The sequence below is a fragment of the Notolepis coatsorum genome, assembly GCF_963971535.1.
Source record: "Notolepis coatsorum genome assembly, chromosome: 19".
In the NCBI taxonomy this organism is placed as follows: Eukaryota; Metazoa; Chordata; class Actinopteri; order Aulopiformes; family Paralepididae; genus Notolepis; species Notolepis coatsorum.
The window spans coordinates 44,011,764-44,220,230 of record NC_140183.1 but is presented as its reverse complement, the minus strand read 5'-3'; the positions used below and the strand labels follow the sequence as shown (position 1 = coordinate 44,220,230).

At 42.6% G+C, this 208,467-nt stretch overlaps 4 protein-coding genes across 5 annotated transcripts; 1 reads left to right on the top strand and 3 right to left on the bottom strand.

Annotated features, from left to right (window-relative positions):
- Window positions 1-579: 579 nt before the first annotated feature.
- Window positions 580-38,873, bottom strand: septin7b (septin 7b). Of its 2 annotated transcripts, XM_084336355.1 has the most exons (15): window positions 38,770-38,873; window positions 37,113-37,129; window positions 36,652-36,754; window positions 34,187-34,293; window positions 31,868-31,968; window positions 31,016-31,150; window positions 25,017-25,134; window positions 24,639-24,731; window positions 23,557-23,653; window positions 17,731-17,782; window positions 16,791-16,919; window positions 15,504-15,524; window positions 14,682-14,817; window positions 7,722-7,864; window positions 580-2,178 (listed from the first exon to the last, which is right to left on the bottom strand). In XM_084336355.1, exons 1-15 carry the CDS (start codon window positions 38,771-38,773, stop codon window positions 2,139-2,141), a joined length of 1,296 nt encoding a protein of 431 aa, XP_084192481.1. In that variant the 5' UTR covers window positions 38,774-38,873; the 3' UTR covers window positions 580-2,138. The 2 variants fall into 2 exon arrangements, with proteins under 2 accessions (XP_084192481.1, XP_084192482.1); XM_084336356.1 differs by lacking the exon at window positions 15,504-15,524.
- A 2,997-nt stretch (window positions 38,874-41,870) lies between these two features.
- nek10 (NIMA-related kinase 10) lies at window positions 41,871-80,913 on the top strand (the record flags this gene model as incomplete). The annotated part of the gene is made up of 33 exons (XM_084336631.1): window positions 41,871-41,941; window positions 44,253-44,348; window positions 44,664-44,748; window positions 44,840-44,881; window positions 45,158-45,236; window positions 45,344-45,411; window positions 46,900-46,979; window positions 47,062-47,148; window positions 47,306-47,530; window positions 48,242-48,381; window positions 50,963-51,024; window positions 51,171-51,242; window positions 51,353-51,417; window positions 51,508-51,610; window positions 52,076-52,204; window positions 54,463-54,600; window positions 54,921-54,966; window positions 55,062-55,183; window positions 55,554-55,656; window positions 56,101-56,176; window positions 57,069-57,198; window positions 59,174-59,241; window positions 60,034-60,244; window positions 60,544-60,683; window positions 63,003-63,040; window positions 64,928-65,028; window positions 65,110-65,220; window positions 65,595-65,700; window positions 69,162-69,214; window positions 69,364-69,415; window positions 71,955-72,007; window positions 72,157-72,208; window positions 80,894-80,913. The coding sequence occupies 33 exons, from the start codon at window positions 41,871-41,873 to the stop codon at window positions 80,911-80,913; spliced, it is 3,024 nt and encodes a 1,007-aa protein (XP_084192757.1).
- Window positions 80,914-80,977: 64 nt separating this feature from the next.
- LOC311246475 (retinoic acid receptor beta-like) lies at window positions 80,978-149,766 on the bottom strand (the record flags this gene model as incomplete). Its single annotated transcript, XM_084336629.1, has 8 exons — window positions 80,978-81,183; window positions 82,100-82,258; window positions 93,276-93,480; window positions 101,726-101,902; window positions 113,012-113,178; window positions 115,513-115,654; window positions 117,289-117,443; window positions 149,601-149,766. The coding sequence occupies 8 exons, from the start codon at window positions 149,764-149,766 to the stop codon at window positions 80,978-80,980; spliced, it is 1,377 nt and encodes a 458-aa protein (XP_084192755.1).
- Window positions 149,767-182,749: 32,983 nt separating this feature from the next.
- nr1d2a (nuclear receptor subfamily 1, group D, member 2a) lies at window positions 182,750-188,540 on the bottom strand. The gene is made up of 8 exons (XM_084335807.1): window positions 188,202-188,540; window positions 186,471-186,695; window positions 186,267-186,355; window positions 185,993-186,137; window positions 185,167-185,813; window positions 184,811-184,996; window positions 184,238-184,448; window positions 182,750-184,122 (listed from the first exon to the last, which is right to left on the bottom strand). The coding sequence occupies exons 1-8, from the start codon at window positions 188,230-188,232 to the stop codon at window positions 183,923-183,925; spliced, it is 1,734 nt and encodes a 577-aa protein (XP_084191933.1). The 5' UTR covers window positions 188,233-188,540; the 3' UTR covers window positions 182,750-183,922.
- Between the last annotated feature and the right edge of the window lie 19,927 nt (window positions 188,541-208,467).

Genomic DNA, 208,467 nt, shown 5'->3' with positions numbered 1-208,467 from the left:
ACCTTTGATTTGGGAGTATTTGGGGTTTCATGGGATGGGATCAACCAAAACGGTTTGGGCTTATTGCATATAACGTGTTTTATCTCGCCATCTATGGGAAAAGACTTTATTATCTAGGAAATGGGCGATGTTTAGCGTGTAATAAACTACAAACTACAGTGTGTAGAAACAAACTATTTTTTCCATGTTGGACTACAAGTAGTGTCTGCCAAATGAGCCACACGATTGTCTCCACAGCTATAATACAGAACACACACAGCTCTGCAAACATGGTGAAACACAGCGAAAGTGATGGTAGTGGAAATAGCTAAACAGAGAGAAACCTTCTACATGTATATTGTACACAAGGTACAGTAATTAAAACTGAAGGAAAAATCTGCCACTGTTCAGAGACAATTTTATCTAACTAAAATTGTATTTATGGCATCTAGTGGCATTGTTAAAGAACATCTTCATGTATGAGTATCAAATATAAAACCGTAATATTGCAGTATTACAGAAACAAGTAAAAGATTGCCTCAAAAAAGAATGTCTATGTCATAACATCACCTCCACAAATAAACGCAATGCACACAGTGGTATCATCACAGGTTTATTAAGTGACTTTGTACAATACAAATAAAAAATAAAAAAAAATACAGAAATAGAGTACATAGCCAAAGCAAAAATGTGGTCTCTTTTTTTCCTTTTCTTTTCCTTTTCAATTTTCCCACAGTGTGATTGAAATCGTTCTCATCTCCTCCCGGCATACAGTCTACTAAATGTATTTTCAAAATGGATGATCCTCGCCAGAAACTGCTCTGCGTCTCTGAACAATTCTCTTAACATACAAAAAGAAAATATTACTTTAGCTGGCTCGGTATATATAAAAATAAACTAGACTGAAAGATAACACTTATGTAGTTATAAATGGTGGTCCAAGGCTAGTGGAAATAGCTAAATACAGAAGTTATTTTTTAAGAGTTACCTTTCGGAAAACAAAAATAAGCTTTAGCCATTTTCTTTAATAAAAAGCGCACATGCATTTTCTTTCTTCCTTTCTTGAGTTCCATTACTTGTCTTGTGTTATAGTCCATGTTGTGTGAACAACAAGTGGAGAAGGTTTTATTAGTTATTCTCAAAACAAAAAAGGAACACAAAAAAAGGCTTCCACTAAAATACTTGAACCTTCACTCCAGTCTGGGGTGTTTTTATTGGAAGTGTGTTTAGCTCGCCGTCTAGGCCGTGTACTGTGTATAAGACATGGTAAGGGCAGAAGAGAGAAAAGATTGTGCCAAATTAAAAAGGAATGATTGTGGATGTAACTACCGTAAAACGTAATAGCCCAGGATTTTATTTGCTTCAATCACTGAACTCAACCGGCCTATATTTGGGTCTATATGGGACAGGCCCTTTAAGTCCTTTCACACAATACTCTTAATTGATGTTTTACTACAGTATTCAACTCCGGTCAAAATGTATTCTAACTTATTTCTTATTATACATTATGGAAGATATATATATACTATATATTTCTGTTTACCTGTAAACAAACAAAACCACTGGAAAGTGATTGTACAACAGTTAAATGTGTTTGTTGTTTTTTTGCTCTGCATAAAAACAGGAGACATCAGTTGTTAAATAGCAACCTTGGGATGTTAGGATGGGGCGGCGGTGGGTGAGGAAACAGTATTCAGAAAATAAACAACAATAATAATAATAATAATAATAATAATAATAATAATAATAATAATAATAATAATAATAATAATAATAATAATAATAATATGGGTTTGGCCTGTCTATGGCATGGGTTAAGTTTTTCTTGTCGTTAAGGTAAACACATTCCTTGGATGAGATCCACAGGCAGCTAGAGAGCTCTCTGGCGGTGGTTCTGACAGTACATGCAGACCCCCTTCCACCCACCCACTCACCCACACACACACACACACACACACACACACACCCTCTAGTGGCTGGGAGAGCTAAGACCACAGCCGTGGTGGTGGCGGTGGAGGCAGAGAGAGAGAGGGAGAAAGAGAAAGGGAGAAAAAGATTGGGAGGGAGGGGGAGAGGAGGGGTTCAGTGCCACACTGGTGTCCTGGCTGGCAACGTTGGCAAACAATAGTAAATTGACTTGTGGTCCTGCTGACTGTCCTTTAAAAGATCTTGCCCTTCTTTTTATTTTTCTCCAGAGTCCTGTTGAGGAGCGAAGAATGCACCGTTAATGAAACTTTACTTTTTCTAAAATCTCTCACGTGTTTAAAGGTGCTATAGATCAAATGTTTATGTAATCATTAAATGATGCATCCACAGAGCTTTTAGAAAGGTGCAGAATAAAAGTATTGCCCCCCCCCCCCCCAAAATAAATATTGATTCATGAATTTATCATTTAAAAAAATGTAGCCTTCTTTTTTTTTAAGTTTACATGTTACGTGCATGTATCCCCTCCCTACTTTCTCAGTTTTCCCAGATTCAGTATTTATATAAAGTAATTATAATTAATTATATAATATTATATTGTACTTCTATTTTATTTGAGTTTATAATCCATTTTCTTATTCTACCTTTTATTTTATTCTACCGTAATTGTCAGTCCGTTAATGTCACACCAAACGACCAAATCAAATTCCTTGTATGTGTAAACTACTTAAAGACCTTTCTGATTCCAAGACAGGTAATATTCTCCATGAATAAACAAATGAATGAATTAATACATAAATATAAATGTATTTAAAAAGGTGCTATAGACAACATTCAGCCACTAGATGTCACACTAGAGAGCACCATTATACAATGGCATGCAAATTTCTTGATTCTGATTAGCTGAAACAGTTGTTTCAGATGTTATTTTGTATAACACACTCCACGTGACCCCAGAACCCACCCACAACCGAATAACTTTTTTTTCCGAATGAATCCGCCGTTCATTCTTTTGTGAATGAAACCAAGATGGCGGACAATAATCTTTATGAATGGATGTATTGATTTTGTCATAACGACTCATTCAAAAAAGATACAATCACCTGGAATATGTTAGTTGTTTACACAATGTTGGATTATGTAATTGGTTTGTCATGACCAGTGTTGTGCTATTTACTGAAAAATAGTAACTCAGTTACTTCATTTCAAAAGGAACTCAGTTACTTTACTAGTTACTTACACCCAAAAGTAATGCGTTACTGTGAAAAGTAACTATTTAGTTAATTTCTTTTTAAAAAAGATTGCTCCCATTAATGCCCTTTACAGATACTCAAAATCTGTTGATCAACTTGACAGTTTCCATTCACATCACTGAACTCTGCTAAGCAATGTGGTCTATACAAACACAAATTTGACACAAACAAGCGGCTGGGTGGCACAGCGGACATTGCGCACGTCACCAACGCAAGAGACACCGGGTTCGAATCCGGCTGTCGGCGTTGCCTCCGGCTTGGGCCGGCCGTCATACTAACTCAATTGGCAGAGTCAGCGGGTGGAAGTCGATGGGTGGTAATCTGGACATTGTGGACAGCGACTCCTACAGGTCGGTTGGGGGACGCCTGCACAGCAGAGACAGGAAATGGCGGGGGTAGTGCGAGCCTCCCACACGTTACACCTCGCCAATGAGAGTCCGCGCTGGCAGGTGAAAAGATGCGACAGGCTGCCTCCTCGTGTATCGGAGGAGACACGTGATGCAAAGCTTCTATCCTCCCTACAACCGGCCAGTGGGGGGCATATGCGAGCAACGTTCAAGACAGGGGAGGGGAGAATTGGCACAGCGAAATTGGGATGAGAGAAAAATTGAAAAAGGAGAAAAAGTAGATACAAAAAAAATCTGACAAACACAAATGTTGTCCTGAGTCCCGACGTAATAAGAAATGCGCCGTGCCTAATTGTATCGCCGCTTAGGTTGAAGGAACAGCCTTGATGTCGCCGGAGCATTTCATTATAACCGTCTTGCAACGTTGTTTAAGATATCAATCATGCATTGCAACGTTAGAATAGTTAGGAGATCAATTGTGCATGAAAGGACTATATTTATATTGTTTGATTAGTATTGATGAGATTCCCTTGCAGATTCTTACAGTCAAAATCTGTTGATCAACTTTGCATTCACATCACTGAACTCACCAAAGTCTGCGGTGGTCGAGATGTAACGTTAGTCCAGCCCCTCAAAGATTTTCTTTATCTCATTTCCATTTAGTATATTCTCTCTCCAAGTAGTAAAAAGTGTTCCGTCCCATTTGCCGTGTGCTAACTAGATGCTAACTATATCCCCGAAAGCGAGTGGCTTCAGATGAGTCCTGTTAACGTTAGACTCAGCTAATAGCTTCGTTGAAGCATGGGCAGTAGATAGGATCTTTGAGCCAAAACACAAATGACATTTAACTAAAACGTTCTTTTCTTTGTGCTCGACAAAAGAGAAATAGTGAGAATATCCATGTGTAAAAATGCAAGTAGTGGGCGCCGCCATGACTAGAGCTGCCGCGGTATTGATGTTTTCCTTACCGCACACATTTGCAAAATATTTCCTACCGCCGCGGTTATTAGCGCACGCACACAAAAAAATTAAAAAAAAAGTTTGAATGCATTTTTTTTTTTAGTAGTAGTCTACTCTTTATAGCATATAGCCTGCCTCTAGTCTAAATGACTATCTTTAGAGGATGACTTTGCAGCATGAATATTGTTTGGGATTCGGCAAGCACGCATTAGTTATTGAAAGTGAAACACGGATTCGAAGTTTCCCCTCTGGTCGGTCGTGCGCCGTTCACTCGGTGTCGCGGGCAGGGGTGGTTACCCCTAACCCCCCCGACCCTTTCTTATTATTATTACTATAAAGTTACTACTTTATAATAAAGGCATTCGTTTTGTGGCATTAACATTATATAGTTATACGTTCAATAACATCAGCGTATTTACCGGACCATAGCAAGCAATACTCTATTCATATCTCAGTTCCTTTCTTTGCTCAGAGCGTGCTGAGTTGTCCCATTCTGCGGTCTGTTAATAAAGTTTTCAATCAGACAAGTGTATAGAACGAAGGGCTTTTATTATAACATTCGTTGCAGACAGTAAAATCATTATGTCTCGTTTAGTACTCCTGAGGAGCGATTGTAGTCCACTCCGGCGGAGAGTTAAAGCTAACGTTATTAGCCGTGTTGTGATGAGCTGACATTCAGGAAGTAAAAACCTAATACGCGCTTGCCGATTGGTGGTAACACACTGCATGACGCTACAACGTGTGACGCGTCTCTCTTCTGACCAATCAGTGGTCTGCAATGTTTCACATGACTTTTCTGGTACCCAATAGGGTCGCTTGGAACCTCGATAGAGGAGTAGGGTATATCTGCAGAGCCGCAAGCCCAACGAGAGGAGGGTAATTTATTATTATTATTATAAAAAAACAGCGGTGACGCGGTATTCAGCCTACTCTGCGGTGGCCGTGATGTAACAGCGATACCGCGGTAATGCGGTAATCGCGGCAGCTCTAGCCATGACAGTGAGGACTATAGTAAACAAAACACGCCCACAGCACAGCGTGTCCCCGCAGGTGAGGTGACACAAACGGGAGTCAGGAGGACTGCGCTGGATCACTACCGCTCGCTACCAATCTACATAAAAATAACACAGTAACGAACCATTCAGTAACGGTAACTGCGTTACTGAATTTCAAAAGTAATGCGTTAGTGTACTAGTCACGCCTAAATTTACGGCGTTACTGTAACGCGTTACTTTGTAACGCGTTAGTCCCAACACTGGTCATGACCCATTGTAAAACAAAATATAAATCGCGGGGGGGGTTCTGAGGCTGAGTCCTCTCTGTGTCGGTGTCCATCGCGCAAAAGCTGGCTGGCAGTCTCATTGAATAATATAAGTGTGTAAACGTATACAGCAGGAGAAGCCGGAGAAGGAAAAATGCTGACATTGACGAAAACAAACTTATCATTGTACATTTTGATCCATGTACATGTATGACGTTACCCCGAATATGTAAAGCCGCGGGCACCGACACGATTTACACCAATCATTGTTTAAGAAGCACAGTGAAATTACCGGTTGTTATTTGATTGATTGAAAATTGTATTAACAGATTGCAGAATGGGTACAATACAGTACAGCTCAATACACACAATTGTTAAGGGGATGCAGACCAGAGAAAGACTTTAGTCTTGTTTACATCAGGGTCCCCCATTTTCAATTCATCATAACATATATGACATACAGATAGACAGTACTGCTACATCTATAAATTTATGACATACCAGATTTACAAATACAGTACTGTTTGTGATACAAGAAGATTTGTAAATCTGGTATGTCATAAATGTATAGATGTAGCAGTACTGTCTATCTGTATGTCATGTATGTCTGTAAACTTGTGCATAACGGAGTGTGGCTCTATAGCAGAGTCATTTTATATGAAGTTTGTTGTTAGATGGCATGCTTTGTAGCAACCTCCCTCTGCAAAAGGACACTGTCACACGAAGCGATTTCACTGGATGTCCCGGACACAATGGAAGTATGGATATATTCGTAACGAATTATTTAAAAAATATAGTTAACTGGAATATGTTAGTTTACACAATGTTGGATTATGTAATTGGTTTGTCATGACCCATTGTCAAAACAATACATCGCGGGATTTATATGAAGTTTATTGTTAGATGGCATGCTTTGAAGCACCGCACCTCCCTCTGCTTCTAGACACGAGGCAACTTTTTTTTCTTTTTTTTTATCAACTTTTTCTGCGGATGGTTGTGAATAAATCTCCATTATGCTTCAATTACTGTGTGTTTATTCTTTTTTTTATCTACTTTTTTTTCTCCCATTTTCTATTTTTCTCCCATCCCAATTTTTTTCGTATCGTCCAATTCTACCCTCCCCTGTCTCGAACGCTGTTAGGCCATGCCTCCCACAAGCCGGCTGCAATGTGGACAAAGCCTTACATCACGTGTCCCCTCCGGTACTCGAGGAAGCAGCCGTCGCATCTTTTCACCTGCACAGCACGATCTCTCAGCGGCGGGGGTCTGCGTGGGAGGGACACGCCGCCCCCGTCGCTTCCTGATTCTACCGACCTGTAGGAGTCGCTGTCCACAACGTCCGATCCCCACCCATCAGCTTTCACACCCCTAACACTGACAATTGTGTTAGTATGAACGACCAGCCAAGCTGATAGCAATGCAGAGAGCTGGGCTCGAACCCAGCGTCTCCTGCATTGGTGGCGAGCGCCTTGCCCACTACACCACCTAGCCGCCCAGACTGTGTGTTTATTCTATAGCAATAAGGTTGGGTGAATTCGGCCATTGTATAAAAGACATTACATCACTTGTAGTCGTGTTATACGAATTAGATCATGCCTAGGGGGGTCTAACGACCCTCCGCTGCGCGTCGGGCCTAACAACCACCCCTAGGCATGATCGAATTCGTATAACACACTCCTGCGCGTGATGTAATGCTTAATCATTATCCAATCAGGTGCATTCCATTTGGGGACATTGGAAGTAGGGAGGGGATACATGTAAACAACAGCATAAATGTTGGACCTGCCCATTTTTTTTTTAATGATAAGTTCATAAATCAAAAGAATGTGGGGGGGGGGGGCATTACTTTTATTCCACACGTATCTAAAAGCTATGTGGAAGTATTATACAAATATATTATATCTATAGCATATCTATAATTTTTCTTTTAAACAAATACAACTAAATAAATATGAATAAATGATAAATGATAAATCAATGAATAAATAGTGAGTATACCTGGAGGCGTCCAGTTTCTGCTGCTCCAGGCGCTGCTGGGCCTCCCAGTTGGCTCGGTCATCCTCAAACTGTCGTCTCTTCTCCTCCAGATCCTTATGTTGGGCCCCCAGGTTCTTCTTCATCTGCTCGTGACGCCGCTGGAGCTGCCAGGGAAGAGGCACAGAGAGGTACTGTCACTCAAAGAGAACAGAGAAGAGTACAGGGAAGAGGCACAGAGAGGTATTGTCAGTCAAAGAGAACAGAACAGAGAAGAGAACAGAGAACAGTACAGAGAAGAGTACAGAGAGGTGATGTCACTACTACTCCTACTGCATGCACAGAGAAGAAAAAAGGTATGCATCTTCTTGTCTAACTCTAGGGTAATGGCAAATAAGCTAATTTCCCAAAATTAGTTTTCCTTTAAAGAGAACAGAGAAGAGTACAGGGAAGAGAAGAGTGAAGAGAAGAGTACAGGGAAGAGTACAGGGAAGAGTAACAGAAGAGTACAGGGAAGAGTAACAGAAAAGTACATGAAGAGTACAGAGAAGAGTAACAAGAGTACAGCGAAGAGTAAAGAGAACTGTACAGAGAGGTGATGTCACTCAAAGAGTACAGGTAAGAGAAGAGTACAGGGAAGAGAAGAGTACATGTAAGAGAAGAGTACAGGGAAGAGTAACAAGAGTACAGAGAAGAGTACATGGAAGAGTAACAAGAGTACAAAGAATAGTACAAAGAAGAGTAACGAGAGTACATGGGAGTAACAAGAGTACATGGAATAGTACATGGAAGAGTAACAAGAGTACATGGAAGAGTACAGAGAAGAGTAACAAGAGTACATGGAAGAGTAACAAGAGTACATGGAGTAACAAGAGTACATGGAAGAGTACAGAGAAGAGTACATGGAAGAGTAACAAGAGTACATGGAAGAGTACATGGAAGAGTAACAAGAGTACAGAGAAGAGCAAAGAGAAGAGTACAGAGAAGAGTAACAAGAGTACAGAGAAGAGTACAGAGAAGAGCAAAGAGAAGAGTACAGAGTGAGTAACAGAAAAGCACAGAGAAGCGTAACAGAAGATCACAGTGTGACACTCGTTTATCAAGAGTTTACCACTCCTTTACCACATTTATGGATTCTTCTTACACATTTCTACTTCCAAACAGGCCCATGGGGCAGCTACTGCAGTACTTCTGCACTGTCACTGCACCCAAGGGGCTCTGCTGCGTCTCCTTGGGCAGCAGTAGTGGTAGTGAGTGACTGTTAACACTTTCAGTGCCAGCCATTAGACGGGTCCCGCTGTAGCAATGCCAACACTTTAAAAGATAGGAGTGCATCACCTTGTTTGTAGAGCTAAATCTATATTCTATATTATAGCCATGGATACAATACTATGGTCATTTGACAGTGACTTTCTTCCGGTCAAGATGCAAAAAAGAGATAATTTTCCATGCATACATTCACGCGTTATCCCGTGGTGAATATATAAGTATAATTTCAGAGTGGTCTGGGATAATTCCAGAAAGGCTGAGTAATAGCCTTATACGTCAATTCTACTATAACCGTTGGTGTTTCTTGATGCTTTGATCGTCACCAACGGCATATGTTGTGGAGTAACGTTACACACACGTTGCGATCAAGGTGAAGACATGGTTGGATCAATGCAGGATTGATATCATATAGTCCTTACCTTCACTAGGATGTACCCCAAAAAGAATATTCCAATTATCTGATCGCGATTCCAAGTATTGGTGTCTATCGTGTCGCCAACATAATCCACCACACATCGGGAGCATTTGACGCTTCTCAATCCGATCGTTATAACCGCTCCGCTCGCCCGACAAAGAAAAGTGCGCCCGGAAACATTTGGCCGTTACACAGGCCAAGATACAAGGTGTCAAAGGGTGCTCGATACCGCCGTTTAGCTGGATGCAGCTGGTATTGCACTTTGGCGATCTCAGACTCATTCCCTATGGTAACACCAAGGTCCCTGGATGAATAACGAATAAAAATATAGAAAAAAAAGAAAAACGATCCAAAAACGACTTTTTACGAATTTTTTTGGCACTCAACGGTTGTCGCCCAATAACGACTTTTTACGTTTTTGGCACAGAAAGTGTTAACACATTAATTGCCAATAACGAGTATACTCGTTATTGGCCGCCATGCGTTGAGTGCCAACAACGAGTAAACTCGTTATGATCGTTATTTATTTTATTCGCTATTGGCATTTATAATTCATCCAGGAAGCCTCCGGGAGCCAGCTGGACCCCATCTGATATTGCAACGCCTCAACCGCCGCCTGGTGGATTTCGGGTGAGTTACACTCCACTCTAAACCGGAAGTGGCGCTCGGTGCATCGGGGAAAAAGCTCCGCCAGAGATATGTTGTTACGTGGATCAATATACACACCTCAAGTGCATTGGATCGCTTTCGAGACGCAAGAATCAATATGCTTTCGGCGTTTATTGCGTCATACAAACGGAAAATGGATCTAGCAGATCGACGTCAAATAATTGAAAAGAAATTCTTAAAAAAAGAAGAAGAATCTAACGTTATTTCCAGCTCGATTGTCCATTTATTTCATTGCAATCTGTCCGATCAACGTATGGTGTCTTACTAAAGAAAGCCGTTAGTGACAATGAAGGAATCATAAACGACAACAAATTTGATTGATTGAAACTTTTATTAACAGATTGTAGAATAGGTAGAATACAGTAAGGCTCAATACACACAATTGTTAAGGGGATGCAGACCAGAGAAAGACTTTCGTCTTGTTTACACCAGGGTCCCCCATTTTCATTTATAATGAATTGTAAGTAGGGTGCAACTAGCACCGTGCAATCCATTCTTTGTGGATCTAGCCCTTAGTGTCTAATGTTAGCTCCACTTCAGTCTAGCAACCTCGCATTCAACGGAGAATTCTCTTCCCGTTTTCGCTCGTGACTTTTCACCTAGATCCCCGATTCGCTCATTCCCACGTGGGGTACCATTGGAAAGCCACACTCATTCCTTACAACCCTGTACAATAATTCTCGAGATCACCATATGATTGACGGAGGTAGAGGCTCGGGAGTCAGGAGTGGTATTTGAAAAAATTTAAAGTCTGCCGTCTACTTTGGCGCACGCCTCACATATCGGCATGTACCTCGAGAACCTCTGAACGGATTTCGACGCCTGAAACGGCAATCGACAGGCAACAAATAGGGATTTAATTCGATATATATATTGTATTAAAATATGTGCACACCCGCTAGAGGTCGCCAAAGTGCCCCTTGGCCATTTGACGGCGCCCTAGGCCCACGCCTATTTTGCCTATGCCTGGGACCGGCCCCGTCATGGGGGGTCATCTTGTGGGCTACGCCTACTCCTATAAAAAGATACTATATACATTATATATATTTATTTTTTATATACCTTCTATTATACTTTTTATATGTATGTTGGATACACAATGGATCTGATCTTTTTGGAGTGGATCCTACTGTACAAGGAGAGCAACTCGCTGGCATGTAGTGTCTCGAGTCATGAAATCAATAACAATTTAGCTAGCAAGCTAAAATGGGACTTTTAGGCTGCGGTTACACTAGGGCCATTTCATTTTCGTTTAATTTCGCTTTTCAGAACACTGCGTATTGGCAGGCAAGTAAGAGTTAAGTTAAACGTCGTTTTGTCTCGTCTACTATATACATGTAGTACAATGCCAAAGCAGTAGGTGGCGATGTAGTTCATACATGAAGGCCATTTTCAACCAATCAGAAAGGTTGAACGTGCCAATAACTTCCTGCAAAAAATCTCAAAGCCACCATCTTTATACCTCGCATGAGCCATTTAGCTACATAGCATTTATTTTTCATCAAGAAATAGAGTGCAATAAACAAAAACGGATACATTCACTGTGTTCTGCCTCATTTGTTGATGAAACAAAACTAACATCAACACAATTGACCGCCAAGAGCGGTGTTTAGTCTCACAAAAATATCGCAGATTTTGTTAGCTTACGTGCTAACGTGATTGGGATATGCCATTATAACAGTATAGCATTGTGGCTAGCAGCTACATAGTGCTAGCATAGTGCTAGCAGAATGAATGGATGTAAACGTTATTTAACAGATTACAGAATGGGTACAATACAATACGGCTCAATACAAACAATTGTTAAGGGAATGCAGACTAGGGCTGCAACAATTAGTCGACATAATCGACGACGTCGATTATAAAAAATCGTCGACGAGAAATTGTTGCGTCGATTAGTCATTAAAAAAATAAATAAAAATTATTAAATTTTTTTTTTTTTTTTTGCACTACCTATCTTTGTGAGAGTGGCTTCTCAGGGTTCCAGACAACATCATAACATGATGATCCCATAGCAAATTTTGGACATTGAAAACATTGTTCCCCTGCAGGAGATGATGATCAGACTAGACACACAATACATTACACACGCACTCCTCTCACTCACACACAGCGATCAGAGTAAGACACACATACACACTCCTCTCACTCACACACAGCGATCAGAGTAAGACACACACACATACACACTCCTCTCACTCACACACAGCGATCAGAGTAAGACACACACACATTCACACTCCTCTCTCTCACACACAGCGATCAGAGTAAGACACACACACATTCACACTCCTCTCACTCACACACAGCGATCAGAGTAAGACACACACACACACAAATTACACAGTACACACCTCTCACTCACACAGCGATCAGAGTAAGACACACACACAAATTACACAGTACACACACTCCTCTCACTCACACAGCGATCAGAGTAAGACACACACACATACACACACACGGACTCCGCTCACACACGGCAAACAAAAGTTATTTAAAGTACACTTCCACTTTAATTTGTATTATTTAATTTATTTATCTTGTTATGAGTGATTGCTGTATTGTTCTTCAAATACATTTTCATTTAAAGTGGCTTAAAGATCCAAATTCAAATGTTTCATGAGTCATTATTTTAATTTGCTATGGGATCATCATGTTATGATGTTGTTGTTTGGTCCTGACAAGAGTCTCAAAGTCTGGGGTGATGGTAGACAAGCAACTCTGAGGTCATGCTCAATGTCCAATCTGTTCCTCTGCTCTGTCTTCAGCTGGACCAGAGCTGAGAAGCCACTTTCACAAAGATAGGTAATTATAAAAAAAAGAAAATTGTTGTTTACATTGGTTTTCGATTAGTCGAAAAAATAATCGGCAGATTAGTCGACTACCAAATTAGTCATTAGTTGCAGCCCTAATGCAGACAGCTTGGACTGGGCTCCTTATAACAATAACTTGACAACACGTTGGTAGCCACAGCTACTTGGGACAGCTCTGCTGTAAACACTGGAAATAACCGTGCGGGTCTCTACTGCGCATGGGCATTGGGCAGAACGGCTCCGTATCCGGCTTGCGCAAATTACACCATTGTCGGCGAGTTTCCAAAACGAAAACACCTTTTCAGCGTTCCCGCTAGGGAAACGCGATTTCCTGCCAAAACTGCGTTTCTTTTTAACTTGGACATGCAAACGTAATCATTCAGCAACAAAACGTTGCTGTTTTAGCCCAGTGTAACCATGGCCTTAACACTATGACGACCGGCGCGGCCCGCGGATTTAGGCCTCAGAGGACAGCAGAAAGTAAACAAACCGATTGCTATCTGTCCATTCTCATTGTCACTTGAGTGCATAAACCGTGCCTTCATAATGGCTTAAAGAAAATAAAAATCCATCGGTTGGTTGTCATTTTATAGCGTCGTGAATATAAGGTATAACACACTTTTCGTCTAGGCTTTTTTCCCGGGAGCTAGATAATAGGCTAAACGTTGGCGCCGTTATATCAAACGCCATTTCTCCTGTATATATATACGAATGAAATAAAACAAACTGCGTAGCATCCGGACTATTACAGAGCATCTGTAATGAAATGGGGGCGGCAGGGAACGCCGATTACTATTATTGATCCGCAATACAGTGTGCGTTCAATATAGCATTTTCATTGACCAATCACGTTACGTTATAAAACAATGTCCAATCCAGCTGTAATTTGGGGTAATATTATCCTACCGTCAGGCCATGTGATCGCCGGCAGCATTTCCTCACCATTCATCGGATTCTGGTAGATCGATATGCACATTGGCTAATCATAAATCCCATTATTCCACGCTGAAAAAACCGCTCGCCAAACTAATCCAAGATGGAGGATGTTCTGCTGGGATCAAGGAACTATGATCCGCCCACAGAATTGTACTTTTTTTCATTTTTTTTTAAATTCACATTGATACTGCAGTGGAGCGATGGCGCCCCTAAGCGGGTTTGGCCGGTACTGCATGTTTCGAAAATCAAATATCTGAAAAGATGCTGGTAGTGGATCGGGTACCTAAGAAGCGCTATAAATATGGAATAAAACAATAACAACTCGTCACGTATATACTCGTGGCTCTGGTCCACATCGCGCTTTTTCAAAACACGTATATATATGTGGACGGACGGCATAGTGTTAACAGCTACTGTTTTGTGAGTTTGTTATTCACAGTTTACAGCAGTCATAAAATGCATTTAGATAGTGTGGATAAAGCAGACTAAACGAATATTCAATACTAGTATATTCAATATTCGTCAATTGCCTGGTGCTTGTTATTGTGCCAGAGGGGTAATAGCTCCGGTCATGGCTAACTGCTGTTAGCTGACTGCTGGGGGGGGGGGGGGGCTCCGTGGCCGATGGCTGTCAGCCATCGGCAATGATGAGCACTATCCTAGTATACATTATTTCAGAATCTTAATTTTCACCTGTGAATCCAAACTGAGGGGGCACCGTGACCTGATTGGCCGAGCCTGGTAAAATAACGCTGATAATATCAACTGCACACTCACTATTCACACCTCGGACCTACTGGAAAGTGCCAGTGTCTTGTGCAAGAGGAGGTGAAACCCAAAAGATAAGATAACTAGACAGGAAGCAAGTGTGTGTGTTACCTCAGCCTCAGAGTCTTTCAGCTTCTGCACCTTCTCCTTGACTTTCATCTCAAACACCTGCTCCATCTCCATCTCCATCTTCTTCATCTTGGCCACGTGCTCTCTCCTCTCCTCCTCCATCTGGGCCAGAGGGCTTCTGCCAGACACACACACACACACACACACAGTCAGACTAACTAATAACCAATAGCTTAACCAACGCCACCCTCTGCACCAGTAAAACATTCCCTTGTGCAACAGTTACACCGCCCTTACTGTCCCAAGGGAATAGGCAACATTTAAGGGTGGTTTGGAATGGGACCACAGAGTGACAGGTAGGGACAGAGGAATGTAACGATGGGACACAGCAAGGCTGTGTGACAAGGAGAGGGACCCCCAGCCGGGCCTATGGGAGGGAGAAGAATGGGAAACGAAAAAATACTAATACCAAGAAACCCTTCAAATGTGCTGGTTATTAGCAGAGAGCGGGGACTTAGATGTTAGTAGTGGCCTCGAGAGCATCAACAAGCTAGCATGGTAGTATGAATGGCAGAAGCAGCAGCAAGAAATATGCAGCGTCTTGTTAAGTTCTTTCTTTATATGCACAGTTACCAAACTAGAGAGGATTGTCTTGGGATCATTTACAAATGCAGGACGACACCCGAGCAATTCTCCAAACGTACAATGTTTCCATGTTTACGTTTCTTAAAATCATCTATGAGGGGAGGGAGAGAGAGAGATGGGGGGGCCCTTAAAACAATGACGAGAGAAGAAAAACGAGGGTACAATCAGGTCTTACAGGAGGAGGGTCTGAGAGAACAGGGGTAAAAAATTACCACTTACATTCCTTCAACTGTGTCAAGTCTAAAAAAAACAAACAGAAACACACACACACACAGCGTGCAGTGATGAGACCATGCAGTAAACATTGATAAAACTACCGACTTCTAGGGCTGGGCGATATGGAAAAGAAATTATAGGATATCCAAAATGATCACGATATTAAGAAGCCCTTTTGTCTAAATGTATATAACGATACCTGATCCGGTATAGAAAATCACGTCCGATAATCCAATTGATGTTTACCAAATTGGTCCTGCGTGGTAATAGGAAGTGTGATACAATCAATTGAGTCATTTTAATCAAAAATTCTCAATAATTTTGTGAGAAATCATACTTACTTTTTGCTTTTTAGATTTAAAAAACAGAAACATTGTATCACAATTCTCGATATTTAAAGAAATGTAAAGAAATCCATGATACGATATCACCGTCCATCAGATACTATTTGATATATATATACATAAAAATATCGGCCAGCCCTACTGACTACTACCAGTCGTGATCTACAAATCAAAGGTACTTTTTTCCCCACAGCAAACAGAGACAATGCTTAGCGACAAAAACACCAACGTTGACTTTGTGAGCTGAGCTTATAGTAAAATTACATTAGTATAATCATATTCTAAGCTGTGTTAGCATCAGCAGTAGTAGTGTGAAGGTGCTGATTAGCTGATCTACAGGCTCCAGCTTGGTGAGCGATAGCTGTTTGCTTGTGTGTCTGAGAGGGAGAAAGTGACAAAATGTCCTGTTTTGAAGTAGAATTCCATACCAATTTGATATGATTGACCCATCTGTATTGTGATCCAATGAAAGGCTACTACAATAGTAACAGCGGTTATGATTTGCATGATATCACAAGACGTACAACCGGTTTCAGGTCTGTGATGTCAACAATATGGCCACAGCCTACAGTATGTGTAATCAGAGCATTTGTTACAAGTCGCATATCAACAGGACATTACAGGTGTTGTTGTGTTAAAACCTTTAACTCTAGACTTCCCTTGCTTGAAAATGTAAGACTGTTTTAATACATGGTCTTTTATAGGTAGGTTTCAGGACCTTAGATACAGGACCAAAGATACATTGTCAAAAATGAAAAATTAGATGCCCCCTCCCCTCTTCTCCATTCTGGACTAATTGAATTCTATTCCCATTGAGATCTACACATGTATCTGAGAAATACTGTTGGTTGTGGGTATATACGTAATGTCTGAACAGGGAGCAGAACTACAACATCCCAACTTTACTACAACAACAACAACAACAACAACAACAACAACAACGTACTTTGTGGACAGTTGTCCTTTAGCCCGGTTGTTGTCTACTCCATTGTAGGTGACAGCGGCCAGCTTCCTGCTGCGGTAGTTCTCATAGTGGACGTTGTTGGTCACACCCTTGAGGTCCTGCATGTGAGTCCTGGTGGACGGACGAGAATCAATAAACCTTGGTCATATTAAATATGGATCACAGCTAAATATGGATAACTTCTGGATTTATACTTTATTTCCTATTTGCAACACCCAGAATACAGAGAAATCACATAAAATCGAATAAAATATATCCTGTAGTTGATCTTGATAAATAAGACATTCAAACAGAGACAAATCCACCAAAATACAGATATGGTAGGCTGTAATGTTAAGCCGATTTATTTTGCACATAATCTCACATATATCCCAAGGCTCTAAACTGTTTGACACATTCATTTGGTTTGACAGTTATTGAGAATAATGAGTTTGAATATCTCCTCCTGTGATGTCATCAGAGGTCACAGAATCCTTGTGTTAATTACAGCTCAATGAAATAATTGCAAACCTTATTGCAATCTGTATCTCTATTTTTTATCTACACCATTTCATTGAGACACAACACAAGGAATCAGATGACATCACAGGAGGAGATATTCAATCTCATTACTCTCAATAACTGTCAAACTAAATGAACGCATGCAAAACAGTTTAGAGCCTTTGGATATATGCGAGATTGAGTGCAAAATAAATTCAATTAATTAATCACAGGGTTAATCATAGGGATGCCAAAAGAGATTCTTGTCAACTAATGGTTTAGTTGATTTCATTGACAAATCTGTTTCGCGTTTCCACCATGCAATAATGCAGAAGAATTTCTTTAAATCTAATTCTTACCAGAGATGTGCTTATAATTATTCAGGAAATATCTCATTCAGCATGAAAAATTAACAAACATAAAAAAAATTACGAATCAGTACCTGATAACCATGTCTCTGAGGATGGTGAAGTCGCAGTGGTCACTGTTTTCAACTGGGAAGAGAAAGAATTGCAATCATTCACTTAGGGCTGGGCGATATGGCCAAAAATGATATCTCGATAACGATATGATAATGTTATCATATCACTCGATATCGATAATTATCGATATTGTTATAAGTATTAAAAAATATATATATATATTTTTTACAGATGTTTATTTTGCAGCAATTCTTTGTCGTTGCCGCCATCTTTAGTGTTACAGCCCCTCACACTCCAGTTCTCAGGCTGCAGCTGGTTTGAAAGTGAAAATAAACGGGCTTCTCTGCTGGCTGTGGCTCCAGGGGAGTTGAATAGTTCTGGCTCTGCTAGTTTCTTTTCTATCTTTTGGCGCTTTTTTGGTGGACAAACCACTAAACGGTTTCAAACTGTATTTTTTATTAGAAAGCAAACAAAATAAATGGAAAGAAAAATAAATCTCAATTTGGTCAGTATTGTCATTTGGACAAGCAAAGCCATTAATTGAAGTTGCAGGCAAGAAAGACAAGTCTGTCCACTGTCTCTGGTTTTAAAACTGGCCTGTTGCAGGTCAAACAAAATAAATATAATAATAATAATAATAATAATAATAATAATAATAATAATAATAATAATAATAATAATAATAATAATAATAATAATAATAATAATAATAATAATAATAATGGATTGGATTTATATAGTGCTCTTCATGACACCCCAGTGACCCCAGAGCGCGTACAGAGTCCATTATTCGTTCATACACAGTCATACCGGTGGTGGTAAGCTACAATTGCAGCCAGAGCTGCCCTGAGGCAGACTCACGATCATTATCGATCAATATCGATTATTAACTAGTTCAGCGCCAGAGGTCGCTGTGGGCGTATGGCCGTGTGTGCCAGCGCTGTAATGAATGGGGATACATGCCGGTGCAGTGCTAAAATTAAATATTATAGCTATGGATCTAATAATATAGTCGATTGTCATTGAGTTTCTTCCGGTCAAAATGCAAAAAACAGAAAATGTTCATCCATACATTCCGGTTTTATACTGTGGTGAATACGAGTATAGTTTTAGAGTAATTCTGTGTAATCCCAGGAAACGCAGCTAAACAGCGTTTAGTGCATTTCACTAGGAACCGTGCCATTCCTCGTTTTTTTTTTTTTTTTTTAAACTTAAATTTTTATTTTCATTTTTCAACAACATACATAGACAACATTCATAGACAATACACAGTACATAAATTAAAACAAATAGACAAAAAATGAGTAAAGAAAAAGTGTGACATGGGTCCTTCGGTCCATTCTACATTTGCATTATTTATTTACATTTTTATTCATTTCCTTGTATCCTTTTCAAACCTCTGTGATGTCGTTACTTCCCCTCCTGTATTCTTCCCATTTCCATTCAAACTTTTCTTCTTGCAGCCTCAGCAGATGTGTGATTCTCTCCATTTCCTGTATCCCCTCTACCAACTCTATCCATTGATCCTTTGTCGGCACTTCTACCTTGTACCACAGTTTAGTTAAAGCTTTCTTGGCTGCCACTATCAATATCTTAATCAAATATTTGTCTTCCCCTTGGATTCCTTCCTGTGACAGATTTCCCAAATACAACACTTGGCCTCCCTGGGGTATTTCGTATCCTATTATTTCATTTATTATCCCTCCTATCTCTTCCCAGTAGTGCCTTATCTTCTGACATCCCCAGAATATGCGTGTATGGTTCGCCCCTTCCTGTCCACACTCCCTCCAACATGTTTTCTTTGCTGGTGTGTAATTGCCCTGTATTTCTGGTGTTATAAAGTATCTAATTATATTTTTCCACCCAAACTCCCTCCATATCCTTGATCCTGTGGTTGTTTGTTGTGTCTTACATGTGTCATACCATTCCTCCTCTGTTATCTCTATTTCCAACTCTATCCCACTATTCTTTCGCCATTCCTCGCTTGGATCAACAATCAATCTGAAATCAATGCTAGATTATCGGTATTATGTTTCATCATGCATGCATGAAAGGGTGGGGGTGGGGGGGATTCTATGCTTCGTCACCAACGGAATACGTTACACAGTACATTACAGACACACGCTCCGATCGCGGGGAAGGAATTATTGGATCAACGCAAGATTGATAGCATATAGCCATTACCTTGACTAGGATGTACTGCAAAAAGAATATTCCAATTATCTGATCGCCATTCCAAGTATTGATGTCGATTGTGTTGCCAAGATAATCCACCAAAGCACATGAACAGGCGGTGCTCGAGTCTCCCCAATCCATGTGTTATAAACGTTACTCATGCCTGACAAGGAAAACCCGGACCGGACTTTTTAGACCGACGTACAGGCTGAGACAGAGGGTTTCCAAGGATGTGCAATACCGGCCGCAAGGCATTAGGCGGCGGTATTGGACGCTTGCGATCTCAGACCCATTCCCAATGATAACATCAGGCTGCCTCGATGGATTATGAATGGAAATATTGAATAAAAGAAATAACGATGAAAACCCGACTTTTCTCTGGTATGACGCCCAACGTTCGGCGAGTTAACCCGACTTATCTAGGGTCTGGCGTCCAATGTGTTAAAATATATCGCGATAATTATCGTTATCGTTTTATCGCCCAGCCCTACATTCACTCATCCATTCTTATCAACTATCAGGAACCCTCTTCTCATCCTGTAGCACAGGAAACGTCAAAAAAAAATAAGAATAAAATATTTAAGAAGACCTTCATCCCACATGCCATTGCCCTGACGAATTCTTAGATTTTAATTGTAACCATGGTACTGGTTAGGTAACTGAAGCTCTGTCCCTGTTTTTGTTGTTGTTTCTCTTTTTGCCTATGTACAATTGGGCTGTTTTTTTTTTTTTGTCTGTGTGGCGTTTGTATTGTTTTGTCTTGTGGATTGCAACCATGGTGAAGCCAAAGACAAATTTCGATGAAAGTGGACAAATAAAAATAATATCTATCTAAAGCCGCCCACAGCCATTCGCCCATTTCAGAAAAAAATGTCATGTCGTAGACAAATCTTTCATCTGTACTACTGCATTATAAAGGTCCTAGGTAGGCTCCAGTAAAGTCCTGGCAGTGTCCGAGATCTTGGACTAAGGTCGTGCGGTGTGACTGGTGCCACGGCTCTACTTGATAGAAGCACGGCAGGCAATGACAGTATGCTCAGCACACTAATGGAAAACATGTGGCAAGCTTGAAAAGAAAAGCCAGTTGCAGTCTAACTGGGCCAGAGATCCAGAGGCATATGTACCAGTAAATCTAGAGAGATATGAGAATGAATGCCTTTTTATGCATCATCCGAGACATACCACGACAGACCCCGAGAAGACATTACTTGGAAAGAAACAGTGGAGCTATTGGGTGAGCAAACTTGGTTTAACAACTCCAAAATCATTTCTATACATGCATGTGAATATAAGGCCAGCGGCTTAAAAGTGATGTTGAAATATTGCATATTGCATAAACATAGGATACAGTCTCGTATCGCCCAGTATGACAGCAGAACGACTCCAACTCACAGTCTGACAAAAGGATTTGACCTCAGTCCCATTGCGACACTACTGCAGCAGGACTGTTTAATATATCACAATAGTACTGTATTAATGTAGACTATACATAAATGTATACAGGACTCTTTAATTGCCAACGACGAGTATACTCGTTACAGCCTGCCAATGGTTGGACGCCAACAACAAGTATACTCGTTATTATGATCGTTATTTCTTTTATTCGATATGTCCATTCATAAACATGCAGGCAGCTGTGTGTTATCACTGGGGATGGGTCTGAGATCGCAAAAGTCCAATACCGCCACCTGCCGCCTTGCGGCCACTATTGCACTCCATTTGAAACAATGTGGCTTGGTGTCTGGGCGATCTGCGGCCAGGGTCTAACTACTCGGGCAGGGCAAGCGATTATAACGCATGCATCGACGAGGGTCGGGCCCCCCGTGTTCATGTTCATTGCTGGATTATGTTGGAAACACGATCGCAATCAGTACCGGTACTTGGAATGGCGATCAGATAATTGGAATATTCTTTTCGGGACAGATCCTGGTCAAGGTAAGGGCTAAATGGTGGTGTGTGTGTGTGGCGTGTTCCGTTGGTAGCGATCAAAGCGCGGAGGGGCATCCATGATGAAACATAATAATCTAAATTTGATTTGAGAACAGTAGCTAGTCCAGGGAAGAAACGATAACGCTTTTAGTAGAATACACGTTGCCGGCCATTACGAAGCATTTTGGAAATTACACCAGACCGCGCTGAACGGAAATGTATGGATGGAAAAATTATGTTTTTTGCATCTTGACCGGAAGAAACTCAATGGCAATCGACTATATTATTAGATCTATAGCTATAATATACAGGGCTCGAAATTGCGACCGATTTGGGCGCATATGCGACCGAAATTCTATCTGTGCAACCTCAAAATATAATTGGGAGCATTCGTGCGACCCCCTCCCCTCGTCCCTTTCTCTGTCCATTCGCTAGTTTGTCTAACACTCAGTATGTGCCTTGTGAGTTGATAGTGACCATTCTAACCAATCAAACGTGAGCTTGACGCACATACGCTGCTCGCAGTGCCCTCCCCCTGACAGACCCGTCTCATTTGCACCGGAGATAGCAAGCGTGCAGCTCCTTTTTTAACATCACTGAAGCATTAAACAATGGCTCAGTAAACTATTCACTTTAGTTTAATACACAAGGCGTTGTCTAATGTTATCTAGCTGGTTAGCTACTGATAGCTCATAACATAATTGAATAATTGAAATTAGTTTTGCAGCTGTGGCTAACGTTAGCTAGCTACCGATCTTAGGCTGGCTAACGTTAGCTACCTAGCAACTGTAGCTTGCTAATACGGGCTGTGCTGGCTGACTACCTTTTAATTCACAATGGAGTGGAGCTAACTAACTGTACAAATCGATGTGATTGGCTGAGACTGTATTTTGTACGGTTAGCTGCTTGGCTGTTGTGGATTCGGGTAGCCAGCTAGCAGCTAACATCAACTCAATGTCAACACTCTGTTGACACTCTGAGCTTGTTTGCCGACACTCAATGTAACAAATAATATGGTCTGTGCGGAACCATTATCCCCAACACATAGTTCCCTGTGTGAATTATGTTGAGCCACCACAAAAGATGAATCCAAAGTTTAATATAGTAAGAATAGTACTAGGCTATATTATAACACATCTTTGCAAGTAGATTACATTAGCAAAATGCCCTTTTGACATGTAGCCTACATATTCATAATCATGAAAGTTTATTTGGAAGTATTTTATATTCTGTACTTAGTTTGAAAGTGGTCAGACAGTTCCCTCTGTGTGTAATACAGTCTTCACACATTCATAAATAACACTTACAGAAAAGCTTATTGTGCACTGTAATACGTTTTGTTCAATGGGGGATTTCTTTTACGTACCGAATACGTGAAACCATGGTATTTTTGCCCAAGATTATCGTACCCTCAAAATGTCATACCGGCACATGCCTAGTTACACTATAGGCTACACTACACTACACTATAGTTTAAGGCTACTTTCACTGTTTTACTGCATTACAGTACCGTTATATTGTCGTTTTTTATCAATAAAAAGTCTCGTCAAAATGTGAATATCCAACAGACAATAAAATACAAGAGGATCCTACTGGAAAGACTATTGGAAGACAACTTAAAATTCAATAGGATCAGGCATGAAAGGAATTTTTTTGTAATCCTATAAGATTAAAAATATATATATATGGAGAAACTAAAGGATTTTTGGACTAGGGCCGACCAATCCCAGTTCCCCTCCTACCTTCGGCAACTCCCCATGGATACAGTCGTCCTCTGGCCCTCTTCCCATTCACTTCGATAATAGTGTTGCTCCCCACCACAGCCAGCGGCAGCTTGTCCTGGACAAGTGAGAGAAGGTTGAGCGCGCAAATGAGTCAATTAGCTGCGGCTAGCGAGTAGGGCTGATTACTCAACATCATTGATTATATAATGTACATTAGAGAGTCACCCACAATGACAACGTTCGCACTATCCGTGGCTATTATTGTGCTGCTTCACTATCACAGCAGTGCGTGATTAGAGAAGAACATTGTGCCCAGCTTTCATCCCTGAGTGGATTCAGCGTGATGTGATATTGACCAAAAGTTTAGGATTTGTATAGCATTATTAGCCTATACTATAGCAAGGACTATGAGCAGAATTAGTTGAAGGTTTAGCGACAAGACAGTTTCTCTCCTCCTCCTGCATCACTCAAGGCTGCATCTCCTGAGTAGCTAAAAACATTAGCTTGTTAGCTAACTATCCAACAATTGGATATATAGCTGCAATGAGTTTCTTAGATTGTGAGAATTGTGGCTCTTCAAAACTAAAACTTCTCCAGGAGCTTCTATAGATCCATGTGCACCTTGATTCGTTTAGTAAACTGCATGCAGGAAAGGGAGCATGGCAGAATGAAATCTAGCATATCACAGTAGGGCCTACCTACTAGGCCGTCAATCAAAGTCATTGGGGCGAGACTAATCCAATCCATCCCTTGAATTAGGCTACCAACAATTACATTTCTTTCTTTTGACAAATCTGAATTATGAATCAAATAATTAAGAACAAATCTATAGAATAATCAATAAATTAGTCGCTAGATTAATAAACAAATCAGAAATTATAGTTAGGTTAATCACTAAAAACATTATCGTTAGGTGCAGCCCTACTGGCGAGTTATTTAAATTATTAAACTAAACAAACTTAGGCAGCTAATAAATTAAACTGACAGGTGAAATGATGACACCACTTGGATGGTAATGGAGAGTTAGCTTAATGCACAGATCATGAGTTCCGGTGTGTGTACAACAATATAAAACATGCGTTGCCATGGAGATGATCTACCTTGATCTTCTTCACCAGCCGGTTCTCCTCCTCATCGTCTGTCTCGGGAAATTCATAGATCTTAATTTTGTGCTCTTGGATTTCACGCATTATCTGGTGCAAAAGACGAGGGAGACGAAGACACATTTCAGAAGTACAACTACATGGGACCAAACACAACCTAATCTAATGAACTCTACATGAAATAGCAAAAGAAAAAACTTTCTAGACACGGATTATCCTTCTCACTCAATAGAAATAATTATGTTTTTCAGTCAAATTGAATGCAGTTTGAGTTAACTTGGCCAGAGATGCAGATGGGATAAGCTACATTCTATGTTACAGTTGGTATGGGACATGGAGTGAGGGAGACTCTGCTGCTCTGTGGAAGTCACTGACCTGCTTCTTGAACTGCTGGCACTCCTCTGGGGTGAGAGTGTCTGCTTTGGCGATCAGCGGGATGACGTTGACCTTCTCGTGCAGCCGTTTCATGAACTCAATGTCCAGCGGCTTCAGGCTGCAGGGAGACAAAAGGCTGTGTTAAAAAATTAAAAAAAAACGACTTAATTTACTCAGGGTAGATTCTCTTTACAGCAATGCCCAGGCAACTTCATACTCGTACAGTTCACACACATTCACACATGGGAGCTGGACGGCACAACCACAGGCTTCTACTGCTCTGGCAGTAGCTCTTCCAACAATGCGTGTCGGGTAGCATTGTGGTTGAAACCGCCAAAGGACAGAGTGACAACCAAGACTTTAGGGGTCCGAGATGGAGACTGGAACAATAAGAGTTCAATTCAAAACCATGACTGGAATTTTTGTCTGTCTGCCATCAAATTTGGGGCTGAAAAGATTTACAAAAATGCTCTGCTAATTGGCTATTGCATTGGAGACATTTAAAACATTAAGCGATTTTAGCTAAATACATTTAGATTAGAGACTATGGGGGGGGGGGGGTCTTATCATGATAATAAGCAGGAGGACAATAACGATGACATTACATCTGGTTACTACTTGTCTCCGAGACAAGACCTTCAAAATGTGGTGTTGAGACTGGTCTGAAGGACTACAACACTGGTCTGAAGGACTACAACACGGTCTGAAGGACTACAACACTCAACACTGGTCTGAAGGACTACAACACTGGTCTGAAGGACTACAACACGGTCTGAAGGACTACAACACTCAACACTGGTCTGAAGGACTACAACACTGGTCTGAAGGACTACAACACGATCTGAAGGACTACAACATTCAACACTGGTCTGAAGGACTACAACACTGGTCTGAAGGACTACAACACGGTCTGAAGGACTACAACACTCAACACTGGTCTGAAGGACTACAACATGGTCTGAAGGACTACAACACGGTCTGAAGGACTACAACACTCAACACTGGTCTGAAGGACTACAACATGGTCTGAAGGACTACAACACTCAACACTGGTCTGAAGGACTACAACACTGTCTATAGGACCACAACACTGGTCTTGAGACTGGTCTGCACTGTCTGCAGGACCACAACACTGGTCTTGAGACTGGTCTGCCAAAGGACAGAGTGACGACCAAGACTTTAGGGGTCCGAGATGGAGACTGGAACAATAAGAGTTCAATTCAAAACCATGACTGGAATTTTTGTCTGTCTGCCATCAAATTTGGGGCTGAAAAGATTTACAAAAATGCTCTGCTAATTGGCTATTGCATTGGAGACATTTAAAACATTAAGCGATTTTAGCTAAATACATTTAGATTAGAGACTATGGGGGGGGGGGGTCTTATCATGATAATAAGCAGGAGGACAATAACGATGACATTACATCTGGTTACTACTTGTCTCCGAGACAAGACCTTCAAAATGTGGTGTTGAGACTGGTCTGAAGGACTACAACACTGGTCTGAAGGACTACAACACTGGTCTGAAGTACTACAACACTGGTCTGAAGGACTACAACACGGTCTGAAGGACTACAACACTCAACACTGGTCTGAAGGACTACAACATGGTCTGAAGGACTACAACACTCAACACTGGTCTGAAGGACTACAACACTGTCTATAGGACCACAACACTGGTCTTGAGACTGGTCTGCACTGTCTGCAGGACCACAACACTGGTCTTGAGACTGGTCTGCCAAAGGACAGAGTGACGACCAAGACTTTAGGGGTCCGAGATGGAGACTGGAACAATAAGAGTTCAATTCAAAACCATGACTGGAATTTTTGTCTGTCTGCCATCAAATTTGGGGCTGAAAAGATTTACAAAAATGCTCTGCTAATTGGCTATTGCATTGGAGACATTTAAAACATTAAGCGATTTTAGCTAAATACATTTAGATTAGAGACTATGGGGGGGGGGGGGGTCTTATCATGATAATAAGCAGGAGGACAATAACGATGACATTACATCTGGTTACTACTTGTCTCCGAGACAAGACCTTCAAAATGTGGTGTTGAGACTGGTCTGAAGGACTACAACACTGGTCTGAAGGACTACAACACTGGTCTGAAGGACTACAACACTGGTCTGAAGGACTACAACACGGTCTGAAGGACTACAACACTCAACACTGGTCTGAAGGACTACAACACTGGTCTGAAGGACTACAACACGGTCTGAAGGACTACAACACTCAACACTGGTCTGAAGGACTACAACACTGGTCTGAAGGACTACAACACGATCTGAAGGACTACAACACTCAACACTGGTCTGAAGGACTACAACACTGGTCTGAAGGACTACAACACGGTCTGAAGGACTACAACACTCAACACTGGTCTGAAGGACTACAACATGGTCTGAAGGACTACAACACGGTCTGAAGGACTACAACACTCAACACTGGTCTGAAGGACTACAACATGGTCTGAAGGACTACAACACGGTCTGAAGGACTACAACACTCAACACTGGTCTGAAGGACCACAACACTGGTCTTGAGACTGGTCTGCACTGTCTGCAGGACCACAACACTGGTCTTGAGACTGGTCTGCAGGACCACAACACTGGTCTTGAGACTGGTCTGCAGTCTGAAAGACCACAACACTGGTCTTGAGACTGGTCTGCAGGACCACAACACGGGTCTTGAGACTGGTCTGCAGTCTGGAGGACTACAACACTGGTCTTGAGACTGGTCTGCAGGACCACAACACTGGTCTTGAGACTGGTCTGCAGTCTGGAGGACCACAACACTGGTCTTGAGACTGGTCTGCAGGACCACAACACTGGTCTTGAGACTGGTCTGCAGTCTGGAGGACCACAACACTGGTCTTGAGACTGGTCTGAGGGACCACAACACTGGTCTTGAGACTGGTCTGCAGGACCACAACACTGGTCTTGAGACTGGTCTGCAGTCTGGAGGACTACAACACTGGTCTTGAGACTGGTCTGCAGGACTACAACACTGGTCTTGAGACTGGTCTGCAGTCTGGAGGACCACAACACTGGTCTTGAGACTGGTCTGCAGGACCACAACACTGGTCTTGAGACTGGTCTGCAGTCTGGAGGACTACAACACTGGTCTTGAGACTGGTCTGCAGGACCACAACACTGGTCTTGAGACTGGTCTGCAGGACCACAACACTGGTCTTGAGACTGGTCTGCAGTCTGGAGGACCACAACACTGGTCTTGAGACTGGTCTGAAGGACCACAACACTGGTCTTGAGACTGGTCTGCAGGACTACAACACTGGTCTTGAGACTGGTCTGCAGTCTGGAGGACCACAACACTGGTCTTGAGACTGGTCTGCAGGACCACAACACTGGTCTTGAGACTGGTCTGCAGTCTGGAGGACTACAACACTGGTCTTGAGACTGGTCTGCAGTCTGCAGGACCACAACACTGGTCTTGAGACTGGTCTGCAGGACCACAACACTGGTCTTGAGACTGGTCTGCAGTCTGGAGGACTACAACACTGGTCTTGAGACTGGTCTGCAGGACCACAACACTGGTCTTGAGACTGGTCTGCAGTCTGGAGGACTACAACACTGGTCTTGAGACTGGTCTGCAGTCTGGAGGACTACAACACTGGTCTTGAGACTGGTCTGCAGGACCACAACACTGGTCTTGAGACTGGTCTGCACTGTCTGGAGGACCACAACACTGGTCTTGAGACTGGTCTGCAGGACCACCGACCACAACACTGGTCTTGAGACTGGTCTGCAGGACCACAACACTGGTCTTGAGACTGGTCTGCAGGACCACAACACTGGTCTTGAGACTGGTCTGCAGGACCACAACACTGGTCTTGAGACTGGTCTGCAGGACCACAACACTGGTCTTGAGACTGGTCTGCAGGACCACAACACTGGTCTTGAGACTGGTCTGCACTGTCTGGAGGACCACAACACTGGTCTTGAGACTGGTCTGCAGTCTGGAGGACTACAACACTGGTCTTGAGACTGGTCTGCAGGACCACAACACTGGTCTTGAAACTCGTCTGCAGTCTGGAGGACCACAACACTGGTCTTGAGACTGGTCTGCAGGACCACAACACTGGTCTTGAGACTGGTCTGCAGGACCACAACACTGGTCTTGAGACTGGTCTGCAGTCTGGAGGACTACAACACTGGTCTTGAGACTGGTCTGCAGGACCACAACACTGGTCTTGAGACTGGTCTGCACTGTCTGAAGGACCACAACACTGGTCTTGAAACTGGTCTGCAGTCTGGAGGACCACAACACTGGTCTTGAGACTGGTCTGAAGGATTACAACACTGGTGTTGAGACTGGCAGGGCTCTACTGTGCGAGTATTTGACTGGAACCAGAAAAATCATTTAGGAGCACAGTGTGAGAGTATTAGTTTTGCGTAGTGGGCGTGTCAACACGCAATTGTCATTTCATATTACACAGTGTCTCTCTCTCTCTCAAAAGGAAGATATTGATAGACAGTAGCTGTATAGTATATAGCTCAGCAGCTGTAACAGAATACGTTTCAATAGCGTTTAAATTATAATGAATTATATAAAGAATTTTCATCTAATAATATATTCCATTACCTTTCCTATCTGTATCGAAGTCTAAATGTTGGTATTGTGAGATACAGGAACATACAGAAGCAGCTTGACAACAGATATCCTTTGCGTCTAGTAGTTTCTTTGTGTGCTCCTAACATTTTTGTGTGCTCCTAAATTTTTTCCTTGGGAAAAAAGTTAGCGTAGAGCCCTGACTGGACTGGAGAGCTACAACACTGGTGTTGAAGGTGGAGCTTGCATTACTTATTCACTTCCCCTGTCCAGATTTTTCTGCCTGTCCGGGGTTCAAACCAGCAACCTTCCCATCACAAACCTGCTTCTCTCTTTCATGTCCACAAAAGACATGAAAGAATGTTTCCTTAATGGTGTCTAGTTAGCTCACTGTGTTCTGTATAGTATTTGTTGACTACATTAAGTGTAACTTGATTCAAACAGTGACTTAAGTTGGGTAGGTAATCTAGGTATAATGACATTATAGAGAGCAATAGTGAAATGACATTTGCAATATCACTGGTCTAAAAACAAAAGTTCAGCATTGCCAGGGTACAAATTAATGGGGGCTCAGGACACATATCCTAAAATTCCCACATTGTGTCAAAATGTTTTCTGATAGAATTGGCACTCCAATCAAAGAGAGTGCAAAGGAATCCATTCACACAGAGACAAAACCCTATAGAAAAGAGTAATCTCTTATTCTGAGTATCACAATATTTACACTAACCATCTCAGGGCAATATGGGTTTTCAGAAAGCCACTTTCAATGATAGTGAATGGTGATTTGGTTAATGACGCCCCTTGTGAAAACAGTGTCACCAGAGTTCAGCTGGACGTTCAATATCCACATTGTCTTCTCTGAGCCTCCTCTTAGTGACGGCGTCATTGTGCTGCTGTGTGAGAGCAGGCAGCTGCTGTGTGTGTGTGTGTGTGTAGCATACGCTGATCATCCTCAAGACTAGAGTGCTGTCTGGGGTACAGAGGGCAGGCTTGTACACACACAATGTCTCACACAGGTCGGACAGATTGGAGTGAAGAGGGGAGAGGCCTCTTCAGTGTTTACAGTATGTCACGGTCAACAGGTTTGAGTGCGTGCAAGTAAAGCGCACCGCTTGTGCACATGCCGTGCACAATCACGCACATTTGAGTTTTATACGCCGTCCATTCACACTGCTCTTGAAGAGAAGCCATGGCCCTATAGCATGACACGCACAGCCTCCCTTATATCATATCAACTGCGGGGGAAACAGGAATGATTTCCAGTGTTCATCGTGTTGTGAAACATTCAGAGAGCGTCGTCATCTGCTGGGAATCAATCAAGGCAACCTCTCCCCAATCTCAGTCACCAAAAGACTCCTCCCCTCTTTCATCATTTATTCCATTCCTCATCCCAACCCCCCCCCCCCCCTTCTCCCGGACTCACCCGTGCCCCGAGGGGGCGATGAAATACAGACAGCAGTGGATTCGGCTGTCGGGCATCTGTCGTCTGTTCACCCGCGACTCCGAGTTCAGGTAGTCCTCGAACTTACTGTCTATGTGGTCGATGACTGGCTGCCAGCTGCACAATACATGTTAGTAAACACGGTCAGGAAACTGAACTCCCGACATTGGAAGTCAAAATGGCAGCAATCTTAATAAGATGTGAACAGTAGCTTTTAGAAGGAACACACCAACATTATGGGAAATGCGCTTACAGTCTTATCCAGAGTCAGCCAAGAAGTTGGAAACCAATGTCCTCTCTGTGTGCATTCAGTAAAAGGTTATCTGGCTGCAAGCTAGCCTAGTACAAATGAATGGAAGCGGATACAGACCAGCTAGCCTAGCTAGGTAACTTTCTACTGCATAGCTTTCTACTGAACACAGAGAGGAAATTGGTATCCATAGAGAAGTGCATACTGCATATGCGCATTTCCCATAATGTCGGCGTGTGCCAGAAGGATGTTGTTTGGGGTATTATGTGTGGTGTACCTATACCAATCGGATATCGGGACGATACCAGGCTGAAATAGGTAGAATCCGATACCAGGTGCCACATGCAACATGTTCTCTGATGGAGAATAGTAGATTTGATCTCAATCACTTTTGTCCAGTGATCTTAACCTAATGGTCTGAGTCCATATTGTTGAGAAACCGTAAATGTATTGAATCTGTACTCTGTGTTGACCAATGACTATTGCTTGGTGCTCTGTATCGATAGTAAGAAAGTAGCTTAGGTGCATCCCTGATATGAATACATGCATATTTCCCACTGAGCCAGAATGGAGGGGATTCTCACCAGTTGCTGTTGTCCACAGCATCTCCGAACCCTGGGGTGTCGACTATCGTGAGCAGGAGCTGGACCCCGCCCTCCTTTACTAACACTTTGGACTGCTCCACCTGGTATGACGGACAAAATTCATATGAAAAATGTTTTGCTGACAACATAGCCTAGTGATATTTAAAGTTTTGATCAAATCCAGCCTGACTTTAAGGACACACAAGCCATGCACAAGGATAAGAAGAAAGGCACGGTACCAAAACAACTCAAGCCCCTCTTAGGTCGCTTTCACATATAGTTTTGGTGGACTCGGTGCGGTTCTGGTGGTGAAGTTGCAACATTGTTGCATTCTTCATTTGGTTCGCCTGCATTCACATAGCAATCTGTCAGGCGCACCAAACTATCTGAACAATGTCACGCGGTCGAAAAGGGCGCTCGTCTATTGGACAGTGGAAATGTGTGTGTGGCTGCGAGCCCGTGTGTCTGTGTGTGGACTGCGAGCTCTGTCTGACTCCAGATCAGCGGAGGCGAGTTGTTCTATTGAAGCCGATTACCACCATCCTCTCGCTAAACAACTTGTACACCACGTTGTTATATATATATAATAATAACAATATAATAAGCCGCGTTTTTTCTTCCTTCTTCCCAAGATGCACAGTTAGATATATAAATATATAGATAGATAGAGAGATAGATGCAGTGTGCTTGTTTTGCATTGAATGCTGCGAGCAGTGGTAATAAGCACTTCCTATATTTGGTTCGTGTTTGGTCCGATGAAGCGAACCGAGACCTACGTTTTCAGGCGGACCAGAGTTCGCCTGTTTGGTCCGGCGGACCGAGTTCGACCGCATTCACACAAACCCGAAAAACCGGACTATCGAATTCTGGTCCGATAATCCGGACCAAACAGCCCCTGTGTGAAAGCGACCTTAGATACAGCCAGTCCCACTATCTGTACATGTCCTTGTATGGCATATAGAGAGCGGCCAGCACTCTGAATCTGTATATCACATACAAAACAGTGACGCTGGGCCTGCTAGCATGTAGCAACATGCAGCTCCACACTGTGCTATTACCCAACTATGCTGGGGAACCAGAAAAACACATTGGGAGCATCTGGATAGCAGTATTGTGAGTCAGGAGACAGACAGGCAGAAGTGAGTAAGGCACTTGAGACACTTGAAAACTTACAGGACCACATTACGTAATTAGGGATGACAGAAATCAAGACATCGACAAGTCAGTCGGGTCAATTGGTCAGGGCATCAATACTGAACTGCTTGGGCAAACATAGGAATTAGGGCTGGGCGATTCTTGCTCAAATGTCACGATTTTTCTCTGTAAGAATTGAGATCACGATTCTCTCACACGGTTCTTATTTTTTCAATAAAATCATTTATTGCACTCTCTTAAACAGACAACAAAGTGCTCGACTTAACATATATGAAAGTGCTAACTTCAACTTAAAAGTCTCCTGTAACATACAAAATAACTCAAGTCAGAATCGTTAATCATTTAAAAAAAGTTAAGTAAAACTAAAAAGTTAAAAAAAATACATTTAAAAAAAACATTTAATAAAGAAAATAGTCATCATTTAGAAATGAGATTGCATAGGTCTATGAATCTGCTTTGCACTATATAGTATATTATAATTAGTATATTGTATAGTATATTGTATGGTAACTCAGTTACTTCTACTCTGCATTGAACATTGTACATACTGAACACTTGTCTACGTACGTGACTTCTATTTTATACTTGCTATACTTATTTTATACTTATCCTTTTGTCTAGCAGAGTCTCTGGAGCGTAACAGAAAGAAGCATTTTGTATAAAAGTATTCTGTACTTCTGTATGACAACTAATAAAGAAACTTGAGATCGCGATTTTATTTCTATTAATCGCCCTGCCCTAATAGGAATGGATAATGCCCTAAAATGATGGTCTGAATCTAAAGTGTACACTAGTTTGGGGGTAATGCTTCAGTGATGGCCTGAATCTAAAGTGTACACTAGTTTAGGGGCTAATCCTTCAGTGATTGCCTGAATCTAAAGTGTACACTAGTTTAGGGGATAATGCTTCAGTGACGGCCTGAATCTAAAGTGTACACTAGTCTAGGGGGTAATGCTTTAGTGTTGGCCTGAATCTAAAGTGTACACTGGTCTAGGGGGTAATGCTTTAGTGTTGGCCTGAATCTAAAGTGTACACTGGTCTAGGGGGTAATGCTTTAGTGTTGGCCTGAATCTAAAGTGTACACTGGTCTAGGGGGTAATGCTTTAGTGTTGGCCTGAATCTAAAGTGTACACTGGTCTAGGGGTAGCTTTTAACTCACTGTACCTGTACAGTCTTTTTGATTCTGTGTGAAGGTCCGGGGTACTCTGATGAGTATAGGTCTGTCAAGAACAGAGAGTTGATCAACGTGGACTTGCCCAACCCTGACTCGCCTGGAGGAGAGGAAGAAGACACAGATCAGGATTTGACCTCTACCATAAATTGTGTCTTACATTTCAAAAGGAAGGGAGGCAGACTGTTCAGAACACTTTAAATAATCATAGATTAACAAACCTTTTCCCTCTTTAAAAGGACCCTTTGAATAGATTATATACATTAAACCATTTTGTCCCGGGAACCATTAGACATTTTCTGTTGTTCGATACAATTTAGTCCTAATCCTGTGACTATAGATGGGGAGATGACAATGGAAAGTGAAACCTACAGTCAGAACAGTCATTCCTATACATTCCATCAGTGGACTTCTAGTGATGTTGATGGGAGAACCCCTGGAAGCCCTTATTCTTTAAATACAATGCACACACACCGAGGACACCGCTGCATGATGTAGATCAGGGGTGCCTAACCTTTTTTGAACCAAGATCTACTTTTTAATTTACCACCTAGCCGAGAGCTACCAGCCAAAATTGTATAATTGTAAGCCGTCATTTGAGGCTTTATAAAAGCAGCATAATGAACACAAATCTGTCAGTGCCGAGTCCGACCTCATCTTAAATAACAAACAGCATTGCTTGTTGTAGTTAACAAGGAGAGGCAGAGTTGATTTAGCAAAAAAAAAAAAAAAAAACATTTTTTTTTTTTTAATAATCAAATTTTATTAATCAAGATCTACTTGAAATCAGCCCGCGATCTACCTGTCGATCGCGATCGACTGGTTGGGCACCACTGATGTAGATAAACAACTCGAAAGCAATCTATGCCGTTGTGCTGCACCCATTCATGGATCACCATCAGCATCCAACCCCAGGAGGCCAAAACAATAAATGCCAACCAATAAAGGCACATCAAAGGTCACTGTGCTTTGATTGGGGAGACATTGACATTTTTCCAACAGTATTCAATCCATCCGTGTTAACAGAGGAGAGAGGCAAAGACAACAAGACAACACAGAGAACGCCTCTTGTTATCTACAGCTGACTGGCTAACTGTGTGGTCTGGTATGGGATGCTCCTTCAGTACGGTCGGCCATTGTGTGCCCGGTTTCCATGCTTCCGATGAATAGGATCATTAGGCCAGTGGAAATGACCACTGGCACTGCCTGGTCTGGCCGGCCGCCATGGGTTTCGATCTTTAACGAGCCACCGTTTATTTATACCAGGGGTATATACGGGGCACTAAAACAAGGGTTGATTTTCCATGCATTGGCGCATATAACACAGCTATCTCATGAGTGGCGCGTTACGTGCCATGGGTTACATGTTGAACTAGGTGAAGTCATTAAAAAGAAAAGGCTGTGAAATGCACCGCTCTGTGGGAAACTGAACAGGTTGGTGTGTTCAGAGAGGTCTCTCTCTCCCCCTTTCTCCCTCTCCCTCTCTCTCTCTCCCTCCCCTCAGTGACGCAACATGGTTCTCAGCGGGAACATGTGGGCTCACAGCTCCTCAGTACCACAGAAAGCTGAGGTTTGTCTGTTTCCTGGGGAAAGTGATACAAAAAAAGAAAGAATAAAAAAAACCTACGTCAACAAGATAAGTGACTAACATGCACACAGGATATCTCTCTCATAGAATAAACCCCGTCATTCCAATCGTGTTATTTTTTGTACTAGCATTCCCAAAAACAAGGCTAATGGCCTGTAGTGGAACGGGGCATCATGGCATCTCAGGCCCCAACAACAACTTGGGCTCCATCCAGCACACTTCCTTTAAAGGACATCGGAGGGGCCATGAGCTGGATAAGTCATATTGCCGTGTTTTAATGAGCCCTTTCTCATGCAAGTGCCCGGTAGGAGAAACACTGAGGACTGTAGAGAAACCTATGGCTATAAAAAGGAGGCAGTCTGTTCTGCTCTGAGCGCAATGGGAGACGCACTATTCTTAGAGGCACGGCGGGACAAACTCTGCTGGTCCCACCACAGGAAATGGTTTTGACCCGAGGAAACATTTCCCCTCCAAACAGGGGGCTGATTAACCAGTGAAGAGCTTGGCCCAGTGTCAACCACCACATCCAAGTGCTTCAAAAGCACCGTTGTATTTTCTGATCGCAGTGGATAAATCCAATCTAAATGTTTCTGTTCTGGGAGCCGGAGAGTTAAAAGAGCTGTAGTCAAGATTAAATCAAATAAAGACGCTATACCCCCACACACACACCCGGAATGAGTTTCCGCCACCACACAAACACGTACGCGTGTCACTTGCTGACATGTGGTTGTACACACACTCACTTTCTTCCTCACACACAAACGGGGAAACAAACCACAGTGAAAATGTTACATGTCCACAATGAATACAATAAGTTGATTCAGACCAAAATAAGAGTCAGCCCGAGGACTGAGCAGCATGTTTTCTTACCAACGACCATCAGGGTGAACTCAAACCCCCTTTTGACAGACTTCCTGTACACTTGGTTGGGAAGGCTTGCAAAGCCCACGTATCCTTCCAGATTCTTTTGTTGCTGGAAGGCAGCAAGAAAAACATAAACATCATTTAGCACGGTGACATTAATCACCCTGACTCGGTTACTAGGCTCAAAATCATAGTGAAAACAGTCGTATATTAATGTATTAAGACCAGTCATTATGATGGTATAAACCTCTGGTGAAGCGTTCGTTTCGTTTTGTGTGCCTGCATAAGTGTATAAGTGTATACCGCTGTTATTTTTGGCTAAACATTTGTGGTATCCTTTTCAGAATAGACATCTAGAATAATACAAAAAGGAATATAGAAAATGTAAAAAATAAATATATATTATAATTAAAAAAATGCAATGGAAGCATATGAAGAAGAAATTTTTTGTTTTGGATGATACACACCATTTCAATACTTACAGCTGTTTTGTTGTAAAACCGTATGCAATTCCCACAATGTAGGAGAAAGCAGCATTTCCAGGTTCAAAAAGGAACAGGTAGGAAGAATACAAAATCAGATGAAAAAATTATCAATATCAGGCATTAAACCAACAAACAATTCACGTTTTCACAAACAATTTCACAAGCCATAGAGCCTGGGGATAAGCACAGCATGCACAGTACAGAGTGATACTGATGTTCCACTCCAGTTGGCCCTTTAATGTCAGTGACACCATCAAGCAAGGCCTCATTCACTGTTTAAGTCATTTTGGCCTGAGGCTAAGGAGAGGACGTCAGCCTCTCTCCCATGACAACTGCACACATGTGTTTTGAGTCATGTATCCATCTATCCAAGACTCTAGTATTTAGTCTAGTATGTGCCCTTTCATTCCAACAGCACCATCTTGCTACCTGCATTTTTGTGTCTTTGACCCGTGGTGGGTGTAATTTCATATGCAACAACAGCAGTTGGGAAAATGATATGTGAGAAAGTGCTGAATATACCCTTGAAATGAGTCTGTGACACGTTTCTGTTTCGGTTAGTGTCACTGTCAGGTCTGCTAAAGGAAGTGACAGGTGGAGAACGATGTTACAGTCTGCTTGTGTAGCTGTGAACAAACATGCTCATCGCCAGCAGACAGCTTTCATTGTTCCCAGTGAAAGACAGATTGAGTAGGCTGACAGATCACAATCAGAGGCCAGTGGCCTACACAATAAAAGTCAAAACACAGACACTAACCCAAAGGGCTCAGGTGCCACATACAGCCTAATCCAGATTAAAATAGTACAAGGGGACTGTTTTATCTCTACCCTCCACACCGTTAACTTGTCTCGGTTCACCAACCATGGCTAATGTCTGAAAACAGATATCTCTCTCTCTGATGTCAACGCATAACCTTTGGTTTGAATACATTATTCGCCTAGACAACAGTGCATATACATGGCGTTTAATGGAATTCCGACAAGCTGACCAGCGTTAATAACAGAAATCAAACAGCCAAGTGAAATGGGTTAACTGTAAAACCAAGAAAAGCTAGCTTTTGATTGATTGAAAACTTTATTAACAGATTGCAGAATGGGTACAGTACAGCTCAATACATACAATTGTTAAGGGGATGCAGACCAGAGAAAGACTTTAGTCTTGTTTACATCAGGGTCCCCCATTTTCAATTCATCATAACATATGACATACACGTTAACGTTAGCCATGAATCTGAACTGTTTAATCCAAAATACGACAGATAGCTAGCTTGTTAGCCAAATTAACTTGTAAAACCATTTTAATTATATCCAAAACTATCTTTGGGGTAGCTCATTATCTTAAATAATGCCATAAACTGACTAGCTAACATTAGCTAGTTAGCCAGAGAGCTGCAAAAGACAGGAAATTACACTCCTGTTAGGTTATGCAGCTAACTAGAATGATGCTAACCTAGCTAGCAACACATCCAACTGGTGGCGGACGACTGGGCGTTGGTTACTCGAACAACTATAGAAGCTAAATAGCGGCAAACACTAAATGCCCTACAAGGCCATTCTGATGCAAACAACAATCCATGTCGCTGCTAATAAGACTATAATACTTTCTGACTATATAGTGACCGTAGCTAAAGACTCTCACCCATAATGTTGACGTTCCCTGCCGCCTCAAAAACCGATCAGACAACCCGACATTCCCCTTCTACTACTTATTGAACGTACGCAATATGATGCACGTACTACTACAACCAGAGACAGAGTACGCTGAAGAATAAGCGTAAATTCTACGTGAATCTTCTTCTTCTTCTTCTGTTGGGTTTAACGGCAGCTTGCATCCTTAACGTTGCATTACCGCCATCTTCTGGTATCCTTTACCTCCTACAATGTACATTTTGCATTCACCATTGATTGATTGAAATCAATTTAATTAACAGATTGCAGAATGGGTACAGTACAGTACAGTACAGCCCAATACACACAATTGTTAAGGGGATGCAGGTCGGATCTCCTCTCTGGTAAACAAGAATACCCCGAAGACTCTAGCAGGAGCATTCATTCAAGGGTACAACGACTATGCTTGCAACTCATGGTACCAAAACACCTCAAAGGCACTAAAAACAAGATTACAAACATCACAAAACAAACTGGTCAGACTACTGCTTGACCTTACTCCTAAAACCCACCTCACCCCTGCCCATTTTGACAACCTAGGATGGCTTAGAGTAGACGACAGAGTACAGCAACTTGCAATGGGCCTGGTTTACATGATACACACCACCACGAAGGTACCCATGTACATGTCGAAATACTTCCCAAAGGTCAGTGAATACCATGACCACAACACCAGAGGGAGTTCCACAAATCATCTTCAACCCAGATTCGGCACAAACAAGGGTCTAAACACGTTTCGCAATTATGCCACATCAATGTGGAACACACTACCCACAACCGTACAAAAATGTAATCCCTACCCACCTTCAAAACCACTCTCAAAGAGCACCTACGGGAGTCCATTAGCATATCTTGTATGTCACAAATGTAACAGTACTGCATATCTCTATGTCATGTATGTCATAAATGTCATATTAGTTTAGATTAGATGATTAGATTTGATTTTTACATCTGTATATCTGTATATCATAAATGTCATTATGAATAGAAAATGGGGGACCCTGATGTAAACAAGACGAAAGTCTTTCTCTGGTCTGCATCCCCTTAACAATTGTGTGTATTGAGCTGTACTGTACTGTACCCATTCTGCAATGTGTTAATTAAAGTTTTCAATCAATCAATCAATCAATCAATCAATCAATCAATCAATCAGACCAGAGAAATACTTTCGTCTTGTTTACATCAGGGTCCCCCATTTTCAATTCATAATGACATTTATGACATACACAACATACAGATATAAAAATCGAATCGAATCATCTAATCATGACATAGATATACAGTACTGTTACATTTGTGACATACAAGATATGCAAATATACAGTACTGTTAAACAGAGATCCTAACAGTAAATATATACATATGAGGGGGAGGGAAATGTACATTAGGAGGGGGTGGGTGAGAGGGAGTTCGGACATTTACAGGGGCCAGTTTCAAATTGCAGCCTCCCGTAGGTGCTCTTGAGCGGTTTTGAAGGTGGGTAGGGATTCACATTTTTTTATGGCTGTGGGTAGGGCGTTCCACATTGATGTGGCATAATTCTGAAACATGTTAAGTCCCTTGTTTGAGCCGAATCTGGGTTGCACATGATTTGTGGAACTCCCTCTGGTGTTATGGTCATGGCATTCACTGACCTTTGGGAAGTACCTCGACATGTACATGGGTACCTTAGTGGTGTAGTGTATCTTGTAGACCAGGCCCATTGCAAGTTGTTGTACTCTGTCGTCTACTCTAAGCCATCCTAGGTTGTCAAAATGGGGTGGGGTGAGGTGTGTTTTAGGAGTAAGGTCAAGCAGTAGTCTGACCAGTTTGTTTTATGATGTTTGTAGTTTTGTTTTTAGTGCCTTTGAGGTGCTTTGGTACCATGAGGTGCAAGCATATAGTACCCGGCCTTGAATGAGTGCTCCTTCTAGCTAGAGTCTTCAGGGTATTCTTGTTTACCAAAGAGGAGATCCGGTACAAGAATCTTGTTCGTTGGTTGACTTTTTTTATTACATTGTTTGCCATTTTGTCACAGGAAAGATTTGCCTCTAGGATGGAACCCAGGTATGTGAATGAATGAATGAATGAAAACGTTATTTAACAGATTGCAGATGCAGAATGCACAATACAGTACGGCTCAATACACACAATTGTTAAGGGGATGCAGACCAGAGAAAGACGTTTGTCTTGTTTACATCAGGGTCCCCCATTTTCAATTAATATCGACATTTATGACATACACAACATACATGACATTTATGGCATAGGGACATACAGGTATTTGAAATGTAATTTCATCTTTCCTTGTGACAATATTGTCACCCACTGTAACAGAGAAGCCGTTTGTCTTGCTGAGTTTGTTATTTGATCCAAAGAGAATGGACTCTGTTTTACCCAGGTGTAATGATAATCAGAAGACTAGGGCACCTTCCACCAAGTCTAGTCCACGCACCTGCCATGCCGCGCCGTCTCCCCAACAGCATGTCCTGCTGGCTGCTGCGTGGCCGTGAGTGAACTCTTCTGCACAAGTTTCCTCTACGTGAAGCACACAAGGAAGAACAAAGTAATCTCGCGATGGTCGGTACTCGGTGCAGTATTCTACTGCTCTGGTTACTTTGCGTCAGTTGTAGCCATGGTAACCACAACTGATCAACATTGCTTTCCTCGATTGGTTGAAAATAAAACGCCGTTGAGCATTTTGTCTTTCTACATGCCTAACTTTACCATTATTCGAGATGTCTGCTGTATCGAGGATAAACTATGTGCATCCTACTGGGTTAAAAGATCAATAACATAACGCCACTTCTATGAAGGTATTTGCTGTGCACAGTAGGGGACCTTTGGTTTGCCCAACGTTATGTCTTTTGTACCTGCAGAGCAGCTTTCACCTGTCAAAACAGCTGAGTCTAACTCAGATCTGTCTATCAGCCAAAACAAGCTACACAACAGTTATCACAAAGTAGAGTTTTATAACAGAGCCTCTCTTTCCTCCATTAGATTTGTAATACAATCTTTGCGTTATGTTATGATATGTCAAATGTTTCTAGCTGAGCCATAGATTACTCATGGAAACGAGGGGGACTTTTGAAGATGCCCAACCCTGTTAAAAAAGTGAGACAAGGAGAAAGGTTGTCCCAGAAAACCAAAGGAGCTGACAGCAGGTAAGATCTCTTCTTTCTTTCTTTTGAACTGACCATTCCTCATCTAATTTCCCTGATTCGACAATAAATATGTTTTGTTGTCAAACATATTTTTGCAGGGCTCCACATGATCTCAGGAGGCTTCTGTCCCTGCTGGCAACAACTGCTCCCAGACAAGATGTTACCAGTAGCAAGGTACACCTCTCTGAGGCTGCCTGCTCGTATTTACTGTGTAGTTTATATCTGACTGTCCAATGGAAAATATGAAATATATATGTTCTATCTCGCAAAAGGCATTCAAATGAGTTCCAAATGTGTATTTTTCTTGGTTCTGGATGGGTTCCAGCATGCAGCTAGCCTATCTATGGTTAATTATATTGTTGTTAATTATATTGTTGTTACCATTGTGTAAATATTTTAATAAAAATTTGTATTTAACCTTTATCTAACCAGGCAGGTAAATTAAGAACAAATTATTATTTACAACGATGGCCTTGCAAGAGGACAAAAGGGCATCTCGAAGGGTAACAGAGAAAAGAAAAGAAAAAACAAAAAAAATAATCTAAATATCCTTTCTTTTTAATAAGTCAGTTAAAGGGCTGGGTTGCAAGTGTGTGTGTGTGTGTGTGTGTGTGTGTGTGTGTGTGTGTGTGTGTGTGTGTGTGTGTGTGTGTGTGTGTGTGTGTGTGTGTGTGTGTGTGTGTGTGTGTGTGTGTGTGTGTGTGTGTGTGTGTGTGTGTGTGTGTGTGTGTGTGTGTGTGTGTGTGTGTGTGTGTGTGTGTGTGTGTGTGCGTGCGTGCGTGCGTGCGTGCGTGTGTGCGTGTGCTTGCGTGCGTGCGTGTGCTTGCGTGCGTGCGTGGAAAAAGTAGTGAGGGGGATCTATTTGTCCATTAAGTCCAACTCTGATCTATCTATTACCTACCTGGGTTCCATCCTAGAGGCTAATCTTTCCTGTGACAAAATGGCATCCAATGTAATAAAAAAAGTCAACCAACAAACTCGATTCTTGTACCGGATCTCCTCTCTGGTAAACAAGAATACCCTGAAGACTCTGGCAGGAGCACTCATTCAAGGGTACTACGACTATGCTTGCACCTCATGGTACCAAAGCACCTCAAAGGCACTAAAAACTAAATTACTCAAAACAAACTGGTCAGACTACTGCTTGACCTGACTCCTAGAACCCACCTCACCCCTGCCCACTTTGACAACCTATGATGGCTTAGAGTAGACGACAGAGTACAGCAACTTGCAATGGGCCTGGTCTACAAGATACACTACACGACCAAGGTACCCATGTACATGTCAAAATACTTCCCAAAGGTCAGTGAATACCACGATCACAACACCAGAGGGAGCTCCACAAATCATGTTAAACCCAGATTCGGCTCAAACAAAGGACTAAACACGTTTCGCAATTATGCCACATCAATGTGGAACGCCCTACCCACAGCTGTAAAGGAATGTGATCACTACCCACCTTCAAAAACACTCTCAAAGAACACCTACGGGAGACTGCAATTCGAAATTGGCCCCTGCAAATGTCCTAACCCAACCCCCTCCAATGTACAGTAAATTACCAAGTATGGCTTTGTCAATATTCCAATGTACAGTGTGTGTGTCCCCCTCCCTACCCAACCCCCCCCCCCCCCCCCCCCCGACCACCCCACCCACCCAACCACCTCCAATGTACAGTCCCCCCACCCAACCCCACCCCACCTACCCAGCCTCCTCCAATGTACAGTTTCGACGTCAAAATGTATATACTCTCTTTTCTGGACTCTTTTTGTATCACAAACAGTACTGTATTTGCAAATCTGGTATGTCATAAATGTATAGATGTAGCAGTACTGTCTATCTGTATGTCGTGTATGTTATATATGTTATGATGAATTGAAAATGGGGGACCCTGATGTAAACAAGACGAAAGTCTTTCTCTGGTCTGCATCCCCTTAACAATTGTATGTATTGAGCTGTACTGTACTGTACCCATTCTGCAATCTGTTAATAAAGTTTTCAATCAATCAATCAATCTATAGAGGTCCCACATTTCACCCAGACTGAATGGTGTGAGTTTATTGACATTCCAGGTGGCAGTGTCGAGTCACTGTAAGGCACACAGCAGTGGAGAAAAACCGCAAGCCTCATTTAATCAAAACAATGGCAGCAGAAGTAGGAGTAGGAGTGAGAGCAACACGGCAGGCGAGATCTTTGAGCTGGAAACATTTAGGTTTGTGTTCCAAAGGAACTTCAAATGTGATCATACAGAATATTATATGGTTTGTCACAGAATGTATTCTGAATGATTAAAGATGCTTGTTTCCTCTTACAGTGCTACATACAGAAAGCAGAGGTGTTTCAGCAGCCATCCTCTGCATAAGCTCTTCTCTGGTGTCCTCACCTCTCTGGTGAAGAACAGGCTCTGCCGGTAGGTAAACCGCCATGGACAACTGTTTCTGTTCATGTGCCACTACAGCACGACTTCCACCCATGACCCCAACAATTAAAATGCATTGTTCATGCTGTCTATAGAATACATACCATATTTAATTTCTCTGAAGGACAAATCAAGCAGTTTCGGCAGCTTCTGTGTCATCCCAAAATCCATTAGAAGCAGTTTTTAATTTCAAAGTATCAATACTAGATAATAACTACAATACATTATTACTATCATTTTTGTTTGAACATTCATTTTTCAAGGGACCTCGCAAACTAAAATGACATGTGTCTACTCCCTGTCTAGTGAATGGATCGACCATGCACCACCCGAGTCTGCCCTTGGGGTGCTCATCTGTCTACGCCTGTTGATCAGAGATCCTCTATATCAGGTAAAACTAGATAAACCCATTCCAACCCCTCATTCAAGATATAGTCGTCTAACCACAACATTGACTCCCGACTAACTGCTTTCTCTTTTAGACAATTCTCCATCAACTCCAAGGCATCCCGTTACTTGCCAGGGTAATGAGGTCCTTTGGCATGCACTTACAGGAAACCTTTTTGTGATTCTCTATCATTAATATCTCTCACCCCCCCCTCCTTTCTTTATTTTTCTTTTTTCTTTCTTTCTTTCTTTCTTTCTTTCTTTCTTTCTTTCTTTCTTTCTTTCTTTCTTTCTTTCTTTCTTTCTTTCTTTCTTTCTTTCTTTCTTTCTTTCTTTCTTTCTTTCTTTCTTTCTTTCTTTCTTTCTTTCTTTCTTTCTTTCTTTCTTTCTTTCTTTCTTTCTTTCTGTTTTAGTATATGGAGTCTGTGACTGTTATTTATCAGGAATGTGACGAGCAGCCCTTTGCCATGCAGAAGCTGATGACAATGACCTGTGAGTTAATCTTTCCCAGTATCACAGTAAAACACTGGCACCTACTGTAGTAGTGTGTTATTATGTGTACTTCCTTATCACTGCTTGGTCTGTTAATTGCTTTACAGATATGTTTCAGAAGCTGTCTGTGGTGAAGGAGCAGAGGGCCTGGGTCATAGAGAGTGGAGCTCATAAGGTCCACACCACACCAATACCACACCACACCACACCACACCATACCACACCACACCAATACCACACCACACCACACCACACTACACTACACCACACCACACCACACCAATATACCATACCACACCACACCACACCAATACCACACCACACCATACCAATACCACACCACACCAATACCACACCACACCAAACCACACTACAACACACCAATATACCACACCACACCAATACCACACCACACCAATACCACACCAATACCACACCACACCAATACCACACCATACCATACCATACCACACCACACCACACCACACCACACCACACCCATACCATACCATACCAATACTGTCCCGAAGGAAATTCAGTTTGCAAGGTCAGCACACCCATGGTGTTCCCAAAAATCATAGAATTTAATATTTATTTCATCACTACCATAAAGGAAGTGACCAAGAAATTACAGAAACACTATTATACTGTTATTACTATCGGTATCATGGTTTAAATTGGAATATCCCATTGTATTATTTGCTGTAAGTACAAAAGTGACACTATAGCGATACATGACTTTTACCATGGCAGTACCATGTTATCCACAGTTAGGACAGCCGAAACCCGTCAAATTTTTCGCTGTCGACTAAAGACGCACTTCTTCAACCATTATCTGAAATTAAATAAAAAAATAAAAAAAATAGATATATATATGTAACGGTTGTGACAACATCACCTCAAACTTCGATGCCCCAAGGGAATTTCGAACACGGGTCTCCCACGCCGCGTGCAACAGCACAAACCGCTATACCAAGAAGTTACATAACTCACGTGCGTCTTTTGAGGATGTGAGAGTGAGTGACTGTGCTTCACGATACCATCCTGGCACCGCTACTCACCCCAGCCCTTCTTGACTGCGCTTCACGATACCATCCGTTACATATATATATATATATCTAACCCTAACTAACCCTACTGTCATGCACTTGTCATGTCCTAATATACTAACCTACACTGTAGCACTCAACACTTTGATGAACATTGTTACTCAGCTGATAGAGTTGTGCCCTTCCTGATGACTTGTCGTACAGAACTTGTAAGTCGCTTTGGATAAAAGTGTCAGCTAAATGACTAAATGTAAATGTATGTAAATGTTATCCACAATGGCTGGTATGCTAAAACTGAAATCAATATCAAACTCTCACAAAGTCTCCATTAATAAAAATATGATGAAAGTATTAGTAAAGTGGTATATGTGGTCCAGTTATACTGGCTCTGATTACATCCTGAAGTACATAATCTTCATGAATTCCTGCCATGTTTTCTATGTTCTTTGAAGTAACTAGTAAAATGTAGTGTAAAAGTACAAACGTACCAAAAATGTAAAAAGTACAAGTACCTCAAAATTGTACTTAAGGTAAAGTACTTGAGTAAAATATATATTTTCTTTCCACCACTACACGTGAAGACTGATCATACCTTTTTTCTTGTTGATGTTCAGACCCTGGTGAAGCTTCTCTCTGCCAGGGAGAGCAGTGTGTTACTGGGAGCCCTCTTAGCCCTCACCACCCTGGCTGAGAGGTAGGCAGACAGATCATTCATCTGGGGCAGCAAATGGATTCATGAGATGATCCCTGGCAAAAACAGTCTTTCTTTCCTCCAGCCCAGAATGCAAGGAGAGGATTGGGGAACTACCAGTGGTGGATAACCTACTTGTAATACTGCAAGAATATGACTTGCTGTCAAAAAGGTTAGTAACCACTTCACTAATACACATGGGAATCATTCCTTGTTCAACACAAAAAAGCTTTAATGATTAGTTCATAATAGAACAATGAATTAAACATGTATGCAACAAGTGCAACAATGACTCAATGGATAATGTAAAGTTCTCTCAACCATTCCAGGATGAGCGCTGAGCTCCTCAGACTCTTGTCCCCAGTGCGTCAGGTGAGAGAGAGGGTGCGGGAGCTCGAGGGCCTCCCGGTGCTGCTGAGCCTGTTGCACGGGCAGCACCTGAAGCTGCTGTGGAGCGTGGCGTGGGTGCTGGTCCAGCTGTGTGAGGAACCGGACACCAGGATGGAGATACGAACCTGGGGCGGGGTGCAGCAGCTGCTACGACTGCTCAACAGGTCGGTGTGATTGCAGTGTTATTACAATGTATTTGTCCTTGTGCAAATGGTATTCCTGTATAAGCTTGAGCAGTATGATGATCTTAGTTGAGCTGTTTGTTTCCAGTTGATTCCTCTGGGGGGGGGGGGAGTGATACAATTGAGAAACATTGACTTAAAATTAGGGACGCACTGATACCACTCTTTCACTGCCAATACCGATTCAGAGTCCTAAACGTTCAGTATTGGCAGATACCAAGTCTGATCCATTGCTTTTACTATAGACTTAGATCATCAGTTTGATTAGACAAAAATTATTGGGATATAATACAATTATTCATCATGCGAGAGATCTTCTCCACACCGTAAGAAAAGAAGCTGCAAGAAAACAGTAAATGTCTGGCATCAATGGCTTCCAAATACTTACTGTCAAATTACAGTAAAATCAAATACATGTACAGATTACAACTTTTATTTAATGGTTAATATTTTGATAAAAGGTAATTTACTGTATTTCTATGGCATTTACACTTAAAATAGAAAAACAAAAGTAATCTGTAAAATAATACAGTGAATTTCCCGTGAAAAAACAATTTGGATGCCAGGCAATATGTGATCTGCATGGAAGTGACAGAAGTGTGAGGCATGTTCTCCAGGCTTCAGATAAAAAGGCCACTCTTGTAATGTGTAATGTGAACGTAAAAGTCCTCCATTGGCTGGTATCTGTTCCAGCGACAGGCAGTATGTTTCCGACCGCTCCTCCGTGGAGACTCTCTCCAGTGCCAACGTGGCTGGCCGCATCCAGAGGGAGCACATGCGAGAGGAGCTCAGTCCACAGGAGGAGGTGGACGACACCATGGCCTTGCAGTCAGGTAAACACAGTTTATCATTACGCAACATTTATTTCACACTAATAGCGTAAAGTCCAATATGGTGGACTTCATGGGTCCTTTGGCAAATTTGTTCCCCACAAGTAGCCAAATTTGTGCACCACAAATTTGAAAAGATTTGAATGAAAGCTATTTGAGTTATTGTTCACACACCCAGGATCTGCGGCAGCAGCAAACAGCTGCAGTTGGCGTGAATCCATAATATCCCGACACTGTCGTTTTTGGGATATAATTATAAGGATTCTCTGGTTTGTGGCTGTGGGAGAGTGTTTTCCATATATTGATATTGATATGGCTGTCCTTGACCAAAGGAATAAATACAATTGTATTCTTAAATTGAGTGGTGTTCCTCTTTAAGCTCTGACTGAGCTTGTTTTAACTTCCTCTCCAGCATGCTGTACAACTCTGACTGAAGTTTTTTTTAACTCTCTCTCCAGCATGCTGTACAACTCTGACTGAGCTTGTTTTAACTCTCTCTTCAGCATTCTGTACAACTCTGACTGAGCTTGTTTTAACTCTCTCTCCAGCATGCTGTACAACTCTGACTGAGCTTGTTTTAACTCTCTCTTCAGCATTCTGTACGACTCTGACTGAGCTTGTTTTAACTCTCTCTTCAGCATTCTGTACGACTCTGACTGAGCTTGTTTTAACTCTCTCTCCAGCATTCTGTACAACTCTGACTGAGCTTGTTTTAACTCTCTCTTCAGCATTCTGTACGACTCTGACTGAGCTTGTTTTAACTCTCTTCAGCATTCTGTACGACTCTGACTGAGCTTGTTTTAACTCTCTTCAGCATTCTGTACGACTCTGACTGAGCTTGTTTTAACTCTCTCTCCAGCATTCTGTACAACTCTGACTGAGCTTGTTTTAACTCTCTCTTCAGCATTCTGTACGACTCTGACTGAGCTTGTTTTAACTCTCTTCAGCATTCTGTACGACTCTGACTGAGCTTGTTTTAACTCTCTCTTCAGCATTCTGTACAACTCTGACTGAGCTTGTTTTAACTCTCTCTCCAGCATTCTGTACAACTCTGACTGAGCTTGTTTTAACTCTCTCTCCAGCATTCTGTACAACTCTGACTGAGCTTGTTTTAACTCTCTCTCCAGCATTCTGTACAACTCTGACTGAGCTTGTTTTAACTCTCTCTCCAGCATGCTGTACGACTCTGACTGAGCTTGTTTTAACTCTCTTCAGCATTCTGTACGACTCTGACTGAGCTTGTTTTAACTCTCTTCAGCATGCTGTACGACTCTGAGTGAGCTTGTTTTAACTCTCTCTCCAGCATGCTGTACTACTCTGACTGAGCTTGTTTTAACTCTCTCTTCAGCATTCTGTACGACTCTGACTGAGCTTGTTTTAACTCTCTTCAGCATGCTGTACAACTCTGACTGAGCTTGTTTTAACTCTCTCTCCAGCATTCTGTACAACTCTGACTGAGCTTGTTTTAACTCTCTCTCCAGCATTCTGTACAACTCTGACTGAGCTTGTTTTAACTCTCTCCAGCATGCTGTACGACTCTGACTGAGCTTGTTTTAACTCTCTTCAGCATGCTGTACGACTCTGAGTGAGCTTGTTTTAACTCTCTCTCCAGCATGCTGTACAACTCTGACTGAGCTTGTTTTAACTCTCTCTTCAGCATTCTGTACGACTCTGACTGAGCTTGTTTTAACTCTCTCTTCAGCATTCTGTACAACTCTGACTGAGCTTGTTTTAACTCTCTCTCCAGCATGCTGTACGACTCTGACTGAGCTTGTTTTAACTCTCTCTTCAGCATTCTGTACAACTCTGACTGAGCTTGTTTTAACTCTCTCTTCAGCATTCTGTACGACTCTGACTGAGCTTGTTTTAACTCTCTTCAGCATGCTGTACAACTCTGACTGAGCTTGTTTTAACTCTCTCCAGCATGCTGTACGACTCTGACTGAGCTTGTTTTAACTCTCTCCAGCATGCTGTACGACTCTGACTGAGCTTGTTTTAACTCTCTTCAGCATGCTGTACGACTCTGACTGAGCTTGTTTTAACTCTCTTCAGCATGCTGTACAACTCTGACTGAGCTTGTTTTAACTCTCTCTCCAGCATTCTGTACAACTCTGACTGAGCTTGTTTTAACTCTCTCTCCAGCATTCTGTACAACTCTGACTGAGCTTGTTTTAACTCTCTCTTCAGCATTCTGTACAACTCTGACTGAGCTTGTTTTAACTCTCTCTTCAGCATTCTGTACGACTCTGACTGAGCTTGTTTTAACTCTCTTCAGCATTCTGTACGACTCTGACTGAGCTTGTTTTAACTCTCTCTCCAGCATTCTGTACAACTCTGACTGAGCTTGTTTTAACTCTCTCCAGCATGCTGTACGACTCTGACTGAGCTTGTTTTAACTCTCTTCAGCATGCTGTACGACTCTGAGTGAGCTTGTTTTAACTCTCTCTCCAGCATGCTGTACGACTCTGACTGAGCTTGTTTTAACTCTCTCTTCAGCATTCTGTACGACTCTGACTGAGCTTGTTTTAACTCTCTTCAGCATGCTGTACAACTCTGACTGAGCTTGTTTTAACTCTCTCTCCAGCATGCTGTACAGCTTTGACCGAGCTTGTTTTGGATGACATCACTGCTCACCACGTGGTGCAGGTAAGGTTAACTCCCCCACAGTGAGAGCATCTGTGGGGATGGAACAGATTGTGTGCTCACAGTGAACCGTTACACGTGACATATATTCAGATGCAGTAAATATACTCAATGTGTGATAGATTCAACTTTAGACTGTGTTTTCTCAGGAGAATGGAATCAGTGTGATTGCAAAGTTGATTCTACCACAAAGCACCGGTCCAAAAGCAACGTCTTTACAGGTATAGTATACATATGTATTATAATCATATAACAATGGGACTGCAGATGTTATGAGGACCAAAATAATAAAATAAAATAAAATAAAATTTGCTGTTGTTTTTGTTGGCAGTGCTATGCATTCCGGACCCTCAGATTTCTCTTCAGCGTGGAAAGAAACAGACATCTGTTTAAAAGGTGCAGTCGTTGCAAAGCTATAGCCCCTCAACATTAATGTTCTATTAATGCACTCCAATTTCATCCTGGAATCTCCTTTCTCCGTTTCAGACTCTTTCCCACAGATCTGTTTGAGTTGTTTATTGATGTTGGACATTATGTGCGAGACATCACGGCATATGAGGCACTGCAAACTAAAGTCTCTCTCTACACTGTAAGAAACTGATTTCCTTCAAACCTGCTTAAAAGAGGAATGACATTATTTATTATTATTAAGTATTAAGTATTTAACTATTCAGATACGCTATTATTGTGCCCCAGGACAGTTCAGTCAATATTTGTGAACATGCACCACTCTTGCACCACAATATTTTGTGATGAATTTGTGATGTCACCTGGATGCCTAGATCCACAGACAATGATTGCGGCATTAACTTTGTGGGCTCCTGAAATATTTGAGCGAGTCCTTTTACATCCAAATGAGGTTTAAATTCCAGTTTAGAGCAGCCCCAGATTTTACATCCAGGTGACATCACAAATATAAGGGTTCAGGAGAGAGAGGTGAACTCTCCAGTGATAACAGTGATAACAGTGATAATATAATGTGAATTATTATAATGAACTGCATCTCTAACTCTATTGTACTAAGCAATGGTGTACTGTGTGTGTTGTGCTTTAGGAAGAAGAGCTGGACAGTTTGAGAGAGAGCATCGAGGCTGTTGACCAGAATCGTCCTGCTCTCAGGGTGATTAACGGCTACGCCATTCTGGACCACCTGGGCACCGGCGCTTTTGGGAGTGTCTTCAAGGTAACTGTGCAAATTGACAGTGTTCACAGTCAATGTTTGTTGATGTTTTTTGTTCACGTTTGTAATATGTTCAATGAAGTTCTCTCTTTCATATGCATACTCTTAGGGATGTTGGGCCAATGGCTAAAATGGGGAACTGTTATCAGAGGAGTTCCGTTGATAGTACCAACCAAAATCCGGTGCCAAAAGCCACGTGTAACATGTCACAAGTCAAAGCAAAGTGACTTGATTGTCTAGAGCTTTCCAAGAGAAGAGTGTATTATATCAGATTTCTGTCCAATGACACCAAACTAACGTCTAACGTCTACGGTATTTATACAATGGCATGCAAATTTCTTGATTCTGATTGGCTGAAACAGTCAAGTTAGACGTGGTTATTTCTCATAACACACGCTTGTGATCCCAGAACCCGCCCACAACCGAATTAGAATCACTCCGCCAGTTCGAGTTTTTAGAAATGAAACCAAGATGGCAGACAATAATCTTTACGAATGGATGTGTTGATAGCGTCAACGACTCATTCAAAAACGATTCTGTCACGTGGAATGTGTTAGTTGCTTACACAATGTTGGATTATGTAATTGGTTGGTCATGACTCATTGTGGAACAAAATATAAATCGCGGGAAGTCTGTTGTTAGATGCCATTCGTCATTTCACTGTTTTTTTATTTATTTTTTTGAATCTTTTTCCCCCTCCTTTTTCCTCCGATTTTCTCCCATCCCAATGTCAGTCGTTATACCAATTCCCAATCCCCTTCCTGGTCGCTGCACACTTACCCCCCACAGTTGGTCTGGGAGAGTGGAGGCTATCACGTGCTTCCTCTGACACACATCTAGCCAATCAACCGCTTCTTTTCACCTGGCAGCGCGGACTCTCACTGAGAGGGTGTAACGTGTGGAAGGATCACACTACCCCCCTTAGATCCTATCCGCGCTGAGCAGGCGCCCCGACCGAACTGTAGGAGTCGCTGTTTACAACGACCCGGACCCACCCCGCCAGCTTTCCCACCCTCTAATACAGCCAATTGTATTAGTGTGAACGGCCAGCCAAGCTGGTGACAACGCCGGAGCTGTGAGCTGGATTCGAACAGGCGAATCCAGCGTCTCCTGTGTTAGTGACGAACGCAATCTCCGCTACGCCACCTGACCGCCTCTTCGTCATTTCACTGTTAATAAAATGTTCAAGCAATCAATCAATCAATCCAATAACACATGCTCACTTCACTGTTAGACGGCATGCTTTGAAGCAGCTCGGAAGTGCATGCCATCTAAGAATGAAGTGAGCGTGTGTTATTGGAATGATTGATTGATTGATTGAAAATTGTATTAATGTCCGCCTTGTTTCGAACTGGTTATGCTTAGGCCCTCTTTCAAAGTCGGTTATGCTTAGAGTTTATCTTTAGAGCAGGGCGATAGACCACCAGCCCTGATTCCAAACTCTAAGCATAACCGACTTCGAAAGAGGGCCTAAGCATAACCAGTTCGAAACAAGGTGGACATTAATAAAATTTTCAATGAATCAATCAATCAATCCAATAACACGCTCACTTAAAACAGCGCACCTCCCAGCTGCTTCTATAGAAAGTGGGTTAAAAAGAATTTTTGAGGCAACTTCTCTTCTTTTTCTTTTAACCAACATTTTCTGCGGATGGTTTTGTGAATAAATCTCCATTATGCTTCAATTAATGTGTGTTTATTGTATAGCAATAAGGTTGGATGAATTCGGCAATTGTATAAAGATGTAGCACTGTCTATCTGTAATAAAATGTTCAATCAATCAATCAATCATTCCAATAACACACGCTCACTTCATTCTTAGATGGCATGCCTTGAAACAGCGCACCTCCGAGCTGCTTCTACACACGGAGGCAATTTCTCTTTTCTTTTTTTGGAACAACCTTTTCTGCGGATGGTTTTGTCAATAAATCTTCAATTAATGTGTGTTTATTGTATAGCAATAAGGTTGGATGAATGCGCCAATTGTATAAAAGCCATTACACCACTTGTAGTCGTGTGTTATGAGAATTAGAGCATGCCTAGGGGGGTCTAACGACCCTCTGCTGCGCCTCGGGCCTAACAACCACCCCTAGGCATGGTCTAATTCTCATAACACACTCCTGCGCGTGATGTAATGCTTAAGTCTACACTATTCAGTAAAAGTTATTAATTTGATGTGTTTTTCTACTAGAACACATATAATTTATATATGAATTGTGTGTCTGTGTGTGTGTGTTATCTATCTGTGGTCATGGTTCCAGGTCCGTAAGCAGAGCAGTCAGAACCTCCTGGCTCTGAAGGAGGTGAACCTCCACAACCCTGTCTTTGGTAAAGACAAGAAGTCCAGAGACAGCAACGTGGAGAAGATAGTCTCTGAGCTCACGATCATCAAAGAACAGGTTCTATGTCTTTGCACACTATATGTGTATATAATTCTGTTACAAAACTATGTACATAACTGTAACTGTAGAGATCTGTATATGTGTACATCCATTCACTCATATCCATACACATACTTATTCATATGCATACAATCTTATATTTAACCTTTTCTTAACTTTTATATATAAAATATAAGCAACATAATAAAATGTTGTCATTATGGTGTTTTGTATCTTATCTTATCGTATCTTATTTTAACTTCCTTGAATATTATCCCTTTTAGTAATATACTATACACCTGTAACAAATTTCTCCCTTTTTTATTCTCTTTATTTAGATGACGCATCCAAACATTGTAAAATATTACAAAACGTTTTTGGAAGGTAAGGACAATCTTGACAAAAGTCAATATAATAGAAGAAAATATAAAAATGCATTTGTAAACTCTGTGTTATATAGCTTGTAAACTATGTTGTAGGTGACAGGCTGTACATTGTCATGGAGCTGATTGAGGGAGTGCCTCTGGCCGACCACTTCAACTCTCTGAAAGAGAAACAGCAGCAGTTCACCGAAGACAGAATTTGGAGCGTCTTCATTCAGGTGACAAAGCCTAATATCTTCATCTGCCAACGAGAGACATTGCATCCTTCTGAAGGGGCAGCAGTCGCCTTAAATGTAGAGAAACAGACTTGTTTGGGGTATACTGGAAGTGAATGACGAACCCTCTCCAGTCCCCTACCAAAACTATGACTGTGGACCGATGTGCCCTTGAGCAAGGGTCTTCACTTACAACTGCTCTAGTGGAGCTGCTCAGGGGCAGACAACAGAAGATGTATGGTTGTACTAGTTTAGGGGCGGCTCTCAGGCGTAATAGCAGCCATAAAGCATTGCTGTGTGTTCAGTCAACCTTCCACGGATGAATACACATAAACAAGTGTCTGTCTGTGTCTGTGTTCCTTAACCTCCCCAGATGTGTCTTGCATTGAGGTACCTCCATGAGGAGAAGAGGATCGTCCACCGCGACCTCACCCCGAACAACATCATGCTGGGAGAGCGGGACAAACTCACCATCAGTCAGTCTCATGTTGTCTGCTGTAGAGGACCAACCCATACTATTCTGAATGTACTCAACTTAAAGAACCAAGGATGATCCTCCGTACACTGATCTGATCCATTTATATCTATATTACAATATATAGTCTTCAGACCATTCGTTTTGGGGTCATTGGATAAAAATGATTGAGATGTAATCCATCTTTCTCTATTAGAGAGCTAACATCCTTCTATGTCTAAAGGAGGCAGAAAACCAATTCCCTTTCCTTTGCTGGCTTTGGTATGTTATGCATGGCCCTTAGTATTTCATTTTTAGTACTGGGGGAATTCTCTGATACTGCTATATTAAACCTCCGCCCGGTAGCCAACATCAGTATCTGTTTCTGTGCATCTCTTGACACAAAGTCTTTGTGTCTTGTCTCCCTGCCAATGTGTAACCTGGCATCGTGTCTCTGTGCTTCCAGCTGACTTTGGACTGGCCAAGCAGAAACAGGAGAACAGCAAGCTGACATCGGTGGTTGGCACCATCCTTTACTCCTGGTGAGTTCACTGTGTGGAATGGATTCTGTGCATCCGATTTCCGGTTCTCAGCGGGGCTTTCCTATTTTATTGCTTTTTTTGCTTCTATTTGTTTGTTCTAAATACAAATTTGACACATCACAAGAAAATAAGAAAAATAAAGCCATTGAGGCGGCTGGGTGGCGCAGTGGACATTGCACTCGTCACCAACGCAAGAGACACCGGGTTCGACTCCGGCTGTTGGCGTTGCCTCCGGCTTGGGCCAGCCGTCATACTAATTCAATTGGCAGAATTAGCGGGTGGAAGTCGATGGGTGGTAATCTGGACGTTGTGGACAGCGACTCCTACAGGTCGGTTGGGGACGCCTGCACAGCAGAGACAGGAAATGGCGGGGGTAGTGTGACCCTCCCACACGTTACACCTCGCCAATGAGAGTCCGCGCTGGCAGGTGAAAAGATGTGACAGGCTGCCTCCTCGTGTACCGGAGGGGACACGTGATGCAAGGCTTCTATCCTCCCTACAACCGGCCAGTGGGGGGCATATGCGAGCAACATTCAAGACAGGGGAGGGGAGAATTGGCACAATGGAATTGGGACGGGAGAAAAATAGAAAAAGAGGAGAAAAAAAGTTACGTTATATGACGTTACAGGAACTTGTTTCCAGCAAGAGATACATGTTGTGAGATACAAATCAAGTATCAATATTTGTTCATGAATTAAGTGTGTGTGTGTGTGTGTGTGTGTGTGTGTGTGTGTGTGTGTGTGTGTGTGTGTGTGTGTGTGTGTGTGTGTGTGTGTGTGTGTGTGTGTGTGTGTGTGTGTGTGTGTGTGTGTGTGTGTGTGTGTGTGTGTGTGTGTGTGTGTGTGTTGTGTGTGTGTGTGTGTGGGGGGGGGGGGGGGGGGTGTGAGTGTAGTCCAGAGGTGGTGAAGAATGAGCCATATGGAGAGAAGGCTGACATCTGGGCCATAGGTTGTATCCTCTATCAGATGACCACTCTGCAGCCTCCATTCTACAGCAGCAATATGCTGTCACTGGCCACCAAGGTAGCACACACACACACACACACACACACACACACACACACACACACACACACACACACACTGACACACACACACACACACACAGACACACACACACACACACACACACACACACACACACACACACACACACACACACACACACACACACACACACACACACACACACACACACACACATACACACACACACGCATCTTTCCCACTCCACTGACACATGCCTTCTCTATTTGAACGATCACATCAAACAAGAGGTGGATGTGGGCAAATACTGCGGCATGGTCATGCTGGACCTACAAAAGGCCTTCGACACTGTCAACCACTCCATTCTGATTGACAAGTTAAAAGCAATTGGTTTTGATAGTTTATCAGTGAGCTGGATGCAATCCTACCTGGAGGGGAGAGAACAGATGGTGGAGGTAAACGGTACTCTATCCCCCCCCCCCCTCCCAGTGAGCTGTGGGGTTCCACAAGGAAGCATACTAGGACCGTTACTGTTCCTAATTTATGCAAATGACATGTCATCAGCTTGTGACTGCAACTTGTTCCTGTTCGCGGACGACTCTGCCCTGCTGGTCTCTGACAAGAATAAGTTACAGGTTGAAAAAACCCTCAGCTCTGAACTCGGCAGAATCTGCACCTGGCTCGCTGATAACAAACTATCATTACACCTTGGTAAAACAGTCCATTCTCTTCGGATCAAATAACAAACTCAGCAAGACCAACGGCTTCTCAGTTACAGTGGGTGACAATATTGTCACAAGGAAAGATGAAATTACATACCTGGGTTCCATCCTAGAGGCAAATCTTTCATGTGACAAAATGGCATCCAATGTAATCAAAAAAGTTAACCAACAAACTAAATTCTTGTACCGGATCTCCTCTCTGGTAAACAAGAATACCCTGACGACTCTGGCAGGAGCACTCATTCAAGGGTACTACGACTATGCTTGCACCTCATGGTACCAAAGCACCTCAAAGGTGCTAAAAACAAGATTACAAACATCACAAAACAAACTGGTCAGACTACTGCTTGACCTTATCCTAGAACCCACCTCACACCTGCCCACTTTGACAACCTAGGATGGCTTAGAGTAGACAACAGAGTACAGCAACTTGCAATGGGCCTGGTCTACAAGATACACTATACACCACCCAGGTACCCATGTACATGTCGAAATACTTCCCAAAGGTCAGTGAATACCACGACCACAACACCAGAGGGAGTTCCACAAATCATGTGCAACCCAGATTTGGCACAAACAAGGGACTAAACACGTTTCGCAATTATGCCACAGCAATGTGGAACGCCCTACCCACAGCCGTACATTTTTTTGAATCCCTACCCACATTCAAAACCGCTCTCAAAGAGCACCTACGGGAGGCTTCAATTCGAAACTGGCCACCGTAACCCCTCCCACCCACCCACCCCCTCCTAATGGACAGTCTCCTCCCCACCGTATGTATATATTTTTTCCCACCCACCCACCCCCTCCTAATGTACAGTCTCCTCCCCATCATATTTATATATTATCTGGATTCTGGGTAACTACTGTATATTTGCATATCGTATATGTCACAAATGTAACAGTACTATATACCTGTATGTCATATGTCCCTATGTCATACATGTCATGATGTCATGTATGTTGTGTATGTCATAAATGTCATTATGAAATGAAAATGGGGGACCCTGATGTAAACAAGACAAACGTCTTTCTCTGGTCTGCATCCCCTTAACAATTGTGTGTATTGAGCCGTACTGTATTGTATCCATTCTGCAATCTGTTAAATAAAGTTTTCATTCATTCACTCATTCATTCATTCATTCATTCATTCATTCATTCATTCATTCATTCATGTCTAATGATGGATTTCTCCTTAAGATTATTTTTATATTAATTTCTGCATTAATGTACCATGTCTGTGTTATATATATATATATATGTGTGTGTGTGTGTGTGTGTGTGTGTAGATTGTGGATGCCATCTATGAGCCAGTAGAAGGGGCTTTTTCAGAGAGAATACCAGACATGATCAAATGGTGAGACCACTGCACTGATACGAATGCATTAGTGATCAAATACTTAGTGAAGTGTCTGCAGCATGGGAATACTTTCACATTTAGATGTTCAGCCTGTTCTTTTTCCTGCTACATTGAGATGAAAAGGTTTCTGCATTATGCATTTTAATTAACTGAACAACTGTTTGATGGCATTCCTCATTAATACCAGTAGGTACTGCTAGCTGCACAGTAGATCATTCCTCAGTCATACCAGTAGGTACTAGACCTACTAGACCTAGTTAGCTTGCGGCTAACTGTAGGACACAAATGTATCAAAAAGAAATGTTAATCATGCTAAGTAAATTGTAAATAACAGAATGAAATTCCAAATGTAAATTAAAGATTAGATTTAATGTAGATTAGAATGAATTTCTACTAAATTACATCTAAATATAATAAAAAATACAATAATTTTTTTTTTAAAGGAACACGCCAACATTTTGGGAAATTAGCTTACTGTCTTCTCCAAAGAGACACAAGAAGATAGATACCAGTTTCCTCTCTGTGCGTTCAGTAGAAAGCTATCTGGCTGCACGTTAGCCTAGCTTAGCACAATGAATGGAAGCGGACTCTGCCGGTTAGCCTAGGCATTGTCCAACTAACACCTCTCCCGAAGGCTAACCGGCACTGTCCGCTTCCATTCATTGTGCTAAGCTAGGCTAACGTGCAGCCAGATAGCTTTCTACTGAACGCACAGAGAGGAAACTGGTATGTTGGCGTGTTCCTTTAAGAACAACTGTTCTGATGTTATATTATGGGATTTGTTCCCAGGTGCTTGAGTCCAGATCCAGACGTGCGGCCAGATATTGTGGCGGTCAGCTCCAAGATATCTGACATTATAATGAGATTCCTGGACAGCCTGTCCACATCCCACCAAGCCCTGGAAAGGAGAGCAGAGAGAGACAGGAAGCGAGCACAGAAGTACTTCCAGGAGAGGCACAAATGTGGGATAAGCTGCTGTTGTCACTCAAACATGCCTCAGGTAACCTAATGGTAGAAAGATCAAGGATATGCTTCCTATCACCCTTCCTATGCTTCCTAACATCCTTCCTATCCTTCCTATAACCCTTCCTATGATCCTTCCTATGCTTCCTAACATGCATCCTATAACCCTTCCTATGATTCCTCACATGCTTCCTATGCTTCCTAACATGCTTCCTATAACCCTTCCTATGATTCCTCACATCCTTCCTATACTTCCTAACATGCTTCCTATCACCCTTCATATGCTTCCTATCACCCTTACTATGCTTCCTAACACCCTTCCTATATGCTTCCCAGGGGCGGAGCTTCAGGGGGGGCTGTAGGGGCGGTGCTCCCCGGGCCCGGGACGGTCGGGACCCAATGGGGGCCCGTCGCCGAGGCAGCAGGCTCCGCCCCCGAGATATTCGCAGGCGGGCCCTGCTGCCTCGCGCCACTGAGTGCACTGACGTTTGTATATTAGGTATAAAGCATCGTAGCCTATAATATGAGTTGAACTTGTGCTGCTATTTTCACACTCACATTTAACATTAAAACATGAAAAATTGCAAGTGAATCCCTTCTATTGTCTCCATCTCCTATTTTGGGTAAAATCGTCATCAGCCGTCCATCAACATCATACGTAAATGAACGTCATCATCATCACAAATCACTTGTCAACAGAGCACTGCCTAAGCATGAGCGGGAGCAGTTATAAACACAAAAGTGGAGCGACAAAACGCAAAGAAAAAGATAAAAGGGACCAAGGAAAAGACAAATTGTCCAAGCTATAGATGTATCTTTTTTCCGCCCTACTCTCCTCCTGCGGGAGGAATCTTAAGTTGTTGAAGAGCCCCAGCCCGCCAACAACGTTAGTGGGGGTGAGCCAGATTTACAGGTAGGCTACAATCACGAACACACACTATCAACAAGAAAACGTGAGTTTGTGGTAAATGTTGATATGGTTGTTGTTACTTCGTGTAGTATCACAAGCGCTTATGTCCCACTCGCTGGTCATCTCGCCATGATGCGCTTGTTGCAAAACAGCAAAAGACGTGGATATTCTCAAAGCATCTACTCTACTGCAACATGCAATCAGTGTTTTGGTGGAGTAGCCTTGGGACAAAAGTTTAAATGCAACTGTGAACATGTTTGAGGCAATTCACCCCAACACACCACTGCAAGCAAAGGATGAGGAGTTTACACCAAGCTGCCCAGGAGAGCACTATAGTCGGGACATCGCCACGAGCTGCTCTCGTGGTCCGTGGTGAATGGTGTGTCAGAAATGTAGTAATTTTATTAGGCTATGTTTACGTTGTTCTTGTAGTTTGTTGGCTTTATTACATGTTATATCATTATCTGTATATATTTCGTTTCTATACCCTTTGTAGAAACGAAATCTTAAATATTACACCTTTTCTTTGGTTCGTTTTCTTTCAAACATTGTTTTAAATTGTAATCTTAGACTTTTTTTTACCCACGAGCCGTCAGATTACCACCCCGGACGCGCGTCGGCACCCCGGACTCCCGATATAAACGTCAAGCTTTATTGGCTTTAAAGGGCCCGGTCATGTAACCCCGCCCCCCGGCCCGGGTCTGATAGGCTCCGCTGCTGATGCTTCTTCCTAACATGCTTCATATCACCCTTTCTATGCTGCCTATTACCGTCTAGCATTAGCATGCTAATAATGCTAATAACTATATGGAGAGCGGTCAGTGTTTGTCTGTGTGTCCGGTGTTCCGCCTGGTGGAGATTTGTGCTCTACTGAACGCACCTTTCTAGTTTCCAACTTTTTGGCGGGGGTCCTGATGACATCTTTTAAAGATATGGGAAAACTGTTATTGTAACTGTTATCTTATCATCTCCTGCTCTTGCAAATTGTTCCAATGACATGACAACTGGACTATAGCTACATTTTCTGTAATAGTTTCACTTTTCTCAACACGATTCCTTAGACCTGGTCTCGTATCGCCCAGCAGGTCCCGCAACAAGGCCAAGAGAGGTCCACAGAGAGGACAGAATCCTCTCCTCCACTCGCTTCTCCAGCCTGCAGCTCAAATCACAGTCAGCAGAATCTCAGTCAATGTAAATCTCCCCAGTGATGAATACACACTCTAGTGCTGATATTTTTTTAGGTGAATCTGATCACACAATTGTTTTTGTTTTTTCATAGATGATGGTTCAGATGAAGATATTGAATCCAATACCAAAAGTAAAGCTAGTGCTTCATTCAGAAAACGCTCTGGTGAGCTCACTGTGGACTGAAGCTTCTGGAGAAGAACATTAGCCTTCATCCCATGATTAAATTTATTTATTTATTTATTTATTTATTTATTTATTTATTTATTTATTTATTTATTTATTTATTTTATTTATTTATTTATTTATTTATTTATTTATTTATTTATTTATTTATTTATTTATTTATTTATTTATTTATTTATAAGGCTTACTTTGGAATCAAATGCATTTTATTTTGATCGGTTAGCTGGTGTATTGTTTTAATGGGTTAGAGAAAGTTCTGAGAAAGTGGCACAGGGCTTGGTGTTTCTTGTCCAGCTTCTCAGTTGATGAAATGTTCTTATTGTTCAAAGGTTCCTTGAAGTGCAGAGCCTCTGTTGACCAAACCGTTGCCGGGTAAGTCAGTGTGAGTTGTGGGTTTCTTTTGATGTGTGATCTCTTTTATACAGTGTCTACACAAATTCCTCACTTATGCTTGACGGAAAATGTATTTGACTGCGATATATTGTCCTGCCTTTGTCTTTCATGTCTTTCTCAGTAGTGATTCTACTGCTGCAAACACTACACCACGACCAGGTACATTTGACTTTGAAAGGCCCCTACCAGGGTGGCATTGTTATAGATTGTTAGTATTCTAAAATACTGCTGTGCTGAAAGCACTTTGTTTTTTACCCTTTTCTTATCAACCGTATTGTGTAAACATCTAAAATACTGGGTTGATGTCTGTTTTATGTGTATCTGCCAATTTCATGATATTATGTCTATTTTATGTGTATCGGAGACAATCAAACCGTAAACAAAGAGGCCTATTAACCCATCTCCCGCCAATATCGCTGTTCAGCGTTATTGCCCGCCATGCGTTGTCTGCCAATATCGCTGTACAGCGTGTTTCAAGGTCATATTTCATATTTTCGTCATGGAATTCATATTTCACCCACGGAGCCTTGTCATATGCTGCGGGAGCCATCACAACTCTGCAACGCTTCAATACCGCCACCTGGTGGCCGATCGGCGAGTTGCCAAACCGGAAATGCCCGTTTCAGCTCGGTCCGTCCCCTAATTCCGTCCGGCCACTCGTTTATCGTCCCGGGACTCAATCCACACACCGTGGACATGGATCGTTGCCATAACTCAATAAACAACATGATTTGGGCGTATATTAGTATTATACAAACCGGAACTGGATCGCCTCGATCCCCACCACATAACTGGGATCTGTTGGCTCCACTCTCATCGCCCAACGCTACGAGGAAGCTGACGTAAGTTTCAGCGTTTTTCTTTATCATTTTCGATACAAACTGCTCTGATCTATATATCACCCATACTACATAAATCATTTAACGTCGGTCACGGAATTATAAACGACCCCTCCCCCCCCCCCCCCCCCCCCCTCCGTTCACCCGCGGATGATCAGTCATAACGCTTAGGACCATGTACAGTTGACATTTTTAATATAACGTTGATCGGTATCAAACAGCATTTGATAATCTAATATATGCATTTATGTCTATTTCTCACATTCTAGGAAATACTGCAGAAAACGATAAAAACATATTTATACTCTAGACGGTATTTTCGTATGAATGTGTGAATGAAAAAGTAAAACGTTCCTACATCCTGAACGATAGCTAATCGATGTTGAATGGGCCATAGTAATGTCAATTTAGCAATACAATTTAAAAGGTTATAGCCCTGCAAAGAAGGTGAACATCTCCATAGACAAATAGCGCTGGCAGAGAATGGTTTAGGATGATCAAAGTGGTGGCAGAGAATGGGTTAAGATGTTAGATCCTAATATGAAAAATTACGTGATTTAATGTTCTATGCCTTATCTTGACTTTTTCTATTTTACTGCGGTCTATTTTATGCTTATTTTATGCCTAAACTTATGTCTGCACTTTATGCATTGCTCTTGATCTGCCAATGTCCGACTTCAGGTTCCTGAGAAGCGCTTTATAAATACAATGAATTATTATTATTATTATTATTATTATTATTATTATTATTATTATTATTATTATTATTATTATTTATTATTATTATTATTATTATTATTATTATTATTATTATTATTATTATTATTATTATTATTATTATTATTATTATTATTATTATTATTATTATTATTATTATTATTATTATTATTATTATTATTATTATTATTATTATTATTATTATTATTATTATTATTATTATTATTATTATTATTATTATTATTATTATTATTATTATTATGTCATCCTCATTTTATGCCTATGTCTTTTTTTACTGCCGTGAAGCACTTAAAGCTGCAATTCTTGTATGAAAGGTGCTATATAAATAAAGTGTATTATTATTATTTTGATTACTCTCTGAAAGGTCACAGCCATAGAAATATAATCAGTCCATAGATATGTGATCACAGCCAGGTTGGGATTATGCAATAGTCAGTAGTACTTACATTTAGTTTGATTCATATCCCAGTCTCAGCAGGAATCTGCGTTTCCCAGAAGAAGCTCCGTCAGATTGACGACCCCATCCAGAGACTTCTGGTTCAGCTGCACAAGATCCTTTACATCACTCAGGTGAGACTCAGCCATACTTTGGTTCCACTTGACTCCTTGTGTTGTTCTTACAAACATAGACTTGCTTTCTTTTGTCTCCAGCTCCCGCCAGCTGCTCACCATAACATCAAACGGCGGGCAATAGAACGATTCAAGAAGTCCCTCTTTCACTATGAGAGCAGCCCCTTCAACCTTAAAGTGGAGCTCAGCAAGGTCTGCAATTTACAGATTTATTTATTACAGAAGTAAGCCGCAAAGCTATTTAAATTTGGCCTAAGGTAGTTGTATTTTACACAAGATAATTGGACACATTGTAGCTCTAAACATAGTCAAACCACCAACTCACCCAGTGCAGCGGTTGCAGTTTTCAGTGCCTTGCTCAAGAGCACTTTAGCAGAGATGATGGGCAATGTAGATGTAATACCAGCCACCCTCCAGATTACAGTGGGAACACAACATTATTTTGGTGCTATGGATCAAACCAGCGACCTTTCAGTTACTGTTCTGCCTTTCTACCTGCAGGCCATCACCACACCTAAATGAAAAGTAAAAAGATGACAGTGTCCCTCTCTCCTCTCCCCCTGCAGCTCCTCCAGGGGTCTCCAGAGCTGATGGAGTTGGGCTCACCCAGCCCTGACTGGTGCTCTTTGGTCCAGTCCTTTGGGGGTGAACTCCCCACTGGTGACAGTCCAGGTAGAGTTACTCTCACTAGAACTAGATTAAATCTAGACCATGTAGAGTTACTCTCACTAGAACTAGATTCAATCTAGACCATGTAGAGTTACTTTCACTAGAACTAGATTCAATCTAGACCATGTAGAGTTACTCTCACTAGAACTAGATTCAATCTAGACCATGTAGAGTTACTCTCACTAGAACTAGAGTCTAGACCATGTAGAGTTACTCTCACTAGAACTAGAGTCTAGACCATGTAGAGTTACCCTCACTGGAACTAGAGTCTAGAGTAGACCATGTAGAGTTACCCTCACTAGAACTAGAGTCTAGAGTAGACCATGTAGAGTTACCCTCACTGGAACTAGAGTCTAGAGTAGACCATGTAGAGTTACTCTCACTAGAACTAGAGTCTAGAGTAGACCATGTAGAGTTACTCTCACTAGAACTAGAGTCTAGACCATGTAGAGTTACTCTCACTAGAACTAGAGTCTAGACCACGTAGAGTTACCCACACTGGAACTAGAGTCTAGAGTAGACCATGTAGAGTTACCCTCACTAGAACTAGAGTCTAGAGTAGACCATGTAGAGTTACCCTCACTGGAACTAGAGTCTAGACCATGTAGAGTTACCCTCACTAGAACTAGAGTCTAGACCATGTAGAGTTACCCTCACTGGAACTAGAGTCTAGACCATGTAGAGTTACCCTCACTGGAACTAGAGTCTAGAGTAGACCATGTAGTTACTCTCACTAGAACTAGAGTCTAGACCATGTAGAGTTACCCTCACTAGAACTAGAGTCTAGACCATGTAGAGTTACTCTCACTAGAACTAGAGTCTAGACCATGTAGAGTTACCCTCACTAGAACTAGAGTCTAGACCATGTAGAGTTACCCTCACTGGAACTAGAGTCTAGAGTAGACCATGTAGAGTTACCCTCACTGGAACTAGAGTCTAGACCATGTAGAGTTACCCTCACTGGAACTAGAATCTAGAGTCGACCATGTAGAGTTACCCTCACTGGAACTAGAGTCTAGAGTAGACCATGTAGAGTTACCCTCACTAGAACTAGAGTCTAGACCATGTAGAGTTACCCTCACTGGAACTAGAGTCTAGACCATGTAGAGTTACCCTCACTGGAACTAGAGTCTAGAGTAGACCATGTAGAGTTACCTTCACTAGAACTAGAGTCTAGACCAGCGGTTCCCAAACTTTTTTGGCCGCGCACCCCCTGTCACCTGCCGACCTAGCTCGCGCACCCCCCAATGCAAACATACAAAATAATAAATAAATAAGTCCCGAGACTCAGTGCTGCTGCTGACTTTAAATCAAATAGGTGTCTGTGGGCAGTCAGCCGACATTAATAAACAACGGTGTGTTATAATCACATTTTTATGAGCTAACGAATTCCGTTATATTGGACATTTGTATTAATTATATCAAGCGAATAACTGAGAAATTTGGCAGAGAGACGGCAACATTATCGTGAAATATAAACGTTGCGTGATGACTATTATATCTCCGCCTCCCAACGAAGCACATACCAATAGTATGCAACTGCAGAGCCGCAGAGCCAGCGGCGCTCTCATCCCGGTCTGGGGAAGCTCAGCAGAATTGCCAATGGCTGAATTGGAGTATTGCACTGTGCGTGCACAACTGTCTGCTCTGCGGCTGCATGCTTCTCGCAAATCTAGCTCTCGCTGCCAAACCAAATGAATCTCGACATCGCTTCACCAATAGTCGTTATCATGACCATGTAGAGTTACTCTCACTAGAACTAGAGTCTAGACCATGTAGAGTTACCCTCACTGGAACTAGAGTCTAGACCAGGGATCGGCAATAGGCGGCCCGCGGGCCGAAATGGGCCCGCCAGCAATAATTTCTGGCCCGTCAGGTTATTTTGAGAATATGATGTTTATTTTACGCGCAGGAAATATTCACTCGTTGTGACGCCAGAGTGTCTTTTGAAGCTGTATCTATCTATTCATCATATCTATGGCTGTCACTATAGCCAATTGAAATGCTAGAAATGGTCACATGGACTGGGAGAACCAATGGAATTTCACTTTCACTTCCGCGTTTGGGATGCCGGGCTGCCGGCGAGCGAACGTTTGCAAAAACAAAACAAACGTCTTTGAATAACTTCTTTGCAATGCAACGGGGAAATATGATGAGCCAGAAGAGGAGCTTACGACCTATAAAGCTTATTTTAATAAACAGGTGTCATTCTTAAAATACGGGTTTATCGCAACAGGTAACTCTTGCAATAAGCAACCGGTGACTCTCGCTTGTTGACATGGCAACACGAGCAAGCAACTGTTCAAGTTGGGTGGGCATTCAACGCGAGTGGACATTTAACATGTTATTAACATGGATTTTGGAGGACCGAAGCAGAAACAATATCAAGTCCAGGGCAGGGCTGCCTGCATTATGCCGGTGAGTGTTGTGTTTTAATAATAATAATAATACATTCGATGTATAATACACCCGCTGTGGTGCTTAAAATCAAATGCACCCTACTGATCTCGATTTATAATGCGAGCACCTGCATTAAAATCAAATTACTGATCTGTTCATGTGTAATGCACTGTCTGAGAGGCACTTTATAATAGAAAAAAGACAGTGCAAACATGTATATGTCGTTTTTTTTTTTACAGTTAAAAAATGTTCACTTATCATTGGCCCGCCACAAAATGGCTTGGGGAAAATTTGGCCCGTGGGCAAATCTAATTGGCGACCCCTGGTCTAGACCATGTAGAGTTACCCTCACTAGAACTAGAGTCTAGACCATGTAGAGTTACCCTCACTGGAACTAGAGTCTAGACCATGTAGAGTTACTCTCACTAGAACTAGAGTCTAGACTCTAGACCATGTAGAGTTACCCTCACTGGAACTAGAGTCTAGACCATGTAGAGTTACCCTCACTAGAACTAGAGTCTAGACCATGTAGAGTTACCCTCACTGGAACTAGAGTCTAGAGTAGACCATGTAGAGTTACCCTCACTAGAACTAGAGTCTAGACCATGTAGAGTTACTCTCACTAGAACTAGAGTCTAGACCATGTAGTTACCCTCACTGGAACTAGAGTCTAGACCATGTAGAGTTACCCTCACTAGAACTAGAGTCTAGATATAGACTATATAGAGTTACCCTCACTGGAACTAGAGTCTAGATATAGACTATATAGAGTTACCCTCACTAGAACAACCAGTCAGACTATGGGACAACATGGCATTACAGTAGTAGTTGGACTCTTTATCACTCAAATCTCTAAATGATTTCATGAATGAAACAGTCAGCAGCTACCAGTAGGCTACTGGCTGGCACTGCCCTGGGTATTTACACTCATATGGTTCACTTGCTTTAATTTTGAGAACCTAAGTTAAAAGAAAATCACACTTCTAACACAACAAATTACAGTGATGATGTGGATGCAACCCCAATCAACCATACATTCCATTGCTGTCTCTCACATACTGTAGACATCACAGGCGATGGGAACCTCAAGGATGGTATCACCTATGAGCAAATGCAGGTGGGTTTAAGGAACAGATATGGACAGTATGTGGTAGAAGGAACTATTTCATTGGTGAGACTTTGATATCTAAGATTTAGATTTTGGTGAACACCTATGTGCCACTCATGAAGTGCTTTAGTCTGTTTCTGTATAATGCTCTGTTTCAGGCCATCATAGAGGAGGTCCTGGAAGAGGATAGATACTACAAAGCAACACCAGGTGACTGGTTGGGAGATATTAACATAATTAAAGGGGTATCCTGTTGAAATTGGCTTTCGGGTTGTAATTCTGCAAAAGCAAACATTTCCCAAAAATGTGCAAAGATGTTTTTCTGCTAGTTTTGCTTAGTTAGTCCCAAGGTAAGGAAAATGCAGTCCTGTTGGGATGTTTACAGTAGTTATGGGAATATGACAGGTCACATTTCTATTTTTAAACTATCTCAGTCAATTTAATTTTAATGATATGTCATAAGGTTGCATAACTCAAAACTCATAAAATAATAACGTCAGATTTCCTACGATTACACGTTTGCTTATTTTGTTTTATATCCATGAATAGACAACAAGTACTCATATATTTTTATGGATGTTCAGGATATATATAATCTTACACTGGGTTTGATTTTAGGAGCGACCAGGATGCTGTGAACAGTAGCTGTGGAGTGAAGAAATTACCATCAGTATAATCACACACGTGTGTATGCATACATGCACTCTCTTGGAGAGACTATTGTCATCGATCTACACAGACAGAGTTACCCTCACTGGAACTAGAGTCTAGACCATGTAGAGTTACCCTCACTAGAACTAGAGTCTAGACCATGTAGAGTTACCCTCACTGGAACTAGAGTCTAGACCATGTAGAGTTACCCTCACTGGAACTAGAGTCTAGAGTAGACCATGTAGTTACTCTCACTAGAACTAGAGTCTAGACCATGTAGAGTTACCCTCACTAGAACTAGAGTCTAGACCATGTAGAGTTACTCTCACTAGAACTAGAGTCTAGACCATGTAGAGTTACCCTCACTAGAACTAGAGTCTAGACCATGTAGAGTTACCCTCACTGGAACTAGAGTCTAGAGTAGACCATGTAGAGTTACCCTCACTGGAACTAGAGTCTAGACCATGTAGAGTTACCCTCACTGGAACTAGAATCTAGAGTCGACCATGTAGAGTTACCCTCACTGGAACTAGAGTCTAGAGTAGACCATGTAGAGTTACCCTCACTAGAACTAGAGTCTAGACCATGTAGAGTTACCCTCACTGGAACTAGAGTCTAGACCATGTAGAGTTACCCTCACTGGAACTAGAGTCTAGAGTAGACCATGTAGAGTTACCTTCACTAGAACTAGAGTCTAGACCAGCGGTTCCCAAACTTTTTTGGCCGCGCACCCCCTGTCACCTGCCGACCTAGCTCGCGCACCCCCCAATGCAAACATACAAAATAATAAATAAATAAGTCCCGAGACTCAGTGCTGCTGCTGACTTTAAATCAAATAGGTGTCTGTGGGCAGTCAGCCGACATTAATAAACAACGGTGTGTTATAATCACATTTTTATGAGCTAACGAATTCCGTTATATTGGACATTTGTATTAATTATATCAAGCGAATAACTGAGAAATTTGGCAGAGAGACGGCAACATTATCGTGAAATATAAACGTTGCGTGATGACTATTATATCTCCGCCTCCCAACGAAGCACATACCAATAGTATGCAACTGCAGAGCCGCAGAGCCAGCGGCGCTCTCATCCCGGTCTGGGGAAGCTCAGCAGAATTGCCAATGGCTGAATTGGAGTATTGCACTGTGCGTGCACAACTGTCTGCTCTGCGGCTGCATGCTTCTCGCAAATCTAGCTCTCGCTGCCAAACCAAATGAATCTCGACATCGCTTCACCAATAGTCGTTATCATGACCATGTAGAGTTACTCTCACTAGAACTAGAGTCTAGACCATGTAGAGTTACCCTCACTGGAACTAGAGTCTAGACCATGTAGAGTTACCCTCACTAGAACTAGAGTCTAGACCATGTAGAGTTACCCTCACTGGAACTAGAGTCTAGACCATGTAGAGTTACTCTCACTAGAACTAGAGTCTAGACTCTAGACCATGTAGAGTTACCCTCACTGGAACTAGAGTCTAGACCATGTAGAGTTACCCTCACTAGAACTAGAGTCTAGACCATGTAGAGTTACCCTCACTAGAACTAGAGTCTAGACCATGTAGAGTTACCCTCACTGGAACTAGAGTCTAGAGTAGACCATGTAGAGTTACCCTCACTAGAACTAGAGTCTAGACCATGTAGAGTTACTCTCACTAGAACTAGAGTCTAGACCATGTAGTTACCCTCACTGGAACTAGAGTCTAGACCATGTAGAGTTACCCTCACTAGAACTAGAGTCTAGATATAGACTATATAGAGTTACCCTCACTGGAACTAGAGTCTAGATATAGACTATATAGAGTTACCCTCACTAGAACAACCAGTCAGACTATGGGACAACATGGCATTACAGTAATAGTTGGACTCTTTATCACTCAAATCTCTAAATGATTTCATGAATGAAACAGTCAGCAGCTACCAGTAGGCTACTGGCTGGCACTGCCCTGGGTATTTACACTCATATGGTTCACTTGCTTTAATTTTGAGAACCTAAGTTAAAAGAAAATCACACTTCTAACACAACAAATTACAGTGATGATGTGGATGCAACCCCAATCAACCATACATTCCATTGCTGTCTCTCACATACTGTAGACATCACAGGCGATGGGAACCTCAAGGATGGTATCACCTATGAGCAAATGCAGGTGGGTTTAAGGAACAGATATGGACAGTATGTGGTAGAAGGAACTATTTCATTGGTGAGACTTTGATATCTAAGATTTAGATTTTGGTGAACACCTATGTGCCACTCATGAAGTGCTTTAGTCTGTTTCTGTATAATGCTCTGTTTCAGGCCATCATAGAGGAGGTCCTGGAAGAGGATAGATACTACAAAGCAACACCAGGTGACTGGTTGGGAGATATTAACATAATTAAAGGGGTATCCTGTTGAAATTGGCTTTCGGGTTGTAATTCTGCAAAAGCAGACATTTCCCAAAAATGTGCAAAGATGTTTTTCTGCTAGTTTTGCTTAGTTAGTCCCAAGGTAAGGAAAATGCAGTCCTGTTGGGATGTTTACAGTAGTTATGGGAATATGACAGGTCACATTTCTATTTTTAAACTATCTCAGTCAATTTAATTTTAATGATATGTCATAAGGTTGCATAACTCAAAACTCATAAAATAATAACGTCAGATTTCCTACGATTACACGTTTGCTTATTTTGTTTTATATCCATGAATAGACAACAAGTACTCATATATTTTTATGGATGTTCAGGATATATATAATCTTACACTGGGTTTGATTTTAGGAGCGACCAGGATGCTGTGAACAGTAGCTGTGGAGTGAAGAAATGACCATCAGTATAATCACACACGTGTGTATGCATACATGCACTCTCTTGGAGAGACTATTGTCATCGATCTACACAGACTAACATTCTGTGCATGCCTGCAAGCACCCTTACGTAATGCTGTACAAATCGCTATATAACAATTTATCTGTGGGGTTGTGTTGCCCTGCTTGTGTGAGGTTTGTGTGGTTTGTTTTCTCAGGTTTTTCTCAGCTTGCACTTTATTCATTCCTCAGGATTCATTCAGTCCAGTCTTTCCACTTCTCCATGCAGAATTGCACATCGTAGCATATATTTCAAGTGCTTCATTTTTTTGGGAATGCTGTTTTACTGTATGAATGTACAATATACTCTGAGATGACTGTAATTATTCAATGAAATTAAAGCTTTAATATATTTAATGGATGTCAACTGACTATCATTCGTTTCATATCGCTGAGATATGAGAGCAACTCAAAAGAATTTAGCACTTTCATACATTTTGTATACTGAAAGATAAGAAATAGCAACCAGTCTATACTTCACATTGACTAAATATAACGTGTTCAAGGGGTTTAGTTTAAGGGGGTTCTGGTTGCAACCAGTTGATGAGGCATTCAGATAAACAATGACAAATAAAGTTATGGTGAAAGGCTCATATTGAACTGGAATCAGGGATGATGTATCGTGTCTTGTTTCAGTCACTATGTAAACAAACAGAGCACATTATGTGCCCATTTGTGCTCTCTGAAAACAGGTGTGTTGAAATTACCTTTGTAAAATGATGACACATTTAATTCATTTCAGTTTTATTGTAGAACTGGAAGCTGGATTCGCGAGATCTGTGTAAGTATAGGGCCGGTTCTAGCATTAGACCTTTATGGGGGCTCAGCCCCTAGAGCAGTAGCACCATTTCACAAAATGCCAAGGTATGGCGTTTACATTTTTTTCTCAAATCAGTTGTGCAATAGTCAATTTTGGTGAGGTGTTTCTATACAATTCACTTATGACATTTAGGTAACATTAATGAACAAAGGAGACAACTACAGTATGTAAGTAGTAGGCTAAACCTATATATATATTTTTTTATTCCAGTCGATCATAATGATCATGATCATATTACGGAGCGCTCACTGCGTTCGAGAGAGACACATTTTCGTATATATCTATGGGAAAGACATTTCCAGTGAGTGAAGGTTTTTTCAATTATTATTTTGAGGCCCCAGATTAATTTGAGGTAACTAAATAAATTTTGAGGTAACAAAATACTATTTTGAGGCCACGACATATTTTTTTCATTTTGTGTGGCAGCAATAAGCCGTTGTAGCAAGCAGATTAGCTGGGCTAGCTAGCTAACATTAGCTTGATAGCTAACTAGCGAATACCATCAGCTAGCTAACGTTCTTTGAGACTATTATTACACCAACACCATGGAACTAATGACCAATTTGACAATGTTCTGTCAGAATAGTCAGTAATTTTATATAGTGCTAGCTAACGTTTCAACATACTTGTCTTGTTGCCCATCAGCACTGGCAAATTCACTATTACTAAACGAGTTACAGTAGGTAGCTAGCTACATCTGCTTCCACGTCTTGTGTTGAATGTTGGACTGGGACTTGACATGACGTTCGTTACCAACGTCTGACATTTTATAAAAATGTGTATAGTTAACCAATGAGGTCAACAGGCAATCCATGTCTGTAATAATAATAATAAAAAAACAAGAACAATTAATTTTTTTTTTTACTCCCCCAATTTTGGGGGCTAAGATTACATTTAGGGGCTTCAGTCCCCCTAAAAAGGGTCTAGAACCGCCAAACAAACCATCTGGTGCATCAGGTTACATACTCCTGTGTCTTTTAATTTACAACACAGCTGTTGCAGTAGCTAAAAGCAAAATATTCCCCATTAATTTTGACTGGCTAACTCCCGTCAAAACTTGTTTGCATAGCTATGGGATAAGTGAAATAGGGCTCAGTCGCTGATCTATAATAAAACTTATTTATCACTGGGCAGAATTGATGTGCTTGCAGCTAATGTAAATGACAATGCCCCACACAAACTATAGGGGGAAGTGTGAACCAGGCTATGATGAAACGACAAAGGGAGACTGAGAAGCTGGCCACAGCACTTGTGTCATTCAACGAGTCCCCTAGACTCCATTGGTTCCCAAACATTTTCATGTCAAGGACCCCCAGATTGACAAATAATAGGTCAGGGACACCCATCTGAGAAGATATTTGTTTTTAGATGTGATTGAGTCCAGAATTCTATAACTGTATTGAACATACGTGTGGATATAACAGTGAAACCTACGCTCAGAATAGTCATTGTTGTACATCATCTCGTTGGACAAACCTCCAGTGAATAATATGAGTGAAATTAAACTATGACAAATTTGGCTGGGGACCCCCCTCAAGGACCCCTGGGAGTCCCCGGACCCCACTTTGAGAACCACTGCCCTAGTCTCTCTCTTGCACAGGAGAAAATCTGCAGAAACATAAAACACTCAAGAGAAATAAAGTACACACCTTTTAAGACTTTAATAGACCAATAACTATCAGAAATATGATCACATCCAATAATACGACAAGTTAATGCACCACAAGAGTCATCATAGAGAGAGGAATGTAGCCATACCATGGTATGTGGAATGTAGACTTGACATGAAAGAGTGTGACAGGTAGCACTCGTTAAACCAAGCCGATCATGCAAGACTTTGAATAATGGAAAATGTAAACACATTTAGAGTAGGCACATGAGCTCTGACATGAGGTACCGGCTTCTACCTACTTACATATTCCTTTTCCATTACCTCTACAAATGTATCCATCCTTTCTTTCGCCCTTTCATTTGAATGAATGATAATGCATGTTGTCATGCCCTATCCTTCTGTGTCGTTGAATGAGCGTTTTCCGATCCTGCGCAAATCTCACTTAAGAAAAGGCTGTATGTGACGTTAATACGGGTATCCGCTCGAGCCGCACCGTGTTCTGTTATTTACATCAAAGTGAGCAGCACCGTATGGTACCGCCTTGACATACAGACCTTTAGTGAGTCTTTTGTTATATATCCTATCTTAGACTCAAGTTATGTCAGTTTGTGAACATTGTTATTACCAGTTATAAACATTCTCTTTGTACTTATTTCACTTTTATGAGTAAATACTTTATCAAGCTTTCATATTTACATTTCCCTTTTGTACACATAAAACTGCTTTCTCCTAACTTTTCAAACAATCAGTTCAGAGCTTTTAAAAATGTTTCCTTCCCCACAGACATCTCTCACGAGCAACTCAGGAATCCAGAAAATACAACCTCGACGATTCACGTCAGCATGCGCTGGAAAAGCGAAAAAAGAAATTCCAAGTGTTTTTTTCTTTTACTCCATATGTTTCCTAACTTTGCTACCCTATTCCTAAATATATTGTTATTTTAACCCTTTCACTACCACACTACAGAAGGTTAACCTTTCACTACCACACTACAGAAGGTTAACCGTCTGTAGTGTGGTAGTGAAAGGGTTAACGATAGGTTATAACTATAACCAAGTTCTGTGAGTAATGGTGACGCTCAGCGTCACTACTGCACTATACTTCACTCGTGCACGCGCACTGAATAAAAAATTCCACAATGTACCTTTACATCCCAACATTCGTCTGACCACACCCCTATCAGCTTACCTTCATAAGCAGGTGTGTGGCCACCTACTCGCCTCCTTCCCAAGCTTTCACCACAAGGTGAGATCAAGGGCCGCAGCGGCGTCTGACGCTGAGCGTCACCATTACTCACAGAACTTGGTTATAGTTATAACCTATCGTTCTGTTTCGTATGGTTCTCGCTCAGCGTCACTACTGCACAAGGGAGGCTGAGCGAGAGCCATAGCCCGACAAATGTACCCCGCTGAGGCCCCCCACAACCATCAGATCGGGGAGGACCGAGCCCCCCCCGACCCTCCCTAATGGAGGATACCCCCCCTATTGGAGGGTCACGGGAGGGCGACGGACCCGACCGTGCGAAGAGGCACTCAAGCAACTCAACGCACAGGGTGAGCAGACCGTGGCTTGACCCCACGACTACACACATGCACAACCCGCATGCCACCCGGGAACGAATGGAAGGAACAACCTCGTTACCGCACCCAGAAATCACAGGGTCAAGAGGAAACCCAACCCCGTGGCAAGGCCGTAGCAGCGGAGCGCGAAGGAAGACCCAGACCCACTGAAGGGACTGGATCCCCTGGAAAACGGGGGCCCGGAGAGGTCAATGACGCCAGGCATCAAGACCCCACCAGGTGGCCACTTAGTGACACCACCCCCCACATCGCCAGCGTATTCGGATAAGGCCCCTCTAAGAGCGGGCCCTTTCCCCCCGAAAAAAGCCCAAGTCCCTCAGGGTACCAGAATCTAGCAGATCTGCATCCCCGGCGGACAACGGGTTAACTGATCCGGACCAACGTGACCAGAACCAGTCCCGTGCCCTAACCACACCGACATGCCTACTCTAGGAGAAGGGGCAGATATGCGTGTTGATCTTAAAACATGAAAAGAAGGCGCCACCCAGACGGTCGGTGCGAACCGCGCTTGGTGGCCCACCCCAAGGGGCGTGAGACCCCTCTACATATGTTCAGATCCATTCTGTTATCATCCCCCAGATATGAACGAGAATCCGTCGATAACCAATAACAGGTTGTCGGAAGAGGAAAAAACCTCCATCCCAGTTGCTTTATAAAAACGCTGTTTCAACCACAAGCAACCAAGGCGTACTAGCTACCCGCATGATCTTTAACAGAACACCCCGAGCTAGCACTTAAGCGTGCGTCGGGACACAACCACATCAATGAACAGGCTAGTTAGACCTTTCAGTGAATCCCCAAGGCGCCCAGGGGAAACGACAAGAGGGGTGCGGTGCTTCCTAAAGTCCAACTCTTTTTAATAAAAAAGAAGGAAGCACCAACAGACATGAATCCCATTCTACACAGCCGAGGGTAAAAACTGTTTACATTTTTACATCCAGTCACCCCTTTCACAGGGGATTTAGACCGAAATTCCCCAGAGAGCCTTCCCACGTGAGTCGTAGAATGAAAAAGCCATGGCAACTACGAGTCACGTGACCAACTGACTCAAGTTACACATAAAATCGAGCGTAGCGGACCCGTAAGTCCTACGCTCTAACCCGACACTTTGACACAACAGATCGTACGTAAAGATCTAACTCACGGAAGCCATCGTCATAGCAACGTACGTAGTGTCGTATGCCATGACGGGGGGAAACCCAACACTCAACTCCTGTTTTTAATAGGAGCAGAGTCAGGACAACCCTTTCCCCCCCCCCCTCCCTGCCAAGGCGCCTAACGGCTTGGCCCTGACTGGCCTAACAGGAGATGAGAAAACCCCCCTGACCAATCAAGTGGGAAGGAGGGGTTTATTCGACACCCCCTCACAAAACCCTTCCCCCTACACACAATAACAACTGTAGCATATGAAACCTTTGGTAGAATGCTAATGAATAGCGCAAGCTAATACAATGCACGCTACCCACAGAACTGTGAACAGGGTTTACAACAAAACCAAGTTGTGTGTGTGTGTGTGTGAATCCTACACCCGCATTCCATGTTGTACATAGAAAAACACTGATAGAGAGAGTAACGGCTAGGCCGTGGAACGTGTGTATACGAGCATTACTGCAACTAACACAACAGTGTTGTAGCTCAACATTACTTCTTGTGTAAGCAACAGACCATACAACCAGCTTCTACCTGCATGTGGAGTGTCAGGCCGAGATAGAAACCTTTCTATAACCGAGTGTATGCTGCAGACCTTGCTTAAGCTCATAACACGAACGTAACCCTTCTATCAATGTATACTAGTGCAGATTCACACTTTGCAACCTCATATGTTTTGGTGAAGAAACACAGTTTGTTTAACAAAAAATACAGTCCCCCTTTAGAGGGGACTTTTTATTTATGAGCAAACAAATAATATGAGAGGCCGGGGAGGGGTAAACAGAGGGGACCGCAGGGGAAAAAAGTCACTGGGTCTAGCGGCGTCTGCTGCCTCGAGCCGCTCGGGCTTTGCCACCCCGAGAAGCCCCGGAGGGACGGTAGATAATCGGTTGCTGGTCACGGCGATCCCTACCGTCTCCTCCGGTCGTAGGTGGGCCGGCTGCAGCAGCACCGTCTCTCCTCCTAGCCTTCTTCGATGGGCCAGCAGTGGCGGTGGAGGCAGTAGCAGCCACGGCGGAGGAAGCTCGACGACGTGGAAGCCGTCTGACTCCACCGGCGATGACGGGAGGTGGAAAATGGGGTTGGAGCACGGATCTCTCCTCTGCCATCTCTCTGCACGTTGAGGTCATCAATTGCAGGGCCTTCCCGAACAGTCCAGCATCGGAGAGGGTGGCCGTTAGAAGAGGACCTCTCTTCTTCTCCGGCACACGGGCCTGCTCCAGCCAAAGGTGGCGCTGGGTTAGAGTTGCCAGGGCGCGCACTTTCCCAGCGGCTATGGCCTGCAGCTGAGTCAGATGCAGGACAGCTCCTGCCGCCTGGGTGAGCTGGTCATGTTGGACATCAGTCAGCTCCGTGCCGCCCGTCATTATCCCGGATATAAATCTTGCCAGCTGCGCGACATTAGACGCGGCAGCCAGAGATTGTGTACCAGAGATGAACGACTGGTCGCTCCAATAAGCCAACCGCCTAGCCGATTTTCCTTGAAGAACCGGCTTGCATAACGGCTCCCACACCACTTCCGGACAGAGGAGAGCGGCCATCGGCCTATCAAGCCGTGGCACGCCCTCTCTCATACCGTCGACCAAACCCACCACCCGCGTAACCGGTACGTAGGCGGGGGTGAGGCCCATGATGTGGGACACCACCTGGCCCCGACGAACATAGGCCCCCATTGAGGGGAAAAATGGGTAGACAACGTCCACCCCTCTCACCGGGCGACGTTGCCAGAGATGACCTATTAGATCATCAGGGACAGGAGCAGGCAGTGGCTGCGGCAACGGCACGCCGTTTGCAGCGGCCGCCACCGCCATAAGCTCGGGGAACAAAGCCTGCAGTTCCCCCTGCAGACTTTCCTCCACGGAACCCGCATCCCTCACATGCAGCAGGCTTCGACTGGTCAAGGAGCCACAGTCTGATGTGGCTGATAGTAGGGCATCCTGCCGATGAGGCCGAGGGTTTTCCCCGACATCCTCGAACAAGGCGCCCCAAGGAGACATTTCACCCCCCTCCAGTGTTACCTGGACGGGTGGGATACTCGTCTCTACTGGGCCTTCAAACAAGAACCCGTCTGCCTCTACCATGTAGTCCTCTGTTTCCATCGGGCAGATAGAGACCGACGCATCCTCGCTGGTCTCCAGCAATTCACCAAACCCAGGCCGTTCGCGTCTGCAAACCACCATCTTGCGACGGGAGCGAGCAGACGCAAAAAGTTTGCGTCTCAAATCCTCCGGAACCAAAGGAACCGGCCGCTCAACAGCGGACGATTCCCCGGAAACAGAGGAACCAGAGCCAGGACCAGGCCATCGCAGAGACGACAGCACCGGTGCACCGGCTCCTCGGAGAGGCAAACTACCCATCGGATGCCTACTGGGCGTGGCTGCCACCCACGAGAGAGGCAACAGCCCCGCACCAGAACGCACGACGGAGGCGGGAATGGAGAACCGCTGGTGAAGAGTGGCTCTGCGACTCTCCGAAGTAGACATTATGACTTAGATTTTTCTATCGAATACTTATGAGAGAAGAAAAAAATAAGCACAATGTAAACACGTCTCAACTTTCTTCAACTAGCAACCTCGTCAAGTGGGGATCTACCGAAGGCACTTCCTTGTGGTGAAAGCGAAGAAGGAGGCGAGTAGGTGGCCACACACCTGCTTATGAAGGTAAGCTGATAGGGGTGTGGTCAGACGAATGTTGGGATGTAAAGGTACATTGTGGAATTTTTTATTCATTGCGAGTGCACGAGTGAAGTATAGTGCAGTAGTGACGCTGAGCGAGAACCATATGAAACAGAACCTTCTGTAGTGTGGTTGTGAAAGGGTTAACCCTTTGTCGTGTGGCAGTGAAAGGGTTAACCTTCTGTAATGTCGCAGTGAAAGGGTTAACCCTTTGGTAGTGTGGTAGTGAAAGTGTTAATGAGGTAAGAAATGAATCAATGTGATATGTCATGCAAATATAAATACAGTTGAGAAAAAGAAAACTGAGGTAAAAAACTAGCAAAAGAACTCTCTGGACTGCGTTTTCTTTTTGTAGCTGTTACTGTTAGCATGTAGCCGCGTGGCATTTTCCTTCAGGTAGGGCGCTTTCCGCTGAGAGGTATTGTTCTGCGAAGTGGGCTCAGACAAAGAAGCCGGTGTCCAGGTACTGCGTGGAGACTGAGAGCGTGTGTGGGCCGCTGGTGTTCTGCTGCTCCGCCCGGTTCTCCTCCTGCCTCTTCTGCTTCTCCTGCTTCTCCAGGTTCTCCAGGTCCTCCAGCATCTCCTGGATCAGAGGAGGCATGGACCCCGGGATCTCCATCTTCAGAGTGACCACCCGCTCGGCTCCTGTGGAGAACAGGACACAGGTAATAGTTGGTCACACTTTGTGAGGACTAACTGGGATCGCATTGGTCGGAATCAGAAGAATTATTAAGTACAGAGTATCAATTTCTGTTGTCAATACTAGAGAATGTCTTTTGTAAGCAAAGTATTTTACAATGTAATGTCTTTACTTCTGTACAGTGGCAACCCCAATTGTCAAAGGAATCACATTTTCTTTTCTATCGCCTTGATAAGCAGAATCGGAATGGATCAAATTCTATCGACACTAATCCCTTCTGGGTCATCGTATCATATAACGATTACATAATCAGCCATATCTCTTGAGATTACAAGACTCAAACAACATCACATATCTTTCTGAGAGAGAGAGAGAGAGAGAGAGAGAGAGAGAGAGAGAGAGAGAGAGAGAGAGAGAGAGAGAGAGAGAGATAGAGAGAGAGAGAGAGAGAGAGAGAGAGAGAGAGAGAGAGAGATAACAGGTCTTATTCAGCTGAAGATCACAGGTCTGTGAGCAGCAGAGGCCCAGCAAACTGCTCCTGTGATCAGTTATAGTAGTCATTAGGGGTGGGGAAAATATTATATGCAATATTTGCGTGCCAATATATCAATAGTCATGCTAAGTCTTGATATAAAAAGTTTGATATTTTGCTTGACAATACCATTTTACTGCAATGAACAGACAAAAAAACATATTAGATAGACAGATGATGTATATATATATATATTTATTTTGCAGATGTTAACACATTTTTCCATTGGAGACACAATTTGCAGTTGAAAAAAGGTAACAAATTGCAATATATCACAATATCCTGACTTTAGTATTGTGATAATATCATATCGTGGGGCCTCTGGTGAATCCCCACCCCTAGTAGTCATAGCATAGATTCGAAGTTTACTGAACCTATGACCCTCTGACCTTTGGCGCTGATGCTGCGCAGGTCGGTGATCTTCATGAGGGCCTTGGGGAACATGAGGGGCATGCTGGGCCGACGCCTGCGGGAGTAGATCTTCAGGGCCTCCAGTAAGGGCTCCTGCAGCACCTCCACCTTGGAAGGCTCCTCCAGGTCCTGACGGTCTGGCGAGTGGATTGAAAAGAAGATTGGACATTTTAAAACTTTTTACCAGGTGTGCCGTAATTAGTTGAGTAATATGTTATGGCAAATGTGAGAAAACAGTGCCTGTGCAGTGTGCACATTACCCTGGAAAAGACTACATTCTCCAACTACTGCTGGACAAGCCTCCTGTCTGTGACTGTCTGTGTTGTTGAGTGGAGCTAAGTGTTGTTGATGGAAGACTGTCTGTGTTGTTGAGTGGAGCTAAGTGTTGTTGACGGAAGACTCTCTGTGTTGTTGAGTGGAGCTAAGTGTTGTTGACGGAAGACTGTCTGTGCTGTTGAGTGGAGCTAAGTGTTGTTGACGGAAGACTGTCTGTGCTGTTGAGTGGAGCTAAGTGTTGTTGACGGAAGACTGTCTGTGTTGTTGAGTGGAGCTAAATGTTAACGGAAGACTGTCTGTGTTGTTGAGTGGAGCTAAGTGTTGTTGATGGAAGACTGTCTGTGTTGTTGAGTGGAGCTAAGTGTTGTTGACGGAAGACTGTCTGTGTTGTTGAGTGGAGCTAAAATGTTAATGGAAGACTGTCTGTGTTGTTGATTGGAGCTAAGTGTTGTTGACGGAAGACTGTCTGTGTTGTTGAGTGGAGCTAAATGTTAACGGAAGACTGTCTGTGTTGTTGAGTGGAGCTAAGTGCACTCATATTGCCTTATATTAATTACTGTGTGGAAGTATGGGGTAACACCTATAAGAGTAATATAAAACCACTGTATCTCCTACAGAAGAGAGCTATTAGGATTATTTGTAAAGCAGACTATCGAGACTATCCAACATTTTGGGAAATTCGATTATTTAACATCTTCCCTGGAGTTAGCACGAACCTAAACTAACGTTACAACTAACCTAAAGTTAGTTTAGGTTCGTGTTAACATTAGATAATGTACAAAATAAACGTATTCCGCTGCTATAGACGTCGCTCTTTTATTTTGAAAGCCCCCAGAAAGGAAGTCATTATATTAGCTTTAGTGTTAGCTCCGGTTAGCTCCGAGCGTGCAGTAGTTAGTAGTATATTATCAATACCAGCCATTGGATTACTGTTTTCTAAATTGGGGAGGCTTTTAATCGTCAAGGTAAGAGGATTTTAAGTCATGGTATCCATAAACTTCAATCGGTTCGGATCCTTTGAATGAATGAGAATGTAAACAAACACGGCTTCCACGTAGAAATCACTGACTGCGCTCAGAGAGGAGTCGTTCGGCAAAAAATTGTTCCGAGTATATCTGCTTAGAAAACGTAATTGTCGAATTCAATTATTTTTTATTTCTCCACGTGGTAAATACACAGGTCACAACATGTTTACAGGAACGTTTGAGTTGTATTTGGAGTGTATTTGGTGACTGTAGGGCACTGTAGGGAACGTCAGGCTCTAAAACCCCCCCACTTCCAGTGATGAAGCTAAGCTACGCTAACGGAGCGACTGTTCCCTAAGCTAAATGCACGCACAGAGACAAAAAAGGTATGTATCTTCTTGTCTAACTCCAGGGAAGATGTTAAATAAGCTAATTTCCCAAAATGTTGGAGTTTTCCTTTAAGTTACAGACATTAGTAGCACAAGGCCAAAAGTAAAGCATTACCAGCCAATCTACAAAACAGGTTTGTCCTCATATCACAGAATGGAGAGCATAGAAGGGAAGGTCATTTTAAACATCAGTGTGCACGGACAACCCTAAAACAGATGTGTATATCAGTGGTGGGAGTCAAACTCTGGAATTCTCTTTATAATGAGTTGAAGTACTGTAAAAATATTTTCCAACAAAAAATTACTTTTAACTCATTCACTGCCAACAACGATAATACTCGTTATTGGCCGCCAATTGTTGAACGCCAACAACGAGTATACTCGTTATTTGATTGTTATTTCTTTTATTCAATATTTCTATTCATTACAGGCCCACTGACTCGGGGGTTAACATTGGGAATCGCATTGAGAATGCTTAGGTGCAATACCGGCCGCATCACGCTAGACGGCGGTATCGAGCACCCTTTCTAACATCGTATCCTGGGCTGTGGGATGGCCAAGGGTTTCGGGGTTAAATTTTTCCTTATCGGGCAAGTGGAACGGTTCTGCCGGTTACATTGAAGCCCGTCAAATATGCCCGATCCATATGTTGTGGTGGATTATGCCGTCGAGCAAATGGACATTGGATATACCAGATGGCGATCAAACAATTGGAATATTCTTTTTGGATTACTCCCGGCCACAGGTAAGGGCGATTTGACGTAAATTGTAGCTTGATCCTGCAATGCTTTCATACCGATCGGGCTGATAACCGTTTTTAGTGTTCAATGCGAATACCGTTACTGACAATCAAATAATCAGAAACGACCCCCCCCCCCCCTTTCATGCATTCATGATGGAACATAATAGCTATGATCTAGATTTGATTTCGGGATAATAGCGTATACAGGCAAAACATGGCAACGTGTACAATGGAATCGACGTATACTGCCATAATAACTAAGCATTTCATGAATTACCATAGACCAGCGTTTCCCAAACTCTGGGTCGCGGACCCGTTTTTATTGGGTCGCAACATTTTTTATTTTAATTTTTTTTTATAAAAAAGCTGTAGATGTGTTGATTCAGTTTGGCACCACATACTTATGTGAATCTGGGTTTTCTACTCTAGCATACCTGAAAAACAAATACAGAAACAGACTAAATGCTCAGCATGACCTCAGAATAGAACTTTCAAAAACCAAGCACAGAATAGATCTGCTGGTTGAAAACTTCAACCAGCCACATACCTCTCATTAGATTTCATTGTGTGTGACGACCCTCCCCCACACTGTGTTGTCTTCCTCTGCTCTGGCTGGCAGAGCAGAGCTGGGGAAGGCTTGTCAGCTAATTGGGGCACACCTGGGCCGGGGTGTCCCAGGCAGGATATCAGAGAGAAGCTGCCTCTGGTTCTCTGGCGAACACCCCATTTTGTTTTTGGTTCTTTGCTTGACTGGTTGTTGTTGGTTATTTGGTTGTTAAATTTTGGTTCATTTGTTTTTGTTGCTTTTCTTAAGGTTCATTCACATTACACATTACACATTCATGCTACACATACACTCATCCACACACTGCTGACACTGATACTCATATATATTGGCTGCTCTTTTAGTTAATTAAATAAATCTTTTGTTATTTCTTAAATTGTGCCTGTGTCTCCCTCTTCTCGTTGCGAGCTTGAGCCAGTTCGTAACAGTGCCATAGATGAAATATAGGGATGCTCGATATTGGCTTTTTTACCGATACCGATATACCGATATTGTCCAACTCTTAATTTCAAATACCGATATCAACCGATACAGATATGCAGGGTTTCCCCCCCCAAAAAACAGAATAATTTCAGGTAATTAACATTACATATCTCTTGTTGTGGAATTAACACAACATTATGCATACTTTTGACAATAAATAAAATCAGAATTTGTTCTTACTTGATTGCCTGGGTAAATAAAGGTTATAGAAATGTTTAAAAAAAATTAAAATTTAAATAAATTTTTTAAAACCGATACCGATATTTTCCGATATCACATTTTAATGCCAATATCGGCCGATAATATCGGTAGGCCGATAATATCGGACATCCTATACCCCTTCTAGCATGACGTCAGGTCAGTAGAATTTTTAAATAAGTCAGTACAAATTAATCAGAATGTTGCTCAATGTTGGGGTTTAAGGTTGAGGGACTGAGGGAGGGGGTAAGAAATGGAGAGTTGAAAAAGGGGTGAGAAATAGAAAGGAGAGTAGAACATATTTGTTCATTTAAAAGTGTTACAAAATTGTATGTACATATGTTATGAGGTGGTGAGCAACTTAACATTACACTCTGATTATTGCTGTGATGTACTTTTATAATTAAATAAATACATTTCATATACATTTGAAATTCATGGTTTGTTGTGTTCTTTATCAGTAGTTTATAAATGTATGTTATGGCAATTCATGATGTATTTTTGTAAGTTTGGGTCCCGGGGAAACACCAAATTTCTCTTTTGGGTCTCGAGCTGAAAAAGTTTGGGAACCCCTGCCCTAGACCGCTCTAAAACCATACTTATATTCACCACGGTATAACACGGGAACGTATGGATGGAAAAATGATCTCTTTTTTGCATCTTGACCGGAAGAAACTCAATGTCAAATGACTATAGTATTGTATCCATGGCTATAATATAGAATATAGATTTAGCTCTACAAACAAGGTGACTAACTCCCATCGTTTACAGCGTGACAGAACAATGAGAACATATGAACAGCAGGTATACATTTACATACATTGCAATTGCAACAGCATATTCTTAATACAATTAAGAAGGATCACTATTGACTGCATCATCTGCAGGTGACCGCTAGATGGCGCTATGAGACCACTGTTCATACTGTCAATTTCTTGTCTGGGGTAGTGACTCTCATAGTTCATACTGTCCCAGACTTGAGCTGGTCTGGGAGTATAACAGAAAAGGTAAATAAATGGCGAGCCGAAGATATATATCCGCTTCAGTCTTTGTTTTTGTATAAGTGCATGTGAGACATCAGAGCAGGGCTCTACAGTGCGACCATATTGCTTGCATATGCCCCTAAAAATATGTGTGTGCGAACCGGAAAAATCTATTACTCGCACGGTGTGCAAGTGAAGATTACAGCCTCAGTCGTGCTTTTTTTCTCTCCGCTGATAATCGTTCAAAAACTACAAGTCCCACATTGCACTCAAGCCAACGGTCCAATCACAGTAGAGTGACGTGACTGGTTTCAAGGGGGGGAAAGGAAATGACCAATCGGAAGCTCTCATTTGCCTTTTTACTTCCTGAAAGTCCGCCATTGCGATATGCGAGAGTTTTCCGAGACAGTAACTTATTCTAGTCTTACCAATAGCAATAGATTTTAGAACACCTAGATCAGGGGTGTCAAACTCATTTTCACAGAGGGCCACATCAGCATTATGGTTGCCCTCAAAGGGCCAAAGACCGTATAAATGTTAATGTAATGTAAAATAAATGTAGCTACACATTTACATATTGTTAAACATGTTGTTTCTGTATTTATTACTTATTCAAGTTATACATATTGCATATGCATTTGCATAAATGTAAAAATATATGTTAGCTTATGTTATTTTAACAAATAATTTTAGTTTATCAGAACCCCATATTACTCCATCAATCAATGATCAAACCATTCAAGTAAATAACAAAGAAGAATATCATCAAATACAAGCTATGACATTAAGTTTGTTCAAAACCTTTTTGTCACAGTCAAGAGGGGCAGAACTAACAACTGTGAGCTGCAAAGAACACATGGGACAGATGTAGCAGATGTTACAAAAACAAATGGCTGCACACAACCTTGCAGAGGCCATACATCCAACTAATGGAAGATAGTTTAATTAACTTTAATTAACAGATTGCAGAATGGGTACAGTACAGCTCAATACACACAATTGTTAAGGGGATGCAGACCAGAGAAAGACTTTCGACTTGTTTACATCAGGGTCCCCCATTTTCAATTCGTAATGAAATTGCTATTATGTGTCTGCATGAACACACAACTGTAACTGTACTCAAAAATAACAAAATAAGGGTTGTCTCAGTTCACAACTATATTGGTCAGGGTTTGGGTGGGACTTGTTTGCGTCCCTACAGCTTCTTATTCAATTGAGCGAGATGCTCGGTTATGTCACACAGCCAGTTTGCATCTGACAGTTCAGACAATATTTCTTCAACCCTTTGTTACCTATTCCGCCTGGATCTTTTTTTGTATTTTGGGCTGTAAAATTGTCAAAGAATGTCTGAGGAGTAAGTGCTTTTGGCTTTTTTCCTTTGTTACTTCATCAATACCTCAGATGTTCAACATACATGTATGTGTAAGAATGTGTAATAACTAAGGCTGTCAAAGTTAAAGCTTTATTAACGCATTAACCCACAATTATTTTAACACTGCTATTTTTTAACCCAATATTAATGTAAAAAAAAAAAAAAAAAAAAAAAAAAAATTTTTTACTTGAGCTCTTGGGGGGCCACATCAAATGACGTGGCGGGCCGCATTTGGCCCGCGGGCCGTGAGTTTGACACCTATGACCTAGATGTATCGATAGCAATAGTAATATAACGTTAATGCAACAAAACGAATGCCTTGCTTTGTTATCATAACGTTGATGCAGTAGCGTATGTCGTTGTGTTGGCTGTAACGGACATGATAATAACATAACACTGTGTACTAGTGTTGTTACGATACTGGAATTTCGACTTCGATACGATACCTTGAAAAGTATCGATATTCGATACCATTTTCGATATATATATATATATATATATATATTTTGGTATAAAAAATGGTATCGAATATCGATACTTTTCAAGGTATCGTATCGAAGTATATGTATAATATTTATTTATTTTAATTTTTTTTTAACAAATTTTGCTTTTGTTGCTGGTTGATTCTCCTCAGCTTCTCTCTGGTACTATAAGAGAAGATAAATATAACACCTTTAAAACCCTTTGTTTATCTTTAGATCAGACATTTAAAAATAACTAAATGATCTAATCTAAATCAAACCCCTCCTTAAAAACAAAAACCTGTTTAACCTAGCCACCTATAAAACATCATGCTAAAACTGTGAAACAAACTCCCCTAAAGAAAGAAATACATAGCAAACATGACTCAGTTATGCAATAGTGCTGCTGCTTTTTATTTGGTTAAAACAACAACGACAACAATTTTCATGACGGCGAGAGAGAGAGAGAGAGAGAGAGAGAGAGAGAGAGAGATTTCTCCGGAGCTATGCTCGGACTCGGAGCATTTATTAACGTTACATTTTCAACAAGATTTCTGCTAATTAAACACTTCATGGAAACGGGGTAACGTTATGTCGAGTGTAGTTAGTGTAGTTAGTATGAACCCGACTTAACGTTACTCCGTTTCCATGAAGTAATTATAAAGGTGGCCAGCTAGCTAGCATAAGCTAACGGAGGAACGACTAGCTAACGTTAGCTAATAGCTGTATCGTTGGCACTGCTCTGTAACAACGCTTGCAAATGGGCATCGTGGCATCTTTAGCTTTTCCTTCGTCGTTTACTTCAAACCCGAAGTACTTCCAAACAGCACTTCTGCTGTTTTCTTTATCCACAAGCACAAGTTGCGGAGGCTCTGCACTAGCCATATTCGGAGCTAAAATCTTTGTTGACAAACTGTGAGGTCTGTGAGGGGGAGGGCTGCAGCAGCGTGTGTCTGTTGTTCTCTGAGGGGGAGGAGGAGGAGGGGCAAGCGTGCTCTGCAACAGCGTGTGTCTGTCTGTCAACAACTTGCGGTAGAACACTGCGAGCAAGCCAGCTGGTATCGATACTGCAGAAAGTATCAATATTTCGGGAAATGAGTATTGAAACCGTTTTAAATATTCAGAATCGATATATATCGATTTTTCGATATTTTTGACAACACTACTGTGTACACATTAAAATTGCAATAATCGATTCTAACATTTTCAAATCGATGCAGTTGAATTCTCCCCTTAGGATTGATGCATTGCGATGCATTGTTACACCCCTACACCAAAGTCACTGGCCCACTGTGCGTGTGTGTATGTGTACAATGTTTCTGTACTGGAGGTGTACAGTATTTCAATAGGCAACACTGAAAGGATTATTTTTCTAGAAGAGCAACACTAGCCAAAACATAGGCATTGTATGCATAAAAGAGGCAAAAGCTAAAGTTATGTGACTGTTACTTTTGTAGCAGTAGTTTGATTTGATAGTTTATTGATAGGGACAGCACATGTTAACACTTTGAGTGCCACGAGGTGGCGCCAGAGTTAGCGCTTCAATGCCACCATCGGCGCCAATGTTACGCTTAATATCGCCTAATCTATGTTTTAAATTATGGCTATGTGTCTAATCTGCCCGTCGCTTATCAAAGAATCCTTTTCCAGTCAGTGCTGTCAAGGCAGATTGGTTTTTTATCGCTTCATTTCCGTTTGAGAGCATTTTGAAAAGCACCCGTTTTGAGGTAAAAAACAGTTCATTCTAGACCATTCTATGATAATCGTCTTTTACTGGAATATTCCAGAACGTTGATATTTGTCAGCCTATTTATGAATCGTTTTCAAATAAACGCTAGATGATCAATATTATACGTGCACGCAAGCACATTCGAGCCGCGCACGGATAATCGCCGTGTTCATTTCCTCTTGGACTTTTACAGTGAAACCGAAAGAGCCCATTTCATAAAACAGCTTATATCTTCATCAAAATTAGTCTGATTATCCTAACACTGATAACATAGATTCCTTACCTGACATCAGATGGTATCCAACTGGTATATTCCAATTCCTGATCACCATTCGAAAAAATCGATAAGTGTATGGATCCAACGTGTGTACAGTGCAGTACATGATTCCGCGGGTCTCAGAGGCTCCAGAATGAACTGTGATAACCCCGGCTGCATCAGTGGACTGGAAAATGTGGAGTACAGGATTTTTTCCCCCATCCATTTTCATTGAGTCCATTCCAAAATCCCTTATGTCATCTGGGAGACGATAGGGGGCGCTTTTTTCCACATCTGATCGCCGGCGGCGCTCGGGTATACTAGGGTAGGCTCGCGTGATGCAATATGATTTCAGATCGCTAAAAAAAAAAAAAAAAAAAAAATCCGAGAAATCTCGTGAGTGGCTTTCAACATAACTATCGGAAACCCGAGATATCTCGTGAGTGGGAAAGTGTTAATGAACATCAAGTACAAAATACAAAATGTAAACATGCAGGGTTGTAGCAAGAGCTAATTTACACCAGGAGACAGCAAAACTCTTTCAATAAATAAATAAATAGCCTGCTTAGGGTAAAAGCATTGTGACAATTAATGATAAAAACAACAATAAAAACAAGAAACAAGTTACATAAACTAAATCAGATTAAAAATTATCACAGTTCTGGTTTGCCTTAAGATGCAGTTTAAGATGGGTCTTGAACATGGAGTATGTGGGGCACTCTATAATCACAACTGGTAGGCTATTCCAGTAGTTACCACCTTTAACAGAGAACACAGTTTTAGCAAAGGTAGTATACCAAAAAGGCACCTTACAGTCCCCTCTACTGATGGCCCTGGTGGCAGGGTTTCCGTTAGAAAAAATTGTTGCCGGTCTCCGTGACCTGCAAGATTTCAATCTACCGGACAAATGAGATTAATTCCGGTCATAGTTTATTGAGCTTTAAAACAATTGATAGGCAGGCTATATAAAGAATGTCATCCTCAAGGCATGTAGATTTATAATATTATTACTTAAAACGAGGCTACTTTTGCGTATACAGCCATTAATATATTCCAAATAAAATAAGTCCCTCGATACTCCGTGCTGCTGCTGACTTGAAATAAAATAGACCGCGTATGTGGGCAGTCGGTCCGACACTAAACAGCAGTCTGTTATAATCACATTTTTATGAGCTAACGAATTCCGTTATATTGGACATTTGTATTAATTATATCAAGCAAAGAACTGAGAAATTTTGCAGAGAGAGACGGCAACATTATCGTGGGTTTGCGTGATGTATATCTCCACCTCCCAACGACTTGGTGCTGGTCATAATGTCCGGTGAAAACAACTCCCTCCAAGCACAACTTGACCACCCGAACCGTACCAAAACAGGCCAAAATTAAATAGCCCATGCGACGAACGATTCATTACATTCGTTTCATCGTTGCTCCACCAAGCAGCCGGTCCAACAATGAAAGCTGTTATCAGCGTGAGCCGGCCGCAGTTAGTTTGCAAGAAGCATCCAGCTGCAGACCCGCAGAGCAGCTTTCCAGGTCTGGGGACCGCACTGTGCCAGCAAAGCTGGTGGGTTCTGTGGGTCTGCAGCTGCATGCCTTCCGCAAATCCAGCAGCAAGCTCTCGCTGAGCGAAGCAACGACAACAAACGCAATGATTGTTTCGTTCATCGCATAGGCCACCCAACTCCAGCCCATCCAAATACAATTCAAATAATCAAACTGTGCCCAGAGGGAACTATTTTCACCGGACACTATGACCGGAGAGATTAAATATGTCGGACTTCAACAGATTTTGCCGGTCAAATACCGGTAATTACCGGCTAACGGAAACGCTGCCTGGTGGTAATGCCAGTGTCTCCTTTTTGTTCAATGTCACTGCCTTTTTTATTAGGCTAGTTGTTGGCTATAACTTTGCCACAGTAGGCATTAATCACTTAATAGTTCAAATGTCTGTGTCCCATTCCCGTTTGCACGCGCAGATACACACACACGCACAGTGGGCCAGTGACTTTGGTGGTATGTGCTATTGCACAGATGTGTGTCCCGTTCCCGTTTGCACATGCACGCACAGTACAAATATACATTTATTTTTGAATAAAATAAAATAAACTCTGTTACTTGAAATATTTTCACTGTGCTCCTAAATATTTTTGTGTGCTCCTAAATTTCTTTGTGTGCTCCTAAATCTTTTCATTTAGGAGCACATGTGCTCCTTGGGAAAAAGGTTAGTGTAGAGCCCTGCAGAGTCCGCTGTCCAGTTCAGCACCTGTCCAGTTGAGCACCCTGTACAGTTCTAAATATCCTTGTTTGAGAAGTCGATACGCTAATTCTCATTTCCTGGACTAAATCTTACGTTTGGAGGGGGAAATAAAAAAGTATTTGAATACTGATTTTGGCGTTGATTACCATGGCAACGATTGAAACTTTGAAGCATTCGGGTCAGCCCTATTGTGAATGTACACACTTCCCCACATTTACCATGATATATATATATATATACTTTTTTTTAGTATAGAGTAGTGTAACTCATTACTATTCTAAGTTGAGTAATAATAATACAGATAAAGCTAGAAATCTGAAATATTATTTGTTAGTTTGTTAGTGTACCCCCCAAAGCCTGCCTGTCACAACTGTTCTTTTTTTTTTATCAGGGTCTGTGGTCTAATGTGTGTCTATTTGAGAGGCCTGATTACATCAAACGGCTTTCTTGAGTTTTACTTTATGAACGGCAGTACCTCCGGAGACGAGGCAGATGGCGCTGAGGAGGCCGCTCTCTGTGTCGTCCATCTCCAGGGGCAGCAGCTGGCCGGCAAATGTGAAAACCTGGTCCGTCAGCGGTCCGAATCCGGCGTTGTGGATCTGGGTGCGGGTCAGGGTCAGCCCGTCTGAGAAGGTCATGGTGTCCTGGTCAGGAGTGTAGCGTGTACAGATTCTCAGGATCTAGAGAGAGAGAGAGAGAGAGAGAGAGAGAGAGAGAGAGAGAGAGAGAGAGAGAGAGAGAGAGAGAGAGAGAGAGAGAGAGAGAGAGAGAGAGAGAGAGAGAGAGAGAGAGAGAGAGAGAGAGAGAGAGGGCAGAACTCTGTTACTCACTCAGTCTCCCAAGGCTGGGAGGAAGAATCCACAATGTGATAGAGAAATGTAGGGATAAGAAGAGTGTGATACGGATAAACAGGTTGAAGATGAGGATAGAGAGAGGAAGAGAAGAGGGGGACAGAGAGAGGAAGAGAAGAGGACAGACAGAGAGAGGAAGAGAAGAGGACAGACAGAGAGAGAGGAAGAGAAGAGGATAGACAGAGAGAGGAAGAGAAGAGGACAGACAGAGAGAGGAAGAGAAGAGGAGGACAGAGAGAGGAAGAGAAGAGGACAGAGAGAGGAAGAGAAGAGGAGGACAGAGAGAGGAAGAGAAGAGGAGGACAGAGAGAGGAAGAGAAGAGGACAGACAGAGAGAGGAAGAGAAGAGGACAGCAGAGAGAGGAAGAGAAGAGGAGGACAGAGAGGAAGAGAAGGACAGAGAGAGGAAGAGAAGAGGACAGAGAGAGGAAGAGAATAGGAGGACAGAGAGAGGACGAGAAGAGGAGGACAGAGAGAGGAAGAGAAGAGGAGGACAGAGAGAGCAATAGAAGAGGAGGACAGAGAGGAAGAGAAGAGGAGGACAGAGAGGAAGAGAAGAGAAGGACAGAGAGAGAGGAAGAGAAGAGGAGGACAGAGAGAGGAAGGGAAGAGGACAGAGAGAGGAAGAAAAAAGGAGGACAGAGAGAGGAAGAGAAGTGGAGGACAGAGAGAGGAAGAGAAGAGGAGGACAGAGAGAGGAAGAGAAGAGGACAGAGAGGGGAAGAGAGGAGGAAGAGAAGAGGACAGAGAGAGGAAGAGAAGAGGACAGCGAGAGGAAGAGAAGAGGAGGACAGAGAGAGGAAGAGAAGAGGACAGAGAGGAGAAGAGAGGAGGAAGAGAAGAGGACAGAGAGAGGAAGAGAAGAGGAGGACAGAGAGAGGAAGAGAAGGGAGGACAGGGAGAGGAAGAGAAGAGGAGGACAGAGAGAGGAAGAGAAGAAGACAGAGAGAGGAAGAGAAGAGGAGGACAGAGAGAGGATGAGAAGAGGAGGACAGCGAGAGGAAGAGAAGAGGAGGACAGAGAGGAAGAGAAGAGAAGAGGACAGAGAGAGGAAGAGAAGAGGAGGACAGAGAGAGGAAGAGAAGAGGACAGAGAGAGGAAGAAAAGAGGATGACAGACAGAGAGAGGAAGAGAAGTGGACAGAGAGAGGAAGAGAAGAGGACAGAGAGAGGAAGAGAAGGGAGGACAGGGAGAGGAAGAGAAGAGGAGGACAGAGAGGAAGAGAAGAGGACAGAGAGAGGAAGAGAAGGGAGGACAGGGAGAGGAAGAGAAGAGGAGGACAGAGAGGAAGAGAAGAGGACAGAGAGAGGAAGAGAAGAGGAGGACAGAGAGAGAGAAAGAGAAGAGGAGAGAGGAAGAGAAGAGGAGGACAGAGAGAGGAAGAGAAGTGGAGGACAGAGAGAGGAAGAGAAGAGGAGGACAGAGAGGAAGAGAAGAGGACAGAGAGAGGAAGAGAAGAGGACAGAGAGAGTGGGAGAAGAGGAGGACAGAGAGAGGAAGAGAAGAGAGAGAGGAAGAGAAAAGGACAGAGAGAGGAAGAGAAGAGGAGGAGAGAGAGAGGAAGAGAAGAGGACAGAGAGAGGAAGAGAAGAGGAGGAGAGAGAGAGGAAGAGAAGAGGACAGAGAGAGGAAGAGAAGAGGACAGATAGAGGAAGAGAAGTGGACAGAGAGAGGAAGAGAAGTGGAGGACAGAGAGAGGAAGAGAAGAGGAGAGAGAGAGGAAGAGAAGAGGACAGAGAGGAAGAGAAGAGGACAGAGAGAGGAAGAGAAGAGGAGGACAGATAGAGGGAGAGAAGTGGACAGAGAGAGGAAGAGAAGTGGAGGACAGAGAGAGGAAGAGAAGAGGAGGAGAGAGAGGAAGAGAAGAGGACAGAGAGAGGAAGAGAAGTGGACAGAGAGAGGAAGAGAAGAGGACAGAGAGAGGAAGTGAAGAGGCAGACAGAGAGGAAGAGAAAAGAGGACAGAGAGAGGAAGAGAAGAGGACAGAGAGAGGAAGAGAAGAAGACAGAGAGAGGAAGAGAAGAGGAGGACAGACAGAGAGAGGAAGAGAAGATGAGGACAGACAGAGAGAGGAAGAGAAGAGGACAGCGAGAGGAAGATAAGAGAAGGACAGAGAGAGGAAGAGAAGAGGAGGACAGAGAGAGGAAGAGAAGTGGAGGACAGAGAGAGGAAGAGAAGAGGAGGACAGACAGAGAGAGGAAGAGAAGTGGACAGAGAGAGGAAGAGAAGAGGAGGACAGACAGAGAGAGGAAGAGAAGTGGACAGAGAGAGGAAGAGAAGAGGAGGACAGAGAGAGGAAGAGAAGAGGACAGACAGAGAGAGGAAGAGAAGAGGACAGACAGAGAGAGGAAGAGAAGAGGATAGACAGAGAGAGGAAGAGAAGAGGACAGACAGAGAGAGGAAGAGAATAGGACAGATAGAGAGAGGAAGAGAAGAGGAGGACAGAGAGAGGAAGAGAAGAGGACAGAGAGAGGAAGAGAAGAGGACAGACAGAGAGAGGAAGAGAAGAGGAGGACAGAGAGAGGAAGAGAAGAGGACAGAGAGAGGAAGAGAAGAGGACAGACAGAGAGAGGAAGAGAAGAGGACAGACAGAGAGAGAGGAAGAGAAGAGGATAGACAGAGAGAGGAAAAGAAGAGGACAGACAGAGAGAGGAAGAGAAGAGGAGGACAGAGAGAGGAAGAGAAGAGGACAGAGAGAGGAAGAGAAGAGGAGGACAGAGAGAGGAAGAGAAGAGGAGGACAGAGAGAGGAAGAGAAGAGGACAGACAGATAGAGGAAGAGAAGAGGACAGACAGAGAGAGGAAGAGAAGAGGAGGACAGAGAGGAAGAGAAGAGGAGGACAGAGAGAGGAAGAGAAGAGGACAGACAGAGAGAGGAAGAGAAGAGAAGGACAGAGAGGAAGAGAAGAGGAGGACAGAGAGAGAGGAAGAGAAGAGGAGGACAGAGAGAGGAAGAGAAGAGGACAGAGAGAGGAAGAAAAAAGGAGGACAGAGAGAGGAAGAGAAGTGGAGGACAGAGAGAGGAAGAGAAGAGGAGGACAGAGAGAGGAAGAGAAGAGGACAGAGAGGGGAAGAGAGGAGGAAGAGGACAGAGAGAGGAAGAGAGGAGGAAGAGAAGAGGACAGAGAGAGGAAGAGAAGAGAAGAGGACAGCGAGAGGAAGAGAAGATGAGGACAGAGCGAGGAAGAGAAGAGGAGGACAGAGAGAGGAAGAGAAGGGAGGCCAGAGAGAGGAAGAGAAGAGGACAGAGAGGGGAAGAGAGGAGGAAGAGAAGAGGACAGAGAGAGGAAGAGAAGATGAGGACAGAGAGAGGAAGAGAAGGGAGGACAGGGAGAGGAAGAGAAGAGGAGGACATAGAGAGGAAGAGAAGAGGACAGAGAGAGGAAGAGAAGATGAGGACAGACAGAGAGAGGAAGAGAAGAGGACAGCGAGAGGAAGATAAGAGGAGGACAGAGAGAGGAAGAGAAGTGGAGGACAGAGAGAGGAAGAGAAGAGGGGGACAGACAGAGAGAGGAAGAGAAGTGGACAGAGAGAGGAAGAGAAGAGGAGGACAGACAGAGAGAGGAAGAGAAGTGGACAGAGAGGAAGAGAAGAGGAGGACAGACAGAGAGAGGAAGAGAAGTGGACAGAGAGAGGAAGAGAAGAGGACAGACAGAGAGAGGAAGAGAAGAGGACAGACAGAGAGAGGAAGAGAAGAGGATAGACAGAGAGGAAGAGAAGAGGACAGACAGAGAGAGGAAGAGAAGAGGACAGACAGAGAGAGGAAGAGAAGAGGAGGACAGAGAGAGGAAGAGAAGAGGAGGACAGAGAGAGGAAGAGAAGAGGACAGACAGAGAGAGGAAGAGAAGAGGAGGACAGAGATGAAGAGAAGAGGAGGACAGAGAGAGGAAGAGAAGAGGACAGAGAGAGGAAGAGAAGAGGAGGACAGAGAGAGGACAAGAAGAGGAGGACAGAGAGAGGAAGTGAAGAGGAGGACAGAGAGAGGAAGAGAAGAGAAGGACAGAGAGGAAGAGAAGAGGAGGACAGAGAGAGAGGAAGAGAAGAGGAGGACAGAGAGAGGATGAGAAGAGGACAGAGAGAGGAAGAAAAAAGGAGGACAGAGAGAGGAAGAGAAGTGGAGGACAGAGAGAGGAAGAGAAGAGGAGGACAGAGAGAGGAAGAGAAGAGGACAGATAGGGGAAGAGAGGAGGAAGAGGACAGAGAGAGGAAGAGAGGAGGAAGAGAAGAGGACAGAGAGAGGAAGAGAAGAGAAGAGGACAGCGAGAGGAAGAGAAGAGGAGGACAGAGCGAGGAAGAGAAGAGGAGGACAGAGAGAGGAAGAGAAGGGAGGCCAGAGAGAGGAAGAGAAGAGGACAGAGAGGGGAAGAGAGGAGGAAGAGAAGAGGACGAGAGAGGAAGAGAAGATGAGGACAGAGAGAGGAAGAGAAGGGAGGACAGGGAGAGGAAGAGAAGAGGAGGACAGAGAGAGGAAGAGAAGAGGACAGAGAGAGGAAGAGAAGAGGAGGACAGAGAGAGGACGAGAAGATGAGGACAGCGAGAGGAAGAGAAGAGGACAGAGAGAGGAAGAGAAGAGGAGGACAGAGAGGAAGAGAAGAGGACAGAGAGAGGAAGAGAAGATGAGGACAGAGATAGGAAGAGAAGAGGAGGACAGAGAGGAAGAGAAGAGGACAGAGAGAGGAAGAGAAGATGAGGACAGACAGAGAGAGGAAGAGAAGAGGAGGACAGAGAGAGGAAGAGAAGAGGACAGAGAGGAAGAGAAGATGAGGACAGACAGAGAGAAGAAGAGAAGAGGAGGACAGAGAGAGGAAGAGAAGAGGACAGAGAGGAAGAGAAGATGAGGACAGAGAGAGGATGCGAAGGACAGAGAGATGGAAGAGAAGAGGAGGACAGAGAAGAGGAGGACAGAGAGGAAAAGAAGAGGACAGAGAGGCATACAACAAAGAGAGGAAGAGCACAACAGACGTGAACAAGCCCAGAGCACTCGGTTATATATATACATATTATTGTTCATCATCATTTATCAAATGACTGTATTTAACATGATTTTCCATACCTAACAAGATATTGTGATACATATTATTAATATTGAAAAAACCTTCTGATCACAGTGATATTTGTCGTCGCCCATATTGCCCAGCCACTACGCAGAACTAAATGAAAATGAAAAGTAGGTCAGGATGAGAAAGAGAAGGCTATAACAAAAGAGTGGGGGAGAAAAATAGCTGCCTTCAAAACAGGCCTCCACTCCCCGACGACTTCACTAACCAAACAGAAACATGATGTAATCATGTTGAATCACACCCTGTTAGAAAACAGGCCAGGAAGAGTAGCAATCCATTTTGATTCTACATAAAATTCCTGAGAGGAATGTGTGAATCACTGTCCGTTAAGGCAGACATATAGACAGACAGACAGACAGACAGACAGACAGACAGACAGACAGACAGACAGACAGACAGACAGACAGACAGACAGACAGACAGAAGCCTTTGATGACAATGGAGGGGGAAAGAGCTGACAGAAGAAAAGGCAGAAGATATGGAGAGAAGATGAAAGGGAATAAAACATGCCTTCAGCCCTTCCACTCTGCCTGAACCCAGGAGCTGCCTGCCTGCCTGTTTATCTGTCTGTCTGCTTGCCTGTTTGTCTGTCTGTCTGCATGTCTGTGTGCATACCTGCCTGCCTGCATGTCTGTCTGCCTGTTGTCTGTATGCCTACCTGCCTGTCTGATTGCCTGCCTGCCTGTCTGCCTGTTTGCTTGTCTGTCTGTCTGTCTGTCTGTCTGTCTGTCTGTCTGTCTGTCTGTCTGTCTGTCTGTCTGTCTGTCTGTCTGTCTGTCTGTCTGACTGTCTGTCTGTCTGTCTGTCTGCCTGCCTGTCTGCCTGCCTGCCTTGACCGTGGGATGTGAGATCTGTACCGGGTGTGAGGAGGCATGGATGAATTCTTTAGACAACAGTGCCTTGAGGGCTTCACTGAATGGTGGAGTCAAGGGATAGAACATTACTATTATGCTGTAAACAACAACAACCATGTACTTCTGTTGACCACAACACAATCCCCCCATTGGGATAATAATGTTCTCTCTTATCTCTCCTTCAGACTCGACACTGCTAAACCAACCTGGGTAGACTCCCAAGTACCAGCCATGCTGATTCTATAATGGACACCACACTGCTACACTTCAGAACATGAGAGAAAGGTTCACAGGAGCAGAACACAGTTATGGTAACTAAGTATTAGGGATGCCCCGATCACGTTTTTTGCCACCGATACCGATCACCAATCGTCTTGAGCCATATCGGCCGATACCGATCCGATATCGATCGTTTTTGGTATAAAAAAAAAAAAAAAAAAATATATATATATATATATATATATATATATATATATATATATATAATTTGTATATATATAAAAAAATATATATTATATAATCATACTTGTAGTTGTATTATCTGCGAGACATCGCCACCACACAACAAGTCAAAATGCTCCCTATCTGCAAACAGCTCCACTGTCTGTGTGTACTCGAGTAGCCTCCAGCTACGGCCAGGATTCTCCGGCGCTGCAGCTGGACCCTATTGGTATAAATCACATTCAGCATGCCTTCAGCTCGAATACGCATCGAATCAATGTTATAAGACATTGATATCAGGAGCTATCTGTAGCTACTGCTAGACGGCTAGATAACGTTAAGACAACGCCTCAGTGAACTATTTAGTTTAGAGCTAACGTGAGCTACCGAGTCAACGGAGGTAACTTATCATGCACTCGACTATTGCTGGAGCATTTGTTGATATCAGCAGCTATCAGTAGCTAGCCAGCTAGATAACGTTAGACAATGCCTCATGTATTAAACTAAAAGTGAATAGTTGACTGGGTCATTTAGTTTAAACAGTAACGTTAGCTCGGTAGGTAGCCAACGTTAGCTCACGTCGCATGCACTAGAGCAGACTGTTGGGCAGGGGCAGGAGGAGGAGGAGGAGCCGTACGCTGCAAGCAGCTCTGTGTGTCTGAGAGAGAAGTCAGCAGTGAGATCTCCGCTAAGAATTGGATCATGTTTTTCGATCGTTTTGACGATCGGCGAAAATAAAGCATTATCACTGATCACATATTTATACTGAATATCGGCCGATACCGATCGCTGGCCGATCGATCGGGGCATCCCTACTAAGTATATTAATGTGGTGTATTTGTTGGCACTAAGTGGTGCAGGCCAGCAGAGTCATCTGTCCCAATGTATCTTGGCTTGTAAAATTATCTGTTGTGATGTTTATAGGTAGAATCTGTAATGCTGTCAAACAGCGATCTCTAGGGCAAAAGAACCGCACTTGGTATTGCACATTGTTTTGATGTATGGGTTGGAGTTGAGAATAGGGGAGCGGTTGCCATTGCTGGCACCTCAGCTCCACCAAGAGAGTTCTAGAGAAATGTACAGTATAATAAGTTGCTAAACGGCAACTCAAACACCAGACCAAAACAAACCAAAAACAATATTTACAAAGTGCAATACCATGCAGGGCCCTGTTCCTCGTACGTGGCTAACTGAGTTAGCCGGATCATTTGCAGGATAACTTGACATAAGTCAGACTTTTCGGTTCCACGAAGCAAGTTTGGCTAAATCACTATGGCAACAGATCGAAAGATTTGAACCTGCTCCAGAGCAGGTTTACTTGAGTTAGCTGGATAAGGTGGTCACTCCCCCGCAGAAAAATGGCAGCTCCCTTCCTCAGAGATCCCATTATATCATTCTGAATAATGTTTTTGTGCTTAGTTTTTCTAGAGGGGTCGTGAGCAGCCGCGGGGGGGGGTTGCAAGATGATTTCCAGAATGTATTCCAGCCTGACATCAATCATCGGGTTAATTTAAGCTGGCTAATAGGACTTTTGATCGACTTAGTTAAACCAGGTACGGGGAACGGGGCCCAGGGCTCTTTTACCTATGGACGCTGTTCGGACAGCATTACAGATCCTACCTTTAAACATAAGGGCACAACAGGGCATTGTCCTAGTAACCAAAATATATACTTTGAACCAGGAATGCTCGCATGCACGCACGCACGCACTCACACGTACCAGGATGTCCAGGCAGGCAGCCTTGAGGAGAGTGATCTGATCAGCGATGGTCAGGCCGGTGAAGCCAGGCACTCGCTTGGCAAACTCCACCACCTTGATGATGCATTTGGTGGCCAGCTCACTGAACTTATCCCACAGTCCCAAGTCCAGCTGGATCCTGTGGTCGGAGCTGGAGTTCTGGGAGGAGATATGAGCAGAGATGAGAGGAGAGGGGAAGTGAGGGAGGAGAGGGGAAGAGATGAGGAGAGGGGAAAATATAAGAGGAGAGGGGAAGAGAGGAGAGGGGAAGAGATGAGAGGAGGAGTAAGGGAGGAGAGGGGAAGAGATGAGAGGAGAGGGGAAGAGATGAGGAGATGAGGAGAAGTGAGGGAGGAGAGGGGAAGAGATGAGAGGGGAAGAGATGGGGAGAGGGGAAGAGATGAGAGGAGAGGGGAAGAGATGAGGAGAGGGGAAGAGATGAGAGGAGAGGGGAAGAGATGAGAGAGGGGGAGAGATGAGGAGAGGTGAATAGATGAGAGGGGAAGAGATGAGAGGAGAGGGGAAGTGAGGGAGGAGAGGTGAAGTGAGGGAGGAGAGGGGAAGAGATGAGAGGAGAAGAGATGAGATGAGATGAGAGGGGAAGAGAAGAGAGGAGAGGGGAAGTGAGGGAGGAGAGGGGAAGTGAGGGATGAGAGGGGAAGAGATGAGAGGAGAGGGGAAGATATGAGAGTAGAGGAGAAGAGATGAGAGGAGGGGAAGTGAGGGAGGAGATGGGAAGAGATGAGAGGAGAAGTGAGGGAGGAGAGGGGAAGAGATGAGAGGAGAGGGGAAGACATGAGAGGAGAGGGGAAGTGAGGGAGGAGAGGGGAAGAGATGAGAGGAGAGGGGAAGTGAGGGAGGAGGGGAAGGGATGAGAGGAGGGGAAGTGAGGGAGGAGAGGGGAAGAGATGAGAGGAGAGGCGAAGTGAGTGAGGAGAGGGGAAGAGATGAGAGCAGAGGGGAAGTGAGGGAGGAGCGGGGAAGAGATGAGAGGAGAGGGGAAGTGAGGGAGGTTTTGTGATGTTAGCATTTTTTTTTTATATATATGTGAAACACCTCTACGTATGACCAGCAATGCCACTAAATCACTCACATGTTTCACTCACTCACTCTTAGCCGCTCTGCCCCTAGTGGCGGCTCATGGGAAATGTGCTTTGTGTAAGCTTCGTATCTATGACACTATGATCTATGGCCTTGTTGCTCAACGAGGAGATATACATGTCAACGGATTCTCTTGGAGATGAGAAGATCAGAAATAGATGACTATTCCTTCTTTCCTATTTCGACAAACAGCTGAGCACTCACTGGTTACTCTTAGGGAACTGACAAACCACAACTGTGTGACAGTGAATTCATTCACAAATTCTAAATACCACATACCAGTTGATCTACTGTAATGAATGGCACTAACCCTAACCTTTTCTTTCTTTCTGGGTGTTACCTCATTATTCAGGGGCTGATTCATTATACTTTTGACTCATACTTTGCATGCAATAAAATAGCTAACGCAGAGGTATGCACACCATATATATTTACAGTATGTTAACATGAAGTAGAGCCTGAACATTAGGGGTGGACGGTATGTTCTAAAATTTATATCACGGTATAATTTGAAGCATAGACGGTAACGGTATATATCACGGTATCATCGTTTTTGATAAAAAATTTTTTTATAAAATATATATATTATATAATTAGACTTGTACTTGTATTATCTGTGAGACATCGCCACCACGCAACAAGCTCCACTGTCTGTGTGTACTCTAGTAGCCTCCAGCTACGGCCAGGATTCTCCGGAGCTGCACCTGGACCTATACTCGAGTAGCCTCGAGCAGAGCTACGGCCAGGATTCTCCGGCGCTGCACCTGGACCCTATTGGTCAGCAAGTCCTCAGCTCGAATACGCATCGAATCAGTGTTATAAGACATTGATATCAGGAGCTATCTGTAGCTACTGCTAGCCGGATATATAACGTTAATACAACGCCTCAGTGAATTATTTAGTTCAATGGGACATTTCGTTTTGAACGGTGAACTAACTTGCGTTAACGTGAGCTAACGGCTAACAGGTAGCACACACGTCTCTACTAGACTTTGTGGAGCGTTTGTTGATGTCAGGAGCTATCGGTAGCTGGCCGACTAGATACCGTTCGGTTAGACAATGCCTCATCATGTATTAAACTAAAAGTGAATAGTTGACTGGGTCATTTTGTAACGGTAGCTAAGCTAACGTTAGCTCAGGGAGACGCCGCCGTCCTCCCATGTCCCGTCCCACTAGACTACTAGACCCGTGTTTACATGCGTGCGGTAGGGGCTGGCACGCCCACTGCGCGAAGCCTCCTAAATAACTTTTTCCAGTTCGCACATATCTATTATCTATGACTAATTATATCTATTTTTAGGGGCAAATGCGAGTGAAATAGTCGCGCTGTGGTTACATGACGTCATTGCTATCTACCGGTTACACGGTATAGTCAAAATCCATACCGTAGAGCAAATTCATACCGTTTATACCGTATACCGTTTATACCGTCCACCCCTACTGAACATCATGATATATTTACAGTATGTTAACTCATTCTGCGCCAGGGATTAGCCGGGTCCCGTTGTAGCCTTGTTTGTAGAGCTATATATATATTAGGGCTGGGCGATATGGCCAAAAACGTTATTGCGATAAAATTATAAAATTATTTTCATATAACTCGATATCGATAATTATCGTCGATATAATTTCTGTCAAATTTAATTAACTTCTTATGCCCGGCGCCGATGGACGGGCTATTAATAGACTTGTTTTGCTGCTGCGAATGTCTCGAGTTGATGTCGTCATCAGTCCGTGCACGTTAGCAGTTAGCCAGAGCAAGCGGTGTATCCCATGACAATGTACTAAATATCACCCTAAAATACTCCGTTCAGCCCCAATACATTGCAACGACGTCCACCGCATACCCCACACTACTCTAACCATGGCCTCAGAATTCACGCCACACACCCACTCGGCACGTAAACTATAAAATAGCGGCGTGCAAGCTAATTATCCTAGCCAGCCTTGTTTCCAATGTACTAAATATCACCCCAAAATACTATGTTCCGCCCCAATACATTGCAACGACGTCCACCGCATACCCCACACTACTCTAACCGTGGCCTCAGAATTCACGCCACACACCCACTCGGCACGTAAACTATAAAATAGCGGCGTGCAAGCTAATTATCCTAGCCAGCCTTGTTTACTACTGGAGTCCTACCTCTCTACCCAGAGGTGCAGCGCGGGTCTCCTTCGCTGTCGGCCATCTCCTTCACTGATTGGTTGTTAGTGCGTGTGCTCATATCCAAGCTTGGAAAATCGATATATAGAAACTTTGCGACCACGTTTCATGTTTATTTCGAGGAAATAATTTATCGCGATAGTTATCGTTATCGTTTTATCGCCCAGCCCTAAATTATATATTCTATATTATAGCTATGGAGACAATACTATAGTCATTTGACACTGACTTTCTTCCGTCCAAGATGCAAAAAAGAGATAATTTCTTCATGCATACGTTCACGCGTTATCCCGTGGTGAATATAAGTATAATTTCAGAGTGATCCGGGATAATTCCTGGGAAGCGAGTAATAGGGAGCAACGTGAATTCTACTATAAGCGTTGGCGTTTCTTGCCTGGACACGCTACTATTTCCAAATCAAATGTATATAATAGGTATTATGTTTCATCATGAATGCATGAAAGGGGGGGGGGGTCATTTCTGATGCATTTCTGATTGCCAGTAACGGCATTCGTATTGAACACTGGGATGTCCCGATCCGATCACGTGATCGGGGGCCGATCACATGATTTTCAGAAGATCGGAATCGGGAAAACAAAATCGAGAACAATCTTTTTTTTTTTATATAATTATAAAAACAAAATCAACAAACATGACCATGTTCACGTCTTAAACTCATACTGAGGCCTTAGTTTTGGTTTTAAATTACATATCATCATTCATTTATTTATTGTCGGACAGAGCAGAAGAATTTGCCAAAACAAACGGCTGCTTTCACTTTCTTTTTAGCGCTGTAACGTAACGTAGTGCTGTCATCAGATCAGAGAGTGGGAGCCTCGTGTCTGAGTCAAGATGGATAAGCTAACAGATAAAATAGTAAAGGGAGAGCTTTTGAAAAGTTCCCAATGCGTCTGGAAAAGCTGTATTTTGGAAGGGGAACAGCGCTGAAGCCATCAACGGTGGATGATGCAATTATTTTCATCCACAGCGCCCGCAAATGAACAGCGGACCGGAGTGGTTCATTTGTTGTTTGTTCTTTGATTTAGCCGTTTGGACGAAAGTTTGTTTGTTCTTGGATTTAGCCGGTTGGTGAAGTTTTGTTAACGTTGTTCAACGCAAGAGGTTTTTGTTGCTGACGTGACGTTCATCAACAGCGAAGTGGTGAGTCCTGATTTACTCAAATTAATTGGCTGCTGGTTTATGAGTGTTTTTGGTATGCTTTTGTGTCATGATGACATTCATGTTTTAGTCTGTTTCTGCAGTGTGGGGGCATTTAATTGTTGCTGTTCAGCTGTTGTTAACCGCGGAGCTATGTCGTTATTCGCTTTGTGAGGATTATCGTCGGCGTTTCAGACCAAAATTACGTAAGTCGAACACTGTGAATGTATTAGGGACTATTGGTCAAAAAAATAAAAAATAAAAAGTATAATATAAAAAAAAAATTATATTTTTTTTATCATTCCATTTGGGCTGTGGGGGGTGCTTAATGTCTGAAGGAGTCGACTGAAGGCTTCTTGTCCTCTGCAAAAGCATGCAATTGGTCAACTGATGGATACATCTTGATATTTGTCTAGTCTAGTGTGTTCATTAGATGGGTGAAATCCTCTTTCAGTGTTTCTGTGCCTGTTTTCGTAGGCAGTTAGCTTCTGGTATGCGTGCCATTAGCGTTAGCCACGCTTCTAGGCCTCTTTTCTTTTGGAAAGAATGATAAAAAAAAATATATATATATATATATATATATATATATATATATATATATATATATATATATATATATTATAATATAATTTTTTTTTTTTAATATATTCGACTAAGAGGTTGGCCAGTCGATTACGGCTCCTTTCGACCGATTAGGACTAATAGGGGTCAGCCCTAGAATGTATACTAATGTGCAAACAGATTGAAACTTTGAATATTTCTCATATGAAGCGTATGAGGGGGCACAGGATGAATGTAATGTGAGCCACCGCGCTCGAGGGGCTATTGAGGCAACACAGGGGCTTGTCTCGCTTCGCCAGTTTCTGACAAAAATTCGTCAAATTGGTTACTAATCTGAAAGATCGGATCGGGAAAGATCGGTATCGGCAGATACTCAAAATCACATGATCGGGAGCAAAGAAATGCGGTCGGGACATAGTAAAAACGCTGATCAGCTGGAACATTGTTGGATCAAGCTGAAATTGATGTCAGATAGTCCGTACCTGTGATCAGTGGTAATCCAAAAAGAATATTCCAATTGTTCGATCGCCATCTGGTCCATCTGATGTCCATCTGGTCCACGACATAATACAGCACAACACAAGCATCGAGGGGCCCGGACCTGTTTGAATGTGACCGAGTGAATCTCTAGGCTTCCCTGTACTAAAAAACTGTGCCCGGAGCGGTTTAAACGTAACACCCGGTCTGGAACAGGGTTTACTGCACTCTCGATACTGCCTCCTGGCAGGATCTGGCCGGTACTGCACCCTCGGTGTCCCAGTATGCCTTTTAACGGCAACATACAGGTCAGTGACATTGAATAGAATATTAAAATCTGAAAAAAGGAAAAACGATCAAATAACGATGGTGCCCAATAACGAGTATAAACGTTGTTGGCGGGGAATGAGTTAACATGAAGTAGAGCCTGAGCACCATGATATATATACATGCTCTAATTCTTATAATACATGACTACAAGTGGTGTAATGTCTTTTACACAATTGCCGAATTCATCCAACCTTATTGCTATACAATAAACACACATTAATTGAAGCATAATGGAGATTTATTCACAAAACCATCCGCAGAAAAAGTAGGTCCAAAAAAGCAGCTGGGAGGTGCAGTGTTTCAAAGCATGCCATCTTACAGTGAAGTTAGCGGTTGTTATTGGATTGATTTATTGAAAATTGTATTACAGATAGACAGTGCTACATCTATACATAGGTTGCTTCAAAGCATGCCATCTAACAGTGAAGTTAGCGGTTGTTATTGGAATGATTGATTGATTGAACATTTTATTACAGATAGACAGTGCTACATCTATACATAGGTTGCTTCAAAGCATGCCATCTAACAGTGAAGTTAGCGGTTGTTATTGGAATGATTGATTGATTGATTGAAAATGTTATTACAGATAGACAGTGCTACATCTATACATAGGTTGCTTCAAAGCATGCCATCTAACAGTGAAGTTAGCGGTTGTTATTGGAATGATTGATTGATTGATTGAAAATGTTATTACCAGATTGCAGAATGGGTACAATACAGTACAGCTCAATACACACAATTGTTAACACATTGGTCGCCAAAAACGGCTCATGGTGTTTGCCCGCCATGCGTTGAACGCCAACAACGTCGTATGCCGTTTTTTAAATCGATATTTAATTTTTTCGCCATGGCATTCATAATTCATCCAGCCAACCTCCGGTGCTGCAGCGGGTCCCTGAATGAGACTGCAACGCCTCAATACCGCCGCCTGGTGGATGGTCGGGCGAGTTACACTCTCAAAACCGGAAGTTGTGATCGGTGCGTTGACGAAATTCCTCCAGCAGTAATATCTTGTTACGTGGGTCCAGACAAACACTGGCGTGCATATGGATCGCTGCCATAACGCAATAATCGATATGATTTTGGCGTTTATTGCGCCATACAAACCGGAAATGGATCTAGGCGATCTGCGTCAAATAATTGGGATCTTCTTCTTCCAGTCTCATCGGCGAACGGTAAGAGGACAGTAACGTTATTTTCAGCCCGATTGTTTATTCATTTCACTGCAAACCATCTGATCAATATATCAACCCATACTAAATAAAGCAGTTACTGACGATCAAGGAATTATAAACGACCCCCCCCCCTTTCCTCCACGCATGATGAAGCATAATGTATACCGATCATATACATTTGAATTTTTTAATATAGCGTGTATAGGAAAGAAACGGCAATCGATAATCTATCATTATGTGTTTGGGCCTATAACTAGCGTTTTTGGAATTACTGCAGAAAAGATTAAAAACATACTTATATTCAAGACGGTATTAACACAACAATGTATGAATGAAAAAATATAACGTTCCCACATCCGGAACGATAGATAATCGATGTTGAATGGGCCATAGTAATGTCAATATAGCAATACAATTTAAAAAGTTATAGCCCTGCAAAGAAGGTAAACATCTCCATTAGGGCTGACCTTCGAAGCTTTTTTTGGCAATCGAAGCTTCGGGGCCGAGCTTCGATTTTAATTCGAAGCTTCGGATTTTTTTTTTTTAATTTTTTATTTTTTTTTTATCTTATGTTGTGGGACTACAGCACTTTCATAAACTTTGTTGTTTTTAAATGTGCTCTATAAATAAAGTGGGTTGGATTAATTAATTAAGTAGCCCCTTTCGTGACTGAGCCAACAAGGTTTCACTCGGCTGTGTGATTTAATTCAAGGTGGATCGCTGTTGTCGTTTGAACAACTTCAGATTTCATGGGAACTACCAATCCCCCAAATCAAGAATGTTTAAGATGAATGAAGTAAGATTTTGATTATTTGAAATATGGCCTGTGTAGACTAAACTATGCACAGAATTATGTCAGTCTACAAGGTCCGGATTCTACATGGTCCGGCAATGTAGACCTTGTAGACTCCACTACAGACCAATTATCAGTGAATGTTCATGCATTTTTAAGAAGGGCAACTTCCACAAAAAAACAAAGAACTCACCAAAACATCTCAGTAGCACCTTATCTAAATTTTATTTCCTATTTTGTTTATTCATCCCAGTATCTTTCTTTCTTATGTGTGGAATTCTACAAGGCATGTAGGTGTATATGTATTTGAGGATGATATCCTTCAAACAGGCAATAGTGATGATATAATTTGGGCAGTGCTGAGCTGGGTTACTTTCCTCCAGTGTATTTGTCCCCCGGCCCCACCCAATGGCCCCATGCGCGCGCGCGCACACACACACACACACACACACACACACACACACACACACACACACACACACACACATTTACATTTAGTCATTTAGCTGACGCTTTTATCCAAAGCGACTTACAAGTTCTGTACGACAAGACAGCAAGAAGGGTACAACTCTATCAGCTGAGTAACAATGTTTATCAAAGTGTTGCGTGTTACAGTGTATGTTAGTTTATTAGGAAAAGTGCATGACAGTAAGGTTAGTCACGGTTAGATATTTTTTTAATCATTTCAGATAATGGTTGAAGAAGTGAGTCTTTAGTCGACGGCGAAAGATTGGACGGGATTCGGCTGTCCTAACTGGGATGGGTAGTTCTCTCACACACACACACACACACACACACACACACACACACACACACACACACACACACAAATCGAAGTAAAAAAAAAAAAGGATTTTTTTTTTTTTGATTTTTTATTTTTTTTTACTTCGATTTTTTTTTTTATGTTCGAAGCTTGTGCCATCGAACGAAGCTTCGAAGCTTCGAAGTATTTAAGACAGCCCTAATCTCCATAGGTTTACAGTGCTGGCAGTGAGTGGTATAAGATGGGCACAATGCCCGGCGCCCAATGTGTTAAGGGAATGCAGACCAGAGAAATACTTTCGTCTTGTTTACATCAGGGTGCCCCATTTTCAATGCATCATAACATATATGACATACATGACATACAGATAGACAGTACTGCTACATCTATACATTTATGACATACCAGATTTACAAATATAGTACTGTTTTTGTAGGGTGATGATTATAGTTTATTTACATTGAGGTTCTGGGGTCACGTGGAGTGTATTATATACGAAATAACAACCGCCGGCTTTCCTTTTTAAGCATTTTCTGTGATAGAAGTGATTGGGGAATAGTTGCGGGGGCGAGCACCACTTCCGGCGCGTCACTTCCGGTTTTGGCGATTCGCCGATCGGCCACCAGATGGCGGTCTTGAACCGTTGGAGAGTTGAGAGGAGATCTACAGGAGATCTCAAGTCTCCGTGGGTGAAATATGATTGCCATGACAGATTTTTTAAATATTGATCTCAAAGACGCTGTACGACGTCATTGGCAGATTACGCATGGCGGAGAATGACGTGTTAAGTCGTCCTTGGCAATTAAAGGGTTAACTGTTTCAGCCAATCAAGAAATGTGCATGCCATTGTATAAACATTTCTAGATGCCAAGCACATTATAGACCAGTGATGTCACTAACTCGCTAACCTCGTTCCCAGTTTTATCTCCGTGAGATAAAGCCTGGTAAAGAACTACTGCCGAAAGTGTCTGTGGGGTAGAATTTCCGGTGTATGTACTTCCCCTGGAAGCTGCCTCCGAACGGACCAATCTTTTCCCGAATCCTGTCGGCAAACAAGCTAGAACGTCCCAGTCATGTAGTAAATTCTTCAGGCAAAGCCGTTGCAGTGGCTTAAACGAGGAAATATTGTGCACTTCACACGTTTCTATAATTGTTTTGTCGAAACCGGAAAGCCTGTAGCCTGTACTTCCTGTACTTCCGTTTAGACATTTTAGGAGGCATATCTTTACCAGACTACTAACTCGCTAACTCATTCACTGACGATTAGCCACTCTTCCCCTAGTGCTGTCTCACTGGCATGTCACTTTGTGTAAGACAGTCCAATCCATGTGCTTCGCATCTATGACGCTTAACATAGTTTGCCTGCATCCACAGCTAACTCGCTCTCTGGTGTCATTGTCATTTTGTGTGCGTTCCATCTGGCGATGTTGCTGAATCTGGCAGAATCTACAGGACTAGGACTTGATTACCGTATTTCCTCTAATAGTGACCTGTATTCAATTAAAAACCGACTCTCTATTAATGTCCGGGTGCGCTGTTGAGCTAAGCAATTATAAGCCGACCTCCTAATACAAACCGGGTTACTAATATACGCGTGAGCGAACTTCTCCTTACTTCCGTATGGAACACGGGTCGCGCGCAGCACGTAACAACAACAGAGCAAGCATGGCGACACTACTTTCCGAGTGGAAACGTTATGAGAGCTAACGTTGCTACCTACAGTACCCGGAGCTGCTAACTGGCTAACGTTATGAGAGCTAACGTTGCTACCTACAGTACCCGGAGCTGCTAACTGGCTAACGTTATGAGAGCTAACGTTGCTACCTACAGTACCCGGAGCTGCTAACTGGCTAACGTTATGAGAGCTAATGTTGCTACCTACAGTACCCGGAGCTGCTAACTGGCTAACGTTATGAGAGCTAACGTTGCTACCTACAGTACCCGGAGCTGCTAACTGGCTAACGTTATGAGAGCTAACGTTGCTACCTACAGTAGCCGGAGCTGCTAACTGGCTAACGTTATGAGAGCTAACGTTGCTAGTACCCGGAGCTGCTAACTGGCTAACGTTATGAGAGCTAACGTTGCTACCTACAGTACCCGGAGCTGCTAACTGGCTAACGTTATGAAAGCTAACGTTGCTACCTACAGTACCCGGAGCTGCTAACTGGCTAACGTTATGAGAGCTAACGTTGCTACCTACAGTACCCAGAGCTGCTAACTGGCTAACGTTATGAGAGCTAACGTTGCTACCTACAGTACCCGGAGCTGCTAACTGGCTAACGTTATGAGCGCTAACGTTGCTACCTACAGTACCCGGAGCTGCTAACTGGCTAACGTTATGAGAGCTAACGTTGCTACCTACAGTACCCGGAGCTGCTAAGGTAAAGTTACTTGATTTCACATTGAAAACGTTGAAATGACCAGTGACCACCTGTAATTGCACTGTTTACTATTTCATACAGTACTTGGTTTCAATAAATGAACCCAGTACATTTTACTGGGTTCAAACTGACACAAAATGTTGATTTATTCATTATGATCTGTTTGAAAATCAGAAATATAGGCCTCTCTCTTATACATGCCTCCTCCTAATAAAAGCCTGGTACCCGCTACAGTTGAAACAAATACAAGCCCGGGTCACTATTAGAGGAATTACGGTATGCACTTTAGCACAAATTGCTATTGAATTGAAAACATGTTGTGTTAAAGACAGGCGTGGAGGATATCTTTAGCGGCGACTCACTGTGGTATATTTCCCCAGCTGGCAGAGGGAGGGGAAGGTCTCTCGGTGGGCCCTGCAGATCTTCTCCACGATGAGGCCCAGCTCGGCCGTCAGCTCATAGGTCTCTATGATGGTCATCTTCACCTCCTCCTGCTTCTCCTTCTGTTTGCTTCTGTCGTTCCGCACCGCTGGATGAAAGCAGAGCAGATGACACAGGAGGGGTGAGAGGAAATTAGAGCCATATGAAATCCGCGTTCACGGAATCGCGGACGGAATTGCGGAATTTACCAATAAAAATGGAATCAAGTGCAAAACGTGGAATATTGCAGAATTTGGCCTAATCTGGACTGAAATTCCATTTTTGGGTGGAACGTTTGGACGCGACCGGGGAGGCGGGAACGCTAGAGCGGGTTACACACAACACGCAGCAGTGCTCAGGCGTCTGGCTGCTTTGATGTTAACATCGTCAAGAAGCTAAGAAATTCCGCAATAAGCCCTCAATTCAGAGCAGAAAAGTATCCTAATGACTTTTATGCCTCCGGCGATAAGGTGTTTTGCAAATTCTGTCAACGTTCCGTGGACTGGACCCGCAAAAACGTGCAACACTATTGTGATTAAATAGCTATGTAACGTTACAGTGGGACTATAGATGGAAATGATAGCTTCTTGCTAAATCTAGTGCACCCATCTATTTGTTTAATGCAAACGATTGTCATTATACACTGTCCTTTATAAACGAAATAAACTTAAATAGCTACGTTAAGTTCATAGGACTATAGATGGAAATGATAGCTTCTAGATAAATCTAGTCACAGTGCACCCATCCATTTGTTTAATGCAAACGATTGTCATTACACACTGTCCTTTGGACTCCTTTATAAACTAAATAAACTTAAATAGCTATGTAACGTTACAGTACAGTCATAGGACTATAGATGGAAATTATAGCTTCTAGCTAAATCTGGTGCACCCATCCATTTGTTTAATGCAAACGATTGTCATTACACACTGTCCTTTATAAACGAAATAAACTAAAATAGCTATGTAACGTTACAGTACAGTCATAGGACTATAGATGGAAATGATAGCTTCTAGCTAAATCTAGTGCACCCATCCATTTGTTTAATGCAAACGATTGTCATTATACACTGTCCTTTATAAACGAAATAAACTAAACTAAAGGTGCCTAAATTATGCATTACTATATTTCATCACAATATAATAGATACAGCTAGGCTACTGACATTGTCATTGTGATAATGTCAGTAGTAGCTAGCTGTATGATTATCTATTGTTTACACTTGAAATGTGTATTTTTATTTTGTCACAATATTATTTGAAAAATATTGTGTAAAATTGAACTGTATTTCTGAGTTGCAGCACTTAAAAACATTAAATGGACTGTTATATCTTATTCGATTGTGGACATTTATTCATTCCCACTTATTAGACACTATTTCTGATGGTAAAATGAGCATAAAAAGCAAAATACAGAATTCTGAAATATTAAAACGGAAAAAAACGAATTTGGGAAAAAATTTAATGGAATTTGGAAAATAATAAAACGGATTTCATATGGCTCTAGAGGAAATGGAGCAGATAAGCAGGGAGAGGGATTCAGATGTTTATGTTATTAGAGGGGACACGTCACAGTGTGCTTTGGGTCGATGTATGAGGCAAGAAGGCCTAATGAATGGTTGTGTGTGGTGTTGCTGGAGCAGGGGGTGGAGGGGGGGCTGTTGTGAATATGAAATAATGAGAAAGAAAAACAGTACTGAATATAAACAGATGAACAGATGAATAGGGTTGATGCAAAACGGATTTGGGCGCTTAAAGAAAATGCGATTCGATGAATGCTTTTGGATAAAAGGGTATTTTTTCCGAAAAGACCTAATCTGCTAATCCTTTGCTCATCATTAACCGTTCTCTGCACTGTGTATTCCGGGGGGCATGTGACACAAAAACGGGCTAATGTAACTCAAACAGGTTATCCTTTCATAACCACCCTGGGTAACGGTGTCAACGCGGCCCGCTGAATGGGCCATCCACATGTCGGGCGGTGGGTGGAGGGGCGGGCGAGCGAGCTCCATCTTACGCAACAAACACAGGGATGCCTGCCTCGGCCCGACACATGTATGCCTCAGCCGCGCCGCCGCCTCTCTGCTGTACACACGATCTGGATGTCCTACATTCAGGCGGGCCATTGTGTAAACACTCGCACTGAGATCATGTTACACACCCAATCTGTGAGAACGGCCCACAGTGGAATAGCTGCAGTAGTCCAGCGGGATAATACATGTGATGGATCTATGTAACGTGTCTGTTCTGAGTGCGGGGGGTCTGACACTGAAACATGTGGCTGGGTGGATCCCTTCTCGACTACACCCCCCCCCCCATGATAGAGATTCTATTATGTAGGTCAATGGACTTGTGGGTAATAGTGTTTGAGTATTTTTTAGTGGTTGTACAGTAGAAGGGCTCCTGCCGCCCTAGTTCCCCTGGTAAGTGAATCAGGCACTCACACTCCTTGGACATGCCGACGGCAAAGCACCTCTGGAGCCGGCAGTACTGGCAGCGGTTCCTGGTGATCTTGTTGATGATGCAGTTCTTGTCCCGGTGGCAGGTGTACACCATGTTTTTCTGGACACTCCGACGGAAGAAACCCTGGAACGTCACATCGGCAACAGAGAAGGGATTCTTATTGTTACCCTGTTACCCTTTTAGTTTGATTTGCAAAAAATATATTTTACTAAAATTAAAAACAACAACATTAAAATTATTTATTGATTCTCACGTACGGCTAAAATTACAAGAAAACCTCAATATGATTTTTTATAAAAGCATCACCAAAATCCATGGGTAAAATAGATAGGAAAGGACAATGTAAATATATTTAATTTAATAATAATCTAAAGTATATTTAAAATAAAATGTATTAAAGGATAACTCCACTTTTTTTTTAAATTAGCTTATTTAACATCTTCCCTGGAGTTAGACAAGAAGATGCATACCTTTTTTGTCTCTGTGCGTGCATTTTAGCTTTGGGAATAGACGCTCCGTTAGCATAGCTTAGCTTCATCACTGGAAGTGGGGGAGGACAGTAGCCTTACAGTGCCTTACAGTGTATTGCAAGGTCTGACATTGACCAAACTTGATATGCATGACCTTGTAAAGTTAGGGGGCTAATAACCCTTGCCATAATTTCAGTGCGCCCCTAACTTTTGATTGCAAGGTCTGACATTGACCCCCTTTTCAGGAGTTGACCTAGAGCCCACCAAGGTCATGCATATCAAGTTTGGTCAATGTCAGACCTTGCAATACACTGTAAGGCACTGTAAGGCTACTGTCCTCCCCCACTTCCAGTGATGAAGCTAAGCTATGCTAACGGAGCGTCTATTCCCAAAGCTAAAATGCACGCACAGAGACAAAAAAGGTATGCATCTTCTTGTCTAACTCCAGGGAAGATGTTAAATAAGCTAATTAAAAAAAAAGTGGAGTTATCCTTTAAGAAGATAAATTAATCTCTGTGGAAGCGTGTTGTTTCTGCGACTGCCCCATAAGAGGAAGCATTAGGGTCATAGACACCATGGATCTGTTGTGTCTGATGCCGAGGTCGTTGTCAATAGTATTGAGCGCAACACTCTGATCCCCACAAGGAAGCAGTCTGTCAGCTCCTCTCTAGAGACACAGCTCATTTGGTCTGAGTGAATACAACAATCTAAATCTCCATAGGGCCTCTAAATAGGCATTATTATTAGGTTATATTAATTGACAGATGCAACACAATGAAAATTTGTTATTTTCTTCTTTTTTCTTTCTTATGTTTTTTCTTCTTCCTACAATTCATCTGTAAAAGTCAACTAAACTGAAAGTGCCTCATTGGAAATAATATATAGTTGAGTTTGGTTGCTTTTATTTATTTTTTACTATATAAATTTGATATTAACGTACATTTCACTATATAAATGTGATATTAACATGCATTTTACCATATAAATGTGATTATTAACATGCATTTTTAAGAAAATATTTTCTTTTACTTAAATCATTGTAAATCAGAAGATAATATAAAGGTCTCTCATTGTAATGAGTAAACAAACCTTCTACATCAACAAAATACAGTAAACACAATTAAAAACGTACATGTTGTCTAATGTTAGTACTTGCATCAAGAGCTTAGTCCACCAACTAGAGAATGAAAACATATCTCTTAAAAAAAAAGAACCAATCCTTTTTCCCTCTGACCTAACACATCGAAGGGATATCTTGCGAAACCGGTGATTGCCTTGACATCTTACCTTGCACCCCTCACAGGCGCTGACACCATAGTGGTATCCTGAGGACTTGTCTTGGCAGACGAAGCAGGGCTTGTAGGTGCGAGGGGGGGGCAGGGGGGACAGGGGACTGGCAAACAGGTCCTCTGAACTGGAACTGGAACTCTGGCTTTCCACCGCTGAGGGGAGGGAGAAACACACACTGAAAAACAAGCTAGCACAGCGGTGAGAATGAGAAAGGTAGCTACTGTAGGTAATGTTGCTATATGAGTGTTTGTTTTAGCGGTTTGTTTTCCCTCTGAAGGCGCTGCTGAACACACCATTCATATTCCCCTGTTCAAATCTATTTAATTTTTATGAATCTTAACAGAAAGAAGAAAATGTGGAGGCAGTAAAGTTTTTGTAAAATAGTTAACATGTCTCTTTAAAATTCACTTAAGGTCTTATTATTGGAAATAGATTTAGCCTAATCTTGGTGTGGATTTAGCTATCCTATTAGATGGGAAAACATGACATTAGTAGCCTATTCATTGCAAAAAAAACACTTATTCAAGAAACCATTCAGAACCTGTCCCACAATCTACTGTACATCATTCTTGGAAACAACCAATCATCTTTAAAGTGACATTTTGAGCGAGGAACACCAGCTATTGCCCATTTTGTAAAATTGTCCCCTTTTGAATACAGGGACATTAGACAAGATAATGACGAATTGGACAGTTGGCGTACATTACTACATAGTATACACTAGACCAGGGGTTCTCAAACTTTTTCATACCACAACCCCATTTTATTTAGGATTTAAAAAAAAAGATTTAACTTAAAAAAGTACAAGCACTTTGGGGTGCGACCCGTAGTTTGAGAACCGCTGCACTAGACAAACTACATACTACATACACCAGACATACAAGATACTACATACTCCAGACATACTACATACACTAGGGATGCCCCGATCGATCGGCTACCGATCGTTATCGGCCGATAATCAGTATAAATATGCGATTGGTGAATTCCGATATATTCGCCGATCGCGGAAACCGATAGAAAAACATGATCCAATTCTTAGCGGAGATCTCACTCGCTGTCTGTTTCAGACACACGGAGCTGCAAACTGCCGCTCCTCCTCCTCCTCCTCCCTTGCCCCTCCCGCACCCGTGTAAACACAGAGGGGGCTCCTCTGCTCTAGTCTATAGTGCATTCGACCGTGAGCTAACGTTAGCTACCTAGCTATCGTTACTGTTTAAACAAAATTACCCAGTCAACTATTCACTTTTAGTAGGCATTGTCTAACGGTATCTAGCCGGCTAGCTACTGATAGCTCCTGATATCAACAAATGCTCCAGCAAGTCTAGTAGTGCATGTTGATACCTCCGTTAGCTCACGTTAGCTCACGTTAGTTCACTGTTCAAAACGAAATGTCCCATTGAACTAAATAGTTCACTGAGGCGTTGTCTTAACGTTATCTAGCCGGCTAGCAGTAGCTACAGATAGCTCCTGATATCAATGTCTTATAACATTGATTCGATGCGTATTCGAGCCCCGGCTTGCATCGCAGTCACAAACGGGGCTAGCTGAGGGAGTAGGGTATAATCTGCAGAGCCGCAGCCGCAGATATACCCTGCTGTGCTGAGGGCATGCTGAATGTAATTTACCTTAACCAAAGCAGAGTATACACACAGACAGTGGAGATAGCGAGCATTTTGACTTGTTGCGTGGTGGCGATGTCTCGCAGATAATACAACTACAAGTATAATTATATAATATATATATATATATATATATATATATATATATATAAAATGTATATTAAAAAATAAATAAAAAAATTGATATAAAACCAAAAACGATCGATATCGGATCGGTATCGGCCGATATGGCTCAAGACGATCGGTGATCGTATCGGTGGCAAAAAACGTGATCGGGGCATCCCTAACATACACCAAACATACTAGATACTACTGTACATACTCCAGACATACTACATACATCAGTGAGCTGGATGCAATCTTACCTGGAGGGGAGAAAACAGATGGTAGAGGTAAATGGTACTCTATCACCCCCCCATCCCAGTGACTTGTGTGGTGTTCCACAAGGAAGCATACTAGGACTGTTACTGTTCCTAATTTATGCAAATGACATGTCATCAGCTTGTGACTGCAACTTGTTCCTGTTCGCGGACGACTCAGCCCTGCTGGTCTCTGACAGGTTGAAAAAGCCCTCAGCTCTGAACTCGGCAGAATCTGCACCTGGCTCGCTGATAACAAACTATCGTTACACTTGGGTAAAACAAGTCCATTCTCTTTGGATCAAATAACAAACTCAGCAAGGCCAACGGCTTCTCTGTTACAGTGGGTGACAATATTGTCACAAGGAAAGATTCAATTACATACCTGGGTTCCATCCTAGAGGCAAATCTTTCCTGTGACAAAATGGCAACCAATGTAATAAAAAAAGTCAACCAATGAACAAGATTCTTGTACCGGATCTCCTCTCAGGTAAACAAGAATACCCTGAAGACTCTAACAGGAGCACTCATTCAAGGGTACTACGACTATGCTTGCACCTTGTTGGATAATTCGTTATCAGCCAGTAATCTCTCTGTTTTCCTGTGAAGTCTGCGTTGTGTTGTTTATACCTTACTCCTCGTACTGGCTGGCACACTCTATCTCCCCCGTTACTGCATCCGACAAACGTGATACCTTTCCTTCAAACGTTATGTTTATTCCATAAACATATCCTCAAGATGGAAACAGTTCTGGAAGTCTTTGAAAAGTCTAGTGAATTCATTAATTCTACAGGTCTCTCCTGCTATCAGCTCAATGATCGTTGAGGCCTAGTGGTTAGCCAAAAGCCTTCCCTGTTAGCCGAAGCTAGCATTCCCCCTCCCCCACCCTCCGGTTATCGGAGGGTGAAAGGGATTTCTGCTGTCTCTCTCTCAACGTCCCTACATGTCAGCTTTGCGTCCTAGTCTGGCTAGTCTTCTGAAGAACTCACAACTTACCGTCTCCAAGTCTCGCGATGTCGAACTCTCTCTCTCTCTCTCTCTCTCTCTCTCTCTCTCTCTCTCTCTCTCTCTCACTCTCTCTCTCTCTCATGACTGTTACTATAGCAACGGTGGTGACACCTCTGACCCAAATCTTCCCCTACCAGCGGCCTGCTCTCGATGGTGACCTTGGCTGCTATCACTCACACACCCTGCTCTGGTCTGTTTCTGGAGAGTCTACCACTATGCTCTGTCTGCTCCTCAGCTTAAAGGCCCTGTCGGTGTTAATTATAAAGCCTGAGTGTCAAGAGTAGATGTCTGCTGTCATCTACAGATATTTACATTATATACACATATGAAAAACAAGTGCTTCTATCAACCTCATGGTACCAAAGCACCTCAAAGGCACTAAAAACAAGATTACAAACATCACAAAACAAACTGGTCAGACTACTGCTTGATTTTCATTGATTAATGATACTAATACAAATCTATACAATCACCTGTTGTTGAATAAATACCATTACTTTCTAGTTATTACTAAAAAACAGTATATATAAAACAGTAGCTATAAAAAAAATAAAGTATAATTTATATAATTTCTTTAAATCTTTTATTTTTTTTAATGTATGCACTGCTCTAATCTATAGCAAATACTTTCAGGTACTCTTCCTGAAAATTCAGTAGAATATGCAATTCAAATATGGCGGTCGACATTTAAGAAGACTGTAAATCCAATAGTCTTACTGCAAAAGCGGGCCATTCGTAGTATTTATAGGGCTATCTTACTATTTCTTTCACTATTTGGGCATTTTCTGCACTTCCAGATTCCAAGCTGTTTTTGGCTGGGCTCCGCCCATACTCGTAATGCGCTTTGTGTGACAGTCACCCACAGTCTGCACTGGCAAATAACTTTGGGGGGAGAGGGAGAGATAGAGAGATAGAGGGACTAATAAATGTTGCCGCGGGGGGGCATAATCCCACGGGACAATGCATTGGTAACTTGTTTCAAATGACAATATATACCCCGTGAATATTATTGCATGGATCGGAATACGCGTGGGAGCGTGCGCTATGATATTTTGCAACATGTTGACGTGACGCGAGTACTGATACGAGAGAGTGAGAACGAGCGAACGAGAGAGGGAGAGATAGAGAGAGGGAGAGACAGATAGAGATAGCTCCGAAAGCATGCGTGTGTTTCCCCCCACACACACACTAGTCTAGATGGAAATAGGGGTCCACGCGCACCCCCCGGAACTTTTTATGCCACCTGATTTTTCTTTATCCTTAACGTGTCTACTTTCAGAATCTGCCAGGTGCCAAGCTGAAATAATGTCCAAAAGGCTCCATTTTAACCCTTTATTGCACCTAACCCAAAACCGAAACATTAAAATGTGATGTAGCAAGAGGCATAACTTTTGAAGTAGACAACTTACAGAGACAAATGAATACATTTTTCCATACAATTCTGACCCTAGGAATTCAATGGAATGGTTATTTTTGACATTTGACAACACTTTGACTGTATTTCTGGACAAAAACAGCAAAAAAATGCAAAAGATGTGTGTCTGACCAACTACTTTTTTATTTTTCAAACGCATAGAGTGAATATTTGTTGACAATCAGTTTTTTTTCAATCCTCCAAGTGTTTATTTTAAGATTATATTGGGTACCAAGCTGAAATAATGTCCCAAAGGCTAGTTTTAACCCTTTATAGCACCTAACCCAAAAATTGAAAAATTTAAATAGAATGTAGAAGAGGCATAACTTTTGAAGTTGACAACTTACAGAGACAAATTAATACATTTTTCCATACAATTCTGACCCTGGGAATTCAATGGAATGGTTATTTTTGACATTTGACAACATTTTGAATGTATTTCTGGACAAAAACAGCAAAAGAATGCAAAAGTTGTGTGTCTGACCAACTACTTTTTTATTTTTCAAACGCATAGAGTGAATATTTGTTGACAATCAGTTTTTTTTCAATCCTCCAAGTGTTTATCTTAAGATTATATTGGGTACCAAGCTGATGATGTTGGTGACCGAGGCTCTGCAATTGGTTGGACAGTTGGTTGCTGTTGGTTACCTGGTACCTGGCTACCTGCAGATGGCAGTCTCCCACTGCTTTCTTTGGGAACAATCTCAAGGATTTTCTTAGTAAGTATATTATTCATTATTATTATTAACTATTATTAAGATATACCTAATAGTCATATACAAGTAATTCTTCAACAAAAGGTCTACAGAAATCACATCTGTAATATTGACTAAGTAGTGTTGGTAGCTAGCTAAATTGGTAGCTAGCTAAGTTGGTAGCTAGCTGAGTTGATAGCTAGCTAATGTTTTTCAGCATTTTCAGGCTGATTACTCACTACTAACAATAGGGGAAACGAAAAAACATTGTATTCTTGACTATAGTGTTGGTAGCTAGCTAAGTTGGTAGCTAGCTGAGTTGATAGCTAGCTAATGTTTTTCAGCATTTTCAGGCTGATTACTCACTACTAACAATAGCTTTTGATGAGATGTCCACCAACCTGCCCCCTGAAATCATCACTGGCGAGGGAAACACTGTTTTTCACAGCGAGTGGGACAACCTGAACAGAATCACCACCAACATTCATGGTTCAAATGTGGTAAACAGCGCCGGGGGAATCATGATTCAAGAAGTGAAGGAGAGCCATGTGAGCACCAAGAAAAGGACCCTTCCTCTCTATGACAGGTCATCCAAGATGAGAAGCCTTAAGATCACGCCTCCCGAGACGCTGCCAGAGCTGGCATTCAAAAGAGTTGGCCCCAAATTCCCCAAGAATGCCAACTTTACCCCTCCTGCTGAGAACCAAGTGTCATATGATGCCTCAATGTTGCAGTACAACACCCACCTCCTCAGCAGATGGTTGAGCAGCCAGGGCAAGCAGCAAGTGCCTGGATTTGGTGGTTTTATTTCAAGCACAGGGAAAGTGCCTCCTAGTAAATCTACCATCGACTTTTATACCCCCATCAACCAGCCCATTACAGACAACGCAGTAGTGTATGAGCTACTCAAGAGATCCGAGGCAGCAACTGAGGAGGTTGGACAGCCATACACCATCAACACGTTTGACCTGGGAGTCATCATGAAAGCCTGTCCTATAGTATGGAAGTATGAGGAGGAATTCAGTAAGCATGTGAACCTCATTGGCAAGTTCCACACAGCCATGAATTACATGGGCAGACTCACTGGGCGCAAGTGTCTTGGAGCTGGCTACGCCGAGATCCTCATAGAAGCTGGCCTCGCAAACAGTGGTTGCCTGAAAAATATCCTGAGCGGGAAGTCAGATGCCAAGGCTCTCTTCAGTCTGAAGGCGGTCACAGAGGCACTTGAACGGTTGCTGTTCAATGTTTTTCTAGAAGAGAAGAAACCAGACATCCCATATGAGATCCTCTTCAACCTCATCCACTCTTGCACTTCTGAGAGCCTCAACTCCACTCTGAAGGATCCCACACTGCTCAAGCTGATTGGTGACTACCTCCAATACCAAGACAAGGTACGCAGGGGCCACCTGGGCAAAACGGGCATGTTCTGGCTCTCCATGATGGATCATGCAAGGCTGGTCTTTATGATAGATTTTGCTGTGAAAACCAACAATTTCGAGCTGTTCCATCACTGCAACGGCGCCATGGCAGATCTCTTCTTTGCGTATGATGGCCACAACTACGCCAGGTAATCTATGCACTCATTCCCTGAATACTCAATATAAAAATAAGTGGGAGCTTATTGTAGTTGTTGTAATAAACTTTAATTATCATTCATTTCCTACAGGTACCTTACTTGGTGTGAGGCCTTTCTCACAAACATCGACCTCTCCCATCCTGGTGCTCTTGATTACATCAAGCTTGGAGCTATAGCTGTTGCACGATCATTGATCCCAGGGGCTCTCGCAGCAGTGGACAAGACCATGGAGGAGACATTCATGAGGTTTGCTAAGACTTCAGGTATGTCAGTTTGTGGACACAAACATAGTCACCTATATTTAATTTCCATGTTCATGTTGGTTGTGACGCTAAAATTCAGACTTCTCCCTCTCTACATTGCAGGTGGTCTACTAGGTCTCTTCAACAACTGTGGCGCATACCAGAAATGGTGCCGCACAACCTCTGCCCGCGCTCAGCTCTATGAGCTTACTCTTGAGATGTGTGGCATGATTGACAACCCTGATATGTCGAAAGCAGGCAAGCACCGTGAGCTGGAGCCTGCCCAAATCAAAAAGTCTGAATTAGCGGTGCAGAGCGTCATCTCTGCCATCAATGGCTTCACAAACCCCTGGAGAATCCCAGACAAAAGTCGACTGTACTCCCTTGCATCTGGAGCTCCCATCGATCCAGAGGTTGAGGCTGACGTGCTGCGGGCCGAGGCTGCAGGCAGGGCTGCCAAGGAGCAGTTCATCCAAGAGCGCTTCATTTCCAAGAGGAAAGACTTCTTTGATCGCCTCAAGAAACTTAGGCTCAAGACAATGGATTACTGCAGCAAGAGGGTCAAACTTACATCTGCGCAGGGGAAGGTGGATATTGATTTTACTTATACCATTTGCATATTTCATTACACAAAAACATTATTCAGTAAGGAATGACCCTCATTCATGGGCCCTCATTCATCAATTTGTGCGTAGAAATGTTCTATTTCCACACGTAAGCACGGAATGTAGAACTAGTGTATGCACAGGGAAGTCGGGATTCATCACACGGTGCGTACGCAGGCTCTATGCTCCTCCGTGTTGATGAATACCACTTTGTTCTACCGTCAATGCTCGTGCATGATTATCCATATATGGTCATGAAAATGAGGAAACACCCCCCATGGGATGTGAAATAATGGACGGATCCGAGCGGAACTCTGAGAAACTCCACGAAGATTGTTCACTGCTGTCGAACCAAGAAGACACTATCGCGTATTATGGGATAAATAAAAGGCGGACTTGTAAACGGTGATGTCAGATATCAATGGCTCCCTAAGACCATTGCTGCAATTCTGCCTGGACAGCTCAAAATACTAATAAAGACCGTTCGTTGACCACTGTTTGGCGTTGGTTGTGTGTCATTATAACCGTGCTGTAATATGAATGCCTTTATTAGTTGTGTTCGATTGGCTATATGATTTTTAGAGGCATCTATTTTGTTGTCGGCTAATAAAGACCGCGCTGGAATATGACTGCCTTTTCCCGTGTTGTTTGATTAATACCCAGGGATTAAAGTTCTCCTCAATTTCATTCCAAATCGCGATGGATCTCCCGTAAATTTTCTACCTGCTGCATATGATTTCTAGAGGCATACTACAATCTATTTTGATGTCAGTATTGGGTAGCCTATATAAACAATAATAGAGAGCATATACAAGAACAATGAATCTCACTGCATGTATGATGTAGCCTGCCTTTCAATACATGAACTTGAATTCCATCATGTTTGTGTGCGGGACTCACAAGGCTGTTGTCACAATGGGTGGTACCGGTACAGTAATAATTACAGTCCACACAATATCACGATCCATGCCATAGCCTATGTTCTATTAGGACATGATCTGTGACGACAAATGTTCTAGAATGTTTGAAGATATCATACTCTGACAGCATGCCTATGATCAACAAAAACGCGAACTTGAATCCCATCATATACATAGTCTGTCCACTCTCTGGTGTCATTGCAATGCGTTTTCTATTCTTTCTTATACAGTAAAAAGGGGGAAGAACACTATATTCATATGACTTGTATTCTGCTTACAGCTTCGAAATTCCACTTGTTTCGTTTAACGTAAAGCCTTTTAAATATAATCAAAACGTTCCCGTGTTTCTGCGGTCTGCGCAAAATAATAACGAGTTGAGCTTTATGATTTATGATGAATTGAAAATGGGGGACCCTGATGTAAACAAGACGAAAGTTGGTCTGCATCCCCAATTAACAATTGTATGTACTGAGCTGTACTGTACTGTACCCATTCTGCAATCTGTTAATAAACTTTTCAATCAATCAATCAATCAAGCTACGCGGAGCGCAGTCAGTCAGTAGCCTACACCCCGTATATTCCGATAACGCTATATAAACCATGCTGCATTCATTCTGAGAGAAAGATCTATTATTCCAAATGCTATTTATAGGGTTTTGACCATAATTACACTACTGTTGCTATTTTACAATGAACTATAATGAACTACGGTTCGTACAGAACATGCCAGTGTTATTATGCACAGAAGCTCATTTCCTTGTTGTAATAATATATTCTACCACTGGGCGCCAGGTACGCCTGGTCTGACCTGTGCGTAGATGTAAGCACGGAGTCAAGTTCAAATCGAAATTGATGAATCCCACTCTTTGCTTAGAAATGATCGTACGCACAGGGTAAGCACAGATCTGTGCGTAGAACACGTTGATGAATGAGGGCCCTGGACTCTAAGTCAAAAGTAGACCTGGAACGCCTGCCTCCCCCCAAGGTCTGTCTCATTCCACATGTCCAGCGAGCCAACTACAGAGTCGCCTTCTATAAGAGAGCAGACAAGGCAATAATCGAGAGCCCAAAACCACATGATCCAGGCATGGGCTGGGAGAAGACAGGAGAAGAGGAGGTGTTGGAACCATTCTGGGCAATTGGACCCATCCTCCCTCCTTCTCTTGTTGAGGTACTGGCTCAGAGAGCAGAGTCAGAAGAGCATGCAGCCCTTGACAAGGTGACCGATTACACCAACTGTTCTGAAGGATCAGATTAAACCGAATATATATATTTATTTATATATATATATTTAATTGTATTTGTATATCCCCTGATATCCCTTGTATATTCCTTGTACAATATGCATTGAATATCCCTTCTAGTCTACTGAACATCCCATAATAGTCTCCATTCTACCATTGGACGAGACCTTGGTGCCAGGTCGCCATACCCCTCAGACCAGGTTCAATCGTACCGCTCAACATGTATGGACAAGTCCTAGTTCCGCGTAGGAATATGTCTACCGCACCACTAATGGTACTATTTGTTCATAGTGCGTATATATACTGCGCTATTAAAGTAGAGCTTTCTTTTAGTCCAGTTCCTTACCCTCCAACAGAGTGACAGACGCAAAAGCCTCCCCGCGAACCACGTGTGGGCAGTAAGGCCAATTCGGCCCAGTATCGGCATTGAGACATCGTGTATATTAATATTTGAATAGTCATATTTGGCACTATATCGTCGAGTTGGACGTATTCTATTAAGCTAATAATAGTCTATTCATATGTAGTGCCTCGTGCGGTAAGAGTTCTATAGTAATCAGCACCCCCGCCCCATCGTTTCGGGCATCAGCTGGACGCTTATCCAGGGTGGTTGACCCCACGTGAAGCTGCACCCGAGGAGCTCCAGGCCAAAGAGCGAGTGGACCTGTATATTGGATTATTCTACCGACGACGGCTAGCCTTCCCCGGCTTGGATTATGCTTTGAGTACTTTGATTATTCTATGGATAAAGGCCAACACTGCGGTGTGTTGGAAATACCCCCCCCGGAAAGGACAACAGGTGAGAAGACGCTCTACACGACGAGGTCGCCTCACGTCTCTCCATCGTGGACCGGAGGACGCCGGCCACAGAGAGTCCAACTGCTTTCATCTGTGGATCGAGGATCGCTGGGCACCGGGTCGCACGACTGTGGGCTCTCCCAGGATACCCTCGGCCAGACGGGATACAGCCAGACTCTACCCCCCCCCCTCCAGCTGTCCTACAAGCAGTCGGAACCTTCCCCTAGTGTATCCAGCTATATAATCATTCAAGTATCATTGCTATTGTTCCCTAAATATTCCAGGTTGTATATTTGCTTCCTGCGCAATCAGAGATTGGACATTCGATATTGATCTACCTACGAATACTCATTTGCCATAAAAGTGCATACTATTTCAAATCATAAATGTAATTAAGTGATCGTTGTACATACCTTTTGCTATGTATTATTAATAAACGCAGACTTTCGACTTGGTACATTTGTGTTGGATCCGTTTCATCAGGTGGGAGTGTTTATCATAATTATTTATACCTAGTACTGGGTGGCCAGAGTCTAAAGTACAAGAGGTAGTGGTAGTAAGTATCATATCTAACAATACAGTCAGGGAATTGTACCCCTCAGTTACAATTGGTCCTTCGAGCCGGATGGTAATCAGTGTAATATTAATATAGTTATTAATATTAAAATGGCCTATGATGAACACTCCACGAAACGATCCTCCTAACCAACAACGCCCGCGGCGCAAACGACAGCTCCCTCAGTACCTAGAGGCTTACGCTGTCAGTCAACAACCTAGTCTTCTACCAACAGTAAACGCGGTAAAACTAGAAAGTAAAATTATGTCTAACCCTAACGACCAGGCTACCCCGACCATAGAGGCCCCTATGGGTTCTAACGTAACTGACCCAGCTCACGGTGGGGACCAGGGGGAACCAGACATGACTTTACACCCCGCCAATACCGAAGAAGTAGTCCCCGACGAGTCCCGGGAGGAAGACAACACTACCGAGAGAGAACTCGGCACGGAAGAAGATGAGGAGAGCACCGTGGAGATAGAGCTCCAAGACTCCGCACGGAGTACCCCAAGGGACGGCTCCCCTACACAACCGTCTTCTCCCAGCGAGGCAGAGAGGACACTACAGCAGGCATTCCTCGTCAGCCTGAAAGCCTCTACTGAACGCGATAGACTCCAGGGTGAACGCGATCGATTGCAGATACAGCAACGGAGCGAAGAAGAGCACATACGCCTGGAAATAAGACGCATTCAGATGGAAGAGAATATGGCAAGAGACCGGGCCGACGCCCAGCGCGCCGCCACCGGTGCCCAGAGAGAATCGGATCTCACCAAGCGCGAAGCCGAGCGCGACAGAGCACAAGCGCAACTAATAGAACAGCTGATCAAAAGGACAACACCCCCTCCCTCCACCAGAGGCTCCAGGAACTCGTCTAGACATCACTCCAGGGCGGCATCCCCTAGCCGAGTAAGCGACCCTGAACTTGACCAACAGACGAGGTTTATACCCCCCGCAGACCCCCTTCCCCAACCGGTCCAAGCGAGACCCAGCCACCGGGAAGGAGCAGCATACACTGCGGAGAGGCTAAATCAGAGACTACAAGCCCTGGATGACCTAACGGAAGACGAAGAGGAAGAGGAGGAGAACCACGCCCGACGACAGCACAGTACTCTACCGGACCAGGAGGTCCAGTACAGCCCAGGCTATACCCCCGCGGAGCTGCGCTACAGACCCCCGACGCTATTCACGGGTGAGCACGACGCACGACCCGCACCGAGGAACAGCACCTGGACCAGCGGGCCATGGTACACAGCCGGTACCAGCCCACGCCAAGGAGCAGGAGGAGACTCGCCTAGGAGGCCTCTCCCCCAACGCTCGCCGATGTATCAACAATCCGCGTCATACATTGGCCCACCTATGGTACCAGACTTCACCCAGGAGAACCGGGCCCAGTATACGGAGCTCCGCATGTGTCTGGAGACAATGTTGGTGGATGTCATTGATGAACGCCATAAATACGCGATACTACTGAAGCATTTAAAGGTACCCCGCGCGCACAACATAGCGCTCGCCTACGCCACTTCCACGACCCCATACACCGCAGCGCTGGTAGCGTTGGACCAGAGATATGGACGTATATGGGATTACGTGATCCAGGAGATCAGGCACATCGACCGCCTACCCCCAGCAACAGACAATCGAGCACTGGACGACCTGTCCATCAGAGTGCAGTCCCTGGTAGGGATGCTGGGAGCGCAGAGGGAAAAGGGTAGGCATGAACTATACGCCAACTCAAATGTAGAGAGGATCTTGGAGAAGCTACCGCCCGCCCGACAGGAGCGCTTTAGGCGGCAGAGAGACCACCGAGACCCTAATGGCCCCGAACCGAACCTCCTCGATCTAGCCGACTTCCTGGCGAGAGAAGTCAGCAGCTTACGGCTAGATACATTCGGACGGAGCACCCCTGGCTCCAGAGAAGGAACCAGGAGACTAAATGATGGAAGAAGATCGGTGACTGTCATGCACCAATCGGAGTCAGTGCCAAGCAGTAGGAGCCACAGTACCCCCTCAAGAAAGGAGAAGTGGAAGATAGTGTGCCCCTACTGTGAGAAAGAACACTGGCTGTCACAATGTGACTCATTCCCCAAGATGAATGCGGAGGAAGCGAGTCAATGGATAAAGTCCAACAGACGCTGTTTTCGCTGTGCGCGATCACACATGGCAGCCGAATGCCGCTTAAAGAAAAAGTGCAGTCGGTGCGATGGAGCCCATCTGGACATACTCCACGACAGTAACAGACGGCGGCCTCCACCCGCACCATCCAGCAGCAAAGCAAGCGTCATGTACATCGACCCCGCCAGCAGCAGCGGAGCCAGAGTGCTCTTAAAGGTAGTCCGTGTGACATTGAGCTACCAGAATAAAGTCATGGACACTTACGCCGTCCTTGATGACGGGTCAGAGAAGACCCTTCTGCTCGCGTCCGCTGCGGCCCAGCTGCGTTTTCCTTAATGCCAAGCAAGCAGTGCAAAAATGCTTCCGCATTCGTCACCGCACGCCAGTGCGGTAAAGCGCCCTTCTTTTCAGACAAATGCTACCGTGCGTGCACCGGCGGCGGCGTGCTCGCTCAGGTGCGTGCGTGCGCCGGCGTGCTCGCGCATGAGATCCCGCCTTGGTTCGACACGAGCGGAGCTCAATATATATAAGTCACCGCCCCTTATTCAGTCTCTAGAAATAGCTCAATTGGCAAGGCCACATGGCTGTGGATCCTATGGCTCGTTTGCTGGCGAGTTCGAATCCCATCGAAAATATTTTTTAACGTGATTTTTTTTTAACGTGTATTCTTTCGCCGGTTAAGGTTAGGCATGGTTAAGGTTAAGGTTAGGCATTGTTTCGGAGTTGGTTAAGGTTAGAACGGTTAAGTTTAGGCGCTGTTAAGGAGCTGGTTAAGGTTAGAGTTTGTCAAAGAGAATGGCAATATAATTTCTATGGTTAAGGTTAGGCATGGTTAAGGTTAAGGTTAAGGTTAGGCATTGTTTCGGAGTTGGTTAAGGTTAGAACGGTTAAGTTTAGGCGCTGTTAAGGAGCTGGTTAAGGTTAGAGTTTGTCAAAGAGAATGGCAATAGACAGCCTATTTCCGCGCGACCTGGGCGCTGGGCGGCGGAAAATGAAAGGCGCATTACTGCACGCCACTACGGTACATTTTTGCACTGCTTGCTTGGCATAAAGCTACACGCGGCCCAGCTAGGGCTGCGGGGGAGCGAAAACCAAATGACAATTCGGACAATAAGAAGAGATTTGAAAACGATAAAGGGCGAGAATGTCTCATTCTCTATCGCAGCAAGCGGCCAGCCCGAGCGACGGTACAGGATTACAGACGCTTTCACCAGCCAAGAAATAGGACTCTCGCGGTACACATACCCCGTAGCCAAGCTGATGGAGAAATATGTACATCTACGCAAGCTACCGATCCCACTCATAGACGGTGCTACCCCGACACTGTTGATAGGCTCCGACCATGCAGACCTCATTGTCCCGATAGACCGGGTTCATACCGGACCCAGAGGCTGTCCTGCAGCAGTCGAGACCCGCCTAGGATGGACTCTCCAAGGCCCACTCGCCAAATCTCTCAACCGAACCACAGCCACTAGCTGTCTCCACTCCCGAGTCACAGAGGGAGACACCGCACTCCTGCAGCATGTAGAGAGGCTATGGACCTTAGAACAAATGCCCTTTAAGAACGAAAAGAAAGACATTCGCTCTAAAGACGACATCTACGCCATTAACCTCCTCGAGACGGGAACAAAGAGAGTCCCAGTCAGCGGCGTGTTGAGATACGCCACGCCACTCCTGCGGCGGGAAGGGATGCCTACCTTTCACGCAAAGAAAGACGCCACAGAGCGGTACCTACTAAACACAGAGCGGCGCTTAGCCAAGGACCCCGCCCAAGAAAGTGTATACCGCGCTGAGATTGAGAAGCTCATCACAGCGGGACACGTCACAAAGATTGACATTAAAGAGGCCGACCAGACGACTGAATCGTGGTACGTGCCCCACCACAAGGTTCATCACAACGGCAAAGACCGCATCGTGTTTAACTGCAGCTACCAGATCGGATCCCAAAATCTGAATAAAGAGCTATTGCCCGGTCCTACACTCGGCCCCTCCCTACTAGGCGTACTACTCCGCTTCCGCCAGGACAAGGTGGCTATCAGCGGGGATATCAAAGGGATGTTCCTGCAGGTGAGATTAGTAGAGGAGGACAAGCCCCTGTTGCGGTTCCTATGGAGAGAGAGGCCAGGAGATGAGCACCCAGCCATCTACCAATGGGAAGTCCTCCCTTTCGGAACTACATGCAGCCCATGCTGTGCTACATTTGCACTACAGAGACATGTCGCAGAGGACCCAGCAGCGGACGAAGAGGTCCGACACAGTGTGAAGAACAGCTTCTACGTAGATAACTGTCTACAAAGCGTTTCGACCCAGGAAGAAGCCGAGGCTCTCCTACTTAAACTCCGCGCCTCTCTGATCAAAGGCGGCTTTGATCTCAGGCAGTGGGCCAGCAGCGATCCGCACGTACTGCGCAGCCTCTCCTCCGAGGACAAGGCAGCGAGCAGCGAGACCTGGATTGCCACAATCCCAGGAGAAGCCCAAGAGATGACACTAGGACTAGTGTGGCGCTTCAAAACAGATTCGCTCCACTATAGACACAAACCCCTGACCACGGAGCAGGGAAGGTCGACGGCAATACCGACCACCAGACGGAGTGTGTACAGAACACTCGCCCGACAATATGACCCGTTAGGATGTATACTACCGTACACCACCAGGGCAAAGATGATTGTACGAGCATTGTGGGACAAGGACCAGGGCTGGGACGACCCCATTCCCGCACACCTTGCATCCACCTGGAGAGAGTGGGAGATGGAACTCCACTCACTCCCAGGCGTTAATATACGCCGAAGCTACTTCCCACCCACGGTGAGGCCAGAGACATGTAAAATGGATTTACACGTCTTCAGTGACGCCTCCGAGGTCGCCTACGGATCAGTAGCCTACTTGCGGGCCCAAGAAGAGGGGGGAGAGATCTACACAGCATTCATCCTCGCCCGCTCGAGAATAGCCCCACGCAAGCAACAGTCTATCCCACGTCTAGAGCTCTGCGCAGCCCTCGCAGGAGCGCATCTAGCCACGCTCATCCAACGTGAGCTCACCATTCCGGTGCATAGAACAATCCTGTGGTCAGATTCCACGACAGTACTCGCCTGGATCAAATCGGATTCATGCAAATACAAAGTCTTCGTGGGAGTCAGAGTCACTGAGATTCAAGAGTTAACCGGAGAGTTAACCGGAGAAGCAAACTGGCGCTATGTTGATACAAAACACAACCCAGCTGACGTCATCACCCGGGGAATGTCCCTAGATGACTTAACCCGTCATAACATCTACAGTGACGGACCAGCATTCCTCAAGCTCCCGGAAGGAGATTGGCCCACGCCCACCCCGAGGGAAGCAAGTGACGAGGAGGCTGAGAATAAGAAACCCATGTTCTGTGGATTGAGCACTGTTGTCTCCGCAGACCCCAACATAGACGATTGCATTACCATAGAGAGTGCGCAGCAACGGACATTCCTGCGGCACCACCCAGAGATTAAGTCCCCCGCTGATATGTCAGCAGCTGACTACGAGGAAGCAGAACTGCTTCTACTGCAACGAGCCCAGAGAGACTCGTTCCCCGATGAACTAGACTGTCTACAGGGAGGAAAGCCCGTCCCATCAGACAGCAGATTGATTCATCTGGCCCCCGAGAGTGACACACATACCCTCATCAGAGTGGGTGGTCGCCTGCGGAGAGCCCCCAATTTACCGGATGACATTAAGTACCCGATCGTATTGAACAGCCGACACAAGGTCACAGAGCTGATTATAAAGAAATACGACGAGGATGTACACCACGCAGGAGCAGAGAGAGTCTTCGCGGAAATCAGACGTCGTTACTGGATACTTCAAGGAAGAGAGGCGGTGCGACGCTTCCAGCGAACCTGTCTAGACTGCCGAAAGTGGCGCGCGCAGCCCAGCATACCACGGATGGCTGACCTACCTCCATGTCGCCTCCGACTCGGCGACAAGCCATTCCACTCAACAGGCATGGACTGTTTTGGCCCGCTGCACATAAAGAAAGGAAGAGGCACCGAGAAGCGGTGGGGTATTGTATTCAAATGCATGACCACCAGAGCGATACATATCGAGCTCCTTCCGACCATGAGCGCAGACTCATTCCTTATGGCCTTCCGAAGATTCACATCACGGAAAGGAAAACCGTCTACATTATTGTCCGATCACGGGACAAACTTCAAAGGCGGAGAAAGAGAGCTGAGGGAGAGCTTCCAAGCTATGGGCCCAGAACTTAAGACCCACCTCGCTCCAGCCCAGATTGACTTCCAATTCAACCCCCCAAACGCACCCCACTTCGGTGGAACTTGGGAACGAGAAGTACGTTCTATAAAGACAGCCCTGTACGCAGTACTTGGGGCCCAGACTGTGGCGGAAGAAGTCCTAATGACAGTCCTCACGGAGATTGAGGGAGTATTGAACTCAAAGCCCCTCGGTTACGTCTCCAGTGATGTAGCAGATGTCGACCCAGTCACCCCCAACACCCTCCTGATGGGGCGGCTAGATCCCGCGTTACCCCAGACAATGTACCGGCCTGAAGAAGCGAACGGCCGACGAATGTGGAGGTACAGCCAAGTATTAGCCGACAAGTTTTGGAGCAGTTTCCTACTGCACTACCTACCGTCTCTACAGACCCGCCAGAAGTGGGTAAAAGAGAGAGACAATTTGACGGAAGGAACAGTCGTCATGATTATTGACCAGTCACTACCCAGAGCTATGTGGCCGGCTGGCCGCGTAAGCAAAGTGATCACCGGTGCCGATGGCAAGGTCCGAGCAGCTGAAGTACTCGTCCAGGGGCGCATTTACACCCGTCCTGTGGCGAGGCTCATAGAACTGCCCCGACTCCCAGACACAATCGATGATGACCATGACCCTATGACTTTGTGAGTTGACTGACCCTTACAGCGAACCCTTGAGTGGTAGACAGTGCGGTTAATCTGTCTCTGCTTAACTAATTGGGTTGGGACCAATTAGGGGGCGGCTGTTCTGAAGGATCAGATTAAACCGAATATATATATTTATTTATATATATATATTTAATTGTATTTGTATATCCCCTGATATCCCTTGTATATTCCTTGTACAATATGCATTGAATATCCCTTCTAGTCTACTGAACATCCCATAATAGTCTCCATTCTACCATTGGACGAGACCTTGGTGCCAGGTCGCCATACCCCTCAGACCAGGTTCAATCGTACCGCTCAACATGTATGGACAAGTCCTAGTTCCGCGTAGGAATATGTCTACCGCACCACTAATGGTACTATTTGTTCATAGTGCGTATATATACTGCGCTATTAAAGTAGAGCTTTCTTTTAGTCCAGTTCCTTACCCTCCAACAGAGTGACAGACGCAAAAGCCTCCCCGCGAACCACGTGTGGGCAGTAAGGCCAATTCGGCCCAGTATCGGCATTGAGACATCGTGTATATTAATATTTAAATAGTCATATTTGGCACTATATCGTCGAGTTGGACGTATTCTATTAAGCTAATAATAGTCTATTCATATGTAGTGCCTCGTGCGGTAAGAGTTCTATAGTAATCAGCACCCCCATCGTTTCGGGCATCAGCTGGACGCTTATCCAGGGTGGTTGACCCCACGTGAAGCTGCACCCGAGGAGCTCCAGGCCAAAGAGCGAGTGGACCTGTATATTGGATTATTCTACCGACGACGGCTAGCCTTCCCCGGCTTGGATTATGCTTTGAGTACTTTGATTATTCTATGGATAAAGGCCAACACTGCGGTGTGTTGGAAATACCCCCCCCCGGAGAGGACGACAGGTGAGAAGACGCTCTACACGACGAGGTCGCCTCACGTCTCTCCATCGTGGACCGGAGGACGCCGGCCACAGAGAGTCCAACTGCTTTCATCTGTGGATCGAGGATCGCTGGGCACCGGGTCGCACGACTGTGGGCTCTCCCAGGATACCCTCGGCCAGACGGGATACAGCCAGACTCTACCCCCCCCCTCCAGCTGTCCTACAAGCAGTCGGAACCTTCCCCTAGTGTATCCAGCTATATAATCATTCAAGTATCATTGCTATTGTTCCCTAAATATTCCAGGTTGTATATTTGCTTCCTGCGCAATCAGAGATTGGACATTCGATATTGATCTACCTACGAATACTCATTTGCCATAAAAGTGCATACTATTTCAAATCATAAATGTAATTAAGTGATCGTTGTACATACCTTTTGCTATGTATTATTAATAAACGCAGACTTTCGACTTGGTACATTTGTGTTGGATCCGTTTCATCAGGTGGGAGTGTTTATCATAATTATTTATACCTAGTACTGGGTGGCCAGAGTCTAAAGTACAAGAGGTAGTGGTAGTAAGTATCATATCTAACAATACAGTCAGGGAATTGTACCCCTCAGTTACACCAACAATAACTTGTCTGTGGGTGAAGTGGATGGAGAGTATGAGCATGAGGATGAAGAGCTGGAGATGGAAGAAATTGAATTAGAAGATCTCTTCAGTGACGATGAGGATGATGAGTAGTTTAGGTCAGCAAGTTGGTAGTGACATGAAAAAGTAAATGTATTCATTGTTCAAGTTGTAATTATATCACACTTTACATAATCTTTCATGTTTGATTTTGGTGCAATAAAGAGTTAAAAATAAACCCAACAAGATTTTATTCAATAATTTAATTTAATTTAAAGGATTAGAGAAAAACTGATTGTGAACATATATTCACCCTATGTGTTGAAAAGGTAGTTGGTCATACACAAATTTTTAGCAATTTCTTGCTGTTTTTGTCCAGAAATACAGTCAAACTGTTGTCAAATGTCAAAAATAACCATTCCATTGAATTCCCAAGGTCAGAATTGTATGGAAAAATGTATTAATTTGTCTCTGTAAGTTGTCTACATCAAAAGTTATGCCTCTTCTACATTCTATTTAAATTTTTCGATTTTTGGGTTAGGTGCTATAAAGTGTTAAAACTAGCCTTTGGGACATTATTTCAGCTTGGTACCCAATATAATCTTAAGATAAACACTTGGAGGCTTGAAAAAAAACTGATTGTCAACAAATATTCACTCTATGCGTTTGAAAAATAAAAAAGTAGTTGGTCAGACACACATCTTTTGCATTTTTTTGCTGTTTTTGTCCAGAAATACAGTCAAAATGTTGTCAAATGTCAAAAATAACCATTCCATTGAATTCTTAGGGTCAGAATTGTATGGAAAAATGTATTCATTTGTCTCTGTAAGTTGTCAACTTCAAAAGTTGTGCCTCTTCTACATTCTATTTAAATTTTTCGATTTTTGGGTTAGGTGCTATAAAGGGTTAAAACTAGCCTTTGGGACATTATTTCAGCTTGGTACCCAATATAATCTTAAAATAAACACTTGAAGGATTGAAAAAAAACTGATTGTCAACAAATATTCACTATGCGTTTGAAAAATAAAAAAGTAGTTGGTCAGACACACATCTTTTGCATTTTTTTGCTGTTTTTGTCCAGAAATACAGTCAAAGTGTTGGCAAATGTCAAAAATAACCATTCCATTGAATTCTTAGGGTCAGAATTGTATGGAAAAATGTATTCATTTGTCTCTGTAAGTTGTCAACTTCAAAAGTTGTGCCTCTTCTACATTCTATTTACATTTTTAGATTTTTGGGTTAGGTGCTATAAAGGGTTAAAACTAGCCTTTGGGACATTATTTCAGCTTGGTACCCAATATAATCTTAAAATAAACACTTGAAGGATTGAAAAAAAACTGATTGTCAACAAATATTCACTATGCGTTTGAAAAATAAAAAAGTAGTTGGTCAGACACACATCTTTTGCATTTTTTTGCTGTTTTTGTCCAGAAATACAGTCAAAGTGTTGTCAAATGTCAAAAATAACCATTCCATTGAATTCCTAGGGTCAGAATTGTATGGAAAAATGTATTCATTTGTCTCTGTAAGTTGTCTACTTCAAAAGTTATGCCTCTTGCTACATCAAATTGTAATGTTTCGGTTTTGGGTTAGGTGCAATAAAGGGTTAAAATGGAGCCTTTCGGACATTATTTCAGCTTGGCACCTGGCAGATTCTGAAAGTAGACACTTTAAGGATTAAGAAAAATCAGGTGGCATAAAAAGTTCCAGGGGGTGCGCGTGGACCCCTATTTCCATCTAGACTACACGCAGTCGTGAGTGTGTGTAAATTCTCCGAGACGAGTCGCACCGTATGAGAGCCTCTCTCTCGGTCTCTCCCTCTCTCTCTTTTTCTCTCTTTTGAGGAAGTGTCAGTGACAGGGAAACCGCTTTCGCATTATTTTCACTCGCTCCGTTGTTGAGCAAATTGTTGATTGTGGGCGGTGGCTACAACCACAGAGGGGGCTGAGATATGCAGATCAGCAGCACCTACTTACGTCAGGGAGCGAGTCAATTCTGAATGGCTTGGTTCAGTGGGGGAGGTTCTTGTCTGAGCTGAACTGAAGAAACGGGAGTAGCTAGAGATTTCACATCTAGTCAGTGTTGGTACAACCCCACATTGCTAGAAAACAATGCAAACCACAGGAAAAGGCCATTTATAAGATAGTTCCCCTCAGGGCGAGTATCTGATTTTTTTTACCAGCCAAACAGATTTTTTACCAGCCAAAGAATCGCTAATTGTGATAATTACTTCTTTGTATGTCTTCGTCTAAATTGATTTTCAATCATAGTAATAATCACACCGTGTCTCTACTCTTTAAAATATTTATTAGCATAAAACATGAATAACAGTGTCTCTACTCTTCACAATATTAGCATAAAAAATATTAACATGAAAGAGGGATCTATTCTGGACTGGGGTTGGGCTGAACTGGGCAGTGAAAGATGCTGGGTTGGACTGGGTTGGGCAGTGAAATAAAAGTATGTTGTGAAGTGTATAGATAGATGTGAAATGTATAGATGTAGCAGTATCTGTATGTCGTGTATGTCATATGTTATGATGAATTGAAAATGGGGGACCCTGATGTAAACAAGACGAAAGTCTTTCTCTGGTCTGCATCCCCTTAACAATTGTGTGTATTGAGCCGTACTGTATTGTACCCATTCTGCAATCTGTTAATAAAGTTTTCAATCAATCAATCAAGTTAACTTTGAACCTCGGTTGTCAAGCCGCGTCAATGTTGTGTATGCATCCGAGTGTTCACTGTGCCTTTAAGACGGCACGGTGGCCTTACGACAGTGCTGTGAAGTACCGTCAAGCAGGGTTCTAAATTAACGGGGGCTTGGGGCAAAATGCCCTCGAAAATTGACCAAATGCCCTCGAAAATTTGTTAAGGGGGGCAAGAAAAGCCCCCGACAGTTTACTAATTATATATATAACTATATATATGCTCTACAGTGCAAGCATTTCCCTCGTATTTGCCCCTAATAATATGTGTGTTTGCGAACCGGAAAAATCATTTACTTGCAGTGTGCGAGACGAGTGAAGATTACAAACAGCTCCGCTGTTAATAGTTCAGAAACTGGACTGAAATTAAATTTTTGGGTGGAATGTTTGTTCCAAGGAGGGAGGGAGGGAGGCGGGGCCCGCTGCGTGTTACAGGGTCCTTGAGAGGTGCGAACGCAGACAGACAGAGAGCTCTGCTTTCATCAAGCATGCATAGTGTAACATTAAGTTACACTGCTATCTTAACGTTAGCAAGCTAAGCATCTGCATAGCGCGACCTGTGTAACGTTAAGTAACTTGTGTTCGGCGGGGAAAGACCGTTCCATTTGTAACACAACTTCAAAGAATAACATCCAAATCCGATCCCGATGCGCATTTCCTTCATTCCACAGCGCTGAGCGTGCAACGTATTTCATTGATAGATCTGGCTAGAGCCTATACTCACAAACGTTCCAGTGCTGTCTTCGGGATGATTTTAATCCAAACGTCCATTCAAAACTTGTATTATGAAATAATTCTGGGATGTCTGACTATTTCCCTATGCATTGGTGCGAGTTCAGCTGACAGTCCATTTGTCCATGACATAAGTTCATGAGATGCTCTGTTCTTTTGTTGTGTTAGAGGTAGGGCTGGGCGATATGACCAAAAACGTTATCGCGATAAAATTATAAAATTATTTTCATATAATTCGATATCGATAATTATCGTCGATATAATGTCTGTCAAGTTTAATTAACTTCTTATGCTGCGGTGACTGTCTCAAGTCGAGTTGATGTCGTCATCAGTCCGCGCACGTTAGCAGTTAGCCGACAAGCGGAGTATCTCATGACAATAAATATGACACTAAAATACTCTCTTCCGCCACAATATATTGAAACGAACTGTATACCCCACACTACTATAAACGTGGCCTCAGTAGGGCTGGGCGATATAACGAGAACGATAAATATCGCGATATATTTTAATAATCGATATCGAATATCGAAATAAAATAAAAATCGAAAAATCGTTTTTTTTTTTTTTTTTTTTTTATTTAATTTTTTAGAGACAGTGGACAGACTTGTCTTTCTTGCCTGCAACTTAAAGTAATGGCTTTGCTTGTCCAAATGACAATACTGACCAAATTCAGATTTCTTTTTCTCTTGTCCATTTATTTTGTTTGCTTTCTAATTTAAAATACATTTTGAAACCGTCTGTACACAGTAGGCTATGTGTGCTAGCAGAACTAGACTCCAGTCACGAGTCACAGTGCACATGTGCGGTGGTTTGTCCACCAAAAAAGCGCCAAAAGATCGAAAATAAACTAGCAGAGCCAGAACTGTTCAACTCCTCTGGAGCCACAGCCAGCAGAGAAGCCGGTTTACTTTAGCTTTTAAACCAGCTGCAGCCTGAGAACAGGAGTGTGAGGGGATGTAACACTAAAGATGGCGGCAATGACAAAGAATTGCTGCAAAATAAACATACATCTGTTGTTAAAAAAAAAAAAAGAAAAAAAAAACATGTTTTTTTTTTTTTTTTATATACTTATAACAATTCGATAATTATCGATATCGAGAAATAAAATAAAATTATCATATCGTTATCGCGATATGATTTTTTTCCATATCGCCCAGCCCTAGGCCTCAGAATTCAAAACACACACATACTCGGCACGTAAATATATAAAACAGTGCTGTGCAAGCTAGTTATTCTAGCCAGCCTGTTGTATTTAAGCGGTGTATTCCATGACAATGTGCTAAATATGACACGAAAATACTCTCTTCCGCCACAATATATTGAAACGAACTGTATACCCCACACTACTATAAACGTGGCCTCAGAATTCACGCCACACACATACTCGGCACGTAAATATATAAAACATCGCCGTGCAAGCTAATTAGCCTAGCAAGCCTTGTTGTTGAGTGAGTCCTACCTCCTTCCGGGTCTACGTCGCTCTCGGCCATCTCCTTCACTGATTGGTTGTTAGCTGTTGTGCGTAATCACGTCATCACGTAACGTTGGTTGTTGTTAGTGAGTGTGCTGAGCCGAGGCTGAACGGAGCCAAGCTTGGAAAATCGATATATCGAAACTTTGCGACCACGTTTCATGTTTATTTCGAGGAAATAATTTATCGCGATAGTTATCGTTATCGTTTTATCGCCAAGCCCTAGTTTGAGGTGGATGTTGTTGCGTGTGTGGGGTTTTTCATGTATCAATTTGAAACAAGCCTCTTGACTTGGAATTAGGGATGTTAAAAATAAAATAGCTAATAATATTATTCAATATTAGACATTCATTGATCCAGAGGCAACCGGCTATTCGTCTGCTATTTGTAGATATATCAAGACAACAACACAACTTGCCCTCAGGGACAATCATATTTAATCTATTTAGATAGAGTATGTATGTATTATTTACAGATAATTGAAGGTACCTCAAAACATGAAACCAAGCCATGTCACACATCGTGTGTGTGTGTGTTACTTGAACAATTGTCACTGTGCTCCTAAATTTGTATTTAGATTTTATTTATTAACATTTTATTTAGGAGCACATGTGCTCCTTGGGAAAAAGGTTAGCGTAGAGCCCTATATATGGAGACATTAACATTACGTTATCAAACATAGGGACGAAGACTGTAAAAAAAAGTGTCAACAATGTTTTATAATCTTTATGTTAATTTATTATAAAAATGTTGTGCCCCCGAAATAAAAAAAAAAGCCCCTGAAAATCAATTAAGGGGGGCAAAAAAAGCCCTTGATTTTTTTTTTTTATTTCTAACCCTGCCGTCAAGTGTTGTGGTAACGTCAGTTGGGTTGGTGTGCTGTTGTGCACTGGTTGAGCTGCGTGCTTACGAAACCAAGCCGCATTTCTCGAATTCTCTGATTGGCACTGACTGACGCTCTCTGATTGGCCACTGACACGTTTGCCCAATCCGTGACGAGCTGTGTCTTTGCCCATTTCCACGCCAAACAGCCTGCAAACTACATGGCGTTCTATCGCCATGCTCTAAGAGTCTTTAACCAACTTCGAAAGAGTGCCTAAGCTTAACCGTCGAAAGAACTTGCCGTCACGCTCTAAGACAAACTCTAACTTAAACCAACTTCGAAGAGTGCCTAAGCTTAACCAGTGTAGAAACAGGCGTCGGCCAATCAGAGAGCGTCTCCGAGAAATGCGGCTAGGTTTCGTAATCACGCGGTTGAGCTAGCCCCTTTCGTGACTGCGATGTGCAAGCCAGGGGCTTTTGAGCATGAAATAAAATGTCTAACCTTACGTCGTAGTCTGGTGCGTTTTTGGAAACATTATAGTCATAACAGATACACCTAGCTAACATGGGGCTGGCTGCTTTGAGCACACACACACAGGGCTAACGTTAGCTAGCAAGCAGCTCTATAGATAAAAGGCTAACTAGAAGCTAACTACTGTACAGTTCCAATAGACTAACATACACCTCTGTGATTTAAATGTGTCCTTGCCTTAGACTCGAGGGTTGTACTAGGGTTGGATGCAGTTCCCTGTTGGTCAGTCTGTCTGTTTTCCATCTTCTGCTGTGTTTAACGTTATCTGTTTGTTTGCGAGTGCTTCCTTGACTGATGGCCAGTACCGCGGGACTTTTATTCAACATTCTATATTTCCGCGGGTTGGCCAGTACTGCGGGAACTTTTATTAAACATTATATATGTCCGCGGGTTGGCCAGTACTGCGGGAACTTTTATTAAACATTATATATGTCCGTGGGTTGGCCAGTACTGTGGGAACTTTTATTAAACATTATATATGTCCACGGGTCTTGTGCAGTGCTCTCGTGGCACTGTCAACTCGCCAGACTGGCGAGTGGTCTTCATGAATCACTCGCCAAACGTAAAAAATACTCGCATTTGGCAAGTAAAGTGGCCTAATTTCCTCCCCTGGTTCCCCTTTAATAAGGCTGATTACTATGACCACACAAATCCACTGTTTATAAAGTCTCATGTTATGAAATGTAATGATTTGGTTCATTATAAAATTACCGGTATGCAAATAATGTACAGAGCAAAAGCAAAGTTACTCCCGGACTGTGTGCAAAGTTATTTTTCAATACAGGAAAGAAAATATGATTGTTGAGACGTTTGTAAGTTTACTGTTCAAAAAGTGAAGAAAGGGATTAACACTTTGGATGCCACCAACGCTATAAGTCGTTAGTTCATGACGCCAGTTGAGTGCCCGCCAACGACATATATCGTTTGTTTGCAGTCTTTTTTTTTATTGGCGATTTGAATTCATATTTCATCAATCGAGCCTCGGGTTAGTGCTGCAGAGTCTCTCTGAGCTCAATTGGGAAGATACCGCCCCCTATCGTCTCTCCCTGTGGTACTGCACCCCATTAGTTCAGACTGATGCAGGGGGAGTGGTTAGTTTCCTCATTTTATTTTTCCCTCAAGGCATCTGAAGGATCGATTGTGCTCACCGGCCCGGAAAACGCGTGGATTATGTATTTACAGGACTCAACACTGTAATCAATAAGCGTGATCGATATTTGGAATGGCGATCAGGAATTGGAATACATTTTTTGGATAACATCTGATCTCAGGTAAGGAATCTATTTTACCAGTCTTAGGATAATCAGACCTGTTTTCACGGAGATATAAGCTTTTTCCCTATGCGTGTGTGTGTGGCTGTGATCGCTGATGAGGAAATGAGAGAATAGATTTTTCAGCCCGCCTCTATAGCGTGCATAAGTACATACTATCGATAATCTAGCGTTTATTTGAAAACTATTCATAAATAGGCAGAAAAATTACAACGTTTTTGTGTATTCTAGAATATTCCAGTAAATGCCTTTTATCACGGAATCTTTATATTTTCCTTGAAAACGAGGGCTTTTCAAAATGCTATAAAGCGAAAATGAACCGATAAAAAAACAAACCGTTTTGACAATGTTGACTGCAAACAAGTCATTGGTAAACGACAGGCAGATTAGGCACAATAGCCATAATTTAAGAGAGAGAATATGCGTTCACACCGCTATCATTGAAGTCGGTGGTGGCATTTAACTCTTTCAGTGCCACTCACGAGATTTCTCGTGTTTTTTTATAGGTGGTTGCTAGCCACTCACGAGATTTCTCGGATTTTTATTTTTTTTTTTTTTTTTTGCGATCTGAAAATTTTTTGCATCACCCGAGCCTACCCGAGTATAGCCGAGTGGCGCCGACGATCACTGTGGAAAAAAGCGCCCCCTGTCGTCTCCCAGATGACATAAGTGATTTTGGAATGGACTCAATGAAAATGAATGGGGAAAAAAATCCGGTACTCCACATTTTCCAGTTCACTGATCCAGCCGGGGTTACCACAGTTCATTCTGGAGCCTCAGATCCCCGCGGATCATAGAGATCTACTGTGTCGCGTTGGATCCATACACTTATCGATTTTTTCGAATGGTGATCAGGAATTGGAATATACCAGTTGGATACCATCTGATGTCAGGTAAGGACTCTGTGTTATCAGTGGTAGGATAATCGGAGTAAGTTTGATGAAGTTATAAGCTGTTTTGTGAAATGTCTTCTTTCGGTTTCATTGTAAAAGTCCGAGAGGAAATCAACGGGGCGATTATCAGTGCGCGGCCGTAATGTGCGTGCGTGCACGTATAATATTGATCATCTAGCCTTTATTTGAAAACGATTCATAAAAAGGCAGACGAATATCAACGTTGTGGAATATTCCACTAAAAGGCGATTTTCATAGAATGCTCCAGAATGAGCTGTTTTTTATATCAAAACGGGGGCTTTTCTAACTGCTCTGAAACGGAAACGACGCGATAAAAAAAGAATCTGCCTTCACAGCACTGACTGGAAAATAGTATTTGATAATGCGATGGGCAGATTAGACACATAGCCATAATTTAAAACATAGATTAGGCGATATTAACGTTAACATTGGCGCCGATGGTGGCATTCAAGCGGTAAAACGGAAAACCAGGCATGGCATTGAAAGAGTTAACAGGGTTTTTACCATGTTCACCAGTGGTAATCAAAGTGTTAAAAGGAGATTTCTATTGTTGGGGTTAACTTGTGGAACAATGCTGATAAGAATGAGTCATTTTCTTTTCAAAGAAATGGTTTGTATAGCTATTTTTGAAGGTTACAACTTATTTGTATTTAGTTATTCTTTACTTTTGATTTGGAGACTTAATTTGATTTGGATATAGGACAGACATATGAGCATTATGTTTCAGCCTATACCTTTTCAGTCACTGCCAAAATGAAAGACTGTTGACAGTCTGGAATTATGTGCATATTTTTGTGTGTGATTGATTGAATAAAAAAGAAAATGACTACTACTACTAATTCATAGTATTCTCAATAAAACTTTTGCCGTACAATATGGTGCAGTGCCACCGTTCATTGGTCAGGGTTTAATGATATTCATCAGCAAATGTATTACAATCACCTGTTGTTTGCAACCAAGATGTCAGCGATCAAATACTATGAAGTGTTATCATCATCAACAACCATTATCCCCCTATTAATTCAATATGTGTGAAACAACTAGGGCTGACCTTTGAATCTTTTTTTGGCAATTTTTTTTATTTTATTTCAGATAATGGTGCGTCTTTAGTCGAAGGCGAAAGATTGGACGGGATTCGGCTGTCCTAACTGGGGTGGGTAGTTCATTCCACCATTGTGGGGCAAGGACTGAGAATAGGCGTGTAGGTGGTGTATATGTGTTTGAGGATGATATAAGATATAAGAGCTGGGTTACTTTCCTCCAGTGTATTTGTCCCCCGGCCCCACCCAATGGCCCCATGCACACACACACACACACGCACACACACACACACACACACACCGAAGTAAAAAGAAAATTGAAAAAAAAAAAAAAAAAAAATTTTTACTTCGATTTTTTTTTAATGTCCGAAGCTTGTGCCATCGAACGAAGCTTCGAAGTATTTAAGACAGCCCTAGAAACAACATTAATTTCTTCACTAAATATAACTGATTACAGTAATGGGAGAGTGGGGTAATATGCGCCAATATTTAGATAAAACAAGTACTGTACATCTATCCATATTCAGGACATTCACTACAAATTGAAAAGATAAGAATGCATCTGTATAACGGGGGTATAAAAACATGACTTCTTAAAAAACAAAGTGGTCCTCTGGCTCAACTTGCCTTAGGCTAGAGGTCAGCTGATCCTAGGAAGGTTAGGTTAGAGGTAAAGCTGATCCTAGGAAGGTTAGAGGTAAAGTTGGTCCTAGCCCCAGGTTAGAGGTAAAGCTGATCCTGATCCTTGTCACAGGTTAAACTGACCAACTTTGACTTTTTCAACAAGAAACCTGGACACAATAAAATATGATCTATCAAATACAACTGAACAGTGCATACTTTTTATTTTTCCAAAATAGTATTTTTGACATATTTTACATGTCCGTTTACTTGTTTAACTGTTAAAATGCCATTTCACTGCATTTCTAAAACCATATAATTGTTCAGCTAACTGTTTAATACAGCCACTGGCCAGCAAGCCACCTCAAATGTTAAGAGGCCTCTTGTCTGTATCCTAGGTTGAACTGCTGGCTTAACATACCCCAGGGCTTTTGGCTCATTTTACTCCCATGGTAACCATTTAGAATTTCTTTGTAACTCAGAGCTACTTTTGGTAATTGTTCACATGTTCTTATAACTTGGTAATTCATTAACATCCATGCTACATCTTTTGAATCCTCGCTAAATTTGCATTGACAAAGTCATTACACTCTGTATTGTATTGTATTAAAAAAAAAAAAAAATTAATAAAGAATGTATGTTTTTTTAGCAGCAATGTGCAGGTTTCTCAACATGCTTCCCTCTTCACCAAATTTGTATTTTCATCCTTAGTAAAAAATTAAGGGTTTTTCTCAAATTTGTGATCAAATGACAAAAATGTTGCGTGCATTTCCCTCGTCACAGGGGGTTGGGTGAACTTACCCATTGGCTCATTGTACCCCACTCTCCCCTACCACTTTTTTTGTTATCAGATTTCAGGAGTATCCCCAGATAAAAACACATCACCATTTCACATCATGTATCAGAATAGCAAACGGGTTCCCAGTCCCACCCTCAACCTTTCTTTCACACCATGGATGAAAAGAGAATCAGTGTGGGGCTGTGCCAGCATCCCTGCTGGCTCCCTCTCACCTCCAGCATTAGGAGCACTTAGTGCCACTGACAGAAAACTAAGAAAGCCATTTGAAGGGGGACAAAACGAGAAGAATTGCTTATCTCCATCCCCTTGAACCCATGGCCTCGGGTTGAACCTGGAACCACCGGGTCAAACGAGAGGACACCCCCATTAGCCAGGATTCTCTCCCGGTGCAAAACAATGCAGGAGCATGCCACAAGACCAACTGACTGATGAGAGAGAGACAGAGTGTGTGTGTTTGAGAGAGAGAGTGAGTTGGGAGGGGGTGCTCTGGATGTTATGGTAGCACTAAGTGACTTGGGTGGGGGAGTAGGGGGGTTACCCCTACTTAGGGTAGTGTTATTTGATGTATATGAGTCTGACAATACTTAATTTGTGCTTTGAGTCAACCCTCTGTATCGCTGAAGCATTTTGTACTCTATAGAGTTGGTTGAGGCAGAGAGAAGAGAAGATATGATTAATAACAAGAGACAAGGACAGAACATGAGGAGGAATTTAGTTTTGGAAAAGAGATCTTCTGGAACTTCTTTTTTTTGGCGGTGTGGAGTTTGCACCTTTATTTGCAATGGCAAAGATTGTGCCCTAACACAAAAAACGATGAACTCCGGTCGATCAATAATCACAGATATAGCCTATAAAGTTTCACAATAGCACAATGTTGTACTACTTCCTAAAAAATATCCTATTTTCTTCAGAAACCATTTATTCCTATGTATTACTATTTATGTACTATGTATTATGAAATTAAATCATCAGGTTTTAGTTTTACACAAACTTAAACGGGTGGGTAAACTGTTTCGGTGGGATTACCCTCCACGGATCATGCAATACAGAGCTCCCTGAAAGTTGTGTTTTGCTGTTTGGAGGGGAGCCTGTAGCAGTCTGGGACTCGTCTGACCTCCTGAGCTGGTGACCGTCCAGTGAACCCCCCCGGTGACCCCAAACTGACCGCCCTGCTTGGCCTAAACACAGACCACAGAGACCGGGATCATGTGGTCCCGTTTCGTTCCTTTAGTTTTGTTGCTTTTGATATTCCTTTGACATAGAAGAAGAGTGAGGCTGGCTGTGCAGGAAGTATTGTGATGCTTAGGTTGTAGACCAAAATTAAAGAGAGATGAAACAGGTAGGCTTCTGTGTGACAGAGAATATCAACAAAACCACTGTTTCTACATTAAAATGCACCCAAATGTAAATGATGGTAAACATGACAGCGAGCTGTTTTAACAGAGATGGCAATTAAGGGAAAAATTAAAGCATTTCCCAATGATTTGTATTTTATAGCCTGATAATAAACGGCTGACTACCATGTGTTCTATAGCCCATATAGCCAGCTATCATACATGATGAACGCGAACTATCTTGGAATCAATAGAAATGGTGTAAGTGTTTAAGTGGAACTATCAGATTGAAAAAAATTGTGGATCTGCAGGATTACCCTTACAACCCAAGCCTATATCGCCCACACTGTGTCATACAACCATACAGGCCAGCCCAGGCTACAAGCATGCAGGAATGAATCATTAATATCGTGCAATAAGAAAATCACATTTGTACACAATTACAAAGGTCTAACATTTATAGGGCATGTAATTCAAACGATTACAGCCAAACCTCAAACCCAACACAAAATGTAACCTACATTGTGAGCTCCGGTGCACTTGCCAATCCGCCTCCGTCAACTCAGTGAAGCATGCGGCAAAAGATTGTTCAAAAGACTGTTCCTGGAGCATGCATGAAGGGCTCGCTGTGTAGAAATCCAGAATCTCTCCGGGGCCAACTGCTAGAAAATCCATAAAGTCAAACATGATTTTTACATTGGTTCAAGCGAAGTCCTTCCAGCATGTGTCCACATACAGCACGGGGGGAAATACGTATTTGTGCACACCAGGCCCGAATTTTATCTCGGTTAATATCAATTGTACATTTCAAATACAGGTTTGTAATTGATCCAATGTTCTTTCGGCAAAAGGCGTCTGTGCATGAAGTCGCACGGGATGAGCAGCACTCGGAGATGCGCGTTCCATCGACGTTTGGTCTCAAAGTGAGTGTTCGCGTCTTCGTGCCGCGCAACTGTAGTCAGTCCTGGAGAGAAAGTCCGATTAAACACAGTGGGTATTTTGCATAACAAAGTTTGTTTAGGAGTTCTTATCTACTCTTTATTGACGAATGAGTTTTGCTGTCTCAAAGCAACCCACTCCATACTAGTTATGTCACAGCGAGCGATAGAATTAGCCTACCTAATATATGCGGGTGAACTTTCCATGAACCTGTTCCGCGGCTGCTAACCTTCAAATGACCCAACCCCTGTCTGACATCACTGAGGGCCAGCGTTCCCTCACCGACCGAAAGTCATCCTAGTTTTGCACTTTTTTTTCTAGGAATAGTTAAAAGGATGTATTGAGAATGTGAGCAGAAATATGAACATCTGGTGTATTCAAGGGCTTTTTGTGTCTTTCAGCTATTTTCAGGCATTATCTGGTTCCACCTATATAACTGAAGCTGAGCAGAAATTCAGAATAGGGAATATCCAATCACCATGACTCTATGTGAGCCAGATAAATTATGACACATTGATGATAGAATAAAAGCCTGCAAAACTAGACATATGATTCACACATACGGTAAATAATAAATAATGTAGGCTAATATGCAGAGTTGCATTTTTCATGAAAGAGATTATATAGCCAATGCAGCAAATTGTGAGAGAGACCGCAGTTTCCTCTACTGGTTACTTGTATACTTATTTGATAGTAGTGGCTATAGTGGTATAGTCACGGTATAAATCCTCCATCATGCACAAATCCTGCATCTGTTCACCAGTGGCTGCAGTCTGTTCTATCATAATGTTGTGTAGAACAGAGTTGGTACATATAACATATTTTAAACAAAAGTTGTTTTCCGTCAAACAACTGGTTGCCAGACAATTCCTTACACTTTCTGTAGGCTGAGAAAAAGAAAAGTATTTTGGAAGATTTTTCAAACAGTTCCCCTGGAGAGTTGAGCCACAGAACAGTATAGGCCTAAATAATGTGACTAATTCAATGACTACAGCTACTTGTTGTTGCAGGGTTGAATAGAATAATTTTTTAATGAGCCAATTCTGCTTATCACCCAGAATCTGCTAAATGTTAAGACAACAAAGAATGAATCCACTGTCTGTGTGCTGTACTGTTATTTCACTAGAACTGTCTGTGTGCTGTAATGTTATTTCACTAGAACTGTCTGTGTGCTGTAATGTTATTTCACTAGAACTGTCTGTGTGCTGTAATGTTATTTCACTAGAACTGTCTGTGTGCTGTAATGTTATTTCACTAGAACTGTCTGTGTGCTGTAATGTTATTTCACTAGAACTGTCTGTGTGCTGTACTGTTATTTCACTAGAACTGTCTGTGTGCTGTAATGTTATTTCACTAGAACTGTCTGTGTGCTGTAATGTTATTTCACTAGAACTGTCTGTGTGCTGTAATGTTATTGGCTGTAATGTTATTTCACTAGAACTGTCTGTGTGCTGTAATGTTATTTCACTAGAACTGTCTGTGTGCTGTAATGTTATTTCACTAGAACTGTCTGTGTGCTGTAATGTTATTGGCTGTAATGTTATTTCACTTGAACGTCTACTGTATGTGCTGTAATGTTATTGAACTGTCAGTGTGCTGTAATGTTATTTCACTAGAACTGTCTGTGTGCTGTAATGTTATTTCACTTGAACTGTCTGTGTGCTGTAGCCTAATGTTATTTCACTTGAACGTCTACTGTATGTGCTGTAATGTTATTGAACTGTATGTGCTGTAATGTTATTTCACTTGAACTGTCTGTGTAGTGTAATGTTATTTCACTTGAACTGTCTGTGTAGTGTAATGTTATTTCACTTGAACTGTCTGTGTGCTGTAGCCTAATGTTATTTCACTTGAACGTCTACTGTATGTGCTGTAATGTTATTGAACTGTATGTGCTGTAATGTTATTTCACTTGAACTGTCTGTGTAGTGTAATGTTATTTCACTTGAACTGTGTGTTGTAATGTTATTTAATTTGAACTGTCTGTGTGCTGTAATGTCATTTCACTTGAACTATATGTGCTGTAATTTTATTTAATTTGAACTGCCTGCGTGCTGTAATTCTATTTCACTTGAACTGTCTGTGTTGTAATGTTATGAAATATGAACTGTCTGTGTTGTAATGTTATTTCACTTGAACTGTCTGTGCTGTAATGTTATTAAATCTGAACTGTCTGTGTGCTGTAATGTTATTTCATTTGTAAGTCCACACGTGTTTTTGATTTGTCTGTAAACAAGTCCGAAAAATAAACTTCATTAATTTGAACTGTCTGTGCTGTAATGTTATTTAATTTGAACTGTCGTGTGGTGTGATGTTATTTCACTTGAACTGTGTGTGTAATGTTATTTCATTTGAACTGCTGTGCTGTAATGTTATTTCACTTGAACTGTGTGTTGTAATGTTATTTCACTTGAACTGTGTGTTGTAATGTTATTTCACTTGAACTGTATGTTGTAATGTTATTTAATTTGAACAGTGTGCTGTAATGTTATTTCACTTGAACTATATGTGCTGTAATGTTATTTCATTTGAACTGTCTGTACTGTAATGTTATTTCACTTGAACTGTCTGTGTTGTAATGTAATTTCACTTGAACTGTATGTGCTGTAATGTTATTTAATTTGAACTGTATGTGTGTTGTAATGTTATTAAATTTGAACTGTCTGTGTGTTGTAATGTTATTTCACTTGAACTGTCTGTGCTGTAATGTTATTAAATTTGAACTGTCTGTGTGCTGTAATGTAATTTCATTTGTAAGTCCACACGGGTGTGTTTTTGATTTGTCTGTAAACAAGACCGAAAAATAAACTTCATTCATTTGAACTGTCTGTGCTGTAATGTTATTTCACTTGAACTGTATGTGTGCTGTAATGTTATTTCACTTGAACTGTCTGTGTGTAGTGTAATGTTATTTCACTTGAACTGTCTGTGTTATAATGTTATTTCACTTGAACTGTGTGCTGTAATTTTATTTCACTTGAACTGTCTGTGTTATAATGTTATTTCACTTGAACTGTGTGCTGTAATTTTATTTCACTTGAACTGTATGTGTGCTGTAATTTTATTTCACTTGAACTGTATGTGTGCTGTAATTTTATTTCACATGAACTGTACTGTTTGTGTGTAATGTTATTTCACTTGAACTGTCTGTGTTGTAATGCTATTTCACTTGAACTGTATGTGTGCTGTAATGTTATTTCATTTGAACTGTCTGTGTGCTGTAATGTTATTTCACTTTAACTGTATGTGTGCTGTAATGTTATTTAACTTGGTTTCTTCTCTAAATGGACCATGTTCAAAGGTTGTTAGGCTAACTCCAGTACTGGTATGTCTCTCATTAAGGTGCTGAGACTGTTTACTTGCAGGTCAGTGCATTTTGTTGTACTCAGGTTCCTCTTTTAACACTTTAATTACACCATGCGTCCACTCTGAACCTACTAGGCACACAAAAACAAAACAAACTTAATGTCCCTGCTGTAAATAGAGTTCACACCATACTACACTGCTATTGAAAATGATTGTATCCTCTTACATGGATTTAGCTATATTTATGTTCCATATAGCTAGCCTTATCTGGATGATAGGAAATAATTTCATATCTAAATTAATCATCTAGAATTTCTTCCAATATTGTATACCTTTTCAGTGGAAATCTGTTGCTAGGGATTGCTTCGGCCCGGGTTTATTTCCTGTCAGCTACTGTATTAGCAAACATTGCAAATGTATCTGGAAATACAGACGGGCCCATTGTTAATGTTGTTAAGTTAGAAAATGTCTATATCACAATATAGGTACATCACAATATCTGTTCTGTTTATGTATGTAAAATCACGAGATGAAAAACCAATTGATAATGTAAAGTATGATATCAAACCAAACTATTATTTTCAAATAACATCCACTCAAATGTTAAATTTAAAACTTGAGTTGGTGTGTGGTTATCATTCATTTAGGTGACAGAAATGTCCACGACATCACAATATCATAATATCATAATTTCATCAGAATATGATCCTGATACAATACGCTAAACGATAATATTGAATTATCACCCAACTAATATTGATCGGTGCTACTGCCCACTTGTAAGATGCCTTTATTTAGCTCATTACACATTATCACCTTATCACTGTCCAAGATTACTGTGTTGCAGTGAGTATAAATATTGTTTCAGCCCAAACAAAAATCTTGCATTGACTATTTTAGAGATTATTTTAAGCTTTAAAGGAATATGCCAACATTATGGGGTGAAAAAAACTATCTGAAGAAAGATATCCGGCTGCAAGCTAGCCTAGCTTAACACAAATGAATGGAAGCGAATACGGACCAGCTAGCCTAGCTGTTGGCCAAAAACTCCTCTCCCCGAGTTTTAAACTAGGCTAGTGGTCCGTATCCACTTCCATTCATTTGTGCTAAGCTAGGCTAGCTTGCAGATTCTACTGAACGCACAGAGAGGAAATTGGTATCCATCTTCTTGTCTGACTCTGGAGAAGAAGGTAAAGGGCATTGCCCATAATGTTGGCATGTTCCTTTAAGAAAATGAAGTGACACATCTTAAGAACCTTTTTTCAATGAAGCCACACGGGGGATCAAAACAAAGCAGATAACAAGGAGGTCTCAGTATTGGCACTTCATGATGGAAACGGTGGGGTCTGCACAAAATCAATACTCTTTAGCTTCCGTTTCTCTTCATTCACGTCTACGAACATCCGTCATCCTTGACGTAAGGAAGACAAATATGTAGTGAGGGTGAGCCATAATCAAATCCAGCGGAAGATAAAGTAGGTCAGCTGCAAGATGGGTTGGGGAGTGGGAGGGGGGGGGGGTGGAAGGACGAACTCAAGGAAATGTGCTCCATTTCAAAGTAATGGAACCAACTACAACTACACAGCATATATCAACTGGAAAGGATTGCACACACCCCTCCATAAAACAAAGACAAATTAAAATAAAGGTATTATTTAAATGTACCTCCACTGACAAATCCCTCTAAAGGAGATGGAGGACTTTATCTAAGTGATGCAAAAATAAAACAATGCCAAAGCTTTTTTATTTTTAAATGTTTATATATTTTTTATTTATAAATACACTTGGTCTCCATCAATGCCACTGCTAACCCCATTGAGGCGCTGGGCAGTGCAGCTCCAGCTAATTACCCCCAGTATCTCCCACACTCCAGGGAGGGGAGGTCATCCAGAGGACAGGCATGTGAAACATTCCTGCGGCCTGCTGCTGCTGCCTGCTGGACCTCCCCTCTGCCCCAGTCCTCCCTTTTACCCCCTCCTCCTCCCTGTCCTCCCTTTCTCTTCCCTCCCTCGCATACAGTATCACTTGCCGTATGCCCTCCTTCCCTTTTAATCTGTCCATCTTCGTAGCACTGCTCCATTCACTCGCTGCGCAAACCCTCCGCCCGGCGGGGACGGCGGTGCTACGTGACGTGCCAGTCTGTTATTGTTCTGTGGCTGGCGAGAGCTGCTGTGAAATACTATGTTCTTCAGTATTTTTTTATTCTCTTCCTTCCTCTGTAAAGTAGGTGCAAAACGTGTTCTTGTCCGCTGAAGAAGTTGGAGAAGCTTTTTCTTTTAAGTACTTTTGCATGTGTATCTTATTTGCCCATACTTCACTTTTACATGGATACAGGGTGTTTTATCTGCTCACTGATTGGACAAAAACACGTTTCTATCAAGGAAAAGTGTGATCCACTCAATGACTAAAATATCTCAAATATCTGTGGTTCTATCCAGATTATCAGCAAATCCTGGATTAGATATGGATTCCCCAAGCAACACTTCGTTTTGGATTATCTCTGGCTGTAAACCAGGAGTGATTAATCCCTCACCTACTCCTTTGTACAGATGAAAAAGAGATGAAGCCCATTTGCTTTTGTAAATGGCTGTTATTGTTTAACATTTACAGTAATATGCTCTAGCATATTATTTATTTGTGTGTATGTTTTCAGTTATGAATTATGAACAGTATCGCAATGTCACCAAGGAAAACCTAAAGAGCAGTTTACCTACTCAGAAGACGGTAATTTACAGAGGCAAATGGCTGATCGCCATGCATGCAGCATCTGACTTGACATCACTTCTGCTGCATGTTTCTGAGAATGCAATAGGCCTAATAGTAACTTCCTCAGAGATGTAGGTTCTAATAATACTCGTTGATAAATAGGAACACAAAATCCAAAAGATAAGCAAGATGACCAATAAATAGTTAAGAGAACAATTTCCTCAGCCTCTCATGCTTCTTACAGCCAGTTGCATGCCTTCACTCTGTGCACAGCGTCTTTGAGGAGTTATTTATTACAGCAATAGATCTTTTATTCTGGCTGTTGCACAAGCAGCAACAGGATGAGAGGGAGAGAGCAGCTTTAAAGGGGGCTAGCTCTCAATCAAACCTGCTTTTAAACTTGTTTGATTTTCTAAAAGAATCGTGTCAGGCCTATTAAGCAGCCAACAAAGGGAAACCATCTTCTTGATTGATGGATGGTTGCCATGGTATTTTGAATTGGGGCATCTGTGGCCAATGGGGATTAGAGACAGAACAGGCATCTTCTCTGGTCTGGGACCATGTTGTAAACCTAATCTATACTGGATAAAGTAGAAGCTGACATTCAGGACTGCCCCCATTGTGAAAATGACATAAACACTAATAGTATACCAAATATTCTTCAGGTATTGCTGAACCTGTTAATATGGGTATTGAAGCAGTGCAGTTTTAAAACATTGGTTAGATGAGCTCTTGATTACAGCTCTTGTAATCATTTATAATTACAATTACATTTATAAAATACATAATGAAATTATAGTTGCCCCTATATTTACCACATGAACGTATTTTAATACAATTAAAATATTGTAGGTGGGTGGTAATCTGGTCGTTGTAAACAGCGACTCCTACAGGTCGGTCAGGGCGCCTGCACACAGCGAGGAAGGGAGATGGTGAGGGTATGTGAGCCTCCCACACGTTACACCTCACCAATGAGAGTCCGCGCTGGCAGGTGAAAAGAAGTGGCTGGCTGACTCCGCATGTATCGGAGGAGACATGTGATAGTATCTATCAACCCTCCCTAGACCGACCAGTGGGGGGCACATGCGAGCAACGACCAGGAAGGGGAGGGGGGAATTGGCATGACAAAAAATTGGGATGGGAGAAAAACACAGAAAAACAGGAGAAAAAGTGGATAAAAAAAAGAAAAATTAACAAATAATAAAAATTAAAAAAAACGAATTGTATTACATGACCTATTACGCAACCATATCTAAACTGATCTAAATGTTCTAGTGACTGTTTGAATGCAGACAATTCAATTGTCATAATGAAATAAGTTCAGTGCATATATTTTAGCATCAAATCTGGATTACTTATAGGGCGTAATAATTTTTTTTGCAAAGATTCGTAGTAATATTACAAATATATTCAGAGTTGGAGCAGGAGTTAATTGTTTCAATTTGCCCTACAGTATGTGCTGTTGTGCTCATGGGGGTACACATTCACCCATGGTGAAAAAAATACAGATGCTTGATTTTATGACTGAAACCTATTATTACTGTAGGCCTAATGTAGTGCTCCTGGAAAATATTATTCAATTTAGTACACTCATATATTGTGTGTCAACTTGAGGCATATGTTTTGTCACAATGAGAAATACATTTTCTGTTCTATTCTCAATATTTACCGTAATGTGGAGGATTTTGACCTTTTACCTGGTCAATTAAGTACTTTTGGGCCAATCAAATGTGTTGCTGGCGGGTTTTGAGAAGCTACTGTATAGAGGGGAGCAGAGCTCAAGGACCGAGCGCACTCCTCGACAGACAGAAAGTAGTTGAATATTTCAACCGCAGTCAGTGCAACGAGAGACAGACAGAGAAGAAAGAGAGAGTTTGGGGGGAAAAGTCAGACAGACAAGGAGGAGTCCATTTGGCCCCGTTCCAGCTCTCACCTGACCAGCATCAGTGCGTGCGGCTACGTGGGAGCCTCTTCAACGGAGAGAGAGGGAGAATAATGCTGGTGTTGGACTGACTTGTCATCATATCAGACTTGAGACAGGAACTTAATTTCATAATGGATTGAATTGAGCTCCAACAAGTGTACCAACAGTTACTGGTACCATGGACATTGAGAACTAAAACCCTGGGTATTACATTTATTCTTTGGTTGATTCCTTTTGTAGCAGCCTGAATATTCTACAAAGTATTCAGAAGTGCTAACTAACTGTTACTTTCCCTGTGTGTGTATAACGTGTGATTAACAGTGTTCTTTTGGATAGCTCGCCCAGTCTAACGACGAGGTGAGGTGCTACTCTTCTCCGGCTTCAGTATGAATCACTAACAATAACATTGAAGCCCTTTTTCCCTTTCTGGTGCGGTCCTAAAGTGGGATCAGTGGAGGTTGCCAGCAGGGGGCGGAGTGGCAGTGGTGGCAGGTGGAGCGGAGGAGAGAGGAAAGCAACGAGGAAGAGGGAGTTACCTGGGAGCGAGAGTACCAGGAAGCTCTCTTCGGCAGTGGACTTGACCGTGATCAGTCGCAGTTACAGTGGGCGGGTGCTCAAACGAGCCCCGTTGTTGGAGAGCCCCGTCGGAACGAGCAACGGGTGATAAGAAGAGAGCCCCGTTGGAACGAGCAACGGGTGATGAGAAGTACTTGTTAGTGACGGGTTATCCTAGAAGTACCAGCGATAGTGTGTGAGTAAGAGATACAGAACCGAAGGACTAACGTCTAGAGTTAACGGGACTAACGTCTATCGGGTTATAGTAGTTACAGTGTGCGGTGTATTAGCATGCTGCTAGCGGCTCCGTCTGACTTCAGTAGACTACCGGGCGCGCGGCGCTGAAGACCGGTGGTATAGCCAGCCACGTTGCGTTAGTAGTACAATCGATATAGCAGGAGGGTGCATCCAGACCCGAAGCTTAGCTGTGTTTAGGGTAGCAACAGTATTAGCTCGCGCGACAGCAGCAAGCAAGCAACAGCCAGCAGTGGACGTCCCCCAGACAGTACAGAGGACGCCTCTTCCCACCAGCAGAGGACGTCCTCCAGCTAACCACTGCCTATGCTGTTCGCCCAGCCCGCTGGCTGTGCTCCCGGGATCGCCGACGCCATCTTGTCACCTGGACGAGTGGTGACAATAGTGGGTCCGCCATCTTGGCTAAGTACTACCGGTACCTCGTGTATCAACAGCAACGTCCATTCAAGTGAACGCTAACAACCAGTGTCACTACCCCAAACAATTTAAGCCGGCTTAGGTTAGGTTTTATTTTGGTAACGTGGGCCCACATTTACTTGGTTTTATTTTTGTTATTCTGATTATTTGGTTATTTGAATTCCCAATGTTTCTCTACTTTATGCCTGGGTTCCCCTAGTACAAGCGGGGTGTTTTAATGTATTGAGCATGCGGTGCCTATGGTGGGAAGAGCTTCCCCTACATTAACAGTGAGAGCACCCGGTGCCATGTATGAATAAATGGAAAGTGTTAATTGTAATTGATAACCTGCCCAGGCTTCAGTAAAGTAGACCTTATTGGGAGCATTGTCTGTGTGTCTGTTTCTTCCATTTGCTAGTCTAACCCCTGGGTAAATATTGTGACTGCGTAATTATTTAACCCTTACACCCCATTCACAGAATAGCATTTGAAGGGTCTATACAGGTGGTCAAGGAAGGGTACTGCTTAAAGGGAAGCCCAATAATACTATTGAACTGACAGTCACTGGGTGTGGGAGGGCTGTCGGAGGTACTGGGGGAAGTGAGGGTGTGTGGGGAGCTACTGCTGACCGCCTTGGAAGGCGAGGGAGACCAGAGTACCAGTACCCATGTTAGTAAATCCTGGGCCCCATCCACTTCAGCTGCAAGCCCTCCAGAACGACGTTCCGGGCCAAAGACGGGGGTACATATAGGTCCAATACTATAGTATCCTACTACCCAGTGTCTGTGTACTACTACTCCCACAAGCAGGGATAATCCACCCTTCTACATTTGGCGTCACGAACAGGATCAACATCCTACTCCACTTCCTTGACAGACCAGTAGAGAGACCATGACGTCCGACGAAGGGACCCGAGCCGCGCAGGAGATGGCGGCAAAGGTGGAAGAGCTGCCAGAGACGTGCCAGGCGCAGAGGGCACGACTGGAGACACTGGAAGAACCAGTGACGAGACTGGAACAAGAAGAGGCCGTGAAGGGGTTGACCGAGAGGGCACTCCAGGAGAGGCGGTGTGTTCAGGTGGCTCTGCGGGAGCCAAGAGACGGCTCAGAAGCCGCCAATGGGTTAGAGATGACGTTCACCAAAGAGTGTATGATGGGAAATGACTTGCTATCTCTGCGCAAAGCGCCTATTGGCTCAGAAAAGTTGTCACCTGGTTGTCACCACCAGCCACGCCCACAAGAGGAAGTTATGAGACGATTGATTGATTGATTGAAACTTTATTAACCGATTGCAGAATGGGTACATAACCATGCTGGAATATGAATGCCTTTATCAGTTTTGTTCGATTGGCTACCGGGTATAATATGATTTGTAGAGGCATACAATCTATTTTGTTGTCGGTATTAGGTAGCCTATATGAATTACATATAATAGCAGCCATAGCCTACATTATGCAACAGTAACTTGCACATATATAATAGCACATGGGCAATAATACAGTACGGGTCCCGTCTATCAGATATATTTATTATTATTGGATACAGGAGTTTGGGTACCAAGAGCTTCCTCAAATAAAGTTATCATCATGATAAACTTCAAGCTGTCAGACACCAAATTATTTTTATCAGAGTAATGAATGCTGTCGGGAGTTTATATCAAAATAACATATCAACCCCCCTGAACAAATGGTGATTGCTTCTTCAAGTCGATTCTACAGACAAACTGTTTCTATCATCGGAATTAAATAATTATAATGATAATAAATACGACAATTACGTTTTGCATTTATAGTCATGACTCAATGAGCAATCTGAGCATTACCGCTCTATGTACAGTACTCCTCTAAGCAATCTGGCTCTCAGTTAATCCAATCGCTAGATAGATTAACGAATTCCATATAAATCTATAGTTCATTAACGATGCAGCAGCTGAGCTGATACTGTATCCCACACACACACATACACACACGCGTCGTCTGTTTTGCCTCAATATATACTGTATATATAATTCTGTTTTGCCTCAATATATATATATATATTGATGCAAAACAGAATTATTCAGCAGTGTGTGTGTGTGTTGTGTGTGCGTGCGCGCTGCGGTGGCCAGGAGCGCACAACAAGATGGTATACATTATGGTATATATCAGTGGTGCCCAACCAGTCGATCGCGATCGACAGGTAGATCGCGGGCTGATTTCAAGTAGATCTCGATTAATAAAATTTGAGTATTAAATTTTTTTTTTTTTTTTTTGCAAAATCAACTCTGCCTCTCCTTGTTAACTACAACAAGCAATGCTGTTTGTTATTTAAGATGACGTCGGACTCGGCACTGACAGATTTGTGTTCATTATGCTGCTTTTATAAAGCCTCAAATGACGGCTTACAATATAAAATTTTGGCTGGTAGCTCTCGGCTAGGTGGTAAATTTAAAAGTAGATCTTGGTTCAAAAAAGGCTGGGCACCCCTGGTATATATGAATAGTATATTCCACTATAGCAGTATATGGTGTGCTGTACATTTGAATCTAATCTAATTTTGCACGCGGCCATCGCATTATAATGAGCTGGACAGGTGTGTAATGTGTGTGGTGGTAACGTGAACGCGTATCTGACATGTGAGACTAGGCGAGAGGCTGTTGTGAAATCTGAAGTGTCCGACGTTCTGACTCCTCCCCCGGCTGCACTCGTCTACTCTCGTCTATTTTCGAGGCGAGCCGAAATCAATCTCGAACACGCCTATTGTCATAACAAAAGAGCCTGACTAGAATGCTGCCAGGTGTTAATTGCCCCAGAGAGAGGGGGGCCATGGATTACAATGCATTCTGGGTAGTGTTTTTTTAACACTGTAAGTGTAAACTGTCAAGGCCATTTTTCTCTGAATACGTTTTGTGATATCACCATGATTCATAGGAAGTAGCTTGAAAAGTATCCCACCAAAATGTTAAAGTGATGGCTTATTTTGAAGGTATGAATCTGTAAAAAAATATTTGAAGATGCCTCAACAAGACCCTACTGTCTATGGCTAGGCACATATATACATTTGAGGGGGAGGAAACTGTACATTGGCGGGGGCTGGGTGGGGGGGGGGTTTGGACATTTACCGGGGCCAGTTTCGAATTGCAGGTGCTCTTTCAGGCATATATTCAACATTACTCCAACAGTTCTTATAATCCATATAGAGTCCCGACAGTGTATTGCTCCTCTGGTGTTCCATAGTCACTGAAAAAAAGGTGATTCCGTGATATCGACCAAAAGGGAAAGTTTTTATGTTAAAGCAGGGAAGGGGGCTGAATGGGAAGCACTGTCCTGTCAACCTGGGACACCAGTACTTTATTCCAGCATGCTATGCGTGCTCTGCTCACTGCAGCCTTTGTCTGGAACCAGTCTCTTTTCAAAACCCCAACATCCCAGACCCCAGTGAATGGGGCTGGGAATGGAATGCCAGAATCAAAGTGTGGGTGCTATATTGGATAGATCTGGCAGATGTCAGACAATTCTTTCTTATTGTGAAAGAATGTAACACATTGTTATTTTTGAATAAATAATCTGTTTTTGTTGTTGTTATTTATTTGCTAATAATGAGTTTTGATAATGGGTGATATATAGATGAATATCTTCTTTAATATGTGGCTTAGTTGACATGACTCTAAAGTGACAGTGAGATGTGCAATAAACTGAAGAATGAACTCCTTGGGGTTGAAATCATAGGTCTAGATCTAGAGCCCTAGATCATCTTTCCATGTGGCTTAGTTCCAGAGTTATGGCGATTTTTGTTTTGTTTGGCTAAAAAGGACCTTTACATTTTGTAGAGCATTGTGTTAGTCCGATACACAAGCTTGATACGTGACGGCCTCCGTACTACTCTGACGTCACTCAGGAAGTAAACACCGGTCAGGATAGCAGCAATACGACTAGTCTGTATCGTGTCATCCCCTGAAAGCTACCTATATTAAATCACCATCTGCTCACCTGCCTACCTCTCATCTTTTCTACACATTTGACCTTGAAACAAAAGAATGACTTCAGAAATGGACTCGCACCAAATAACAGGATTATGTTATTATTAGGGATGTCCGATATTATCGGCCTACCGATATTATCGGCCGATATTGGCATTAAAATGTGATATCGGAAAATATCGGTATCGGTTTTCTAAAAAAAAATATTTTTACATTTCTATAACCTTTATTTACCCAGGCAAGCAAGTAAGAACAAATTCAGATTTTATTTATTGTCAAAAGTATGCATAATGTTGTGTTAATTCCACAACATGAGATATGTAATGTTAATTACCTGAAATTATTCCGTTTTTTGGGGGGGGGGGGAAACCCTGCATATATCGGTATCGGTTCATATCGGTATCGGAAATTAAGAGTTGGACAATATTGGTATATCGGTATCGGTAAAAAAGCCAATATCGAGCATCCCTAAAGGATCTAGTATTAACAGGAGCTGAGATATGACATTCTCTTATCCGGCAGTGGCCATATTGGAGTTTCTGCACACCAGCCACCAGACAGCTACCACAACTTGTATGCAATGGTTTTTGAAAACCTCATGCCCATACAGTACCTAACTAACACCATGCCAAATTGCTAAAACTTCACATTGTCACAAAGCGCACAATTCTTATGAATTCCGTCTCTGCTAAACATACCCAAATATCAAGTAGCAAACATTCGCTGACGTTAGCAGTGCTTGATTGATTGATTGATTGAAAACTTTATTAACAGATTGTAGAATGGGTACAATACAGTACAGCTCAATACACACAATTGTTAAGGGGATGCAGACCAGAGAAAGACTTTCGTCTTGTTTACATCAGGGTCCCCCATTTTCAATTCATCAGGACATATATGACATACATGACATACAGATAGTCAGTACTGCTACATCTATACATTTATGACATACCAGATTTGCAAATACAGTACTGTTTGTGATACAGAAGGAGTCAAGAAAAGGGAGTATATACATTTGACGTAGAAACTGTACATTGGAGGAGGTTGTGTGGGGGGGGTTGGGTACATTGGGATATTGACAACCATACTGGGTAATTTACATTGGAGGTGGTTGGGGGGGGGGGGGGGCCGGGGGGCACACTGTATAAACAAGTAATACTGTACATTGAGGGGGGGGGGGAGGAGACACTGTACAAACAAACAAAATTGTACATTGAACTATTGACAAAACCATACTAGGTAAATGACTGTACATTGGAGGGGGTTGGGTTAGGATATTTACAGGGGCCAGTGTTGAATTGCAGTCTCCCGTAGGTGTCCCTTGAGAGAGGTTTTGAAAGTGGGTAGTGATCCACATTCCTTTACAGCTTTGGGTAGGGCGTTCCACATTGATGTGGCATAATTGCGAAACGTGTTTAGTCCCTTATTTGAGCCGAATCTGGGTTTAACATGATTTGTGGAGCTCCCTCTGGTGTTGTGATCGTGGTATTCACTGACCTTTGGGAAGTATTTTGACATGTACATGGGTACCTTGGTCGTGTAGTGTATCTTGTAGACCAGGCCCATTGCAAGTTGTTGTACTCTGTCGTCTACTCTAAGCCATCCTAGGTTGTCAAAGTGGGCAGGGGTGAGGTGGGTTCTAGGAGTAAGGTCAAGCAGTAGTCTGACCAGTTTGTTTTGAGATGTTTGTAATTTTGTTTTTAGCGCCTTTGAGGTGCTTTGGTACCATGAGGTGCAAGCATAGTCGTAGTACCCCTGAATGAGTGCTCCTGCCAGAGTCTTCAGGGTGTTCTTGTTTACCAGAGAGGAGATCCGGTACAAGAATCGAGTTCGTTGGTTGACTTTTTTTATTACATTGGATGCCATTTTGTCACAGGAGAGATTAGCCTCTAGGATGGAACCCAGGTAGGTAATTTCATCTTTCCTTGTGACAATATTGTCACCCACTGTAACTGAGAAGCCGTCGGTCTTGCTGAGTTTGTTATTTGAACCGAAGAGAATGGACTCTGTTTTGCCCATGTGTAATGATAGTTTGTTATCAGCGAGCCATATGCAGATTCTGCCTAGTTCCGAGCTGAGGGTTTTTTCAACCTGTAACTTGTTCTTGTCAGAGACCAGCAGGGCTGAGTCGTCCGCAAACAGGAACAAGTTGCAGTCACAAGCTGACGACATGTCATTTGCATAAATTAGGAACAGTAGCGGTCCTAGTATGCTTCCTTGTGGAACACCACAGCTCACTGTGAGGGGGGGGGATAGGGTACCGTTTACCTCCACCATCTGTTCCCTCCCCTCAAGGTAGGATTGCATCCAGCTCACTGATAGACTATCAAAACCAATTGCTTTTAGCTTGTCAATCAGAATGGAGTGATTGACCGTGTCAAAGGCCTTTTGTAGGTCCAGCATGACCATGCCGCAGTATTTGCCTGCGTCCACCTCTTGTTTGATGTGGTCATTCAAATAGAGAAGGCATGTGTCAGTGGAGTGGGATGTTCTGAAGCCAGATTGGAATTCGTAGATTAGATTTTTTTCCGCTAGGTACTTTTCGACCTGTTCGTAGACTATTTTTTCCATGACTTTCGAGATGGAGGTGAGAATAGAAACAGGGCGGTAGTTGCCTGGGTCTAATTTGCTGCCCTTTTTGTGCAGAGGGGTCACCCTCGCAATTTTGAAGTCCTTGGGGACGTGTCCCTGTTTTATGGAGAGGTTTATTATGTGTGTGATGATTGGGGTGATGGCGGCTGCTGAGTCTCTGAGGAATTTGGAGGGGATGTTGTCATGGCCAGTGGCCTTGTTAGGTTGGAGGGCGCTCAGTTTATTGAGTACCTCATCTGTTGTTACCATTTCCAGCTTGAAGTCGTCCTTGCGGACCCCTAGGTTTTTGTAGTAAGCTACTATGTGTTCTACCCCATAAAGCCCTGAGTGGGAGGGTAGTTTGTTTACCAGTGTTGTGGCTATGTTTGTGAAGAAAATGTTTAAGTAATTGGCTACATCCAGCTTGTCTGTGATGAGCGTGTTGTCCGTTTTTATGTTTATGTTTGAGAATCTGGTTTTAAGTTTTTTACTGCATCCTAGTTGATTATTGAGTAATTTCCAAAGTTCACGTGGTTTGTTTTTGTTTTCCTCAGTTTTGTCATTGATGAAATTCTTTTTTGCAGTTTTGATCATGGAGTTTACGTCGTTTCTTAGTCTGTTTCTAATTGCTAACCGCGATTAGTGCAATGCTAACTTTGATCTACTTCTGTTCTCAAAGAGGATGTGGCTAAGCTGCTGCATGTTGCTGGTAAATGTAGCTTACTGTAGTTTCTGACAACTGTCCAGAGGTGGCCAGTGGGCCATCAGGGCCAGCAAAGCCTTCCCCGCTGGCCTAGATTGTCAAAATCTGATATATTTTTACTATTTAATATAGCCGATATTTTCATTAATGTTATATATTTTACAAAGTTCTTCACATCAGTTTATTAACATAACTCCATTGTTCTCTCCCTCAGTTGCGCTGCTTCCAGTGCAGCTCATTGTAAGCTTTTATCCAATCAGATTTCCCCCTGTACTGTACTGTCTCCGGGTAAAATAAATGTACCCTGAGGCCTTCAGGATTTCGAGTGAAACAAAAATGTTATGCGGAGTTGTTGTTGATTGGCACATTCTTTAACCAATCAGATTTCGAGTTTGACATGTTGGGGCGTATTCTTTGGCACGCTAGAGCCTTCTATAGGGGCCCCATCAGAGGACCGCCTACTGAAGCAAAAGCCCCACCTACTGTTCTAAGCCCTATTGCAAATTGGGCTCTTAATTCCTCTTCCCTTTCCACCCCCTCTAGTCTTTCATTTAGAATGTAACTCCTGGTGTGACAGTTCAGCTATTTCAGGTACAATATTTGCTGCACAGATCTGTCTGTGGCCTACTGTCCATGAATGCATTGTGCACTCCTCTTCACCCGTGTCTCTGTGAAGCAGATATTTTTTAATCTTTAGAAATTTTTTAATATATAGAATATTCAAAGGTAAGCGACCTCTAGGTAAAAGAGCCCCACTTGGTATTGCACTTTGTTTAAATTTGTTGTTTTGGTCTGATGTGTGAGTTGGAGTTGAGTGGGAATAGGGGAGGGGTTGCTATTGCTGGCCACACCTCAGGCTCTGACAAAACGGGTCTGGAGAAATCCACACTATAACTTGTTTCTATATAGCTATATTTATTATATTATTTATACCATATTATAACTATATAGTCATTTATTCAACTGTGAATTTCTACACGCCTCTTTTGACTTTGATTTGAGCTTCACGTTACCAGGACCTTTTTTGATCGTAGTGATAATGTTTGGCAGATCTTCATCAAGCTGAATAAAAAGCAAAAGGTGCATAATACTGTCTTTACGGCTTTCAATATTAATTTGTATCTCCATCTTGTGTGCAATTAAACAAAAAGATAAACACACAAACATGCAAAGTGCATAATAGCTTGCAGCCCTTCACTGTTTTCAATCTCTATCTTTATCGCCATCTTGTGTGCAAAGTATATAGTGCAGATATACACCAAAATGAGCAAACTAATAGATTTAATGATGGTGTTTTACAATTAGTTACCGGTCTGAAGTGTGGTTTTGGGTTCTTGTAGGGTCCAGGTGGGAATCTCCCTTGTTGTTCATACCACACGTGACTCTAAAACACTAGGTGGTTTTCACAATGTAATGAACTTGGGAGGTTATATTTCATACTGGCCTTTTGGACTACGTTCGTTTTCGTGGTACCCAGAGCCATATAATAAGAGTTGCGAGAATCTCATAGGCATAGGCGGCGGGTGAGCTGGACATTCGGGTAGGCTATAGATGGGATGGGACTCGCGTGGAGCGCGCACAATTCTTCCTTTTTTTTTTTGCTTGCACGCAAACGGTGCTGTCCAGGTTCTGATTTCATACAATACACACACCCACTAGGCTACTACAGCGAGCCCCACTCATTTCATATAGTGCAAATTAATTGTTCAAATGAAGGCATCCAATATGATTAACCATTGTCTTACCTTAATGCAACAAAATAAAAATGCGACGTTTCGCGCATCAATGATCTTTTCTGCTTTAAGTTTGTCTGTGAGATCACCTTCAATGTGAAGCGGACTCGAGTTGACTGTCTCTCCTGGCGCATATTGTTGTTCTTCTTAGCCAGTTTCGGATGCGCCTCATTGGGAAAGACCGTTCACAAGTTGCGGTGCCGACGGCAATGAAGGAAATGTTTTCCGTAATTTTGATCTCATCATGCTTTGAAAACAATGTACATAGTAGCTCTAAAAAGTTTCCACGGTTTGAGTAACTGACTCAGTCTCATCATGCCCTCGTAGAGCAAGCCCTTGGCCTCAGGTGATCCGGTGTTATACCCAGGCGGCATGTAACTTGGAATGGAGTTCCAGGTCTTGGCAGCTCTCACGGAGAGGGCTGATTTGCTAAATGTACTTGTCCTTAATGGAACAGCCAAGTCACCCGGTACAACAGTTCTGGTGAACCTGGAGGTGAAAAAAATCGGAAAGTGGGGGTGGGGCTAGACCATGGAGGATTTTGAAGACCAGACTGGCATCGGTTAGTTTGATGATGCAGCGTGATTGGTTACTGCCTGCAGTCTGGAATGTTAAACGGCCACACCTACTGCCATTGACACCTTGGTTGGCCGACCGTTGCGTATTGTCACCACCGGGCTGCAGCAGCCCACACAAACACAATATCGTAGCCTAGGCTGCCTATAATAATGCGCAGACTGGGGCTGCCCATTTGGGTATGCATAGCCTAGCCTGGCCTATTATACCCGCCGCCTATGCTCATAGGGTTTCAATGTTATTGTGGAATGCGGAAGTGAAGCGCCTCATGGGTCGTACGTAGTTCCAAGTCCAGCCTTGAACGCCATTAATTTTCATTGTTTCCGAGGCACTCTCGCTGGTACTTTACATTTTAACGCATTAGCAGACCACTCATGGATTTAGTCAATAGTGGTATTTTATGTAGCCAGCTTTAGTTAATGTTTATCGTAAGTTAATAGCTTGTTAGATTCTAAATGCAGTTAGCTAACGTTACCATAACCAATCTCAATTGGCCTAACATTACATTTAAACAGTAAAAGGACAGTGCATCACAGTGATTAAACAGTAGCAGGACAGTGCAGGACAGTGCATCACAGTGATTAAACAGTAGCAGGACAGTGCAGGACAGTGCATCACAGTGATTAAACAGTAGCAGGACAGTGCATCACAGTGATTAAACAGTAGCAGGACAGTGCATCACAGTGATTAAACAGTAGCAGGACAGTGCATCACACAGTGATTAAACAGTAGCAGGACAGTGCATCACAGTGATTAAACAGTAGCAGGACAGTGCATCACAGTGATTAAACAGTAGCAGGACAGTGCATCACAGTGATTAAACAGTAGCAGGACAGTGCATCACAGTGATTAAACAGTAGCAGGACAGTGCATCACAGTGATTAAACAGTAGCAGGACAGTGCATCACAGTGATTAAACAGTAGCAGTACAGTACATCACAGTGATTAAACAGTGCAGGACAGTGCATCACAGTGATTAAACAGTAGCAGGACAGTGCATCACAGTGATTAAACAGTAGCAGGACAGTGCATCACAGTGATTAAACAGTAGCAGGACAGTACATCACAGTGATTAAACAGTGCAGGACAGTGCATCACAGTGATTAAACAGTAGCAGGACAGTGCATCACAGTGATTAAACAGTAGCAGGACAGTGCATCACAGTGATTAAACAGTAGCAGGACAGTGCATCACAGTGATTAAACAGTAGCAGGACAGTGCATCACACAGTGATTAAACAGTAGCAGGACAGTGCATCACAGTGATTAAACAGTAGCAGGACAGTGCATCACAGTGATTAAACAGTAGCAGGACAGTGCATCACAGTGATTAAACAGTAGCAGGACAGTGCATCACAGTGATTAAACAGTAGCAGGACAGTGCATCACAGTGATTAAACAGTAGCAGGACAGTACATCACAGTGATTAAACAGTGCAGGACAGTGCATCACAGTGATTAAACAGTAGCAGGACAGTGCATCACAGTGATTAAACAGTAGCAGGACAGTGCATCACAGTGATTAAACAGTAGCAGGACAGTGCATCACAGTGATTAAACAGTAGCAGGACAGTGCATCACAGTGATTAAACAGTAGCAGGACAGTACACACTGTAAACCCGAATAAGTTTCCAGAACTTAAAAAAATTGACGTAATCCCATGCCTCAAATTTTTTAAGTTGATCAACTCAAATGTTTTCAGTTGGCTAAGACTTACAATTCTCAGTTAAGGAAACTCAAATATGGTCTGTTACTGTGACTTACAGTTCTCAGCTAAGGCAATTCAAATATGTTCAGTTACTGTGACTTAAGGTTCTCTAGTGGAGTCACCTCAAATATGTTCAGTTACTGTGACTTACAGTTCTCAGTTAAGGCAATTCAAATATGTTCAGTTACTGTGACTTAAGGTTCTCAAGTGGTGTCAACTCAAATATGTTCAGTTACTGTGACTTACAGTTCTCAGTTAAGGCAGTTCAAATATGTTCAGTTACTGTGACTTAAGGTTCTCTAGTGGAGGCAACTCAAATATATTCAGTTACTGTGACTTACAGTTCTCAGTTAAGGCAGTTCAAATATGTTCAGTTACTGTGACTTAAGGTTCTCTAGTGGAGTCACCTCAAATATGTTCAGTTACTGTGACTTACAGTTCTCAGTTAAGGCAATTCAAATATGTTCAGTTACTGTGACTTAAGGTTCTCAAGTGGTGTCAACTCAAATATGTTCAGTTACTGTGACTTACAGTTCTCAGTTAAGGCAGTTCAAATATGTTCAGTTACTGTGACTTAAGGTTCTCTAGTGGAGGCAACTCAAATATATTCAGTTACTGTGACTTACAGTTCTCAGTTAAGGCAGTTCAAATATGTTCAGTTACTGTGACTTAAGGTTCTCTAGTGGAGTCACCTCAAATATGTTCAGTTACTGTGACTTACAGTTCTCAGTTAAGGCAATTCAAATATATTCAGTTACTGTGACTTAAGGTTCTCAAGTGGTGTCAACTCAAATATGTTCAGTTACTGTGACTTACAGTTCTCAGTTAAGGCAGTTCAAATATGTTCAGTTACTGTGACTTAAGGTTCAACCTTAAATCCATGTGATTAAGTTAACAGAACTCAAAGACATTGACGCAATCTAATGCCTCATTTCTTTTAAGTTAATCAACTCAAATTTTTAAGTTAATCAACTCAAATATTTGCAGTTACTATAACTTAAGGTTCAGTTTAAAATCCATGTGAATAAGTTAACAGAAAAATTACTACACAAGCATCAACTTCAAACAACTCTTTTATTTTTTTCTATTCAAAGAGTATACATATATAATATATTGTATGTTAGCAATGTACAATAACACTGTAAACACTGTATACACTGTTTTTGGACTATATTACACGTATGTTAACAATACCGACCAGGTATTAGTGCCTCGCAAAGTGCAGATATGAAGTTTTCCCCTTTTTTTGTATGCATTTAGGAGGTTTTGTTCTTCATCGAAACTATTTATCTTACAAAAACATTGTGTTACAACTTCAAACTCTTTATATTTATTTCTATTCAAAGAGTATACATCTATTTATCTTACAAAAACATTGTGTTGCCCTCTCCAACATTATGGCAATGTTAAAATTGAAAATATATATATAGAAAATATATATAGAAAATAAATACATGCATGTTATAACATGTACATAAAATGTAATGTATATTACACATTTAATCCCACTGGTCACAATAGTGTAATAATGTTTGTTATAAGGCTCTGAAAATGTTACTGAATGATGTATCAATGTATTTCCAGCAAATATTGAAATAATAAAGGGTCTCAATATGTGCAGTGCACATGACCAGAGCTGTTTACATCCTGGCTGAATTACTCAAATTTGTATAGTGTGGTCATAGAATGAGCAAACATGTTGACGGCAACTATTGTGACCGTTGGGATAACACAGTGTATCTATGTACAGTACAGAATAAAATGTATAGATTATCTGAAAATATATATAGAAAATAAATACATGCATGTTATAACATGCAATGTAATGTATATTACACATTTAATCCCACTGGTCACAATAGTGTAATAATGTTTGTTATAAGGCTCTGAAAATGTTGCTGAATGATGTATCAATGTATTTCCAGCAAATATTGAAATAATAAAGGGTCTAAATATGTGCAGTGCACATGACCAGAGCTGTTTACATCCTGGCTGAATTACTCAAATTTGTAGTGTGGTCATAGAATGAGCAAACATGTTGACGGCAACTATTGTGACCGTTGGGATAACACAGTGTATCTATGTACAGTACAGAATAAAATGTATAGATTATCTGAAAATTGTCAATCCGCTTGGCACATGTAAAATTCACAAACGTTGTGAATGTGCTGTATATTGGGTCCTGCCAATGTGGAACCAATACCAATCCACATTACACGCTATACAGCTGGCAATACTGTTAATAGTGCACATACCTACATATGGAAATGCAGCTGTATTTGCTCCATGATGTATTATGGAACAAGATGGTGTTTTCATTGAAAGAGTTAGTCAGAATGTCAGAGGCACCATCCGTCATTTAGAGCAGGCTATGTTTGCAGAATGATAACTATAGTACTTAATTATACAGGTAATGTACAGGCAAAGTGCAGTAACTTCAAATACAATGTTGTTTTCCCTCCAGCTTTCATAACTTCACCTAGCCATTTTATTTGGATCATCATCATTCCAATATATTCAGGTATTAAATTTCATTTTCAAAATGGCTAGGTTAAGTTATGAAAGCTGGAGGGAAAACAACATTGTATTTGAAGTTACTGCACTTTGCCTGTACATTACCTGTATAATTATTTAAGGAAATCGTGCAGCAGAGTGCAGTATCTGCTTTTTTGGGGTTAATTAAAATAATTATGTCATATTTTTGTATGCCTAAAGATTACTTCATTAATACATGTTAAATCTGGGTACTATCATCTATTTACCTATAACACATTTTGGATGGCAAGTCAAAACACTTTAAAGCCATTTTTCACTGTTTGGAAGTTACTGCGGTCTGCCTGGGTTTTGAGTGTGATTTTCAATCAATCAATTCAATCAATTTCTTTAATGACCACCCAGCCAGGCTGGTGGAATTTGGTTTCAGTGCATAGCATAGCAGTTCCAACATAAAAACATAAAAACATAGAACATATAACATCACTTACAGCGTACATAAAAGAAAACACAATTTACATAGATACAGTTCAGAGTTTGTCCATGTCCATGTTAGCAGAGGTAAGGGGGGTTGCGGGGGGTACTACAGGGAGGGGGGGGGGTTGTGCTACAGGGAGTTCAGTGTCCGTATGGCAGTGGGGAAGAAGCTGTTTTTGAACCGGGTTGTTTTGGTGGTCAGGGATCTGTAGGGATTTTGTAGTTACTGCAGTTTTTAAAACCCCATATCTCCAAAACTGAGCGACATTAACATCTAAAACTTGGTCACAAGATAAAACATTTATTGACAAGGTCAATTTCACTCATAACAAAATTTTTACTTTTTTCAAGTTACTGCGGTTAGCCTTGACAGGGGGGCAGTATACTACTGCCTACAAGGTCTCAAGCAGTGGCGGCTCTACCACTAGGGGCGCTAGGGCGCCGACCCACCTGCTGGCCAGCTGCTGTTAAATCAGAGAACAAGACAATAAAACTTTTTCGTTTTTGTGTTTTATAGCCCTATAAATAATATAAACATGTTTAAAATTAATAATATTTACTCATTTTAAGTATGTTTGTATTTCCAATGCACAATATAACGTTATTATCTAAATTAAAAAAACATCGTTTTCATGGGCAGGAAGTGACGTTTTTTTTTATTTTTTCGTATTTCTCGCCCGGGCAAGAAGCGATAGCGCTCTGCGTGCGCGTCACAGTTTGATCGCTGTCTCCGTCACAGCCAATCAGTGCATACGGCGTTGTGCGTTGAAATATGACTATTATGTTGGAATCCGAGCGCGATTTGAAGCGGTCTAGCCAGCAGCGTGTGAACTTCCGTGAAGAATTTCCATAGCCGCATTTCGCGGAGACGCTCTCTGATTGGCCGACGCGATGCCAGTTTTTTTCCATTGCCGCATTTCTCGGGTTGGCTAAGGCAGGCTTAGAGAGAGAATGCAACTCAGTCGACTCGTCAACAACAACAGCAACTACACTTAGGCAACTTAGGCACTCTTTCAAAGTTGGTTAAGGTTAGAGTTTGTCTTAGAGCATGGCGATAGAACGCCAGGTAGTTTGCAGGCTGTTCGAGGCGGAAATGGACAAAGACACAGCTCTTGGCTAACTAACAACAAGCTATATTATGGAGGCAGTGTGGAGGGACATGTATGGACAATGGATGGACATCAACACAGGCTGGATGGACAATGCCATGGAGTGGATATACTTTATCAACAAGCCAACAACAAGGTAGATTAGCGATTTTAACTCTAGTTTAATACATGATACGTTGTCTACTGATGCCGCATAACGTTACAGCTACTGCTAGCTGTTAGCTCCGTTAGCTTAGCTGGCCACTTAGTGCATGGAAACGGAGTAACGTTAACGTTTAAACGTTATGTCGAGGTCATACAATACTACAGTCGACATAAGGTTAACGTTACCCCGTTTCCATGAAGTGTTTAAATAGCAGCAATCTTGTTGAAAATGTAACTACTAAAATGCTCTCTCGCTCTCTCTCTCTCTCTCGCTCTCGCTCTCATTTCGCCGCATGTGGGACATAACCACTCAGACAATGAATGGTAACTTGTTTAAAATAACGAGCTTTACAAATGTGTTTATTATTGAATGGATCTGACATCATCTGAGAGAGAGAGAGAGCGAGAGAGAGAGAGAGAGCGAGAGAGAGAGAGAGAGAGCTGTGCGTGTTTGTGTTGCTGCTGATGCATAATGATTGAATGGTGAGTTGTTTAAAATGACAACATACATGTGTTAATTATTTGATTTGATTGATCCGAGAGACAGAGAGATCGTCTATGTTTGAATGAATGAATGAGAACTTTATTAACAGATTGCAGAATGGGTACAATACAGTACGGCTCAATACACACAATTGTTAAGGGGATGCAGACCAGAGAAAGACGTTTGTCTTGTTTACATCAGGGTCCCAGATTTTCGATTCATATCGATAGTTTAATAGCTAGCCTTGGCTCGTTTAACAATATGCAAAATATGTGTACAGCCCTGTACTCATACTGAAGTTATTCTTGGTATATAATAGGTCTGATTGTGTAACGAATCGATTCCACGTCGCGCTGTGTGTGAGAGAGAGAAGGAGAGAGGGAGAGATCTGCCTGTGTTTGTAGACGGGCGAGTTTTGTTTCTAACTTTTCTATTTATATATTGTGTTTCAAGTTGTGAATTAGAGTCTAGACTATACTTTATTTGACTGGTTGTGTGTTGTTGTAGTAACAGCTGAGCGACTCGTTCATAAGAGCCGATTCATTGCAGTGAGCGTGAGTCGAATCGCTCACGTCTTGCCATGAGTGTTGCGTGGTACTGTGTTTGCATTTTGCAAAATGTTTGGTATAGCGCCCCTAGTGGCGAAGTACCCAGCGGCCGCTACTGGTCTCAAGGATACAGTCCCACTCTCAGGATACAAGATCGATGGTCTGCTGCTGCTGACTCCCAAGCGATTCATTCAAGTGAAACGGAACTGAGTCCAGCTAATGGTGAATAGTTATTTTATTAATCAATTATTGTGTCTTTATTCACTCGTTGTGTAATTGACCAGTTCATATTCTGTATAAGTTCATATTCTGTATATGTTAATAATAACGCTTCTGTGTTGCGTTTATGGCTCCTGGTATATCGCCTTGTACTCTGTACTGAGAACACTAACTCTACCACTGCCTACAAGCAATGGAAGCAGTCAGAGCAGAGTGGCATTTATGCCCATTGCCTCCTATTGTTCCTCGAGAAACAAACATTTGGGACTTGGATGTTGTCTTTGAGATTCTGATAAACTCTTTCAACTCTAAAACTTACTTGGATGAAATTACAATAATGCCAGCTATAGACGGTTAAGAAAATTCGAACTGTAAAACTCTCAAATGTAAACATATTACATAAAAAATAAAGAACAAGGTACATTGAGTAGTTTGGACCTATTGGCTGAACATCTGCAAAGTAGTACAGCAACTTTTGAAGGTATTATTTTGACATGACAAGACATTTCAGATGAGTTTCTATAGACACACTTTTGAGGTGTTGGTAAGTGCTTTGGGGTAGTGCATAGATTAGTCCAAACATTACAGGAAGTAATCACCAAATCTGGGGAGGCTGATCATGATATGACTTTCAATGACAATAGAGATTGTCACAGGCTGGTAGTGAACTGGACTTGTGTCATGATCACTGATTACAGTAAGGAATAGAAACTCATCTGAAAGAAGGATGTGGGGTGAGGTATTAATTTCCTTGTCATGTCAAAATAATACCTTCAAAAGTTTAATGCAAGAGCGATCAGGTGACGTAGCGGAGACCTCTCACACCTATCACACCTATCACACCTCTCACACCTATCACACCTCTCACACCTATCACACCTATCACACCTCTCACACCTCTCACACCTATCACTCCTCTCACACCTATCACACCTCTCACACCTATCACACCTCTCACACCTATCACACCTATCACACCTCTCACACCTATCACACCTCTCACACCTATCACACCTATCACTCCTCTCACACCTATCACACCGCTCACACCTATCACACCTATCACACCTATCCCACCTATCACACCTATCACACCTCTCACACCTATCACACCTATCACACCTATCACACCTCTCACACCTCTCACACCTATCACACCTCTCACACCAATCCCACCTATCACACCTCTCACACCTATCACACCTATCACACCTAGAGCTGCCACGATAACCGCATTACTGCGGTATCGCTGTTGCATCACGCTCACCGCAGAGTTAGGCTGAATACCGCGTCACCGCTGTTTTTTATCATAATAATAAAGTTGGCTTGCGGCTTGCGGCTTTGCAGATATACCCTACTCGGTTCCAAGCGACCCTATTGGGTAGAAGTGGTACCAGAAAAGTCATGTGAAACATTGCAGACCACTGACTGGTCAGAAGAGAGACGCGTCACAGTTTGGAGGCTCTGAACAAAAACAGAACGCCGCCATCTTTACTGCCTCGCTAAGGATGCATTTCATTCAGGATTTGTTTGCGACAGAACCAAGTGCAATAAACAAAAAAGAATGGATTCACTGTGTATTCTGCCTTATTTATTGATGAAACAAAACCGACATCAACCCAATTTACCACCGAGCGGAGAGTTTAGTGTCACAACAAGATCGCTGATGTGTTAAGTTTGTTGTTGTTATTAGCCTAATACTACCGTCAGCCGATATACACGAGAGGTAACGTTAAACCCGGGTTGCTTGGTAGAATACACAATGAGAGGTAACGTTAGCTTTGGCAGAATAGACGCAACGAGAGTATGGTTAATGTTGTTATTGATTGATTGATTGATTTAAACTGTGTTAAACTCTGGCTTGCTGCAAGCCCTCGGACACGGAGCTTTCAGTGTACACAAGCGAGCGGCCCCGCCTGCATCCCCACACGGAGACAAACGGAGTAGTACCTGGCTGCAGTGGAAAAGGAACGAAGTACCAGGTGCCTAAAGCGGGTCGAGTCGAGTAGGTACTATGCAGTGGAAAAGCGCCATTAGACTAGAGGCAGGCTATAAGAGTAGACTACTAAAAAAAAAAAAAATGCATTCAAACTTTTTTTTTTTTTTGTGCGCACTGTGCGGTAATAACCGCAGCGGTAGGAAATATTTCGCACATTTGTGCGGTAAGGAAAATATCAATACCGCGGCAGCTCTAATCACACCTCTATACCCATTCTGCAATCTGTTAATAAAGTTGTACTTAAGTTATGCTTTTACATTATACTTACTTAATAAGTGAATAGTTCCAAGTCAATCAAAAACTATGAGTTGTATTTACTCAAAACATAATGCAGTTTACAGTCTGTATCTACTTAATTATCTTAAGTTGTACTTAAGTTATGCTTTTACATTATACTTACTTAATAAGTGAATAGTTCCAAGTCAATCAAAAACTATGAGTTTTATTTACTCAAAACATAATGCAGTTTACAGTCTGTATCTACTTAATTATCTTAAGTTGTACTTAAGTTATGCCTTTACATTATACTTACTTAATAAGTGGATAGTTCCAAGTCAATCAAAAACTATGTGTTATGGTTTGACACCGACCCCAAACGCAACGACACAAGAGAGTTGATTCAGAGTTGCCAAAAACAAGGGCTTGTTTATTTACACTAAATAAACAGCATAAACTTGGTAGAGAACAAACAAAGACTGGGATACAAGCATAGATGAATGTTGCTGCTCTGCAGCTTCTCCCGGGATGGTTTGTCTGGGGAAGCAGATGGTGACGTCAGAGCCGCTCTGCAGATTTCTCTCGGCAGATCTCCGAGGTGGTAAACGGGACCGAGAGGGAGAGAGGGAGCGGGTTAGCTCAGAGTACAGTTGGGGACAGAGCAGGTGACAGGAGAAGTGACTTGTCCCAAAAACAGAGTAATCCAAGTGACTGAATCTTCGGTGTATATACACACTGTGAGTAACGTCCCAAACACAAATCCACGTGATTGAATCTTCGGTGCAAATAAACACTGTGAGCGAAGTCCCAATAATTCTCCAAGTGACAATATCTTCGGTGTGAATACACACAGTGAGCGAAGTCCCAATACAATTCCAAGTGATAATATCTTCGGTGTGAATACACACAGAGAGCGATGTTAAGGCCAAATATTATCCCAATGAACAATCCAAAAAAGCTGACACTGGGTGAGTGACAGTCTGATAAAAAGCAGGATATCTTCAGTGTCTTTAAACACACGAAAAACGAATAGGAGCAAAGACAGTCATAAAAACTCACCCAGGCGCTGTGCGTAAAGAGAGTAGGATCAAAGGGGCGAGCGCGTCGCCACGGGGAACTGGTTGTCCAAGCGGAATCCTTCTCGAAATATCCTGGAGGCAAAGCACAGGGAAAAACAGCAGGCAAGGAAGGAACGGCGAATGCTAATGAAATATCAAAACGATCCAACAAAACTTGAATGGGGAAACGGGGTATATATAATCAGAGGAATGCTTAATTGACAAGCTGTGACAGCTGCGGGATGAGACTGACAAGCGTGAGGTTGGGGGAGCACCAATCAAACGGCGTCTACGGGAAGAAGCGTGTGAATAGGGGAATGCAATTGATTAACAGAAAACTAAAGGAACAGAGCGAGTAGGCTTAAAGGAACAGAGCGAGTAGGTGAGCAACGGACAAAAACCTCACACTATGAATCTTAAGTTGTACTTAAGTTATGCTTTTACATTATACTTACTTAATAAGTGAATAGTTCCAAGTCAATCAAAAACTATGAGTTTTATTTACTCAAAACATAATGCGGTTTACAGTCTGTATCTACTTAATTATCTTAAGTTGTACTTAAGTTATGCTTTTACATTATACTTACTTAATAAGTGAATAGTTCCAAGTCAATCAAAAACTATGAGTTTTATTTACTCAAAACATAATGCGGTTTACAGTCTGTATCTATTTAATTATCTTAAGTTGTACTTAAGTTATGATTTTACATTATACTTACTTAATAAGTGAATAGTTCCAAATCAATCAAAAACGATGAGTTTTATTTACTCAAAACATAAGAACACGTCACACGAACTCAAGACATTCAAGTTAGTAGAACTTTCATAGAATATTGAGTATACCCTACTCAAACTAATTGATTCTTTTGAACATGCGGGTTTACATTGTATTTGTTTAACACATTTTAATGTTGCCTTTATTGCCTGAATGAATGAATGAATGAAAACTTTATTTAACAGATTGCAGAATGGGTACAATACAGTACGGCTCAATACATACAATTGTTAAGGGGATGCAGACCTGAGAAAGACGTTTGTCTTGTTTCCATCAGGGTCCCCCATTTTCAATTCATAGACATTTATGACATACACAACATACATGACATTTATGGCATAGGGACATATAGGTATTTAGTACTGATACATTTGTGACATAGGCGGTATTCAAATATACAGTACTGTTACCCCTAGATCCTGACAGAGTATATACATATGATGGGGAGGGGACTGTACATTAGGAGGGGGTGGGTGGGTGGGAGGCAAATATACATACGGCGGGGAGGGAATATATACATGCGGTGGGGAGGAGACTGTCTATTAACACACATTCGGATATGTATATGCCTACATAGACTATTTTATTCCATTTGGACACATTTACTGGTTTATCCATTTTCATATTTCCCATATTACTGCTGCCTTAATGAGATCTGCCAATCAAACACCAGGGGGATGATACAGTATATTAGGGTTTCTTCATGGCTGCAGTAAACATATAGTGGGTAGATAGACACCTTGTGGAGAAACCTAGTCACTGCATACTCAAGAAAAATGGCTACCTGGACATATAGTGCGATATCTTATTATACAAGATCAAATTGGTTTGAAATGATAGTCAATCAACCACCACCAGAGGTCGAGATTATATTTTGACAAACTACAATAGCTTTGTGATCAAAACTGCAATATTTACTCTAAACTCCACTGACACATGGGGGACCCTGATGGAAACAAGACAAACGTCTTTCTCAGGTCTGCATCCCCTTAACAATTGTATGTATTGAGCCGTACTGTATTGTACCCATTCTGCAATCTGTTAAATAAAGTTTTCATTCATTCATTCATTCATTCATTCATTCATTCATTCATTCATTCATTCATTCATTCACATGCCTTCTCTATTTAAACGACCACATCAAACAAGAGGTGGACGCCGGGCAAATACTGCGGCATGGTCATGCTGGACCTACAAAAGGCCTTCGACACTGTCAATCACACCATTCTGATTGACAAGCTAAAAGCAATTGGTTTTGATAGTCTATCAGTGAGCTGGATGCAATCCTACCTGGAGGGGAGAGAGCAGATGGTGGAGGTAAACGGTACCCTACCCCCCCCCCCCTCACAGTAAGCTGTGGTGTTCCACAAGGAAGCATACTAGGTCCGCTACTGTTCCTAATTTATGCAAATGACATGTCGTCAGCTTGTGACTGCAACTTGTTCCTGTTTGCGGACGACTCAGCCCTGCTGGTCTCTGATAAGAACAAGTTACAGGTTGAAAAAACCCTCAGCTCAGAACTAGGCAAAATCTGCATATGGCTCGCTGATAACAAACTATCATTACACATGGGCAAAACAGAGTCCATTCTCTTCGGTTCAAATAACAAACTCAGCAAGACCGACGGCTTCTCAGTTACAGTGGGTGACAATATTGTCACGAGGAAAGAAGATATTACCTACCTGGGTTCCATCCTAGAGGCAAATCTTTCCTGCGACAAAATGGCATCCAATGTAATAAAAAAAGTCAACCAACGAACTCGATTCTTGTACCGGATCTCCTCACTGGTAAACAAGAATACCCTGAAGACTCTGGCAGGAGCACTCATTCAAGGGTACTACGACTATGCTTGCACCTCATGGTACCAAAGCACCTCAAAGGCGCTAAAAACAAAATTACAAACATCTCAAAACAAACTGGTCAGACTACTGCTTGACCTTACTCCTAGAACCCACCTCACCCCTGCCCACTTTGACAACTTAGGATGGCTTAGAGTAGACGACAGAGTACAGCAACTTGCAATGGGCCTGGTCTACAAGATACACTACACGACCAAGGTACCCATGTACATGTCAAAATACTTCCCAAAGGTCAGTGAATACCACGATCACAACACCAGAGGGAGCTCCACAAATCATGTTAAACCCAGATTCGGCTCAAACAAGGGACTAAACACGTTTCGCAATTATGCCACATCAATGTGGAACGCCCTACCCAAAGCTGTAAAGGAATGTGAATCACTACCCACTTTCAAAAACACTCTCAAAAAACACCTACGGGAGACTGCAATTCAAAACTGGCCCCTGTAAATGTTCTAACACAACCCCCTCCAATGTACAGTAAATTACCAAGTATGGTCTTGTCAATATTCCAATGTACAGTTTTGTTTGTACAGTGTCCCCCACCCACCCAACCCCCCCCCCCCCCCCCAACCACCTCCAATGTACAGTCCCCCCCCCCCCCCCTACCCAATCCAATGTACAGTTTCTACATCAAATGTATATAATTTTTTTTTCTGGACTCTCTTTGTATCACAAACAGTACTGTATTTACAAATCTGGTATGTCATAAATATATAGATGTAGCAGTACTGTCTATCTGTATGTCATATATGTTACGATGAATCGAAAATGGGGGACCCTGATGTAAACAAGACGAAAGTCTTTCTCTGGTCTGCATCCCCTTAACAATTGTATGTATTGAGCTGTACTGTACCCATTCTGCAATCTGTTAATAAAGTTTTCAATCAATCAATCAATCAATCAAACCAACATAAAACGTGTGATTAAAAGGAAGAAAAGACAGAAAAATGTTTTCACTTGTATTCATTTATTTATACTATACTATAATATATTTATATTCCTATGTTCATGAAAGATATACATTGGTATTTACACATTTGAAATGTTGCCAGTGGAAGAAACAGACAGACATCTGAACAATGTAGATGTGAAAAGAGACGTCAAGATTCAGTGCTGTGCAGAAAGCAGGGAAAAGTTTCCAAAAAAACTGCTAAAAAGTGGAAGGTGGGGAAACATTTTCAAAAACTAAAAAGAAAAAACACTTTAGCATCATTGCATTTACAGCCTTTTACATGGTGGTCAGAGAAGGTATGTGTGGCTTTTTGAGTTAGAAGGTTGGTAGCGGTTCCACAACACAATGTGCAAATTAGTGTTGCTGAAAATGGCAAGCCAAGAGGCAGTTGACAAGGACTTGCAAAAACATCCAAGATTGCAGACATTTTTTTTTAAACACTATACACATGAAGAACAGTTCAAACTTTACAGTTATACGGTTTAAAAAAAACACAAATTGGGGACGCTTTCCCTTCAACAAAAGGGGACAGAAACCACGTCAAGTTGTCCACTTAGGGATAGCCATGCATTAGCAGCGATCATCACACATTCTGTATTTCTTATTTTTTTTATACAATTTCTGATAGCTTGCTGTCTTGTTGAAACATGTATCGGTCAAAACATTGGACCAAATGATGTCACGCATCATTTTAAACATGCTCCCGATACTAAGGTATATATACTGTTTCTCACATTCACCCTGCTCATCAGCAAATACACTTTGGAATTAAATGGCTTTCGGAGAAGTAAAAGCTAGACTTTTTTTTCTTCTTTTTAACAAATTGATTTCTGCACTATTATTAATTCATAAAGCCACTTAAGTACTCTTCTTACATCGAAAATAGATAAGTGCCTCTAACTCTGCAAAACGAAGAACCTCAACAGCTTAAGCTATCTACCTCTTCTAAAAATACAGTACATTGTCCTATTCTATCACCAGACCCTCTTCTGTTCTGTTTAACAAAGGAAATATAATAAAAAAATAACTTTACATTACATTCTAGACAAGTAAGAAATACAATAAGAACTGGGTTGGTCGAAAGCAGAGAACGCAGGAAGAGAGCCGGGTCCTGTAGCAGGGAGAGAGGTGAGGAGTGCTGTCCGTGAGTCAGTGAGAGCTGCGCTCCAGGAGCCTTTCAAGGGTGCACTTTGAAGGACAGCAGTTCCTCTGAGTGCAAGTTGTTCAGAGAGCGCAGCTCTGGCAGCTTGAGCAGCAGCTTGGTAAAGGTGGTGGCCGAATCGTCGCCGTGGTTCTTCATGACCAGGTTGCGCAGTGCCCGGATCAGATTATCCTGCAGGGCCTCCACCGAGTTCAAGTCATGGATCCCCGAGCGATCTGATCCCAGGAGAAAGCGAGCGTTAATGTGGGCAAACAACACTTGGTTCGAACTGATGAAAAGGTGTTCAAAGATGCGACAAAGATGAAATTCCTAATGTTTCGCTGTGCTTACCAGCTGAGACGAGCACCGCGGCGGTGAAGAGGCTCATTTCGTCCTGGTCCAGCCGCAGAGCCGCCAGCTTCTCACTGAACTCACACATGGATGTGAGCAGAACGCCGGCGCCGAGCAAATGCAGCGTCTCCAGGCTGTAGCACTTGCCGCTCAGGAAGGTTACGGTCCGTTCGGCCATGTTGAACAGTGAGGCGAATCGCACCATCAGCACCTGGAGCGAAAGAGAGGGAATGAGAGAGAGAGAGAGAGAAGGTATTACAGTCATGTCTTGATGTCTTCATTAAAAACAGGGAGCTTGTGTAGTCTGTCATTTTCCATTCAAATGTGATCAGAGCAGACATTGTCCAGTGCACAAGGCAGCCATGGCTGTTCAGCAAGCTTGGCACAGCATTCTGAGCTGCAGTAAAAACCTATATCCAGAAACCACACCTCAGTGAGATTATTTTAAGAACCCCCCCCCCCCCCCCATATAATTTAAGAGCAAGCACATAAATAAGAAGTCCCCCATTTGATTTCAAAATAAAGTAAGATACATAACAACAAGACATTCTTAATATTCGCCTGCTTGCTCACCTCAAAAGTTCCAGCTTTCAGGAGGCTGACTTGGTCGTGCTCAGAGAGCTCACGGAAGCCTGGGATCCTTTTGGCGAAGTCCACCACCTCCCGCACGGCGGGCGTGAAGCTCATGGAGAAATCCTCCCAGATCTCCTGGCTGGGCTTGCGGGGGTCCACGTAGGCAGAGTGATTCATGGGACACACCTGGTAAAACACAAGAGATGGTAGGGTTGTTAGTGATGAGACTGCAACATAACGCAAATAGAATAATATGCAATAGCTATGCAAACGTTACGTCTTCTAATTTGCATAGTACTAATATTATAGTATAATATTAATTTGTACGTTTCTATTCCTGTTTTATGAACACTCACCAGGTGTGCTCTGTGGTCCCCACCGTGGGCTGGTCCATTGCAACCGCTGGAGAAAGCGTGTGCATTGACGTTGTACTGATTCTGTTGAAGGCCACGGCTGTCTTCTGAAATCTCACCACCGGAGGTGCTATTTAGCTGCTGCAGCTGCGGCTTCTGGTAAACGGTCCTCTCTTCCCTGGAAGCGCCGTTGCTGACGTGCCGGCTGCCCCCGCTGACCATGCGCTTGTTCCAGCTCTCCTGCTGCTCCTCCATGAGGCTGTCGCTTCCCGATTCCCGGGTGACTGGCAGCGGTGAGCTCTGGTCCCGCCCCGGTGACCCGTGCTGGCCGTACGTGTAGGCCTGGTGCTGCCGGGTCATCGCGACCTCATCCTCGCCGCTGTCCGACCCGCAGGAAGAGGCAGAGCTGGAGTTGGTGTCCATCGACACCACGGACTCCGAGTCCTGCGACCGGGGGGAGGAGGGGTTGGAGCATGTGGAGGAAGTTGAGGAGGGGGAGGGGCTAGCGTCATTGGGGAGGGGCAGGCTCTGGTTGCCATGGAGCATGCCATGCAGCTGGCTGTTGTTGCTCATCATGTTGTTCATGGCGTTCTGCATTTCCAGCAGCATCCGCAGTTTCTCCCTCTTCGGAATGCGGCCAAATCGGACAGCTGTCAGGGGGAGACAACGACCATTAGTACAATATCAAGAATAACAAGGACAGGGATGAGCTGCCAAATATCCAACACACTATGACACAAAGTCCCTTCAATTTGTGTAGAACTTGGTAGGAAATGGTCAAATGAACACAGAACCCCCCCCCCCTATTACAAGTGGACAGGACGCTCACCATCTCTGGACATGCCGACAGACATACACTTCTTGAAGCGGCACTGCTGGCAGCGGTTCCTGTTCATTCTCATGATGGTGCAGGTCTCGTTCTTCAGACACTTCTTGTACTGGATGTTCTGCTGGATGCTCCTCCTGAAGAAACCCTGGAGAACCACAAGACTCCTGGTTACTAACCACATTCCGCCTTCAACTGCACCGCGGTAACACTAGCCAGTGAATAAAGGCAGCGGGACGCCCACGCGGCATTCCGGGAGTGACTGAGCGCGTCTCACCTTGCAGCCTTCGCAGGCGTGGACACCGTAGTGGAACCCTGAGGCCACATCGCCGCACACCTTGCAGAGCAGCACCATGCCGTTGATTTCTGCAATGCAAAACAGCCATTTAAGTACCCAGACCACTGAAAGAACAATGACGCACATATGAGGACGTTCATGGTGATTTAATGGTGACACACTGTAAGGGGTGCCTCTACTTACTAGTGATGCTGCTCTTGGCGGACGTGCCGGAACGCCCGGTCTTCTCCGCACCGTGGCCGCGCTTGGCGGGGGGAGCGATGTCCACCACCATGCCCACGGCCCGGCTGGGCAGCGCCGGGCGAGGAGGGGGCGGGGAGGAGGACAGATAGCTGCTGTTGGAGCTGTCACTCATACAGGACTCTGGGCTGGAGGCAGAGCCAGAGGAGATGTAGGCTATCACACCACCTATTGAGAAGGACAGAGAGGGACTTATTAGAAAAAGTTAATGAATCGTTCATTTCAGTGTATTTTAAATTATTATGTTTGGCATCTCAACAAAGGACTTGTTTTTAAGTAAATGGTTTTGAGCCCATCTCTAAAGTAAACAATGCAGAAAATGTCACTCCCAAATTTACATCTAATGATTGAAGCCTATGAGCCAAGCATGAGATCAAAATAGATCGACATGGTTAACGTTTAATAGCCACGTGCAGCTTAATAGGACACGTGCAGCGTGTCCATGCCATGCCGGCTGCCCTTGTCAAGCCTTTGGAGCTAAAGAAAACACAGCTTATCAGCTTGACCTGCTTTATTTATTTATCTATCCAGGAAGATATCTTCCAGGGAGTCCTGGTCAAGGACAGCAGAAGCAGTTTCACATTAAAAAAGAAAACCATCTCATATAATATAATACATACAAAACATAGAATTAGATACAACATACAAGGCAACAAATGTGTTAAAAAAGTGTATTTTTTTTTTATACTTTATGGGGATAACGTACTATGGAATGCTGTACATAGTTGTGGTATGCTTGATGAATAGTGAGAAATTAATTAATAGCTGGAATTAATAATAATAATTAAAAAAAAAAACATTACTACATAACTATGTAGGCTCCATGCCAGGTCTAATTTTTTTTTTATTTTTTTTTACTTGAAATGGTGTAAAACGAAAGCTCACTTGTTGATTGGAAAACACTCAAAATAGAACATTTATATCCCTATAAATTATTTACAGTAAAAACCCTGCATTTAGTTTGTGTTGTAAAACACCCGTGGTTGATTACCTAACTAAACTATGACTGTTCGCTAGCAAGATCCCACCCACACGTGGACCTGTCATGTATTCTGTGAAAGAACAAATCTAGGTCACGACAACTCGGTTGTCTCACATGGACCTGCAGTCTTTACCCCCGCGCGCCAGGACACGGTGCACGTTGTGTAATGAGCGCGTCACGGCCTCCTCTCGACCAATGAGAGGAGAGCGTGGAGAATCGTGTACACAGAGGCACATGGCCGGGTACACGGTCCATGTGAGAGGACGATGATGCGTACACGGTCCATGTGAGAGGACGAGGAGTCAGAACATTGTGTTGTTGTGGGAGATGTGCCCTATATACTAATAGCACAGTGGCACTCTAACCAGGAACGTGACCAAAATAGAATACACGTTCGGCACGATTCCAATTGGGGTTTAAATCAGCTTAAAGATAAAAACATTCAACTTGAGGTCCAACTTGTCTTTGACGTGCAAAGGAATTAATGAATACCGTTGTACAGGATAACTTCTAACTTCTAATAGAAGTTCTAAACGACCCATCTCATTAATTCCGTGTTGCTCCTCCAGATGTGGAACTAACATCATCATTACCTCAAAGTAACAAATGACTGCACACAGTGCATACATTAGTACATATAAAACGAACCCTGCATTTTTGCAGAAATGAACAATGATGAAAGACAGTCTTACCAGGTTTCGGTGATCCAATATCTTCAGGCATATTTTATCCGCAATCCTTCGCAGAAATCAACTTATGCCTTATGCTGAATGAATACAGGTATGTCACGATCTCTCCAGTTTCCCCGAAATAACCTAGCCGATGTTAGCTAGGTTGTAGAGTGCAAATTATAATGAATTATAATAGTGACAACCTCGAATTCAGAGATTCTGCTAGAGTGCACGCAACTGTTATAGCATAATCGAGATCGTTTACAAAAAAAACTCAAAACGCATTAATAACAAATGCAAGTTCTTCTTCCAAGTGCTGACCAGTGGACCTTTCTTCTGCCGCCCTCGATACGAACTGAACTGATCAGTGAGTTGTTGTAGAAAAGGCTTTCACACCAGGACGATACGCCCCCTGTTCTTGTGTGACTGTGCAGAGTAGTCTGTACTAAATGTTCTAAATGGTGTGTTACCATGTGACCGAGGTGTGGCCACGCCCCTTCGCCTGGCCGCTCGAGTCACTTTAACCTAGTGACACACTTTTAACCAGAGGGGCGGAGTCAATCCGGTGGAAACATAATCGGGTACTGCTGTCACGTTGCAAACTACAATGTGAATCCAAGTGCTGCGTGAGCTGTAACAATCTCACATAGACCATCTGTCATCTGGTTTAGAGAGTAGACGACAGAGTACAGCAACTTGCAATGGGCCTGGTCTACAAGATACACTACACCACTAAGGTACGGTGGTACCCATGTACATGTCAATATACTTCCCAAAGGTCAGTGAATACCACGACCACAACACCAGAGGGAGCTCCACAAATCATGTTAAACCCAGATTCGGCTCAAACAAGGGACTACCGGTAAACACGTTTCGCAATTATGCCACATCAATGTGGAACGCCCTACCCACAGCTGTGAAGGAATGTGAATCACTACCCACTTTCAAAACCACTCTCAAAGAGCACCTACGGGCGACTGCAATTAGAAACTGGCCCCTGTAAATGTCTAAACCCAACCCCCTCCAATGTACAGTTTCCCCCACACCGCCTACGCAACCCCCCCCCCACTCCACCCACCTCCAATGTACAGTTTCCCACCCCACCTACACAACCTCCTCCAATGTACAGTTTCTTCCCCCTCAAATGTATATACTCTCTTTTCAGACTCATTTTGGACACATAAACAGTACTGTATATTTGTAGATCTGGTATGTCATAAATGTCTAGATGCAACAGTACTGTCTACCTCCTATATGTCATATCTTATGATGAATTGAAAATGGGGGACCCTGATGTAAACAAGACGAAAGTCTCTCTGGTCTGCATCCCCTTAACAATTGTGTGTATTGAGCTGTACTGTACCCGTTCTGCAATCTGTCATATAAATATATAATAAATATAATATACATTTTCAATCAATCAATCAATCAGTCCTCAAACAATACTGATAATCAAACACACTTTATTGTTAGAAGAAGAAGAAAGGAGAAAGAAGAAGAAGAAAGGAGAAAGAAGAAGAAGAAGAAGAAGAAGAAGAAGAAGAAGAAGAAGAAGAAGAAGAAGAAGAAGAAGAAGAAGAAGAAGAAGAAGAAGAAGAAGAAGAAGAAGAAGAAGAAGAAGAAGAAGAAGAAGAAGAAGAAGAAGAAGAAGAAGAAGAAGAAGAAGAAGAAGAAGAAGAAGAAGAAGAAGAAGAAGAAGAAGAAGAAGAAGAAGAAGAAGAAGAAGAAGAATGAAAATAATAAATATGATGGTCAGATATTCATATTGGGGGAAATTCAGGTGTCATAGCAGCGTGGGGGAGGGGGGAGGAGAGGTACAGGCAGGAAAAAGATAATATTATAAATAATAATAACAATAGAATAGAACATAATAATTACAGAATACACTGCAATACATTGTAGACAATGTATAGATAATAGTATACATGGTATATATACATAGTAGTAGCACACTGCGCCAGAGTCTGTGCATTGTTGAATGAATGAATGAATGAAAACTTTATTTAACAGATTGCAGAATGGGTACAATACAGTACGGCTCAATACATACAATTGTTAAGGGGATGCAGACCTGAGAAAGACGTTTGTCTTGTTTCCATCAGGGTCCCCCATTTTCATTTCATATAGACATTTATGACATACACATACACATGACATACACATACACATGTTTAGTAGAGTCCCCTGGGATATCTAGTATTCTGTTCATGGCAAATATCAGGGTAATAGGGGATGTATTGTACTTAATGTATGTCCCTCACACAGATCCAAGCCACATTTGGAGTTTCACAGAAACACTACCCCAGCAGAAACCTCTCCTGGGTCCAGCTGAAAGCTGTCTGATTCAGTTTACAGATAATAAGGGGTTCACCTCGTATTTCTTTGATAGCTTCCAGGGCTGGAACAAGCACAGCATAGATCATTCAGGTGGTGGCCCTTTCATGGTACAACAGATATTTAGAAAGACCGTCTGTGATTTCCGCCATACCCAATTTTTTTGTAATACATTTAAAGAAATCCCCTATAAGATTTTACATCTTATAGGAAACATGCTATATTACTAATATTAGCCTCCCGCAACCCTAATCACTAACAAATTAATTAAAATGATATTCATAGGACGTATCTCACTCCTAGGAAACTGTTTGCTATGGGACTGGTGGCCGACTCCCTGTGCACTTTATGCTCTCTATAAGAGCCACCGGCACATATATGCATATGGTCTGGGATTGCCTACCAGTAGCGCATTTTGGAAATCTATAGCAACTAAATATCAAGCATCTGTAATATATCAATTCCACTCACGGCAGCAACATTACTTCTAAACGATATATCTTTATTACCAACATCCATATGCAGGGGCGTAGCTGGGGGGGGGTAGCTTAGGATGATTCCAAGGGCCCAGCACTGAGGGGCCCCCAAAAAAAATAAAAAATAAAAATTTTTTTTTTTACTAGACATCACTCAGGTGTATTATTGATGCTCTCATTGATACTATGTTTGTTTCTGAAGTGTGTGTGTGTGTGTGTGTGTGTGTGAGATATATAGAGAGAGGGGGGGGGGGCTTTGGTAGACTATTGCATTGGTCCATTCATTGAAGATGAACGCAATGCGACATCCTTTACTAGGATCACCCACCAACAGTGCAGGTCCTGAACTGCTGATCCGAATGTATAGGTAAAAACCATATTATGCGTTTTCATCAATAAAAAAATGGCCAAAAGATTTTTCGCGCGCTCGCATTCACTGGGGGCCTACAAATACATTCTTTCATGGGGCCCAGAATCTGGAGCTACACCCCTGTCCATATGTAACGGATGGTATCATGAAGCGCAGTCAAGAAGGGCTGGGGTGAGTAGCGGTGCTATGGGTTAAACTCACTCTCACATCCTCAAAAGACACGGTACAAAGAAGTTAATTCACCTCTTGGTATAGCGGTCTGTGTTGCTGCCCGCGGTGTGGGAGACCGGGGTTCAACACCCATTCGGGGCATAGAAGTTTGAGGTGACGTTGTCACAACAGTTACAATAGTGCCGACTGACCGGGATGCCTTGGGTGGAGTGGAGTGAGTTTAAGGAGGGTGAGTGTAACGGATGGTATCATGAAGCGCAGTCAAGAAGGGCTTGTGTGAGTAGCGGTGCTATGGGTTAAACTCACTCTCACATCCTCAAAAGACGCATAGATACGGTACAAAGAAGTGAATTCACCTCTTGGTATAGCAGTCTGTGTTGCTGCCCGTGGTGTGGGAGACCGGGGTTCAACTCCCACTCGGGGCATTGAAGTTTGAGGTGACGTTGTCACAACCGTTACACATACAGCAGAAAATAATTATTTTAGCAGGTGTTACAGCAGCCAAAAAACATATCGCTATGAGATGGAAAGAACCTGAGAATCTCATGGTAATTCACTGGTCCCTGACATTGGTGGACATTATTTATTTGGAGATGTCGACTGCTCGGGTGGTTGGGGTGGGACAGGCGGGTATTGAAATGTGGACTGCGGTGTCCGAGTTGGTCAAAAGCTCCATGTAGCGGCGGAGTGGGGGTAGGGTGTTGGTCCTGGGGAATCCGGCGGTCTTGGGGGGGGGGGGGGGATGTTTGTCTAATGCCTAATGTCCTTTGTGTTTGTGGTGTGTTTTTTGTTTTTATTTGGTATATTTGTATTTTGTATTTATTAGTTAAGTTTAGATCTGTATTTACTATTTATTATTGTTTTTTTTGTATTTTATTTTTTTATTATTTATTATTGTTTTGTCGTTATTATTATTATTGTTACCGTTGATGTTGATATTGTGTTGTTTTTTGTTGTAAAAACAATATATAAAAGAATTTGATAAAAAAAAGATTTTACATAGACAACATAAAACACATCAGACTCTGAATAAAAACTACCCCAATAGGTATGTAGGTAGTATGTATTAGATTTAAAAGGAAACTGGTCATTTCATACCATAGAACTATACAAGATTTTAATATACTGTAAGTTTCATACAGGGTTTCTGGAATGATTTACTATACCTATAACTTGTATAGTTTCCTTGGGTCAGAGGCAGCCAAGCTGTAATGTGGATGCCTTTTATTTATTTTTTATTTAACCTTTATTTAAAAGGAACACACCAGCATTGTGGGAAATGCGCATTGGTTGAGATGAGCACATTTCCCATAATGCTGGTGTATTCCTCGTTAGGGCAGCAGTGGCGGAGCCCAATAGCAGAACACAGGAGGAGAGAGAATGGAGCGTTTTAGGTTGGTTTTAATTGTAGGCACCAAGCAGACAGGTTTGACAGTACAGGAATGTACAAATAGACGCAAGCAGGTGCACTCCTCGTGCAGCACAGGAGCGTCCAGGCGGGTGGTGTCTCGGGAGACAGCATAGCTCGGGAGCGGTGGTCCTGGGCACAGGGAGAACAAATATTAGGACAAGGCAGGCAACAAGGATAGAGTAGCAAGGCTAGTGTGCGTCGTCATACCTAGGTTGTTAGGTTAACACTGCGACGAGGGAGAGCAGGATCCGTGGGCTGATGTAGGGGTTTGTTGATGAGGGAATCCCTCACAGCCGCGCTGATTGATGTCCCTCTGGCAGCGTGGGAATGCTGGGGTCGGATGCTGCCCATATAAGGTTGTGGAAGGATGAGGGGTGAGGAAGGCTTTCACCGTGATGGTGTGGAGGGAGGAGGGGTGAGGAAGGCTCTCGCCGTGATTATGACATTCCTTTAACCCAGGATTTAGCCCAGGATCTCTTTCACAAGGGTGACCTGTGAAACCTTAGATCATTTTCCAAGAATAATAATTGTGTTACCATCCCGTCTTTGGCAACACTAAAGTCAGTACCGCACCGGCAACCAGCTAACTAGCAACATCCCGGCAATGTGGCAGTTTGTTTCCCCCCTCGACATGTTCCAATATGTGTGGACCAAGCTCAAACCTAATTGAGTCGCTAGGGCAATGGTATGGTGTTACCAAGACAGGAGGGTAAGGGCTAGAAGGCATTTACATTACAGGATGCTGCCCTTTTGAACTCAGAAGAAGAAACCCCTGTGCGTGTTGCCTTGTGGACTCCTCACATGACCCACATGATGTCACAGCAGCTTTAGGAAACTCTGCCATTTCAAAAATGCAATATCTGTAGCTATGATCCTGGGTGAATTCCACAACCACAACACCAGAGGGAGTTCCACAAATAGTGTTCAATCAGATTCGGCTCAAACAAGGGACTAAACACGTTTTGCAATTATGCCACAATAATGTGGGAGGCCCTAGCCACAACCGTGAAGGAATGTGAATCCCTACCCTCCTTCAAAACCGCTCTCCTACGAGTTGTTTGCAATTAGAAACTGGCCCCTGTAAATGTCCAAATCCCCCCACCAATGTACAGTTTCTTCCCCTTCGGATGTATATATTTTATGATCTCTTTTTACTACACAGTTCTGTATATCTGTATGTCTTCATTGTCTTGTATGTCATAAATGTCCTGATGAATTGAAAATCGGGGACCCCGATGTAAACAAGACAAAAGTATTTTTCTGGTCTGCATCCTCTTAGCAGTTGTGTTGTATTGAGCCGTACTGTATTGTACCCATTCTGCAATCTGTTAATAAAGTTTTCAATCAATCAATCAATCAATCCTTGACAGTTTCTACTTAAAAGGATAGTTTAGATTTTTGGACCCCTAGCCATATTTCTTACTAACAAATGATTATGTTGATCGGTAGAGTCCTTTCTCAGCACAATCCATGCTGTTCCTCATACTATAGCTCCAGATAGTTGGCCACATACTAATACAAGTCAATGGGGTCACACTCCTGTCTGTACAAGCTGAATGAGGCTCACTGAAATCTACTTCACAGTGCACACAAAGTAGATTTCAGTGAGCCTCAGTTAGCAAATGTAATGGTTGCCATTGCCAATGGTTACAGGCAGTCAAGTTGGAAGAAAGACAACTACACAAACATTCCGTGCAAGGCCTCTATAGTAGACCTACTGCTCTAGTCTAGTAACACACTTCTGTCAACCCTATCAGGCAAGATCCAGCTAATTAGATTTAAAAAGTGTCACATGCTGAATGACATGCATTCAGGCTATAAGAAGTAGTGTTTGACCCATTTGGGTTTTTCAGTATTTAGACATTTACTCTATCACACTTGCTATCTGCATCCCTGACTGGTTTTCTCTCAATATGGTATTCTTTAATGTATGCAATTTGGTTGCATTCCTATTCATTATAAAACATTGGTGTTTCTGCAGCGTCAGGGACTACAGCCCCCTCAGCATCGACGGGGCACCGGTTGAGAGAGTGAACAGTTTCAAGTACCTCGGAGTCCACATATCCGAGGACTTGACATCGACCACACACATTGACAGTGTTGTGAAGAAGGCACGGCAACGCCTCTACTTCCTCAGGCGCCTAAGAAAGTTCCAAGTCAGTCAGAAGATCCTTAAGAACTTCTACTCATCCACAATAGAGAGCATCCTGACTGGCAATATCACCTCCTGGTTTGGGAACAGCAGTGGCACCGCACAAGACCGTAGCACTGCAGACTACAGAGTGGCCCGTTCAGCCAAACGCACAATTGGAGGGGGGATTCCCACTCTCCAAGACATTTACAACAAGCAGTGCATGGGTAAGGCTAAGAGAATAATCAAAGACTCCAGCCACCCAAACAACTGCCTCTTTCAGGCAAGCGATACCGGAGTCTCATGGCAAGCACAGAGATACTAAGAAGAAGCTTCTATCCTCAGGCCATCAGAATGCTAAATGACAATAATACTATGTAACAACCATCAAATGCACTCACAGCACACACATCCACACGCACACACTCACTTTAAACAAACAACTCACTGCAGCACCCACTTTAGAACACCTAAACACACTTTATATTTATTGGTAAAGAATTTGCACTACAACCCATACCTCATTACACCTTACTGTAAATTGTACCTAAACTGTACCTCATCCCATTTCTGCATTGTACTGTATAGTATATAGTATATTGTATTGTAACTCAGTTACTTTTTTACTCTGCATTGTACATTGTATATATGTATATAATGAACACTTTTGTCTACGTACTTGACTTCTATTTTATACTTACTATACTTATTTTATACTTATCTATTTTTATCTAGCACAATCTCTGGAGCAAAACAGAAACAAGCATTTTATACAAAAGTATTCTGTACTTCTGTATGACAACTAATAAGGAAACTTGAAACTTGAACTTTAAACGGTTTGTTTGCCATGACATGGTACATTTGACACAATGATAGATATTGTTACATGAAATAAATATTACAAAAAGTCACCAGATGGCGGCACTATAATCAAAGGTAAACATTTAAAACTGTGAAAAGCCATAACTTGTACACCGCAAGTCTGACAGACATGGACCTCCATACACATATCCAGCTATCCTCTGTCTCCAACTTTGTATCTAGGACCACTGATGTCAGTGTACAAGCTGATGAAGTAAAGACGTCTTCAGTCAGCTTGTACAGACAGGAGCTTGAACCCATTGACTTGCATTGGTTTGTGGCAAATTTGTCAGAGCTAGTATGAGGAACAGATTGTGCACAGAAAAGACTACTGGTCAACAACATCATTGGTAGCAAATATGGATAGGGTTCCAAAAATCTGAACCATCCCTTTAAATTACATTTAGGTTTAAAGAGTCTAAAGACAAATCAAGTTATCATTTGTTTTATTAAAAGAAATTATTTGAAATTTGTGTGAAAATAACTTTGTTAAAAAGCAAAACATCATACATTAAGGAATAAATAAGCCTACTAGTATAGTTTGTATACTAGTTCATAATGTTGACTGTAGTAAATAGTGTCTGGTGTTTTTTCTGCATTTACATTAACATTAGTTGTTAGCCTTGTTGACAAATAATCAAGCGGAAATCTGACATATAGCAATAATGTCCAATAGCAATAATGCTTCATGTTACATATCCCAATACTTGCTGAACTATCATACATTTGTTTCTCCTTACACAAATCACAATATAAATAGAACATTAAAATACAGACATTAAAACATTATACAGAAAACTACCTGCCAGTGTATTTTCTATTCTATTTTTCTTGGGCTTTCTGTACTTTTCACCCATCCCAATGTAGTCGTTATGCCAATTCCCTTCCTGGTCGGTGCGCGCATTGCCCCACTGTCGGCCTGGGGAGGGTGTAGAACTATACCACACGCCTCCTCCGATACATGTGGAGTCACCAGCTGCTTCTTTTCACCTGACAGCGAGGAGTTTCACTGGGGGAACGTAACGACGGGGCACCGGTTGAGAGAGTCAACAGCTTTAAGTACATCGGAGCCCACATATCCGAGGACTTGACATGGACCACACACATTGACAGTGTTGTGAAGAAGGCACGACAACGCCTCTACTTCCTCAGGCGCCTAAGGAAGTTCCAAGTCAGTCAGAAGATCCTTAAGAACTTCTACTCATGTACAATAGAGAGCATCCTGACTGGCAACATCACCTCCTGGTTTGGGAATAGCACTGCACAAGACCGAAGCAGACTACAAAGAGTGACACGTTCAGCCGAACGCACAATTGGAGGGGGGCTCCCCACCCTCCAGAACATTTACAACAAGCGTTGCAGGGGCAAGGCTAAGAGAATCATTAAGGACCCCAGTCACCCGAACAACTGCCTCTTTGAACTGCTGCGGTCAGGCAAGCGATACCGGAGTCTCAAGGCGAGCACAGAAAGACTCAGAAGAAGCTTCTATCCCCAGGCCATCAGGCTGCTAAACGAACAATGAACACTACACAACAACAACCATCAAACGCACATAGCACACACATCCACACGCACACACTCACTTTAAACAAACACACTGTAGCACCCACTCCACACACTTTATAGCACACACTCACTTTAAACAAACACTGTAGCACCCACTCCCCACACTTTATATTTATTGATGAAGGATTGCACTACAACTCGTACACCTTACTGTAAATTGTACCTAAATTGTACCTCATCCCATTTCTGCTTTGCACTATATAGTACTGTACATTAGTACACTGCATAGTATTGTATATTATATGGTAACTCAGTTACGTCTATTCTGCATCGAACATTGTACATATGTCTATACTGAACACTGTGACCTCATTTTCTACTTCTAAATTACATGCTATACTATGTTATTTGATACTATCTTGTCTAGCACAGTCTCTGGAGCGTAACAGTAAGAAGCATTTTGTATGAAAGTATTCTGTACTTCTGTATGACAACTATTAAAGAAACTTGAAACTTGAAACTTGAAACGTGCAGAGGTTCACGCTATTTCCCCTAGATCCCCTCCCTGCTGAACAGGCACCCCGACCGACCAGTAGGAGTCGCAGTTTACAACGACCAGGACACATACTGCACCGGCTTCCCACCCGCTAACACTGCCAATTGTGTTAGTAGGGACGACTGACCAAGCCGAAGGTACCGCCGACAGCTGGATTCGATCCCAGAGTCTCTGCGGTGGTAGGCGAGTGGTCAGTGTATTTTCTAATTATTTGGCTGTGACTAGTGGAGTTCTTAATGTGAATCACAAATGACCAAGTCCAGCCTGTACTTTTGAAGTTTGGCCATACAGTTGATGACATTTTCTATAAACGGGGACGAATGCCTCTGCCTGGCAGAAATTATGGTGTAGGAGCTATTTGATTGTTTTTGTGTTAAGTCTGTAGTTGTTAAGCTCATCACTGGGTGGCAGCAGTGGAAACTTCACCCAACGGCAAGTGACACCGACTGGACATTACGTTTATTCTACCAGGACATCAGGATAGTCACTACAGATGGGTAGCTGATGCATTCCCTGAGGTATCCCTGAATAATGTGGAGCTTGATCAGAGAGATGCACTGTTGCCTTTGGAAGCCTTGAAACCAAGATCTGCTCAGGAACACAGAGGGTTGAGCAGCAGCTGACAGGAACACAGAGGGTTGAGCAGCAGCTGACAGGAACACAGAGGGTTGAGCAGCAGCTGACAGGAACACAGAGGGTTGAGCAGCAGCTGACAGGAACACAGAGGGTTGAGCAGCAGCTGACAGGAACACAGAGTTGAGCAGCAGCTGACAGGAACACAGAGAGTTGAGCAGCAGCTGACAGGAACACAGAGGGTTGAGCAGCAGCCAGTGGCGGTTGGAATGCCCCACGGGCCCTGAGGCAAGATTGACAGCTCGGGCCCCCCCCCCCGATATTTATTGTATTATTATTAAAAAAAAAAAAAAAAAATTCCAACATGAAACAAAACATATCACAATACAATAATAATACGTCAAATGTATATACTCTCTTTTCTGGACTCTTTTCGTATCACAAACAGTACTGTATTTGCAAATCTGGTATGTCATGTATAGATGTAGCACTACTGTCTATCTGTATGTCATTATGTTATAATGAATTGAAAATGGGGGACCCTGATGTAAACAAGACGAAAGTGTTTCTCTGGTCTGCATCCCCTTAACAATTGTATGTATTGAGCTGTACTGTATTGTACCCATTCTGCAATCTGTTAAATAAAGTTTTCATTCATTCACCATGACATGTTTAGGTATTTGGCCAGATCCAGCTTGTCTGTGATGAGAGTGTTTTCTGTCTTTATGATTGACTATCATCATTAGATATTTCAGTTTCGTTATTACAGTAGCTGGCTAACAGTACGTTAGTTGACTAATACCAGAGTCAGAATTGGGTAATATGCCGACTACTGGCAGTGATGCGACCTATGTTACCACATAACTTTTGTCATCTCTGGTACTATGCAGTGCACTATGCAAAACGGCAAAGAGATAGGTAACGTTCGTTAAGTGCCAAATTACCATCATCATGATACACCCTCACATAATTCACAAAGTGTTCACGTGCGCCACCCATGTGGTAACCAGAAATACCATAGATTGTGGCTAGGTGGTAACGTATATGTTTTCTATGATCACTATGAATTGAAAATGGGGGACCCTGATGTAAACAAGACAAACGTCTTTCTCTGGTCTGCATCCCCTTAACGAGCCGTACTGTATTGTACCCATTCTGCAATCTGTTAAATAAAGTTTTCATTCATTCATTCATTCATTCACATTACGTTAGTTAGCATCCAAGCTAGCGTGATAACGTTAGTAATAGTAGTACTAGTTAGCTTACCTGCAATAATGTTGTCATCGTCCTGGACAGATAAGACTTGTTAAATCATAATATATCCACACTTTGTGCTGGTCCTCGGTTAGCCCCTTTCGTGACTTTCGGTTTGCAAGCCTGTGGCTTTTGTGACCGGAGTCACTTGCCCACCCGCCCCGATCACCCAGTAGAGAAACGACCAAGCGTCGTCAAGGGGCTCGCGGTGTGTCAAGAATACATCAGATCTGAATTTCAAAGATACCCAGCGTACAATATGGGTCCAACACAGCTCCACGATGGGGTCTGGAAGCTCGCAGTTGCCAATAAACAGTTTAAAACATTGTTACTCGACGAGTGGTATTTACAGACCGAACGTCCATCTCCGCCGTTGGTGTCACAGCGCATGCGCACCATGCCGCGTTCACGTTACTGGGAAGAAGCGGAAGAACCAGAGGACATCTCGTTGCTACAACTAGGAAGCCTTCACGCATTGACTCGATCAAAACGCCCACATCCATACTTCCGCAATTCGTGACGCGAAGTGGGAGATATCGGGGTCTATAAAAAATCCCATATGTCCTAGTAGGAATTACAACTAGGAGGCTGACGTGAATGGTTTTTCCCAGTCGGAAGCTGTTTCTTCCGATTCTTCCAACGTAACGTGAACGTGACACCTCCGCGCTGCTTGTGAGATTTACGTGGCTACGTCACAGCCAAGGAAAGGGAGCGCTGGATCTGTGCAAAACGCCCTGTTCCTAAACCACACGCTATCAGTCGTACTCGTACCACAGTACTGGCAAAACGGGAGGAGCCTAGAATCAAAACAAACGCACCAGTCCCAGTTGCCGTTACCACCAGTTGTGTTCGATCCAGTCCCACACGCGAACGGCAACTCCATTCAGTCCCGGGCCTGGGCCCGGGGCCGGAGGGGGGACCGGGGCCCGGGCCCCCCCTCCCGCCAGACGGTGGGCGGGCCCTAAGGCAGCTGCCTCCCCTGCCGCGCCTATAGCTCCGCCCCTGGCAGCAGCTGACAGGAACACAGAGAGTTGAGCAGCAGCTGACAGGAACACAGAGGGTTGAGCAGCAGCTGACAGGAACACAGAGGGTTGAGCAGCAGCTGACAGGAACACAGGGTTGAGCAGCAGCTGACAGGAACACAGAGGGTTGAGCAGCAGCCGACAGTAGTGTTACAGTAGTGTAACCCTCGCCAGCCCCATGGTGTTTCCAGTGGGATACCCAGTCACTGGCTCTCTTCCAGTGACTTGTGTCCATGGGGATATCGGAGAGGTGGAGGCTACAGTATTGCGCGTTGGGGGACCAACTGGCGAATGGCCCCTGACTGTAGGCGTCATGAAGGGGCTTCCCGTACCCCTGCTTCTTGGCAGGGACTGGCCGGGCTTCCTGGAGGCACATGCAGCAGCTCAGACACCCCAAAACCAACCAGCCTACCAGCCATGACACTACCAAGACAAACCCAAACCACCCAAACTTAAAACTACCAGTAATTCTAACCATAACCATTGAATGTTTGAACAGAGGGTGTTCATTTCTAAGGCCCTTACTGGTAAGCTACCTCCTTATACTACATCATTATTGGAATGGAATTTTGGAACCTATGGAACTCGTTCTGGTCCTTAAGCTTCCCAGAGTTTGCTCGGAACAGGGTAAATATGCATTTTGCTATGATGCCCCTAGCTCATGGAATTAACTCCTGCAGTCCTTAAAGCTTGAGATTCTCCCCTCTGTTGCATAGTTTAAGATCTTGATCTCCAGGCGCGGCCGGGTAGCGCAGCAGACTAAGCGTCTGTCTACCACCGCAGAGACACTGGTATCGAATCCAGCTATCAGCGGTGCCTCCGGCTTGGCCGGTCGTCATACTGACACAATTGGCAGTGTCAGCGGGTGGGAAGCTGGTGGGTTGTATCCTGGTCGTTGTAAAACAGCGACTCCTACTGACTTTTAATAATTTTTGTTTTGCAATAATAAAAAAAATATAAAAAAAATAAAAAAACAGCGACTCCTACAGGTCGGTCAGGGCGCCTGCACAGTGAGGAAGGGATCTGGGTGGGGTAGTGTGCCCTCCCACGCGTTACACTCACCCAATGAGAGTCCTCACTGCCAGGTGAAAAGAGGCTGCTGGCTGTCTCCTATGTATCGGAGGAAGCATGTGATAGACTTCAGAGCTCCCTAGACTGGCAAGTAGGGGGCAAATGCACGCAACGACCAGGAAGGGGATGGGGGAATTGGCATAACGACTAAATTGGGATGGGAGGAAAATACAAGAAAAATAGGAGAAAAAGTGGATAAAAAAAAAAAGATCTTGATCTCCAACCTTTTTCAATCAAGTTTTAAGTACAGTACGTGTTTTAATTTAATGGGAAGGGGGAAATGTAATTTAATTTCTCTGTATTTCTTGCACATTACGAGGTGACAATAAAGCTGACTTTGACTAATTGATTTGTTATCCTAGCTTTTGTCTACCCTCGTCCTGTTGTCTTATTGTTATGATTTTATATGCTTTATTTATGCTGATTTCTGTATGTACACTTGATGTGACTGTACATGAGGGAAACCTCAGTTGCCTTTCGAGTTTAAATAAAGGTTTGAAATGAAATGAACAGATATTTATCGTATCTGTGGGTAGTGTCGGGATTCCCCTCCCGATAAGATAAACCCAATGGAAAAACATGCACAACAGATCGCTAACGCTGTCGTGTCCCTGACGAAGACGGACAGGAGCACTTGGATTGGTCCCCGGGGCGCGGCCCCACGCCGCAAGCCCTTATCTGCTCCCGGCTGCCCTTGGGGGGAAGGACGACGGGATGGGCAGAGACTCAATTTCATCTGCGACCCAAAAATGGCATGTGTGTGTTCCTGTGTGTGCCACCCAACGCATGTGTGTCACTGCATGATAAATAAAGACTTCTTCAAAAAGTCCAGTTATTATTATTATAAGACTTTTGTCAATACAAAAAATAAGTATTACTATACTTGCTACTAATATTTATACAGTACTTTATTTACATTTTCTGATGAGACCATAATTTACAAACCGAGATGCACACATGAAGAGGCAGACACCAGGATCCTGCTGCATGGACCTCATCACTGGCCGTTCAGTCTGCCATCTTACGAGCTTGCAGCTGATCCTTCATACCGACATACAGCAGCACACCTACTACCTGGATCTTACAGCCATGGCACACACTCTGTGATGTCACATCTGCTCTGCTTTGCCTCCCTACCATACATTCAGTGGCTGTGACTAGACAAGTGCCTTCACTGGATGCAGGCAGCAGTCAGGAGACAGGAGGGTGTATTTGTGTGTGTAACTGCTATCATAATCCTGATATATATTTTGAATGTGATTACAACAGGCACTCTCTTCACTAAACCTAAATACTTTCAACACACACTTTTTCCAGTGATGGGTCAGAGCTTGGGGTAGTCCCTTCTTACATATACCTGCATACGTGGCTAAATAGTGCCTAATTCCTCCTCCAGCATTTTGATATTATTCTGAAAATGTGCCATTAGCTCTGCCTGCCACCCTCCTTACAAAACACAACACTGTGTGATCTGTATTCTGCTGTAAATTGGACTTATTTTCATACCTGCTGTAAACCATGTTTCATCCTCACTTGATTAGCCTGCAACAAACCTCTTCTGCCACTTACAATACCCGATCCGATAATATCCTCTTAAAATTCCCCAGAGCTTTTATTTATAATAAAACACAAGTACTTGTGCCCTAATGATAAGTGCTCAATGAAGAAACCCAATCCAATTGCCAAAATAAATTTGAACATATAAATACTTTGTATACTAAATACTACATATTACTACTAATGAATTACACACAAAAAATATATTACGTGGCCATAACGGCTCCCAAACAACATTGCCAACTTCAACTGACACATGCTAAGACTACCCTGGATCAATCATCATTACAGAGCTAAGACTACCCTGGGCCGATCATCATCATCATTACAGAGCTAAGACTGCCCTGGACCAATAATCATTATAGAGCTAAGACCACCCTGGACCAATCACCATTATAGAGCTAAGACCACCCTGGACCAATCATCATTATAGAGCTAAGACCACCCTGGACCAATCATCATTACAGTTAGCTGCTGCCAGTGACAGGTAAAGAAATCTGAAACTAGACAGTTTTATCTCAGTGTGTGCTGATAATCGATTTTTCAGCCCGCTTCTCTAGCGTGCATAAGCATAGACGCCTGCGTAATAGAGCACTCGGAGCATCAGCTCTCCCACTATTGAACTTGGGGGAGCAAAGGTATGCTCTTGCTCCACCACTTTTTGATCATATGAAAAATATGATATACCCCCCCCCAATATATAAATCTAACCATAACTACGTAATTTCAATCAAATTAATAATACGCAATGACACTTAATAGCAAGTTTTTAAGTTTCCAAAGATTGCGACCACCCCCCCTGCCCCTCCATATAGTTTGATCCAGTGCCTCCCAGGCTCCCACCCCCAGCAGACAGTGGCGCACGGCGCTGCAGGTAGGCTGAGTGTAAATATCAAAGGCCACCGAGTGTGTCATTGTGGCAGGCAGGATTTTCCAGTAAGTTGTTCAAACAAAAGATATGTCTTTACTATTGAGTGGTAGAACTTCTACCACGCAATACAATAAATGTATTTCACGTCCCAAAATGCCATCTGGTCATACCGTAAATCCTCTAATAATAATAATAATAATAATAATAATAATAACAACGTTTCCCTCTGGTTAGCGTTAGCTTTAGTGCTAGCCTCTAGCTAACGTTGTCATTATCTAGATATGTGGTGTCAGCTGGATGACGTTGACTTCGTTTGCAAATGTTAACGTTCGCTATCTATATGGCAGACGAGCAGGGCCGGATTAACGACGGCCGCGGCCCGTGGGCCTCTAGTGACGAGGGGCCTCCAATGTTTTTTTTTTTTAACTTTTTTTTTTTTTTCTGGAGATCGATGTCATGACTGTGCACTGCAGACTCAGGGAGGAGGCAGAGAAGGAGAGAAAGAGACACAAGAGTTACAGGTAATGGAAATATATCTTTTTTCTCTTTCTTATTAAAAACGTGGCCTATTTGAAAGGAGATTGATTTAATAAAAATAAATGAGCGAAAAATCAATATACAGTATATATACAGTATATATATATGTTAATATATTATTATTATAGTAATTGGCTATCATACTGCAATATAAACTGAGTTTTATAGTGAAAAGTGCAGCATTATTGGTCAAGATTGAAGGCTCTATATTGCAGGAAATTGCACGTACAGGTTCATTACATTTAAAAAAAAATCTGCCGTGGAGGGGGTCGTGCCGGACCGCCTCCAAACAACCCCTTGCCTGTCCCAAAAGAAAAAAAAATAAACAAAAAAGATATTATAAATAAAATAATAATAAAAAAAAAGAAATTGCACCCCCACTTTCAACTATAACTAGGCGGCCATGTGCATAAGTACACATACTATCGATAATCTAGCGTTTATTTGAAAAGGATATAAATAGGCCGAAAAATTTCAAAGTTTTTTGTGTATTCCAGTAAAGGGCGATTCCTGCAGAATCTTTTTTTTCTGTAAATTTCCAAAAGCAAGCGTTTTTCAAAATGGTATAAAGCGGAAATGTACCGATGAAAAAACAATCCGTCTCGACAATGTTGACTGCAAGCAAGTCATTGATAAGCGACGGGCGTATTAGACACATGATTTAAGATATAGTTTATGCGTTCGCAAATGTGCTCGCCCTCTCATTGAATAGAGCGCTGGCACTCAAGCGCTAAATAGTGCGCCCCCTGCTGGCACTCAAAGTGTTAACTGAGGCTGCCTCTTTGTCATTTACTCTTAACTGAGGCCGTCTACCTGTAATTTACTCTTAACCGAGTCTGGCTCATCATTTACTCTTAACTGAGGCTGTCTACCTTATAATTTACTCTTAACTGAGTCTGCCACTCTGCCTCATCATTTACTCTCTTAACTGAGGCCATATACCTGTCATTTACTCTTAACTGAGGCTGCCTCCTTGTCATTTACTCCTCTGAAATAGTTTACCTTTCAAGGCCTTGAGTGTGTAAGAGCTCACCACACAATTTCACAATATTGCCCATGGCTGTAAATATATGATGAATGGAGGTGGTGGAAAATGCAGCGTTAATGCTACTGGGTACCCATATCAAGCCATCTGTCACGACTTGTGTTGTCCAGAAGAGGGCAGTAATAGAACAGCTACATCAAACTTGTAGAGTACATGAACACACCCCACAGAGATTCAGGAATAGGATCATCGTCATGTAACTTGAACTGCATTAATTTCAGACAAAAAAAAAATCCCTTTGATGCTTCAAGGGGACAATCCCCAAAATACCTGGGTGTAGTCATGGTGACTAAATGAGGGCAGTTCAGTTAAACCAGAGTGCAACCATTTAGTCACATTTTATAAAGAAACCTTAGTATGACTAGTATTTTAACTAGACGCACCAGTGTGACCCATTCATCATTGTAAATGTTTATTTCTCAATTGTTCATCATCGAGAGGGAGAGATAATTGGTGTGCGAGTGATAGACTAGAGTCCGAGCAGGGGCGTATCTAGACCAAGCACTCTGAGGCACAGGGGGGCACTCAAGGATGCAATTTTTTTGGGTGGTTTTTGGGCGAAAATGGACGGATTTTGTAACTATTTTATTTTTAGCCAGTTCTTTATTCGTTTTAAATTTGATGTGTACATGCTGATACATGTCATAAAAGTAATATTCATGGGGAGCTCCCGTAGCTCACCGCATATCTCGGCGCTATTTCTGCGTCGGGGAAAACCGTGCTCGTCACGGATCTGGGGGACACGAGTTCGATTCCCGGACCCGCCGGCATCCCTCAGAATGTCTTCCCCTGCTCTACATCCCATTTCAACCTGTTTCTGTCGGTCATGCTTGACCAGAAAAGCGATAAACGCTAAAAAATAAAGTAAAAAAAAAAAAAAAAAGTAATATTCATACTTGTGTGGTGTACACGTTTTGGTTACTCACCCAATATGTGTCTGGTGAACCCACAACATTATTGGGATTTTAAAACAATAAAGCCATAACCATTTATGTAAAAATACTTAATACTTAACATAATATGTTAACCGTTCTCAATTACAACCAATATAGACAGCATAAACAGTATGGTTAATATTAGCCATTTATCTCAGCTAGATCACATTTATAAATACAAGTGCCATTTGTTTTGTGTGATACAAAATGTAAAACAGTATGAATGAAACAAGGTGGGGCAGACAGTGAAGGTACACAGTGAACCTTTTTGCTTCATATTTATCATGTTTACTTGAAACTAACTGTAGTATTATACTATTGAGCTTTTATTCATGCGGTTTACAGTTGTAGTTCTTTTTTTGAGCTACCAAGTCGGACTCCATTGAACTGATGGTTGTCTGTAGTGTACCTACCTGCTTCCATCTCCTCCAACACCGGCACATCTGCTCAAGCTCCCGCCGTCAGCGAGACATCACCCGGATACTCCAGTCCATCCAGCACCCCGGCTGTGTTGACGTGCTAAAATATCTCGCCCTGCAACTGCATAAACTGAACAACTGCACAATTCCAACATGCATCTCTGTCATCAAACAACTAGGACTTCTACACCGACCCCGCTATATTCACAGAAGCTCCTGAAGAAAGTTTGTTCGCTCCCAGCCCGGTTCACAACATCACATCCACCTGGTGTATGCGCACTTCCGCATTCCAGCAAAATTACCTGTGAACTGCGCGAGGCCAGCTGACTGCTGGGATGTACCATGTATTAGCTGTCATAGGGGTGTGCAAACCAGTCAACTTACAAAAAAGAGCCTGTTGGAGGATTTCAACAAGATAAATGCGACAACAGTGCAAAATATTTCACTATAATATTTCAAAGCGAAGTAAAAATAATAATAATAATAATAATTATTATTATTATTATTATTATCACTGGGGCACAGCTGATCAACAGTGGGGCACGTGCCCCAGTGATAGTGGTCTAAATACGCAGATGAGTCCGAGGAGTCAATGCAGGGCTCTCGTCACAATGCCTATGCAGACCGGTCAGCTCACTCTCTCACTCTCTGTCCAGTGCCCTCGCTTGTCTCTTTTGGTGACAATAAAACACGTCCCTAAAGTCTGACAAAGAGGACAATTTAGATGAGTCGGCAGCAGATGATCCTGTGAAAAAGGCGAAGACATCTTTCCCAGAGGAATAGTTCACAGGACTTACGTAGCTGAGATGATTGCAAATACAGGACTTGAATTTTATGTACAGTTCTCAGTGTGGATAAACAGTTTCCGAGGGAAAGCCACGTTTGCAGATTCAACCACAAAGTTTAAACATGAAGCACAATAACACTATGAAGCATGAAGTATGCAGAGAGAGATTTGTTCTGAAATGGCACAGTGCTAAAAACACACTTCTGGATGCTAAGGGACCCAAAAAAAATGCACACTTGAGAAAATCTTGGAATATCTTTATGCCCTAATGACAGACAATCTAACAATAAAAGAAAGGAATCTCTGCTTGTCTGTATGCGCCGCGGCTTTTTCATTTCATCCGATCGACTTCACACTTGGCGGATGTATTGCAGAGGACCCAAGGGAGAGCAGTGTCAAA

Bases quoted from the DNA above. Each gene is read 5' to 3' on its own strand.
- septin7b (XM_084336355.1), bottom strand. The intron at 23,654-24,638 runs GTAGATCATCTC...TCACTTGTCCAG, and splicing joins GGCTGGTGAAGAAGATCAAG to GACAAGCTGCCGCTGGCTGT. The intron at 14,818-15,503 runs GTAAGTGGTAAT...TGTGTCTGGCAG, and splicing joins CTTGACACAGTTGAAGGAAT to AAGCCCTCTGGCCCAGATGG.
- nr1d2a (XM_084335807.1), bottom strand. From the start codon at position 188,232: ATGCCTGAAGATATTGGATCACCGAAACCTG. The intron at 186,356-186,470 runs GTAAGTAGAGGC...TTTGCATTGCAG, and splicing joins CGCCAAGAGCAGCATCACTA to AAATCAACGGCATGGTGCTG. The intron at 186,138-186,266 runs GTGAGACGCGCT...GTGGTTCTCCAG, and splicing joins ACGCCTGCGAAGGCTGCAAG to GGTTTCTTCAGGAGGAGCAT.